General features: G+C 48.3%; 4 protein-coding genes across 4 annotated transcripts; 3 read left to right on the top strand and 1 right to left on the bottom strand.

The window, feature by feature from the left end:
- The first annotated feature begins 17,114 nt into the window (after window positions 1–17,114).
- LOC144174409 (uncharacterized) lies at window positions 17,115–18,485 on the top strand. The gene has a single exon (XM_077703109.1). It carries the CDS (start codon window positions 17,124–17,126, stop codon window positions 18,483–18,485), a length of 1,362 nt encoding a protein of 453 aa, XP_077559235.1. The 5' UTR covers window positions 17,115–17,123.
- Window positions 18,486–48,861: 30,376 nt separating this feature from the next.
- Window positions 48,862–83,364, top strand: LOC144139878 (methionine aminopeptidase 1-like). Its single transcript, XM_077672120.1, has 14 exons — window positions 48,862–49,022; window positions 49,478–49,529; window positions 49,611–49,693; window positions 52,987–53,047; window positions 53,792–53,883; window positions 59,324–59,407; window positions 69,173–69,240; window positions 69,322–69,392; window positions 70,206–70,337; window positions 73,580–73,685; window positions 73,938–73,975; window positions 74,279–74,344; window positions 76,662–76,850; window positions 83,062–83,364. The coding sequence occupies exons 1-13, from the start codon at window positions 48,882–48,884 to the stop codon at window positions 76,823–76,825; spliced, it is 1,158 nt and encodes a 385-aa protein (XP_077528246.1). The 5' UTR covers window positions 48,862–48,881; the 3' UTR covers window positions 76,826–76,850; window positions 83,062–83,364.
- Window positions 83,365–103,590: 20,226 nt separating this feature from the next.
- Window positions 103,591–107,181, top strand: LOC144139891 (vacuolar-sorting protein SNF8-like). The gene has a single exon (XM_077672127.1). The coding sequence runs from the start codon at window positions 103,728–103,730 to the stop codon at window positions 104,457–104,459; it is 732 nt and encodes a 243-aa protein (XP_077528253.1). The 5' UTR covers window positions 103,591–103,727; the 3' UTR covers window positions 104,460–107,181.
- A 212-nt stretch (window positions 107,182–107,393) lies between these two features.
- LOC144139885 (long-chain fatty acid transport protein 4-like) lies at window positions 107,394–248,678 on the bottom strand. Its single transcript, XM_077672125.1, has 12 exons — window positions 248,375–248,678; window positions 138,848–138,998; window positions 133,716–133,953; window positions 131,151–131,312; window positions 126,758–126,827; window positions 122,208–122,409; window positions 119,633–119,825; window positions 117,397–117,540; window positions 115,196–115,333; window positions 114,433–114,597; window positions 113,109–113,255; window positions 107,394–109,128 (listed from the first exon to the last, which is right to left on the bottom strand). Exons 1-12 carry the CDS (start codon window positions 248,533–248,535, stop codon window positions 108,971–108,973), a joined length of 1,929 nt encoding a protein of 642 aa, XP_077528251.1. The 5' UTR covers window positions 248,536–248,678; the 3' UTR covers window positions 107,394–108,970.
- Window positions 248,679–288,358: the final 39,680 nt, after the last annotated feature.

Here is a 288,358-nt window from a genome sequence, read left to right as displayed (position 1 = left end):
CCGCTTTAAACGCCTTGTAAAAAGCCGCGCTTAGCGGCGTCAGGTCCTGGCGACTTTCCCGGATTTAGGTTATTGATGGCACTTTCGACTTCTGTGAGTGTTCTGGGCTGCTCTAACCTTTCCTTACTGTCTTCATCGAATCTCGGCATTGTGCCGAGGAACTTGGTTTTAAAAGCCTCCAAATCAACCCGGCCAAGTGCAAACAATCCTTTGTAGTAGTGGAAAAAACGCCAGCGCGATTTCATGCTTATCGTCCGTCACCCTTCCGTCAAACTCTATCTGTCTTATCTCGTTACGTCGCGCGTTCGCCCGCTCTAAACCCATCGCACGCTTAGTAGGCGTTTCTCCGGACGCTAACTGGTCTACTCTCGCACGCACGAGAGCTCCCCGATAGCGTTCGTCGTCAAGCACTTCAAGTTTCTGTTTAATTTTTGCAATATCTTCTTTGAACACCCCAGGCGCTTTGCACTCTTCGCGGGTTAGTTTCTCTAGGTTGGATCTTAGCGTTTTTTCCATAATTTTTTGTTCGTATTTAATGACAGTGGACCTCTCTATGACCCTCAGTTTCACGTCCTGCTTACACTCCTCCCACTGTTCGCAGATTTTACTAAGCTACGACCGTGAGTTAGTACCCGAGAGTCAAACGGCTTACTCCCTCGCTTGTAACGGTGCGGAGTACATTAGGACCTCCCAATGTCCGTCCGCGTCCATCCGTGCGCACACCACCATCAAGCGATTTAGGGAATAATCAAACGCAACTCACGGCTCAAATCGAATGACGGTCGGGGCGCAAATCGGATGTCACTCGGGGCGCAGCTTGGATGTCATTTCGAGTGCCGTACTCCTCACCCTCGCCATCATCCATGGAGTGAAGATGCTGCCATTTCTTATTTGGTTTTCCAGAAATTTGCCCACAGACGACCAAGTTTGTGTGGTCGCCTGTGGACACCACAGTCACTTTGTGCTTCTGCCACCTTCTTGAGGTTGTGCGTGACCCTATGTATATAGGGTAGGACAACTGGCTTCACCTCAGGGTGTTTTTACAGCTTTTGACGAGCTTGGCCTTTGGCTTTTCTCTGCAAAGCCTCGGAAACACCAACCAAAAGAGAGGTCGGGTAGCCGGACGACAGAAGTCTCGGAAGCTGAGAGTCAAAGATCTCAGACACTGTACGAACGCACGGCTTCTTCAGTGCGCATTCGAGAACCGATGACGTTATGGCCCTTTTTAGTCTTTGAATGGGCAGATGCGTACGGTAAAAGCTGTTTTCGGGCCCGTGGGCAATAAATCCAACAAACGTGGTCGGATGAAAACCTGAAATCGATATCTAAAAACTGCAGGGAGTTATGGCAAGGCAATTCATGCGTAAATGCAAGACCCTTCCCGAAACGACTATATGCATAGGGTTACGCACAACCTCAAGAAGGCGGCAGAAAGGCACAAAGTGCCTGTGGTGTTCTCCGCCCCACACAAACTTGGTCGCCTGTGTGTGCAAATTTCTGGAAAACCAAATAAGAAAAAATGCGAAAAGAAGCACGCTAAGCGATTTGTGCCCTGTGACGTAGGAGTGGTGTGTGAGATACCACTTTCATGCGGGGAGGCCTATATCGGCCAGACGGGCAAATGTGTCAATGATAGGGCACGCGAGCATAGTAAAGAAATCCCGCCATCTCCACGAAGTGAATGATGATGAGAGGGGCGAAGCTAAAATGCTTATCAGTAAAACCGTGAAACATTCGCCCACACACCATATAAAGACTCGACACGTCAAGCTTTCCACCACTCCGTTGACAAGCCCGTCGACGACGTCGATGTTTGTGGTGATTATGTAGGGCTTGTTTGGGACGACGAGAATCTCCGTGGGTATAAGTTGGCGAATTCGGTGTGTGACATTTTAGCCACCTTGGCCGTCGCCTTCTGCAGAGCGTCTTGTGTTGCGTACCCCCGGTACGTGTCTTGAGCTCGCAGGCGACGAACGACAACCTCTTCTTCTTTCTCTCCTCCTTGTTGGGTAGCAATGAACGCGTTGAACGTTTTGACCTCTTCGGCCAATCTTTAGTTGGCCAATCCCTCGGGGGATCCTGCCACAATCATCATCATTCCGCCGTGTATGGCAGCAACGAGGGACGGGACAGGGCCCGAGCAATAGTCTTGAGCTCGCACACGACGAACGACAACCTCTTCTTCTTCCTCTCCTCCTAGTTGTGTAGCAACGAACGTGTTGAACACTTTGACCTCTTCGGCCAATCTTTGGTTGGCCAATCCCTAGGGGGAGCCTGCCACAATCATCATCATTCTGCCGTGTACGGCCGGGACAGGGCCCGAGCAAGAGGAGCTTCGCCCCTAAAAATACGGGCGCGCATTTAGCAGCGCATTGTGATCAGTGCAGGCCATTCAGTCCTTCGCAGTCCAAATGCAGACCTTTCTTAGAGAAGATTAATATTCTAGGAAGAAGTGAAAACACAATGGCCAGGGAGCTTTTAGAAGCCTTTCTTATCAAGTAGAAAGGAGACCAGTGCGTCAGTGAGACATCGGTGTTACTGCGTGCGAGTGAATTTCACTTTTTGGAAGCTGCTCTCTGATTGCGGCTATCTCACCAGGGTTTTTGTGTGTGTGTGTGTGTGTGTGTGTGTGTGTGTGTGTGTGTGTGTGTGTGTGTGTGTGTGTGTGTGTGTGTGTGTGTGTGTGTGTGTGTGTGTGTGTGTGTGTGTGTGTGTGTGTGTGTGTGTTCTTGTTCGCATGCTCCGAGGAATTTTTGTGTATATATGAGGCGATGACTCCAATAAAACTAGTTGCGAGTGAACGCTTGTGTTTGTCTTCTTTCTGTCGTCCTTGTTAAATCGCGCTCTACGTTTTACCAAAAACAGCCAGAGCAAGTTGACCTTGGAACGACGGCGCCACCTGAGGTATGCGCGAAACAGACGATGGGGATTCACGGTAGGAAGGAGCCAAATGGGGTAGCAGACTTTCAGAAAATCCCTTTCGTCCCCAGTCTACGATGAGCACAAATAGCTGCATAACATCTGATACCAATCACAATAAAATATTCCCACGGTTAATCGTTACCAATAATTAGTTTCCTCACCTGCTTTCACATTTTGTGATCGTCTGCTACCCCATTTGGCTCTTTCCTGCCGTGGAGGAGCGTGAATCCTCATCGTCCGTTTCGCTCTGCATACTCCAGGTGGCGCCGTCGCTCCAAGATAAGCTTGCGCTGCCTCACACGTTGAAATCGGCCGCCATTTTCCCACAGGCGAAAATTGTTTTTATTTATCTTCAGAATAAACAGGTAAGTACCGTCGTTGTTCCCGGTGTCAAACAAAATAGACCCCAAAATGCGACCTTCGTGTGAAGTTTCAGCCCGAACAGAGTGGCGGTTCACTCAGTAAAAAAGTTCAAAGTGTTCCAATTATCGTCGTACCACCATGTATAGTGGTATGAACCCCTATCACTCTATGGTGCCATGAATGCGCGCTGAAGTTGGGACGTTGCGGTGGTTGCGGGTTGGCAGACGGCTACCGGCAGCTTCGGCGTCCGCGTGAAAATGTACGTCGAGCTCGAAGATACGCGGGACGAACTTCTGGGTGGGCCTTAGAGGGTCTCTGTTATTAATCTTTCAGCTTCCATTTTTATCGTCAACTGATAACTTATCAAACTCAGCGAGTTACCTTTTTTCAGGACGTGAAAATTGGTTAGACGACAACGAAGTTTACGGTGCTCATCCGTGCCCCACTCGTGAGAAGAAGAAGAGGCAGGAACAAGAAACCGCCACGGAATCCAGTGTGCTTCCACAGGAGCTCTTGAAAATATTTATTATCTCCTGCAATCTTCTCTGCTAGCTGCACCACAAGTCTCCCACACTTGGAAAAGGTTGACTTTCGACCCTTTGCTGTGGACCGAGGTCACAATCGACACAGGCATGGAGAGCCACACGAAGCATATTGAAGAGATCCCCCAACGGGCAACCTTCTCAAGCAATTACGTCAACCTAGACGAAGTGGCTTCGGTGACTTCATGTTTCCGGCTTCCAAACGAGCTGGCCATTCAGAGCAACGTGTTGTCGCATCCAGCTGTGCTGAAGATCCTGCAGTGCTCCGAGTCCCTTACATCACTTGTGCTTCGTGGGCGATGCGCCCTCTTGAAGGAAAGCATCACAGTCCTGGAGAACCTGCCCGGCCTGCAATCCCTCCACGTGTCCAACGAAGTGAGAATGTGCGATGAAGTTATTCGACGCGTCTGCACAAGCTGCCCTCGTCTGAGAAGCTGAAGATAAACACGAAGTCTGTACGCGCTGCTGTGGAGTGTAGTGGTTTTCCGTTCCTCACAAGTCTGTCAGTGACCACTGCCCTTACAAATTCGCTGCTCTCGTGCTCCCGCAACTTCCCAAATTTTCAGTCGTTTAAGATCGACGGTGTGGCCAACGTGAACGGAATCAGCGTATCCCAGGCGCTTCAAGGGTTCCCGAAGCTACGAAGTGCGACAGTGCGCGGTTACCCTGATACCGGCTGGTTCGTCTCCAGCTTTCCCCGCCCTATTTTGCCACTTGAATGCATCGATGCTCCCTGCTTGGTCATCAAAAAAGAGCAACTCCATTTTCCGAAGCAAACCTGCCTGGTGTCCCCACGTAAGCTGACGTTTAACGATTTCCCAGTGTGACGCTTTGAACTAAGGGCGCTGCGTCCTCCTTCACCAACCATGAGAGCATATGCTTCAGCGGCTTGACTGGATGTTACATCGTCCTTTCAGAACTGTGCACGTTCACCAAGTTTATTCGCACTTATCTGATCGTCGATACAGACATTACTCATGCAGTTCAAAATTTGCGTACGAAACGTGCCATGAAATCTTAAGAATAAACGGGAGAATTGCCTGCATAAGTGGCTTGCCTCGGTCTTTTATTGGGACTACTGTTAAGGACTTCCTTAATATACAGTTGCCACCCTGAACTTTGTGTGAATAAATTTCAGCTTGATTCACAAGCTACCTAATAATGCTCTGTAATAATTTTAGTGTGCTTTTTGGGGCTACTGAGTCCAACATAAATTTGACAGCACTGCAAGGTCGGTAATAAGAAATAAAACACTCAAAAATGCTAAGGATACTGGCGGATGTAACACATTTACTTCTCAAAATTTTTGCAAAACTCCATGTTCTCCTGATTCATTCGGAGAACAAGGAGTTTTGCGCCTTCGGTATCTTCCAGGTGTTTTTGGCCGTACAAAAGCGCCTTTCCAAGGAGGAGACCCTCGATAACAGATCACTAAATCAAAAAAAAAACCTGAGGACGAGACGTACAGATCAGCGAATACATTGGAATCTCGTTGATACGATTCTGCGTAATACCAGAGTCCTTCAATGCTTTACTGGTCACGAAACTCCCCCGTAACTCAATGGGAGAGCTTCATATGCTGCGTTTGGCCGCCGCACCGTGGCGCCACCCTCTCACTGAGGTCACTCCTCGGGCGGCGTTGCGCTGGCTCGAACGGCGGAGCCGCGACGAGTTGTGTTTGTTTTGTGCGGGAAAAAAAATGTATCGTGCATATCGCGCTCTTGCGATGCGACTTAAGTAGTGCAACGACGATGCCGAACATGTGTTGCGTCCCGGGATGTCGTTCCTTGTACAACGATACCACAGAAAATGTTTCCTTGTTCTGTTGACCGAGCGACGGGCAGCTGTGTGATAAATGGAGGGGCGCCATTCCAAGGCAAGCAACGGGAGATTTCAGCTTCGATTATAAGTGTGCCGCAGTGTGGAAATGCACTGTGTGTGAGAATGGAAAAAGCAATGTACCCTTTTGAGAGCATCGTGAACCTAGAATTGTACAAGGCTATCTTAAATCCGGATTTTTGCCATATCAGTCAGTTTGTAGCGGTGCTTCATTACCTGTTTGCAAACTTGTATTACCTTGCGCTCAGGCTCGCGTGTAAAAAAAGCTTTGGGACGTCCTTGTGCTTTTAATTTTCATATTTCTGCGAATTATCCCTTAGGGTTCGTTTTGTTTGTTTTGTAATCGCGCGTGGCCGATTCCGGTTTCTTATCTGGCGTTTCAACCGGAGCGCCCGTTTTCTCTTTTTGTCGTACGCCCCGTCGGGCAATACAGTCAACCCCGGCTATAACGAACCCGGATAGAGCGAATTATGCTATATATCGAACAAAAATAATTCAGTTACGGAAATACATGGGAAACATATTTCTTATAACGAAGTTCACATCCGATATATCGAACTCTGGGCGCCTAGAATGGCCGCCAAAATGCATGATCTCGGAGCGGCGATTGAGATGTGGATTGGCCGCGACTGAGACATTGCGCCTCGCACGGAGCGACGTGACGCCCAATACTTTCCGGAACTGTTTCCGATGCACGGGACTCGCGACGGAACTCGCCCAGTCAGTGAGTGCGGACCAAAACAGCAGCATCGGTGAACTGTGGGAAGAGCTCGCCAACGTTCCCGATGATGTCGCCAGTGAAATCCGTCCGACGCTTATAATGAAGCGCTTTCGGCAGTCGATGTGCTCCGCCAATGCTTCTTAGATTTTTGAGGAGACGGACTCGAACTGGTGCAAACAATGTTTCGCGTAGAGAATGCTATACTAGTTGAAGCCGCTAAAACGAAAGTGAAAACAAAAATCACCGTTTTTTTTTTTTTTTTTGCAACGTGGACAGTTAACGCGGAAAGTAGCTTTGATAATAAATGGGTTATTTTGGTCTGGTAATGGCTACTCTACTGTGTTCGTTTCTGCATACGCGGATGGCGGAGTTGGGGAGGGGGCGGTGGGCTCCCGCGAATTGCGGACTCGTAAAGATAAGCTCGTTATAGTCGGGTTTGGCTATATCGAACTATTGGATATATCGAACTAATCGCGGTGCATATTGCAGTTCGCTATAAACGGGTTTGACTGTATTGTTTGATATGGAAAGGGTGCCACCTTGTCGGTAACTTGATTTTTTGTTTCTTCGACAATGTTCTCGATCATATTTCCATGGATCTGAAATTAATAACGTTCCGAGAGTAATGCGTGCATAAAAAACGCCGCGCAACTTACTTTATCGACGTTCATCTGTTCAAGTCACACTGCGGACTGCTTCTTCGACGTTTGTGTTTCCTTCTAGTCTTTTGTAGTTCAGGAGATCCCTAGGTCACTGCGTTCAGAAAAGTTTTGCGTCGTTCTTGGCTACGTGGCAATATTCTGTTTCCTCCGTGTGCTGCACATCGCAGCGAGAAAAAACAAATTTTTGTGCGCTGGACCACGCTCTTTTGTCACCCTTCGTAACATTGAAATTTTTTCTTGCGTGTGATAAAATCAGTTTCAATGTTCTTTTTTTTGCTTCCTGTTTTTGCAAGGATTGCAAAGCGTGGAAGCAGAAAGACACATGGTGCAACATATATCTCTTCGTGTTTTGATCCTTCGCATTTCTGCAGCGTTTTTAGATATTCTCAAGTATGTACCCACTCATCGAAACGGCAGCACTATTGGGCTACCTCTTTTAGCGTTCTGTGCATTCCAGAGCAATCAACGGATTCATTAAGCGTAGTCTGAACCACGCGTACTTGGTTTCTTTCAGAATTTTTTTTTATTGTATTATCGACCCACCGCGGTGGCTCAGTGGCTAAGGCGTTGCGCTGCTGAGCACGAGGTCGCGGGTTCGATTCCCGGCCGCGGCGGCCGCTTTTCTGATGGAGGCGAAAAGCAAAAACGCCGTGTGTACGAGATTTCGGCGCACGATAAAGATCCCCAGGTGGTCAAAATTAATCCGGAGCCCTCCACTACGGCGCGCCTCATCGCCTGCGTTGCGTCGGCGCGTTAAACCCTGCAATCAATCAATATTGTATTATCGATAGGCCCGCAGCAGTCCGTGACTACACAGCTACCGTGTGTGTAGTATTTACAACTTTGCTTTAAGAAAAGAAGCAATATAGATTTAAAAATCCGTAAACACGACGGCGCAGCGCTTGTGCCAGAACACACAGAAGCCGTTGCCGTTGGCGGCCGAAGTCTACGGTAACTTTCTTCGAAAAATAAAACCCCATTGAAGGCAGGTGATAAACACAATAACTGGACTATTCATCGTTAACTACTACGAAAAAAAAAACACTTAATCAGCGCGAAGACACCAAAAGCAGCGAGCGTTTGCACGCCAAGAGCTGGCCAATACGCCGCACGCGCGGCGGCTGGATGACCTTCGTGCGGCGGTGGCGCCTCTAGTGGCGCGCGCGGTCCCTATATGAAGCGAGCGCCGAAGTTTCGTGACCAGTAAAGCATTGAAGGACTCTGGTAATACTTTTTTTCGGCCTAATGTGTTTGTTTTTTGTTTTGTTTTGTTTTGTTATGTTTTGTTTTAGTCCCGGCCGACATCCCTTAGAAATAATGCATTTCGGTGAGTTTAATATCATCGCATTTTTGCTGAACATTGGATAATACGTCCCCGAAAGTGGATATTGACCGGCATTTCTATAAATCTCGCTCAAACCGCATTCCAACAAGCCACGATGTGCACGTTACAGAGCAGTGCCGATTTAACTGCGAAATGATCGCTGCCAGGCGTGGCCGCTCCGTCCAATGATGATGACACGTCTGGCAATCCACATGCTCCGTACTTACCGCGTAGCTCTTTGTTCTCTTTCCGCCGTGTTGCTGTGTTCGGTTTTGCTGGTGTGATTCTGTGGTTCTTTTTTTGTTCTCTTCTAACTGCCTCGTTGGTGGCGCGGTAGTGCTGGTAGGCTTGTGACAATGTCGAGGAAGCGCAAGGAACTCAGTTTTAAAGAAAAAGTGGAAATTGTACGCAAATTCGAAGAGAACCCGAATAGGAAGAGCGTGGATTTGCCACGTGAGCTGGGTTTGCCCATGTCAATTACCGCTCAACACTCTTGTCGTCCAGCAAGAGTAACTTCGAAAGAAGCAGTAAGTTTTCGGCCCCGGTGCGAAACAAACGCGAGGTGCGAAGCATGAGCAAATGCTTACATGGTTCAAAACAGTTAGAGCGGCAGGAGTCAAAGTCCACGGGTCAGTACTACGCGAAAAATTGACAACAGCGCGCTCTCCTTAGGTATTGAAGACTTCCAATAGTCCGGCAGCTGGGTTCACCGATTTAGGGCACGACACGAACAAAACAGCTTCTGGCGAAGCAAAGAATACCAGCCATTTCTTTTTTTACAATTCACAAGAATTTAATCCTGGACTATGAAAAGAACAAAGTGCTCCACAACTTGTCTAGCCTCTTCAATGTTGCTTGCTGACGGAGTATGCGTATTTTCCTCTATTTTTAACCTCTTTGCATAATACGATAGTCGCATGATACGTTTAATTTTCCGGTTTCCCTTAAAAACGTATCAACGACATTTCACTGTACTTACCTCATACTCTGCGGAAAACAAGACCCTGAGGAACGTCTTTGGGTACTTGTTTTATTAGTAAAAACACGCAGACATCGACGCCCACTTGATAGCTGTGTTTTTGAGAGCCCGAAACTTTTTTAGTGTTTTCTTTCGCATTCATTTAAAAAAGGCTTTGAAGTACAACGATACAAACGCCATGAAATGAAAGAACTGCATGCTTGGCGCAATTCTTTGAAAATATTCACATTTGATGTTATTTATTTTTTTATGTACGGGGAATTGTTCAAGGTCAAGCAGGAAGGGGTTAAAATTAATAATCGCCGTCTAGTATTAGACGTCATACACGCACATGGAAATCTCGAGCATGCTAAGTTCTGCATGCGTAAAACTCTCCGGCAGCGTGCAGTAGGCACAAATAATCGTACGAAGTGTTCAAAAGCCATGGCATTTTGGATTAGGTGACAGCGATGCAGGTAACATGTTTGGTGTTGGCGAAAACTCGTTGTACATTATTTACCCATCTTGCATTTCTTTTCCGTTTGCAGTACCATGACTACCCTGATGAATTTTGAGAAATTCTCGATAGCTCTCAAGTACAGATTGGTTTGTCTGTGGGGTTTAACGCGCCGACGCAACGCAGGCGATGAGGCGCGCCGTAGTGGAGGGCTCCGGATTAATTTCGACCACCTGGGGATCTTTATCGTGCGCCGAAATCTCGCACACACGGGCGTTTTTGCTTTTCGCCTCCATCAGAAAAGCGGCCGCCGCGGTTGGGAATCGAACCCGCGACCTCGTGCTCAGCAGCGCAACGCCTTAGCCACTGAGCCACCGCGGCGGGTGGCTCAGTACAGAACTGGAAGTACAGAACTGGAACGATTCTGAGCCCAGAAAGGAGATGCCTCGTGTGGTAGCCGCGGCCCCCAGAACAGTGAGCCAGCTTTGGAGAGGAGGAGGAGGAGGATAAACATCTTTATTGTGTAATAACTTTGTGTGACGTCTTCAGGAGGTGGAGTCCTCAGTCCAGGACCCCATATGCTTTGCCAGCCGCTATAGCCCGCTCCACCGGTCGAAGCTGGTCGGACAGGCATGAGCTGGACAGGGCGCGCCTCCAGAGCTCGGGAGAGTTGTACGGATTCGGTTTGGGGAGAGGGTGGGAGGGGCATCCACCAACCATGTGGAAAAGAGTACAGTCTGCTCCACAGAAGGGGCACCTAGGGGACGTAATGTAAGTAGTGGTAGACTCTTTTTGGGTGGGGAAAGGTGTTTGTTTGCAAGGCACGGTATACGTGTGCCTGCTCCATAGATAGGTGTCGGTGGGGTGGGGGAAGGGTGCGTCGGGCCAGGCGTAGATGTTGGGTTATTTCTCTGTATGCCAGAAGGGGAGTAAATCTCTCCAAGGCGGCGTCTTCACTCCTCGTGCGGCGTGTCATTACTCGCGCAAGGTCGTGGGCCGTCTCGTTCCCTCTCACTCCCAGATGGGCTGGAGTCCATACAATCTGGATCTGTCGCTGCGGGGGGTGGCGGAGTAGTATTGCGCGGGCCGCAGCGTGCCCCGTCCCGGCCTGGAAGTGCCGGCAGGCCTGTTGGCTGTCCGTCACTACAATAGTAGCCTTGGTTGAGGAGATGGCAAGCGCGATTGCCGCCTGTTCAGCTTCAGCTGGTGAGCGTGTTTTTATAGAGGCAGTGATAGTCGTTCCTCCTCGGGCGGGGCTTACTTCCAGGGCGAACGCTGGGTAGGAGGGGTATGCCGCCGCATCTGTGAAGACGGCATCAGCATCTTGACTGTACTGCCGTGAGATGGCCTCCGCGCGAGCCTTGCGTCGTCCACTGTGGTGTTCAGGGTGCATGTTACGCGGTAACGGTCGGACTTGAATGCGTTCTTGAATATGTCGGGGCAGGGGCTCTGGAAGTGGGCCGTTGTAGCCTGGTGTATGTATTCCTAATTCAGACAGGACATGGCGGCCAGCCTTGGTGATAGAGAGCCGTTGGTATTGCTGTAGCAGATGTCCTTCAACTAGCTCCGACGACGTATTATGGATGCCGAGTTGAAGGAGGAGCGAGGTGGATGTGACCCACGGCGGCCTCCCGGTCCCCTCCCCTGTGTATGGCGTTCCTCGATTGAATCCTCATTGCTGACCGGTTCTGTTTTATTACACAAAAAATAGCTTGACATTGTTATTTTTCACGCAAATGAAAATAAAAGTAGTTAATCATTGGGGTGAGCGCGCCGATCATAGCCTCTTTGTCCTTGTCATCGATGAATAAAACACTACTTCAGCGAAACCCTTTGTTCCGCGTAGTCGATTCTGGAAGTGCCCACTCATGGCGCACGAAAACACTTTGTGGCCACGCGGTTGGTAGGATGGAGTGTTAGCTTTCAGAGCGAAAACTTTTTGGTAAATAATTTGCTCTTACAAGTGATTGACTATCTAACAAAGAAGCGTATCGGTGACAAGGCAGCCGATGAAAGAATAAAGAGCGCTAGAACTAGCGGTCAGGATAGGGAGTTTAAAAGACTGAAGTGAATTTGTCAAGCTCCCGTTTTTGCTTGCACTGCGTAGACTGGCTCAAATTAACACACTTTTAGTTGTTTATCCGGTCGATAAGTCGCTAATTATTTTATAAAGCCCGAAAAAATAAAAATTACCATGCATGGTCTGCGGCGGCCGCACCAACTAAAGGCTGTGACGTCGGGAGGAGTTGCACCGTGATTGGACGACGTCGAAGATTAGCATTCAAACAAGTTTCGGTTTCGGTTCTGTAAAACAACATGCTTGACATCCTACGTTATCGTTGGATGGGCATTCTCGTTATCTCAATAATCGCCATACCGCGCTTCTGCCATGTTGTCGGCTGTAAAATACCCAAGATAAGACTCCCAGGACGACTTGGAATCGTAGCAATCACTAGCCGAGGCTATACACAGTGGATGAACGCCCTCCGCGTCACCGCAGATGCTCAAATGCCATGCGCTTTTCCCCCATATTTGGAGCTTGCCTCACTCATGCCTGTATCGTAACAAGCGTGTTCGCACCAGGCCAAGGGTCTACTGATTCTAGCCTGTGCCCACTGGCCGCAAGTAGTCGGTGCTTGTGGCAACAGCACGCCAACGAGAACTCGATATAGCGCGTCAGTGTCAGTCTGCGCGCGTTCTGCGAACTCGCTCGTGGAGCAGTGAACATTACGGCCCAAAAATGGTGAACTCAGTTTAGAAAGCATCGGCCGCAAACGGAAAAATCAACTTGCAAAAACAAAAAAAAAGCACGTACTCTCGGGAATTCGAGCTTGCGACTTGCAAAACAATAATCCTAGCGCTTCAGGCCACTCGGCCACGAGCCAGTACTGCCAAGCACGGATATATAAGGTATATAATGTACAGCCAGTTTACACTTTTATTTAGTTTTAGCATTATAAGTACCTTAGGTGACTATTTGTTGTATAGCACTCGTGCAGTAAGCGTTCCCCAAACTTTCACAATATCTCACGTCTAGCAATTGCCTTTCCTAGACGGAAAAGCGTTCGCAGATGTTTGGCCGTGCTTGTGACCGCTGTGCTTGGTCACCCAGCACAAATAAGTGCTCCATGCACCCTAATTTTGTGCTGTACGGTAAACGTTTCAGTTGATTTTATTTCTTAGGTACCTATAAATTCTATATATTGACTTCGCTGACTCGTCTCCCGCCTTCAAGTGGTCTTAGATTTTCCTACTAGCGTACCAGTCAGCGACAGCGCTTCTGTGGAGCGACCTGGACTTGAAGCTTGACACAGTGTACAAACTGACAAAGTAAAGAAAGGCACATTCTTCCATTCACAAACGTGTCGTGTCTTAGTTTCAACTGAGCGAACGATGTCTTACCTGACCGTATTTGTCGAGCGAGCACCATGTTTCACGAAACAATTGTCTTCATGAATAAAACAAGCCAGGTTTAAATGCGGTCAAAAACAAAGGCAGAAAACGGCTAATAATCCAGCAATGTTTACAAATCACTTCAGTGTCCCTTTAAGTTCCCGTATCTCCTCAGTCTTGCCGTCACTGAAATCCCGAAAATTTCGCTTCGACTATCGCAGAATCGCAGCCTAAGGTCATCTCGCTCAATGTCAGAGGAGTGCAAACTGTTGAAGATAAAATACGCGCCGCCATGGCCGTTCCCGCCACCGTGCTCGTTTAACGGGGCATCTGTAGGGGTTAGTCGGTGCTACATAGCTTGAGTGTAGGGCGCTTAAACTTTGACTAGTAGAACAAGGACGAGAAAGACTGTTTTGTAGTCTTTCTCGTCCTTGTTCTACTAGTAAAAGTTGAAGCGATCTACCCTCAAACCGTGCTCCGCCACAATCTTCCGAAATTTGTTGGACCTAGCTCTGGGTTCAAAGTTGGTTGGGCTCTTTTTTCCCAAGCTCCATGAGATGCCGCAGCTTGGGTGCGTTAATTTAGTGTCGGCTTACACCGGTGATTAATCATCCTCTTTCGTAATGTTTGTTAGCTGAGGTTTGTCTATTTTGGAAAGAACGTGTTCCGCTAAAGCTTCCGTATGCATTTATATCACGTTCGGATATCCCTGCATCACAAGTTGTCAGAAGAACGCCTCGATAAACTCCACCAATCCATTTGCACGATGCATTCGTAAGTCGTGGTTTCACAAACTGTAGTGCGAGAAAGTTTATGGAACATCTGTGCTTGTTTCAACGCCTGTAGCATTCCCTGTGTTAATTAGCAACTGGCGCTGTTGCGTTTGGCCTATCCTTATTCGCGATACTCTAATCTACCGATGTTGGACACCTTGTTTTTACTCTTTATGGTCGCTTGAAGGCACGTGGGCCGGTCTTAAGCGTTACGCAACATCTCCGTGAAGTCCCCTTCATTCTTGAAGCATCTTAATTCACTAACGCTTAAAGCCGATAGCATTTCTTGGGCTATTTAAACGCAAAATATCGGTGCATCTGTCTGTCTGTCTGTCTGTCTGTCTGTCTGTCTGTCTGTCTGTCTGTCTGTCTGTCTGTCTGTCTGTCTGTCTGTCTGTCTGTCTGTCTGTCTGTCTGTCCCGAATAGCGCGAGCACACACAGACGTCCTACTCTGCAGTCTTTTTTGGCCGCTTTCAGTTCGTCCGCGCGCTGACGTTCTTTCAAAAATGGTACGTTTTCTCCTAGAACCTATACCGGAAAATTCAGGTCCGTCCGTCCGCGCGTATCCGCGTGTGCCCCTAAAATCGTCCCAAAAATGTCTGTCTGTCTGTCTGTCTGTCTGTCTGTCTGTCTGTCTGTCTGTCTGTCTGTCTGTCTGTCTGTCTGTCTGTCTGTCTGTCTGTCCCTTTATTCAACGGCGACGGCGGTTTAAAAAAAGCTTGATTTATACCCAGGACCATTCAACTACTGTTATTGGTGGAATGCCTCATAAATGCAACAGTGCTGACCACAAAGAGACCATTACGAATATTTGAGGCAGCATAAGTTGATAAGTGAGAGTAGCAGCATTCTATGTATTAAATATAAACGTGAAATTCGTTTATAGAATCTCAAGGAATAACAGAATAATAGAACAAACAGAACCCGTTAAAAGCGGTGACAAAGGCCGAAATATTTTGAAGTGCAGAAAAGGAATATAAAATAAATTGCCTGGGACAGTAGAACTAAGCATAACCGACTTAAATGAAAAATAAAACGAATGAAAAAAAATCGCGCCAATCCACCCCGTGAATCTGGTTGGAAAGCAAAGCTGTAAACGGCACCCATAACGATTACCCATGCGACGTCAGTTTAATTCACTCACATCGCCCTACAAATAGTAAAACCAGAGAGAAGTGAAATGCACTTAACCACGCCATTTATTACTTCAAAGAGATATTCTTGGTAAGGTTAAATCAATGCATGATGCATGAACGGTGTTTGGTTGAGTTGTATTGGTGTAGCACAAGAGTGGAATCTTTTTTTATAAAATTAAAGTAAGCTCCAACCCGATGTTAGACGGTCTGACTTCTCCGTCTCTGCGCCGCGGACGGAGGTGACGAGATTTGCGGCAGAGAAGTAGGAGAAGGAGGTAGAAATACTTCTGGTCAGATTTCTGAACGGCTTAGAGTGCAGCCGCGGGGAGTGATTCCTTGTTCTCTGGGGCCCATATGCAGTCCGAGTGGCCTGTGGTCTGTCCACCCGCTGAAGCTGGGTAGGTAGAGAGGGCCTGGACAGCAGCATCTCCCACTGCTCTTGTTGGGTAGTTGACGGAAAGAGAGGAGGGTGCTCAGGGCTAAAGTCGCACACTCCGATTACGGGGTGGAGTGTTCCTACTTCTGAGCAAAATTTACATTCAGCGTCGTAGCGATTCGGATACATTAAGTGAAGACGCGTAGGCTGTGGGAAGGAGCCCGTATGGTATGAGTCGTAGGGTAGTTTGTTGTTCTCTGGAAAGGTCAGGGTAAGGCGAAGGTACGGTCTGTCTCAGAAGGCGATAATGCTGGGTTATCTCCCTGAACGTGACAAGCCGGTGTCTGTCCTCGTGCAGCTCCATAGCACGGGAGGTAAAAGCGCAGGCTTGTTGGGTGGGCGTATTTATTGCCCTCCATTGAAGCGTGAGGGGGTGTCCAGATGAGCTGAACGGAACAGTTTGGGGAGTGGTTTTTTAGCACTAGCAGTGCAGGTCAGGACACACAACCCGACTGGTAATTCCAGTAGGCTTGCTGGAAATCGGTCACTACCCTCTGAACCCCTGGTTGAGTGAGAGCCAAAGTGATGGCTGCCTCTTCTGCTGCCATCATTTCTTGGGTCCTAAGCGAGGTATACGCAAGGAGGTTGGTTCTGGAGGTAGCCACGATGATGGCGCATTGCTGCCCTCGATATTTGGAGCGTCTGTGTAGATAACTGCATGATCCCCACCGAGGGTCGTGTTTAGCGCACGAGCCCGTGCTTTTCGGTGACCCTCGTCATGTGAGGGGTTCATATTTCTAAGCAAAGGGAGCATCCTTAGTTTTAGTCACCAAGAGTCCGGGAGTACGTCAAGCGGAGTGACATTCTGGGCTGCCCAGCCAATCTGGTGAAGCATGCGGTTACCCACCGCAGTTCTGAGTCGGACCTTCTGGTTTGAGAGATGGCCTTCTCTCAGGTCTTCCACCGTTGTGGAGCCCCGTGCTCAGCAGCCTCTCTGTGGACGCACTCATGAGAAGACCAATGGCCTGCTCGACCGCCTTTCTAATCATTATATAAAGCATCTCTATGTCTTCCTTGTCGAGAAGAATACAGGGGGTTGACGTAAGTAACTCTCGAGAGGACAAAAGCTTCAATTAATCGAAAGGTACTGAATTCCCTTAGGCCTCGCTTCTTGGTGGCAACTCACCTGATCATGTGTATGGTTTGATTATTGCTGTTTTCGAGGCGCTGCAAGGAGACGTCACTCTTGGTGTTAGCCTCGAGATGTAGGCCCAGGATCTTGGTGCTGGGGCTTGGAGTGATGGCCTGGCCATCAAGGAGTATTTGAATGTATTCCTTGGTTTGGCGTGAGGGCGGACGACAAGGAGCTGTGAATGTTTACGTGAACACTGGGGCCACAGGCTTTAGCACATTGGCGTACTAGAAGAGAGATGCCATGCATTGGTGTGAGCTTCCTTTAAATTTTGTAACTCTTAGCACATGAGCTAGCTGGGCACAGGAGCGCTAGACGGGCGTGAGTGGTCGCGTGACGCTTTCACGTGGCATTCAGCGAGAACGCAGGGGGTAGACCTGTAGAGATGCTAGGTGAGTACACCACCTGTCTTCCCAGTCTTCGCGTGGGCTCGAAGACGCCGTTCGGAACGGCTGTGTCTTTTCATGCTCTCAGCTGGAAACAGCGCATCGGTCACTGACCGAGGTACTACTTCGTCTGAAACTAATATGGATAACTACAAGATCATTCTTCCTCGTCTCCCAACCGGTAACGTTGTCTTGAATACCGTTTTCCTGCATGCGGACTTGAAAGGCCGTCCTTACCGGGCTCCTGACTTTAGGGATGCGTTGGCTCACGTTATCAACCTCCGTGATGTGTTGTGCATCGGACAATATCAAATGAGTCACGTTTGGATGCTTACCTGCGTCTCCAACAGTGTCAAGCAAAAGCTAGTCCAGCTCGAGCACATCACCGTCAAGGGACTAAAGTGTATGGTGTTTGACCCGGAAACGAGAAACATCAAAATGAAGCTACTTTGGGTGCCGCGCCATTTGGACAACCGGAGGATTTCTGAAGCGCTGGAACCATTCGGAACTACCCAGTCTGTTGCTAGAGAGATGTGGAGGTGTCCAGGAATGGACCACATGGAGACCGGAGCTCGGGAGGTGTCCCTCACATTGAAGGATGGCGTCTCGGTCGCTGACATACCGCACATGATGGACATTTATGGGAGCCAGTGCCTTGTACTGGTCCCTGGCAGACCACCTCTTTGTCTGCGTTGCAACAGGATTGGGCACGTACGGCGGCAGTGTCGTACCCCACGGTGCACCGAGTGTCGTCGGTATGGCCACACCGCAGAAAGGTGTGTCATGACATATGCGGACAAGCTCCGACAAGGTCACGAATTACCAACTGATGAAGATGTGTCCGCTCATGTCATGGATGTCACGGAGGTAGTGGACGCATCGGGGGAAGTTAACCATCCAGTGTTGGCTGGACCTCCCGAGGCTGTGCCAACAAATCCTGCAGCGGGGAAGAGTGAGCAAGTGGAGCCCCATACGGTGCCACCTGGTCAAGTGATAAGTGGATCGACAAGTGATGAGCAGGGGGAGCCGATTGGCATGGATTCCGCGACTCCCATTGACGCCTTGGAGGAAGACAATGCTTCAGTACCACTGCCTGCCAGCGATGATGAGAGGAGCGACTTGTCTCCCGGTGACGTTGGGGACGATGCTTCCGTTACTTGCCCCATGGAGATTGCTTCATCATCTTGGGCGGATGCTGTGGCTTTGCCTGACGACGTTCCGGGTGGTAGCAGCGGGCCGATGAAAAGGCCTGCTCCTGTGGATGGCGAGAAGGCATCCATCGCGGGCAAAAAGCAGGCGTCCACCGTACTGGACTCCTCCGACGCTGCTGTTCTGGCTAGTGGTCTTGTGCCGCTGGCTGGTTCCAAGAAGCCAGGAAAGGTACTGTCATCCAAGGCCATCCGCAAGGGTGGTTTATCTGGAGGTGACAAGGACACGTGAGATGCTCCCACAGTATGGCAAGTGTCACAGCACTGCACGCTGCCACACTTAATGTGAGAGGCTTGAGGAACAGGAGACGACAGTACCAGCTTTTGCGCCTCCTTAAACGGATGGACGTGAGCATTGCGGCCATTCAGGAAACAAAGCTCTGTGGAGATGAGGACATATCGGCAGCATTAGAGCCCTTCTTAGAGCAGTACAGTGTTTGTGTTAGCCACTCCGCAGGCTTGTCTGGGGGATGCTTTGTCTTCATCAGCAAGGGCATAGGGTTTTCTTGTCTCTCGTGTAGCACCGATACTTCGGGGCGGTTTATTTGCTGTGACCTTGTCATTGCAGGTGTTGAGTGGCGTGTCATTTGCCTCTACGCCCCCGTGAACTGTCGTGAGCGTACGTCGTTTTTTCTGTCGGTTCGGGATTTTCTACGTACGCAAAGAAAAGTCCTCCTCATGGGGGACTTCAATTGTGTATGTAATGTGCAGGATCGTTCTAGGCTTAGCGTGCAATATGACCGCAGCGCAGCCACCCTGGCTGATCTAGTGCACGAGCATGGTCTTGTTGATGTTGGAGAGAGGAAATGGAGTTCCGTGCACTTCACTCACTTTCAGTGTACCTCGAATGCACGCCTGGATCGAATTTACATTTCTGCAGAAGAAGTTTCTGGGATTTCCGACTATACTGTGCGCCCTATTTTTTTCACCGATCACTGTATGGTATCTGTTTACTTCGGTAGCTCAAAGCCGCGTGGTGTGCTGCCTCAGTGGGATCTATGGAAGCTCAACGTCTCCTTATTGGCCGATGAAATCTTTTGCAGAAGTATTTCGGAGTGTTTACACAACACTTTTGCAATAGCTGAGCTTTCATTATATCAACATTGGGATCTTTTTAAGCAAGAGGTGCGAAACTTGGCTATAGAAGAGTCAGCTCGTCTTGCGTTTCTAAAACGCTTTCATGTTCGTGAACTTTCCCGTACACTGGTGGACCTTCACGAACTGGAGGCAGCAATGCCTGGATCAAGTATAGATGAAATTGGCGTAACTAAAGGACAATTGCAGCAATATGTTACTGAAAAATACCACGGTGCATTAATTCGGTCCAGAACACGAAGGTTTTATGACAGTTATCCCACTCGCCGTTCGCTGTGTGATGAGCGCCAATCGGCTCTTGCAAAGGAGATAATTGAGATTAATTATAATGGTACTAGGTATACTGACTCAGCTGATATTGCCGGTGCATTCCATGCTCATTACAGCAGGTTATTTGGTGGGTCCAATGTCGTGGGTCAAGAGCGTGGCTTTCATTCTCTCATTGGGGCACTTCCAAGGCTTGCGGATGATGAGTGTGCCGGGGTTTCCGGCCCTATTACACTGGAAGAGGTTAAGATTGCCATCTCTTCGCTTAAGACAAACAAGACCCCTGGACCGGATGGACTGAGCGGGGAATTTTATCAGAAGTTTTCTGATATCCTCGCTCCAGTCCTCTTGGACATATTCATAGCCGCATACGATCACGGTGTTTTGCCCCCTACCTTTTACTTAGGGCACACAGTGTTAATACCAAAAACTGCGGATGAACACAAGCTGAGATCTGTAGAGGGCTATCGGCCAATCTCTCTCTGCAATGTTGACTATAAAATATTCGCCAAAGTTTTATCTAACCGTCTTCAACACGTAATTTCTAGTTTAGTTGGTTCTCACCAAACGTGCGGTATTCGGAACAGAAGTATTCAAACGAATATACATATTGCTCGTTCTATATTGGAATGCGTGTCTGATTCGGTTGAACAGGTGGCCCTTATCCAAATTGACCTTGCGAAAGCATTTGATCGGGTGTCTCACGACTTTTTATTTGCACTTTTGGAAGCGGCTAATGTAGGTGATGTGCTATATAGAGGCATTCAGCTTTGCTACAAGAATTGCACTACACAACTTGTCGTCAATCGCATCCTCTCGAAGCCAGTTCAGATCAGATCGTCTGTTAGACAGGGCTGTCCTCTATCGCCGCTACTGTTTTCACTGTACATAGAGCCTCTTTGTGTTAGCATACAAAAGAGTCAAAGAGTACGTGGTTTTTCGTTAGCGTCATGTGAAGTTAAAGTTCTTGCGTATGCTGATGACATTGCCTATTTTTGTGTTGACAAGCGTAGTGTTCACGAAGCCCTTGCATTGACTAAGGAGTTTTGTGACGTGTCTGGAGCGGTCATGAATATGGAGAAAACTAAGGGGTTTTGGCTTGGCCTGTGGGGAACCAAACCTTCCAAATTTGCAGGTATTAATTGGGACAGCACACCGCTTGAGTACCTTGGCGTGCCTTTGCACCAAATAAGGAACTCAGGACCACACTGGTCTTCAGCACTCACGCATGTCAAGCGTGCCTCGCAGGCATGGATGGGGCGAGAACTTTCTGTATTTGCCCGTGCGCAAGTCTGCAATGTCTTCTTGGTAGCAAAGCTTGTTTATGTGCTTCAGGTACTGCACTGTGCGCGGGCGAAAGTCCAGGCTCTACACAGAGTGTTTGCTACCTTCGTGTGGGGATCTGAATGGGAGCCAATGCGCAGAGATAATTTGTTTCTTCCTTTACGGTCTGGTGGTGTTGGGTTAATGCATTTGTTTGTGCACCAACTTGTGTCTCGGTTTTTCTTCTACAAGTCGGCGGAGCATCCATTTTTACGTACTGTAATTCAAGAGCGCATAAGTTACCATTTGCCGTTTCTCCTTGTTTCTACGGGTGAGGTCAACCAAAAGCCGCCATGGGGTTTTCTAAAAGAAGTTGTAGATACTTTTCATTTCCTTACTGCGCGGTTTTCTCTGGAGTACCTGTTTAGTCTTTCAAGGACAGCTATGACGAACACTTTAATTCATAATCTATTCCCCGTGCCTCTTTATCGCCAGCCATACTTGCGGGACCATACGAATAATGTTTTAGACCGTGTCAAGCGTATGTGCGTGCCGCCAAATGCTAAAACGTTTTTCTTTAAGCTTCATTCGCAAACGCTTCCAGTTAAAACATGGCTGCGAGACAAAGGAATGTCGATCCCTTGGTCAGACAATTGCCGCTTGTGCAACCAACCAGAAACTATTGACCACTGTTTTGTGCTGTGCCGTGACGCGGTGTTTTTCTGGGACGTTTTGCAACGGACACTAAAAAAGGACATTGACATCACCCCATACACCATTCGCTTCTTGCCATTTGAGGACGTTAATCGGGTGCCGTATGACGTGTTTGTGCTCCTAGGTTTGTTTAGCTTGTGGAAGTGCCGCATGACTGATCGGCATGCTGAACCCCCTAGGCCGACCAAGGTCATTTTTCGGGAACAGGCGGCGTTGGTACGGAGCGTTTACGTCGCGCAGAGATCCACCAGAGTGGCTGCATCTTTTGGATGCGTGCGTTTGCTTGCCTGAGTTTTGAATTGGTGCCGACCTTTGTTAGACTGACGGGTTTACCCTTTTCTGTCTGTTAGTGTTTATATTGTGTGTCAATTGTCTTGGCTGACTTCTCTCTAAAATGTCCATGTATTAAAGAAAAAAAAAAAAAGTGGGCTCGTAGCTAAATCGGTAAGACAACGGGCTCTCGCTTTGTTAGTCTATTAGTTGCAGGTTCGATTCCTGGCGGTGGCAGTAAATTCTTTTATTTGTTGGCTGGAGTTTTCTGGTGACACCAACGGTCGCGAAAGAACCCTTGGGGGGTAGAGGTAGAAAGCTTTGCTTTAATAAAAGGAAGGATGTCGAGTTTTTTATGCTTCTTTATAGTGAGCTATTTTTGGTTCGAGCTGTAAGGTAGCAAGTAGTCGTTGGAGTTTCTCGGTTTATTTTTGCGTGGTGTACACGTTAACTGTTCTGCTAAACAGACGCAAAAAAAAAATGTTTCCCTTTTATGGGGCGGAGGCCCAGTTGTGTTCAAATGCGCCTTTGTTAATGCTGCTAACTGTTCTTGTTTTCCCTTCGGTTCCAATAACATTGCTTCCCCCCGTTACTGGAACCACCCAGAAGCTCTCAAAATACAATATTATCTGTGATATTAGTGGAGGTTGCCTATTTAAGGGTTTATTTAGTTTTTTTTTTTTTTTTTTTGAAAGTATGTATCGAAGATATTGAAGTTCGATACCCTAATGGCTGTGTCAGAAATATTAGACGTCGAAAAATTATCCCCGCCTCCTTCTTCTTGCTTGTGAGTTCCTCAATGACCTGTAATTTCTTCATTCATATCCCATATTAGGTATATTGTTTTATGAAAAGAGAGGGAATTTGTACAGATGACCAAAGGACCTCCGTCCATATTTTTTTTACTGATGATGACAGTGGGTGTCGATAGAAGGCCAACCGTACTTCAATTGTAACTGCGCCAAGCACAACGGAAAATGTCTGAGCACATTTTTTCGTTTAAGTATAACGATATGATTGCGTTAAGCGCGTTGCAGAGAGGAGTGGGTGGGGGTAGTCACAGGCATTTCTTTATTTACAAAGCATACAAAGACTCCATATTACACTTCAGCGAATTTTGGTGTCTAGGAGAGGGGATAGGTTGCGGGAATTGGGGGAAAAGATGGGGTACGAACCTAAGGGAAATGGTGGAATGGCCGGTGCCTGAATGTGCGTTTACGGGAGCAGCAGTTATTATTGAAAGGTGCGGCCTCCTCGCATTTGTCTTCACACTGTATGAAATGTGGCTGCTCACCTAATCTACACGGCACTATCATTTTGTTTCTGCGCAGTGGTTTTTGCTTTTTTTGCTTTTGGAAGAGCGGAGTATCTGATAAGGCCCCCTGATTTCAGTTTGTGCTAGATTCTTCAGGCTCCCTGTGTCATGTGATGTGTTTCGAAGCAGCGTTTAGTTGCGGACGCGGATTACTCTATAAGCCCGTCTTCGCACTGCTCGCGGAGTATATATGTAGCAGATGAATGTTTGCGATCGCTCACCTCGCGGCAAGACGACCCAGCATTAATTTCTTTGTCGTGTGCTGATTCCCCAGTATAATTTTGTATTATCCATCGTACTTCTTTCGTTGAATATTCGTGAAATTTATGCCACATTGGCTTGTCCGGGGTAGTGATCAATATCTGAGGTATGATATTGGCAATCATAACTGCCGTGTTGTCATGTATCAGCGCTCCCGGCCGCTAGATTATGTAAGCGCACAAAACCGGTTTACATCGTAGTGTATAGCCGTAGCAAGGCCAACTGAGGAAACGCTGCTTACGGAGACATTGCTAGTATATTTCCGCGCTGTGGAATGACAATCTGCTGCATGCATGTGCCGGCTTCGCGACGCCGGCCTAGGACATACATTTGGTGCTTATACAGACCGAATGTGCCACACTAAGATCGCGCCAGGAACATGTACACTTTCGTAAATACACCACATTTGCGAACAGAATGACTGCTGCACACAAGTATGTATTTCCAACGCGTACAAACGGTAAATCTCAGTCGTGAGGAGGAGGAGGAGGAGGAATCACTTTATTGAGCCTTAGGCTGGTTTACGGAAGCGGTGTGGCCGCCGGTTTGAGGCCGGCAGCGACGTTGGCAGCACGGGTGACCAGAAGTATCTGGACCTCTGGGTCAGAGCTGCCCAGCGCTCCCTCCCACTGCTCTTCATTAACTACGGGTGGAAAGGGGTCTTGAGGACAGGCCCACATGGAATGAACCAACGTGGCTAGGTCCCCGCAGAGGGGACAATTTGGCGATGGGAATTGCGAGGGGTGAATTCGGTGCAGAAGTGCTCGGCAGGCCAAAGAGTGCGTCTGCAGGAGTCGCCAGAAGCGCTCCTGATCGTTGGTCAGCTCAGGGTGGGCAGGAGGGTATTGACGGCGAGCGAGGCGGTAATGCGCAGTGATCTCGTGGTACGTGATTAAGTGATCCCTGGCTGACCTGGCGCCGTGGTAGGGAACGAGGCTGGCACCGGCACGGATAGTAAGTCCTCGTGCTGTGTTGTGTGCTGCCTCATTTCCACCCAAGCCGGTGTGCGCCGGGGTCCAGACGATGTCTACCAGGGAGGTCGGGGGATTTTGAAGGAGAATTTTGGCCGCCGCGGGCGATATGTACCCACGGGCGAAGTTTTGAATGGCCGCTTTCGAATCCGTGATTATAATTGTGGGTGACGGCCGAGTCGTTAGTGCGAGCGCTATTGCCGCCTCCTCTGCCGCTGCCGGGATAGTGGTGCGGACAGTTAGGGAGTTAGCAGGGGGGTCATTCGGGCTGTTAACTACTGCGAGGGCAAATGCGTCGAGGTGGCGGTATTCTGCCGCATCAACATATAGGATGTCGGGTTTAATGGGGAGTTTCTTGGTGAGCGCCCGCGCCCGTTGCTCCCTTCTACCTCTGTGGTAGGTGGGGTGCATGTTCCTCGGAATAGGACGGACACGGAGGCAGTCACGGATAGACCGCGGGATGGGGATAGCTAATTCAGAACAGACTGGGGCCCCGATACCAAGACGCATCAGTATATGTTGGCCAGTGGGAGTAGTTGAGAGACGACGGAGCTGATTGATATGATGCGCCTCGACCAATTCTTGGGCGGTATTATGAACCCCGAGACGCTCAAATCTGGCAGTGGATGTACTCAGAGGAATTTGTAGCGCAGCTTTGTAGGCCTTTCTGATAAGGCAGTTAATTTTGGTCATTTCTGCATTCGATACACGCAGGTATGGGAGAGAATATGTTACACGACTGATGATGAAGGCCTGGATAAGCCTGATTCTCTCCATCTCCTTAAGACCATGGTGGCGTCCGGTAATTCGTCGGATGAGCCCAATTGTTTGATTAACATGGGAGCTTAACTGCGAGATATATTTAGTGTTACTACGATTATGCTGAATGACGAGACCGAGGACCTTGAGGGTGCGCACCTCTGGGATCAAATGTTCATTCAGGTAAATTTTGATGTCAGGAGAATTTTGAGAGGTCGATTTGGCTGGTAAGAGGAGAAGCTCCGATTTTGCGGGAGAGCACTCCAGGCCCACCAAATGTGCTTCCTCATTCACGAGGCGTGCACCTTGCTGTAATGTTTCTTCAATGAGTGCATCGCTACCACCAGTGACCCACAGCGTAATATCGTCCGCGTATAGGCTATAGTGAAGGTGCGGAATTGTCTCAAGTTTCTTTGGGATATTGAGGAGAGCCAAATTGAATAATAGAGGCGATAAAACGGCCCCTTGTGGAGTCCCTATGGAAGGAAGAGTTAGTGTATCAGATTGAAGGTCCCCTATTTGAATGAACGCTGTACGAGATGTTAGGAAGCTACGCACGTAGTTGTACATACGCTCTCCAGGAGATATTAATTCTACGCCACGCAGGATGGCGGCGTGGGTAACCCGGTCGAATGCCTTGGTGAGATCCAGCGCCAGAATAGCAGCAGTGTCGAGTCGGGATGGAGGGGTGATAATCTCGCGGGAAAGTTGCAGAAGGACGTCCTGAGTGCAGAGTCCGGGGCGGAAACCAATCATCGAGTGTGGAAGAACGTTAGTGGAATTGAGATGGAGCGTTAGGCGGGCGAGAATAATGTGCTCCAGGACCTTACCAATGCATGATGTGAGAGAAATGGGTCGGAGATGATCAATGGTAAGGGGCTTTCCAGGTTTCGGGATGAGCGTGACCTTAGCGTGTTTCCATTCGGAAGGGAGTGTACCGCGTTCCCAAAAATAATTGAAGTATTCCGTAAGAGCCGAGATTGAAGGATCATCAAGGTTTCGGAGCATTTTATTGGTCACTCCATCCGGACCCGGTGCGGATCCTGGGCGGATAGCCAGAAGAGCACTGCGCACTTCTGCCTCCGTGATGGCGGCATCTAGATCATTATTTGGTGCTCCTTGATATGATGGAAGCTGCTGAGCGTCTCCTGAAGGAAGATATAAGGAGCAAACTCTATTGATTAGTTGCTGATTAGTACCCGGGAACTTTTGTACGATGGCTGTGAGCCGATGACTCTGTTCTGTTTTTGCGCGAGCGGGGTCTAAGAGGTGTCTTACGAGGGACCACGTTCTCCTCATGCCAAGGTTTCCTTTCATGTTATTGCAAATTTCGTGCCATTGACTCTCAGCAAGTTGGACAGAATAGTTTTCTATTTCAGTATTTAGCTTAGCCATTTTCAGTCTTAATTTTCTGTTGCGTTTATTTTTCCTCCACCTGCGCTGGATGCTACGGAAGGCATTCTGTAGGTGTTGCAGATGGGTGTCTACCGTGTCGGATGGGATATCGGGATCCACTGGAGTGCGCGTGCTTCGGGCATCAGTAAGAAGTTGGTTCACCCACTGTTCGAGACCCGAAGGGGTGATCTCTGGAGGGGCGTGGGCTTGCCGCACCTCTCTGAATTCGTTCCAATCTGCCAGATGCGTCTGACGCGGATGGGAGCGCAGGGGGCGTTTTAAAATGACATCAGTTTGAAGAATGAAGTGGTCACTACCTAATGTGTCATTGGTGTTGGACCAGCATGCGTCCGTGACATGATAAATGAAGGTGAGATCTGGAGATGAGTCTCTTTGTACACTGTTGCCAATTCGTGTTGGAATCGTCGGATCCGATACTATAGCAAGCCGATGTGCTTGGATGTGATCCCAGAGGAGCCTACCCTTGCGCGTGCAATGAGGGTATCCCCAGGCCGTGTGAGGCGCATTAAAGTCGCCCACAATAAGAAGAGCGTGTGAGCCTACTGTTTGCTTGGTGAGAAGAAACAAGTGGTTAAAAGTATGCGCTGTTGAACGAGGGCTGCTGTATAAGTTCAGAATATATAGCCGCTCAGCCTCCCGTTTACGTGGGTAGAGAACCACTAAATCGTGGGGAATGGGGATACTATCAAATTGCATCCGTTCAGCGGGGATATTGCGGTGGACTAGGACTGCTGTTGCAGTGTTATCCGTGCCCTGAAAAGCCCTGTAACCAGGGAGCTTAGCCATGGTACCTACTTCTTGTAAGGCTATAACCATAGGGGGAGATTCGGCTGCCTTCCCTACAGGCAGCGCTCGAGGCGTATAATCAATGCGAAAATATGAACCTCACTTCGGAAGAGGAACAAAGTAGCAACGGCTAAATTACTTACGCCGGCGAAATAGTGATCGCCATCACCCTGATTCAAAGAGAAGCACTTAGCCATCATTAACATCAGCACGCAAAAAAGCGGCACTTTAGCGCACGAAAGGGCTCGCGCATAATGAACTGTGCTTTCTGCCGAAATCGAGTCAAAAGCCACCGAACGTTCCGTGCGAGGTAGTAACTCTGTCCCCTGCCAATTTGGCTTGCTTAAAAGCTGGACCTAGGCATCACCTAGGCCCAACATAAGTCTAGCTGCTTAGGAAATTTTCCTTTGGCTGAACTGCACGAAATAGCCGATCTAGAGTTACGTTGGTAACTACGCATACAAGCTCGTTGCTGAGGCTTGGGAGGAAGCTACCTGTCTGTGTGGGAAGGCCCAAGCACGGAAGATGCAGAGTTTTTGCGTTGTCGTTTCTCTGGAGCACTTGCCCGTGTGCGTTCCCTGTGTGTGTGGTCATTGCGGCGAAAAGAGATCCAGTAACGCCCTCTTTGCAGATATTAAGTGGCTGGGTCCGAAATTGAAAGTAACATTCATGCGAGTGTAAAGACCGAGAAGAGGGAAATTATGGTAGAGGTAGGGCCCGCTCGCAAAGCAATGGAATGGTTGAAGATCCACGGTGAAGCACCCCTCGCACTCAATTGAGTTCCGGGTGCAGGGCAGGGCGTCGCTGCCGACGCCGATCACCGCGAAATAACTTTTACCGACTTGGTCGTGCCCCCTGGAAAGTTTCTGGTTCCAAAGCATCATGGGAGCTCATGATGAGAATACACACCCGGCCTTGAAGCATGCACTGGAAGGTAAAACACTGGGGCGTTACCTCTGTAACGTAGAGCCAAATAGCCAGCGTCATTTCGCAGTTTTTGAAAGGTGTTGACTGCGTTGCCTACATGGTACGACGCTCCAAAGAAAGACGAAAGCGTGATTACATGGGCGGCCAATAATGAGGGTGATTCCTCCCGTGCCAAGTGGGAAATGAGTGCTGCGCCGTTGCTTCGCTAGATCCTTCTGGCCTCCACGACCCCGCTTGGGTAGTGCGATGAGCTCCCTTTCACGTGTATCAGAGCACGATTGCATGCTGTGCTGCGAGAGCCATCTCCCTCAATGTGTAAGCGCCAGTGTATGAGAAGAAGAAGAAGAATGCAACCGTATTTCCTGAGGGGCATCCCATAGAGGAAAACGCCGCCAAAGAAACGCCGCGCATTATGAAAGCCCACCGTGAATCTACGGGGATTCTCTTGGGCGTCCAGTGCTGATGAAGTGGGTGTATAGTGGCTAGATGCAGCCACTATTTAAGGTGCTCGTCATATAATGGCGGCAGCTGCAGTCGAAAAATCGTCATCGGACTCTTCGTCGGAAGAGGTGAGAGCATGCACGTTGCGCATATATGTGGCTGTCAATTTGGAGAAAGGGATGCGAAAAATAGCTCGAGGTAAGCAATGTGTGGAACAAATATGGAATCACAGGTTGTACTGCTCAATGCAAGCAGTTGCACAATATATATTCCCAGGTCTCGACTAACTGGACGTTTGGTGTCCAGTCTATGCATGCTTCCTTCTTCGGGAGCCAATCATCCATACGCCCTTATTCTGTGCCCTTTCAATATTGTGTCGTTGCCGCGCTCGACTTTCCAGCCCTGCAGGAGCTTGAAAGGTTATATTGCGATCTTACGCAGCAGAAACTTTACATGGCCGAAATTCCCCTGATACTATTAGACGCCGTATACATTTTCCCTTCTGCCCACTTCCGATCAATAAAAACAGGACTTACTGGTTAATTTTTGAAGTTGGACCAGCTCCTTCGCATATCGGGAAAAGACAGAAATATAGCCCCAATGGGGAATTAGGAGTTGATTGATTGATTGTAGGGTTTAACGCGCCGACGCAACGCAGGCGATGAGGCGCGGCGTAGTGGAGGGCTCAGGATTAATTTTGACCACCTGGGGATCTTTAACGTGCGCCGAAATCTCGAACACACGGGCGTTTTTGCTTTGGAATTAGGAGTCAGACACGGGCGTAGCCAAAAGGGGGGGGGACACACCGGGCCCGTGCCCTCCTCCCCCCGAAAGGTTTCGTGCCAGGCTGGGGTGCGGTTCAAGGAGCCTGAAAAACCGCTTATGTCGCCTACAGGCGCAGAACCTGCAGTTTTAAGGACATTCTTGTTCATATAAAGCTGAAAACAAGAGATACGTCAACGTCTGATCCCTGTGCCCGCTCCAGATGCTGTACATGTCAACATATACAGCCCGGCTGCATCTCGCGCCGGATACACCGAGCTGCGCGGGGAACCTGCAGTTTTAAGGACATTCTTGTTCATATAAAGCTGAAAACAAGAGATACGTCAACGTCTGATCCCTGTGCCCGCTCCAGATGCTGTACATGTCAACATATACAGCCCGGCTTTATCTCGCGCCGGATACACCGAGGTGCGCGGGGAACCTGCCGCGAGCCGATCGAGGCAGTCCCGTTGTTTCGCTGGCGGAACATCGCGGCCGGGAAATGGCGGAACAGTAGGAAAAGCCTCATATAGGTATACATGTGGTCTAGACTTTAGGGTATCATTCCTTGTCTTTACACTGGTACAAAGTGTAATAACATGACAGAGCATGCATGTCACTGTATTTTGTTCAGTCAACTATCAATCCTGGATATGTTTATTTTTCTACCGACGTCGCATTTCATTGACTATTGCAGTTCCATAATTTCTGCTATATGAAAAGCATTGCTCTGCACATCTTGTATTTCCTTCACATCAACAAAACTGTACAATTGTCTTTATTGCGGAGCTTTGTCTTTTTGGCACTTTTCCATTGTTTCCTTGACCTCCTTCTTGGTTAGAATCAGCATTCTGCATTTGCTTAACCGGAATTGTACTGAAGCCATGTCTGTTCGATTTAACGGTTAGAAATAGAATGAAATTTAAGAAACGTGCAATAAGCTCAACATTCAACAGCAGTGCAATAAGGTGTCCCGCTAAGTGTAAGTTTACTATTCCCGTTACTAGCACAAAAAATAACAAAAAGGCGATTACTTAAGGTAGAAGACGCACGTTTGCTAGCTTGCTAGCTTCACCGCAATAATATACGAATGTGCCGCACATGTGACGAAGGTTATCGCGGGAAAGCTACTCTTGCAAACGGAGACAGAACACCAGCTTTGGCTCTTCCATGCCAGTTTAGTTATCGTCGGCGTAGAGTCAGTGCTTGCATGATAACAACGAATGTAAAGCTTGAAACCCAAAGGGTGGCAAGTCAGTCGTGCGGGCCATTGTTGTAGCATGGAACAGCCAACAAGGGAGAGAAGAGTGCGAAATCTTGATTTTCATGGTTCCGAAACGAAACCGTAGGCGGCCTACGGTTTCGTTTCTGAACCATGAAAATCCAGATTTCGCACTCTTGCCACTCTTGCCTAAGCGTGCCACCGGCCTACGAGGCCGGTGACACGCTTGGCCGCTCGATGCTGGCGCGATAACCTTCAAATCGTGCTCGACTGTACTTCATAGCTGATAAGAAAACTTATTAGTCTCTTTCCTAAAGGAAAATCTAAAACGCGCGAATCTTGATAGTAAACACCCAGTGTTGGCCTCCCCTTCCGCCTGACGAACTTCGGGGACCGCGCGCCACTCACGAGCACACTCATGATCACGCTCGCGAGCGCGTGCCCGCACAACCGCCTGCTCTACGGACGAACGAATCACCCGTGGCCTACCCATAGACCGGTGAACGGGAATTTAGGTCATAATCATTATCACGATGATCATCATCTAAACTCCTAAGGTGCGCTTTACTGTTAGCGTTCAGCATATACAAATCGCATGTTGAAGTCAGTTATTCCAAGCTTCGTTTGAAAAACAACGCGCAAGAAGCCTTGCCTACATAATTATCCCCCCCCCCCCTTGTTTGGTCGACCGCGGGTCCGCCCCCTCCCCCCCCTCGAAAGAAATTCCTGGCTACGCCCCTGGAGTCAGGCTTAAACCACGCAGTTCCATGCTAAGCGGCAAAATTAGTGTTGAGAAGTAATCGTTGACTTTTTTCCGACAGTGAGACTAAAATGATGTGCTTAGTTTTCTTTCGCACTGTGATTCCTCTGTTTGTTTAATTAAAATCCTGCGGTTGTTACGATGCATAACTGAGGTCAGGCCACGGGGTCAGGCCTATGGCCGCGCGGAGGGCGGCTATCACGATAGAAACAAACTCGTACATATAAACACCGCCGTGGGCTACCGACAAGTGACTACGTTTATTGCACTGTGCACTTATATACGTCGACATAACAGGTTAACTTACGTACACAGCGCCATCTCTGATGGGTCACACAACCAGTACAAATATACGGCATCCCTTGTACATAAAATAAATGCGTGTTACCACCATTACCAGGCGCGCATCGGAAGGCAATGGATCTGGCGTGCATGCACACATCAATGGTTTTGGTGGTTTTGGTGTGGACATGCAGGTCTGCGTGTGCCCCTGTCCCAAATGAGGCGTGATGTCCCGAGTTTGTTCTTAGGTGCGGCAGTGAGGAACGAGACAGTGGCGCTGCAATGTCCCCCACGGGAAGCGCAGCCATGCCCTGCTCTTGTTGTTGTAATATGTATTTATTAATCCTAATTACACTCCGTTCCTTGACCTTTGTCATCGCCGGAGGGGGAGATGGGGGAAGGGAGTTGGAGGAAGGGGGGGGGGAAGAGTGGTAACCAAAAAAGAGGGCAAGGCAGATTGAAACGAATAAATGGAGGGAAAAAATGGAAGCTAAAACGTTGTTAGAGATGTACAGGGCTGAGAAATTGAACATCAGAAAGGAAAATTTCTACGATAATTCCCAGGGCAGCGCTTTGCTTTTTGAGGCTAGAGTAGGCTGCCTGCGAACTAAGAGTTTTGTGGGGAAGTATTCACAAAATGATGGGGTATGCGTGGTCTGCGGAAAAGAAACAGAAACTATGCAGCACATAGTGTTAGAATGCGAGGGTATCCATCGAAATCTACATGAAGGGAATATTGGGCTTCCAGAAGCCCTAGGATTTAAGGGTATCACAGAGGAAGTTAACTTCGAGGCTGTCGAGGGGATGAAAAGATGATTAGAATGCTGGTGGACGAAAAGCAGAGAGGGGAATATTGCCTAGGACAGTTACCAACTGTAACACGGAAAAAAAAAGTATTTCGGGCCTAATAAGCTTTAGTGCCTGCCCTAAGCAGCGCTAGTATTAAACCAAAAGTGTAAAACATGATTATATTAGTCCTTTTAAAGCAAAGCTTTTTACCTCTACCCCCCAAGGGTTCTTTCGCGACCGTTGGTGTCACCAGAAAACTCCCGCAAACAAATAAAAGAATTCACTGCACTGCCAGGAATCGAACCTGGCACTTACAGAGTAACAAATCAACAGCCTGTTATCTTACCGATTTAGCCACGAGCCCACGCCGAAACGGGGGAAGAAAAGGGGTGCATTCACCGAGCACATCTACGGATTTAACCCCAGCATTCTCGCTTAATGCCACGCGATAGCGATTAAAGGAAGCTCACACCAACCCATGGCATCTCACTTCTAGTACACCATAGTGCTAAAGCCTGTGGCTTCCAGTACACACGTTAAAATTCTCAGCTTCTTGTCGTCCCCACTCACGACAAACGACACACCAAATAACACATTCAAATGTTCCTTGACGGCCAGGTCATCACTCCAAGCCCCAGCATCAAGATACTGGGCCTACATCTACAGACCAACACCAAGAGTGACGGATCCTTGCAGCGCCTCAAAAACACTATAATAAAATTATACACTTGATCAGGCGAGTAGGCACCAAGAAGCGAGGCCTCAAGGAATTAGATACCTTTCAAGATTTTGTCCTCTTGAGAATCGCTTACGTCAACCCCCTTCCTTCTTCTCAGCAAGGAGGATTTATGATGCTTTATATAATGATTAGAAAGGCGGTTGAGCAAGCCATTGGTCTTTCCATGAGTGCGTCCACCGAAAGGCTGCTTAGCACGGGGCTCTACAACACGATGGAAGAGCGGTTAGAGGGCCATCTTTCTATCCAGAAGCACCGAATGACCACAACTGCGGCGGGTCGCAGCGTCCTCCTCCAGATTAGCTGGGCAGCACAAAATGCCAATCCGCTTGATGTACTCCTGGACTTTTGCCGGCGAGAACTAAAGATGTTCCCTTTGCTTTGAAATATAAACCCCTCACACGACGAGGGTCGCCGACAAGCGCGGGCTCAAGCGCTCAACACCAGCCTCGGTGGGCATCATGCAGTTATCTACACAGGCGCCTCCCAACATCGACGGCAGCAGTACGCCATCATTGTGGCTACCTCTGGAACCAACCTTCTTGCGTGTGCCACACTAGAGACCGAAGAAATGACGGCAGCAGAAAATGCAGCCATCGCCTTGGCTCTCACTCTAACAGGGGTTCGTAAGGTAGTCACCGAGTCCCAAAGAGAATACCAGGATAACCAGTCGGGTTTGGTGTCCCGACCTGCACTGCGCGTGCTAAAAAAACACTCATGAAATGGTTCCATTCAGCTCATCTGGACACCAGCTCACGCTTCCATGGAGGGCAACGAATACGCCCACCAAGCCTGAACTTTTACGCCCCCCCCCCCCCCCCCCCGTGCTATGGAGCTGCACGAGAACAGTCACCCGCTTCTCTCGTTCAGGGACATAACCCAGCATTATCGCCTTCTGAGACAGACCCTACCTTCGCCTTACCCTGACCTCTCCAAGAAAAACAAACTACCCTACGGCTCATACAATCCGGCTCCTTCACACACCCGACGCACCTTCACTTCATGAACCCCAATCGCTACGACGCTGAATGTAAATTTTGCTCAGAAGTAGGAACACTCTGCCACATAATCGGGGTGTGCGACGTTAGCCCTGAGCACCCTCCTCTCTTTCCGTCAACTTCCGAACAAGAGCAATGTGAGATGCTGCTGTCCAGAGCCTCTCTGCCTACCCAGTTTCAGCTGGTGGGCAGAGCACAGGCGGCGAGGACTGAATATGCGCTACAGTGAAGGCGGAACCACTCCCCTGGGCGGCACTCTGTGCCGTTGAGAAATCTGAATAGAAGTATTTACTGTTCTTCCCCTCCTCCGTCTCTGCAGTCGATCTCATCGCCTCCGTCCGCGACGGCAGAGACGGAGAAGTCAGGTCATCTAACCGGGTTTGAGCTTCAATTTTATAAAAAAAGAGTTTCCACTCATGTTCTACACCAATACAACTCAATCTACCACCGTTCATGCATCGCGCATTAATTTAACCTTACCAAGAATGTCTCTTTGAAGTAATAGAGGGTGTGGTTAAGTGCATTCCACTTCTTTCTGGTTTCACTATTTGTAGAGCGACGTGAGTGAATTTAAGTGACGTCGCAGTGGGCAATCATTGTGCGTGTCGTTTAGAGCTTTGCTTTCCAACCACATTCACAGTGTGGATTGGCGCTAATTTTTTTTCCGCATTCTCTCACGGCTTCCTTGGAATCCGTGTAGAGCAGGAAAGGGATTGGTGCCTCAGTGGGGCTTGTGGCGATAATTCTGGCCGCTTCTTCCGTCGCTAGTAGTAAGGCCCTCAGTTTCGCTACCTTCACAGATAGGGTTCCACGGAGAGCCTTGGCTCCTTTCCTTTAGCTTTAGTCTTGTCGCAGTACCACGCTACGGCGACCTGATCATCTTGAAGAGCTGCGTTAGTGTAAATCCTGCGCACACCTTCGTCGTCGTCGGTACGCTGGAGCTCTCTTAGGTGTGCCATTGCTGCTCGTTGGCGACGTGTCGGTGTGCTGTGCTTGTGTTTTGGGGCATGGGCCGGTAATCACCCAGGTGATCAACGATGGCTATTTGTTTCCATGGTTCAGGCGGTTGGTAGATCGTAGGCTTCGTGTCCAGCGAGTGACCAAGTTGACGAAGAATGGCCCTGCCCGCTTGAGTGCTTTCGAGGCGCAGTAGCTGTGAGGCTTCTAAGCTTTCAGCTCTGTCTTCAATGGTGTTCATCCCTGAGTGAAGGTGGAGATTATAAACCATTGCGAAGCGAGAAAGACCAGAGACAACTCGAATGGCTTCGCGGTTAAGGTATTCTAGAGACTCTCATTGTTTTTTTTTTGTTTTTTTGAGAGTCTATAGAAGTTATACCCGTACGTCGCCTTTGGAACCAACAGGCCGTTTACCAAAATGCGAAGAACGCGTTCATCGGCACCCCACTTCTTTGAAGTAATCTGACAGATCAGGGAAAGGGTGCTTTTCCACGTAGCGGTCAATATCTTGAGCCACGTGGTGGCTCCCCCATCCTCGGCTATGTCAAGACCGAGAATGCGGACAGTAGGTCGCTCTTGGATTTGTACTCCATTCATGGTGAGCTTAAACTGGCTCTTCATGTTTTGTTTGTGTAGCCGTTTGTTTGCCACTACTACAAAAAGTCTTTTCTGGAGATGGAGCGAGTCCTACCTCTGTTAAGAAAAAAGAGATTGTGTTCAGACCTTGCTGCATTACTTGTTCTTGTTCACCTATAGAGCCTCTTTTTGTCCAAAGCGTGATGTCATCTGCATAGATCGTGAAACGTAAGCCTTCAATCTCATCTAGGAGTGGGGGAAGGTCAGCCATTACGATATTATATAGCGTTGGCGATGAGACTGAACCTTGAGGTACTCCGACGCAGTTTGCTGTTTTGGGGCCGAGTGTGTCACCAACTCATACTCGATAGTGGCGGTCTCGCAGGAAATCTTGCACAAAGGAAAGTGGCTTTCCGTCCAGTCCTCGGTTGCGTGCGCCTTCGATAACTGCCTCATGAAGTACCTAGTCGAATGCTTTTTTAACGTCGATGGCTACCACTAGGCGGGGATCACATGATGGAGTGTTAGCTATAACATCTTCGGACAGCATTTTTAAGCTGTCTAGAGTAGAAAGGTGCCTCGGAACCCCGTTTGACGTGGGTGCAGTTGGCCTGTTGTTTCTAAATGCCATTGAATTCTTGCGAGAACAATTCTCTCCATAAGTTTCATAATATTAGAAATCAAAGAAATGGGTCTCAGATTCTTTATTTGCGTGAGAGGCTTGCCAGGCTTTGGAATGGGTACCACCCACGATTCCTTCCACTCATTAGGCAGTGCAGAAGATTCTCAGATAGCATTGAACCAGTCGAGGAGTTGCTCCTTGTGCGCTTCGGGCAAGTTGCGAAGGGACGCGTTAGTGACCCCATCCGGACCAGGCGCGCTCGCTATTTTGGTTTCCTGAAGAGATGATAGAAGTTCGGCCATTGTAAACGGGTCATTTAGACTGGTGTTCATTTCGCGAGGCGTCGTGCGTGGGACAACCGGTGCTCTTGGCTTCACCCCAAGCGGGAGTTGTGGAAAGAAAAGTTGGCCGGCCCGGATCGCAAGATCGGTCTCTGTGATGCCCAGTCGAAGAGCTATGTTCTGGCCCGCCTTTTTGTTCTTTCTTTTGTCCTGCATGCCGCAAAATGTTGTCCAGACTTTGCTGAGCCCGGTCTGCGCATTGAAGGCGGCGCAGGGCCGATGCCAGTCATCCCGGGAGAGCTGCAAGGAGTACTGACGTGCCTTCGCAGTTGCTTGGTTAAGGCGCGATCGAAGTAGAGGTGTCCGCCCTCCTTTGCGAAATTGCTGGAACGCTTGCAGACGGCTGGCCCATAGATTAAGCAAATGTAGGCCGGGGGTCGGTGCACCGTCTTTGACTAGAACCGATGGTGTCGCCTCCCGCAGAGCAGTACCAATTCGTGTGTAGATAGGATCTGCAGGATTGGTTTCATTTAGGATGGTGCGAAATGTATCCCATTTTATGAAAGTCGTCTGTCGTTTCTCTTGTATCGCTTGCAATGCTTGAAGTGTTATCCATATTGGCAGGTGGTCACTTCTGAGTGTGTCCGATCTGGTCTGCCAAATGCCTCGAAGTTTGGGAGAAGCCCAAGTAAGGTCCGGTGTCGTGTCTCGCTGCGACGCGAACGCTGCTATGCGCGTATACGAACTTCAGGGACGTTGAGGAGTTCTAAGCGTGTATGCCGCATACCAGCAAGCAGCTGGGTTCCAAGTGGTGTGCCAAGCGTTAAAGTCCCCACCAATAAGTACTGAGTGACCTTGCAGGGTCTGCATGAGGAGTTCACCCATGTTGCGTCTTGGCTGCTGCGCCCCATGGGTCTCCAGTATACCGAAACAAATGTAACCGTCTGCACCCGGAGCTGAGTCGTCACCACTACGACTTCCCCATTCGGGTCACACAGATGGATGGTGTCAAGCTGAGTTTGCGGTACGGACTTTGCGGCAAGAACGGCAGCTTGACCGTTGCAGACATCTGGCTGATACCCCGCTCTTCACGCCACTAAGGAACGAAATAAGCACGGGCAAGAATGCGGGACTGCAAGGCTTATGGAGAGGTCTGCCAATTTTTTATCCACGTGGTCATCAACCAGCTGAGGAATGATATTTCAGCCCAACAAACACATCTTCGTAGTTCATGCTTTCTGATCAGAAAATTGCGTGGGCGCATATGTTCTTGGCTAAACCTACTAAATGCAACGGTTTAACCATCCCACTTTTACAGTCATGGGGGCTTTGGGAAGACGCAATTTAAAAGGGCATGCACGTCCCCTATACGCGAGTGCAAGCTGTCGGCCAAACACCTCGAAAGTCTGTTTGCTATCGGCGTAGTTTGGCATCCCGGCGAAATCGGTGTCATATAAAGACAGCTGGATTCTTGAGTTTCTGCAATGATATAAATTCTGCCATGCGTGTTTTAAAATCGTTGGTACCTTGCTGCAGCAGGTTTCTTTGCAAAACACACACACAAAAAAAATACTCCTGACCCAGAAATCTTGTTCGTGTCAGCTGCAAATGATCACCGTGAAGCGGTTAATGTGAAATCCTTCCGGGATGAATCGGCTTTGCAGCCAGCAGCCTACCGCGTGCACAAGGTGCCTGGCAGATGTGGGGGTGGATAGGTATACACAAAAGCAGATTGCCGCAGCAAACAGAGACCGCGCCAGTCGACACAGAGAGAGAGCTGGTCAATTGTCTTGGCCGCTCTGATATATGGGTCCCTTCTTTTCTCGAATTATAGTTTCTCACCCCGAATTATATTTTTAAGGCTGCGAGTGTAGTTTGTTGTAATTGATTTCAACCATGAATAAGTTAAGATGTGCCCCTATACTTCGAAGTTCATTTGTCTCTACTGCGATACCGCGTATATGCGACTGCGCGCAACGTGGCGCTACAATGTTGCGTATAGGTATCAGTACAAAACTTCTTAGCTACACTACGACATTAGGGTATGGTTCTGCTAAAAGCATTTTGTGTCTAAAACACGAAGCGGGTAAAACGGCCGAGCATGGCGAGCCAGGTGCTATATATCGGCGCTGGACACACACACGGCGGCAGTGCTAAGTAGCGGCACTTCACTAACCCTGTGAAAGTGAACATCCGGCGAGCCGACGCAGAACTCCTTGGGCCGCTGCAGCTCCAATGAGCCCCCGATACAATCAGCAATTTGCCGAACGAACTCCTTCGAGCACCTACCGGCACTTCCTTGGTTTTACCCCCTCCTACCATCCCTTACAGAATCGATTCTTGCCGCGTGTCTTTGTTTTTTATTATTATTATTGGCCGCGTGTCGTTTTTGAATAAGTCTATTCATTGTCATTTACCCGCTGCGAACCGGTCGGCGTTCACCCGTGTCGTATAGTTTCTCTTTGTTCTTCAGTGCGTCTGCGTATGGTAGGGGGTGTTTAGTCATTGAAGTTAACAAGGTGTACCTCAGCTTTAAGGCTTCGTTCTCCTTCAGGACCGAATTATGGCTGGTGATTCTTTTTATCACGTGTATGCGATCTGGGGGCCACAAGGACGGAACATGTGTGGTGCATTCACAAGACTGATTTGTCCCGATGACAACCAAAGCAATTGTATCGCAAACTTCAAACAAAAGATGAAGCAGTGGCGACCCCCAGCCACTTTTCGACGACGTCCCTATGACGTCACAGAATCTTGTGTGTGCGATTGTCGGCCGCCGACCAAAGCTGCCGCCAATAAACAGGCTGGGCGATTGTAGTGGGGCCTATTGTTTCGTTTGATTGCATCACTTGAATGATAACGTGCAGTTAACGCACTGATACTCTGTCTGTATTGCTGGCCTCTACTGCGTCACTTCTACCCATATTACTTCACTGTAGCACGGAATATGAAAGTTTCTCAATATTTCCGCTTTTCCGATTATAAAGCGTCTTTCGTCGCTGGAATGCAGCTGAGCAAAGTACCAATGACTATAGTTGTTTCGTGTTGAACAAGTCGTATTTTGTCTTCATGGCCGCTTCAGATCCCCTAAGCGTGGAGGAGGAGCTATAGATACCCTGTTGTAGATTTTGTTAAGTTGTATTGTGGGCGTTCCCGACTTTCCAGATACGAAGCCCAAAAGCGGTATCTCTGCTCACTGCGGGATGTGAGTTTGTCCCAAGGTCTGATTAAATTTGACTTGGCGGCCAAGCATTTTCTCCTAGCCGCCTCTTCTTGTGTTGTACACACTAAACTTTCTTACACCCTTTTGGGCCGAAAAGGGTGTAAAAATATTGTCCCATGGAGAACACCTTTAAAAGGTGTTTTAGCTGAGAAAGGGTGTAAGGATGAAAAGGGTGTCCGTATACTCGCTGCCCCCATGCATACCGTTGGTTTTGTTGCTCAATTCATTTGATGGTAAATGTGACTTGTGCGTGTTGAACGTGTCTGTATGTCATGCTGCGCTCTCGGCCCATCCACACCATCACGCTGCCCTCACCATTATTTTTGGGGTGTTGAGCGACCTTACACTCTTTTAGGGTGACATACTTAGAAATACATCTGCTCTTCTTGCTTTTATAGCCAGCAGAGGAAAGTCCTCCAATAGAGTCGGTGGGCTTGTCGCAAAAATAAGATATTTTGGGAATTATGCATTTTAATGTATATACAAATCAGCATGCGGATTTGCAAAAACTTTTTAATCGTGAGGTAGTTATTGTGTTCAATAAGTCTTAGAATTTTATTGAATACCAAACGAATATTCCCCGTCATCCCAACACCCTCCGAGAAGGGTGTTCATTATTTCAACACCCTTTTTTCTCAAAAAGGTGTAAAGCTGCGAATTGGGGTGTTGGAAACTAAGAAAAAGATTGTAAGAAAAAGGGTGTAAGAAACCTCCAACTTTGGAGGTATTTTATACCCGTTGCGTTTACACGGGTGGCCAGAACATTTTCTACAAGCGGAATATGTTTTGTACCTCACGATGCTTCACAAACTATAAATTGGTATAATTTATTACAAGTGAAGCTTTTAAAGCTTGAGCTAGGTTCAGTGGCGTTAGCAAAAAAAAAATAGAAAAGAACTGGGCACCTGTAAAGGGTACACCACCGCAGATATGGTATTATACCAGTAAAGCCGGCTTTGGAGCTTGTTCGAGTGTGATCACAGAAGGCTCAATGGTATCCGCACCTCTTACGTCCAATTTCAAAGGTACTAGTCTTTTTGGAATTCTAAAACGCAAAAAAAAATGGCGCAGCTTGCTATGGTGGTGCACGGCTGGAGAAACAGCATAGCTGGGGGTCGACCTAGCTTGTTTCCCCTTGGATCCGCTGTCAGTGCGGGGGACACACTGGAACAACCTTGTAAAATCTGGTTAAACTTGGTCTCACCCCTCAGCGTTTATCCTAGCTTAGCAAGAACTGAGCACGAGGTCGCGGGTTCGATTCCCGGCCGCGGCGGCCGCTTTTCTGATGGAGGCGAAAAGCAAAAACGCCTGTGTGTACGAGATTTCGGCGCACGATAAAGATCCCCAGGTGGTCAAAATTAATCCGGAGCCCTCCACTACGGCGCGCCTCATCGCCTGCGTTGCGTCGGCGCGTTAAACCCCACAATCAATCAATCAATATCTTAGCAAGAACATCGTAAAGCCTATCAAACGTAGCAAAACTTAGCAACATCGGTCTACCCCCAGTTTTTTTTTTTTTTTTGCAACTGAACACCTATTTCACACCGTTTCAACCCCCTACACAATGCCAAGCGTGTTGCAGTCGGTCAACATCCTTTTCGCCACACAAATGATAGACTTTTTTTTTAATTTTAAAGGTTAAAATTGATATTTCATGTACCAAAGCTAAACTTGGGGTATGGGGCCGTATATGGAAACGAGCGATTATTGCAGACGAACTTTTTTTTTCTTTTGAACATCTCTTAGGAGCAGAGGAGGGTATGAAGACAGTGCAATTAAGCATGCATGCATGGCCCTATTCAATGAACAGCTGAACACCTTTTCCACACCCTTTTAACACCCTAAGAAAAAGCAAGGGTGTTGAAGTTGATCAACACCCTTTTTTTCAAACAAAAAGAGTGTAGGGCTAGGAAAAGGGTGTTGAGGTTCAAGAAAAAGGCTGTAATGGGCTCCCAACACCCTCTTTACATTTTTGCTACACCATTCCTGGCCAAAAAGGGTGTAAAAAAGTTTAGTGTTGTGGGATATATGGTGGGTTCCTCGGGGGCCTTAGCCAGTCCTGGCGTAAGCCACCACGCTAGCTCCCGGCGTGTCAACCACGCGGGCTCCCATGGCTACGGCAGCCCAGCGAGGTTCGCCGATACGAGAACACAGTAGACAGTAGTGCCGAAGCACAGCCGTTTATTTGGGGAATCCCAAAGCATGCGAGCACAAGGCTCGACGGCGTTCACGAATCACGCCGTCCGGGTCGTGACCGCGAACGGGAGGCGGGCACTCACGGCGCGCGACAAACAAAGCTCCCACCTGAGATGCATGGTATCCGCAATCGCCGCGATGTTCCGCCGATCTCGCCCCAACCGGGTCTCCGACGAGACTCTCCCCACTCCCGTGCGCGCACGCTCGCGCCGCCCGCGCGCCTATCCCCGCACACATCGATGGCGCCATCTCTTGGGGGACGCCGATGAACCAGCGGAGCGCCGGACCGGTTTCAGAGCACAAGCGTCTCTCCCGAAGCGCGCGCTGGCTCGGGATCGCAGGTCGCGGTTCTCCACGATTCCCACAGTGTGTATAGTGTTGCTGTCCCAATGTGTCCCAAATAACACGAGTGTTGTATACGTGTTTGCGATGATTGCTATATAATCTGCCTGCAGGATGCACTTGCTGACTGGGATATCATCCGCGGCAACTCCACACATTACCATATTGAAGAGCTCGAGGCGCACGTCCGAAAGGCAACCAAATTCGATATGAATACCAATCACTAATGGGACCCTCCTCAGTGCACTGAAGGCACCGACAATACGATTGGGGGGGTAATTTTAGTACATTTAGCAAACATACTTCAAAGACTCCGCTCAGCAGAGCAAGGCAGAAATATCCTCACCAGTATCAATGTTTACCCTACATGAAGAAGGGCTTGCGTTCGGGCTATAGTTGCTATTCCGTAACGTTCATCTTAAAGGCCAACTGCACTCAAAATTTCGACTTCTTGAAAAACCTATTTCCGTATAGTCGGCTGAAAAAGAAAGCAACATGCAAAATACAACAGCTGAAATACGCGCGTGGAAGCCGCAAGCGATCAGTAAAAATCGACGATTTTGAAACCGAAACCGAGGAGAACGCGGCCATTGAAGTGACGTTGCAGCCGTCCGGAGAGGGGCCGGACAATGGAGGAAGGAAAATGGGCCGGACGGTCACCAGCTCAGGAGGAAGTCTGCGCGCAAGCTTTACTCGAGCACAGGACAGCAAATGGGTGACGCTCGCGCAGCAGGGCTCGACCGGTCCTCCAGCTGCGTGGCTGGCCAGAGGAAGAAGCCCCCGTCGACTGGAACGTCGCGTCATGGCTGTTTACGCTATCCGCCGGCAGGTGCAGCGTGGTCTGCGGCAGAGCTTTTTTAAATGCTTCTGACTAATTAATGAGGCGTCTCACGGGGCTACCACTCGCGTCCCAGCTAATTTGGGGGTACTTACTACACATTAAAAATAAATTTGGTCGGGGTGAAATTTGAGTGCAGTTGGCCTTTAAGCGCATAAAAAACACACGGACGCAGAAGACAAGGGCTTGTCCGTGTCCTTGTTTGTCCTTGTCTTCTGTGTCCATGTGTTTTTTATGCGCTTAAGATGAATGTTATGGAACGTCACCCTAAACTTTGAAATGAGGCACATGAAATCGATAGCCCATTTCTTAACAGCAAAAACTAAGAGCGGTTAAAGGTTTCCCCTTTACCCAATTACAGGGATCCGGAAAGGAAAGAGGACAGGAGACGGCAAAGAGTAACGTTTCTAGAGAACCTCGTGAAGAGATCCCCAGCAGTCCTAGCAATATACTATGTAGGCATTAACTCATGCAGAAGCAAACATAGCATCCCAGTAAACATCAACACAGCAGCATTGTATATTCCACGCCATTCCTAGAGATATTATATATCATGACCTTTCCACGCCGAATAGCCTGCGGGCAGCAGAACTCCCGGTAAACATTTCCACGGATTACCATAAGGCATATATGCACAAAAATCATACTCAACTGGATGAATAGACAGTAGATTTGTTTCATTCTAACTGTCACCATCCAAAAATCCCATTCAACACGATGAATAAAGAGACAGTACAGTTATTTAATTCCATCTCCATGACGTCCTTTGGAGCCATTGATTGCCACGATGCATGTTTGGCAATATGTGGGCAGACACGTATACGCTCGCCCGAGTGCACAAAACATCCCCTTGGCGACGAACAGGGAACCCAGCACCACCAACTACAATAGAGGGCAAAATCTGAGTCTGCAAGGAAGGGCATCACGTGGCTTCACCATAACCAATAAAACAGCAGGTAATATGTTATGGACATGTACCCCAGCAAGACTTCCTCCAAATGAAAGATAGAAAACCTGCCAGCAATCCTACCAGCAACATGTCCTCTGGAAATGCCCTTACACCACTCCAAACGAACCTGACGAATCTCATCCACCTGGATGACTCTCACCTCCTCTTTCCAGGCTGCTAGGGTAACAAACATACCAGCAATGCACCAGGAAAGAGCGTAGCACTCGATGAGGACCGCCTGTAATCGGTAGTTTGAACCCATGTTGGTTTGTCTCTCTCGCTCTCTTTCTCCCTCTCTCAGTGCGTTTGGAGCCGTGTTTACTGCACCGTCTCGAGCCACATCGAAGCGCCGACAGTCGATCACTACCGATCAAAAGGTTGCACATTTCTAACGCTGTTGGGAAAGAAGTTGCATACGAGCGCGGGATTTGTGACGCTGTTAGTGTTTCGTGAATAAACGCAGAAATTCGGGCTAGTTGGTGATACAACTTCGAGGTATTAAAAAGCGCACTAGACGGGGGCAGAAGAAGAGGCAGTGACACGGGACGAGCACCAGACATCAACTGAGGCGTTATTGACGAAGAAGGCAACATACATATAAATGCGCAGAAATGCAAAAAAAAAGAAGGCGCTTTCTACCACGTCGCAGATGTTTCGTGAAGTGAAGGACAAAATACGAGGGCGATTAGCGGACACGACCTGCAAAAGGATCCGTCACGGAAGAACGTTCGGGCTAGCCATCTACACATGGTTCGCGACGCGCGAAGAAGGTTTCTGTCAGCTGGACTTTTGTTGCTCAAGCTTCGGGGTTTGCTTGTCAGCTTTGCGCTGAAGAGACGTTCTAGTCAGCGAGCTGATGGCTGAGGCCGCACGATCTCGATGACAAATGAGCCGAGTCGGGACTGCTGATGCTGTGGCAGCATAGACTAGAAAATTTTGACACCGATGAACTTTTGAATGAGCCTGTAAAAATACTCAATCTGCGAGAAGACAAATCTCTGCGCAGGCTGTAAAAAGTCAGAGAACGCCTGACCGCGCAGCTTTTTGTAACACGGCAGGCACGGAAACGCTGAAGACATCTGTCGTCATACTATCTAGGCGTGCGTACTCATCCGACAATCAGAAAAGCTTCGTAGACGGCTCACTAGTTTGAAGCCTTGTTTTTGTTGTTGAAGAAAATGATGGATAATCACCGTATTGCCCTCGCTGTCGAAAACTGTGCCGAACATCCTTAGCTATATAAAACACGTAGGAGTGATTTTACTGCTACAGAATTGCATCAACGTATTGCTGTGACCTACAAAATGCACACTGGTGCCGCATCAAATTAATTTTCCTGAACCCCAAAGACACAAAATTGAGCTGGCAACCGGAATAAATATTCTCCAAGCCAGTGAAGGTATCACGAACGTGTGGCAGAACGTGTACGGGTCGCACAAATGTCGTGCGTAATCTTTGGCAAGGTTCTGTACATTTCGCGACATGGCTAAAAATACAATTTTACGAGCATCCCAATGAGCGCGACTGTTTTTCACACCTGTGGCGGTGCTCCCGAACAGCTCAACGCGTACGCCACTTGCTGCAGCACAGCATAATGTGGGTGACATGATAATCTGCTCAAAACTGCACAACCGGTGACACCGTCGAGGCCAACTAAGAATGAAAAGGGGGCAAAAAGTCGAATACTGAGATGGAGGCGGAACACAAAAACGCGTGTACGAGATTTCGGTGCACCTTGAAGATCTCAAAGTAATTTAAATAAAATTGCTTCCCAATGCGGCGCGCCTCATGGGCCAGATAACGTACAGCTAATAATTTCATCAATTTTGAAAGTTGATGACGTCAGCAGCAAGCAAGGCTAAGGTACAGTGATATTCTTGGTTCCCAGCCATACAGGGTGTTGCGACGATAATTGGAACACTTTAAAAATTTTTCCTGAGTGAACCGCCGCTCTGTTCGCGCTCAAACTTGCCACGAAGGTCGCATTTTGTGGTCTATTTTGTTTGATACCGGGAACAACGACGGTACTTACCTGTTTATCCTGAAAATAAATAAAAATGATTTTCGCCTATGAGAATATGGCGGGTGATTTGAACGTGCGAGCCAGCGCAAGTTGATGTTGGAACGACGGAACCACCTGGGGTATGCAGAGCGAAACGCACGTTTGGGATTCACGGTAGGAAGGAGCCAAATGGTGCAGCAGACGATCGGAAAATGCACCTAGGAATGAGCTAGCAGACGATCAGAAACCCGGTTTTCGGGCTCGCGCGTCCAAATCGCCCCTATTTTCCCATAGGCGAAAATCGTTTTTATTTATTTTCAGGATAAACAAGTAAGTACCGTCATTGTTCCCGGTGTCAAACAAAATAGACCACAAACTGCGACCTTTGTGTGAAGTTTGAGCGCGAACAGAGCGGCGGTTCGCTCAGGAATTTTTTTTTAAAGTGTTCCAATTATCGTCGCAACACCCGTGTCAGGGACCCCTTGTGGACCCGTGGAAGTGATGGAGGACCCCTTACGCGAGGGGGGAGTACTACATGGGTATAATAACACCACTTAAGCGTGAAAACGCGTCGCACCATGTGCCACATCATTTCATTTTGGGCACTGCATCAATACATGGCACGGTCGCGCTCAAAAACAAAGTCGCTCACCAGCGGCCACATTCAGCCGGTTTCGGCATTTGCGTTTCTATGTACGTAAGCCACCAATGCCAGTTGAAAACCGTGATGGGCAACGGTGACACGTAGTTTCGGAAGGGCGGGAAAAAGTGGGGAAGCGGGAAAGGAGGTGACCGAAACGAACTTTTGTCGATTGATGCCGCTGTCACGACTAAAGTTCACTCTTTTTTTCTGGAGGCCGAGGGCTTTGCGGACCCCAGAAATGGCTTCGCGGAACCCCTGGGGTCCGCGGACCCCCATTTGAGAACCATAGAGTTCCATAGAGGACCACTGCTCTAGTTAACTGTAGCAGGCGCTTTACTTTGGTTTTCGTTAATCCTCAATCGCGAAATTTTACTTGATCTTTCAAATTTAGAAGGAATAAACTTTTATTGTGCACACCACGACGTGTTCAGCCTCCCAAGTTCAGGAGGCCACGAGTCCTAGCTGCGTCCAGAGCTCGTTGCACCAGGGCTTGCTGTCGCTCTGGTGCTGAGCTGGTCAGCTCGGACTCCCACTGCTCAGGGTTGGGGGATGGGATGGGGTTAGGGTGGTGAGGACAAGAGAAAGCAAGGTGGTAAGTGGTGAGAGGTATGTGACAGTGCGGGCAGTTGTAGGGGAAAAGGGACGGGGATATGTGGTGTAGGATGGGGTGATTATAGAAGGTTTCAGTTTGCAGGCGGCGGTAAAGGGTGGCGTGGTGTGTTGGGAGGGAAGGGTGGGGCGGGGGGTATATTCTTCGTGTGTGCCTGTAGTGGGACAGTATGGAACAGAAGGTGGAATCAAGGGGAGGGAGCGTGTCTTTAGTGGTGGGAGGGTAGCACCCGGTGTCGGTCCTTGAAGTTGGGAGTGCCCGGTAGTGCAGATCGCGGGCTGCGGCATGAGCCGCTTCATTCCCAACCAGGCCGGCATGGTCAGGAGTCTAGACAATGGTCACTTCTAAGTCCGGAGGCAGGCAGCGTAGCATGGGTAAGGCTTGCTGTGGGGCGAGACCGGACTGGTAAAGGCGGCAGGCTTGCTGTGAATCGCTAATGATGGTGAGATAAGGCTGATTTCGATGTGTAGTAATGGCATGGGCGATGGCCAGGGCTTCGGCTTCGGGTGTAGGCATATTTCGGTATGTGGCCGCAGTAAGGGTGTTGCCAGAAGTGTCCAGGGTGACAAGCGTAGCCGGAGAATTGGGGGAGGGATGTGCAACATCCGTGTAGCGGGTCTGCGAGTCATTGCCGTAACGCTTCTCGAGGTGGCGTACTCGAGCTTCTCTTCGCGCCCGGTTGTAAATGGGGTACGTGCGTGTGCCTGGGTATGGGTGCTGTTCTGAGAAGTCTAGGTGGTGTTGGTTCTGAGTTGTTGCCGAATGGAAAGGGGGATGCACTGTAGGTTAAGACGAGCAGGGGGCGGGGTTCGGCCTATATTATGAAGAACCTGACGGCCTGTGTGGGGTGCAGCTGAGACACGCGCTGGGCTTCGATGAGTTCATTCATGGTGTTGTGGAGGCCAAGTTTTATGAGACGTTCGTTCGCGGTGTAAGTAGGCAGGCTGAGGGCTGATTTGTACGTATTTCTTATGAGGGCGTCTAACTTGTTAGTCTCTTGGGGTTTAAGATTGACGAAGGGGGTCCCGCAAGTGATACGGCTGGTGAGCAAGGCTTGTACGAGGCGTCTTGTGTCTGACTCTCGCAGTCCATATGAGGAGCCCTGGATACGACGAATGAGATGCGTCAGCTGAGAGACTGTCTTGTGTAGCTGTGGTATCAAATACGGTATTATTTATTGGCCGTGCGTGGTGTAGGGACGTAAAATTTTACATATTAATGCGTTTGATTGTGCTTGTTCTTCAACCGAGGGGCGCCAATCAGATTCAGGAGGGCACTACGTCAGCTCTACAGTGAGGCGTGCACGCACGAGCGCTGCTAGCGCCACATATACCATACGTCTAGGCACTCTCGACATGGCGGCCGTTGATATGGAAGCAGCGCAGGGCGAAGTGTTGCAGAATATTTGCGGTACGGCGGGATGCAATAGTTCCGCCAAATTGCAGTGCCCAACATGCATCAAACTTGGAATCAAGGGCTCGTATTTTTGCTCACAGGTAAGCAAATATCCTCGCGATGTGATTCTGCACTTACGTTCTATGGCACGTGTGGTTCGCGCAAGGTTCTTCTGCCCATTCATGGAGATCGCGGCCGCGTCCTGTTTTTAGACTGCAAATACGATGCCGGCGCTTTTAGATACGTTCGTGCTCGTTACGATGTATGTGTGATCAATCGGCTCCTCGGCGCTTAATCAGCTCTAGGACTCGCACTTACAGCGCGGAAAAATGCCTGCGTTTTCCGGCCATTCCGCCAAGACCAAACATCCTTGTGCTTCGAAACAACAAATGTTCGTGTGCGGCGTTAGTTGGCTATACGGGTAAAAAAAATCCGTTTTTTTCGCAGTTTTTAATAAGTTGATGACGTCAGGTTGCGATATTTGAGCGTATTAGGCGTGTGTATTGCCTGCTTGTTAAGCCGCCTTATCGGTACTGCTCTTTCCTTTTTTTTGAAGGACTGTTTCAAAGGCAACTGGGATTCCCACAAGCAAGTGCATCGTGTCGTGAGTGAGTTGCCGTTATGGGCCGTCCTTCGTGGCCTACATGTCGAGGCTTTGCCGACCTAACCGTTCTGTTTTTTTTTTCCAGAAAATGCTAAGGCTGCTGCCAGTGCTGCGTACAATCCCTGGCCATCCTTTTCGTTCACGGGGAAGCTGCGGCCCTTCCCCCTGGTAAGAACACGCTTCCCATTATCGTGGCGAACGGAAGATTTGCACGCTGTCGAGTTCAGCGGTTATCGATTCACGCGAACAACATGTAGCAGGTGAAGTGAATCGCGGTAAACCAGGCTGAAAGAACTGAAAACGGGGCAAATGGGACGGGGGATACCCCTTTTCCCGTCACGTTTGTCTTTGCTATACCAATCGTTTTTGGCTATGAGCGTTACCACTATTTATTTAGTTATTTATTTATTTAAAATACTGTACAGGGCATTGAGTAAGCGGGTTACATGCATAAATGTACTGTTAACAAGGCTAGCGAACGCCACGCAAAAATGATGCACGACATAGGAGAAAGGAGACAAGAATCGGCAGGAAGTGTGCATTTAATGGAACATGGAATGCAAACACAACAGTTGCAATATCTAGTGCAGGAAAAGAATGGAAAATGACGATGCCTTGTCAAATAGCTTATTTGTTTGAGATAGCTATACGCATCTTTTCTAAACAATCATTTGAGTCTGGGTGCAGCAGTGTTTATGGAACCAACCTTCGCAGTTTCGTGTGTGCAATATATTTTCCACAGATGTGGAGGTGGGATAGGGCGACAAAGGGGAAATGCAAGATACTAGTACATTTCATACTAAACGTAATTTCATGCAGCGTGCACTGTGACCCTCCAGTATACAAAAAAATTGGGGCATTTTCTTAATGCCTTGATTCGTTTGTATACATCCTGCACCACGTCGTTTTTAGTTCCACTCTGTACTTATTTGGTCCTTTGGATTTTGAAGTGCACCTTCTTTAATAAAATTCCCTCAAGGCGCGCGCACATTGACTTTGAGCATGTACTCTTCCCATAAGCCAGATGAGGCTTCAGGGCACAAAACTGCAGTTATGACTTGAAGCATCAGCATTGTTTTCACTCTATTCCTCTGTGTTCTCGCAGTGTTCCAGCCTATTATACTAGCATTTTGGCATTTCGATGAGGTGCTCATGCAGCCAAGCAATGCAGGAAGGCAGAGTGGCAGCCAGGCTTGTGCTTCAGTTTTGGTCTGTAGCCAAAATGTGAAGTTGCACATTGATGGATGCCGCCAGGGGCAAGCTAGCGTATGTTAGGGCACAGCATTAGGGGACGTTGCTGGGCTCCCACCATTGGCGCTTTGTCACATTGTTCTTTATCGTGAATTTTGATGCAGGAACTGGACATCTTTAGTATTATAAGGTATAGGTGACCTTAGCAATGCAAACGGAGTGCGTGTGTGTGTGTGTGTGTGGGGGGGGGGGGGTGCCCTCCTCCTGTCTCCCCCCCATGTGCCCGTTGTCTCCTTCTCCCGTTACTTTCCCCTTCAACCTGATCGGAGGCATGGGGGGGTATGACAGACCTCATCTTCCTCCTCCATCCCTCCCTCACAGGTAGCTCATAAATGCTATCTTACCTATAACTCTTGTGGAATTGTGAAGGAGCATAGACCGGCATTCCCATTGTTCGTCTTGCTACATTGCTTTTTTTTGTTTGTTTTCTCGCCATTCAGAAAATTTCTCTTGAGTTCAAGAGGCGAGGAGCACGAGTAGTCATTTGCATCTCATTCTACTCGCTGTCTGTACGGCAGCAGTTTTTATGATGAAGGGATGTATTAGAATAATTTGTCAGTCTTTTGCAGTCTTGCGTGCTGTATGGCTGCTGCACATGGCTGGAAGCATTGTACGACAAGGTTTTAATAAAAAGTTGCATCTTCTGGCGTGCTGTCGCATCCTAGTCTACTTGTGTTCGTGAGGAGTACCGTCAGAAATGGGTACCCACTGCTTGTATAGGTATCACAGGGCTGTTAGCGATTTCAAGTGAGATGGCGACACGGGCACACGCAGATGGCAAATCTGTGCCAGTAATGTTTCCAGCATTGAAATGGCTGTATAGCACGAGTCATTGGTGCATGTTGAAAAACCACGAGGGACAGTGATTAGTTTTTGCACCCAGCCTTGGACTTGTTTTGTCATGTTTGACCCATCCATTCCTTTACATCTTGTTTCACTTGGCTTTAAATGCATGTCTTCATTACACAGGCGTATGGAGAAGGAGGGGGGGGTGGTTATGGGGCTCCTAGGATTTTGTCTAGAACCCCAGGAATCCTGTCTGGAAAGCGCACCTACTCTACCTTTGTGGGCTGTTTCCCTAATGGCATGCCTAACTCTTATGCAAGGCCTTCATCCACGGGAGTGTTTGAGCTCGCACTCCGCTACGCGATGGCGAGTTGTGGCTCAGAACAAACTAGGGAAGATTAACAGGCGAAACCGCAGGCCTGGCTGCTTCAGTACCCCCATGCAACTAGGGCCACCGTCGTAAACCAGTGCGCTAATGACTTCAGCATTCGTCCACCCCTCCCCCCTACATATGCGAATTTACTTCGAATTTGCTGCTGCAGTGCCGTTCGTGTTGAAAAATAATCTGTTGCCACAGTGACCAAGAAAGTCGTTTCGCCGCACGGGCGGCATCGCAGCAGCAAATTCGCAGGTAAATTTGCACCATGTAGAATGGGCTCTCTGTATGAATGTACACTTTGTTGCCCTAATCAAAACGTAATGTTCTCGCTTTTTTCACCCCATCTGTACATTTTGACGCATTTGTTGTGTGAGTAATTTTAGTAAAATTATCCACAGTACAAGCTGCTCCTACGCAACATGTTAACATAAGTAACAGAGTAAAGATTTGTCCTTAACCGTTGCATGAAAGAAAATTATTAGATGACAAAGTGACAGTAAAATACTACGTCCACCCACAAATTGTTTGTTGCGTGCTTTTCACGTTTATAATGTCTGCTCCGTGCTTTGTTTGTTTTGGATAAATTAGTTCTTTCTTCCAATTTTGTTAAGCATATGTATTTACATCTGTTCTACATTTCCATATTTATTGAAGTGCTATTCCTTCTTATGTAGACAAAACAGAAAGTTCTGCCACCATTTCTAAGCTTGCGAATAATTTTTTTGTGAAATATTTTATTTCCTTTTTCTTGACAGTTAATAGTTCTGTATTTTCAGTTAATAGTTATGTATTTATTATTCATATTTTTAATCCCCTAAAAAATCATACAAAGGAGGTCGAGGTGCCATCTCAGCCACCCCCCCCCCCTTCCCCATACAAAATTTCTGGCAACGCCCCAGCTTAATTATGAGGGTTTCAGGGTAGTGTGAATGAAACTTGATTGCTTTTAGTTCTGCATCAGTGCAGAACTAAATAAGGCTCTTGATAAAGAAACTTCCATTTTGTGAACGAGTAAAGCAACTTGAATGAATTTTCTTTTGCGTAGTCTTCAAAGCGGGAGGTTCCTGAACACATCATGCGCCCAGACTATGCAGAACATCCGGATGGTATGTTGGAATTTGCTGTGTGAACACCTTGTCAAGAGGTTGATGTTGTTGTGGAGCACTATGTTGCATTCTATCTCACGAGTGTCTTACGTCGTACCCTATGGCAACGTTATGCAAAACACAAAGATCGAAGTACCTTAGCTATAAATGAAAGGGTGCCAAACGGAAAAATAAAACATTAGGAAATGTAACGGAACGCCGTAAAAGGTTCGTTGCCCCCATCTTGTCCATTAAACATGGTGCAACACCCTGCTTGTATTGAGGGAGGAACCACTCTAGAGATAGGTACTTTTGCGTGTATCCACATGGTTACATAGTAGTTACGAAGTCTGTGTGCTATTAGTGAGCCCATTTTATTGAACTAGCAATGAATGCGAAAACTGCATAACTTGAAACCCTTGCCATTGAACCACAAGGATTTGTGAGGGAATCTGCTGCTTGCAGCTTTTTTTTAAACTGGGCAGTTTTGAAGTGGCATTTGCTAGGCTGGAAATAGGTTGTTTTATTCAGAAGAATTCGTTTCTGGTGGACTTTTACCATTTAATGTTTTCCCCGCTGCCTTAGAACTGTTGCAACAAGGGCTGAATTTGAGGGCTCAGGCACAGCACGCAGAGGCAAAAGCGTGAAAGTGAGTGCTCAACAAAGTGGCTTGTCTTTACCTGGCAGTATGAAAAACAGTGGCGTGAGGGATTTTAAAAACCACGGAGTTGCTGACTGGAGGTTTGTTTCTTTTCCTTTGTGAAGGTATTCCGCTGAGTGAGCAGGCTGCTAAGCACTCTTCAGTCATCAAGGTCTTGGATGATGAAGAAATTGAAGGTGTCCGTGTGGCTTCCAAGGCAAGCTCAACACATTTTGGCATGTGTGTTGCAGGGTTGGTGCCCCAACAGAAACATGTTGCATGTAGAAAGGAGAAGGGAGCAAGGTGATTTGTGCAACGAAGCAAAAGAGGGGATAAGAATACCACAGTGCCCCATTGAAATTGAAACTTGCAGGTTGTTAAGTGTCTTCGATGTATTTTATGTTTGCAATGAGAAAAACTCCCAAATGCTGCATTGGAGGTCTAATGTGCTTCAAAGTTTAAAAAAAAAAAATCTTTAAACCTCATGAAAAGGTGACACCCACAAGCTCTGATTTCTTTATATACAGACAGTGGAACAGAAATGCCCATTTGGTCTTTTTTTTTCTTCTGCAAAAGCTGTCATGTTTAAGAAAGTGTAACAAACGTTATTTATATAATAAAATTTCAGTAAAGGAAAGTTTTAGGTTTAATTACAAAATTTGTGTGAACTTTTCAGTAAAACTTGTAATATCATTAAACAAAAACAAGTTCCAAAATATGCAGAATGCATCTCAATTCATAGCAAAGTTTACTGTGGGAATTGAACTACTAACTGGTGTGCCATTCAGAAGACAATGTCAAATTCCCTTCTTGGGCACAGCACCCTTTATGTTGCTCAGGTAGCAACTGTTACAAGGGTGCCGACATTTTTAAGGTAGTTGTGTGGCATTACCCACATCACTAAACAGTTATGGCGTCTAACAAACCAAATTCCATACTGAAATCAATATATATGTCGAAGCCTACATGCTACATGGTGAACCATGCCTGTCAGCGCCATAATGCTCCCAATCTGTCAAGAGCAGGCAATTGATGTTTGTGTACTTGAGATCGTTGCTTCAGTGTTTTTAGAGGCAAACTGTGGGAGGATTGTTGAATGAGCTCTGCTTACTTTCACTTTTTAGAGCTCATAGACAACTGCTCTATTTTCTAATGTGTGATGCCCCTAGACAGCTGCTTGGACCATGGGGTGAAGCTAGTGGCATCCATGAGGCCGGCTTTTCCTCTCTATAGGGGCAATCTCTGTAGCACAGGGTTCGTGCGGGTCCTTGAAATCCTTGAAAACCCTTGAATTCAGAAGTAGCATTTTCAACGGCCTTGAAAGTCCTTGAATTTTTACAGGTCCTTGAAAACCCTTGATTTTGGAGTGAAATTAAGAAGACGACCACTCTGCGTACGAAGAACTGTATTCCTACTCCATAAATTTCCGCCATGTTTTTACGAGGAAACCATTGCGTTTCAAACAGAATACACTTAGCAGATAATTTTAAATGCCTGGCTGCGCTGAAATCAATTTCGGTTTTGAAGGGCCGGGCTGCGCTGAGAAATTGTACTGTATCAGTTTCGGTTTCAAAGGGTCTAGCCGGATCCATATCCAATCCATTCCTTTGTGTTTGTTTTGAGCGTTGCGTTGTTCTCTCTCGTAGTTCGAACGTTCGGTGTGGTTTGTGTGGTGTGTAAAGTGTGCGGTCGAAATTACTGCACGCAGTGACTGTGAGTTAGGATAATGCCTGGTAAATCCGAGTTTCAGTGCTCGTGGCTGAACATCAGCAGTTATAGGCACTGGCTTGCACCGGACCCGGCGAATCCACATCGGGCGAAATTGAAGATTTGATGCAAGTGAAGAAGCGCTGCATTGATGAGGAGGTTGAATGGTTGAAAAAGAAGAAAAAGAAACTGGAGGTAGCTGTTGCTGAATTAACAGCTTCAGCGGACAGTTATGCAGAAAAGGCAGAGATTACGAGAGACTTCACCTGGGTTATCAAATCCAACAGCCTAAGGAAGTCTGCCAAAAGCAACGCACAGGAAATCTTGAACATCGGCCTCGAAGTCCACAAAAAGCAACATGAGCAACCGTGAGCGTTAAATGAGTGCTTCTTTTCTGTATATTTGTCTTGTTCAATATGTTAGACATTGAAAAGCTGATGCTAACGTACTTTTAGTGTGTAAGGTGAGAAACCTCTTAATATGTTGCCTTGCAATAAATAATACATCTTGACGCATCGAAACTTGTGTTTTGGGGAAGTAAAGACTCAACATGGTCCATGAAAATATACTGGCTGGGCCTTGAAAGTCCTTGAAAACCCTTGAATTTTTTTCTTTGATACCAGCATGAACCCTGGTAGCATAACTTTTCACCTTTGCCTATGTGGAGGGGTGCACATACTTGATGCATTTGTGGTATTCAGTTGGGCATTAACACTTTGCAAGAAGTGCTCAGGTGTTCTCGGGGTGCTTTTTTTTTTTATCCCCCCGCACTTTTGTGCTCTTGACGCACAGTTTACAGCTAATGCTTACAACATGCAACATCCCACCCTTTAATTGTGTAGAAGTGCCTTAGAGAATGTGCTGATATTTTGCCCACTACTCAGAAGTAGCAGCGACTAGGGACACCTCAGTAGACTTTGCACCAAGGGCCCACACTTCCTTTCTAACGAGGGCAAAAACAAGCTTATCTAGGCTAGGACGATAAAAACGGGAGAGCAATGCCAGATAATGACTGGAGAGAAAAACCATATGTTTGAGGCCCATTATTCATTGTTGCTGTTTGATTTGCCGGCTTTTTTAAATACAACCTTGGAAACATGCCCACCCTGTATTTATTTTCTGCATTATCCTGTTAAAATGCTGCCATCTTTAAAAATTTCATTCTATACAACTACCGTATAAATCGGAATATAGGCTCCGGACACTGAAGTTTGCCCGCGATTGCAGCGCCGCCTCTCGCCGCCGCTTAGCAACTTGGGGTCGGTGGATGTCGCGACCGGCTGTTCAGCGCACGTGAAAACGCGCGCTGCGTTCAGTTCGACGCTCTGTGGCGGAAGTTTTTTAAAAAACATAGTGATAATGGCAAGCTGCGGTGTCCGAAAGGATCAAAATGCTGCGTGAAGGACTGCCAAAATCGCGAAGGGCAGCCTGGCATCGTTCTGTACAGGTTTCCCGGGAAGCCGTAGGAGAATGAACGTCGCAAGAAATGGATTTCTGGAGTACGAAAAAATAAAACATTTGCTTTCAGTGGTTCATACATATCGCAGACTGCGATATTTGTGAATCGCATGTGGTAGTATTTGCATAACACAAGGTATTACGGCTTCCGTCATTATTGTTTTATCAGCAGTAACCCTTTTTTTAGCGACAGTCATGGCACCGGATGGATGCCAAAATGCGGCACAGGAATATTATCACAGCACTCCCGGGTGGTGCAAAATCAATGTCAACAAGCTTCCCGCGTACTGCCTTGCTTGGTTCCCCGAAGTGTACAGAGTTCGGCCACGCATTCCAAGCGAGAGCGCGGCAAGATATCAAACGCATTATTTGACTCTATTAATGCGTTTTGGGTACTCTGAAAGTTCAGATTATTTTTTAAGCAGAGGAGGGAGAGGAGGAGGAAATACTTTTATGGAGATTTCCTAGGAAATGGCCTGGACAAATTGAATCACAATTACCCAAGACGACTCTAACATTACTCACAAGAAAGAAGCCGAAACTAAACGGATTCTTCGTAAGACAACACGCAGCTCTGCTGTATCAGCAGGTTGCACACTGGGTGGAAGTGGGTCTACTTTGTCATCAGCTAATAACGTTTAGAATGCGTTGTTAATCACTGACAACACCAACCACCAACCGAGCTGAAGAAGGGCCACAGAAAAAGTAACTGTAGTGTGGTCGCGCGAACAAAGAGAACAACAACACAAACACGCCCCTGTCGTGGAGCGCCTTTGTATACGCTGGAGTCACTTTATTAGGCCGTGTTACACGAAAACCTGGAAAGAAGCTCTAGATATGCTTCCCTTGCTGAGGATGTCACTTCACAACGATGTCTTTCCCGTCAGTTTCTTTCACGGCGTACACGCGCCCGGCAACGTACAATCTCTGTCTCTTCTCGCGCACGCAAGGCCGAAACTAGTAGTCCAGCCGAGTAATTGTGCGGAAACCGCACAGAAGCACTTGTGGCGTGGGGAAACTATTCCCCAGAACAGTTTTCGAGCACGAGACACCTTTCAAAAACAGTCGCAGAATCGCCAAACAACCAAGAGGTGGAGAACATATGAACGCACACCTGCCGTCTGGCTCCCACCGACCCAAAGTTTGCTCAAGCTTCCGAGGGGCGGCACTGGGTGTACTTATTCGCCGCGCCCTCTGAGTAGTGACCGGTCCCTATAGGTTGAGATTTTTTACGAAAAAAATTGACGAAGAGTCACCCCTCGTCCTATATATCGGTCATTGGCACAATGTTAGTTGTCATCCGGCACCCAGGCAGCCCATTGGGCCCGTCCAAACTGCAGAGGCACCGAAGCCATCTACATCAATCGGACGTGCCGCCATGTTTTTTCTTGCTTCTCTTGCTATCAGTGAACGTGTGCGTGATATTTTCTTCTTACTCAAGATAAGTTCAGGCACTTGGCACCAGTTTAACACAGCCCTTAAATGACGCATCATATAGTATGCCCAAGCCGACAGCAACGTGCCCCACTAGCGCCAGTTCAGTGCCACCGAGAAGAGTGGACACCACTGGCGCCAGCTGAAAGTGCAGCCCTCGGTATGCAACGCTAGGAAGACCTCGTTTTGTGGGCGCTGCGCTCTGCACTTTGAACTGAAAGACAAGGCGGGGACTTTTATTCGCGAGAATCGTGCGACATCTCTATAAATATATGGCCTACGACAACCCCAAGACGACTGCTGTTCGCCTGCGAAGACCGTCTCTCGTGAAGGGCTGCACATGGGTGTTCCGTGCTTGGTGCTCGCTTCCTGATTACAAGGTTTTGTGAGTGTTTGAGTGCTCCATAAGCAATTCCCTGGACTGCACCAAAGACGGCCTGCTGTGTGGAAGACAGCCAGGCAGAAGCAGTCGTCTAACAAGATTTCAGACAGTTATAATGAGTAACCTTAGACAAAACGAGTTCTTATAGCCCCACTAAATTTTGTGTATCTAATTTTTTCCCCATTTCTCGGCTGCGAGGTAAGGTGGTCGACCTATAAATTAGAAAGGTGCCTGATATTTAACAGTGAATGGTGCAGCAGTTGACTTTTTCAGCGCCAGAACATTCATCAGAGCGCATTGTGCACTAAGAGTTTGGAATGCAAATTTTCAGATGCTGCACAAGTAGTGATGATTGATCTAAATTCTGCCTTACCTTGATGTTTCCATCCACCGTCTGTACTTCCCCAAGGTTTTTTGTGCCAGTACAACCGAGAATTACGAGTAATTCGTGCAACCAGAAGTTGACATGACACAGTTCTTAACCCCAGGCTCCTACGCATCATTGCCATGCTTATTCAGTAATAGCATTTCCAGCCCATTACAATGTAGATTACAGTTACAAAATGGAGGAAGTGCTCATTCACCAGGGTGCCCTAGCCAGGAGGTACCTTTGATGGTGCATGCAGATCTGTGACGATGTCGGTCAGGAGCTGTGTGTGCTCTTTTTTTTTCCCAGCTTGCCCGAGAAGTGTTGGATGTGGCCCTTGGAGCCGCCGAGATCGGAGTCACCACGGATGAACTGGACCGGCTCGTGCATGAGGTGGGTCGGAGCACAACATTGTTGTGCGCGCTGACCTTTTTGAGAGGGGCATTCATGCTAACATTACAGCTCCCATTGTACCCAAAGGGTGCGCCTCATGCCCTGGATTACAATAAGAGTTGTAGTTCCAACACCAGCAACTTAATCGATGCATTTACTGACCTCAAGGTGGCATCAGAAGTTTTAAGAAATATTCTGACTGCAAGGAGATATCTAGCTCTAAGTGTGCAGCTTTAACACTTTTAATACCAATTCAAGGCTTGTCCAATTAGTGATTTATGCTAATGCCACCAATGTGCAAATTGGAACTTGCGTTACAGCAGCCCCAACAGAGCCACTCTTTAAAGCAAATTTTGGCAGTCATGTCTGTATATTTGTGTTTGTATGCATGAATGTGCTGTTTGGATGTACATACATGCAAACATACGTACATGCACACAAGCATGCACATAGTTCAATTGAGCTGCATTTTAACTGGCCCTGGGTGCACCCAAAACTTTTTGGTGTGTTCAACATGCGATGTACAAATATGTGCCAAAATAGGCGAGCTACTGAATACAGACATATGTGTCTCCTAATTTTGACGCTTGCAACAACAGTTAAAAGATCTGTCGCAATAAAATACAAATTTGATACATTCTAAAGATTCTTATGTCAGGAAAATAACCAGGCAAATTTTAATGCAAAGTTAAGCCATTTGATACGGAGAACAGATGAAAGGTCCGTCACGACAATATATAAGTTCGGTTCATTCTAAAGGCAGGTTTCAATGGGAAGTCAAGCCAGGTAATATGGAGAACACATGAAAAAGTGCTGACTCACCGGTCACTTTCTTACACAGTCCCTATGACATCATGGGGACTAGTTTGGGTGATTGGTAGCCACTAGCAAAAGCTACCACCAATAAACAAGATTGCGCAGCTAAGCTAGTGCCCCTGATTTGGTTGGATCATGCTGCTTGATTGCTAGCTTGGGGTTAACGTGTTTGATTGCTCTTGTTTTATGGTAAACACCCCAATGATGTCACCGCCGGGGTTTTGTAACGGCAAGTTTGAAAGTTGGTCAATATTGGTGGTGTTTTTGCTTTTTTGAAAACTTCTCTCAGGACTGGAACAGAGTGTAGCCATTTATCATAGGCTAGTTTTTTCAACTATACAGAGGACGTATGTTGTCTTTCTGATTATTTTAACGGTGGAGACGCGGGGATCAGATGGCGAAAGTGACCAAAAAATTAGTTTTTCCGGAAGTCACCTTTTCGGTTAGCACATTTTATATTCTATGCACTTCGAAGGTTTCTCCGTCAAAAACCATCGCGAAGTGCCAAAGAAAAATATTTGTGTCAGCTGAGGTGAGAAAATATAGCCCCAAAATGAGGAAAACGCAGCAATTTTCGGAGTGCTGTGTCTCCGGAACAACGCCACCAGGCGCCACCATTTTGGTACCGTCAGGTCGGCTGGGCCTTTAACTTCTGCTTTCCAGTTGCTTCTTTTATCGTCGCTTGTTCACAAATGCACAAACGCAAAAAAAGGAAGACTGTGATACAAAGCAACCGATGGATTCTAACGCACGGTTGGCTATCTGGCCGCATTCGCTGAAACTTCTCTCCAGATTGAGCGTCGCCATTACAACAAAAACATGATGTGCACTTCAGACACACAGTGAAATTCGCCGGTGTTTTTCTTGGTTTCACGCTCGGCTCGGCTCAGCTCCCGTTTAGTCGTTTTATCTGTTGCAGTACTGAACAGTGACGTTATCATTATCGCGGTGGTAATACTTGAGATCGTGCTCGCGACTTCTCCGTGCTTAGTTCTTGGGTGGGAAATGCGGTGTGTGTGTCCACATTTGGGGGTTCATGAAGTGAACTTTTGGACTCATTGCAATGTTACAAAGTGCTGAGTTATTGCTGTGCTTCACAGCGAGCTCCTGAGCTTCAGGAATGGACTAATCGATTGATTGATTAGGGTTTTACGCGCCGACGCAACGCAGGCGATGAGGCGCGCCGTAGTGCAGGGCTCCGGATTAATTTTGACCACCTGGGGATCTTTAACGTGCGCCGAAATCTCGTACACACGGGCGTTTTTGCTTTTCGCCTCCATCAGAAAAGCGGCCGCCGCGGCCGGGAATCGAGCCCGCGACCTCGTGCTCAGCAGCGCAACGCCTTAGCCACTGAGCCACCGCGGCGGGTCAATGGACTAATCGACTCGCCAGAAGTTGTTGCCCGTGCTGCATTGCAGCGGGTGTTTGGGCCACGGCTGGTAGCGGGATTGTTTGATATTGCACGCGAGTAATAATAATTATGTATGTAAAATGAAATTTAATGATGAAGTCAAAGTGGCGAAACAAAGCAATGTTACTTCAGTTACGATCGTGGTGAATGTACGCGTCAGGGGTGGTAGGGGGGGGGGGTGCAACTTTTGCCGTGTAACGCAGTCTGGGATTACAAAATATTATTTTCAACAAGACACCTTACGGTTGCAGCGTATTACATCATATTTTTAATGGCCCATTACGTTGTCTATTTTGGCAATAGAAATTATTGTTTTGCCTGAAGGAGAAGGTCATAGTATGCTAATATTAATAATTGTAATCGTGTAAAAAAGTAGATGCAGTAATCCCTCGTAACGAAGTCAGCGGGACGGCCAAGAATTTCGTTATAAGCAGTGTTTCGACATAAGCGACAAGTCGAGAAAAGCTAAAGCATTTGAGCTTTAATTGCACGGTACAGCTGTGGCGAATCAAAGCACAATGTATTCAGTGAGGCAAAACTTTATTTAGGTGCAAAAAAGGCTGGTAGCTTTGGCTGTTTCAAGTTCTTGCACGGCCCGAGCCACCCCTGCTCCAATTTGGCGAAGCATTGGATGACGCTGCGGTCGCCTCAAATAAAAGTGGCAGTGGCAGTGGCCACTTTTATAGCGGGCAAGCGGGCGTCGCGGAACGTTACGAGAGTTTCGCGCTGGAAAGCACCGCAAACGCAGTGGCTCGAGTTTAGGGGTTGTTTGTTGAGGTAAAAAAACGACTAACCGCTCATTATGGTGGGTACACAGCGCAATCATTAAATCCAACCGGTTTTGCACTAGGCGCTTTGCATGATCACTGGGCAATTTTTTCCCAAGCTGTGACGCAGTGGCTCGAGTTTAGGGGTTGTTTGTTAAGGTAAAAAAACGACTAACCGCTCATTATGGTGGGTACACAGCGCAATCATTAAATCCAACCGGTTTTGCACTAGGCGCTTTGCATGATCACTGGGCAATTTTTTCCCAAGCTGTGACGCAGTGGCTCGAGTTTAGGGGTTGTTTGTTGAGGTAAAAAAACGACTAACCGCTCATTATGGTGGGTACACAGCGCAATCATTAAATCCAACCGGTTTTGCACTAGGCGCTTTGCATGATCACTGGGCAATTTTTTCCCAAGCTGTGACGCAGTGGCTCGAGTTTAGGGGTTGTTTGTTGAGGTAAAAAAACGACTAACCGCTCATTATGGTGGGTACACAGCGCAATCATTAAATCCAACCGGTTTTGCACTAGGCGCTTTGCATGATCACTGGGCAATTTTTTCCCAAGCTGTGACGCAGTGGCTCGCAGGGTTCGCACAGGTCCTTGAAAACCTTGAAAACCCTTGAATTTAGAAGTGTCAATTTCAAGGCCTGGAAAGTCCTGGAATTTTTAAATGCTCCTTGAAAACCCTTGATTTTTCCGGAGAGAATCAATGGCCCTGTCTTTTCACAATAATTTAAAGTGTTTGTCGTGGATTTTAGGTGCTAACCAATGTAAAGAAACATTGTAACAATCAAGTTTCCGTGTATTGAGTGAAATTACAAGTTTGGTGGATTTTCATTATTACAAGGCAACATTGAGAGCAGGCACCTGTCAATCCAATCCACGTCACGATACAATCCAGTGAAATCCAGCTTCTGTTCCCTATCTTGCATCTTCCATCTAGTCTGTGGACGCTCGCTCCTTGCATGTTTGCTGTGCCTCATATGCTCCATCTGCATTTGCTTTTACGTGCAAATGGTGTACGTGTACATTGTTCATCCTGCCTTGCAGCAACACTTGCGGATTTAATTTTAGCTGATGCTCTCGCTGACCAAGCAGGAGATGCAGGCAACATTAACTAAGTTTTGAAATCAAACAGCCTCAGCAAACACAAAGGAAAAGGAAAAACCCCTAAATACCAGCCATGAAATAAAAAATAAGGCTGGGGAAGCATTTACGAACGTGTTAGCAACTATCTAAATGTGCACGAATGTGCTTAGGTATTGTTGAATAAAAAACTTTTGCATTGTGTTGGAAAAGTTATAAATAATCCCATATAAAACGTTTGATGGGGACCTTGAAAATGTGTTTTTTAGTCCTTGAAAGTCCTTGAAAACCCTTGAATTTTTGCTTTTCAAGCCTGTACGAACCCTGGGCTCGAGTTTAGGGGTTGTTTGTTGAGGTAAAAAAAACGACTAACCGCTCATTATGGTGGGTACACAGCGCAATCATTAAATCCAACCGGTTTTGCACTAGGCGCTTTGCATGATCGCTGGGCAATTTTTTCCCAAGCTGTGACGCAGTGGCTCGAGTTTAGGGGTTGTTTGTTGAGGTAAAAAAACGACTAACCGCTCATTATGGTGGGTACACAGCGCAATCATTAAATCCAACCGGTTTTGCACTAGGCGCTTTGCATGATCACTGGGCAATTTTTTCCCAAGCTGTGACGCAGTGGCTCGAGTTTAGGGGTTGTTTGTTAAGGTAAAAAAACGACTAACCGCTCATTATGGTGGGTACACAGCGCAATCATTAAATCCAACCGGTTTTGCACTAGGCGCTTTGCATGATCACTGGGCAATTTTTTCCCAAGCTGTGACGCAGTGGCTCGAGTTTAGGGGTTGTTTGTTGAGGTAAAAAAACGACTAACCGCTTATTATGGTGGGTACACAGCGCAATCATTAAATCCAACCGGTTTTGCACTAGGCGCTTTGCATGATCACTGGGCAATTTTTTCCCAAGCTGTGACGCAGTGGCTCGAGTTTAGGGGTTGTTTGTTGAGGTAAAAAAACGACTAACCGCTCATTATGGTGGGTACACAGCGCAATCATTAAATCCAACCGGTTTTGCACTAGGCGCTTTGCATGATCACTGGGCAATTTTTTCCCAAGCTGTGACGCAGTGGCTCGCAGGGTTCGCACAGGTCCTTGAAAACCTTGAAAACCCTTGAATTTAGAAGTGTCAATTTCAAGGCCTGGAAAGTCCTGGAATTTTTAAATGCTCCTTGAAAACCCTTGATTTTTCCGGAGAGAATCAATGGCCCTGTCTTTTCACAATAATTTAAAGTGTTTGTCGTGGATTTTAGGTGCTAACAAATGTAAAGAAACATTGTAACAATCAAGTTTCCGTGTATTGAGTGAAATTACAAGTTTGGTGGATTTTCATTATTACAAGGCAACATTGAGAGCAGGCACCTGTCAATCCAATCCACGTCACGATACAATCCAGTGAAATCCAGCTTCTGTTCCCTATCTTGCATCTTCCATCTAGTCTGTGGACGCTCGCTCCTTGCATGTTTGCTGTGCCTCATATGCTCCATCTGCATTTGCTTTTACGTGCAAATGGTGGACGTGTACATTGTTCATCCTGCCTTGCAGCAACACTTGCGGATTTAATTTTAGCTGATGCTCTCGCTGACCAAGCAGGAGATGCAGGCAACATTAACTAAGTTTTGAAATCAAACAGCCTCAGCAAACACAAAGGAAAAGGAAAAACCCCTAAATACCCGCCATGAAATAAAAAATAAGGCTGGGGAAGCATTTACGAACGTGTTAGCAACTATCTAAATGTGCACGAATGTGCTTAGGTATTGTTGAATAAAAAACTTTTGCATTGTGTTGGAAAAGTTATAAATAATCCCATATAAAACGTTTGATGGGGACCTTGAAAATGTGTTTTTTAGTCCTTGAAAGTCCTTGAAAACCCTTGAATTTTTGCTTTTCAAGCCTGTACGAACCCTGGGCTCGAGTTTAGGGGTTGTTTGTTGAGGTAAAAAAAACGACTAACCGCTCATTATGGTGGGTACACAGCGCAATCATTAAATCCAACCGGTTTTGCACTAGGCGCTTTGCATGATCACTGGGCAATTTTTTCCCAAGCTGTGACGCAGTGGCTCGAGTTTAGGGGTTGTTTGTTAAGGTAAAAAAACGACTAACCGCTCATTATGGTGGGTACACAGCGCAATCATTAAATCCAACCGGTTTTGCACTAGGCGCTTTGCATGATCACTGGGCAATTTTTTCCCGAGCTGTGACGCAGTGGCTCGAGTTTAGGGGTTGTTTGTTGAGGTAAAAAAACGACTAACCGCTCATTATGGTGGGTACACAGCGCAATCATTAAATCCAACCGGTTTTGCACTAGGCGCTTTGCATGATCACTGGGCAATTTTTTCCCAAGCTGTGACGCAGTGGCTCGAGTTTAGGGGTTGTTTGTTGAGGTAAAAAAACGACTAACCGCTCATTATGGTGGGTACACAGCGCAATCATTAAATCCAACCGGTTTTGCACTAGGCGCTTTGCATGATCACTGGGCAATTTTTTCCCAAGCTGTGACGCAGTGGCTCGAGTTTAGGGGTTGTTTGTTGAGGTAAAAAAACGACTAACCGCTCATTATGGTGGGTACACAGCGCAATCATTAAATCCAACCGGTTTTGCACTAGGCGCTTTGCATGATCACTGGGCAATTTTTTCCCAAGCTGTGACGCAGTGGCTCGAGTTTAGGGGTTGTTTGTTGAGGTAAAAAAACGACTAACCGCTCATTATGGTGGGTACACAGCGCAATCATTAAATCCAACCGGTTTTGCACTAGGCGCTTTGCATGATCACTGGGCAATTTTTTCCCAAGCTGTGACGCAGTGGCTCGAGTTTAGGGGTTGTTGAGGTAAAAAAAACGACTAACCGCTCATTATGGTGGGTACACAGCACAATCATTAAATCCAACCGGTTTTGCACTAGGCGCTTTGCATGATCACTGGGCAATTTTTTCCCAAGCTGTGACGCAGTGGCTCGAGTTTAGGGGTTGTTTGTTGAGGTAAAAAAACGACTAACCGCTCATTATGGTGGGTACACAGCGCAATCATTAAATCCAACCGGTTTTGCACTAGGCGCTTTGCATGATCACTGGGCAATTTTTTCCCAAGCTGTGACGCAGTGGCTCGAGTTTAGGGGTTGTTTGTTGAGGTAAAAAAACGACTAACCGCTCATTATGGTGGGTACACAGCGCAATCATTAAATCCAACCGGTTTTGCACTAGGCGCTTTGCGTGATCACTGGGCAATTTTTTCCCAAGCTGTGCAGCCGTTAAATTTGCGACACAAGAGTGTTTTGGTGCCCTGTTGTCGACAACACTGCTGATTCTATAGAACGAGGTTCAGTGTTTGCGCACCATCTCGTCCACGCCCATTGCCCAATGTCTAGGAACAAAATTCAATGGCCCTACCACGAATTTGGATTGTTTGTCTAAAGTCGGATGGGGCGAATCTAGCATGAGAGGCTTGAGGAAATCGCCGGGGAAACACCAGCTTGCGTTGACCCGCCATGCTGACAGCCTGGCTCGCCACTGAGTCGCCGTTGCTCGGCGACTCCTCCGCTCGCCACTTCGCTCTAAGCGGGTCAAGCTCTTCGTGCGCTTCGAGTAATGTGGCCTAAAATGCATGCGTTTGGGTTGGGACCAGAATAAATTTCGAATAAAGCGATGTTTCGAGTAAAGCAATTTCGTTATAGCGAGGGATTACTGTATTCTGTTTTCAGATAGCTCATTTTATACTTGTGATGCGCTCACATAACCTTTTGACACTGAACAGCCCCATGTGCTAAGCTGTGCCTTCAGCAAGGTCTTTTGGCACATTAATATCAAGGAAAGACTATACCTTACTCTTTACTTTGGGGGCAGCTATGTGTTAGGCATACATCAAGTAAAGTATATGAAATCAAGGGTTGGATGGAAGCCCGTCTGATTGGGAAAACGCATAACAATTAAAAAGTGGCACTGACCATGAATGATTACAAAAACAAAAAAAAAAGTTTTTGTAATCATTCATGGCCAGTGCCACTTTTTAATTGTCAAGTAAAGTATAGGTACCCTAGTATAGGGACTAGGCATAAAACTGGTGTTTCTGCCATCTAAAGGCCTGCACGTAAAAACCTCCAATGAGCCAGGAAGGCATCCCAGATGCACCAAATCAAAGGGCAAAGGTCTATGAGGTTGTCCCCAAAGCAAGTACAGCAAGGACTATGCTGCTGGTGCAGTTTGAAAATCATGTAGTCTTTGTAAACCTTAAGAGCCGTTTTCTCAAACGTGCGTTTTAAAAGTTCTTCGTTGCTCGTGGAAAGGATAGCACGGCAACCGCTGGGCGGATTTCGACCCTGTATGTTTTATTTCAGTCCTTAAAGAGTTCTGCAGTGTATGACATTCTCGGATTTTAATTTGAGGGCATGGTTGTTTCTTTGTGATATTTACGGCCGAGCCTTATTTTTCTCCTCCACAGGACAAATGAGTTTGTTCTACATTTATCAAGTCAAGTTTCTTCCTTTTCTGAAGTTTCTTCCTTTTACAGAGCTCAAGAAGCTTTTTAAAACACTTGTGTGGTGAAAATAATACCCGCATGAATTATAAGAGCACATTCTGGACACCAATTGCTTAAAGGAGCCATGAAGACAAAATACAAGCTTGTTTTATTCGAAAGATTCTGTGTATAAGCGTCCTCAGCGCTTGCGCGGCAGCAAACGATGCCGTATTCACTGAGAAATTAATTCATTTAGGTTTAAATTTTGATTCTCCCACCAAATCGTGTGTTTTGGTGACGTCTACAGTGAAGTCATAACGGCGTGTACACAAACTTGCACTGCGCCATTCGGCACTGCAGTCTTGCTGTCGTCAAACCTCCCAGGCTGGCTTTTTTTTTTTGTTGTTGTTACGGTAAAAAGTAATCGCTTCGTGAAACATGGGTACGCTTGACAAGCAGGGTCACGTAAGGCAACGTCCCTTACGCCAATCGGCCAGCGTCGTTTAAACAACTCTAAAGCGTCGGACTGCTGTCCAGCTAAAACAAACATAGTGCGCCCAGTACCAACAGCAGTGCGCATCGGTACTTCTATATTTACGTGTATTTTCATAACTTATGTTGTTTACCGCACCATTCTTACTGCTTTAAAATGGCTACGCATTGCATTTAGGCACAAATAGTTCGTTCGGCACTGCCTAAATTGCGTTTGCTTTTGTCGGCTTAAGCCAATCGCACAGCTGGGCTCATATGACATCATAGGTTCTGTTGCGGGAAATGAGCTAGTGGGTCGCATGGCCATTTCCTTTTTCCCTAATTATATAGCGTATTTGAACGAAGAGTACGTTAAAAGTGGTGTCAGTATCACTGTAACGAGGCAACCTTTCGAATGAACCACACTTGTGTTTTGTCTTCATGGCTCCTTTAAAGCATGGTTTGGGAATCTTTCTCAAAATCAGCAAAACGTGAAAGGCCCTACCCGATTGGTTTGTCTAGATTTATCATTTTGAATTTCCATCAACCATGCATGGGAGCAGTGCTTAGCCCTAGGCAAGCCCTTTGACAGCTTTTAAATTCATGACATAAATTCATGGCTTCAGTTGCTACAAATGCTAATACAAGCCAGTTCTCATGAGTAATAGGCAAAGGGTTTTAGTGGTTGCTAAGTTTAGCTCCATCTGAGACATCATGGTTCTTGTTTCATGTTTGTTGCTCTGGTTTGCTTGGTTACAGGCGAGCATTGAACGTGACTGCTACCCATCTCCGCTCAACTACTACAAGTTTCCGAAGTCTTGTTGCACGTAAGTGCCATTGCCTCTTTGAGGAGTAGTGTGCTCGCTTCAAGATTGACCAGCTAAGTTGACCCTGCCCTGCTTTTTCAGGTCTGTGAATGAGGTCATCTGTCATGGGATCCCCGACATGCGGCCTTTACAAGATGGGGACTTGCTCAACGGTAAGTCCTGCGCTGTGTCCCCATGCATGCTGTGGTGCTTACGTTTGTCCAGCGTACAGGCTTTCATGGGCAAGCCTGAGTTCTTTTTTTACAATATCGCTGAACTTAATCCTGTGTCAATACAAAAAGTTGGCTTTGCTGCAAAACCTAAAAATTCTTCTGGCTTCATCGCACAACAAACAATAATACATTGACGTTTGAACACAGTCGCAGCAAGAAAGCTAGATGGGCAAAAGACTTCGGTATAATTAGCGTACAAACGACCTTTAGTTCAACTGAACGATCTGGTTATTTGACAATGTATTGCGCCGATTTCCCTCCCATCGTCTGTGTTTGTTAAGAGATAAAATTTCAACACAGCCGTGCAGTTGTTAGACTGTCATATGTTTTTGTGTGTTTAATTAAGCATATTTCCTTGCTGTGGCTCACATATGTAGTTCGTAGTGGTCATGAATTAGATGCCCAATTCACAGTTGAAAGCCAGAAAAAATAGTGAAGATCATGGTATATTGTTATGAACAGAGCACACGTGCAATTAAGCAAAAAGCTTTCCATAAAAAGTGTTCACCAGGAGAAAACGGAATGAAAACTTTTTCCAGGTGAATACCAAGGAAAAAAAACCTACAGTGCAGCTGTAAGCTTGGGGCATGAGAGGAGGGGTCTAGGCAAGAAAGGAAATTAGCGCAAATCGCACGACTTGTGGACATTTCTTTGCCTTGGGGGAAATGGTTGGCTTTGTCTTCTTCCAGCTGAGAAATGCTGCTTTGGCGCACTCGTCGCAGACCGAGGTGGTTGTTGTTTTCCCTGGTGCAGTGGACATCACGGTGTACCACCGTGGCTTCCATGGGGACCTGAATGAGACGGTGTTCATTGGAAATGTGGACGAGGGGGGCCGCAAGCTGGTCCAGGTCACCTATGAGTGCCTCAGCAAGGCCATAGAAGCAGGTATGCTTCGCAGCACACACACTATCAGGGTGGGCCAAAGGTGGCCCCCGGGTGTGTGATAAGAACTGGAATGGTCGTGTACTTGGAGGCAGACTTGGGGGTTGGGGATCTCCGACTACACTTCAGATTCAGGGATTTTTTGAACGGGAGGTAGCTTTGCATTGTATTTGCCACGGTGGCTCAGGGGCTAAGGTGTTGGTGCTACTGAGCTCAAAGATGCGGGTTTGACCCTGGCTGCGGTGGTCGTTTTCCGGATAGAGGCGGTAAATGAAAAACGCGCACGTATCGAGGTTTCGGTGCGCGATTAAGATCTCCAGCTGGCCTAAATTAATCCGGAACCCTCGGCTGTGGCGCACCTCAATGCTCAGGTGTAACTTTGGTGTGTAAAACCTTCAGAGTTTGAATTATGAGCTTTGCATATTATGTACTGAGCTGTTCAGTGGTGAAGGGAACAAGCAAGCATGTGACCACCACAGTTTGCGAAAGCGCCAAACCGAAAAATGGTGCAAATCAGTAACAGCTGTCACATGCACGCTGACTGCTGGAAGCGGGAGCAGCTACGTATTGTCTGCTACGATGCACCGCTGCCGCCCAGCGTGGAGAGCTTTCAAGTCTTGTTCTCAAAGGCCGACTTAAAAGGGGGAAAAACATAATTGGAGAAAGTCACTCAAATTCCAGATTTTCCCAGTATGTTTGGTGCAACTCGCATCACATCTTGGAAGTTCATTATCCATGCACTCTTAACTCTTTCCTTACAGCGCCATAGGCCATCGGACACGGAGTTCCGATGATTTCAAATGTCCCACGAAAGCTAAAAACGGCACCTGGCGGACAACTAACGCCATCTGGCGTATTTATTGACAACTCATTTTTCGATTTTATTATGTTTTGTTGATATGTCGCGTGCAGAGACCATGCCAAGAGTGAAATTTGAACCCGCGATAGTGGCGACTTGTGTGAAAACGGCGTCCGCTGTATTTGGGCTCTATTTTTATAAACAAAACGGGCTTCCTATTTGACGACTGCAGCTTTACACATTGATGTGTAGGGTCTGGACAACGTACGGTGGGGATATTTTGCGAAATGCGCCGCGTCATAGCGCGTTATCACCTTCATGATAGCCTGTGTTACGAATCGGCCAGCGCCGCAGTACTTCCCCGCATCACTCCTCGGCTGTGCGGCGAAGCCACTCGTGCGCCTTCGAAAACAGGCGCAATCATGTCGGTGACAAGTGGCGACAAGCCGCGTCAGACGCTTCGCTTTGAGCGCATTTCCAAAACTTCGGCGGCTCCCTGCGAGGCTCGTCTCCACGCTCTTCAAGGACACAGAGACCCCGTCGATCGCAACGGAGTCCTCCTCTCTCCCCTCTCTCGGACTCAACGTGCGCGGAGGCTACCGACGACTAACGAACACTCGAAAGAGCGTTGCGTGTGTCTGTGACGTTTGTGCGTGTTCCCACTTGTTGGCGTTTCGACCGTTACCGCTTTTGGGTATAAATAGAGCTGCCCAAGCGTTGTAAACCATTCCTGTTAGAGCAGCGAATCGATGTTGTCGCTCTGCTCGAGTCCTGTATTGTAACCTCGCCCGTCGGGGCATTGTTCTTTGGCTTCGGCTCACCTCTCGCTATGAAGTAAACAGTTACGTTAGCCTACGGCTTCTGGACTTCATCACGGCTGCAACAGCGGCTGGCCGCTCGCATCATACACGCTGCCACTCGTATGTCGGAGGCCACGGAGCTCGGATCGGGTGCCCCCGCCCGGTCGCAACACCTGGCACTCGTGCCAGATTACCGATTTTTTTTTTTTTTTTTTTTTTTTTTTTTTTTAAATTACTAATGTGAAAAGGATTTGGTGTCAGAACACAAAAAAGTGGGCTTGGATGACCGACTTACACTCGAGTGGCTTCGAGGAGGGGCACAGCCGTCAGTTCCGCTAGGTTGAAGGGCCCACAAAAATACAAAACTTGGTGTACAGCGTTGACATATATATATTGAATCATAGCCAAGAAATGTAGGAACAATTTGTATATCTTAGAATTCCTAAAATAATTTTTAAGGTCATTACAATCGCCTATATATGTTGCGTGTATACTTTTTTGTGCATTTTTTTTTCTGATTATTTGACTAATAAACTAAGTAATTGTACCTTTCACAAAACTGCTGTTATGTGTTTGTAAGAGCAATCTATAAGCTACAATTCCATGCATACCAATGCTAAATGTGTCCACTAGCTCAAGAGAAAGAAATAGTTTTGTGGAAGCACTCAAAATCGGCCGTTTTTCCGCCGTAACGAAAGGGTTAATTTGAAGATGTTCAAGAACCGTTACCAACTAGAGCTAAGTGTCGATTCTTCTACGATATTTGTGGTTTTTCCAAACAGTGACAAAGTGATCATTTCTTTCCAGGTTTATTGCCAGCATTATAGGCATGGTGGAAATAATAAAAAAAAAGTGGTCGAGAAATTCAGTATTTCAGACAGCCTTTGCCATCATGGTTGAGCCCAGGATAGTGTGACAAAAGTGGCAAGAAAAAAAATTAAGGTGTTCGCCTTGTTGTGAACAAAATAAAGGCTAAGTTATAATGCCTCAAGAAATAAAGGACACTAATATGTGGACTTCTCCAGCTAAAACAAACTTTTTTGTCAACTCGGCATTTGAGAGCGAAATTTTCGAGAGCTTCGAAGCTGAACAGCAGTGGCTTGCCGTTGCCGATGATGCGCGGCCGCTCCTGTCTCTACCAGTTACAGTGCATGCTCCGCTAAGTCTTGTTCTCACCTTCTCTCACCGCTGGTGCTTCCGGGAGCACGACAGCCACATACTCGCTCGTTTCCTTTGACAGGGGGACCCCATTGTACCTCCAGCTTTATAACGCAAACATGCGTCTTGAAACCGGTTATTGAATAGTTAATAAGGTCTCAGTATTAATATTCGGGTAGTTACATTCTTTCTTGCATAGTACCCACCTGGCCACGTAAAGCAGTGGCGAAATGGGCATTCATACTGCTCTAACAATTTCTTCAAAACTGCAATGTCTAAATTACCTTGACACACTCTGTGCAGTAGTGCACCTGTATGTTGGGCAAAGATGTCAGGTCGATTGAAGACACGCGGCTTCTGGCTGTGCAACTTTCCTCTCTGTGGCTAAAGTGAAGTCATGCGTGGTAACGCACAAGGTCATGCAGTAGGAGGATCTGTGCGGGTTCTGACTTGAAAGCTTGTCAGTGATGCGCGTATTTACCATGCAGTGACCCCAGGCATGCGTTACCGGGACATTGGCAACATCATCCAGAAGCACGCACAGTCCCATGGCTTCTCTGTTGTGCGCAGTTACTGTGGCCATGGCATCCACAGGTAAGGTCATGCATGCCCCCTCTAATGCTCTAATACTCCAGTTCATTTTACAGTTCTAATTTTAAAATAGTATGCAGCTTGCTCTTCCTTATTTTTTCTGTTGATTCAGTGATGAGTGATGCATCATCGTGCAGCGGTAGACTACGTCTCGTGAACTGTTTCATTCTCTGTGAAGAATTCTACGAATGCTTTTTCTTCCTTTGTGTGCTTGTGTGGTGCTTTGGTAAATCATGCTGATTTGCTTCATTTTAGGTTGTTCCATACAGCCCCTAGTGTTCCACACTATGCAAGTAAGTAGTGCCTATACTTTGCCTTCAACATTATTGATTTTAAAGGCCCTAAAAGGGATTTAAGATAGTCTAAAAGGGGGCCAATAATGAGTTGAACAGAGTGCATAGTGAGCGCAGGGGAATAAAAAGAAGAATTGCAAAAAGGTTTTGTACGTATGTTACGAAGTTTCATGGGTGTCTGAGTACAGGGTTTTTAGGTGTCATCACCATATTTATTTTGAAGTGGTATGTGTGCACCATTCACTTCAGCTTTTCTGTGACTTCTCTCTCACTCTCTGTATCTCTCTCTTTTTTTCTTTTTAGAAAACAAAGCCATTGGGGTAATGAAAGCAGGCCACTGCTTCACAATTGAACCCATGATCTCGGAAGGTAAGCACATTTTTGTGTTTGGCTACAAGCTGCTGCCTGCAAAAATGGTTAATCATCCTGAAGTGCTTATAGGTAGCAATGTGGACACTCGTTGATCCGCTTGGCAGATATCCCGTGGTATTCGCTCTTATACAACCTCAACTGGGGGAACGTAACACCCTTGCTCGCCAGAAAAATGCAGCTAACAAGCGTGTCGTATGTGGTACACCCACCACACAGATTCGCCTGCACCGCCCACTGACTGTTGCTACCTTCAGCACCCACAGTCTGGTGGCCTTTCGGCAAGCTTTGTGAGAAAAGACTGAGCCCCGCGAGTTAAACACCAGCTATAGAATTCATAGTTGAAGAAACTGGTGATTGCCAACCAAAGGTTTATTTAAAAAGGTAAAAGAACGTTTCGGCTTCCATACGGAAACCTTGTTCACTGAGCGGAAAAGCCCAAAGCCCGAAACGTCTTTTTACCTTTTCAAATAAACCTTTGGTTGGCGATCACCAGTTTCTTCAACTATGAATCTTTTACCCGACCAGACGAGATTTCGTCGAACCTTAGATTTCACCAGCTATAGAAAAGGATAAAACAAGGTATTGCTTGTTATCGTCTTTAACACTCACAGCGGAGTCGGGCCTAACAGACCTGGCAAAGGTGATAATACTGAGCCTGCGAGTTAAACTCCAGTTATATGAAAAGATAAGAAAGTAGTGCCTCCTAATGAAGACCTCGCCTGCTGTGCCTGTTATCACCTTTGACATTCAAAGTGGAGTCTGGCCTAAGGGTGAGCTGGCAAAGGTGGTTATACTGAGCGTGCAAGTTAAACTCCAGCTATATGAAAAGATAAGAAAGTAATGCCTCCTATAGAAGGCCTCGCCTGCCGTGCTTGTTATCACCTTTGGCATTCACAGCGGAGTCTGGCCAGCTGGCAACAGAGGTGCCGTATTCACTTGAATCTAGGCCAACCCGAATCTAAGCCTACCTTTTAAATTTGGAAGTCCACAAAATTTTTTAAATTTTCCTCAAATGTAAGCCAGTAAAAATAGGCGGGGATGACAACAGGCACAAAACTGATATTTTTTAGCGGCAAACCTACTCGAGTTCACTTTCTGTTGTCGTCGCAGGCCTTAATCGAGCCTACAGGGAAGCTTTCTGGGATGTCATCCCAAGCTTGTGTTGAGACCTCTGCCAATGCAAATGTTCTTTTCATCAATGCCAGTTGCACCTTGCCTGGAGGTTTGACGAGTTCCTGTCCACCAGCACAGCCTTCCACATAAAGGCTGTGCTGTAGTAATACCGCTACCAATGAAGCAGCACCAAGCAGGCGAACTTTTACTGCCGAGCTGATTTGGAACACTGAGTGAACATAATAAAATGACGCCCTGCCATTTCCATTTTGTGTTGCTACGGCAGCAGGTACTAGTGGCTACAATGCTCTTTCTCCAGGAAGTGCTAACTGCATGTTACTTGTTGAGTTTCGATGAGTACTTGGTGTATTTTAATACCAATCCTCGAATCTAAGCCAACCCTTGACTTTCATATCCTGCTTTTTTTTTTTCTTTAAAGCATCAGCTTAGATTCTAGTAATTGTTAATACCAAGCCCCATGCGTGATACTCCATCTATAGAACAAAGCGTAGTACTTCCAGTTGGTTTTGCCGTGCCTGTCATTGCATTCGACACTCAGTTGAGTCTGGCCTTCCGGTGATCTGACGATGGTGGTAAGACCAAGCCCCGAGAGCTAAACTCCAGCTGTAAAAAAGATAAAATGTAGTGCCTCCGGTACAAAGCCTCATCTACCATGCCTGTAATCACCTTTGAAACTCACTTCGGAATCTAGCCAGCTGTCAAGAGATAAGACTGAGCCCTATGAGTGATACTCCAGCTCTAAAAACATAAAATGTGGTGCCTCCAGTTAAGGCCTCATTGTACCTGTTATTGCCTTTGACATTCTCAGCAGAGTCTGGCCTTCTGGCGAGCTAGTGAAGGGGATGAGAACGACCCCTGCAAGTGATGACTTGTTTATGCAGTGCTTACATCTTGTGAACGAAGTACACTTCCTATTTTGTTTTGGTGTTGCGCTAAGACAGTTTTTCCTGTGGTTACTTCAACAATCTCAAATAACTGCTGAGAGCAATGTCCATTCATTTCAACTCGGTGGGAACAAGCTCGCCGAGTTTTCAGGCCGTGCAGTATGTCGAGGTTTCCTTCATTCTTCTCATGTGCTTTGCACGTCCTCCCTCGCAGTGTAACAGGCATGCCAATCGTGCATGCATCTGCTCTGTGGCTGTTTTAATGCCTCCTCTGCTGCCCCTGGGCCTACTTGCAGGCACCTGGCATGACGAGGTGTGGCCTGACAACTGGACTGCTGTGACGGCTGACGGCAAACGGTCGGCCCAGTTTGAGCAGACCCTGCTTGTGACGGACACTGGCTGCGAGATTCTGACCCGTCGGCGCACCCACGATGGTCAGCCGTGGTTTATGGACAAGTGACCCCTTGGGGAGAAGTGTGCCCTAGGTAGGTTGTCGGGCATTTTAATTCGAGGGTTGTTTTAATTTACCCCACGCAGCCGGCTGGATAACAAAGCAGGAAAAACAAGTCGTAGCCTTTGAGGCTGGCATTGGAAAGTAAGCACATTGATTGGTTCAAGTGAGAAGTTTTGAAAAGAAAACCGAACAATGCTGAATTATGGGTTTAGGGCTGGAAAAGAACCTGGTCAATGAGACAGGCTGTGGCAGGGGCCTTTGAGACAATTTTTATCACCTGTTGCAAGAAATGCAGTGTACCACGGATGTTTGTGCATGTCATCTCCACAAAAAAAAGGGGGGGGGGGGGACCTTGCCTGAAGATATAAATCAAGGTATCCTCCACAGCAACACGATGCCTTTGCCATGCAGCCCCCATGATCAGCAGCTGGGGAAGTTAATCTTTGGCTTTTAAAGGAAGGTAGAGGTGAGCAACGCTGTAAAAATGTGAGCATAAAAAAATCTACCTGAAGGGGCATGGTTTTATGCGACCTGCTCGCAAGAGAATGAAAATGCACGCGCGTGTTAGAACTTGCACGAATTTGTACCATTATGCAAGTCCAGTGAGCCATGAATGCGTAAGAGTGCAGACCGCAACGTTCTGTAGCCAAGCGCTGAATGAGGTGCACATCAAGTTTGTGCTGTTTCACTGATCCTTGATCTCTGGCTTACTGACTGCACGTTATTCAACTGAAACTGCGTTGTTTTATGTAGAAAGGCTGCTGCAGTTGCTGCTCATCTGGCCGTCATATTGTCCCGGGAAAAATGAAACAGGAAGGAGGGTTTAACGGCATATCTGTGCCAGGAGGGAACAGACTAAGCCGCGATGCAGTAGCACTCGCAAGCAGGCAGAACGCATCTCGCACCTTTTCCTTGTCTTCTTTCAAGTCTCACTCGTATGGGTGCCGTGGCGCATACCCAAAGGGGGATTGCAACAGGGAAACCGCCATGAGACATGCGCTAATGGGCTTGGACGATAACAGCACTGCGGTAGTGTTTTGCGCAGCTATGCATTTAACAAGTTAATTGTGGCACCGCACCATCTTGTTGAAATAAACTTTGCTGTGCGGTACAAAAATTTGAGGACACTTGAGCGCTTCTTATTAAGAGTTGTGAATGCGAAAGCATCGATGACCAATTGAGTGCCGCAGTGTACAGAGCACCCTGGATTGCTGGTGACTGTTCTGCCGTTGAGCAAGGGGAACAGAAACGGCCAGAGTCAAACTGAGGTCAAAACCGGCTGAAATTAAACTGCTATTTGGAGGGGTTATCAAGGAGAGCGGCAGGCAAAAAGCAGCTGTGGCATCTCCACTTCTCCGCATGGCTCTGCTCATGCTCTATTTCCTGAAGCACATGCTATAGAATTTGGTTGCTGTTTCGGTTGCTACGCAGAATGCGAGCTTTTTCGTTCAATGTGTGATTTCTTCGCATTAACGGAATGCCTGCGCGTGGGGAATTGTACTTGCAAAGAAGGGCCCAGATCTTCGTTCTGCTGTACGAGAATTGCAAGCCACTGGGGTAGCAAACAGCAGCAGAAGTTTGCGGCTTCTCTCTTGCAATCCACAGGTGTAGTACACTCTACGCCCTTTACAACAGACCCTCCTCTAAATCCGGAAAAAAATTTTCGCTGTATCTGAAGTATGCAGTATCCAAATAGAGGGGGGGGGGGGGGGTTATTAGCATAAAGTGGGAACTTTGACCAGCATTGCATATACATGCTACAGACAATTTACACATCTGCAGCATCTCTGCACAGCAATCATGTGGGGGGAAATAATCGCCTAACGCTGTTTTTGAAGCTTAGCACAGGCACTTGGAAAAGGCCTGTTTGAGTGCATAGAGACCCACGCTAGGCCGAGCAAATAAAGCAATGTAACTAGGAGCAATTACTAACCAGCAATAAAAATCAGTCATGGCCAGCAGATTTAGCCAGGCTCTTTTCAAACCCTCGTGATGAGGCAAGTTTACCCGAAAAATTCGGATCGCTGCCTGACGTTCTCGCAAGGCACCTTCCACATTTTTAATGGTCTTAGTCGGGTCAGTAAAACAGCTGATACGAAATAGTCTGATGAAGGGCAGGCGTGAAATCGAAAGTTAGACCAGTTGGACTCTGCACGGCCAGCGGCAGATTGCACACAGTGGATGGGAACCATTCTCCTGCTTGAGGCGTTTAATGCTTTTTTCATCGAACGGAACGAGAACGGTGCATGCGTGGGAATAATAAATGCCGAACTTCACTGAGCCTGAGTTCTTTACAGTTAAACCTGGATGTAACGAATTTCTGCGTAACGAATTCCTGGATTTTATGAAGATTTTCAATTCCCTATTGAAGCCCATCTGTTTGTGACCTCTATGTAACGAAAAGTCGCCGCGGTTAACCTTAATGTAACGCAAGTCGGCGAGCTGATCAGTCATTGTTTTTTGCACTTTGACTCAAATATCGACCGGAGAAATTAACTAATTTAACGAATCTTAGTACTACCCTAAGGAGCCAGCAGAAATAAAAACATCTGGAATCGCCTAAACACAACATTCGTCATGATGATGCTGATGATGAACATCAGCATGATTCTGTGGCTAATCTAGCAGTGACTTCTAGTTTTGGTTGTGTAGCGTGACACCACACCAGCTAGCAAGAGTAACTACCCTTCACGTTTCTTTTGCGCATCGCAAAGTACCTTTCGTTTCCACGTAAGAGTGCGGTTTTGGTTCGAGACCTGATTTGAGGTGCTAGGCTGTCCTGCCGGCGTATAGTCGCACGTTTCCATTCTATCTGTGGTATCGGTTCATTGGCGATGAGTGCTGCTCTTAGAAAACCATGTTGCCGCCTGGTTGCAGCTGGCACCCTCTCAACAATTTTGAGTGTGGTAAAGAGCATCAAGTTCGCAAAAAGGCACCCTTTAAGCATAAGTTCCGTTCTTGTAACGAGTTAAGGCACCGGAAAGTGTCAGAAGGCAAAAGTGATACTTAAGTTATGTTAATATAAGAGTAGGTGACCTTGCTTTTTTGGAGCGCCGTGTAGTGCCTAAGCTCGTGCGAAAGCAGCAGGCGCAACTCGCGCAGTTTCTGGCTGTGAAATAAATCCATGAAGGTTCAGTTCATCCTCACTGATGCCTAGCATATTGACTTCGTTTCTGCTTCATTCCCGCGAGCCTTAACTCGAAACCTGCATGTAACGAATACCTGGATGTAACGAAAAATTGCAAACATTTGTCGACTTCGTTGCATCCAGGTTTAACTGTATTACATAAAAAAACTGTGCCGCAGGCAGACTCGACTTCTCGGTGCGCCACTTTGCGTATTCGAAAGTGCAGTTCTTCAGTCTCACCGGGGTCACGTTCTTCAGCAGCATCCTTGTTCTTGATGGTCGAGTGGACCGTCTGCTTAGGCAGGCCCGTACTTCTGGCGACGTTGGCCTGTTTTTGTGCCGTCTTCAACAGTGTTAATTATGCTTAGTTTATCCGACGGTGGAATCAGTTACCCAGCACTGGCTTGCCGTGGCTGCACCAATGACCCGATTCTACATTGACAATGTTGCCAGACATGGTAGTTTGCTTGCCAAAATATTTAAAAAAAAGCATATCGAGTGCCGGCACCGCGAAAGTCCGGCATTAACATTCAGTCAAAACAGTTTTTGCCCAAAATTGTCTGTTGTATCCGATAGTCTGCTATAGCGGGGTCCGCTATGAGTAGAGTGGATTTCACTTCAGATGCATGGGGATCAAACAAACCAACAGAAATGGTCTGTTGCAAGTGGAAGTCCGTTGTTGCTGGATCCACTGTAACCAGCGAAGGACTTTGGTGAGAGCGTTAATTGCTTGCATTTTCATGGGGAGGGAAAAGTGAGCACGGGCATGTTGCTGGGTGTGGTTACAAGGGGTTAATCTAGTCCAGCAAAAAAATGCATGACGGGGGGGGGGGTAAGGCAAGGTGATGAGCTTGTGTGTAGCTCTGTGACCATTTCGTGCAAATGCTGGTACTTGACCAAGCATGGTGAAGTTCTGGCTGGCAATGGAAAGTGCAACTTGGGCGCCGTCTTTGCAAGGGGGAATTCCCCTTGGGTCTGACATGCGTGAGCATCTTCTGTGTTGTCTGACTCGTACCGTTGCATGTCAAAAATATTTTGATGCGTGCACACGTACTTATTGAAATCCCTGTCCTTCGCCTAGTTACCCAACAGTGGCAGATTGAGTAAGGCTGGAAAGCAGTTAGGGCATTGTCGTGTTACACACGAGGGCTCACGGCCATGTTTGTATGCCATATGTCAGGGTGCAATTATATTCTTATTCAGTCACTTAACTAAGGAAGGATACCTGAATATAGGGTATCTTTGCTTTCAAGTGCACGCTAGAGATCCCCAGGTGGTCCAAATAAATTCGTAGTCCTCCACTATGGCTTGCCTCATGGCCCAGGTATAGCTTTGGCACACAAACCTTGTACAGTTAAACCTCGATGTAACGAAGTCCGTAAAAATCGTAATTTACTTCGTTACATTGAAATTTCGCTACATTGAAATTCGCGGTTATAATGAAGTGTTCATTATGTGAAGCATTTCCTGCAAACGAAAAAGTGGCGTGCATACATGGCTGGTGCACTGTTTGTTTCTGTCGGAGTTTAAGAACGGCACCGAATGTTGACGCTGTGCCTTATCACCGTAGCCGGATGTTTCTCCGCACGGCGCAAGTAAGGCGTTACTGGGAATATTTTGAACATGGCGTGAGCCGTTCCCGTGATTATTTGGACTTAATATGCTTATAAACGACTACAGTGACGACAAACAAACTGCGTGAGACAAGGCAGACGATATCACGCATTCATAGCAAACCCCTTTCAAAACGCGCGCGCACTGACGTCACGGGTCCGGTGCTTTGGCGGAGTGATACACTACATGAGGTGATGCCGTTCTTTAGTTGTAACCGGGTATAGAGACGATTAGGCTTACCACTGCGGATGATATTTGATGAATGCTTTCGTAAGCGGCTCGTATGACGTTTAAAATTTTCGCCTGCTTTATCCGCTTTTTTTTTCTTGCATAACCCTCTCGTTTGCCCCTCGAGTTGCGTTTCAGCGAACGGTTAGAAGCGGTCGTGGAGCTACCCGCACCGCGCGGGTGGTCTCCGCGGCTGCGTCAGCGCGCTTGTGGCTTGCGGGGCGTGTTTTTGCAGGGAGAAAACGCTCCATGCGGTTCACGCTGACTCCCGAGTAGACGATCAAGCTCCAACAGAAACAGAAACTGTGCGCTGGCCGTGTATGCGCCCCACGCAGTTTTTTGGCAAGGAGCTTGCTCATGGACTCCTGCATCTGCGGCATTGGGCGGCCCGTGTCGCCGTTCGCGTTTTATTAAGACCCCGTTTCGGCGCTTGCGTCTCCCAAAATCTGCTTCTACAACTAAAATTTTGTGCCTGAATCTCCATGAAGCTTCGTTACATTGAAATTTGGGCAAACGGGACTTCGTTACACAGAGGGTGAAAATACATGGTGTGCATACACATGAAGTTCCAAAAAATTCCGTGGTTTGTTACATCGAGGGTTTCGTTACATTGAAGTTTGTTACATCGAGTTTTATCTGTATAAGTACAGTGGTTTCTGCTGTTTTTCTGTTTTTATTTTATTCTGTGGGCAATATGGGGGTGATACCAGCAAAAATTTTCGCTGTTGATAAGTCCTCCGAGTGACAGAGCACAATGAAAAAGCACGTGGCTGCACTGGCGCTTCCTGCGCTTCCTTTGCTCCGCTGCTGCGGTCGCCTTGAAGACATCAAGGGGGAGCACAGCTTGCCAACTGCTTCGGCCGATGCACCCGTCGCATGCTGTCTCGACGGGTCCCATGACTCCAGTTGCTGCTTGTAAGCGTTTGAAAGGAGCATGCCACTGCAGGGTGGCAGAAGAGGAAACAATGGAAATGGCACCAGTGACTGAAATGCCGATAGCCATAGTGCTGCTGCTAAAGTGAGCAAACCATGCAAGGAACACCGTGTTGCAGAATTCTAAAGCCGGAGCAAGGCGTGCACATTAGGCCAGCCAAGCCTCAAGTTTGTGAGCGAGAGGGTTGGTTTGCTCATGCATTCTTAAAGATCCAACAAGGATCCATCCACCAATGGATCCTCCATTAATTTTTTTTTTAGTGTGACTGTGTCAGAATTTAGCCAATGTTTTCTTTTGCTTCCTTGTTTCTCATACCCCTCTCTCTTTTCTGTTTTGCAGGTAAGGAATGCCAACAGTCTGTAAAAAGAAAAAATGGATTTCGCCTGTGATTTAAATTCAAAGCTTGTGATCAAGGACAGTGCTGAAGACTGACTATTTTTCTTGCTTAAAGCTAAACAACTGCCCTCGTGGGACGTTGTCGATGAAACAGCTGCAGCTCTGAAACAAAGGAAGCAAAGCCCGACGGACCAGGCACATGAAAACTTTGCATCCACAAAATTTAGCACCGGGGCTGTTGACATGAAATGAACTACTACATTGCTATTTAAGTCTGCCTGTGTGAAATAAAACATTTGATTCCTATGTGTGCCCACTGTTTAAAGCAGCCAATAATGACCGGTGCTCATGCCAGAAAACTCTGCTGGGAGAGACAAGTCCGAGCCCTGGGATAAGACCGAGCCCTGGGATAAGACATCCTACTGTGTAGGTGCTTCTTATTCAGAGGGGCCTTTGCTTTAGTATGTAGTGCATGTCGCATTCATCGGGGACAGTCGGGCGAGGGTTTTCCTACCTGACACTCCTTGCCAGGGAGCCAGCTCTATTCTAAAAAGCTACTGTGAGGATACTTGGTGATTTTAGTATCTGGCATATTACGCATCTGCGCAAAGTTTGGTGTGGGAAACGCTGCTCTAGCAAGTGTGCCGTGGTGGTTTAAAAGTATTTTTTTTTTTTGCAATGAAACAAAATGCAGCCACTCTGCTGATGTTAAAATTCTCTGCCTAGAACGGTGACCGTCTGTGGCTTGTATTGAAAATAAGGCTGAGTGACTGCCAGCGTATTTCCAAACACTTCGCTGCATAGAGCACCCACGTGACATGTCTGTTCGCGCGATGGAGAACGGTAATTCAACATGGTCATTGGCTGCGCCCCAAACCTAAAGCGATTTAAAACATACCAAGTCGCCATTATTAACAAAACTGACGTGTAGATTTGAATTTAGAAAAAAAAAGGGAAATGAAAAAAAAAAACTAAGATAGGCCTGCTGGGGCTCGAACCCAAGCCGTCGGCACCAGAACGGTGGGTTCGTTTTAGCAGGCGCTCGGGAGAATATAGCGCGCGGAGTGACATCACACATGTCGTGTAGGTGCTCTGTGCTGCGAAGCGTTTGGAAACACTTTGCCAGGACACGTCTGTACTGACCTGTACAAGGTGAGTTTCAGCACTACCAGACAACTCGGCACTTCCTTTATGTGCATATGTGATGCAGCTTGCATCAAGGTGTCAGATATTGTTGGGGTTCGACATTTGATGTTGATGGGGGAAGGCAAGTACCGTAATTACCCGATTCTAACGCGCACCTTTTTTCCGAAAAAATAGGCCGAAAAATCGCATGCGCGTTAGAATCGGATACGAAACCGAAACTGCCGAAGGAGCGGAAATTTCGTCCCACCCATCGCCATCACCATCTCAAGATGGCGCCAAAGCCTTTAGCAACAAATTTTCGAACGCAGGAAGTATAGGCGCTTTTCTATCGGCGTTCACACAAATCGTCAAATCGTTCCACTTGCGCACTTGATAACAGCAATGGCAGCAGCGGCTCTCACGCATTCAAAGCGAGCGGTCGGCTGAAGCGTGCGCCTCTGGAGAAGCTCGCGGGATGGGCGTGCGAGGCGTGGGCCACGATCGTTCGGGAGTTCGTTCATTCAGAAGTGTGGCATCGCGAACGCTCTTGACGGCACCGAGGACGAGATGTTGTGGTCAGCGGAAAGCGACGAGGAGTGAGATGAGTGAGATTACTTGGGGAAATAAATCGCCCATTTCTCTCGCATTCGTTTCTCTGGGTCACAAAGTTCCGTGCGCGTTACAATCGGAGGTGCAAGTTTTTTCGTTTTTTTTTTTGCCAGGAAAATCGGGTGCGCGTTAGAATCGGGTAAGTACGGTAAACAAAACTGGCATTTACTGCAGTACCAACCATTCTGGCATGCTTGTAGCACCAAAACTAGTAGCTGGATACTTCCATTAACATTCAAAATGGTGCAGCATTGCACATTCTGCTGTGATGCTCTCCTGTAAGTAGTCACTTTTTGCGAAGGTTCATGCAGTGCACTTCCATTAAAGGGATGACCCGTAGCATCACCATAACTATCACTTGGATGTAGCCTTGTGAGCACAAAAAAATAGCTGCAATGAGCTGTTCTGTAGCCTTTTGCAGTGGTGTGGCAAGCTCCAGTCTGTGTTGACACGTTGGGCGAAGGTACGTAGTAAAAATTTAAAGCAGTTCCACTCGACGCGAAAGCTGTGAAGTGCTGGGCAGTGATTCACCAAAAGAGCTGGGGCACCCTCTCTTGACTGGTTTCAGTATCAGCCTGGCATTTGTGCTGAAAGTAGTCAAGAGAGGGTGCCACCGCCCCGTTATCACTAATTTTGGGTAAGGAGAGCCGCTCCGCATGCCTCTTTGGATGATGCCATTTTGGCTAAAGGCCGTTGGATCACAAGGAGAGACATTTTGTGCCTGATCCTTCAGCTTTTAAGGAGCACAAGCCTCGGTGACTCCTGGTTATTTCCCAGGAGTGCGTAGCAGCAAAACGGTGTGATCGGGGGAGCAGTTGCCGGCATGCCACGCAAGGCTAGGGTCACCTGTTAATAAACGTGTTAATTCATTGTTTTCCTTATTTTATATTATTGTGCACTTATTTGCAGTCTAGCAACGGTAGCCTCCGTGGCAACGGCGCAGTGCAAACATCACCCCCAACGCTTCGCATATGAGTAACGTGCCTGTGTGGCGCAATGGGATTGACATCGACTTCGTAAAGTGAGGGGCCCACGTTCGATCCCGACCAGAGGAAGTGGTTATCTTTTTGAAACCTCTGTTAGGGTGCGTGATGCCACGTGACTGCGGTGGCTAGATACCGGGACTCCAGACGAGCTACGACGACAAACCAGGCCTCAAGTGCTCCGCACTTAAAATTCTAGGACACCTAAGCTTATGTATTGAATGCAAAAGCATAAGTGTTGAACTGTGGAATAAATATGCCAGTATTATGTGCAGTGCTGTGTTTCACAGCTGCTGTTGATGTAGATTATCCAGTGTCCATTGCCACGTACTGCACACTGTACTGATGAAATTTGTAGACCAAGTGTCGCATGTAGTAAGGCAGTGCGTTCATTGTGCGCGTGGCTATAGTGTGGTGCCTGCAGTGGCACGTGTCGGGTGGTGTTCACCTGCCCCCCGTTATCATTGTCATCTGCTTTCCTTTGCAGCATTTTCTTCCTCTTTCGGTTACTGGAGGCATGGCCAACTGCCGTGTTTGGCTCTGCATATACGCTATTAGTGGGAGCCTGTTTCCCTACCCACCTTAATTGCTACCTTTGCAATTGTCATGCTCAAATTTCTCCTGCATGGCTCAGTACATGTCTCCAGCACACGCTTCCAAGTCGAAGGCCACAACCCATTCATTAGGTTCACCCTTAGCCAGCTGGAATCTGGTCCGTGGTGGTCCAGGGGTTCCGTGCTTGTCTCATTTTAGAGGACCCTGGTTCAAATCCCACCGAGCGCAAAATTTATCCTCTTTTCTGCTAGATCAGTTCCTTTTTTAGTAAGCTTCCCTAAAAAATTTGTTGTCATTTTAAAAAAGCATTTACTGACCTTTTTTTTTGTTTTCCTTCAAGCAGTCAGCCATTTTGTGTGCTGCCCTCCGGCCACATGGATGCCAGATTTTTGACCAGCATAGTTAACTAATTCTTTTGCATTGAAGGCGAACGAAGGTGTCTTTGCAGAGCACAAAGAAGCTCATAAGCAAATAAAAGGCCCCTCAACAGAACTCCAAAAACAGACCTGGGCTTACGCACCCATAATGGGTCTGCACCATCCTTTAATTTTTTTTTCACGTACGATTGGCACAAGTTCTGGGATACCCTGACATTTGTGCAAACATAGTGGGCTGATGAACCTTTTAGACTTGTACAACAACATGGCCACGTACTAGCATCTAGGGCAAGCTTGAGTGAACAAACACCGCTGTAGGCTTGCAGTGATCACCACAAGACATCCATCAGCAAAAAGCACCTTACATGAATTCCTGTAGCTCCCATAAAGAAGAAGGCTACTGCCACTTCTCGCCAACTTGACCTCCGTATTTGTCATTTGAATGATATACTGTCCAGCCCGCTTACAACGAACACATCAGGAAACGGAAATCAGTTTGTTATATTCGTTTTTCGCTGTATCTGGACGTAAAATCTGTGTAAGTATGCAAGTGGTAACGGGAAACGAAGATTTGTTCGTTATAGGTAGGATTTCGTTAAAACTGGGTTCGCTATAAGTGGGCTATACTGTACTGAGTACTGTTCCAGTCGTTATATATATTCGTCCTTTGAAGTTGTGTTTGGGTAGATTCTGGTTGAAGCATTTTCAATAGATGACTTTCAGCAGTTTCCTCCTCACAACCACCCTCACAAAGTGTGTTGAAAATACTAGGTTTTAGCATGTATTCAAAGCAACCATTGTTTGAGCGCATCAATATCCAGGACTTGTAATGCTCGGAGTGGCTACCATGGCTGCTTGCACAGAGCTATCTGCCCATGCCATCCCCGGAAAGTATAAAAACCACCAATGTCGCGACTCCTGCCACACATACACACACTTTGCTAATCAAAATTGATTTATTACAGCACAGTTTACCGCTTCTGTGTGTACTAAAATGCGCTCATAAACGCCAAGCAGTTTAAAGATGCCTTTTATATTTCTTAGCTAGCTAGTTAGCTGCCATCAAATCATTATTTATTTATTTATTTATTCATAATACCCCTAAAGGCCCTCGTGAGAGGGTATTACATAGGGGGGGTTACATGAGCAAAAGTACAGTGGCCTCAATTCAAAGATGGGGACAGAGCTGTTCCTATAGCTTTTCAGAAGACTAACACATTTTGAGATGGCCCAGAGTTGTGCCATTTGCCTGTGCACACATGCGTCTCTGCTGCTACATGCAATGGGGAACCAATGTACACACGGTGCAACTCTTCGCACGCACCTTGGCACGAGAACTTCTGGTAAACCAAGAGCTCCCTTCGCCGACTGGCACTGCTGCTGTTCTGATGCACACGACCCCAATTTCACAGCCAACATGGCACTCACAAATAATCAAGCAGCATCTTGCACATTTGGTCTCTTCGTCCCGCCTTGCGCCGAAAGAAACAAGCACATGCAGCACGTGACATATAGGGCAGGTTCTTAACACAATTCAGCCCTTAACAGCTTGTCGGTATTAGTCACATCTCTCTGAATATTAAACAAAACACACTGCACCTGACAGTGAACTACAGCTGCATCCAGCAGAGGCAGCCACAGCAACATGGCCGTAGCAAGGGGTTCAGCTGTTAACATCCACTGTGATTGAACCCTGTTGTATAATGGGTGCACGCCTACCTCTTCAAAGTTCCCTCCAAAGTTCCCTTCACATTGCTGTGGGGCATTCTGCTCGCAGTGACAGCAGCTGTCTTTGCAGGAGGACACTGGAAATACCCTTGCATGTGGGCAAATATTATTCATGAAAGCTGCATGTTGCCACTACAAAATAAGGTAATGTAAAGTGCCAATTTTTGTCACGACATATTTGGCCACAGAAAGTCCCTATTCCTTGTGTATTGTGAGTTTGCAGTTCACTTTTGTGATGCTTCAGTACAGCAACATGCTTGTACAAAATTCCAGGGTTATTCATGTGGTCAGAATATGTTCAAGCACACCAACCAAGTTAATCATAGGGATTATGCAGCCATGAGGTATTGCTCTGCACACTCCTTTTCATTATGCTATAATGTGCCTATATTGCATCTATGGGCATGATACTAGAAATTATTTTACTATGATATACACCTCTTCTCGCACAGGCATTGCATTCCATGGCACGGCTGATAAGTACTTAGTGAACTGTTCACGGCGATCTGTCATATATTGCACACAGCACCAAACAGTGCCCATTGAAACAGTCAGTGCATTGGTGCTCTTCTTAATTTCTGTCCATGATACCGCACTCTCGTGGGCATGCACTGCCAGATCTTGAAGACACAGCTTTTTCAATTCTATCTCTCTATCTGTACAATAGCAGGATCACGGTTACATGCTCCTTCCCTAGAATGCTTCTGCTGTTGTAAAGGCACAGATGTATTATCTGGTTAATACATCATAGTGGTTACTAGCTTATCTATTATTGCTCGATCCCCCTCAGAATTTTTCACTGCGCATTGTTAACAAATGCAATATGGCAAGTGCACGCCGCATGGTGTACTGCTAAGGAATGCCATGCTTGCTTTGTCGATAGTGAGAAATAAGTGACCGCTCACATATACCACAGCGATGCACAGCTAGCTGGGTGCCAATGCTCGGTCTGCTGCTGCCGCGTTTTTGGTGCCGGCAGGGTAATTTCGCCTGGGTTTATAGCATGAACAGTTGACGCTGCAAAAGATGGATGAAATGTTGCACACTGTGCTGTGCTTTGCCAGTGGTGGCACAAACTGTGTGCACACTGCACTTTGTTGGTGTCTTGTCTAAAAAAAAATTAAAAAACTCTGAGGACACATGAGCACTTATGTGTTGTAAATGCAAAAGCATTGATGTCGAATTGAAGGCCATTGAGTGCTCCTTTGAGTTTTGCATGGCGAGTAATGTTTTCCAGTTTTGCTGCTGGGTACCTGCAATGCAATGGCATAAAAGACTATTTCTTGCTACTGCCAAGGTTGCAGCCACCGAGACCAACATATAGATGCTTCGACTCCATAGCAGTGCAGTACATACGCTGCCTAGAGCAACTTGGCTCGTTGGTGACTGTTGCACCGCTGGGTGAGGCTAGTGTGGCACGTGCTTCTTGATGTGCCACTGCAGCAAGGCACTGAATATTGGTGGCACTGTGCCTGCTGAGGCAAAATGGCCTATATAAATTGGTGGTAAGTGTTAACCAGTACACTTCCCAGGTATGTGCTCCTCTGGGTATAGGGACCAGGTGGCCAATGTATGGCACCACCATCGTTTCAGTGAACAGCACCGCCCGTGGCAAATTGCTCGTCAGTGGAATGGTGGTGGTGGCGAGCGCGGTGTTCGTATGCATGTCTTTCCGTCGTTCTGCTGGTGCGGCTAGCCAAGCTTAAATACCTAGAAGAACTTTTTTGAGATCGGTGAACGTGGAAAGTGGGAGCAACGTTTACGAGGCATGCCATGTGTATGATTTATGCACATTTTCAGTAAATGCAAACCGAATACGACGCTCAACGAGCCAAGCTACAATGTCAAGCTGGAAGTGGATGTTCATTCATTCGTGTAACCATTAATTGTAATGCACAAAACACATTTTTCATGCTGCATTGTTGCCTGCACGCTGTTTGACGTATTCAGGAATGTCTTGCAGCTAAATGGTCCTTGCAAAGCAGGCGTAGGCGGCTGATCCAAGCATGCTGCAGCGCTGAAACTCACAGTTGATGAAGAAACGGCGTTGTGCACGAGCGAAAAACTAAGTTGGGGGCATCTTCTCAGATTTGCCCCGAAAAAAAAAAGGTTGTGCTCAATGAACTACGCTACGTGCTGTCATTATTTACGGTAGAAACGATGTTAATTTCACAGCAGTACGTTTACAACAGCCACTGTGATGTGTTCGCAAAATAAATACCGCATGACAGTAGAAAGTCATTGCATCATGTGGAAAAGCAATGCTTTATGCGTCTATAATACTGGGTTGCTGCTACATGGTTTGTGCTTATTGAAAAAACAATTACCGCGTGGCAAAATGAAAACAGAGACAAGACGGTGCCAAAGAGCTGCCTTTAGTTTCATATCCTAATGCTGCGGTAATGTTTGACCAGATGTTTCTACCAACTACGCTTAAATGAACAGAAACTGTATCGCTTACGCTGCACTGAAACCGTTACCTGTAGTTGTAGGCCTAAGGGAAGCCCCCACCATAAAAAAAGGTGCAGAAATTTTGAGAATTGTCTATTAATATGTAAAAATTCTGACGCTGTGTGTCTGTTCGTTTCATCTACAGTGTGTTTTCTCGGAGGCATGAAATGCCTCAACCCAGGCAGCTTCTTTTTTTTAGTTATTCATGTCAGGGCATGTGGAAATAGTTGAATTCGTCTGTTCGTTCACCGTTCTTTTTTTTCTTTTTGTTTATAGAGACGCATGAAAGTGCACGATTAGGTAGAACTGTGGTTGGATTGCTTCATTTTCAGTATATGCTTTTTTTTATTTTATGTGATTTCTAGCTTTCTGCAACGACTGGCGGTTTCCAGATTTGGCATCAGTGCCCGAATGGGGTGACTTTTGTTTCACCTGGTTATGTGTTTGTTTTTTTCCAAATACCCTCTTGCACTCCTCCTCTTGCAGTGATTTACTCTTACACTTTTATAATGATTAAATATCTTGGCAAGGCAGTAGACGGTTCGTGTTGAGGTATTCGGCAGAGAATGCTTACGCATTAATTAAACGCCAAATATTGACGTTAATTTACACCTTGTCGTATTTTCTAATGCCTTAGAAACCCGCCGCGGTGGCTCAGTGGCTATGGCGTTGTGCTGCTGAGCACGAGGTCGCGGGTTCGATTCCCGGCCACGGCAGCTGCTTTTCTGATGGAAGCAAAAAGCAAAAACGCCCGTGTGTACGAGATTTCGGCGCACGTTAAAGATCCCCAGGTGGTCAAACTTAATCCGGAGCCCTCCACTATGGCGCGCCTCATCGCCTGCGTTGCATCGGCGCGTTAAACCCCACAATCAACCAATAATGCCTTGGCAGTCTATCGGGGCTAGCCTTTATTTCACAGGTGAGGAAATGAGAGGTGGGGGAAAAGGTCTTGTAGCTGGAGCTGTTGGATGGTTGGATCACATCGACTCTTGATGAAATGACCACTACAACACTCCCAAACTCCAGACCTGTCTCTCTTCGGAAATAGAAGGCACAAAGCTAGCGGTTACAGAAACAAATTGTAAACTGCCGCAACAATTCCACGACCACACGGTAGTCGAAGTCATACGTGTACGTGCCTGTGACCAAAACCTCTGCGGCCGAAACTGGTTGAAATACTTTAAACCGGTTAGAAATGAATACTAATACCTTCATTCATAATCAAAACGGCCAGTGGCGCCAGGCATTGAAAGCCACAAAAAGCAGAACTCCACATACCAATGAGGTTTGCATACCCCATGTGCACCTTAGAAGCATCCGATGAGTTTATGTAGCTGTTAGTGGCATTGAAACGCAACACATCTGCCTAGACTTAGCTTTACTGGGCATTTCCACTCGGAAGAACACCTAAATGTTAAAAGCACTGAAGCAAACAAGACACAATTAATTAACTGACGGAAGGCTGTAACCAACTGAAAGTGCAGCGGCCCATTCCAGTAACGAGCGGAGTGCAAGTGGTGGCGTTAGCCGTCCAGCTGCCCGGTCCCTATACTGTGACTCTCATTAAACTAAAGATCGTGGGGTCAAGAGTTGGCCAATACACTCCTGGAGGTGTGTGCAACATGTCGCAGCCAATGGGAGATATGGAAGCCTTTTTCAGCTGCAAACGCCAGACGCTGGCTTTTTCGCTTCATTCGGTCCACAAATGCTTTCGCATTAAAAATTGTTGCAGGTTAGAGAAAACCCTTGAAGTAATTCATTCAAGCTAGCAACAGCTGTTGCGCTGCCACTTATGGCGCTTATGGCCTTATGGTCTGCCCCATGGAGGTCTGCCCTAGTGACGCTAGTCTGCCCCATAAATGTGGCTTCTTTCGCAGTCTTGCTTGGAAAGAACATGTGACAGACGCTAAACACTGCACTCATGAGATTCTTTACTCCATTGTTGCGCTGGTGTTTTTTCACCACTATTTTGTTCTTTCAATTAATCAATATAAGCGCAGAGCATGCGACGTAGGTGTGCGAACACCGACGCAAGAGGTGCGAACACCGACGCAAGACCACTCCCATCGTAACCAAGCTAGCCACTGCAAACGTAGACCACTTCTACGTGGACCACAGGGCTGTGTTTTTGTCCCAGTACAACGGAGTTAACCTGTGCGAAGGTATAATTGTGTGTTCGGGGTCGTGAGGCAGGCAGGTTGTTCACCATTGCGAAGGTGAACTGCGCACACTTGCGAAGGGCTGCGCGTGAACTGCGCACCATTGCGAAGGGCTGCGCACAGGACAAAGGTTTTTTTTGTTGTTGTTACCGGCTGTAGGAACCAAGCCTTAATAATAATACACATCCAGGCCTCAAGTAGTGAATGAGAAAATATTAACTAGTTGCACTTAGCCCTGGTGCCAAGCATTTTTTTTTTTCGTGGGCCCTCTCAAGTTACCGTTTTTAAAGTTATTCCTTCTAAGGCACGTTCGAGCTGGTATAATGCCATGCATTCAACAGATGCTGGACAGTTCACCCAATATGCCCTTGATGTGTGCTGTCACATGCCGAAGAACAATATTGTACTTCAGTTGGTACTTTTAGGAACAGATCTTATGATGTGCAATGCTTTCAAGTTCATTTCTTCTGTGTTTAGCGTGACTGAGGACTTGCCTGCAGCAATCTTACCGCAAAGAAGTTATTGCTTGTCGAACAGCACAAAAGTACCACTACAACTTAAAACTGAAATTAGTCAGGGATGAGGTTTTGCTTGTCAGTTTTCTCTCTCCAGCAGTGATGGCAATGGAAGCTGAGCAGTGGCGTTGCTGGGTAAACTTGCACCCGGGGCCCAGAAAATTTGTCTCCCCCTCACATATACAAAACAATTATTAATAATAAAACTAGTGTTATTGTTATTATTGATAATACAGTTGAACCTCGATATAACGAACCTCGATTTAACGAAATTCGCGATATAACGAATTTTTTCAAGTTTTCTAACAAAATTTTGCTAAATGCATGTATTTTTGTCTCGATTTTACGAAGTAATTTTGTGCGGCGCTTTCGATTTAACGAAGTCACGGCAAGAAAGGAAGAACGAAATTCCGGTCGAGGCACGTTTTATTTTGCCTCTCAGGCCCTACATTGAAAAAATTCAGTACTCAAATTGACTCTTGAAGGCTAAAATGAAAGAAAAGCGGTGAAATCTACGGTTAACAACAATTAAAAACGAAGAACGAAGCTGCACAAACCGCTAGTGGTCATAGACGGTTTAATAGTGCACCCACTATTTTGACGTCTCCATCGTTGCCTACGCCAGCGCCCTCTATGCTTAGGCTACCGAAGCCTACTTCAAGCTGACCAGCGTTCATTAGACAGCTGCGGTGCGGAGAAATCAGTTTCGTAAGGGCTCAGTGGGCATAAAAGTAATTGCTTAATCGAATTTGGCCGGAAGATTTTTAATGTAAGCTTTCCGCTTTCCGGATCACGTAAGCGCTGCTCCACACAGTGAAGCGGTCCGCGTGTACTCCGCTCAACTCGCAATCATGGTTTTATCTCGAGTGTTGTGGTTGAATCACGCGCCCATACTGCGGAGCCCTTGTACATGAAGAAAGTCTTTCGAAAGTTTCATAGCAGCCTTCCGCTATTGGCCCGCCGCGCCTAAGCCTACCACTGAATGGACGAAAAGAGGCGTAACTTCGAACGAGCACCTCGGCGGGGTGAAGTTCACGGGACATGGACGCGGGTTCAATTGACTAACAGCGGCATTTAGTAGTGACCGAAATGAAAAAAGAAAAAGTGGAAACCTAGTCTGCTATCATATTTAATGAGGCGTTGCGGAAAAAGCACCGGTTTTACGATGACACATGAACTACCGTCGGCTATCCGAATTCCATTGCCCAAGTGTTGAAACTCTTAATTCACACAATTTTCGCGGCCAGTTTTAGTACAAATTTCGCTTTAATTGGAGAGGTAACTACATAGCAGTTGTTGCCTGGCGAGGGCCAAAGTGTTAAAACCCCAATAACTGGTTAAATGAACTGTAAAATCGAAACCTCGATTTTACGAAATTCTCGATTTAACGAAATTTGCGGCCCCAAGTACGACTTCGTTATATCGAGGTTTAACTGTATTAATGTCTTCTATTGTTAGCATATTAAGGCTAGTTCACACTTGCGACTGGAGCTACCAAAAGCGATTTCTGTCACTCTTGTCACTCGGCATTGCTCTCATCGCGCAAAAAGAGCGATTGGTCTCGACAAATTTTGTGTCTTTCATTTCGATACCAATGTAAAAAAACTTTTTACAGCTACTGAATGCATGGGCTTCGAAACGTCAATGCAAGCATGCATAATATGCGACATGCGATGTGAAATGAAGCCACAGGATACTTGATGTGTAGTTATTTATAAAGAACTGGCAATATATTAGAAAAGTAAGCAGCAAGATAAGAAGCCGTGTGTTATTTAGGCAATAATAGCTACACGACCTTGGTTTAGAGAACCCCAGACGATGACTCTGGTGCAGATCTTGATACACAACACCGACCTTTTCAGTGAATTAGGCATCGGTAAAAATCCTAACAGTAAAGAGCATCATGGTGTGTCACTCGTGAGCACGAAAACACCATTAGCAGCCGAGAAAGGAGTGGCCAAGAGCTACTTGCGGCAGCACAGGGTGTAATGCGCCAAACCAAAGCAGGGTTGGGGAAAAGTGAAGGCTGATATGCAGCAGTGTGAGAGTACCACATCTTACAGTCGATACCAAGCGAATGGATACCTGCAAGAGCAATGGAGGTGTGAGAGAGTCTCGGGCCTCGTCAGAAAATGACACTATAAGGTGGTCCCCAGAGGCGTTCGGAAAGCTTTGCAGCCCGCTGTGCCGACTAAATCATGCAGACGTCCCGCGTGCTTGGAGGAGGGTGGCCAGCAATGATAGGGCTGTTTAAAGGCAACACATGCAAGACAAATAGTCGCTTCATTCGCATCAATTTTTCTGTGTGTAGGAACACACCTTGAACAAATTATGCTTGAAGGACCACAGGTGGAGCCTGGTGAAAGAAGGCTGGGGGAGAAATAGAAGTTGTCCCAGCCAATAAACAACAGCCGGACTTCAAAAAAAGCTATTTCCTAGTATTGTGCAGGAAAAGTAGTATACAATGTGAAAGAAACGGCCGCCCCATAAATTAAGAAAAACCGCCTGCGCCTGCCCGTTTGTCACTAAAGGCAGCCTCTGTGGCAGCATGCAACTGCTGGAAATTTCTCTAAGTGAGAATTTCAGTACGTTTGAAATAGATACATTGTCGGGTCTCTTTATTTCTATGGTTATGTGATTACTGAGAATGGAAGCAGATAGAAAGGGAACATTTAGCGTTAAAGAGACGACTGGCCGTACACGAGTCGTCTAAGCGGCCAGTGCACGGCTAGTCGTGTGGATGTTTGTCTGCGACAATGTTGTCATTTCCTTTCGTACGTTGTAAAAAGATTCCACCACACATTTGCAAATAAGCTAACTGACATTGGTGTCTTGGGAAAACGAACACAGTATAAAGTATAAAATGTGAGGTTCGGGCTTTCCAGTGAAGCTGCCACCAGCCAATAGAGGAAATCTGAATCGAAGGAGGTTACGAAGCGATAAAGAAAGAACTCTTGAGTAAAATATCAGATTCGTACGGGCCCGAGTGTATCAGCGCCACACGCTGGCTCACAACCGTGCGGTCGCGCCCATCCCGATGTGTTGGTGACGATTTCATTGACGTCGTTGTACAGTCGACTAGCTCAAGACAGATCCTAGATGAAACAACCTTTTCCAAGTAGCTGAGAAAATAATATCGCCCTCTCCAACCAAAAGTAATAACCAAGAACAAGACGTTTGGGACCCATCTCGATTCCCTCTTCCTTCAGGGGTGACTGGGGTCGCGTTGTAGTGCCGGTCACTCACAAAGCGCCTCGCTGTGGAGCGCGGTGCCCACATGTACACAAGTGGGAGGGTTCGGAGGAAGGATTTATGTTCTTTGCATCTTTTCCTCCAGTTGGTCACGCTTCTGGAGTGTTTCACCGAAGTCTCTTTTGCGGTCTCATGTTTTGCAGTCCTGGGCGACGGTTTTGCAGCCGGACATCGTCGTTGTGCTGCCTGAGTCGTTCCAGTAGATTTTTCCTCCACAATGCATGGGGAGGGGCACTCAGCTCAAAAATCGTGTATACGACACCGGACGTCCTGTCCTTTGTCGCACAGTCTTCAACATTTTTTTTTCTAGTAATGTTAACAAAGCACTCAGCAGAACGCTTTCACTAACACAGAAACTGCCCCTCACCCCCACCCCAATTATCGTGGGGTCTCCCGACCATATTCCGGGATGGGAGCACTCAGCAGATCGAATGCCTAATGATGGAAAGTGTGACGTACCTGGTGTTTATCTTTTTGTTATGCACTTAATTCGTTGTCCTGTCCTTTTTTTCTCACCCTCCACCTTGAAAGATGAACCTACCACAACAAAATATTTCGGTAATCAGCTTCAAATATTTCTTCACTTAGAACTCCTTGGGACGGCCACACGAAAACCATGATAAAATGGAAAGAAGATGAACACACGGCTATCCGCTTTATTTATGTGCGCAACGCAGATACTCATTTATATTGCTCTGAACTTTCAGGGGAATGAAATAAAAAATCGTAGATTTACCTGATTAAAAGTTAGGTAAATAAAATAAATGCCTACATAACTGTTCTATTTCTTGCATAATTTGTTCGACAAGCTACTCGTCCGTTGTTCTTTTAGTTTAATTACACGGTGCCGCATGGGATACGCCCCTTCCATATAATGCCATCTTCGTACAATTGCCATGTGCTGGCTGCGTCATCACTGGGCACGATGAAGGAAAGTCAATGACATAAAAAATATGAGCTATCAACACCCCATATCAGATCCTTCGCGATTGCTTAAATCGCGAATTGGTTGGTTAGTGCAAGCACTGAAGGAATCTGGTGCAACCAAGGGGAAATCACGACAACCCATTTGTCTTGCCTAATGTTGGACAACTGAGCTCCCACCCCTCCTCCCAACACAGGCTTAATTTTTACAGTTACCTCCCCCGCACCAACATTCATTGCATGTTTCACACTTACTTTCATTTCGTTGTAATTATCAGTCCCCGCTTCCTCAAGATTCAATCTTCCCCATTTTTTTTTTTTTCCCAGGTCATTTTTCCCCTGGTTTCCTTTTGAAAATATGACAAGCGGACCGGGGTACACGGTCTCCGATGCGTCACTGCGAAGACTCCAGAAAATGCTAAACATTCACCATGACCCGTACACAACATCTCGTGCGTAAAAAAAGCCACATAAATAACCGCCGAGGACACGTGACCAAAGTCTCGTAGGCTTGGATGCCCCCCCTTCACTCGTCTTCTCTACTGATCTCGTCCGCCACCCCAACAGTGGTTCTGGACGTGATGAAGGGGCCCCTGTCGTCCCATTGAAAAGCAAGCTCGCTCGCTACACCCCTCCGAGCATTGCAGTCGTATACCGACGCACCCCCTGTCCAGGAATCGTTCCTTGTTCGCCTCCGCTCACCCTGCAGCCAATTAACTCCTCAAGCCGCACCCATCCTCGACTACCGCAACATTCCTGGATGCCAAAATTCTCCTCGCTTTCTTCCATTGTACCAGGAAACAAATTTGAATAGACTGGTGGGGACGTAAATTGAACAAGCCAAAGCTGTGGTCTCGTTACAGTTATCTTCCAGTTTTCGACGTCAGCATTGCACATTGTAGGGGCACAAGTGGCCCCCCCCCCCCCCCCCCACTTTAGCGACGACACTGCAGCTGAGTGTTTTTTGTCACTACAAACGACAACTTACTTTTTGTATATATATTTAGAGGTGTGTGATTATCAACTTTGCGTCTGTGAATTGAATACAAGTTAAACTTGGCTGTGAATTCAATAAAATATTTTTGAATACGAATAGTAAAAGCTGGCTGCGAATTGAATATTTTCAAACCACACTATCTTTGTTTTGGTGTTTCTAGAGTGTATAAAACATAACTACACCAAAAAAGACAGCTTAGGCAGTCAGAACTAGACACATCTCTGTTCAGGTACTTGCACTTGACATACAAAAAATTTAATGTAACAGAGAAAATAAAACAGACATGCAAACCAGTGCAACAAGAATTTTGCATACATTGAGATAAAGAAATATGAGTTTCTCAAGATACTGTAAACACAGTAAGCATATTAGGTATATTTAATATGATAGGCAGCAGTCCCCCCACTCTCCTCAATGATTGAAAGGAGGCTGGACATGCTGGTTGCCGGTGGGACCTCACCAACAAGCCAGCAGTAACGTTTTATTTCTCACTTCTGCTATTATATTTATAGGAAACCTATTTTAGATTACAAATTTTGCTTTCGTAGTGTTGCACTTGACCTAACATACACCACAGTCAGCGAACACTTGCTTGGTGCAAGGCTTCTGCATTAGGCTTTTGGCACGGCTTCGGTGTCATGCAGAAAAACCAACCTGCAAGGTCTTACCATGTAGTGAAGCTTGAAAGTTTGCACGTCTTCAGATAGAGCAAACATTCGTTCCTCTACTACTTCTAAATTTCAAATATTTGAAACAGAGCTGCAAATCTATTATCAAAAAGTACTCGCACAGTATTCTAAGTTGCGAATGTTCACACACCTTCAAATATACTGCCTGGTCACTTCTGTATAAGTGTATAATTTACACAAATAATTTCATGAATGAGAGTTAAAAATGCAGTAAGGTGTTTCGTGCAAGTTTGACGCATTTATTTAAAATCACTGATAAGCATTGGGTGCAGTTGATTGGATGCTTAACCGCTCTGTCTTCCCTGTACTATCTCCTACATCCCCTCAAACTCAACGGGCATGGCTTCATTTCTCCTACTCCCTTCTTTAGACACTGCTATGCTTTCCTTTCTTTCTCCACCGGATTCGACCTCCCTCGAAGAATACGCCATTGCCCTTGCAATAGAGCACGCTACTCTTAATGTTCCTACCACCACACCAGTATATATCTTCTCCGACTGCCAGTCAGCCCTTCGTAATTTCGCTAACCATGAGACCCACCCACACACCACTGATTTCGTCACTCCGATACTTGCATCGAATCCTCGGCGACGCTTCACACTGGTTTGGGTTCCTGGCCATGCTGGCATGTGCGGAAACGCCTTAGCAGATGCGCTCACCCGAGTACCTTTCCCGGGTTTGCCCATGTCCTGGCCAACCTTGTACCACCAGCCGACGGTTCGTACTCAACACCGCGCTTCCCACCGTTACCAATTACACGCCCAATGCCTATCACGCACCCTGTACCCACCCCCCAGTTCCCGTCTAACTCGCGAGGCTGTGTGCCTCATTCGACAGGCTCAAACCTGTTCACTCCCCTCCCATCACATTCTTCACCGCATCTATCGGCGCCCTGGCCATCCTTCCTGCCCCAGGTGTTCTTCCTACCTATCCATCCCTCATTCTAATTGGGACTTCACCCCACCATCTCTTACCCAATCCCTCGCTTTCATCACCTCCTGGGAGCTCTGGCTGTTTCCCCCGCCGACAGTGAACATCCAGGCTGCCCAGGAAGCTCTCTACAAATACGTGCACCGGATCCGCACAGGCATTCAGGAGTACTACGTGGATCCGGTGAATGGAACTTTCAAATTAGGACCTGGATTTAAAAATAAGTGTTTGTTCTCTCTCTCTCTCCTTCCTTCCTTTGCAGGGTGGGCATTCATAGGGGCACGTGTTGGGTAATATGTTGTGTTGTAGTATGTGTGGGTTTGTAGGCATCTGTAAAATGGCTTTGGACTTAGAGGTTGGTGAGAAAATCTGGCAGGTCTTTTCTGCTTTCTACGAATCCGTGGCTAGTAAATTTGAGGGCAGCAGTGCATGCCGCCTCATTCCCTTGTAGAAAGGCGTGATGTCCAGATGAGGTAGATGATCACTAGCTTTTGTATGCGTCGTAGTGTATTTGAGGTGTGATGCATCCTTCTTGATAAAGGGACATGCTTACTGGGAAGCACGGTGGAATCTGTCATGGCTGTGCTTGCATCTGTTTTTTGCGAAGTTGTGGAAGTGGTAGTGGTGAGTGTGGCGGGCATCAAGGGCTTCTTATATGTGATTAATGGCAGACGTCCCAGGGTTTTGTGCTTAAATATGCATCAAAACAGTGAACTGAATGAAGGTGACTACGCAGGCTAGTTGAGACTTCATCTTGGAAACTTTGGTCAAATGTCAGGCATGACTCAAGGAAAGGATAGAGACAGGAATGAGCTTAATCAACGAAGCTTCATTTCCCTCTGAGAGTGATTACAAAGTAAACAAAACCCTCATGTGACATTGCTCTAACACCACATGTAAAAAGCAATTACAGCTGCTGCACACTTCACACGAATTATTCAGTATTCTATAGTGCATCTGTCTCCCACCTTTATCACATAGGCCTCAAAGATTTCTCGTTCCTGTTTTGTGCCATACAACTTCAGCACTCTCGTCGTATCAAATTCTGGCGTGCATTGAGTCTCGGAGTGGAGCACCAAATCGGTTTCTGTTCGAGTCGTCACCAATGCGGCATGCTCCCACCACCGCCTCTTAGGGCCTTGTCTACCCTATGTACCATCAAGATACATTGAAATAGGAACAACAAACTATGTGACTTTCAGTATATGCTGTGCATCATGGTGACGGGCTGTGTAGCCACAGGAGGAACAAAGTTACAAGAATTCGTGTCCAACAGTGTTATGGAAATAGCATTTGAGAATGTTAATTTGGCCCACTGCCGCATGTCGTGGGGGGTCCCGCTACGGTAATCAAACTTTGTCACTGTGTAGGATCAAGAAGAACACGACGAAGGCTGATCACAGAAGCACAAACGGGCACCAAATATGGTGGTGGTCTGTGGCTGTGGCCTCGTAGGTGTTGTGAAACCCCCCCCTACCCCGAGACGGCCGCCGCGAGAGCAGTCTGTCTTGATTTTACCTAACCGTCCGAACCGCTTCCGCTCACTGACTAGCCAGAGTCACTGTTAATTATTGATAGTGACGCTGGCTAGTCAGTGAGCGGAAGCGGTTTGGTCGGTTAGGTAAAATCAAGACAGACCAATCACTTGCAGTTGTGAAGCGACACCAGCTGTACTGGACGGGAGCAGTCTGTCTTGATTTTACCTAACCGGTTTTAACAGACCGAACAGTGCCCTCTCGACACCCACGTGCAAGTTGGTCGACCTGGAAGTACATAATACCTTAGATAAACTGCACGAAGCTTACCATCACTCCGAAAACTCCCGCCTCAACCACCTACCAGACGAGACACCCTTGAACTCCTCGTATATCCAGCGCCCCAAGAACAGCTACAAAGTGTGCCCGTCCACATCCGTCAACACATTTGTACAGCTCCCATACCGCGATATACGCATCAATACGCTCGTCAGGAAAGCAACCCTCTGGAGTCCAACGAAACTAACGTGGATAATTACAAACTTTTCATTTCTGCGCGCCAAGAGTCCTCTGCAATGATTTAACAAGAATATGCAGCAGGACCATGACCTCCTGAATATAATGTCCCGCAACTTATGGCAGCACGCAGCGACTACAAGACGCGGGGTTCGACGAACCAAAGCGACGCGCAGGAATCACCTTTGTAGGTCGCAATAGTCTTGTCTTGTTATTTCTTAGTCATCGACCGTGTGGTGAGCGACAAGAGTTTCGTGCGAACGATCGTTCGTGGCTGGACGGTCGCAATAGTCTTGTCTTGATATTTCTTAGTCAATGACCGTGTGGTGAGCGACAAGAGTTTCGTGCGAACGATCGTTCGCGGCTGGCCATAATAGCACCGCCGTTTGATGTTGAAGGCATACGCGCACTCGCACGTCGGAGACGAAACGCCCAGCGGCTTCAACACGGTGCTCTAATGAAATGCAGTGCAGAAGCTTGTCGCGAGCGCACTAATCACTCTCGCAAATCGAGGCGGCACAACTGATGCAGAACGCCCGTGTTCACCGTCGTAACGCACTACGCGCAAATAAGGCGGCCGCACACACTCAGCGTCTCAATCACACGCTGCACACCACCGTGAGTGCACTCCAGAAGTTCTTCGATAGCACCTTCATCACAATCCTAAGCCAAACACCGATGCACCGCTGCAACGGCAGGCAAAAATCACGACGAGAAGAGCGCAGCGAAATGACCGCGCATGGAGGAAAGAATTTCTTTCATGTGACCGCGCAATAGCTGCCATTTTTTTTAATCATGACGTCACATCCGGCAAAAAAAAGTCGCTTTTTTTGTTTTTTGATGTCTAGTTGGCGCATGCGCAGTAGGGCTCGTCCACCGTTCCTGAACGTCAGGTCTGAACGTCAGGTGCTTGCTGACGGCCGACCCGATGTGAAACCGGTGAAACCACAGGTGAAACCAGAGTGGGTGATACCAGTCACCAGTGAAACCAGAGTGGGTGAAACCAGTGAAACCAGGTGAAACTGCTGCTGTACAAAAACGGAAAAGAAACAAGTATCAACGAGGTGGAGCAATTTTTGTCCTTTATCATTGAATACCATTCTTTGTCCTTTATAAACGGACCAAATGACTGCAATTTACTAAAGTGAGACATTTATGACAGTCAATCGCTAACCCTGTACAAAAAAAAAAAAGAAAGAACGGTTGAAATTTTTGAGAAGCCAGGGCCAGGCCAAGTCAAGCCAAGTCAGAGGGCGTTTGCCATGGCGTTTGCTGAATCTCGTCCGTGCCGTGATAGCTGTCGCCGAGTCGATTGAGCGTGAGTGTTTACTGCCTTGACAGACACTGGAAAAGCGTGGTAACGAGTACCTGATCCATCGCAATTATGCGGCGTCGCGTGGGTGGTGTTGGCGCCATTCAGAAGCAGCAGCTCGAACAGGCCCGCTTCAAAGACCGCGGCTCGGAGCTCGCCGAGGAGCAGCTGCAGCAGATGAGCCGGCAGATGGAAGCGTTTCGGACCAAGCTCCAAGGATTCGCCGCCAACCACAAGAACGACATCCGCAGAAACCCACAGTTCCGTCGCCAGTTCCAGGAGATGTGCGCCACTGCTGGCGTGGATCCGCTCGCATCCAGCAAGGGCTTCTGGGCTGACATGCTCGGAGTGGGCGACTTCTACTACGAGCTCGGCGTCCAGATCATCGAGGTGTGCCTGGCGACGTCGCACCGCAACGGCGGCCTTATGAGCCTCGAAGAGCTCCGGGAGAGGGTGACCAAATCTCGCAAGAGCGCCCACAAGCAAGAGGAGATAACGCAGGATGACCTCCTGCGAGCCATCGAGAAGCTCAAGGCGCTGGGAAAAGGTTTTCGACTCATCTCTGTCGGCGCTCGGTACTTGGTCCAGTCTGTGCCGACCGAACTGAGCCTGGATCACACCACCATCATCAAGCAGGCTGGTTCTACGGGTTACGCTTCGGTGTCTTCCTTAACTGGGGACTTGGGCTGGGACAGCGACCGGGCACAGAAGGCCCTTGAAGACCTGCTCAAGGAAGGCCTCGTCTGGCTAGATACCCAGGCACCGAACGAGTACCTCTACTGGTTTCCTGGACTCGTTAGGTAGTTCTGGAGAGCGTGTGCGCTTCGTTGCCTAAGCCATTTTGCCTTGTACGGTAGCGTGGGCGTTTTCCTTTCTTTCTGGACCAGTATCAAACGTGGGAATTTGTGGTGCAACAAGTTTTCCTGCTAAGTCAACTGTGTCGTATATTGCCACTAGCGCTGTTAAATCGCAGAAAACAAGTTATATGTTGCCATATTGCCTGCTATATATGCTTTGGTGCGTTACTCCTACTGTCGGAGCTGTCGCCTTGCAACCCATTTGTTTAGCCATGCGCGTGCAATGTTCAAATGGTGCAGATATGCAAAAATAGCATAGCCCTGGTTGGCATCGCCAAAACACCCTCCTACGGTAGTTACAGTTCAGGCTTGCCAGACTTGTTTGATCTGTCTTCTTTTTTGTTTTTTTTCTTCTTCTTCGAGACTGGAATTGTGGATGGAAGGCCCTGTAGCTTGCCGTCACTGCTCGGCTTCAGTTACTACTCAAAAGCGTCTCAGAATGTGAACTACTGCTGCGCCCTTCAGCTTGTTTTTGCTCCAAGCATTAGAGGCCCTCACAAGCATCTCGAATTTTTTATCACCTTCATAAATTAGAAGACGTGCTTTCCCACTCATGGGCTGTGCAATTCTAGCCTGGTCACCCATGACCATTGGCAGTGTTCTATCGCTACTCGACCTCTTCCACTACCTCGCCATTGTCCTACTGCCAGTGTTATCACCTGCGCCCATAGGGGTCAAGGCGATTATTGGTGCGCTAGTGATGCCTGCTCTCCAACTATACTTGGGATGGGGTGGGCTATATGCCAAAGCTACACCTGAGGTATGAGGTACGCTGTAGGGGAAGGCTACAAATTAATTTCGACTACCTAGGGATCTTTAATGTGCACCAAAATCTCAACACGCAAGCATTTCATCTGAATACTGCCCACACATGTGAGGTAAAAAAAAATAAAACATTTTTTTAGAGACCTCTCTGCTGCTGCTGCGTAGGATGTCCTAGGATCAAAACATGCATGCCTGCAAAGTTCTCAGCATCCTTTAAGTAACAAGTAAGTAACCAGTTGCGAAACTCCGCTTTACAATTCAGGGCCTGGATGCATACCCCCTTCTTAGTAAACAAAGAGCCAGCCTATTGACGTAGTGTCTTGGGGGTAAAAAACTGAACTTTACTGAACGTTTACACTTAGCAATAGAACTTTTTCAATAACTGCTTTTCACATTTGGAAACAACCCATTCGGCCCTGGTGGTGTCAATTGACGCCATCACCTAAAAGTTCCTCTAGTGCATAGAGAATGAAACCAAAACTGCTAGTTTTCTGGGGAATTGTTCTTCGATGATGCCTGTTGCAATAGATATCACTTGTTTCTTTCATTTTAGTGGAGCTGGATGCTACAAAGAATCAGCTCCGGGGCGGTATTCTCGTAACGGTCTCTTTTGAAAACGTCCCTTTTGAGTCCCTTTCATCGTGACGTACTTCCAGTTAAGCAGTGGGACGTCTCATCCGGTTGTTTGCTTTTAGCCAACCAGGGCTCGCCAAAAGGGAAACTTTTGAAAGGGATGCAAAAGGGACAAAACTCGAGAATACCGCCCCTGGTGAAGACGAAATTACGATATTGAGAAAAAAATGGTGATCCGAGTTTTATTCCAAAGCTTGTAAATCTGTAAATATGTGCATTACGGAGCTAATTTTTTGTTTGTAAGATCATGTAGTCATAAGGTTTTGGAAAATATGCAGAAGTGATGTCTCTGCTCAACATGATTTTTAATTGCCAGATGCCCTAATTATTTGCCTCATTAGTAAATCTTAATGTAAGCTCTGTTTTTTGTTTGTGGGCTTATGGGACCCAAAAATTAGGAAAACACAGAAAACGTCGTCTTGCTTGAAATGTTTCCTTGTGGTTTCGTAGTTAAGTTATGGTCTAACAGCAGCAACTGGAGAGCGCCAATTACTACATATTTCAACTTCTGTCGACAGATAGGCTGATCCAGTTGCCCGTGTTTGCCTCCCAAAGGAGGGGGCAAAAGATGGACTGCTTTTTGATTCGCGGGATCTATAGGGAGTTTCCCCACTACACAGATTGAATAGCTGCGCTAAGTATGTGGACACAACGCAAGGTGCGTGCTCGTTGCATTACATTGACAAAGCACCGACATGGCTGCATCAGCGCACGGGCAGAATACTGCTAGGAGGGCTGTAGCATCTATGGCACTGTATTGTTAGCCAAGGGTTGCACCTTGCTATGTCCTGTCCATGCAGCAGGAGCTCTGAAAAGCGTCGTTGAGAGCGTTGCTCGGAAATGTCTGGCATTTTAAGGGGGGGTGTTTTGGAGACTCCAGTGAGGACTTTGCCTGCAAGCACTATGCAGCTCAGTCCATGCACAGTTAATGTTAAGCCCAACCGTAATGCGAATCTGTGGCCTAGAATGATGCTTGCAGGACTGTGAATTGAATTATTTTTGATTGAGGCACGCAAGTTCTGCATTGCAGAAACCTCGTCAGTAGCTTTAATTAAAGCCTAGCTGAACATTGTAAAACAAATACAGCTCACTGCTTGCACATCAGTGTGGCTCTCGGGCCATTTGTTGCACTAATGAAATTACTTTTACGGATGCAAGTAGCTGCATTGTCAGCATGCACATAGTAGCAAAGCTTCCTGTTTGCACTTTGCCATCTCGCTCTCAAGCCATGTTTATCGTATGTGGCAATAAAATTCCTAGTTTGCGGAGTACTGTTGGTGCTCATAAGAATGTGCACATTTTGTGTCGAGACGAAATGCTACCACATGCATGTCCAGCAAACCTTTGCTTCCAAGCACTTTTAAAAAGCTACATTGTCGACATGCACTGAGCAGCACAACTTGGAAAAGTGGACACATACTCACCAAACTCCTAAAGTTTTATTTTAAAACATTAATGTTTTCTCATAAAGAACAGGACAAAGTACTGGTGTTTGAGATTTATTTTTTGTAAGTACGTAGGTTCGTTTACAACAGGATGGCTTCGGCTGGTCTGGTGGTTTTATCACAGCAGCCTAGCAAAGAAAAAGAGACATCTTGCTCTCTCCTTCGACACTGTATATACAATATCAACATAAAAACCCTTCCTCTTGGCAAGAACCCACGCTCAGGCGCTCATTCTTCTTGAAGGAAATTGCTTCTCCCATGACAACGCTTTGGGCAACAACGATAAAGAGAGCTATTCTCATAAAGGCAAATGCATCTTCCCCAAACACGTACTACCAACAGTTCCTCTGTGTTTAACAAAATAAAACTCTGCAATGAACCAACAGCAGGTCTAAAATGCCTCGAGAACGACTGCTCCAACTGCAACAACTGCCGCTGCACTGGGCCCATTGGTACGTCCGCACCTGTGTGCAGCCGCCAGCCGAATACGGACTCTTGTCACAATTAAGAATGATAATACAGTGGTAGTGACAAAGTTGTGTACATTAAAGCAGACGCCGCAACTCGCTCCCATCTGCAGTGTAACTCTGGTTAAACGCACGGTATTGCTCCAGACAGTAACACGATAAAAACTGGATACCGAAGACACGGTGTGGCAACTCTTGCCAATAAACATTACTCAGGGTGGCCACAACTCTTACCAATAAACATTACCGAGGGCGGCCACGATGGAATGAATTGCCAAGCATTGTTTGAAATGTGCAGCACTGGAAATGGATGCGGGCTAAAGAAACGACACCGTACGAAAAAAAACAAAGCTGGCAATTTCACAGTTGCTGGCCGATTATAACGCTACGACTGATAGAGGTCCCCATAACAAGACGTCAGGTGTGCTCCCAGACAACACGAAAACAGCATCATCCCCTTCGCTTGAAGGCCAACACAAGCACTTGTAGCACATCCTTAATCTCAAACAGATAGGCGGCCACCTTCAAAATGTCACGAAAGCATCACTGGTAATGGAATGTGGGGGCCACCCTAAGCAAATACAAGACGTACTTCACAGAGCAGAGAGCGCCTTATCTCTGCCTTTTCTGTTTAACACTGATAGCAGCTCGTTCCAACGCAAAGCATAAATGCACAGGTCCCGCCAAAAATTGATTTCAGCATGCTTACGTAGTATCACAAGGTACGCCACCAAATGGGCACCAGACACGCTCTGCAGATAAACGGCACACAGGGTAGCAAAAACTGTCCCTGCACGAGATTTATGCGTGTTGCCTGGGTAAAATCATCTACTGACAAAACAATGACAGGAACACAACTGACAATAGGGTATGATTATCTTGAAGCTTTCTTGCCATTCGTTGCATGTTTATTTGTACTGCTTTCTTCTTTTCTTTTTTTTATTGAATTTTCCATTTAAGCTCTTGTAAACTCCAATGGCCGAAAAAACGCAGTCGCATTCTGAAAGGCCCAGACCACAACAGCAGCAACAGGATTTAGTGGTACAGTCTTCAGGCTCTGCATGTACGTTGTGTGTGCATGAAGCTGAGAATTTCATTGGTCCTCGAAGGTCCTTGGGAGGAGGTGGAGGAGGCTCGCACAAACGCCTCTAAACTCTGGCCTCTCCCCGCTGTATCTTGTCGAAGACTGCCTTGGTGAGTGGCACGTACTCATTCGCGTTCAGGTCGAGGAAGTACATGGGGTCATTGATTGTGTCGATGTCGTACTGCTGCTTCTGCAGATCCACCTTTTTGATCTTGTAGGTGCCTGGAGTTTTTTTGAAATGAAAACAGACAAAACAGGTCAAGAAAGAAAACCAGAATTTTTTTTTTTTTAATTGCAAATTTTTGCTGTCTATTTTAAAGGAATGAAACAACTTCTTAGTTTCTAGGTAGAAAGAATAAGTCCATGTGTATGCAATACTGCCAATTCAAATGTGGAAGCGCTCAAAAAAAGTAACAGCTACCCTTACAACCTATATATATTATTCAAATGCAAATAGTAAGAGGTGAGAACTGCAGAAAGTGAAAAGACAAGGAGTTTCATCTGCATAAAATACAAGTGAGGCAAACTCAGCAAAAATATTTATTTGCATTGCACTAAACACTTCAGTCATCACTGACTTCGGTTGTGCTGTCACCGGGCAGTTTCCTGTCCAGAAACTTGTCTCAGAGATAGCCATCACATGTGCCATCAAGAGCGTCCGAGATACTGCACTTGTTAATGGCTCGACACACATAGTCCCCTGGGATGCTCGCCCATGCGTCCGCAATCAACTTGCAAAGCGTGGCTGGCGATGCCCACTTCAGCTATGCAGTTGGTGTCGCTACGGGCTCACCCGTCTGCATTCATTCCGTCTAGCACTGCTTGTCTCACGGAGAAAGAGGCATTTGAGGAGAATCCGCTAGGCCACGACAGTGCAGGCGGGCGGAGTGATAAAGTCATTGTGTGGCGAGGAGGAAATGCAGTTTTCGCCGCAGCCTGACAGATGGTGCGTTGCCATCGTTTACAAGTTCTTCTGTGGACACGATGCACAAAAATTACAATATCATCGCATATATTCTAAATATTCCCAGATTTATTTTTGTAAAGTGAATATAAATAGAAGAGCCAAACATTTCAGCAGCAGCTATTACTGAATACTGTCCCAATTACATGCCATACTGTGCCTTGAAACGAGCTACTGGTATGAATCCCAGAGCAGACGTCTGCCGACACCGCCACGCCATAGTTCTCTCTCGTAAGTTTCCTCATTGCGCCAGCAGCACTGGCTTCTCATACTTGGTGCTCACTTTCCACATTTCAATAGAGGCGAGCGTTTTCCATCTGTGCTTTTTTAAGGATGGGGTGGAAATGTGTTGTGCCGAACTGCAGCAGTGGCTACACATCCTGCAAGGACAACGTTATACCATTAAAGTTCTGAGTGGCCTGGTATGGTTGGAAGTGCGGGCTGGCGCAATTCCAAGGAAAGATCGACAGCTCATGTCTCGTAACTACTTTTGCAAAAAGCACATCACAGACAGCGACATAGAGAGGCAGCGGTATTACGGCGAGCTTGGTGGCTAAGTCCATCCAGACAACCCAAAGGCATTTGCAGCCGGCGAAGAGGCGCACGCAAGAAGCCATGCAGGAAACACCCATTCGTGCGTAAAGCGCTAGTAGTGAATTGTCACCAAATGGCCGTGAACCGGCGAGGCGGAAGTTCATTGTGTGCATTTTTCATTTGCCGATTCACAACAGAGGGCGTGCTGAAGCCGTTCCTGATGCTGTGACTTTATCAGGCCGCCCGAGCAAGGCCTGCTTCGCCTCCTCAATAATTCTTGCTCTGTGGCTTGACCTAGTCCTTGAAGGGCTCGTCTATGCAGACACTTGGAGGCTGCAGCTGAGACGACATCCCAAGAGGGATAATGGCCAAGTAGCACCAGAACACATCCAGAACAAGGATGAATGGGGGCGACAGCAATTCCCCAAGCTGCCCACACCACCCAGACTTTATTGAGTGATGCACGAAAGCGTGCATCACTCGTGCTCGAAAGTGCCCGTATACACTAAGTGCCCGAAAGCATGCACTTAGTGTATATATATAGCTCATGTGCTGCTAAGAAGCACAAACCCACACTGTCGCTACTTGGTGCCTCCTGTAAGCTACAATACTGTATGCTGCAGTAACAAAACCAGAACGTGAAGTAAGATTTTCGGCTGAAATTTTTGTTTAGATGTGAATATTTAGTACAGTTAAACCTCGATGTAACGAACTTCAATGTAACGAAACCCTCGATGTAACGAACCACGGAATTTTTTGTAACTTCAAGTGTATGCACACCATGTATTTTCACCCTCTGTGTAACGAAGCCCCGTTTGCCGGAATTTCAATGCAACGAAGTTTCATGGAGAACGAGGCACGATATTTAAGTTGTAGAAGTAGATTTTGGGAGACGCAAGCGCCGAAATGGGGTCCCAATAAAACGCGAACGGCGACACGGGTCGCCCAATGCCGCGGATGCAGCCAGCCACGGAGTCTTTGATTAAGTCCCTTGCCTACAAACTGCGTGGCGTGCATACACGGCTGGCGCACTGTTTCTGTCGGAGCTTAATCATCTACGGCTTAATCGGCATCAGCGTGAACCGCACGCAGCGTTTTCTCCCTGCAAAAACGCAAAACGCGCCCCGCAAGCCACAGGCGCGCTGACGCAGCCGCGGAGACCACCCGCGCGATGCGGGTAGCTCCAGCGACCGCTTCTAACCTCTCGCTGAAACGCAACTCGAGGGGCATATGAGAGGGGCGTGCAAGGAAAAATGCGGATAACGTGGGCGAAATTTTCATTGTAAAACGTGACACGCGCCGCTTACGAAAGCGCCCATCAAATATCCTCCGCGGTGGTAAGCCTAAGCCACCGGCGTTGCCGCCGCCGCAAGCCGCCGCTTTGCACTTCGTTCGAGTTCGCTCATGCTTGTTGGGTTTCGTCGTCCCAGCAAGCATTTGTGAATCTTTATGAGCCTTGCACGCGCGTTTTTTTTTCACACCGGCGTCCGCGATTGCGTGCCGGCGGCGGGAAGTGACTCGAGCTGCGCCACGCTGCGCGCAGCAGTGGGAGGAGCCTGACCAGTTTCGCCAATGAGGAGGCGCGCACCCTATGGCGGGAGCTTCGAAGCGCTCGGGGATGCCGGCTGGCTAGACGATAAGGCCGCCGCGAAGGATATTTGATGGGCGCTCTCGTAGGCGGCGCGCATGACGTTTTACAGTGAAAATTTCGCCCACGTCATCCGCTTTTTTTCTCGCATACCCCTCTCGTTTGCCCCTCGAGTTGCGTTTCAGCGAGCGGTTAGAATCGGTCGCTGGAGCTACCCGCATCGCGCGGGTGGTCTCCGCGGCTGCGTCAGCGCGCCTGTGGCTTGCGGGGCGCGTTTTTTCGGGAAGAAAATGCTCCATGCGGGTCACGCTGATGCCCGCGTAGACGATTAAGCACCGATAGAAATAGAAACAGTGCGCCGGCCGTGTATGCGCGCCACGTTTTCTTTTTCAGGAAACGCTTCACGGGATGAACACTTCATTATAACCGCGAATTTCAATGTAGCGAAATTTCAATGTAACGAAGTAAATTACGAATTTTACCGACTTCGTTACATCGAGGTTTAACTGTACTAGGCAGAAATTTGGGATGCTAATAACTGTAAAAAATCCTCACATTATATGCAGGCTTTTACGGTATTTGAGAAGTGTGTTGAACAGCACCACCTTCAATTTAATAATCAGACTGAGCTCTTATGCATCGCTTGTCAAACTAACAAGCATCCATTTCCAAGTTGTTGATGACTAACTTTCTTGCGAGCTCCAGCATTTTATGCTAATGCTATCTCCTAATAACCTTTCAAATAGTCTATTGCCAGAGCCATTAATGAGCCAAAATTATCTGCTTTCACAGGCATTAAGTGTGGTATCGCTGCACTACAGCTCAATTCAGGGCATGGAAGAGCTCCTTTCAGTTTAGTAGTTCAGTGCAGTACGGTAAGTAAGGCAGTTCAGGCTAGGCTGCTTCCACTCAGGCAAGGCTGCTTCCACTCCAAGTAAAAAAAATTCACAGGTGCAGGTGCACAAAATGAAGGAAAATGTAGACAGCAACGTGTTGAAGGAGGACGATTACATTGAGTAGTTATTCTTCTCAGCTGTCAGTTGCAGCAGTGGCATTTTCAAAAAGCCCGTACTCTTCCACCAAATATGGCCAGCTGTCTACAACAAAATATCTCACCTGTTGCCTCTAGATCCTTTACAACACGAATGAAGAGGGGTATCGCATAAGCGGGGAGGGCATTCCGCACATCACGCAGGAAAGTTGCCAAGTTGAGTTTGTTCTCAGGATCACAGATGGCAGCCATGCCGGCCTTGCCTTCAGATCCTGACAAAAGAAGAGAGCAAGTCACGAACTCTCCTGTGTGTAGACAAAGCATTCACGCAAAATTCATAATAATGTCACTTTCAAACCTCCTCACATTAACTCCTGCAGGGAATCAATTGAGTTGATTGATTGATTGATTGTAGGGTTTAACGCGCCGACGCAACGCAGGCGATGAGGCGCGCCGTAGTGGAGGGCTCCGGATTAATTTTGACCACCTGGGGATCTTTAACGTGCGCCGAAATATCGTACACACGGGCGTTTTTGCTTTTCGCCTCCATCAGAAAAGCGGCCGCCGCGGCCGAAAATCGAACCCGCGACCTCGTGCTCAGCACCGCAACGCCTTAGCCACTGAGCCACCGCGGCGGGTGAATCAATTGAGTTGAAATACCAACTCACTACCCACAATCGAGTAAGTAAAATCCTGATGCAATATCAATGAATTATCCCACAGCTGATGCTGTCAATTCACTATACATCACCATGATCACCCGCCAACTATTGCATTTCACACCTATCCGAAATGCAGCTTTCAAGGGCTTCGTGGGCGAGTTTTGCCGCATTATGAGCGAGTGCATAGTGAAGCATGCCTTGGGCGTTCTCTGCCTGGTTGGCATGAAACCTCGTCAACCCATGGAGTACAGCTGACAACGCAAAAAGCTGGCTTCTGTGCAAGACATGCAAATCAATTTGGCTTCTTTGCACAACACGCACCACTAAGGTTGCTTTACCGTACACCATTATTGTTGTTTAAAAAAGTCACACATGCATAAAGGGTGTCCAACACAAGCATTTGGGCTGATTTACTGCAAGCCAAAGAATTTTTTTTCTCCAGAAGAACAGCAGTGAAACAGAGCTTAATATTTAAGACAGCTTTTTTGCTAGTGCAAGCCAGGGGCACAAACCAGTGGTGAGCACATGTGGTACACACTTGAAATCGGTTATGCTTATTTTCAGTACTGGACTAAGGTTTTCCACAACACTTTCCCTGAAAGATTCTTATAATGACCCAAAAAGTGAAGATGGCACACTTTGCACCGCACGCATCCCTGAAGCCGCAAAAATTTCATGGGGGTTCTCCTAAAAACATTTCATGCCTAAAAAAAAAAGACTGCCTTAACCTGGTTTCAAGTAACTGCAAAGAAGAAAATTCACGTAAAGACGCAGCACAAGGACGCACCGGGAATCTCCACTCCATAGACTGCACAGTCCGTAAGGCCTGCTATCCTCGCGATGACTCCTTCCACCTCGGACGTAGACACGTTCTCTCCCTTCCAGCGGAAGGTGTCGCCAGTCCTGTCCTTGAAGAACAGGTACCCGAACTCGTCCATGAGCAGCAGGTCTCCTGCAACGACCAGAAGTTGGACGACCACCGCAGCTCAACAAGCTGCTTGGCAGGCTTACAGCTCGGGCACTTGCAGCTGGACTTCATTTCCTCTACCAGACCGATTTCATCCTTGCAAAATAAAATTAGGGCAACAAATACAAAAATCAAATTCCCTCTGTCTAACAACGACGATGGTTGAAATGCGAAGTTTTCTTGCGTGCAGAAATCAAAAAGTGCTGCAATCAAAGCCAAAGCATATGCTTTGGCTTTGATTTTGGCAGTTTGCACTTTGATCGTTGATATCAACGATCAAAGTGCAAACTGCCTGTGAGTCAAAGTCTGAACTCAGACGACAGCAAATGAATTTTTCACAAGAAAGTTGAAGGAGGAACCATTTTAAAGGAGGAACATGCACGGGATCCAAAACACCCCCCGGGTGTTGCACTTCCTTGTTGTTTCCTTTGTAAGAACTCCTCAGCACTAGTATAACAATGCAGAAGAAACTCTTTTGTGAATTCATCCCATGCACGCTTTTTTTTAGAGCAGCACCCGCCAGACATGTCCAGGTTTGCTTGCACCTGGTCAGAAGCAGCAAAGGCGACACGTGGCAGCCCACCTGAGGCAAAGGCCATGTCTCCCTTCTTGAAGACGTCCTTGTAGACCTTCTTGCTGGTGGCTGCCTTGTTGGCGTAGCCGTCAAAGGAGTGGATGTGGTCGTCGCGCACAATGCGTCCCACCAGTTCACCCACCTCATCTGCACATGTGGGGAAAGCAATGACAAAAGTGGCTCAGGAGAACTGCTCCAAGTGAACGAAGGATAAAAGTGGTTGGACGCAAATAGTGACATTGCAGATCAAATCAAAAGTTGAAGCGTAAGCAACGTACAAAGAGCAATCAATTCTCCTGCATACGTGTCGTGCCCGAAACATTGGATCTTTCAGAAATCATGCACTTCATTCCATGGGCACTGTCACTTAGAAATGAAATACAGCATTTGGTTTGAATACACACTAAGCCCCCATTGAGATAAACTAGAACAGACTGTGAAAACTTGTTTGCCTTATGAGAAGTTTGGCTTATCATAAGTGCCCCACAAAAAACAACTGGCAACATGCCCAGGTGCAAATGCCCAGGTGCAAAGGTGCAATAAAGTAGATGCAAATCAGTAAAAATGACAAAGCCGAAAGCATTTGGCTCAATTCCTCAATTATTTTTTGGGCTCCACCTCTTGGCTATTTGGCTTAAAATATGTCTTCAAGCCCTCTTGCTTGATTTCAACCAGATCATGATGGATGCTTGCCACTGCTGTTCAAATTCATCTGCTGTCATGAATGACACCATCTCACCTAATCAGCTTAAAATCATCCGGTGCATTCGTGCTGAAGAAAGTTCAATGAAGACTTCCGTTAATATGAAGTCCACAGGGACCGCTAAAAAATTTGGAATTAACCGAACTTCCTATCAAACAGAAAGCACAATAACAGCATTGCCACTAGCCCGCAACAAGTCTCCCTCCTTGATTTTGTTCAGAATCTCGACTTTCGTCGGCAGTTCAAGCGTACGACACGGTTTGCCCTGATAGTTCAGACTTATCGATAAATTCGAAGCCTGAAGTGCCCACCACACAAACTGCTCACACGGAGCTGTGCGCAACAAGGACTTGAAAAGAGAGAGGCGTACGCTGGCACGAGTCTCAGCTGACCTGCCGCTTTATCTACCGTGTGCTGCCTTAGTTGCGATGGTGCCGACATAGTGCAGAGCATGGTGGTGTTATGGCACTTAAAAATTTTGAATTTTATCAAGACGATGGTCACCTTGATGCTTTTTATTCGAAATAACTTTCAGTTAGCCGATATATTTGGTTTTATCTTCAAATTATCGAGTGATTTCTCCTGTTGTATTGCATGCAAAATTGCTGGGACAGAAACATCACTACCAGTTAACTGAAAATTCCAGTTAAGCAACTTTGAATTATCGAGGGTCGACTGTATTTAGGTTGTCCTTGTCAGAAGTATCCTCCGAAGGCACTTTGAGAACCTTTTCAAGACAACTGTATATGCCAAGAATACACCCCACCAAGGTAAGCCATATTTGCTGCAAAGTGATTCTTTTATTACTTTTTTTATGTTCTGTCTGGTCATGTGGATGCCCAACCAAGAGCCATATTCACTCCGCCAAATCATCAGTGGAGGCACTCACTCAGGAAGTTTGTCTGAACAAAAGAGTACATGTAAAGCTGTTCATGTTAAAGAGATTATTCTTTGGCCAGGATATGGAGGCATGACACCTAGCAGACTGCTTCTAAAAGCATCTTAAAGACACATTCACACACACGCACAAAAAGCAATACATGACACTTTGTCCATACAGCATATCCCATCCAATGTTGCACAAACATGGCACCCTTTACAATATGTCATCAAAGTTCCCTGTTTGAGGGCTACCCTAACATGGCCACAAAGCTCATAGTATATGATTGTTTGCAAACGTACAGCTGCTCACTCTTTACAATCAGTCTTTCCTATGCAGCGCAATCCAAAGTGTGGTTGGCAAATATAATTTTCAAGTGCTTTTGTGGCTCTCCCTTATGCCATTTTTCTGGTTTAACGCAATAAAATGGTACACGAGAGAGCCAAAAATAATGTTAAAATGACCAGTTGACAGGCATTGCCAAGGCTGTCTGTTTGTACTGTGGTAAACAATATTAAACCTTAACAAGTGCTGCAGCCAATTTTTCTCCTACCACCAAATTCTTAACTGTACAGACTGTGTTCAGTGTACTAGGGGGATTGACCAAGCAATGATGTCCATTCTCACCAGGCTCGCAGGGCACACAGAGCCCATTCTTGTCCCGAATCGGCTCGCCAGTAGCTTCGTCCACTCGGATCAGCTTGACAGGATGCACATTGCCAGCAATGCGCGACACGAAGCCCACAGATCCGACCTTGTTGTCAATGTTGACTGCATGAGAACATTCCCAGATTAATAAGAAAACTACCTTCTAAACGTATACGCAGCGGTAGAAATAAAAGCTCCTTTACGGCTTACTGCTGCTGCGACCTAGTCTTGCAGAATTCTCACAACAATCACCTCCCTCTTAATGACACACCACGTGACATGCTTTCCCTCCCCTTCTTCCTTTTCTTTTTTTTTTTTCCCCTTTTTTTAAAAAGTCAAAGTGCGTCAAAACAGCCAGAGAAACTTGGCCTGCGTCTTTGTGCCAAAAAAAGTGATGTGCAGTGCACAATGCTCGTTACGGCCTTGGAACTAGTCAGTGCTAATAATTACCCCCGCGAGGGGTGCGCTGCAGAAAAATAAAGAGTCATACCCACAAGCATATGGTTCGCACGTTTACGAAGGGGTTCCCATTTATTTCACCACAGTGACAGGGTGTGGCAATTCCTGGTCTTATTGTTTTACTGCCAGTGTCCCGAGGTTGATTGCAACTACTCAACTAATCCATTGGAAGGAAATTTTCGGGAAGCTAGTTTGTAGAGAATTAGTGAATTTCTTTCCTTTCTTTTTTTTTTTTTTTTTTGCTTGCGAAGTTCACAAATCAAGCCAAACGAGAAAAAATGGTTTGCTATACAAGACGCCCACCTTGGCAAAGGCGCAACAATGCTACATAGATACCTTGCCACAATAAAGCAATCAGGGTTCGTACAGTCTTCAAAAGCAAAAATTCAAGGGTTTTCAAGGACTTTCAAGGACCAGAAAACACATTTTCAAGGTTCCCATCTAACGTTTTATCTGGGATTATAACTTTTCCAACACAATGCAAAAGTTTTTATTGCTCAATGCTTAAGCACATTAGTGCACATTTAGATAGGTTCTGACGGGTTCGTAAATGCTCCCCCAGCTTTATTTTTCATTTCATGGCTGGTATTTAAAGGTTTTTCTTTTTTCTTTGTGTTTTGCTGAGGCTGTTTGATTTCAAAACTTAGTTAATGTTGCCTGCATCTCCTGCTTTGTCAGCAAGAGTATCAGCTGAAATTAAATAAGCAAGTGTTGCTGCAAGGCAGGATGAACTATGTGCTCATAAAAGCAAACGCAGATGGAGCGTATGAGGCGCAGCAAACATGCAATGAGCGAGAGTCCACAGACTAGATGGAAAATGCAAGATAGAGAACAGAAGCTGACTTTCACTGGATTGTATCGTGACATGGATTGGATTGACAAGTGCCTGCTCCCAATGTTGCCTTGTAATAATGAAAATCTACCAAACTTGTAATTTCACGCAATACACTGAAACTTGATTATTACAATGTTTTTTTACATTTGTTAACACCTAAAATCCACGACAAACACTTTAAATTCTTGTGAAAAGACAGGGCCACTGATTCTCTCCGGAAAAATCAAGGGTTTTCAAGGACCATTTAAAAATTCCAGGACTTTCCAGGCCTTGAAATTGACACTTCTAAATTCAAGGGTTTTCAAGGTTTTCAAGGACCTGTGCGAACCCTGCAATTCATCACTAATAAAGAATACAGCAAAAGAAATAATTACATATGTTATACATATATACCGACTTAACAGCTTTGTTTCTTCACATATTTAGATTCTCGCTTTCTTTCACTTCACTCTGACAATGACTCTTCCCTATCCATCATCACAAACCCCTACTATTACCTCCAGGAACCGAATAAGTAGACCACTGGTTAGTTTCTGCTTCAATGTACGGCAGCACATTTTATTTATTATTTCTATTTATTATTTCATTTTATTATTTTATATTGCTCTGACATATGAAAAAGTGTATTTTTCAGAGTGTTTTATACATATACCCTCTCAGCGCACACACCGTTCATTGCTGGACGGGGGCAAGCGCCCTGTCAAGCTGCTGCTTCTTGCAGCTTTTTTCCTTGCCCCTTCGATGTACCTTTTTTCACGTCGATGTAACTGTGAGTGAAATAAACTTTTTGATTTGATTTGATTTGAATACAAGAGGTGAAAACGTGGCACTAGGTGGTTAACAATACGCATGAACCCCGCCTGAATGATCCTCCCAGGGATTCACAGCCGACAGTCGCACATGCAGGAGCGAGCCACTCACGGACGTGTGCATTGCCCTCGGTGGAGCCGTAGAGCTCGCGGATGTCCTTGATGTTGAAGCGCTCCTGGAACTGGCTCCAGATCTGTGGCCGCAGGCCGTTTCCGAACATCATGCGGATCTTGTGCTGCCGCTCCTGCGGCCGCACGGGCTGCGCCAGCAGGTACCGGCAGATCTCCCCAATGTACTGGGTCACCTGGGTGCAGAGAAGGCCATCGCCGGGGAGGCGGTCCTTAAAACCCTGGTCCTCAGATTAAAAAAAGATCACCAAATTTGGTGTCCTATTTTTATTTATATCCTTACAAGCAGTGAAGAAAATACTGGGAAAATATTAGAGTCCTATTGTTGAATATTTACTAAGCAGCCACACTCCCAAGGCCTTTCTTGCCTACATTTCTGAACTCGTCTCTGTACTTGTTTTCCGGAAATAAATTGTCTTTTTGCCATGAAGCCAACTGTTGCCCGCAGTGTCTCAGATCTGCATCATTGCTACCTTCGGCAGACAACACTACAAAAATGAAACATTTGCAGGAACAATTATTACCGAAATATTCGTACTTTACACCGTGAAATTTCATACTGCCATAATTATTAGACCCATAAAGCTAAAATTGCATTATAGCTACATTCTTCTGTCCCCATAGAAGTATGAAGTAACCCAGCCAGGTATATATGAAGTTTATATATGAAGTAACCCACTATTTAGCACATAGGTAATCAAAATTTTGTACGGAATGGTGTGGCATGACATATTACCAACCTACAACTTACGTACGCTGCATAGACAAGAATTATTCGCATATTTGTTCTCAGTATGCCCAAAGACACTCCTGTCAAATGCACAAGTGGGTAGGTTCCAAAGTAACGAGAATGGCTTAAAGACCACGATCCGGCTGAAGCCAGATCTGTTTGCTAATTCATTTAATCTAGACAGCTGCTAAAGCAGTGCATAAAAGCATCATGAATGCTTTACCTATTTATGGCGTGCTTTGTTGTTTCCTTTGCGTGGGCATGTAATGCTCACATTGCATCCAAAAAAGAATAAAAAAACAAAACCAATATACCGACAGAGAACCCTTCTCTTTGCAGTTACAGTCAAACTCCGCTACAACGAACTCCGCTACAACGAAATTCCCGCTTCAACGAAGGTTTTTCGATTCCCCGCCCGCATCCCATAGGCCCCAATGTATTAAAACTCCCTCCACAACGAACCACTTTTTTTATTGTTCTCCCGGTTCAACGAAATTTTCCCGGGACACAAGTCACTCGATCTGCAACGGACTGAACCACTCTAACTAATTTTGATAAGTTCTAACAATGTAAATTATTAGTAGCAACATTTTCTCCGAACATCCGGACATCGAGAAGCTGCCGCTTCTCGATGTCCGGATTACCGGCGCCGAGGGCGCTCAAAAGCGGCGGCGGCGGCGGCGGCGGCGGCGGAGGAGGAGGAAACGGCCGAAGCATGGGCAGCTCTCGAGGAAGCCGGCATTGTTCCTGAGAACGTAGCATTGAGCGACTACGTAAATGCCGACGCGGACGTGATCGTCTACGAGGAGCTGAGTGATGCCGAGATCCTCAAGAGTGCTCGCGCAGCCTCCGCCGCCGCCGCCGATTCATCCGACGACGAAGAAGTCGGGCATGGTGTTCTGACGGTCCCGAAGTCAGTGACCGCGTCGCAGGTCATGGACTCCTTGGACGTTTTACGTAGTTTCCTTGGCGCCCATGACGATGATGTCGCCATGCAGCTCCTCGCAGACTGTGAGCAGCGCATTCTCCCGTTGCTCGTGCGAAAGCGCAAACAGTCAAAAATCAGCGATTTTTTCAAGTTTTGGAAATAAAAAGCGCCGTGAGACGCGTTGTGACCGCAAATTACGATATAAACTCCGTGCTATAAAAAGGGTGCTATTTTTGGCGGAGCGAGCTCCAAGCAAGTTGGCAACATTGGGGCGAAAAGGTAGGTGGGAGATTTCACGACGCCAGTTAGACGCCTGCCCTGTTTTCTTTATTTACTGATTTTTCCGCGACAACGAAATTCTCGCTACAACGAACTTTTTCGCGATCCCCGTGAATTTCGTTGTAGCGGAGTTTGACTGTAAAGCTGGACAGCAGAACAATTAAACATTAATTTTGCAAAGGCTGCTATAAAGTGTGCCATGGTGTAGGCCTGTGGGAGCACTTGAACAGGAACATTGGTGACCGAGAATGGCATCTGTGACGTCATGCTTACCAACAGCAGAATGCCTTTACCCCTGCGCTAACCATGGCAGGCCAAAGTGAATACAAACATTTGAGCTCAGAGCCAATTGACCACTCACTAAAGAGGAATTCCTGGCTCAAAAGCATTCCCTCCACTTAAGTGAATAATTCATTCTAATCAAGCCCACTTTCCACTGAAGCTGGCAGTGCCACTGGCTTAATCAGCTACCAAAGCTGAAGAAAAGAAAAAAGAGGGGGAGAGGATTCTGGACTGTACTGTACTGCTGTTACTCACGCACCAGGGAAGGGTGCTGCCATATGTGGGTAAGCACAGACTCCCCAACAGTACTCTGGCGAAGCCAAACGGTGAAGCCCTTACGGTGCAGTCGTATTTGATGCAGTCGTCCCAGAAGCGGGAGGCGGAGAACTTGGAGCGGATGGCGACCGTGTTGCCGAAGAGCAGGGCCTGTCCCACGGCCAGGATGCCGCCGGCCGTGTGGTACAGGGGCAGGGCCGTGTACAGGATGTCGTTGGAGTTGATGGGCATCATGTACTTGGAGGCGGACACCATGGACAGGTACCTGCGGCGGCCATGTAGCAGTGGGGGTCACGAGGAATCAGAAGGCCACACTGGGCCTTTCTATCACTGCTGCTACCATTTGCAGAAATAGGCGCGGTAAAAAAAGGGGCGCAATTCAAACTGTAACTGTGATGCTATCCTGGGAGCGACAGGTGTTCAGGTTCCACTCGCTCAGTTGCGCTTACACAGTAGTGCGACTAAAGCTATAAACCCCTGCTAGTTCGTAAGCTATTAGGAAACAGTACCAGCCAGGTAACCCCACCAAATCATCACGCACAAGCCATACACAAAGTCACATTAACTGAATCCTTTCACCTCAGTTGTGGGCTTGTCAAGCACAGGAGCACCAATACAAAATGCACTTTCAGTGTCTTCAGAGTAACTGGCAATCACGCACACACACACACACACACACACACACACACACACACAAAAAAAAAGAAACTTAACAAGTGGCTTAAATGCACGGGCATCCGCAAACAAACTTGGTATGGATCTTTTGGCTCTTCCCAGGCATATTATATAAAGAGAACTTGCAGCGTTACATGGCCCATAGCCTTATTAAGAACACAAGTTGAAAAAATACTAGAAATGGGACCAGCGTTCGCGATGTTATGTCAGTGACTCGACTATTCTTTTATATTTCTATTTTGTAAATTTCAATTTCTCTCTGACACGAGAAAGAAGCTTTCAAGTTATTTATAGATAAGTATGTTCACTTCCAGGTTACTCAAAAGCCTTCACACATTGTTAAAAGGGTGGCATAAAAACACTAAAGCAAGTCTTTAATTTAATACACAGGTCTTATAAATCTGAACCAACTTTAAAGGGGTTACTATATACTGATACAATTTCCTGCAACTTTTCACATGTGTGAACACGAAATCATCCTATGCATAAAGCACGCAATATCTACTGCAGAAGGTATAACCCTTCCACTGCAGAGTTTTTTTTATGTCTGGTCCTCACTCCCTGTTGGGAACTTTTTTTTTTTTTCATGTTTGTTCTGTGCAAATTCACATTCGTTTTGTTCAAACATATGCTCCACCTGTTGTCTAAAATTTATCCAACACGATCTCTGCATTTAAAAAGACTTCTCACTAGATGGCATAACATGCTCACAATAATTTTGTTCGCACGAATTGACTCGAGAGTGGCCGGAAGTTAGGTAGGTAAAAAGGCAACTTGAGTACAGTAGCCGACCAATTTTTCACACCTGTAGGGGAACGAGGAAGAGTCCGAATAAAAGTCCGAAAAAATAGTCGGCTACTGCATACTCGGGCGTGGCAGGGGGTGAACGTGTGTGGTTGCCCGAGTTATCTCAAGAGTGGCAGTGAAAGGGTTAAGACACTTGTTTATAGGTTGGTTCTGGGTTGTTGGAGTGAACTTTTGAAGAAAATGCAGCTTGGTGGCAAAAAAAAAAAAAACTATAGAAAGCACCTTTTAAGTTTTCCAATGCTCTTCTGTAAAAATTGACACTTGTTTAAGATTTTAACATTACTTGGCACATCACTTGGCATCACGTGTTCCTTAACAGAAATGGGTTACCATTCCTTTTCACCGTACAGACACTAAATATAAAAACTTCTGGCTTTGCAAGTGAGCGAGCAGCATCCTATCCCACACCAATGCACCAAGAAACAAAGCTGCAGCAATACAGCAATGGAAAAAAAAACATGATGCACGTAAGACTCATGCAAATATAAGCTGCCCTGCTTTAACAGGCATCACTGGATAAAGCAAAAATACAGAAAACTGGCTTATAATAAACCTCACCTGGCTGAGGCATTATTATAACTGTACACAAAATTTGCCTGCCCTGAATAATGCCCAGTCATTTTTTTTAAGGGTGAAGGGTGTGCCGGTTGGTGCACACTAAACTTCAACAGAATTAGCACTAGTAGCACTAAAACAAGGGACAAGCAAAACAAGGCACCACAAACATACATGCACAGACCACTTGCTGCAAACACTGTTACAATTAAGGCATAACCGCATGTGGCATCCGTGCATGTGTACACAAGGGGGGAGTGTATTTTCCTAATTCAAGCGAGGAAGTAGATAAAGTCTATCGTTCACAGTGCCCTAGTCTTACTTTACCCTTGTTTGAGCGCTGGTATGTAATTAATTATAATGCCAAAGCAAAGTAACAAACGGAATTTACTGACAGGTGCAAAAGTGAGGCCGTGAAAGCAGCACTAGGGACCTGTAGACTGGACACCCCCTGATCTGCTCATATATCGCAGCATAATCACAACACTGTATATAATGACAGGTGCATAGGAGAGGTAAATCTGTTCCTTGGCGCAAATTTTAAGTGAAGCACCCCAAGAAGCATAGACGGGAACACCGAGTGCCGTATTATCCGCAAAGCTTATAAAACAGTGCTCAGTGCTTTTGTCTATGTTTCTGCTGAAAAACTGCTCAAGCTAGGTATATATAACACCATTGAAGAACTACTACAGGGCCAACAAGCCACAGGGGTCCCGGACTAGGGACTCCTCCTAGAGTTTGTACAGGATCGGCCCTTAAGGCCGCCCCTATCTCTCACTTGTACATAATCTTAATAAATGTTTTTCACCACCACCTACAGCTACTGGACAATTTCTTCTCCAAAGGATCGGATATCCCATTCTTCCTCTTCATCAGGCCCCAAGCCGCATACAAACCACAATCAAAACAAAACATCAGTGTCACTCCTATTCCTCGACCCATGCACCCAGAATTCAACAAGCACTGCCCCATGCGGAAGCGCTACAACACCGGTTCCGAAACGAGACTGGCACCCTCTACATAGATGCGCAAAGCACCCCACTCTTCCGGCACACAGTAGTAGTCGTCAACTCAGGAGGGCACACGATCAATGCCATGACCATCAAGAATATCTCCACAGAAGCTGCAGAAGAAACCACAATCTCCTTAGGCTGCTCCCGCGTTCAAAACTACACTACCATAGTATCCAACTCGCAGTCGGCATGCCGCCACTACCAACTAGGTGAAGTATCTTCTGTGGCGACTTGCATCTTACGGCTATGTTCACAAGACCCAACTTGTATGGATATCAGGTCACAAGTCCCTCCTGGGGAACCAAACAGCTCACTTCGGGCCTCCCCAGTGCACCCCCAAATGCAACGCAGACATACTGCTACACTGCCGCCACCCAACACCCACAAGACTGCCATTTCTGTCCAACCCCCTGCACCTCATATCATATGGTCTAGGAATGCAGCAGCACACCAGCCATCCCCCCCCCCCCCCCCCCCCTCACTCCCTACCCCAGAACAGCAGGAAAGCCTGCTAACCAGCCCAAGCCTTGAAGACCAGACAAGCATGGACACCAGGGTGTCTGGCAGCTAGAGTGCAAGGATTCCTGGACTAAGGAGCTCTCCCACCGGCGAGCAGCCATAACACCTTTCGCTCTGCACAATAAAAGTTTTCATCACCATCATCCAAGTGTCCCTAGCCGTCAAATAAACAATGAGAAAGCTACAGAAAGAGCAATCTTTTGGGCACATTGGGCGAATTTCAGTCCTATGTCTCCACAGTCAGCCCCCTTGATGCATACCATGTAGATTCAGAGCCTGGCAAGTGTTATTAGGCTCTAAAAAGTTGCCCAAACAGCATCCCAAGCAGGAGTGCGTCAATCAACCATAATCCTCACCATGAAAGTCATAAGGGGACCAAACTTTCATAACAAAGCCACTAGGAAAGCAAGTCTGAAAATATTTGTCCGATTCCTGGTAGAAGTATTTTTGATGAGATGATCCCTTACCGTATTTTTGGTATTCTAGGCACCCCTCGATTCTAAGCACCTTCCCCTACTTTTGGGAAAAACAACTGAATAAAAAGTTTGCATGAGAGTCTACGCACCGCGTTTCTAAGAAACCATCCCAAGGTGAATTTTAGACGCTTAAAGGGCCCACGTTGACATTGTGGCCAAGACATTTATGTTTTCAATTGGAAACTACTTCAATGGAACAGAAGACAACCTGCTGGGAGATGCTGAGAGCGGCAGCCCAAGCAGCACAACGGACTTGAATGGTAGTCAGGGTGGCCAAGTATTATACATAAGTGGTGGGTTCACTGTCAGTAATTATTTTTCTCTTGAATGTTTGCAAATAAAATATGATTCCTTGTGCCCGTCTCATAGAGATACGGCCACGAAAAAAAGTGACGGGAGTGTAATTTTAGGTTTTTCGAATCTAAGCACCCCCCTCACTTTGGGCATCACGATTGTGGAAAAAGGGGGTGCTTAGAATCGAGGAAATACGGTATTCTACCACTGTTGTTACCCAGACACACTGCATTTGGGTTCATAGCAAATGGAGTAAAAGATGCTAGGGACCCACCTGCTGTGCTTGATGATAGCTGCTTTGGGGAGGCCAGTTGTTCCAGACGTGTAAATGTACACCAGTTTGTCTGCAAAGGTAGAGATGCCAACACAGTCAACACAATGACACGGGGTTAGTGGTTTGGTCTGGTTTGGTCTGGCTACATCTTTTTTTACGAATCTCTAAATACTCCTTTTTAACAGCAGAGCTGTTTAAGCTCTTGGTAGCGCCGTCCATAAACAGAAAAAATACTAAAAAAATGCCGAGTGCACGTGAGCACGCGTTTCGTTAGGAGTGCCCGGCACCACCCAGGCTTCCACGTGCGCCTGCGCCACATTAGGGGCTTGCTAAAAGAACAGAAGAAATACCGCGCGCACGTGCCAGTCAGAAATTGAGCAAACAGTGTCGCTGACAAAACAACTGTCGTTTGCTCCTGACATCACTCGTTCCGCGTTGCTAGGGGCAACCACCTGCGCTCATAAAACTCGAAATCGCCGCGGCGGCGGAAGAACTTCCTCGGACTTTGTGCCACACACATGAGGGATGGGGCAACCAAAGAAGATCCAGACGCCCAAAGAAGAGGTGGCTTACCAGGAAGCGCACCGCACTGCCAGGCAAGAATGCAATTGCCCAGAAGAACAACAACAACAAGGAATAGTGCAGGTCTTCAACAGCGAGGGAGAGCTCGACGAAGACTTTGCAGCAGCGGACAATGAAGTATATGAAGACTGAAGAGGACACTGTACAAATAAAGCCCTTCAATACTTTACTTTGCATTCGATTTGGTCTTCTGCTGACAAGTGCTATATATATATATATATATATATATACACAGGGTAAATGGTTGTGAGTGACTTATATGGCGCTCGTCGAGTTTAGCTTAGTGAGACGAGCACAGCTCTGCTGTGACATCAGGCTTGCACCGTTGTTCAAACTGGATGTGATCTTTTTTCGCTATTTCGAAATAAGTACAGGCAACAGCTTAAATAAAGGGTTGCTAGATGAGCCGTAAAAATTGTTTAATTACCTTACCGGATTAAAGTGCAGAGTGCGTAAGCCATGATCTATGTTTTTTTGGCCAATTTATAACCTTTTTTCAACAAGAAGAGTAAGTGGCCTTGAAAGCACCCTCAAACCATTGTCCCCGAAATTTTGCTCATGTAAGCTATGAGCAACACAGCGCGAAAAAAGACCAGGGACAAGACGAAGACTACAAAGTTTGTTTGTAGTCTTTGTATTATCCCTGGACTTTTTTCGCACTGTGTTGCTCATGGATTACCAACTAGCTGGAACCCTCGCGCTTTTAGATGTAAGCTACCACAACCCATTGGCAAGTCAGCTAATTTCTGACATGTTCATCCAGCACAACCGGCGTGTGAAGAACAAACCAGAAGCCCCTATTAATCATGAAGTTGGTAAAAATTAGCATTTTGAAACGATAAGATAATACGAAAGCACTTTGCAGATCAGTGGGACGTCATTACAACACTTGGCGCAGCAACGGTAAATTGCGCATAGCTTTCTCTTCTGCAGCCCATTAAGATAAACGAAAGCCTTGTACTTCCAGTGAATAGTCAAGTAATATGGATTGCATAGGTTAAAATGAGTTAAACGCACACTGCAACTAACAATAAGACTGACAAATTCATCTCAGTGTCTCTTTAATGGCATCCATGCTAACTCCTGAAGCAACACTGAGGGCTCAGTAACTTTTTTTATTTCAACGGAAAGATCACAACTACAAATGATGCCTTGTTCATTTAGCAATAAAAAAAATACAATTCACGTTTCTCTCTCTCCCTCGTTTCCCTCTAATTTTAGGCGATACAATTGAGCGCACCACCCAGTGCTGAACAAACGCCTAGCCTAGGCTAGGTGAACAACCCTACTGAACCTCTTAGCTGCTGCCATCTAACAGAAGGTGTTGAAAATAAGACGCGCAGTTGACCAGAGTAGTTAGAGTAATTCTGACAGCTGCATGGTTTCAACTAGCAATCTATTGCATGCAAAAAAAAAAAAAAAAGAAAGAAAATTCCCCCTCCCGGGACCCCATGACGGTATGCAATTTGGTGGCTCTTCCCGCTACCTATTTTATATGCCGTATAAACTATTGCAAGGGCCGCAGCCAGCCCCCCCCCCCCCCCCCCCCCCCCCCCTTCCCCCATTTTTTTTTTATATCAAGGGGTGGATTTTCGCGATGTGGCCCCTGCGCTAGTTCACCCTACCTGCGCGGATCAATGAAGTTTTTTATTTATTTTTCAAGTTGGCGAAAAACGTGTGATTTACTACCGTAATTTGCGCACGCATTATTTTCCAGTCTGTTTTACAATATGCCGCTTTTTCGCAAAAAAAAAAAATGTACGCTAAATCAGGTTATGTCATACTGAAAAACAAACCTTGCTCGTTTTGCGCTGCGCGCACCTCCTCTCTCTACGCCACCGCGCGCATATGACAGGCTTGAACACATCGGCGCGCGGGCAGCCGGCAGTGAGGATATGAAGGAGAACAAACAGTTGTTATTGAGAAGGCCCTGCTCTGAGCTGCGCGAGGCGCCTGTACCCTGACACATTTTTCGCGCGCTGACATTGAAGTTCAGGCACGCGAAGCGCGCAATGTTCCAGGGCAACGTTTCAAACGACATTTAACTTGAATGATACCGCGTAAATGCCTAAGTACTTTCCCACCGCCACCATGTGACGTTGCGATGAACGCACATACCGTATTTTGAAGCGCTAACTCACACCAATAATTTCAGCATAAAAGTTGGAAAGCGTGCGGGTAACACGCAAACTGCACACCCCAAGGTGCAGCTTTACCGCAATGCGCACCGCGCCGTAGTGCACTGTCACAGCGGTCGTTGCAAACTCTACACCGTTTTATTCCAGCCGGCGTACAGTTAAAAGCGCAAGTTTCGCTGCCAAGTACGGGACACGGCGATATCCTATCTCTACCGCGAGCGCGCTCGTTTTCCAAGGTCAGTAGCCGCCGCCGTGGTGCGGAAGTGAAAGCGTGCATACGGATCAGATAACAGGGGCTCTCAGACAGGGAACTATATATCTACAAGCAATCAACTCAGTAGATGTGCCTTTCCATACAGCGATGTGGCTTCTACAGGCTGTATTTTTTTTTCCCCGATTGCAAGAGAGGGGTGATGCGCCGTGCACGCCCGGGTAAACAAAGTTAGATGGCCACTAACACGTTCGTATTTATTATGTTGTTTATCATGTTGGTTTATTTTTAACCTGAGACTTGTTTTGCGCTGGTTTTATCCATTATAGACTTGTCTTGCAAAAAAGCCCTGACGATGCTTTGTTGCAAGACACTGCGGCCATGCGGTGAGGTCATCTTCGGCCAATCTTTTTTGCACAATAAAAGAACTAAAGGAACGTTATTTCATCAAAATAATGGTGCCGTGTGAAGCCATCTTAGAGTAACCTTTTTTTACACAATTAGAGAAATAAAGGCACGCTATTTCACCGAAATAATAGGGCCGTTTTATTCAGAAAGAAAAAGCTCTACAAATTGAGGGGAAAATATTTTTCGGTAAATTTGGTACACTTGTCTTTTTTTTTCACGGTACGGAAAGGGTTAAGAAATATTTCAAAACACGTCTTGACAGCGGCCGGCGCGTGTTGAAAGTCGGTGCGCGGTCTTTAAAAATAGTTTCGAAATGTTTTTCTTTTGTATGTTGTTGTTTCGTTTTCGAAACATCACGTTCCAAACTTCGGGGGTAAGGCCCTTGCATCAGTTTATACGGCATGCACACTGGCATCAACAATGGGCGATATCTTTGAAATACACCCACATAAAACTGTTCATTGTACTTCTGCACCAATGCAAATGATTCGACCAAAATCAAAACTCAAACAAACCTAATTACCGACTGTGGCACTGATGCAGCCTATTCAGTTATGTTTAAAAACTGAAGTTAGTGTCTTTATTATATGCTCACCAAGAGTTTAGAAATACATTTATTTTATATTTTTATGTCCTTACTTTGTTGTTGTTTTAAAAAGAAAAACTGGTTAAATTTAAGCTCCTCCCATCACATTTCCTATTCCCAACTTGTGACGTCAGAAATTGTTGTTAGGAAAAATGCGAGGTAGCGATATCTGCGTTCATAGTTTTGGCATTTTCTGAGTTAATAACCAATTGCTCAAAAATTAGAGAGTGACGTAGGCAACGACACACGAAAGAACGACGGGACAAGCGCTCTGGTGCACCAACTTGCCCAACAGCTAGTTTTAATAAGCAATTGCTGCTGCTAAAAATGACGTATTTGTGTTCCCAGCGTAGCAATAGCTACCGATAAATAAAAATAGTGCAGGAAACAGACTTGCGATGACTTTTTGCCCTGAAAGGCTCCTCTTTTATCAATATTCCATTGCCAAGCAAAACGCATGTTGCTCACCATGGATGCTGCCCTTGAAGTCAATGTCCGCTGGAACTGCCGAGCTGTTCTTGATTAGCTCCTCCAGGTCAACAGCTGGCAAGGGCTGGGTGTCGCAGGCTCCATAGACGTAGTAGTGGTAGTCGCCCTTTTCCATGAGAGAAGGGGCCACATCCTTCATGGCTGCACACATTGGAATGCCATCAGTGGGGCCAATCCTATGCATCTTGGGTTTAACAAGGAGAGACTGTTCATCCTAAACACTGCTGGGAAACACACTCCAAGCTTTTCCAGATGGCAGCCAAATCGAGCTGCAAGCATGTCTCATCAAAGTTCAAATTTTGGTTCTACGCACCGAAGCTACACCTAGATTAGCCACGGTGGAGGACTGAAGTTAAACTATAGGCCACCTGGTGATCTTTAACGTGTCCCAATAAGAAAAACCAGCTGTTTTGGCTAGGAATGAACATACTAGCATGCTCAGTAGTTAGTATATTGGGTCACTGTGGCAGGTACGTCTTAGCAAAGACATCTCGTGTGTGCTTTCAAGAGAACTGGAGAAGCTACCGCCACACGCAGTCAGTGGTATTCAAGCAGCCCCCCCCCCCCCCCCCCTTCCTCTAAGAAAAATTAGAACAACTGCTGTGACAGCTGACTCGAACAATTTTGTTAAAAACTTTATTTACACACCAGATGAGTAAGTAAAGGGTTATAACTTGCCTTGCCCAGTACACAAGTGATAATTTTTGCCCGGGGGAAATTATTTGGGTCAACGTGACAAGAGCCTTTAGGAGAACATAAAGAGCCCTGTTAGGGACAACATGCCTGCTTTGGACACTAGCGAATATAGTGCCACAAGTTTGAAGCCAATATACTTGCTACCTCGAGGCCAATCCTATGTATCTTGGGTTTAACAAGGCAGGAAAAGCTCTAACTTTTAATGGAAAATGGAGTAACTAAGCGGTATGTCAAATAGTAGATAAAGAGATAAGGAAAATTCTTTCATAAAACCTCAACAGTTCAACGTGATGGTAATGATGTAAATTTGAGAATGACAAGCCGTTTGTGTACCTAGCTGTAGGACCCCAAACAAGTCAGAAGGCCTTTGGGTCAGTGCCATAGGCAGAGGGGAGTTCATAACATGTGAACGTCCCTGTCTGCCTATGCCACTGCTTCATGCAATATTGGGAGCCACAGTGTACAGGACTCTGCCAGTATGCCACAACAAGAGCTGAACCAAATGTAATAGAGACTTCTCTGGCAAGACGGAGCTACGAAAACTGGAAGTTTGGAAATGAGGTCGCCATGATGCCATAAAACCTGGCACTGCCCCTCATTGAAACAGCAATAGCAACTGATTGATTGTAGGGTTTGAAGCACCGACGCTACACAGATGATGAGGTGGGCTGTAGTCGAGGGCTCCGGATTAATTTTGACCACCTGGGGATCTTTAACGTGCACCAAAATCTCAAACACACGGGCCTTTTCGCTTTTCACCTATATCAGAGAAGCAGCCGCCGCGTCCGGGAATCGAAACCGCGTCCTTGTGCTCAGCAGCACAGAAACAGCAATAGCAAAAACTGTTTGCTACATGCTGCATGCTGATACTATTCAAGACCAAGTATCTGGCACTGAATTCTGGCCTCTAATGCCAGTAACTTGTGTCGGCATTACATCCCTAAGCTTAGCGTAATGTTCGCAATGCACTCTGGGAGCAAGTAGCCATGCAAGAGTAAACAAGCACTTCCCTAGCACTCACGCCAGAATGCCTAAATAGTCATGAGTGATTGTCGAGGCTGCAAAATCCTACAAATCAGCTTGTGGCCATTTTTCCAGAAGTATGTATAGCTCCAACGATGCCAGGTCACTGTGGATACATTACATTTGCCCATCGTGAAATGCAATGCCCATTTTGAAATACCGTGCCAGTGTATGTGCATGTATAAATTTGTTTTCTAGGGGAAAAGTACTATACAAGGCACTAGAGTTGAATCTCGATTTAGCAATGTCATTGGGATGCTCAAGTCAAATCAGGAACTTTGCAAAATCTAGGAAGCATTGAGCCTACTCTGAGCAACTGCGGGGGAATTGGAATCTGTTCATTAATTTGGAAAATCCACAAAAACAGGTTTCGAAAAATCAGGATACAACTGTAAAACCAATGCAAGTCAGAAACAGAATGAAGCAAAATACTGGCAAAAAAGAAAAAAAAATCTCTTTCCACTCTATTTGCTTGCCACAGATGCGGCTGCATAAGAAGCGCGACACCCCCATTCTTCCTAAAGATGTATACTGCCACGTGGAAATAAGGTCGCCATGCCTTTTGGCTTTTTTGTGCCTTTTGGCTTATTAATTTCAAGCTGTGTGGCATTGCCACAGCCATTGCTAGCTTTGGCAACAATGCTCGTGCACACGGTACCCTCAAAATGTCACACTGGCCTTAGTGTGCCCATTACCGAGTCCCTGAAAAATGCAACCCCGAAAGGTTTCAACCACATCACAGCTTGACAGAGTCACAGAGAAGGCGTTGCAGCAAACAGATGCAGGTCATACGAGGTGCCTTCCCGAGGCGTCCAAAGGCCTCACCATTGGCCTGCTCCTTGCCAAAGACGATGGCCTTGGCGTTGATGCAGGTGAGCGAGTGGAGCAGCGGGTCGGACTTGAGGTTGGTGTTGACCAGGGCGGCCACAATGCCCACTTTGGACAGGCCCAGCCAGAGCATGACAAACTCGGGCCGCGAGTCCATAAACACAGCCACCTCATCACCGGGCCGCAGTCCCTGCTGCAGGAAGCAGTTGGCCACCCGGTTCGTGAAGTCATCCACCTGCACAAGGGGGGAGGAGGACAGGCTCAGCTGTTGCCGCACCACACTTGTAGGGAGAAATCGTACCTGTGCCTCCTTGTGGTAGCACTGTTTCTTTCTTTTTCAATGCCCAAATGCCCCTTGGGCTAAAGATAACCAAATAAATGCCTAAATGAGTAGCTAAGACTGCATGCAGGACAATAAATTACGAGAATGCAAAGATAAAGCAGGGTACTGGAGTCGTTCAAGCAGGCAACACGTGAAAGCACTGCATGCACGCAATGCTGAGAATGTAGTGATGTTATCTAGTTCATTAACAGTCGAAAAGACATCTTTGAAAGTTACCTAGCATTGTGAAATGTACTTCCACAGAGTTTGTATTACAGCAGAACAATTTCCAACCACCCAAGTGAAGTAACATGGAAGCAAAGGAAAGCTAAACAGCTTTCTTAAAACTTGGCAGTAAAAAAAAAAAACTCTCCTTATCCATGATTCTAACCTGCAATCCCTTCCAGTCCAGGGCAGTTACCGATGCAGCTCACCAAGAGACTAGCCATCAGTAACATGAGAGAAAATTTATTGGTACATTGACCAGACACAGGGGCTGGACGAGCACTTTAGAGGACATCTCTGAATACAGTAAAGCTACTATAAAGTTTTTAAGGAAGTCAGAGCTTTCTTTCTGTAGCCATTAGGCCAGTGCCGGCCTTAGGGGTGGGCGACCAGGGCGGTCGCACAGGGCGCCGGAGAAAAGTGGGCGCCTACCTGCACTGAATGCCCCCCTCCCCCATCTCCCTCCCTCTACTGTCCACCCGGCTCTGTCCTCCATCCATCAAAAGAAGAGACTACAGCGGTGCACTTTGATGTGAGGGAGAAAACGCCTGTGTCCAAATAATCCCAAATTATCAATCTTATACCGAGAAACATAGACCCACAATTTCACACCAAAATGAGGGCGCGAAGGTGGAATTAGCCTTCCGAGAAACCGCCTGAGGAGGCTTCGGGAGATTGTATTCACAAAACTAAATCGAGGGTTACTTTTGCTTTCCGACACTTATGCTGGAACAAAATGCTGAAACAAGAACAGAACATATGCTGAAAGGGTGCCTTGTCGCAAAGTTATCAGTCTGAAAAGTAAGCTATATTTAAGGCAGAAAATTGAATTGATGTTATTTTTGAGTAAAGAATGATTTTTTTGCTACTATTGTTACTTTGTACATGAGTCTAACATTATTTTAAAGCCCAGGTTGGTTTTATTTTAAGAGAGGCAAAAAGAATTAAATCTTCATTTATCGAGTAGAGGCTGATGTTATGGGCTTTGTCCCGTGGAAGGCATCCCCGGGATTTTTTGGCTCCAATTGAAATCTGCTCCCTCTCGTATTGCAAGCAAACAGAAGAAAAATTTTATTACAGCCACCCGTGAGTATACAGCTGTCTCCTCTTATGCACATTTCTAAGCAGGGCTGTTTGCTAAAGAAAAGACAGGCAGATGTGCTTAAATTGCTGACATGTGTTGAACGTTTTAAAGAGCAACAGAAGAAACTGAAGAATTCTCCTTAAAGCCCAAGATAATGCCTATATTTTCATGCTAGGCTAACTACCCTCATCAATCCTGACAAACCTCACATGTCTGCAACATTACTTGAGGAGGTTTTCCTCATATTGACACCAATCATTTGTCCCCGACTTTTGCCCATGTGTGTGAGGAAAAGTGGTGCACCAACCTCAGACCGCAGCCGAGACACTTTTATACAGCCTCGAATAAATTCACGATTATAAAAATAATATATGTACATTTTCTATGTAAAAGCCAAGAGATTCCCCTACTCCACTGTCACCAAGTTTAACGCTGAAACTTTGTCCTTCTGTCAACATGTTACATGACGTGTCTACGTGGAGCTGGCGCACCTGCTGCTGTAGTTCTTTAGTACTAGGACCCCCCCTTCCGCATTTCACCGCTGTTTCCTTGTCTGTCTGGTTCTCTGCACAGCACGGTTAACCAATGAGGAGGCGCACGTACATGGTGCTGTAGAAAAATCCATAATTTAATGGGCGTATTCATTGAAAGAAAAACGAACGGATGCTTATCGGTCCCTTCAGTACGGAGATCTTATTGCTCCTGAAATTTGAAAGTAGCCACAGCACCACTTGTTTCGAGAAAGAGAGACAGAGAGAAGCTCTTAATTGAAAAAGGAAACGCAGAGAGGTTTACCAAAATGCGTACGTCGACATGCTACTCTACAGGAAGGGGAATGGGGAAAAGATAAATTAGTAAAAAGAAGAGTAGCAGGGGAAAGGAGAAAATAAAAAAGATAGCATCATATAGAAGGGCAGTGGATATATTGGGGACTGTCTGCACTAATGCGGGCCTTAATATGTCTCACCGACGCCAATATCTTCAAGTACTTGTTTCGTTTTAATGCCAGTCATATTTGTGCCTCCAACTCTGGTTGGGTGCTTGCAAAGGCTTAAAATCAGACAGCCAAAATCAGACAATCAGACAATCTTGGGCTTCACTAGTGCATGCTAGCTCTTTGATGAATGGCTGCACTTGCCTGGCACTTTGGTTAATAAAAGGAACCTTTTTTTTTTTTTCTTTTTTACTGGCAAGCCTCTTTTCGTTTGTGCATTTTAAGCAGCATTATCTGCTTGAAATGTACATTATTTGTGACCTGATCAGACCCTAGTCACAGTCATGCATGAGAACCTAATTCAGGCTGGCGCGTTGATTTGCTGTGCCCGTTGCAGGCTTCAGCAAACGAAATACATAGCTCGGGTGAATGAACTGTCAAACACAATTTCGTCTTACGATTGGTTATCCTCCCAAAAAGCGAGAAGAATCAATTGCAAAATGGTAATTATAAAAAAATCTACCATCCGTTCTTAAAGAAAGTTGAGCGAAGCGTGAAAACTACGATTTTTTGTGCGCTAATTACACGCAACTACGAATGACCTAAATTTACACCGATACGTGATTTATGAGATATATACTATTGTACTCCTTCTTCATAATCGATGAATGTATTGGCTTATCCAGAACCTTCCCTTTTTCACGATTCTCAACTGAACTTTTTAAGACAATAGAAGCCCAGTTTCACGCATGCAGAGTCGTCGTAGCGTGTATTTGTCGTGTGATTTGTTTCGGCATACTTTTGATAGCGCAAAGAGTTAGAGCCGTTTTCTGTAATGATACTCCCTCCACAGATGGCCATGCTGCACTGCAGAACAAGCAATGTGGGGAAGCCAGCTTACAAAAAGACCAGGCGTACATCAATACCCTGAAAGTTGGCTTCACCTCTGAACCCAAATGAATTGCTTGGAAGACATTTTTCAGGAGCAATCTCCGTTTTGTATCAGAATATGAAGGCGCTAGGATCTTTTTTTATATTTTTACGAGAGATTTTCGGTCGGCCAACAAGTCTATAGGGAAATGCATTAGTTTTTTGGCAGGACGCCATCGTTCCCACCAAGAAAGTTTTCGGTTTAAAATAAATTCAGTGTCCTCCCTCCCTGGGAAGAAGGATGGCCTGCGAAGCTGTGATGCCGAGCCTCAATGTGAGCGACAATATGGTTTTACCGGGGCACAGTCCAAGGAGTGCACATAACAAAACACGCGTTTGTTTGCAATTTGCGATTTAGCATACTTCCTAGTTGATTACCAGAATGAAACTTACACGGACTAGAGTTTTATTCCGGCGGACTAACATGGGCTGTCCGTTTCCCTCCCGTAGAAGCCATTGTATGGGCAGCAGATGGGAATTCTCCAATATTCACAACTTCACTGTGAAGTGTGTAATTTTGAAACGTAAATTAAATTTCGCGTAACAGTAGAGCTGTCTTGGCGGCAAATTGTCATATAATTGAGTTTGGGATGGTTTTGATAAAACAGGAGTTACAGCCGTTTTCTCTTAAATTACGCTCCCTTTGTGGACGGACATATGCTTCACTGTGCAGCACACAATGTGGAAAATATAGCTTACAATTAAAGTCCTATTAAAGTCGTCTTCACCTCTCAGCAAAAATTCATTGCAGATAAGACATTTTTTTTTCAGGGGCAATATAAGCGTGTTATATCAAATTGTGAAGGCCATAGGCCGTTTTTATTACTTCTTATGATTTTTTTTTTCTTACGCTGAAGGTGTGGCGCACAGTTTTACGATTACACGGATTTTAATGGGCGCCGCAATATATGGCGTTACGCTCGCGTGGTATCCTTGTCTACACCGCTCTGTAGTCGGAGAGTTTGCTGGATCCTAGTTATAGACAGTTTCAGCTTGACAGGCGGGGGGGAAGGGGAGAGAGAGAGAGAGAGAGAGAGAGAGAGAGAGAGAGAGAGAGAGAGAGAGAGAGAGAGAGAGGGAGGGAGAGGGAGAGGGAGAGGGAGAGGGGCGCCTTGGAAGCAGTTCATTCGCACAGGGTGCCGAATGAAGTAAGGCTGGCCCTGCATTAGGCTGCATTTAGGTGGTTGCTTTTCTTCTGTCACCTAAAAGAATTCCCTGGAATACATTTAGTGCTGTAGGGCAAGCATGCTGCACGCGATTCATTGCACTCAAAATATCATTTTTCTTGGCTTCAGAGGCTTGTACCTTCTGCAAGCTTCTCCACTTCGAAGTGCAGCTTGTCCTGTCATGCTGCTCTTATGCACTCAAGTACCACGTAGGCGTCCAGGAAGAAGAAAGCGCTGTTTTCCACACATGGGGACAATTTTGAAATACGTTTCTGAACTGCGTTACTGTTCACCAGGGAATGAATGAAACAACCAGCAGACGCGAGTGCTTTGTTGGCAGCTTACGCGTGTGCGGATCAAGCTGCAGGTGAAAGAGCAGGCTGTTCTTTTAAGCCCATCCAGAATAAATCGCGGGCAACCCCCGTGGGGCAAGGCAAAAGGACGGCACGCAATGCCGCCACCGCTCACCTGCTTGAACGTCCACCGATTGTGCTCCATGATGAAGCACACCTTGTCCAAGTTGCGGCTGGCCACGCTCTGGAAAACCATGGGCACCGTGCGATTTGCTTTGAGGCATGATTTGAAGTATAGGCTCGTCTTGGTGATCCGGATCAGGCCCCTGCAGGACAAAGGGTGGCAAACTTAGCAGCGCCACGCAATGGCTCATCACTCGAGGAGGTAATCAAAATGTGGATCATCCCCAGTGAGCATGCGCCACACAAGATGCGCTGCAGGACAATCTACGTGAACCATTTCTGCTTCAAGCCCTATATCATGTGGCATCTTTGCAGGAATCCCGCTTCAAACGGATACAGACGCGCTGCCATTTCATGTGCAAGCCTAGTGTACTCTGAAAGCATCAGCGGATTTTATTTTATCAACCAAACCACACTTGATGTGTGACCTGTGGCCAGGGCCGTACCCAGAAATTTTTTTCGGGGGGTGTTATGAATTTTGTGAAGGGGGTAATTTGGCTGAAAGCAACAGTAAGTATTGTTTACGTGCTGCCTGGAAAAAATTTCGGGAAGGGTTCGAACCCCCAAACCCCCCCTCTGGGTACGGCCCTGCCTGTGGCTATGTGGAGAGCTACTTGTGTGAGCAAAATATAAAATTCCTTGCACTCCACACAGTCTGGACGTGCCAGACATTCCCTTCAGGCACAGGATCCCTCGTCAGAAAACTACGTACTGCTTCAGTACCTCCCTACATCACATCCTCCCCCTTCCACAGTCCCTGTCGCCAGTGCACTACAGGGATGCAAGACATAAACTAGCCAGAAGTAATCTGGGCAGCAGCAGAAGTATGTAGAACAATATCTGTATATAGTTCAGGCGCTGGTGTTAGACTAGCCCTGGGCTGCTTGTGGCACAAAAAGAAGCAGAACGACGCAAGAGCTGTACGTGGACTTATCAGAGACGCTCAACGTTACGAGCAGGAATAAACGTTTATTGGAGCAAAGTTGTTTGCTTGATCACCAGGTGGTCACAATAAGAAATACTAAAAATTCACAGTTAATTGCTCCTTCGAAGGCACTGGCCAGCGGCCGTGGAACTGGTTAGAACGCCGGAGCCAAGCATGCATTCGTGACGCCATAAAATTCACACGAAGGCTCTTCGTAACTCTGAACGTATTGACTGCAGCGTATCGCACACCACGTGACTACAGCGTTGCCCACGCTTCACACAGGGTAGCGGAACACGCAGCAGAGGAAAGGCACGCGCGATTTGGCTTTGACGCTTCCTCGACCAGGCGCGACGGCGAGACGCGCAACTAGCGCAACCGCGCGAACTCCCATCAAAGCCGGCGAAAAAACAGCGCGTCAGACAGACAGACGTGTGGGGAACCACCAGAGGGTGAGGTGCGTCGGCTTTCTTCCTCCAGGCTAAAGAAAAACCAGTTTACCGCGCGAGAAAAGCGCTTGCACTCTTTGTTTTACAGCTCCCGCTCTCCCACCGAGCTGCTGAGGCGAAGGAGAACGCTGTGCGTAGACCGGCTGCCGGATCACGCGAAGGCGAGAGAGAGAGAGAGACGCGCAGGAATCTCGACCCAAGTCAACGGCGGTCCAGGGAGAAAAACTACGCGGGGTGTAGAAACACTACGCTGAATACAGCAAAGTAAGCTATGTCTGCAAGGTGCCTGAGCGGCTTCCGAGGTAATAAACTAAAGCATTTCGCCATACACCACGAAGTCAGCTACATCTGTAAGGTGCGCGATCGGATTCGCGCGGGAATAAACCAGCATGTCACCATGGCACCTGCGGCGGTTCGAATTGTGATGATGCTGCCGTATAATGGGCGCTTCAGCTCATAGTAACACGCATTTTCTTGTCAGGTGCGCATGTGAGCTAAATGCGCGCTCCTGTATTGACGGCGAACTAAGGCTACACGAATCTTGCCACAGGCTGCGTAGATCTTTCTTTCTTTTTCTTTTTCTTTTTTGAAACGTGACTTAACGTTACTTCACCCAATTCAACTTGTAATTAAAATTTTGCGGTAGGCGTCGGGGAACCGACTTTCGAGATCATTTATATTCGCCGTGACATTGGTTGGTGAAGGGATAGCGAGCACAGACAGAGAATTAAGGGTTTGCGCTTGGCAGGCATTTACTTCAGTGACGTCACAGCGACCATGAAATAGTAAAAGCTCACTCAGGTGTACCCCCAAGGTCTCCAACCCACGAAGGTTTGAGGCACGGCAGCTCTCTTTGCGGGGAAAAGGAACACGCAGGTGGTCGCGCACAGAGCTCGACCACAGGGCTGCAACTACAGTAGACTCTCGATAAACAGAACTTCAAGGGACCGGAAAAATTAGTTCCGTTTAACAGGAGTTCCGTTTACTGAGGATTGACAGATTGAGAGCTCTTTCTTGATTCGGTGGATGGTGGCGCATGGCCGTTCTTAGTTGGTGGAGCGATTTGTCTGGTTAATTCCGATAACGAACGAGACTCTACCCTATTAAATAGGTGCGGGGTTCCCAGCACCTTACAACCTTCTTAGAGGGACAAGCGGCTCCTAGCCGCACGAAACAGAGCAATAACAGGTCTGTGATGCCCTTAGATGTCCGGGGCCGCACGAGCGCTACACTGAAGGAGGCAGCGTGTTTTTTTCCCTGTCTGAAAAGACTGGGTAACCCGTGGAACTTCCTTCGTGATTGGGATAGGGGCTTGCAATTGTTCCCCTTGAACGAGGAATTCCCAGTAAGCGCGAGTCATAAGCTCGCGTTGATTACGTCCCTGCCCTTTGTACACACCGCCCGTCGCTACTACCGATTGAATGATTTAGTGAGGTCTTCGGACCGATGTCCGGCGCGGCCTTTCGGTTGCGCCGGTCTGTTGGAAAGATGACCAAACTTGATCATTTAGAGGAAGTAAAAGTAGTAACAAGGTTTCCGTAGGTGAACCTGCGGAAGGATCATTACCGAACTGCGAAGGGTGAGATACTGCCGTGCGGGTTCTTCGGAACCGACGCCAAAGGCTGTTCACTCGCTGTGCCCGAACGCTTTCGGTCGCTGGCCCGCGCTTGTAAGCGTGGGACGGCTGTACCACACGCCGGGGGTCTTGCCTAAGTGAGTGGCGCCCCGTGCACCATCAAACTTCTAAGGTGCAAATTTATGTGCGTACACACTTCTAAGGGCATGTCATGGAACTCTAACCACTAGAAAGTGACTGTAGCTGATAGTTTTCAGAAAGCAAGAAAACTACAAGAAGCGTAGGCACAGCATTCACAAAGTTGATTTGGCAACAATGAGTCGCTGTGCACCACAAAATTCGTCAATTATTTTTGATTGAGTCCTTGCAACTGCATCTTCACGGAGGCTAGAGGCCTCAACTTCGCGAGTGCTTACGAGCCACCGAATTCAGAAGACGGCAACGTGGTAATGAAGGACGAATAGCACAACGATGGCACGAACGAGGCGACAGGAGGTGAGCCCTGTAGCCTCGGCGTCTAGAATCGACACCGAACGACTGGAACAAGAAGTGCGATGTTGCATTCGTTGCGCGCTAACCACTTACGAGACGAGGCTTACGAGGCCATCAAGGCTAAAAAAGCTTGGAGGAAGAAAAAAAAAACAATAACGAAACAGCCGGAACCGTAAAAAGCTGATTCTCATATGCCAGTGGATTTCAGAAGAAGTTCCATTTCTGGTTCCGTTACACGGTGATGCGGAAATTTTAGTTCCGATTACCGAGAGTTTTTTTTACGTTATCTGAATACAAAACCAACCAAATTCCAGGCAACTGTTCCGTTTAAGCGGCAACTCCGTTTACGCGATTTCCGTTTATCGAGATTCTACTGTACTCATCTAGTGGTAACACGCTAAAAAAAGTTGGCCGCGTAACTGCTCACTTCGTTGCAAATGTCGTAGAAAGACGATACTCGTGTGCCGCCCCTGCCAAGTAAATGTCTGCCTTCTCTTTTCGGCGCAAGTTTCATGCTCTTCCTCTACAGAATCGCTCCTCCCGCGATAAGAACGCTAGAGGTTTACTCGAGTCAACAGTTCAAATTTAGCGCGTTTCACTGCTCCACGCGCGTTTCACACGCTATCTGCTGGAACCTTTCAGTATAGCGCCCTGCAAGATAGGCCACAGATGCCCTGCACCCCTTCCTTCCATGACTGCCCCGTTTGCCGATGCCTCAGACGCCGTCTGAGCATTTCGGAAGGCGGCTTCGGAAGGTTGACCCGAGCCAACGCGGAGACGAGCGCCGAATGACCTCGGCTCCCCGAGCAAGCAAGGTGACTGGATGAGACCCGCGTCACTGGGCAGCTCCCCACACAACCACGACGACGCACGCCACGTGCTCCGCAATGAAGTCGACGGTATACATTAAAGGGGCCATGAAGACAAAATGCAAGTTTGGTTCATTCGAAATATTGCCGCTTAGAACAACACTGACACCACTTTTAACGCAAACTTCACTCAAATAAGCTACATAATTAGGGGGGGGGGGAGAGAGAGAGAGAGAGAATGGCCATGCGACCCACTAGCTCATTTCCCGCACTAGCTGTGCGACTGGTGAGGCCGGCAAAAGCAAACGCAAGTTAGGCATGGGCTTATAAGCTTGCAGAACGAGCTATTTTCGCGTAAATTTAATGCATATTCTTTTTATAGCAGTAAAAATGATTGGGTAAACAATGGAAGTTACGAACGCACACGTAAACATAAAAGCACCAGTGCGTACTGCGCGCACAATGCCGGTTATGGCTGCACAGTCGTTCGGCGCTTTTGGGTTGTCTCACCCGACACTGGACAATTGGCATAAGCGACACTGTCTTACGTGACCCTCTTCGTCGAGCATACCCAATACCGTAACGATCGATTACTATCAATCCCCCCCCCCCCCCCCCCTTCCCCTGCGGCAGTGACCCACTGGCCAGGAGCGCTCGTATGCACTCTTCGCAGTGTACTGCTTAATTCGAGTATGTGGTGCCTTGTAGAGAGCCTGATCTCGCCTCTGTCCGATGTTTGACAATCACCCGCAGAAAGTCGTTGCAGGCGAACAAGCGACAGTCACAGGGAGCAGACGGCCCCGAAGGCAGCGCCCCCCGCGGAAACCTCCCCTTGAACTTGGCAAGCGCCGCGAACACGCCAAGAAATGCAACGCTAGAGTGGGTCCGCCTGCATGATACATACGGGAAACGAAGACGCTCTCATTTTGTGCGCCAAAGCGGAACACGCTACGCGAATGTACGTATTTTCAGGCGCGAAGCGGGCGACTGCACGCGGAGCTAACACGGCGCGTGCAGTGAAGCACTACAAGAAAACCTCGGAAAGCAAAGGGGAGAATGTGGTAGGTCATTGAAACAGAATTTGGAAAGACAGAAAGAAAGAAAGTGGAGAAAAAATGCCCGCCGGGTGGGATCCGAACCCACGACCTCCAGAATACCGGTCTGGTGCGATGACCCCTACGCTACCGGCGGGGCTATTTTCCCCTCCACTTTCTGGGGTATTTATGTTAAGGTATTAGAGAGTTTTAGCATAGCGGGTACCGTCCGCTACGCTAAGGTTAGCGGGTAGTGGGGCCCGACTGGGAAGGTGGAAATTCGTTCCGGTGGGGTGGATTAGTTCCGCGGGCCGGCCTTCATAGTGCCCGCGCATTCGTTCTTCTGAGGGGTAATTTCCTCGCCCTCTCAGCGCGCGCCTGCGCAGTCGGGTTCCGCTAACCCGCCGCCATAGCGTGAGCCTTCGCAAGCCGCTATGCTAAAACTCTCTATTTTTGTTTTCTGCGCTTGGGGGTGGCAGCCCGCGCCACTCAGACTACTCGGGGTGAAGGGGACCTTCTTTTTAGCCCCCGGGCCGTGACGCGAGTGTCCACGACATGTCGAGAGTGTTCGACCAGCGTTGAACCCTGTTACGCTCCCTATGGCACCAAGACTGCCAGAACAGAGGCCCTCGCTATGCATGTAGCGAATCAGAATGGGAAATGAGGGGCTCGTTGAAAATAAGACAGAAATAAGGGTTGGCAGTCAAGAAAACCTCGGAAAGCAAAAGGGAGGATGTGGTAGGTCATTGAAACAGATAAAGAATTTGGAAAGACAAAGTGGGGAAAAAATGCCCACCGGGTGTGTGCGTGTGCGTGTGCGTGCGTGCGTTGCGAAATGCGAACGTGCCACGCACGCAACGCGATTGCTTCGCAATTTGTCACATTTTTTTCCGTAATCGCTAAATTAAAATAACGGGAACAGTCGATTACGCTAAGTGCGCCTGTATCACGCTGCCAGTAACCCCGACTTCCAACACAACTTCAGATTATTGAAACCAACATCGCTCATGTTTGCGCGTTCGTGTTTCATTTTACTTCCGGCAGTATTCGTTGCCTGCCTGTCCATCAGACCCGCTCACGTCTGCCGTGCCTGTCCAAACAAGCTCACACTTGCGAACAAATGCGCCTGCTTTCCGATCGGTATACGCTTTTGTCATAACACTGGGTCCAAGTTTACCAGCCAAGTTGCGCGTGCGGACGTGTACGTGCGTCATCCGCAACACCCTTTTTTTTCACCGCATTTTTTTAATTAGCCAATTGCACACTTATTATCGCCAGTTTCAATTTAAAGACCACACCCGAGCACGTGGGTGGAAACGCTAGTTCTTCCTGGATGCTAAATTCTCCACCAAGGAGCTACTTATGCAGGCGACCGTGACAGGAAAGCTTTCGCGATTGCGCGCACCGAAAAAAAAATACCAGGGAGACGACGGCAGCACGTCGAGCTCGTCTTTGAAGTCTCTCGCAGCGCAGCCAAGCGAAACACCTGCGAAATTCTCCACAGCCGCGCACGATCCATCACGTTGTGCGCGCGTCGTGCGGGAGAGAGCGCCGCGCCGGCGTATGGCGGTTGAGTGGTAATGAAGGGTATATAGCCGCTTGCCCAGCTCGCTACACAGTTGGCAGATATTAGATCCAGATTTATATATATTTCATACGAATGTAATTTAACCTGAGTAACGAAAATAAATGCAGCATGCATCACCCTCCACAGCAGCGGATCAGTATGCTGCCGGAACTTTGCTGCAATGCTCTGAAATGTTTCCCACAATGAATGAAATTGCAGACCACCCGATTCGATATCGCGAAAATTCAACGCATCGCGACGAGCACGACGTAGGCACCGCACGGCGACGTTTCGACGATGACGTTAACGTTGTTCAGTTGCGGTGATATTCCGTTATTCGGCTAGGTTCGGAAGCACCTCATTCGAGCAGTCTAATTTCAGCGCCCGCTTTGCCTGCATGCGGCTTCCGTTTGTCTGCGCAGTAGTTCGGAAGTTCTGCGGACGACGTCTTATTTCGTCCTTACTTCTGCTCTCACTTCCGCAAAAACCTCTTCGCTCATGCATCGCCTCGTCTGTCGTTGTTTGATGTCTTTATTCACTTATATTGTACCCGGAGAAGAAAAAGACACCTCGTCCGGGATTCTCTTTCGAGGACCTGTCGCTACCGAGTTCACACGCTGGCATACCAACGACGCTTCCCTCGCTGCGCGCGCACATGCGGAGACTTCCAGGTTGAGTCGCTCCGCGTAACCATGGCAACGGCGCTTATTTCACGTTGCAGCGCGCTCTCCCCTCTTTACCATAGCGACTGCACTGATCACGCGGTCGTCCAGCGCTACAGCGGCAACAGTCATGGCCAGGCAGGAATGCAACCCTTATAACGGACTAACTGCCACGAACATCTTTATTTCTGACGCATTTGCCGCGTGAAATTGAATTCGATATTCCCTAAACCATTACACACCCCGTATAAGATGCACGCAAGTGCCCTCACCACAGTCGAATTTTCGCCGGCCGAAAAGTAATCAGCATCACGTTTTTATGAGTGATGATGATGTATAGTGGCTTCCTTTTTGAAGCAGGGTGATGTTGCACAGTCACTTTAGCGGTCACGTCGCTGTATACATTCACCTCGCCTTTGTAGTTGAAGAAAAAAAAGGTTTTCAAATTCTACTGCACTCTTAGGCTAGTCTGACCAATTTCGTTCAGATTCCTCCCTGATTTCTTTTCTTTTTTTCCGCCGCCAAGATTCTAACCTTCTTTTACTAACCTCCCCAGTGTTAGCATTTACTTTTCTATTAAGCTTAAAGCTCACAGTTTCCTGAAGCTGGACGCCTGCCTCCCTGACGACTGGTCGAACACCTTGAATTTGCACTCCACTGCAATATGTCGCATAGTTTCTGGTTCAGTACCGGGAACTGCTGAGGCCCCCGTCAGCCACTGCGTGCCCAAAAACGTCATTGCTTCTTTGGACGCACACATGACGTATCTTTCGCGCAACAGGTTGCAACCAACCCGAACCACGGCCGCCGGTGGTCGCTACGCGACGCTACTGCTCCTTGGGCGGTTAGCGGATAACACGCCTAGTGAACACGCAAGACGCTACGCAAACAAACCCCGCTTCATTCCTCGGCTTGACAGTTGTTCGCTGTAAAACATAAAACGGAGTATGGGGGAGGGTAGTGGAAGGGAGAGAGACGAAGCCGACAAAAGAAAGTGCCGGGACGTGCACACGCCTTGCCGCGCTCCGCTGGCCAGGTGCCAGGCTCGGCACCCGGACGTCGGCGCGGTGAGTGACAGGCTTCGCGACCTACTGCCGCTACCGCCACGCCCCGGTGACAAGAGACTGCGCGGTTCGTCCCACCGCGGAGCCGCCGGACGACCGAGTCGCCCCACAGATCCGCTTACAGTCGCAGTTTTTTGCTCGTATACCATAGCGCGCCCGGAGACGTAAAACATGCTTCATAGAGGAGGTATCAAATGTAACTTGATTTGTCTGTGAAGCTCTCGACGATGCACGAATGGGGTTTCGGAGTGTGGGAGAAATGCCGCCAAGTTGCTCACTCTCCGCTACTGAGCACAATGGGCCTCCTCGACTACCAGGCCCGGATGGTCCGCGGACTGCCCGAGACGCGATCTCGATTTTCCTGTGCATTCCTGAGGGACTTCTGGTCCGAACGCAGTTGCCCGCGGACCATCCAGGACTGGTAAATCGAGTATGCCCAATATCTTGCTGGCAGGGGTTTATCCAGAATGACAATTGTGTGTGTGTGTGTGTGTGTGTGGGGGGGGGGGGGGGGGTAGTGGGAGGGCTGTGGGAGGGGGGGCCAGATCCCTGGACAGGGGTGCCATGGTGGTGGAATCTTTTTTGGGGGGGAGGGGGGGGGGGGCTGTCGATATCCTTCTGGGGAGTGTCGGGGGGGGGGGGGGGGGGGGGGCGGATGTATAACTTTCAGGTCCAATTTTCAAGAGCCCTGTTTTCGGTTAATGGAAACAGAACTTTCCACGCACAAAACATTTTGGCCTGCGATGTGAAACAGTGTAAGCGGCCTATCACACAAAGAAATCTTATATATGAATATACACCACACACACACCTGTGGAACGCGCGCTGTTCCATTGCGAACGCCGGAATACACAGGTAGGGAGCGAACACTGCCGTACATGTGCGTTGCGTCCCTTCGCGCCAGTAAATATAGGGTCTATTCGTTTCACCTGCACCGCGTGAACCAGTTTAGGCGGTGCCGCACTTCGCCATTCGTTTCAGCGGTGCAGCTCGCGGCACCTGAACCGCGCCGTTCGATTCACCGGCGGTGCCGACGGGTGCAGGACGGGTTCATGGCTTTGCCTGCACTCCCTGCCGAGGAGGTGCAGAAGCAGACGAAAAATGTGCAGGTCTGGTTCCGCCGATGGCGGAACCCGCTTTGCACCGCTGTGAACTGGTTCAAGAGGTGCAGGCTGAATCGAATAGACCAATAGTCTGTCGCCACGCTGTCAACGCACGTGCTATCGACGCAACCATTCTACGAGCGCACACGCCGCGTCTCAGACGCGCGCAAAACGCGGCATACTCAATGAGAGGCGAACAATGCACTGCAGAGGGCATAAATACACCGCCAGCAGCGACAGCCGCGCGGAGGGTCGTGGCACACAACACACGGCAGCCACGTTCAAGGCCCAGTCCTTGGAATACCCGCGCAGCCGCCGCACGCACGTAACACGCATGATAGCGCGTCTCGCCAATGAGGAATATGCCGAGGCGCCGGAGACCAGACTCATTACAGCGGCGCCTGCATGCACGCGCTCGCAGCGGTTGAAATTCAGGTGGTCCGATTCTTTCGCAAGCCGATCGGGGGCTACCTAACGGGGGCCGCTCCATCGCAACCGCGAGTAATCAATGCGCTTACGAAGATCGCAGCAAGGTGCCCCTTCGAGACAGTCGGTTTCCCGTTAATTTGGCTGTTCCGATAAAGCAGGGAATAATAAACGTGGAAAGGGGCATGCGAACAAACGCTAACTTCGGACTTTTCTGAAATTCACGAACGTAACGATCATATACTCTGGGTAGTGACAACAGAAATCAACACACCAAGCAAAAACCGAAACTCGACGACACAGGCCGTCCCAGCTATTTGTGAAGAAGCGTCCTCGCTGGCAGAGAAAGGCACGAGTGTCGTGCAACCTTTCGTCGTCCTTGTTCGTGGAGGGCTGACTGAAGACGCGTGTCAAGTATGTCGTAACCGCTGTGCGAAGCCTTGACGGAAGAGTCGGTCTTATCGACGCCGCACCCGAAGATGCGTTACTGGCCCGAAACGGGTAAAAAAATGCCCAACGCTTTACGCGAGAGATTCATATATATAACAGCTTATGCGCCGGAACGACTGGGTGGTCTAGGGGGAAAAATCACGAGCGGTAAGCAGACAAGAGGAACCAACGCGGGTGGAAGAAAGAAAAAGGGAGGGGGGGAGGGGTGAAATCCAGATAAAGGAAATGCGAGAAAAGGACACCCTCGGTGTTGCGATACGCACACTTAACTCGTTTCCTGCTCTCTCTGGTCAGGTGCTTGGAGGAAAACAAGAGGCAGGCTTAGAGCGGCAGATAGCTTCCCCGCAATTCTATATCCCGACGGCTACAAGGCTGGAGCGCCTATTCTTTCCTCGAAGGCTCGTTTAATGCAGCTCACACGTGTGCGAGGAGCATACGTCGGTTGCACAAGGTAGGCAAGGGCGATGGGGGGACCACTGCTTTCCCCTTAATGCCACCCGCGCAATTTACAAGTGTCACTGCACAATGCAGCGAGGAAAGACAAAACAGCAACAGATTCTGCCTCTTCGGCTGGCGGTCCTTGTTCTCAGGGCGGCGCTACAGCAGCAGCAACGCCCGCCCGTGTACTGGCGAGGCAAGGGGAAGTCCCGACGGCGGGGGAAGTGCACGCAGACAGTGCGCGCGCCCATACGCGCTAACAAATCGTTCCCTGCCGTCTGGAAGCGTTATTGCACTACATAATCTTTGCAACGCACGGCTGAAATACTTTTGAAGCCGGGTAAAAGTTCACCGAAGGGAGTCGAAGAACTTGAATGGGTTACGACACCAAATGTCCTGCTCCGCATTTTGTCGACGTTAAGGATGCAGATTAGAACCAAGTGCAGTGAATAATAATAATAATAATAATAATAATAATAATAATAATAATAATAATAATAATAATAATAATAATAATAATAATAATAATCCCAGCCAGGATGTGCGCACGATTATATGAGCTTACCACGAGCAAAAAAACTATTACAATAAAAACCCTGCAAATCCGGCACACCGCAATACGTTACGAGTGTGGAGAGATTTCACATTTACGAGTGTGTAAAGTTTACAAGCATTTTTATTGCTTGGAGAAAGTGGACTAGCGCGGTTTTCGTTCGACCTTGTCAACGTCCGGGAATCGGAATTACAAACTCGCACACGTCGCCAGACCGGGTCGTTTTGGCTCAAGAATGTTAAATAAACGATGCCTGATTTTATACACTTACTGAGCAAGGGGGAAAGGGGTGGGTGTTTTTTTTTTTTTTACATCCATTCCTTAAAGCACATTCAACCCGACAGCGGCCAACTAGAAAGTGTTAATTTAAACGCAGTACTTATAGCTTCTAGAGCTACAACGTAGCAGCAACCTGTTCACGAGGGTGCAGCGATAGCAAGGCTACACGAGTGCCCCTGTCACACGGGCACTTTCAATCGCAATTGAGTCGATCCGGATCGAGTTCGATCCGGATCGGGCCGTTGCTACACGGCAGTTTCAATCGCGATCGAGCTCGATCCCGCTCGAACTCAATCCTGGTTTCTCAAGCGCGATCGAACGAAAGCGGCGATACTCTCGTCCCCGCTCAGCAATGGCACAGAAGGTGACAACTCCAAATAACGCCGCAAATTGTGTCAAATAACTTGACCGAGAGAGAGAGAGAGAAGTGATTTGGTGGAAGAAAGGAAAGGAAAGTGCACTGGGGATATTATTGAGCTCAGTAGGGAGCTCACCTGCATACAACCCAGTGCGGTGGGGAGGGGAAGAGGGGATAAAAGACTTGGGAGGAGGCTAGGGGTGGAATAGAAAAGGCGTGAAAGAGAAAGACAGGCAGAAAAGAGAGAGAGAGAGAGAGAGAGAGAGAGAGAGAGAGAGAGAGAGAGAGAAGAAAAAGAAAAGAGGGGGGGAGGGGCATTACATAGGCGACAGCGGCACGAGTGTTATAACTTGACCAAAATAAGCGTTCGGTAACATTTACATAGTTACGTATGCCTACGGCCGCGCGAAGTTACCAGACGCCGGCCGCAAGTACATTGTTAACGCCATCTGGCGTACACGAGCGCAACCGGTGCAACTTCTCGATCGCGATTGAAACGGGTCGTGTAGCAGCGGCAGTGCGTCGAGCGCGCTCGAAAACTCGATCGCGATTCACTTCAATCGCGATTGAAAGTGCCCGTGTGACAAGATCGGTAAGTTTCGGCACAGAATCACTACGGAGCCAAAAGTAGCTGCTATCACGGTCCGCGAAAGGCCGCACTACACAGCGAGTGGAAGGCGATTTGTAGCGGTTCGGCCGTTCCGGCTGGGTCGGGAGAACTTCGACCGGCTCGTGCGTTGCGGTGTCACGTGTTTCGATCTCGTTCCGCTTCAGGGTCTGCGAGGGCCAGGAGTCCCAACTGCTCGGTGTGAGCGCACTTTGGTCAAACCACTTCCGAAGACGCCGGAGTCTGAGATCGAAAATCACCTCACGTGGAAGGCGGTGGGAAAGTGCACGCCACCATCGCGCTCAACGCCGGCGGACTCGGCAGATGCCGAGCGACGGCACCGGGTCGGTCGCTCCTGGCGCGCTGCAGGGGCGTCCCAGCGCCACCGGCACCCAGCGGGACGCAGTACAGAGGGCCGGCGACCGTGACTGACAGAAGTGGGTCATAACGGCACCGGCCTCGGGACCGGCTCGAGGGCGACGTGCGACGGATGCCGCTGCCTGCAGCGGCGGGCAGGGCCACGGGGCGCTCGCTCGGGGTGGAGCCAACAGGCGCCCCGCAGTTGCGGTCACACCATGTTCGTCACGCTGCGAGCCTCGATTGGAGTTGACGCACTACTCGCAGGGCAGAGCTTCTTCCGCGATGCGCACAAATCAAGCCTGGTGTATACAAAGCGCGTGTTAGACTGGGCCATGCACCGAGCTTCTGCGCTTGAGTTTTGAAGACTTAGCGGGGTAGTCACGAGTTAAAAAGAGCGGTAACTTGTGGCCTCGTCCGAAACTCAGCCGTGCACCACGTCGTCGAATAACACTACCCAAATTCGATGGAGCGATTAAATCGGAAAACTCGTAGGCGAAGAAGAGGGCTAGGGCATCGCAAGACCCGAACGGCTGGAGGAACATGGGAAATACCTTCGCCTTGCAGTGGACACAGGCGGGCTGATGAATGCGATAATGATGATGGGCAGCCGAAAACCAACTGGAGCTCAACATCGACGGAAATCCCTAACCGTTTTCAGGGTTCGCACAGACCCTTGAAATCCTTGAATATCCTTGAATTTGATAACATTAATTCAAGGGCCCTTGAAACTCCTTAAATATAAATGAGCTCCTTGTAATCCTTGAAAATTTAGTGGACTTTGTTTCTATAAAGCAAATGAACGACGTATTTTCCATAAGTCGCACTGATTTCAAAAACGCGTTTACTGAGGAATGACCGCGAAAACAAGTAGCTTTGACAGAAGAGCAATAGCAGCAAGTTTCGGTTTCGAAACCGGCAACGCCTGCGTCGTCTGGCAACAAATGCGAGCCAGAAATCCAATCCAATCCAATGCAAGTTATATGTCTCGCGCGTCATTTCTCAGCGAAAGTTCGCGTTAGTGCTGTGTGCAATGCCTGCAACTTTACTTTGACAAGATGCCAGGCGGAAAGTGCAAGTTTCAGTCTGCGTGGCTGGAGAACAGCGAATATCGTCACTGGGTGAGGCCGGAGACAAGCGACCCTTATCGAGCGAAGTGCGCAGTATGTCAGAGGTCGGTCGACATTGCAACAATGGGGGAGTCGGCGTTGAAGAGCCATCAGAAAAGTGCCAAGCACCGATCCAAAGTTGCGGCTGGTGAGGGCTGCTCTTCCGTCACGAGTTTTTTGCAAGCGGCAAACGTCACAGAAACGACTTCTCAGTGGGAAAACACGGAAACATCCTCTCGAGCTGCGACCCTTGACGAAGACTGCAGAAGGCATGATTCCGTGATTGAGGCCGAAATTTTGTGGACGATGAAAGTTGTGTCTTCGCACTACTCATACAGCTCTTGTGGATCAGTTTCCGAACTGTTCCGAAAGATGTTTCTGGATAGCGATATCCCGAGAAGCTTCACTTGTTCGGAAAAAAAATGCGGGTACGTCGCGTGCCATGGTCTGCGCCATGGTCTGCACCCAAAAAGAAATCCATGCGAAAACTGCGCTGCTTTCATAAGTCTTGTAAGCAAATAAAATTTTGCTAACACTCCTTGAATTTTGCTCATTTTCATCCTTGAAATCCTTGAAAAGACCTTAAATTTTCAGTCAAATATTCTGTACGAACCCTGCGTTTTATACGCCACCGCGGACAATAACTGCGAGTGTCATGGTGAGAACAAAGCGGCGCGGGTCTGTGTATTGCACCCGCGCAGGTGTGAAGCGCCACTAAACTTGACAAATACGCGTTCGCATCAATTAGGATAACGCCATGCCCGCACCCATGCTGTTTCGGTTCTAGCCTCCCTGCCCCCTTCATTCCTGAGTCAAAGAACGGGATGCTCGCACGATTGAAGCATGTACGTAGCAGTCAATACTTAATTAAACGCATGATACAAAAAATACGAACCAGAACGCACAATCGAAGCGCGCCAATATTTGACCGCAAGCCATCATATTTGTGTTCCGGCTAATAGTTAGCGTTGGCGTTTCATTCGTCATTGCATGTGTACGCTACCATGATACCGCCGGCAAACACCCTGCAGCTCTCCTAGAGGAAATTTCCATTCGCTTGCACGCAATAGAGCATAGCCTCGCACCAAGGCTTTCCCGCCGTGCGCAGCGGCTGCACCGGTGTCCTGTATACTGTATGTGTAGGGAGACCAAAACAAACTTTTTCCTCTCTGATCAGGAACGGCGTGCATGACCCCGTCGGCCTGCCTGCATGCGTCACTCATTTGCATTCACGCTGTGCTTTTTTTTTTTTTAAGAATGAAACACCGCCCGGCATTTCTTATTTATTTGATGCTCAACAAAACCCTTCGCAATTTCATTTCAAGCGCCAACTTTCTTTACGAAGCTTGCGCAGGTTGGTGACACATTATGGAAATGATTGCACAGCGCGAAGGTCGGGAGGAACTCAAGACACGACTGTGGAATACAAACAGCCTGTTTTCCGTTGTCCCACTGATCCACCCTTGTCCTTCGCATGGTGAAAGTATTCGAACCAGCGTTTCCTTGCCTCCCCCCCCCCCCCTCCCCCTCCCAGCTTTTCTTTTATTTCGAAATAAGGAAACTCACAACGGTAACTTGACATAGAGTTGGCAGTAATTCAGGAGTAGGCGTAGCAGCAACCAGACGCCGCTGAGCTTGAATCAAGTTCGAATCTCATTACCCCGCGCGCAGTTCGTGGAATAGGAAACGGAAAACCAGCTCGATCAAAGCGATACCCACTTGATAAGGTACGCTACTAGATAATCGTAGCTCATTTAGTGGATCGAGCGCTAGCTCCGACATATGCAAATGGGTGCACCGCATACGAAAGCAGGCTAAAAGACGCGCATATCTTTATGAACTGTACGGGAGCTATGAAAAGAGGAGACCGGAGAGTGTGGCCCGTACAACCTGAGCGCGAACAAACTATGGCAGGCTGAGACAGCACACATCGCCAGTCAGTGCGTCCCCAATTGGTGCGGCGGCTACAGGCGGTGCGTGGTGTTGTGTAACTCTTTTCTGTAACGAAAGCCAGAACGGCTTTACAGTCCGCTCTGCTGTAACAGAACCGGGTGGAAATTAGACTCTCGCGTCGGCTGAAATTTGGCAGCTGCATCGTTCCTCGCCGCACACGCGTGTGGATCTCACAATTCTGCCGAAAGTATACGAAGCGTAACCGGGCGGTTCCACCTAAATGTGTCACTGGAACTAAGTCTTCGGGTGACTCCATTGGTTCCACTGACTTTAGTTCCTCCTGCACAGCGGTGGAGACGGAAACGCTCTTCCAATGCCTCAACGTCGATTGTGTCCAACCGACCCCCACTATAATGTCACGGCGAGTATAGGACGCACTCGTTGGGCAGATTGGTCGAGAGCCGTGCAGCACCCACAGTGAACTAAGGAAGCTAAGGAAGTGAACTATAATACGTCTATTCGAAATCTATTCTGCGGCACAATTAGACGACATGCGTGCGGAGCTAGCAGAGCTGTGAGACAACGAAACTAAGCAGAAGATATGCGTACCCTTACTCCTTTCTCGGTTGCTCTTGACGGCTATGGAGTCAAAACAGAGGTCCCAGGTCGACGCCCCAGCGGCGTATCTCAGAGCGTGGCTCGCACCGGAAACGAACCGCCAGCATTTGCATCGCAGCTCACGATTCGCGTACCCGTAACCCAGAGTATTAATCAAACCTCCCTCTGCGCTCGACCTTGCACGTCGCGGCGGACCTTGGCGGCCAGCGGTCGATCGGCCCACATGGGCTGGGTCTCCCCAAGCACGCGTCAGCGCGGTTGCGTCACAGGAGCCAGTGTTACGTTTATGGCCGGTCTCCTGACGTTCGTTCGGTAACTCTCGGTGGCCCGTCGTCACCCCGCCGTTCTGCGGCGTCCGTTCCAGTGACAAACAAGCCTCGCAGCTGCGGAAGCAGCTGGGATAACGAGTGGGTGCTAAAACTAATTGGGGTCCCTCGTCTGCGGTTGAAACCTGACGTTAATTGCTCCGTATTTATGACGACCAAACGACGTTTATATAGATCGCGGTATGCGCAATTTTCCTGTAAATTTGCAGTCAAAAAGAAACATTTAGGGTTAAAAAGAAATGAGACACTAAAACAAAAAAAAGTAGATTCTGCATGCCTGAAACGTATTCTTCTGACAAAGAAAAAGGCGTGCCAAATAAGCACATAAACACAGATCCTATATAAAGCTAGACCAGAAGTGTCACAGCAGAATCGTGTGACGGTGGGAAAATTCTCCGTGACTGGTGGCAGACGAGTTTTTCCCGGGTGCGTGCGAAGAGAATTACCACCTCAACACCCTCCACGTAGCTGTCGTCAACAAGCGGACAGGGACGCGACCGGCCTACAGGAAATATAGCACTGACATTAGTACAAGGCGGCCCCCCAATGTAACAACAAAAAGGCCGACGGCATGGTGAACTATAGGTATTCCATCTTCAAAATTACTACGCTCTAGTTTATGAAAACTCAGTGCGTGCAGGTAATAGCCCTGAAGTGTCCTTGCGGAGACAACTGCACTGTCTCACAGTTCTCCGTGTGTCGAATCCTAGGGAACCATTACCGCTAAGTGGGCACGCTCATGAAAATAACCTCTCGGCTGCCACCGTTCAAGCTGTCCTTTCGAATGATAGTGCATAAAAATGCGCGACATGGGCCATTGCTTCCCTTCTCCGAAACTGCCCGTGGAATATCTCTCGCGCCGACGATGGACGCAAGCCACGAAGAGGACTGACTAGCCGAGCGGAACAAATGTGCGTCTCCGACTGGCTGCGAGAAATTCCCCCCCGCTCTCGTCCCACACACGCAAGTCGAGTGCGATTGAGCAGAACAAGCATCCCCAGACGACCGCAATTCTCCGGAGCCAACGAAGCACGGCTCCATCATAAATCTGTCAGTCAGTCATACGCCGACGTGAAAAATTCGAGCCGGTCATGCGAGGGTACGATCACGTGACCGAGCCCGAGTGTGTGCTCACGGAGACGGGAGTGACCAGGAAGACGTCGCAACGGCGATACTTTCATGCAGACGTGCACTAATAAAGCTTCCTTTTGCCAGTACATGCCGCAGTGCCGCCCGAGCTTCAGAGCACCCGACTTATTTACGACGTTGTACTTTCTCCGGTGCTTGTTGCGGGGGGATCGGTGAACAAAAAATGGCGCCACGCTATGCCGTGGCTCGCCTTCTCCACCACGTGGTCCTTTCCAGAGCAGCCAGTCGAGCTCGGCACACGCGGCCTCTAATCCAGCAGTGCCGACCGCGCGGGCGAGGAGAGATTTCCTCCAAATCCGTTTTCCAGGCACGGTGGCGTCAGGGGCCGCGAATGACGTCAGAGCCGCCTCCTCGAGGTTATTACCAAGAACGCGGCCGGCGGCGTCCTTGCTTTCGCCGCTGCTCCCCTCCGCGACTGGCCTCCTTCCTGGTCACCAGCTCGGGCCTCGCGTCATTTCCGCCACTGGCCACGCCAAGGAGCGTCGCGCGGAACAAAGCCCACTTCCTTCCTCCCTCCCTGGCTCGCTCGCTCGCGACCGGAAGACACGCCGCGTCTCGGCAAGGTGCAAGACGGAAGAGAACGGATACTTCTGCGTTGGCGCAGCGAGGAAGACGGCACTTTCTACTTTGCAGGCGCTGATAATCTACACGACGGCGTAGACCAGTAGTGCCTTCAAACAGTAACACAGATGCGACTGCCCCAAGGTTGAGTTTTCGTTTTTTTTTTTTTATTTGCTTGAATTTCCCTCACGTGACATGAAAAAGTTACGTAAAATCCGGCTGGAAAAGTGACATTGAAATGTGAGAAAGGACCGCCGTCCGACCGTTTGCTCGCGGGGAAGAGTACTAGAGGGAGGAAAGGAGAGCGCGTTGCCGATAACAAACGAGCTCGGAACGACACATGAACGCACGGATGTTGGAGTTGTACCAACATTCCTACAACAGCGGCCACGAATCAAGAAAAGCGAGCCGCCTCATCCCCGATACGGACGCAGTGCAAGATGCCAGATCTACAACCGTCCAATGGCAGGAATCCTTAGGCCACCAGCCAAAGATTGCCCTGATCTCGGGTACGCTCCCCATGGGAAACTAAATGGTTAAAGTTGATTTGGTGTTTAACTACGGAGTTTAACACGCCGAAGCTAAACTCTGGCTACGAGGCGCGCCGTAGTGGAGGGCTCCGGATTAGTTGAGACCGCCTTAACATGCGCCGGAATCTCGACATACGGGCGCTTTCGCTTTTCGCCTGAATACGGTTAAAGTAAAAAAAAAAAAAAGGGGGGGGGGCACACAAATACTACAGAGTACAGTGCGGCAGAGGTGACTTTTAGCGTATTTCATGCTGCTCGTGTGTGCCATTCAGCTGCTTACTATGCGCAGTCGACATGCGGTTTTTCTGCCTTCCCCTTCAGCGTCATTCTTTTTTTAGTCGAAATCTAAGGTTTTTACGCAGAGGGACGGGGGACTCAAATCCATAATACCGACACATCGAGACGCACATGTGCAACCCCCCCCCCCCCCAAAGCGTCACATCCGACGTCAGCAAATCGGCGGGAAGGATGGGGAGGAGGAAACGGCAGCTCCAAGCCCACTTTAATAAATGCGCATGCAAAAAAAATTAACCGCAAACATTCGGAACATTGCCTACGCATTTTAGACTTTCATCATGCTGTCGAGCAGAGCTGAACCACCTGCCGTAAAATGTTGTTGCGAGCTGGCACTATCGTTGGTATTCTACAGGCATTACTTTACGACGGGCAACATGAAATAACTATTTCTTTTTGTTATTTCGATGGAACTGGACTGACAAAGTCACAATTTTCTTGCATCCACTATACCTACACTTCTGTTTTCGAGCTGTTTCCCCACCGTTAAGGTTATTCGACGTTTGAGAAAGGGGTAAAAAAAGAACGCGTAAGTGGCAGTGCTGCGCTACATCTGGCTCTCCGCGTTTTGACTACTTTGCAATTATTTGCCCGAGCGCGCATTTGGACGCGCACGTCAATGAACCGGCAAAATTTGGCGGAACGTCGCAGAATGTTTACCTAATTAAGCGATAACTGAACACCAGAGTACGATATGCGTGTGAGGGAAAGAGACCGCGCCCGAAATAGGTGACCGGCAAAAAGCGCAAAGGCTCATGGGTGCATTGTTTTCTCCCGCGGAGAGCCGCCACTTCCGGTTCGGTAGCTCTCCTGGCCTCCCGTAGGCCGTCGGCTTTAACGCGCGTGTGTGCTTGTTGTTTATCTGTTTCCACTGGGGAAAAAACGCTCATACATCGGGAATTCCATAAATAACAACGATTGACCATACTAGGGGTTTATCTGACAGGTAAGCACCTTTTGACAAATAAACAACACGCACACACGCGCCTGACAACCGCCGGCGCACGCAGGCGTACGGGAGGGCAGGAGAGATCTCGAACCGGGAGTGGCGGTAGCAGACGACGTACCCATGAGCCTTTGCGCTTTTTACCGGTCACCTATCCCATCTTGCAAGATGTGGTCGCTACAAAACATGAGCGTTTTGTCACGTCAAAGACCGCACCTAATTCTCCAAAAACTGACATGCACACGCTGCACGCCGACAAGTCGAGGCAAACGCGAAAAGTAAATGTTGCGTCAGGAGTAAAACTAAACGGCGAAACAAAACACCGCATCAAAGCATATAATACTATGTGCTTTATCCAACAAGCACAAGCGTCGCACAAGCGCAGACGACATAACGCGGCGTCCTGCAAGTGACGTCCCACACAGATGGCGCCACGGTACGTCCTCAATGATCATCCACACGGCTGTCGAAAGCTGCAGGGCGTTTATCCTCCCATTCTGCGAGTTATCCGTCTCTATACGCACCCAAGCTTGCTCGTGTACTTAGAAGCAACCAACTGCGAAAAGTGGGGAAATGTGTGCAGAACGGGAAAACCACCACAGCTGGCACCAAAGCGGCCCACGTTGCCGCCGCCGCGGCAGCCGAAAGCGGGAAGCAACGGCTTGGTTGCGTCAAGTGGCGCGAGCGACAGGCGTAAACTAGGGCACTTTGAAGGGTTCCCGGAAAGAAGCCGGGCACAAAGTGGACGCCACTGACACCTCGCCAGCAGACGTCACCGGCTACGCGTGAGCGCTAAATTTGAACCGAAAATGAGCTCCACTTTTCTTTTCCTTCACTCTTGCCCGGAATGTCCAGAAGCAATGTTAGTCAGCTATTTCATCAAAGCAAATGTATATCACGGGGATATTTCATTTAAAATCAACTTCGGCTTTGTCTTTTCGGTCATAACCTGCTGCGGAAGCACCGCTATCACGCAGAGTCAGAAAAAGAGTGTCCCCGTGGAAACTTTTGTCGATATTGCTTATTCCCGTTCAGCTATTCCAGGAAGCGCAACAGTTAACTGTCGCCCCGATTTACCACTACCGGATGAGTCTGCGGCCAGTGCCGCGGAACTCTTCCTCGGACCATACTGCGGCTCGGACAGTCCACGGAGGTATACAGGTTGGCTGGAAATGAACACCGCCAGTTTCTTTGTTTTCGTGGCATCCTAGACAATGCTCTCCAGCAACAAGAAAAAGTACAAATCTGCTTGATTCAAGCTGGAAAAACTGTATACAAAATACCCTCAAATGATTGGGGCACACAAACATGTGCGCATACAACAAAGTTCTAGTGCATTTCCGCAGGAAATTTTGAGAGACCTAACAGAATGGGCTTAAACGTAGTGATCAGCAGCCAGCCAGCCAGCCAGCCAGCCAGCCAGCAGCCAGCCGCCCCTCTTGCTGGGAGCAAAACTTAGCAGGGTTATTCTTCTCCGCACACACTATATGGCGGGGCATGTATTTTCACCGTGCGGAATTATGGAACATCGTGTGATGTTCAATAATCAGGCAAAAAGAGACAAAAAAAAAAAACGAGTTACACGCAATGCGTTTTCATCCCATCTTGTAGCAGTCTCGTTCCTGCATCCTCACTGCCATCGTTTCACCCTGTATCTGCACAACTTGCTGCGAGCTAGCGGAGCAATGCCCTTATCATTTACTCCAAAGGTGTCATCATTTACTCCAATAAATGAAACGAACATACAATTTACCGTCGACACGGTGTTTGCGCCCCTTTATTCGCTTTCGTTTCTTTGTCTTTTGGACAAGGCTTGCCTAGATATATGGCCGTATTCTGAGTCTGTCCTCAACTCCATGCGTTTCCTCGACTCAGCTGAGTAAACGATACCGCGATGCTCTTACACGCGAAAATTGGATCTCCTTCACTGGAGGAAGGATTCAGAATACCAGGAATAGAGTTCGCGTGCGTGTGCGCGCGTGTGTTTTCGCGGTCATTTTCTGTAACGGACGAAAACAACAATTTTTGGCACTTAAAGCTTTCGCAATAAAGATTCCTCACTTGTAAAATCTGTTAGACCAGTAATTCAGTATGCATCTATAGTTTAGGATCCTTGTAATCAGTTAAGCATAAATTGGACAACGACCGGCAAGCTATTCGAAGCAGCCATAATGGCTGCAGTTGACATATATGAAGCATGCATATATCTCTTACAAAAGCACAAATACATAGTTTAGAATTAAGAATTTATTACGATAGGAGGAAATGTTGCACTTCATCACAGCAAGCAGAAATATGTACGGATTGTCATATTACACCGGTTGCAAGAGGCTCCACGCCCTTGGAACATTGACAGAAACTAATAGGCTGTTTTATTTTTTTAACCGCCAGCTTTAGGAATCCATTCTTTCCACGGAGAGCGCAAATAGAATGGAATCGGCTCCAAGTCGACAATGATTAATGCGGGACCGGGCAATGTTTATGACTGCTCTCAAACTAGCGTCTTCGAAACATTCAACTCAGCATTTCCGTCGCTTAGCTTGTACTATATAGCTTGACTTGCGTCATCGCTTGACGGACATTATGTCGAGCTGTGTTTTATTGATAGCTTCGTTTTAAAATATTATTGTAAGAAGAAAAGAATAACAATATCGTCGCTCAACAACTCATACTACAATTTTTAACATGGTGCATCGTACAACGTTGTAGGTCGCTTGAACAAAAATATTTTTATTTATACGTGTGTGTACTTTGTCTCATCTTTTTCTTTAATGGGCGCAAGTGCGCTTGTTATCTCATATTTTTTGTACGTAGGTTGATATCACTACTTTTTCACTGCCTCAGTCACGCCAATAATTTTTTTTTCTATCTCGCTACCCTCTGCTGCCGAGGACCTTGTACTAGAGGTCGGCAGTACTTTTTAAATACACAAAGTAAACAGCAACAGGTTAACCCGGCCAATGACACATGACGCTTGCGGATGTTTATTTTCTGGCCTCGTACGTGGCCCGGGCCGAGGAGAGCGATAAGACGTGATCTCCACTACAAGAGAACCGCACAACATATCTGGATTTCCGTAAAATACCCACCCACGACAGGTAGGCAAAGATTTTACTGCAGATTTCGATGTTTCTAACCGCGCGCCCACTGCGCGAAGGCCTTCTTTTTGCCAACCTAAGTTGGAATAACAGATACGCGCGCAGCCTTCGTCCCGCGGCTTGACGAGCCGAGGCTACCTGCCTCCGACGTAGCTCGCAGGCCGCAGGCGGCTAAAAAGCGTAATCTGAGCAGCAAAGCGATCAGACAGCGATCGAAACAGCGAGCAGCCGCAAATAACGTCTGCCTTTCTAGGCGAAACGACTTCCTCTCTGCGCTGGGTGCATAGCGTCGATCGATAACGGCACTGCAAGCGATGCCAACGCCGGCGATCGGCACTCGACAAAGTTACCAAGGTTGCGCGCATATCTTTGCGTAACTGACGGAGGCAATTGCAGAACCCGCAGCGCGCCGATAAGGCCGGCGAGATCCGCCTCAACCCCTCCACTGTTCCGCACGCATGCGCACATTGCCGACTCGTTGCACAACGGCGGCCGCGCCGACTGTTGATGAGCGATAGACGTCCATATTCATGGGCTTCGGGAACGAAGCGCGAAGTGTCCTCGCGTCGAGGCTTTTGTCGGGCGAATAACATCGCAGCGATTGAGTCCTTACTCGGCTTTCGACGAACCTGATCGCGGCGAGCTCAGGGTAGAAGATTGCGCGGTTTACATGGGTAGCGGAACTGATATACGATATTACGGTGCACCAGCAGCGGCAGACTAATGCGCGGGGTCTGTTCTCAGTCGCGAGGGGCTGGCAGGGGAGGGGCTGTACTTCGCTGTGGCGGCCAAACACAAGAACATCCGCCACCGCATATGACCGGTGGACAATAACAATCCCTTGAGCTTGCTGCGACGCCGATCAGGTGACATCAAAAGCGGATAAGGACACTGCTGTGTTAAGCTGCACGCCCGGGTGCAAGGCGGCTGACAAAATCTGCGGCGCTACGCGAAAAGCGTAACGTCGTCTGCACTTCGCCACCACGGAGAAACGTCGGTCTCGTTCCCAGAGGGCCCAAGACAGCTTGGCCTCCTGACGCCCAGTAGTTCTGCAGCAGCGGAGACTTGCTTAAAGGGGTCCTGAAATACCTTCCGCCGATGCATCGATGTACATGTAACCAAATAAGACAATGTATTAGCAATCTCCTCCCGCAAGAATTTTGTTAAAGCGATGAGTATTAGCTGAGAAATCGTAAATCAAAAACCGCGCATTATCGTCGCGCCGCGTTTCCTCCTCTTTTCAACTGTTGACGGCGCGCGAGCACTCCCTCCCATGATGCTGCGCTAGTCAGCGGTGACGTACTTCCGCATTACGCTCCTCCGACTGCCGTCTGCTACGGGCAAGTTTTGTTGACACCATGAATTCCGCACTCCGCTCAAGGATGGATAAGCGAACGAAAAATCTGGCCGCATGTGTGCGGTGGCCTGGCCTTGCCCTTTCACGGTGTGCGTTGCTGCAGTGCAGCACGTGACTTTTAATCGGCGGCGAACTCGCAGCCGCTGAGGAGGATCTTGTGCTCGGTACCTTTCATGCACTGCGCACTGTTTATCCAAAAAGCGCCGTATCAGATGTGGCCCCGCTGGTGCCGGGTCTTATTTTGCGGTGGTGGTAATTCCTGCCGGCGCCATGTGAAAAAGACATTTTAAACCAATACAGAACCCGTGCACAAAACGCTTCAATCATGTGACCAGTTCAGCTTGGGGCGACGCGTGGTGGAGAGCGGCAACGTTGGCAAAACATGCTCCGGCGCGGCTCTGAGCTTTCTAGCGCTGGAGCGAGCGCCTTTCTTTGACGATCTCACACATCGGTTGCCTTGGCAACAAGGCACAAACCGCCCCAGAAATGTTACGGTTGCGTGATCCCGGTTCAGCTCGGGGCCCCACCTCGCGACATGTGGGCACTGCAGGCGTACCACTCACCCTCATTAGGAAGTGTGAGATGCGTTTGGCATTACAGGAGGCGATGGTGTGTGTGTTGTGGACGCCTTTGTTTCGCGATGAAATGCGACGTTGTGCTTCTGCGGGTGGATAGTGCTTCCCGTGGTCTGGATTATCTTTCTCGAGCGACGTACGACTCAACCTCGCATGGGGTATGTGCAGCGTGCGTGGCTAAAAGCCATCTCGGCTTGCGCGCCAGAGTTAAGTGACTTGCTGTTCGTCCCTGCAAACCGCGCGCGAGGTGAGTGCCGAATTTACGACGGGCAGGAGGAGGCAACCCATCGTCTGTCAATCGCGGTTCGGACTTGCAACGCATGTTGTGACGTTGTGTTCGTTCGAAAGGCATCTCTGGGTTGTTTTGAAGTGGAAAAAAATGTATCCGTCAAACCCGGGCATTCGGCTCAGGGCGTTCTCTGCGATTGCACGAAAAAAGTGCCACGGGGCTTCAACGCTTTCTTTATGGAACGTACTCCGGTAAGAGAATATCCATGTCGTGTTATGGCCGTGTTGCATTCAATACGAACGGTTAAGCGTTCGTTTACACTTGTTTCGTTTGTCGTAAAATGTTCAAGCACTCCGACACTCCCCTGGCAGATCAGCCGGCGAGTCTACGCTGAGCAGACGACTCATCTCTTTGCCGGAAGTGCGTGAAAAAGCCGCCCAATAGCAGGATGTCTAGCTCATGACGAACATCTGGGAATCGATGATGTAGACATGTGAAGATGGCGGCGTCCAAAAACACGAAGGAAAGGGTGAGAAAAAAGCGACAAACTTTGCAACAAAAGTGTGAGCTTTCCGCTGCGCGTAAAAGAGTAATACTTGGCCCAGATGACCTTGACGACCCAATCTAACGATTGCGCTACTTCATTTAGTGTGCTCAAAATGCCTTTCAGGGCCCCTTTAATTAGCACTGGACTTTCTGCCCGAAAATGTATGACGCCCATTTGGCTCCACCATAGTGATAGAGTAATGAAAATACCAGCTGATACGAATGTCAGCGTCATGCAGCCCAGGGGTCCTTTGGGCCGTTCTTCGACTCTCCATCAGGCAACACCGCCAAGCACCGCATGGTCCAAGTGTAAACCTCCGGCGCGAAAACAATTGAGTTTGATTCGAACTACCAGAGTCGGTTGGTTGATTGTGGGGTTTAACGCTACGTGGGGTTTAAGAGCTACGAGGCGCGCCCTGGTGGAAGGCTCCGGATTAATTTTGACCACCTGGGGACCTTTAACGTACGCCGATATCTCGTACACACGGGCGTTTTCGCTTTTCGCCTCCATCAGGTAAGCGGCCGCCGCGGCCGGGAATCGAACCCGCGTGCTTGGGCTCAGCAGCACAACGCCTTAGCCACTGAGTCAGCGCGGCGGGTGTCGGGTAGTGGTGGATGCAAATAGCCTGGACTCGAAGCGTTGCTATGGCTGCGCAAATATTTTTTTAAGCAAAAATATATTGGACGATTCGCCGTTTAAAAATTTCACTACGCACAAGAAAGAGACCTAGCCCCTAGAAACAGGGGTTGCACCGCACGAAATCAAGCAGCACGTTTAGATAAAGAGCAGACGTGCGGAGTAAGCCTGCCATTTGTTGCCAAAAAACGGCGGGGCGGGGAATTTCTAAAACAACGTCAGCGTGTGCGCTGTCCATCTTCCCGGTGGTGGCGGTCGACCGCAGCTCCAGATTCCTCTGCATGGTGCCCCCGCCTTCTATGCCAAGGTGCAAAACGGACCCCAATCTATCTGCGCAGCACACGAGGAAAGTGCCTTCGTGAAAAGGCGGAAAGGAAGAATGGAGAAGGGAGGCGGAAGGAGCGGCAGCTGGCAAAAACCATTCGCGGCGGAGCAGACATTTCGTGCGATGACGTACAAGGATTTCTCTCCAACTAGTTCCATGGTGTGAGTGCCTCACAAATTACGTGGCAGCAAGCCGCAATCCAAAACACAGCCAAAGCAGGCAGGACAGCAGGCCTGTCGCGCTTCGTTACAACTCGCGGAATACAAAACACGGAAACCAAAGAAGCGCCATTTATACTTCGTAAAGTCCGTCGCGCTTAGTCTACCAACACGATTCTTTCGCAAGAAGACAGCACACGCTCCCACCCCATCCGCGACCCGAGGTGAAATGGCGAACCTCTGAAAAGGAATTAAATAGCAATAAAGGGCAGGAGTGAAACACGCATTCTTCGTCTAAACGGCGCCCGGCAGGAAAACAGTGGCCCGCACGGGGCAGCTCGATCGGCGGCGGCGACGGAGCGCGTCGTCGCATTCCAAACGGCCCAAAGGTGCCCTTTTAGGGAGGAAAAGAACGCACTGCGCAACCAGCCGTCCGAAAGAGGGCTCTCTGAAAGGGGGCACCGAGGAAGAAGGCACGCACCGGCGACGTTCGCGCGTCCATTCTTCTACACAGGGGGAGGAATATCTGAGGCTTTCTCGCGACGAAGCGTGGAGACCAAGGACAAACAAAAGCGCGCGCCCAAGAAGTTGCTTGGCGGAAAAGAGGGGACCAAAGCAAACAGCAGAGGCCATGTGACACCACGGCCAAAGGCCAGACTGCTTACAAGGCAGGAAGCACGAATTATGGGCTTCCCAGGGCATACATTCTGAAGGACAAGGGGCACGCAACCACATCTCCCGGGTGGAATCAGAACCCGCCAGGAGGCTTTTTTTCTGCACTTTTCAGTCCCGCCAGGACGGGTTTACAAGCGGATAACCCAGCGGGAGTGCCTAACCAAAGCAGGCGAAGCGCCATTACATTCGACCCCGCAGAGAGGACATTTCGCTTTGCACGATTCGGAGCAAGGACATTTAGCTCCCGAGCACTTGGCCTGCGTTTGTTTTCGTCCCAGCGCGCCTCCGGGCGGAAGACTGCGTACAAGCGTACGACCGGAGCGGAGCCGTTCCACCGCTGCCGTAGCTCTGCCCCGGGGATAAAATGCGCAGCTCCACCCACATGAGAAATGCCTATCAACTACGACCAAACGTCGTTATACGAACGTGTCAAATAAACTCCAGCGGCCGTTCTGTTGCTTCCTCGTTCATCGTACTCGCATCTTTTCATCCACCGTTAGTTTCACTTGGAGCCCATCGCCCCCTTCCAGGGGCTTATGTCATCAAATAGACGTGCACCACTTTGATATATTGCGGCTTTATTCTTTGTTTTCTTTTTCCGTTGGCAAACAAAAAGATCCGCGCATCGCTGTTCACGTTGGAACAGCAGCGACGTCAATTTCTCCACCTTACGCACAACTACGTGTTCTCAAGCAGTAAACCACAAACTTCAAACCATTTTATACACAAACTTCAAACCATTTTTGTACAGAACAAAATCGCAAATTTAAAGAAACAATTTGAGACTGCCGTAAACTTCCTTTGGTCGAGTTTTGGGTGTATGTAAAAGTGCACGCTTTTAAAAGATTCCAGCGCGTGTTCTTGGCGCTCTTTGGCCATCAGTGACCTCGCGCCATTAAAGGCAAGAAATTTTCGTGTACGTGTTACGTTTTTTTTTTTTTTTTTCGCTGCTATGGGTGCCTATTAGACCACTAATCATGGAATGACACATTAGACGATCGATCGCAGTGTAAACAATCGTTTACGGCGTCGTTTATTCGTGTCAGTTTCGGTTTCGACAAAAAATTCCCCGCATTTCCCCGAGGGGAAGAATGCGAAAGTGCGAATGCACGAGTTGAATTTGCACGGTTCGGTAATGTTCGCGAAAGAGAGATCACACACACACACACAACTACAAAGAAAGAAAGATGCATTTATTCACAGACACCTATTTGTGTTGTCGTTGTACTTGATTGCTAGAGCGGATCTCAGCTTTGAAATTTCGTGTCAGTACTCCTTTAAGCGGGTGCATTAGCCCCTCTCACGCCCGATTCCTGGCCAATCCCCCACGTGGGTATGTGCCATGTCAGCGGCCAGGCAGCGCGCGCCCATCTCCCCCCGTTGCCAAGGAAGACGAGGAGATTCCTGGCCAATCCCCCACGTGGGTATGTGCCATGTCAGCGGCCAGGCAGCGCGCGCCCATCTCCCCCCGTTGCCAAGGAAGACGAGGAGCGCGCGCACCCGCAGCTGTTGCTATGCGGACGGCGGCGGACGCTTCAGGCTCGCTTAAGAAGTGCATTCCCACTTAAAACGAACGTAGAGCGGCCGCCATGACAGGGGGTAGCACGTGACGTCACCATTCTTGTGGCACTGCTGCCGGTCTAGATGCGCGCGCGAGCGAGCGCACGCGCTCGCCCAGATCGGGAGAGGTCTTCACCATCCCCGCGCGCCCGGGCAGCATGACATCAGTCCCAAAACCATAGACATGTACACACGGTGTAGCAGCGCGCGCCAACCGCAGCCAGCGCGTCGGCTACGACACGGGAGCCCCGACGTCGGCAGTTTGGGGCAGGTATCAGATGATGTCATGCTGGCCCGCTCTGGGCTTTCTCGTGCGGGCAGAGATTAAAATGGATTCAAAGTATGTTATACTGAACGGCTACTGCTGAAACTTGCTGGGAGATATCTCCTGATAAAAAGGAAGCATTTTACATAGTTATCTCGGCTTTGAAATTTCGTGTCACTAGTCTTAACAAATGCTACAAGTGTATGCTCCTCTACCTTCTCCCTAGTGTTGTGAGCATGCCTCCTGTTTCATGCCAGAGGCAAAGCGTACAGTAGGTAGAAGTCTGTCGACCTACAAGACCATGATCTGCTGTCCTCGCGGCCCTGAAGGTGTTGCGCTTTCATCCCAGCTACCGAAGAGCGGCGGGTCAGGGCTGTGCATTTTTTATCCCCTCCACCTGTAGTAACCAGCGGAGAAACTTCCTCGTTGAGTTGAGCGGCCGCAATCGAGCGAATAGAAACGCCGGATTTCCCCGAGGCTCGAATCAACGTACCGTATACTCCACGTGCAAGAAAGGACCTTAGGTAGCGGAGCCTTCCTCTGGTTATATAGCCCACGGCCACCGCTTTACTCGGAAAAACCTAGCGCACAACGTACACATTGAAGCCAGTCGAAGCCGATCGGGCACGAATTAATGAAACGGCGATGGCTCACGAATGTCGCCAACGCAAGCCTAGGGCGCTTATGCCCGTATTAAATGTGCTCACTAATGGGAGTGTCCGAGTAGCTGCCGTTTATTAAATTAGAGCTCCGAATCCAGGTCTCGGCCGCTGGCTTAATCGTTCCCAGCTGCTTATAGCTCTCGTACCTCCGTCGGCGTCACATTTTCTATTCTGACACGCCATTCTTCACGGTGGTGGTAAGGGTGTGGGCACGTGCATTTCACGTGCGACATTACAGACAACCTATGACCGTTTTTAACGCGAAGCTGTCTGTGGCTAGGATCCGGCAGACAGTCTCCGGCGGCACGCCGAGCGTAGACCGACAATTTTCAGCGTATGGAACAACGTCACGAAAGAAAATGTCACGAAAGAAAATAAAAAAAGCCCCACAGGGCGTTCATATTTTCATATAAGACGGCTTATATTGCCCTAAGATACATGTCTTCCCAGCAATGCGTTTGTGTTTAGCGGTGAAGCCGCCTGTAGAGGAATCGCTGTAAACTTGGTCTTGGTAAGCAGGCTTTCCCACATCGTGTGTCGCACAGTGAAACATAGCCATCTACGGGTTACAGTCCCACTTTATACTCCTTTCCACCGCCGCCTGTTTCCCCGAGTCGTGAATACTCTCCACGCGCGGCGTCTCTCTCCCCCTGACATTTGCTCAATGCCGCGCGCTCTTCGGCGGCCTCCTGCGCGTCGCACCAGACGCGCCATTGCATTGTCTCTACACTCCAATCGTCTGTGTCCTTAGTCTGTTACGTAGAGACAGCGCCCCTTTCCTTATAATTCAACACAGGAAATCCCCAATATAGCCAAACCCCAACATAGCGAATCCCACCAGAGCGCCAGCTTCGCTGCACTTCTCTCTTCACAGGGTGGAAGCTTGGCTTCGATTTTTTTTAACACGAAACTGTTTTATTCCCGGATACACGAAGATTTCGCTGACGTCATATCCGTCACAGAAGTGACACCTGTACAACGAAGCAAGCGGCCTGTAAAGGGTGCACCCCTGCACATAGGGTCTTCCTGCGGGGAAGCAACCTTTAGTACTATTATAAAGAGTACGTTATGCTTAGGGTAGTTCGTTTTCGGGTTTTGTATTTTAACACGAAAGTGTTATATACCGCGATACCCCACGATTTCACTGGCGTCATATCCGTCACGGAAATGACGCCAGTACACCTTTTGCCAAAGCGAACCGCCAGCAGGACGTCGCTTGCCAAGCGCACCCACAAGGCAGCCACCGACCCGCAAATCATGCTCGGCTGCAGATTTCGCTGCACATTTCACTTTCGTGTTTGACTGACTCCTATGACAGAGCAATCAACCACAGTTTTTTGTTCTCACGACAAAGCGCACACAATGCAACTGGCTTATTCCAGAGCGGCCCCCCTGTGCCACGCTTTATCAAAGTACGTTTCGAAGTTGAATGAGTATAACTTGTCAGAACGAAAAGCCATGTAGCCGAGACAAGGCAACACCCAGTGGAGAAAAGCACCGCAGCACGGGCGGCACTGTAAAGAGGAGCGTTTTGAAACATAACCAGCACAGCTTGACCGCGCCAGCCATGTATGCAGTCTATTAAAAAGCGCTTGTCTCGCCTTTTTTTTTTTCGTCTTCGTTCTAATGCGCTCTTGATTTTTTTAAATGCGGATCATTTCTTAGGCTCGCCTGGTCCTGCGTCGTTGATGGCGGCGCCGTCCACACGCTCACTGCGCATGCGCAACTCTCCTCCTTACACCCACAGCTCCGCGATACTACACTATAAAAAAAAAGAAACAGTTAGCGGCGCCCGGTTTCGATCCCACGACTCTCTGGCCGCAACGGGAGGTACGCGGTGCTCTTCCCACTACACTACAAATCCGGGACAGGAGCAACTGCTACGAACGCGCCTTATGTCCTTGACTCATTCAAACTACGTCAAGAAGCTACTGATACAACGAAGGCACGCGAAGCTGAACGTCAACGGAAACGACGAACTGAAAACTTTAGAGGGGGATGCTGAATTTCCCGTGGGAAAGCTGTGGCGGGAAGCGCCACGCGCCTTGCAGCTCAACCAGCCCCGTCCGCAGCGCCTCTGATGCTGATTGTGGCAGGATGCCCCTAGGGATTGGCCAACCAAAGAATCGATCACGAGATAGGTTCGCGTTCAACCACCGTCGTCATCTTCCCGTAGGGGAACCGCCGAAGAAGAAGAAGAACGAGAAGACAAAGCTGCGAAGAGGAGGGCGTGTACATTGCTCTCAGCCGGTGCACCAATGTCAACAACCTTTACCTCACCAAAGCTGACGGAGACTACCGATTCTACCACAGAGACAACATCGACAAGAACATGATGGACGAGTTTCGGCGCCTCGAGAACCACCGCCTACTCACCGTAACACAACAGCACTTGCGTGCCTTTGCCACCGGTGTGGACCCGGACGCGGAATTCCCTCTGGCGTTAGTAAAAACCACATCACTCAACATAACGGCAACACAATGGAACCACACGGAACCGCCACGGTGCTTCGCATCCTCATCAGGGTTCCCCACGGGAAGATGGTGTAATTTTTTTTAACTCGCCACAGCAAAAATTTATTGAGGTGTATGATTTCACTGACAATGCATAGCGCATGTTGGTTGCTTATTACCGAGGCTGTCCTTTTCCGCCGTTTTTTTTTCTGTATTTAACGAGGTTGACATACGGCTGTAATATATTCTCCCCCCCCCCCCCGTATCCTTACTTAGTTGTAAGTCATTAATTAGTTGTAAGCCACTAAACCACTAACTTCTCGTCTGTCGCACTGCTGTCTTTTTTTTTTTACACATCTCGCGTCAACTGCCGTATGGATCTGCAGGACTCAATAAACGGTAGATTTACGCTTAACTATAGTTCATATCACAAGCTAGCTGCAGCACTGTGGAGGCTACATTGTTGTCCCCCTCAGGGCGCCTAACTCACGGCGAAGGAAGCGGTGAGTTAGGTTATATAAAACCAAACCCACCAAATAGAAGCGCACAGGATGCGCGCTTTCCCTGGCAACTAAATTTCACTTTTACGACTATACACACATTATTGCAACACGCCCTTGAAACACCAGCGAAAATTCAACTGCTTACATGTGGGAATTCGAAGGCGTTATAGTCCTGCGGGTGAAATACTTTCGAGTAATGCCTCCGCATGTGCCACTGCAGTGTCGCGGGTCCTTGCCCGTGTTTTAGTGCTAGTGGCACATTTATTATGGCGCTGCGGACGTTTTATTCCCGAAGCCAACCTAACCGCGTCAAACCGGTTCAGCCTGAGGCGCAAAGCAACACAGCACAGGAGCAGAATAACGAGCAGAATGATGGCGGTGCGGTTTGGCTCACAGCTGCCCCCTATAATCGGGCAACGTGGACGCTGCATCGACGCTCGCCTCGGAAAGACTGTCGACGTCTGGCAACCCGTTAGCGCATCTGCCGGCTCATCGTCGCCAGTGCGGATGTAGTCCAGCTTTTCAGGACACCAATATTTTATCTCTGCACCAGGACCAGCTAGCCAGAGAAATGAAAGAATGATTGAGGCTTTCCACATCAGAAAAGAAAGGGACGCATGCATCAGTTATATCTCCGTGGCTCTGAGCGATTTTAAAGAAGTGCGGAATTTTGAAAGCACGTGCAGATAGCAGGGGGCACAAGACTGGAGTTTTGATGCTTATCCTTGGTAAACATTTCGCATGTTTCGCTAGTGCTGTTTTAGTGTGTGTGAGAGAGGGAGTCTTTTATTATTAAAGGAAGGCAGAGAGATCTGTCGGCATGTTGCATGTTGTCGCTTTTACACTGCTACAATGCGGGTGTGGAGAAACGGGATAAATTCCCCGAAGGAGGTACAGAGAAAGGGAGGCAAAAAAAGAAGACAACATGTAGCTTCAAGTGGGCGACGTAAAATGGCCGGATGGTTTCCCACAGGATGAGGATCAGCATCATCATCAGCCTGTCTACGCCCACTGCAGGGCAAAGGCCTCTCCCATTAATCTCCAATTACCCCGGTCCTGTGCTAACTGCGACCAATTATCCTAGCAAACTTCTTGATCTCATCTGCCCATCTAACTTTCTGCCGCCCCCTGCAACGCTTGCCTTCTCTAGGGATCCACTCGGTTACCCTTAATGACATCTTGCCTTCGAATTACATTCCCTGCCCACGTCCATTTCTTCTTATTAATTTCTACTAATATAACCTTAACACGCGTTTGTTCCCTGACCCACTCCGCTCTCTTCTTGTCCCTTAATGTTACACCTATCATCTTCCGTTCCACTGCGCGCTGAGTCGTACTCAGTTTAAGTTGAACCCTCTTAGTGAGCCTCCGTGCACGTTTCTGCCCCGTAGGTGAGTACCGCTAAGATGCAGCTGTCATACACTTTCTTCATCAGGGACAATGGTAGGCTGCCATTCATTTTCTGAGAATGCCTGCCGAATGCACTCCACCCCATTCTTATCCTTCGAATTATCTCTGTTTCATGGTTGGGATCTGGGGTCACTACTTGGCCTAAGTAGATATATTCGCAGGATGAGGATATTTCTGCCTAAATCGGCTCAGCGACACCAATGTCGAGCAGGTAGCCCGATCAAATCATTTACCGAGGCGTAGTAACCATGTGGTTTTGTTTATGTTTGCTTGCTCTGCGCACGTAATCCTTACGCGCACGTTATTAAAACGTTTAGTTGCGGAATAAAGCGCTCCTCGTAGCCGTTGTTCTGTGTAGTATTGTTTTGCGGCACATCTGCGAGGACGAACGTCGGCCATCTCGGCCAAACTGTCTAGCCCACGGTGACAAGAGGTGTTACCGGGGGGAGCAGCAGCCGAAAAGTGTTCTGCCGGCACTGCCGCGAGCTCCTTCACGTGGCTTTGTGGCTGCTCAGGCTTCGCCTAGCGACGGGTGGTCAAAATCCCCAGGTGGTCAAAATTAATCCGGAGCCCTCCACTACAGCGCGCCTCATCGCCGCCGTTGCGTCGGCGCGTTAAACCCTACAATCAATCAAATCAATTTCCATGGCTGGGATAATGTGCCGCGTCAAAGTGGTGGCCTCAACAAACGTCTCACAGTGTCGCAGATAACAGAAGCTGCACCATTTCAGGGTCGAAAAAAAAAAAGTTTCCATCCGTCACAAAGATCAGCCGAAGCGATATTTTCCAAGATTTGTTTCCCTGCCAGAAACTCAGCGCCATCAAAGGCCGCTCCTGGCGTCAACGTTGGGAGTGACGATAACGCCGGGTATTGCGTGCAATTAGGACAGCTTCTGCACGTAGACACATAATATATTGCGCACGACGGACAGACTGCATAGCAAATCAGATCGCATCTCGCCGCGATCGAGGCCGCCGATCTCGGTCCTTGGGGTGCTCGATCAGCAAGATGGCGGGAGGCGCGTCAATGATACAGAAGGCGTCGAAGGGCAAAGTGCCGCGGGCCGATAAGGAAGTGCGATCCTTAGCAGAAATTAATTGCGTTTGCGCGGGGCTCCTCTCGCTGCCGGAGGAAGGAAGAGTTGCACGCCCCGGCCGGAACCCGCAATGGCGCGCTCCATTGCGCAAACGGCCAAAGGCGGGGAAGGACAAACAATCTCCGAAAGGTCTTCGACGGGCGTTACGCATTGTTTCTCCATGCACCGCCTTTTTTCTGCGGAGACAAAAACGGGACCTACAAGACTGGCCAAAAGTGCAGACGCTGCAACACGCAGACAGGCACCGCGATTCGCCAAAAATATAAGCGATAGTAATATGTTAGGTACTGACTACAGTGACGGGGCCCGTCGCTTTAAAATACAGTGACGGGGCCCCGTCACTTTAAAATCTGCACTACAGTGACGGGGCCCCCCCAATATAACAAAATCAAAACCAGCCGATTAGTCGCCGTTTCTCGTTCAGGGATTTGGTGTAGTGGTTCAGCCGCTGACTGCGTACGTTGTAGTCCGTGGTTCGATTCTCGCATCGTGTTTTTTTATTTATTTGTGCGTGCGTGCGTGCGTGTGTGCGTGCGTGCGTGTGCGTGTGCGTGTGCGTGTGCGTGTGTGTGTGTGGGGGGGGGGTAGCGTTTTGTGACAGCAAAACAATTCACGCGGTGAGAGCAGTCGGTCTTGGACTCAAGCGGCCGAACCGCTCCCGCTCACTGGAGCCAAGGCCGACGTAGCCATCGCCAGTTACGCCCGATCTCCTGCAATTATTGCCAGTGATTAATAATTAACAGTGACTCTGGCTAGTCAGTGAGCGGTTTGGCCGGTTAGGTAAAAATCAAGACCGACTGCTCTCGCTGAAATATTGTGAAGCGGGCGTGGGGTGGCGGCTTGGAGATCCGTTCGGATAGAGCTAGAGTTAGTCCGACCATCTGTAATTATTAATAATGATTGATAATTATCAGTGATTCTGGCTAGTCAGTGAGCGGTAGCGGTTTGGCCGGTTGGGTAAAAATCAAGAGAGACTGCTCTCAACGCGAGTTGCGTTTCCTCTGGACGGAACTTTAGGGGGCCCCGTCCCTGTAGTGCAGATTTTAAAGTGACGGGGCCCCGTCACTGTAGTCAGTGCCAATATGTTAGGACCCGCGCAAGTCTGAGAAGCGACAGGTACGAACAATCACAGCGATGCAGCAGAGTTGGCGACGCCAACGTGACGGGACACGAAGAGAATCGACGGCGCCATCCACGTGGTTCAGTCTCTGGACGGTACTCACCTTGAAAAAAAGATGCAATGCGGAAAACAGCAGCGCAAGCTGAGCGGCGCATGCATGGCGTATACGCAAGCGAGACGGGGTTGCCCTTACAAGAAATGGACCATCACTAAGAAGAAAAGAACGTACAGTCATGGACAAATTAAAATGCGCACACGGAAATATGAACCAAAACACGCAAAACTGAGAGGTCCAATAATAATACGCTATTGGTATGTTTGGAAAGCGTATACATTAACCAACTTTGGTACTGTAATTAAGCCACGCTCATTTCGACTTACATGAAAAAAAAAAACTGCGCTATTTGTGTGTTCTGGTTCATATTTTCGTGTTCGCGTTTCATTTGTCCGTGATTACAGCGGCCTTCCTGTCTTACGACGCTAACTTACGACCCGGCAAGTAGAGAAACAAAAATAAAAGTGGCCCTGCGCTGAGGTGAACGAGTGCGCGCAGCCAGATCGATAGGTCAGTCGTCCAGATTAGCGGGACACCTTGAAGCGTGATCGCCGCATGGGCTGAACGTACGCTAGCGGACCTGATATAAACGCGATGGGGCGCTTCGATGCAGCCAAAGAACAGCGCACGTCATATCAACGGAGGACGCGAGGCAGGCCAAGATCGCCGCAGCCACATAACCTCGAGCGAGCGGGAAATTTTAAATGCGCCCACCCGTGGGCAAGGCCAAGCAACCGCTGAGCGATAGGTCGACGCTCATTATAACCATCGCTCGATTCGTAACATTGGCGAGAAACGCTGACAACGGAAGTGATAATGATGCCCAAGCTCCGTTAACATACGCAATCTTTCGGTTTCCTCCACTTTCGGGGGATAAAAAAGGCATCAGAGAAAAAGAGTGGCTGTTTCCTCCAGGATAAAGGCATCATTCTAAAGGCAAGAATGTAAGGAAATGACAACGCGGAAGTCCAAACGACTCCCCGCATTGTGGTCTCACCGTGACGACTTCCGGCCGCGGCGAACTGACGGCCCAGGCCTATTACTTCATTTTCTAATCGACGTTTCTAGAACGGAGCAATTAGACGAGACTTTCCTTTCAGCGATCAAGTTATAGGTGTGAAGCGGGAAAAGAAAGCGGGTGGGGCAGCACCCCCCCCCCTTTTCCATCGTTTACCCTCAAATGAAATGTTTGACAAAACTATAGTTTCAAGGTTGGTGGTTGCGTACGGTTCAATGCTTTCCAAAAGGCCGATGATCAGTTGGACGTGTACACCAGCGGCACGATGGCCAATTAAGAAGGCACAAATTAAGGCATGACACTCAACAAACCAGTAACCAAACTCTTAAATCACAACTACACAAACAGATGCACAAAAAAAAAAAAAAAAACAATTGGCGCAGCTCGCACTAGTGGTGCAAGGCTGGAGGAAAAGCAGAGCTGGCGGCGCCTCTCCCTTCGTCGGAGACCCGGCTGTAGCACCTCGCATGGATTTCCGAACTTGCCGCTCAAAGTTCTCCATGACCGGCAGGCCCGAATAGTTATGTACGCAGCCCTTCACATCTTTCCCAAAGCGGACCGCGTTAGCACGCGCTAGAACGCCCGGCAACCGGCTTCGCAAACTCGGCGTCTGTGATCCCCACTTCAGGCGCGAACGCACTTGAACTGGCAAGTAGCAAGCACGCGAGAGACCCCGCCACGAACGCTGGGCGCTCCTCACGAGGCGCACGCTCACGTGCGCTCGGTATTTTTGCTTGTTTTTTTTTTTTTGCGAGCTCCTCGCGTGGCGCAAGCTTACGCGCAAGCCTGGACGACGCCGGGTGCTCCTCACGAGACGAACGCTCACGTGCGCTCGACTGGGCTGAGCTTTCTGGTAACGCTCGACGGCGGCACTGAAACATTAAAGGGCTGTGCTGCTAAAACATCGGGTGAATATTGATTCACACACGCACAGCGAGCAACAACACATCAATAGATTAACATTTTTCACGTCGCACCGCACTTCCCAATAAAATAATACACAAGTCAGGTAATCACCGGACACTGTGCCAACTAATCTGATCACAACCCTTGCAAATGCGGAAAACCTGCACAAAAGATCATAGACTGCCCCCTAACAAGAAAGGAGACCACTCCTGAAATGCAAATTTCCAAACACCACAGAATAAAAACCTGAAATTATCAAACGCCAGGGTATATACCAAGCCGTAGAAGAAATTGTAAAAAAGATCAGCCAGATCATTGACCAAGCCTAACTGCCCCAATCTCGGCTCCACGGCAACCAGCCTTCGGTAACACTACTGAACTTCCGGAAACCTATCACTCAGGGGCAAAGCGTATTCTGAAGTTCGGCGTTTTCTTCCTCTGTTCCCTTTCTTTCGACAAAAGCTCTTTTCTCCTTATTTTAGATTCCTTCTTGTTTCTCTTTCTCACCTCTTCTTGCCTATGCAATTCACTGATATTTTATTTATTTCACCAAACATTTGCCACACACATATGCAGATTTATAGGCGAGCTATAAGTTCGTTTGTCTTTATTCGCTTCTTGCACAAAGTACATGACGCTGGCTGCATGCGGGCAGTATAAACGCTGTCAGAAATCGACAGTTTGACAGAGCTGCAAGCCCCCAAACACTGGACAGTATTACGTCGGCTGTTTCAAACAAAAATAAAACAATTAGTGATGCGATTAAAATTACACCAATTAACAACATATTAAAATGCCATGTAAGTACATAAGAATTGGCAAATATTGTGAAAAGATATAAATAACAAACCCAAGGCACAAAGACGGCACTACCTGCCCTTCCACTCCCAAAAACGTTCCGGAGCCCCTGCGCGGAGGGATGCGGCCCAACCTCTTCCAAGGCGCTTTCTTATCTCCACCGGCGGTTAGAGCTGCTGTTAACGCAGCTGCGGAACAACGTTACGGCACTCCTAAAATCACGGCCAGGTGGCGCTACGCTTCAGTAGAACGAAACTGCATGGTTTGCGGTTATCTGCCCCAAGGATTATTCGGTTCCGGAATTCTTGACCGTGGCTTCGCACGAGACGCGTGGGCTTTTTAATTGAGGCGGTGTACCTAATCGTTTCCGTGACAATATAAAATTGATGATTTGTGGGGTTTAACGCGCCGACGCAACGCAGGCGGTGAGGCGCGCCGTGGTGGAGGGCTCCGGATTAACTTTGACCACCTGGGAACAATATAAACAACACACACAACACACAATATCAAATTGAATTTTGCGAAATTTCTCACATAAATTCGGTTGTCCTTGCAGGGACTTTCCCTAATTAGAAAAAGTCTGCTCGCCTTATTGCCTTTTTAATCCTTATTACTTCGGTTATTGACTTTGTAAGGCTCGTACTTACTGATCAATTTAGTATAAAGAAATTGCTCAAGACCGGAGTTATTTTTTTGTTTCTAATTAGTAAACCGCCGTATCTGCGCTTTTTACTCGGTGGAGATGGCGTATATTTTCTTCTCCTTCAAATACCGAGAAGCAAAGCGTTCAAAGAAAACACTACTACGCCGAATTTTCCGCGAATGTTCGCGTACAGGCGCGGTTTTAGAAAGAAATTGCGTAAAGCGGTGGAGATGCCACAGTTTCTCCATAAAGCGCGCGCAGATATCACAGCGCAAAGTGTGACGCAACACGACAATGACCATTACGAACGCCACACGAGCAAGCATCATACGAAGCGAAAGAAACTACCAGCTTTTTTTTTTTTTTTGAATTCGGCGCGTTTTGATTACACAAGCTTGAAACAGCCGTCCGCGTCAAAACATTTTCTCGGGTCTCGTTCGGGCTGATTTCCTACCGGCCTATAAACTTTCGCGACAGTGTTACAAACGATTCTGAGCTTATGCTTGAGACAACCATTTTTATGCAAACAAGGGGGCGAGTGTAGTCATTAATGAAAAAAATGCAGCGTCGCACCTTGTTTCGCTGAAAACTAGCCTCCAAACGCGCATGCGCGGCGCGTGCTCCCGCACAGACAGATGCATGGTCCCGACGTTTTGAAAGACATCGCGGGGCTCTCAGACGGACTAATGGACGATTTAGCTTGTTTCGGGCTGACACACATTTTCTTTTCACGGACGGACGGACAGACAGACAGACAGACAGACAGACAGACAGACAGACAGACAGACAGACAGACAGACAGACAGACATTTTTGGGACGATTTTAGGGACACACGCGAATACGCGCGGACGGACGGACCTGAATTTTCCGGTATAGGTTCTACGAGAAAACGTACCATTTTCGAGAGAACCTCAGCGCGCGGACGAACAGAAAGCGGCCAAAAAAGACTTCAGAGTCGGACGTCTGTGTGTGCTCGCGCTATTCGGGTCACACGATGGGGAAGTGGACGCGGCCTAGAGAACGCTTCGCGCCACGGCCTCGCGCTGAGCACACGGGCGCGCACTGCCAGACTTCCTTCCTGGCCCAAGTGGCACGGAGGAAACGCAGGGGGAAAGTGCCGTCCGAACGAAGCGCGCATTATTCCACGCCCGGTGCGGGGAAGGAGGTGCGCGCCTGCCTGCACTTTCGCCCGCGAAACGAACGGCGAGGCCTAATTAGTCGGCTACCTCCTCGCACTACACGGATCCGCACATTTAAGAAATCACCTGCTGAACGTGCCAAAGAAACATAGTCAAGAAAAGCGACACGTCAAGTCGTGATTTCTGGCGCCCACGGAGGAAAAATTTCAAGGCAACACAAAATGGCGAAAACTTCCTTATACCTCATGCTCTTCATTCAAGCGCCCTCCTCCATCGCATGTAATGACCCAATGTTGACCAGCAGTCGTCTCGCTCTAACGACGATAGCAGCTCTCGCCGAAAGTCGTTACGCTAATCGATCGGCAAGGACACAGAGCGAGTCCAAAGGTAAATGAGTGTTTATATCAGTGTGTCGAACCGAAAAAAATACCGGCTCGGTTACGGTTCTGGTTCAGGCGAAATCATTTCGTTCCGGTTCAGTTCCGGTTCGACAAAATCACGTACCGAACCGGTTCGCGAACCGGTTCGGGAGCTTGAACCAAAACGAGCCAATATGTTCAACAATTATTTTCAGTCTGTTTTCACCAAGGAGGCAACCTCCTTGGTTTTCACTGATGACAACCGTATCACTCCCACAGTCATTCCGGTTGTCGCAAAGCCAATTGAACAATCAGTTTTAAGTGGCGCGGGTATTTTTAACCTTCTGAACTTAGACCCCAAAAAAGCATGCGGCCCTCATGATATCGCCAACATTTTTCTGTTACGATATGCAGAGTGGTGCAGTAAATACCTCGGCATTATATATCGCAAATCTGTTCAAACTGCTAAACTGTCATCCGAATGGAAAGTAGCGAAGGTGATACCAATACAAACCATACAAATAGAGAGAACACAGCTGTTCCCTCTAATTTTAGACCGATATCGCTCACCAGTACGTCATGCAAGATACTCGAGCATCTAATCCTACAGCATTTAACTTTTTGTAGAAAACAACAACTTCTGTCTCTCCCCAACACGGCTTTCGGAAAGGGTTATCAACAGTAACCCAGCCTACTGAGGTTGTTCACGATCTTGCCCTTTGTGTAAATAACTGTTCCCAGACAGATATACAGATATAATACTGCTCGATTTATCGAAAGCGTTCGATCGTGTCTGTCATAACAAACTGATTTCGAAATTGGAAAACATAATTGGGGGTGGAGAGATTACGAATTGGGCGAAAGACTTCGTCAGCGACCGCCAACAGTTTGTGGTTTTCGAAGGCGCATTATCAGGGACAGCTTCTGTTAAGTCAGGTGTGCCCCAAGGCTCCGTACTTGGGCCATTATTATTTCTTATCTATATCAATTACATTACAACCAACATATACTGCAAAATTAAGCTTTTCGCGGACGACTGCATTATTTACAGGGAGATTAGAGACAGCGATGACCACAAGGCACTAAATATTTTTTTGGAAAAGATTGCTCACTGGTGTGAAGAATGGCAAATGTCGATAAACTGAACAAAAACAGTCTGCATGACGGTGACCAGAAAAAAAAGGTACCCTCTGAGTTTACTTACATAATAAACAACACACCTTTACAAAGAGTTACGCTGCAAAAATATCTCGGTGTCGCATTAACGTCCGATCTGAGATGGGAAGCGCACATAAACAACGTAGCAGCGGCTTTGCGTAAGCTGATTTTCTTAAAAAGCCGTCTACCACTTGTACCGACACAAACTAGGCTCTTAACCTACACAACATTCGTCCGTCCAATTTTAGAGTACGCCAACACGGTTTAGTTTCCTCAATCTGTCACTCATATCGCAACGTTAGAACGGGTATACAAGGAAGGCCGTAAGGTTTATCCACAACAAGTACAAACGCACCGACTCGCCCACTAACCTTTTACAATTTTGTGGTCTTCCTACGCTAGCGACATGAGCAAAACTGGCACGATTAAAATTTATACACAACCTCCTTCATAACCGCAGCCGCATCGATGCATCAAAATACGTCTCCCTAGCAGAATTCAGAGAACTAATACACAAACACGCGTACACCATTACCGAGTACACTTTTAACAACGATTGCTTCAAGCATTCATTTTTTCCCCTGTCAATAAGAGAATGGAATAGTTTAGATTCCTCGATTACCAGTATACAAGCATTGTCAGAGTTCACCTCAAAAATCGAGGATATGTTCTGTAAATAATTTTCCAGTTTCTTATCTTTTTCTCTTTTGATGAGCCGTATTACCGTTTTCCAGGCGGTTATTTTTGGCGTATAAATGTTCCCGTACACTTGTGCGTAAACGAATTTGTTTTTCCGGTTGCAATAACTGGTTCTACGTTACCGGAGTGTATGTTTTTTGTGGTGCATTATTGCCGGTGCTCTTGTGTTTGCGTGCAACTAGCGTTGTATTGTATGCTTGATAAGTAGAACTGTCTTATATGCCGTCTGTAGGTATGTACCCACTGTTCAGTGTTTGTATGTAATTAACGCCATTCTTCAGAATGTACCTATTGAATTTTGTTGAAGGGCAGAAATTAAAGGGCATACCTATTGAAGGGCAGAAATGCCCTTAAGGCATTTCTGCCTCCAGCCTCTGTGTCTTCTTAGAAATTATCTGAAAAATATGCCGCTGTAAAAATGTGAAACAGTAAAAGATGTATTCTGTATCCAAGAACTGATGCCCTTCTGCTTTGGTCTCGTATGAGACTGGCAGCATCTAAAATAAATAAATAAATAAATCTCGGGGCGAATAGTCACGCATCTCTTCTAGGATTTCATTGCCTAAGTTTAAAGGGCGTGCACAAGCGCTCGGACGTTCTGTCCGGTCCCATGAAATCCGAATTGGAGGTGTTTTATTGCATAAGGAATTCTTTACATCTTCCACATGTCCACCCCCCTCCCCTGCGTTCATATAGGCGGCTCCCAATCAAGCATTTTTTTTTAATATCTTCATACACATAGGTGGCGTCAAGGTATGTCCTCGAGGCCCCCGCAGTGCAGGCCTCCTTCACGGTGAACTTGCCTCCATCCCATTTTGACACCTCTCTTGGTTGAGTGAAGTAAAATTATGGGTGGGGTTGCGGTGAGGTAAGGTGGAGTGGGGAATTCTCCCCTTCAAAAGGTAGTATACTCGGGTACAAGTTAAAAACGGCAAAAGCTCATGTAGCGTATCACTCCGCCGAGGCGACGGATCCGCATGTTAACACGCGCGCGCTTTGAAACGAGATGGCACTTGACGCGTAACATCGTCTTCTTTTTCACTCCTATATAGTCTTTTTGCAGCCGCTGTAGGAATTTAAAAGCAGATGAAGTGCGAGAAGTCACGAAAACGCCTCGTGCCACGTTCAAAATACTCGCGGTAAGGCACCTTTTGCACAGCGTGGAGTAACAGCCGGCTGCGGTGATGAGGCGCAGGGGCATCTTCCGTTGCCGTTCTTTTAAGTTGTCCCCGCGCATAGTGGTATTATCATTACATGCGCAAACGCGCGTACGTAAGACTTTAAAAAAAATATAACTCGGCTTAGATTCGCGTTCGTGTTATTGTTATAATAATATATAATATAAGGGGCGCTGCGGCCGACCCGCGCGCCCGTCATAACGCAACACAATACAACGCACACTCCAAGGCGCTCCGCTCGACCTGCTTCGCCACAAGGCGCCAAAGCGACCAAAACCCGCGGCGAATGGAGCAAATTCGGCAAACGATTAAGTCCAGCATACGATTGAGATGCATAATGCCGCAGTGCTGATACCGTTTATGAGTAGATTTGAATCGAATGTTGGGAGTCATCGTACGTGGAATTATAGTTTTCCCATCACCTAGACCTAATCGCTGGCCAAGTCTGGCGCGACGAGAAACCGATTGATGGCCCCGACAGGGCAGAACGACTATGGCACGGTGGTCGTTCCCTGCACGCAGTTACCTCCTCACTGGGGCTGAAGGGGAGGGGAGGTGTGGGGGATGGAGCGAGAATCGCTCAGTGCCCCTCGAAGATGCAGTGCCATTTACCGTAGTGATTGTCCCCGGCACTACCAAGGACACTGCCACATCCAGCGCTGGCACGGGGAAAAAGCAGGAGAAAATCCCGGGGGTCACTAGCAATCGGTTGGAATACCACCAAAAAAAAAAAAAAGAACAGTGCCCTCGTAGAGTGCGTGGACGCACACAAAACACGTCTTCTGAAACACTGTTACGCTGCGTGATCTGGGGAGACGAATAATTCAGTGAAATGAAACGGCTATGCCCTTGGAACCGACGAAGATACTTTGAATGCGTTCACTGCCCTGCGCTGACCACATACCCCTCCACCATATCTCTCTCTCTCTCTCTCTCTCTCTCTCTCTCTCTCTCTCTCTCTCTCTCTCTCTCTCTCTCTCTCTCTCTCTCTCTCTCTCTCTCTCTCTCTCACGCTTCGAAAAACGAAACTCGTTCTCTTTCCAGTCGTAGACGGGGCGACCACTTTTCCATACGCCAGAACAAGCAACGTAGCCGCAGGGTCCACACAGCGAATCGGCTTATTTACAGACGTCATGGGATTTTTTTTTCCCTCTCGCTACGTTAGCCAAGGCCTACAGGGAAACACCGGCGTCGCACTGACGTCACGACGACGAGAGCGTTCACTTTCTTGTTCCATCCACGTTCTGCGGAGGCCGCCCTCCTGGCCGGCGGGCGACAAAAGAAGCGCGGAGACAATAGGCAGCGAATTCTTCCGCGGCCAATATTCTGCCACTACGGCAACCGCCGCCATGCGGGATGAACCTAGAACGTGAAACAACGTGTGGGTACGAGCGAGTTGGTAATCCATGATATCTTTGTTGAGCGCAGTAAAGAAAACACAGGACGAGGGATACAAGGACGAGCGCTTGTCCTTGTATCCCTCGTCCCGTGTTTTCTTTACTGCGCTCAACAAAGCTAGAACGTGAAGCCACGAGAGGAGTCACTCCCTGCGGCACGAGCCTGAACAGGCATGCAGCACCAGGGTGTCCAGAACCGAAACCGAGACGCAAACCGCTACCGAACAGGTATTTTTGTCTAAAATGCCGGTTCGGATATGGATTGGGGTTTCGGGTTTATAAACCCAAATCCGAACCGTTATTTCTTTAGCACGCCGAACCGCAATGGGAGCCGATCACCAAAAAGAAACGAACGGTACGGCCAAGCGTAGCAGGAAAAGCGCAGCCAATGCCGTCTGCTGCCTTCCTCTTAACGCACCATCAACCTCGTAATCCCTCACACAATCCCCCCTCCCTCTGATCAATCACGGGAACATAAACGCTCCGTTCTCGGTCTAGACGCGGGGAAAGGGGCGCAAGGAAAATATGCGCTGCGCCGCCTGCAAGCAGTATGAAACACTGGCTTTGCCCTTGGCAGGCGCAGGTCTTCGACTCATCCGGGAGCTACACGCACACGCTCGCTGCACACGCCCGCTGCACTGCGCATGGACGAGGCCTATACACACTAAAAGTGCCTACGTGATGCATTAAATTCACACATCTGCAAAGTGCAAATGCTGGAGACGTGCGTTTCCGTCAGATGGAAAGAAAGGAAAATGTCGTCCGCATTGTTTTAAAACACTACGCGCAGCGACAGAGCACGAAATACTGCTGCGCTGCCTTTCACCATTAAACAAGGACAAAACCAAAACGCCTACTTGGCTCAAGACATTTCCTTGTCTTACCCGTAGCGTAGCCAAACGTGTCATCATTGCGAACGTAGCGCGCCCCTCCAGTGCAGTGTACGAGAAGAGAGATGTGCGTCCTTCGGGGCCGATTAGGGGGGTCCCCTTTTGCAATGAAAATTTCTGCCGAGGAACTCCTGCTGTAAGCAGCGCCCCTGGCGGCCGCTGCTTACCAGTTGGTTTCGGAATATTTGTTTGTTAAATTATTTCTTACCTATTGCCCTAAATAGTCTTATTTTTTTCTGTTTCATGATGTAAAGTTTTATAAAACCCGTCAAATAACTGTTTATTTTGATTTGAAAACTTATATGGCTGCAACAGGAGTTCTCTAACGAACGCTTGCGCTGCATACATTTCTTGCATCGCAAAAGGGACCCGCGCTCTCCATTGGTTTTCCGCCGCACGACACACCTTATCTTCTAGTACACTGTACCTCCAGGACGCATATACGGCGGACAAGTTGGAGTCTTTTCTTGAGTGAAGCGAAATAACGGTATTAGATATGGGACGACAACTGTTAACCTATGTGGCGCAGCTTTTCACTTTTATAAAAATATCTTCAAGACCCCTGACCTTGCAGGCACCGTACAAGTGTTTTGTCTTCGAATAAGATTGGCAGAACTAAGGTAGACCAAAACCCAGAAAGGCGGGAGGGACGGGCGCTGTCCCGTTTGTCCAGCGCCCGTCCCGTCTGCTTTTTGCTGTTTCGTTTCCTTAACGGGGGACTCATCCGCTAACATTCCTATGGAACTTACTATTTCATGACGCACGGACTTAGAAATCATCGTGCACCAATATGAAAGACTTTGCAAATACATATCAATGTTCACAACGGCCTAGTTTGCTTATTTTAGGGATATGTCACTTCTATACTGAAATAACAAAATAAAACTCTTTCTTGGTGGAAAGCTAGCGCTATCTTGTGAAACTGGATAAACCGAAATGTGTTTTTTGTTTATTGTTTATGTCAGTGAAGTGATCTATTTCCGAAAGAAGCAAACTAGGCCGTTAGGAAGGTTTCCATGAATTTGTAAAGCCTTTCGTATCGGTGCACGGTGCTTTCTAAGCCCTCGGGCCATGAATTAGCCAGTCAGATATTGGAATGTGATCGGGTGAGTGCCCCTTAAGTGCTGCTCTGTTGCCCGATTTACCGACCAGCCCAACTTGATATTTAAGCTACTACTCTTGTTCCGGAGTGGGGGCGTGTTATTGTCGAAAAACTAAGGGCCCCCCTCGCAAAAGAGACCTCCGTCTCCTGCTTAAAGCGCTACTTACATCTTCGAGTGAATCATCACCCAGCGATGGCTATCGCAAAATGCAGTGGTTGAGTGTTGGGTCAAGCTTATTTCGGAAAAAAATATTGCACCTCACGCAATGCTACCGGCGAACGCCAACAAATTATCCTAAGTGACTAAAGAATCGAATTTATGGCAATCATTTGTGTTATTACCATAAATGTTCTTTTCTTTTTACGCCCCAATTGATTTTAGGATATCTACCACTGGCATTTAAACACGCCGCCTTCTAATGTACGGAGTAACGCGCTAGAGTTTCATGCCCGGCGTGACGCGCGATTCTGTCGAAAAGACAGTGATGTAAACAGAAGACGATACGGAAGGGTAAAAAATAGCGCCCACGGCTTGTGCGCTTACTGGTTCGAAGGAATTAGAAGCGAAGAGCAAATTGCTTCACATAATTGCTTCCTGAAACTTGGAAACAATTTTCTGGTACTGTTTAAAACAGCAGTTACGCCAATTCAGCGCGCTCTTTTCTCGGCATTTTTTCACGACTGTGGCCTTGGGCTTGAATTTACGGTTGGGTTTCCGCAAGATGGAGTGCTTCAGTTTCTTGATTTGAGCCTGACATTTCTGCCGTCACATGTTTGCTGGTGCTATCAGCCACGTGATTGATTGATTGATTGATTGTGGGGTTTAACGCGCCGACGCAACGCAGGCGATGAGGCGCGCAGTAGTGGAGGGCTCCGGATTAATTTTGACCACCTGGGGATCTTTATCGTGCGCCGAAATCTTGTACACACGGGCGTTTTTGCTTTTCGCCTCCATCAGAAAAGCGGCCGCCGCGGCCGGGAATCGAACCCGCGACCTCGTGCTCAGCAGCGCAACTATCAGCCACGTGCTAAGAAAGCACTGCTCCCTTACGCCTCTAGTCACTCGAAGGTAATCAAGCAAGGTATAGCCTTCTCATCACTAAAAGCTGCTTCACTGAAGTCATGCCCACACAGCGTTCCATAAAGCTTTCATCAGCAAGTTCACAGACTACAATGCGCTGGCTTCCCACGTCATGTACGCTCACGCGCATGCGAAAATCTGATACAGCGCCTCCCGGCATCGGCCTCGGCCGACGCTCTGAGCCCTGCAGTGAAGCCTGAATGGTTTGCTGTACGTTGTACCATACGCACATATAGGCTGTCCCATGGGCTAAAATGCGTAGCGCAGCGCTATGGTGTCGGCGTGGTTTTTTCTGCGCCACAAAAGCTCGCCATGATGTCTGCTCAAGTGCACAGCCGCGCAGAGGGCAAGCGCACGGAAAGTAGTTGTGGTGTGTAACACAAACCAGTTGGTTTGTCCCGTTTAAGACGGCTATAGTTTATCGGCGTAGTCTGTTTTGTGGCAGGAGCTATGCGGGTCAGAGTGGTCAATGCGTCAATACCCGCCTATGTGAGCATAGACGGTCTCTAAAAGCGACCACCCACTCCCGGCTAGCAGACCACTGCCGCGCATGCGGCTGTTACCCTGTGCTAAAGGGACAACCGTTATTTCCAGACACGCCAGGCAGAGAGGCCGGGAAATTATTGAAGCGTTTCACATCAGGAAATTGGGAGCTAATTGTGTAAGCCAAGCGTCGATTGCGCTGTGTGACAAAGAATACGCGTACTTTGTCACAAGGCGCTATCGACGTTTGGCTTACGCAGTATGACTACTTAACTAGCACGTGCCGCCAAGCTTGATGCTCCTACGTTTTGTAACCCAGTTATCAGCCCGGGAGTGGCCCATTGTTTATATTCTTCCTGAGTTTGACGTCAAGGCTTTATGAGTGTTGACTATATGCGGGGGGAGGGGGCACGAGGGAGTGTGTTCGATTTGAATGCTCTCTCTCTCTCTCTCTCTCTCTCTCTCTCTCTCTCTCTCTCTCTCTCTCTCTCTCTCTCTCTCTCTCTCTCTCGCTCTCTCTCTCTCTCTCTCTCTCTCTCTCTCTCTCTCTCTCTCTCTCTCTCTCTCTCTCTCTCTCTCTCTCTCTCTCTCGTTTATATTCCGCACGCATCCCGTGAATAAACTAGTGAGTCAGCGCTCGTCCTGTCCGTTCCCTTCGTCCACGTGTTACTTCGAGCTGCAGTCTATCTACGCGGGTTCTTTAAACCCTCTCCTAAAAGCACAATACAAAGCAACAAATCATAACCCAAGTTCTCTCCCTCCCCATGCCTTGGTTAATCGGCTTAAAGCGCGCGTCATATCAGAGCCCCTATACATGCGGCGCATGTCGCGTACACGCAGTCGTGCACTTCTGGCCTTACCGTGGTATCGCCTACAGCTTGACGGCCACATGCCGCAGCCTACAGCGTCCGCTTCCACACCACAATGTAATTAGAGTCGTTCCTCGATGGCTCCTATCCGTACTCGGCTCACTGGAAAAGCTGCTCTTCGCTGGCGCAGTGAACGGCCTGCTCAGTGTGTGCGGTCTTTTGACGCGGAAGCACGCACACAGCTGGTTCCCGCAACCGGCATTCGCAAATGCGCGCGCTAATTAAGTCATCTAACAACAACAAAAAAATAGCGGCAGGAACGGGAACCGAACACAAATAAGCGCGGTGACAGGCAGGTGACTTAACCACTACTCTACGACAGCGACACGCGGAAGACGGCGTTCGGTGTACTAAAAATACGTATACTAAGCCGGCCTGAGGCGCTCAGTTCGAACCTGAGGTGTGCAAAGGGATCGCATGATAGAAGTAGCACCACGGCCGGCGCTATTCATTGTCCGACGTTTCCCGTCCTCACCTCATGCCGTAAGAATATTCTTAGAGATCCTCTGCAACTTTTTTTACGTTTTATTTTACGTTTTGCGTTTGATTGCTAGTGGGATACAGGCAGCGTTCTATCGTGGTCGGCGCAAACGGCAGATCGATGCAAAAAGCACCAGAGCCCGCGGTCGGCGTTATTCCTCTGCGGCATTAAACCGCACGCTCCGCTAGGGACTTCAAACCCAATTGTTTTGTTTGCACTGGGTTATCAACTTACCCATACCGAACCGGTTCGTGAACCGTCACGCTGCTTGGTTTAGTCGAACCGGAACAGAACCCGAACGAAATGAACCTGGCCGGACACGAAGTCGAATCGAACCCATATGTTTGTTGTTAGACACCTCAGTTAAAAAAGAACCTTGATGTGCAAGTGAGAGCAGTTAAATATACAACTCGGTGTATGCTGAATTATTTAGTCCCGAATGCGAATTAACCATCTCATGACTTCAAAAAAAAGGGAAGAATTTTTAGTGAAAAAAAAAAAACATTATAGCCGACGATATGAAAGAATCCCGTATCAAAGAAATTCCGGCTCGTCGCATTATTTTTATCATACGATACTGGTTGCGGATATTCCGATTTCACCAACCTCGAAACTTCCATGAACAATTGCGGGAGTTATTTTGGGAAAATGCTGCGCAGCAGCTACGGAAAGCCTCCCGTTCTAATTTTGCAGCGCGTGTTCCAAAACGACAAAACTTCCCCGACCGAACGCCTCCCAAGTGAGCGGCGCTTCCACCCAGTCCCGCGACCGCCACGTCGGTGTCCGACAGGGCCACGTGACACGAGACGTGATTGGTCAGAGGACTCGCAAAGGCAACTTTATGTCACAACTGAAACGGACGCGAAATGGACATTTTTGAAACGGGTACAACTTTAAATGTACTTTAAAGGGGTCCTGAAATACCTTCCGCCGATGCGTGGATGTACATGTAACCAAATAAAGCAATGTATTAGTAATCTCCTCCCACAAGAATTTTGTTGAAGCGATGAGTATTAGCTGAGAAATCGTAAATCAAAAACCGCGTATTATCGTCGCGCCGCGTTTCCTCCTCCTTTCAACTTACTCTCCGCTGTTGACGGCGAGCGAGCCTTCCCTCCCATGATGCTGCGCTCCTCGGCGGTGACGTACTTCCGCTATTGCGCTGCTCACACAGCCGTCTGCTACGGGCAAGCTTTGTTGACACCATGAATCCCGCTCTCCGCTCAAGGCTGGAAAAGCGAACGAAAAATCTGGCCGCATGTGTGCGGCGGCCTGGCCTTGCCCTTTCGCGGTGTACGTTGCTGCAGAACTTTATCGCGGCACGCGACTCTTTATCGGCGGCGAACTCACAGCCGCACGGGGAGGATCCTGCGCTCGCTCCCTTGGATGCACAGCGCACTGTTTATCCAAAAAGCGCCGTATCAGATGTGGCCCCGCTGGTACCGGGTCTTATTTTGTGGCGGTGGTAATTCCTGGCGGCGGCATGTGAAAAAGACATTTTAAACCGATACAGAACCCGTGCACAAAACGCCAGTTCAGCTTGGGGCGACGCGTGGTGGAGAGCGGCAACGTTGGCAAAACATGCTCCTCCGCGGCTCTGAGCTTTCTAGCGCTGGAGCGAGCACCATTTCTTTGACAATCTCAAACATCGGTTGCCCTGGAAACAAGGCACAAACCGCTCTAGAAGTCAGTTACGGTTGCGTGATCCCGGTTCAGCTTGGGGCCCCACCTCGCGGCATATGGGCACTGCAGGCATACTACTCACTCCCATTTGGAAGTGCGAGATGCGTTTGGCATTACAGGAGGCGATGGTGTGTGTGTTGTGGACGCCTTTGTTTCGCGATGAAATGCGACGTTGTGCTTCTGCGGGTGGATAGTGCTTCCCATGGTCTGGATTATCTTTCTCAAGCGGCGTACGACTCAACCTCGCATGGGGTATGTGCAGTGTGCGTGGCTAAAAGCCATCTCGGCTTGTGCGCCAGAGTTAAGTGACTTGCTGTTCGTCCCCGCAAACCGCGCGCGAGGTGAGTGCCGAATTTACGAGGGGCAGGAGGAGGCAACCCATCGTCTGTCAATCGCGGTTCGGACTTGCAACGCATGTTGTGACGTTGTGTTCGTTCGAAACGCATCTCTGGATTGTTAGGAAGTTGAATAAAATGTATGCGTCAAACCCGGGCATTCGGCTCAGGGCGTTCTCTGCGATTGCAAGAAAGAAGTGCCACGGGGCTTCAACGCTTTCTTTATGGAACGTACTCAAGTAAGAGAATATTCATGTCGTGTTATGGCCCTGTTGCATTCAATACAAACGGTTAAGCGTTTGTTTACACTTGTTTCGTTTGTCGTAAAATGTCCAAGCACTCCGGCACTCCGCTGGCAGATCAGCCGGCGAGCCGACGCTGAGCAGACGACTCATCTCTTTGCCGGAAGTGCGTGAAAAAGCCGCCCAATAGCAGGATGTCTAGCTCATGACGAACATCTGGGAATCGATGATGTAGACATGTGAAGATGGCGACGTCCAAAAACACGAAGGAAAGGGTGAGAAAAAAGCGACAAACTTTGCAACAAAAGTGTGAGCTTTCCGCTGCGCGTAAAAGAGTAATACTTGGCACAGATGATGTTGACGACCCAATCTAACGATTGCGCTAGTCAATTTAGTGTGCTCAAAACGCCTTTCAGGGCCCCTTTAAACAATGACGGGACATGTCCGAATGAGTAAAGAAAGGTATAGGGCAGACTATACCACACCCCCACCCCCCAATCTCAGCATCCTCACCCTGTACGAACGCCCATGGCTACGGGTGCTTGATCACCCATTTTTAGCGCCTCGTGTGCGGGAAATGGGCGAAATAAACAAGCGATTTGTCGCAATATACGCTGTCAAAATTTTCAAATGCTACGGCTCGTCCTCCAGAGCGGTGTACTCAACGGTCGCGAATGTTCCTCGTTGGCGCCCTAACAACTGCACCTGTTGTTTTAATAAAGATTTGTTTCATTCATTCATTCGTTGGCAGCACTATATATATATAGCTTTCGGCCAAGGGCAAGTTGCAGTTATAACCATTCACGGTGATTTTTAAACACTATCTGAACACGATGGCAAATTAAAAACCCGACCTCTACCAAACAGCGCGCTCAGTGAATTAATACACCGGTGTATACTCATAATAATTACGGGAAAAAAAACCGTCCAACTTAAACATGAATAAACATTCGCAAAAAAACCCCGCAGTCTCATCTACAGGTAATAAATAACAAGAAAACAACATCTGCAAAATAAAATAATAGTCGAAAACTCCGAACCCATCAAACCACAAGAAGCGCAAACAGGCGGTTTCTTGCTTTTCTTTCCTTTTTTGCTTTCCTACTATCGGACGCTTTCGACCAAGGCGGTTAACAAAACTGCCCTGCCTCTTTAGTATTCTTCCGCCAACCCAGTTTATAAATATGAACCGAATCACGCGAAGTCGTACGCAGCTGATGCGCTCTTTCCCGTCCCAAGGCCGAACTTGGTAATCGATTCAGCGGAACCCCCCCCCCCCCCCCATGCCACCGACGCATGACCGGCCATTTCGCAAGAAATATGGACTAAAGGACGCCTCATTAGTTGCTTTCACCAGCAAGAATTCAGCAAAAATGACAAGTATGTCTACAGGAAAACTGGCGCACTAAGGTTGATTTAAAACAGAAAGTGACTACTAGAGAGTTTTAGAATAACGTACGCAACCGTACGCAAACAGTTAGCGAACGCTATTTCTTTGCGTAGTTCTCACTGCGCATGCGCCGTATGTTAAGCCGCTTTGCGTTTAGCGGACGGAAGCCGAGCGGACGCTATTTCAGCGAAATAGCGTGCGTACGTGAGGCCGCTCGCGTTTCCAACATGGCGGCAAGTTGCCCGGCAAGCATCCACGATTCAGCTTTTCTCTCAACAGTAATTTGCTCCCGATGAACCAAGTTCTTTGCACCTGCGTTTTTAAATACGTCGAGTGCTTTTAATCGTCGTGACATCGCTGACTGCCCGAACGAAGCTTTGTAGCCAGGCCAGCGACCGAAGCGGTGTGTGTGTGTGTGTGTGTGTGTGTGTGTTGTTGATTGATTGATTGATTGTGGTGTTTAACGCGCCGACGCAACGCAGGCGATGAGGCGCGCCGTAGTGGAGGGCTCCGGATTAATTTTGACCACCTGGGGATCTTTAACGTGCGCCGAAATCTCGAACACACGGGCGTTCTTGCTTTTCGCCTCCATCAGAAAAGCGGCCGCCGCGGCCGGGAATCGAACCCGCGACCTCGTGCTCAGCAGCGCAACGCCTTAGCCACTGAGCCACCGCGGCGGGTGTGTGTGTGTGTTGTGGGCGCGTTCGCGATGAAATGCGACGTTGTGCTTCTGCGGGTGGACAGTGCTTCCCATGCTCTGGATTATCTTTCTCGAGCGACGTGTGCGTGGCTAAAAGCCCTCTCGGCTTGAGCGCCAGAGTTAAGTGACTTGCTGTTCCACCCCGCAAACCGCGCGCGAGGTGAGTGCCGGATTTACGACGGGCAGGAGGAGGCAACCGATCGCCGGTCGATCGCAGTTCAAACTTGCAACGCATGTCGTGACGTTGTGTTCGTTCGAAACGCATCTCTGGATTGTTTTGAAGTTGAATAAAATGTATGCGTCAAACCCGGGCATTCGGTTCAGGGCGTTCTGTGCGACTGCACGAAAGAAGTTCCGCGGAACTTCAACGGTGTCTTTATGGAACGTACTCAGGTAAGAGAATATTCATGCCGTGCTGTGGCCGTGTTGCACTCAATACTAACGGGAAAGCGTTTGTTTACAATTGTTTGGATAGTCGTAAAATCTCCAAGCACTCCGGCACTCCGCTCGCAGATCAGCCAGCGAGTCATTTCGCAAAACATTAGACAGATGGCGCCGTATGCATTAGCGTGCCGCTACGCAAAACTGATGAGACGCTCTACTAAAACTCCGCTCGCGGTGTTTACGTAGCGGGACGCAAAATTTTAGCGTTTAGCGTACGCAAAGGCAACAAACGCTGTACTAAAACTCTACTGAGTGAAAGTGGTTCCAGTGGCATCTCGCTCAAGGAGTAATATAAGCTGGCGTGCACCAAACATTAGGTACCACTTTCCAGAAACTCGGTCGGCGTTGTCTGACCTAAATGCGTCACTGGGAACAGCGGAGTCGCCCAGCCCCCGCTGGACCCGGGGACCAGTATTCGGACTTCCCTGGCCTATCTTCCAGCACAAGGGCCGCTCGGACAGAATATCTTAGCTCTGCGCCTAATCTAATGATAAGCGCGCAAAATACGCGACACAACGAGAACCGACAAACGAGACAACGCGAAGTTTATTTTCCGAAACGCCCACTTTACGCCACCTAGGTGTTCGTAACGTTCGCTTTTCCACATTGCTTTCGTGTGTAGATGAGCTTAGGAAGACTTTGCGAGTAAGTGCGACGGATGCAGCCAGCATGCTTGCGCACTACCGCAGAATTCCTCATAAGGGTTTCCTTCGGATTTTGTCAAGATACCGCGATGCCCTCAAAGCACAGAGGTCAAACGACAACCGAGATTACAGAGGCACGCCAGATTACGGCGATCTGCAGATCGCTGCCATCGCATGACCTCGATAGCCCTGAACGAACGAGAATTTGCCTCTTTTTTTTTTTAACGATGCCCTTGTTTAGCCGGAAAGCGCGGGAAAGCGCTAGAGCATCTGGCGACGCTGTGCCTCTCCCCCCATCAAAAAAACCACAGCTGGTGTTACTGCTAATCACTTTTTCAGATTTACTACAAACGGCACAGCAAAAAGTCCGCACAAAAAAAGCTCCGAAAATTCTTGCCCGGTGATAGCTTGCTTTGTTGCAGAACTTTAGGACTCGTCCTTTATTCGTGGTAAGCGTACCACTCAAGTCAATTTCCCGCCTGTTCTGGAAAGCGTGACGAATTACCGGGTAACACGTGCACACCCAAACCTACTCTTGCTGACATTTCCCCGACTTCGTGGCGCAGTCGGTAAGCATTCCGGAAAGGGTCTGTCCCGTAAGAAACACCGCTGTCGTATTCCGGAGCTTATGGTCCTTCGGTTATAGCCCCTAATGAGCTTCACACCCACCCGAACATTACATCCGAAATAGAATCGACTATCCTTGAAAGTCGACGTGTGCATGAAATGCTCAAATGAGCGCATCGACAGAGCAAGCAGCCAGACAGGGAGAGTCCACCAGTGACAGGACACGAGGAAACATGCGTCCGACGTGACCACCGAGCGAGCACGCCCTCCAAAAGGTGTCTTTATGGCGCCACAGCCGACAGGCATAAGCAGCCAGCCAGTATCAAGAGAAGACGCGGAGATCAGTTTTCTGCTCACGCAACGTTAACGCAAGGCACGTGGCGGCTCCCTTCGGCCCCATGTCTGCGGCAGCATCGCCAATACAACGGCTTGTTTACGCGGCATTCAGTACTTTCCCTGCTGATAAATCAAGAACGCTGTTTCTACGTCGGCAATTAAAACGGCTCCCGAGCTATTGCACAACCGTCCAAACTTGCACACAACGACGCGCAGTCGTACCACCAAGTCGCCACTCGAATTTGAAGTTTGAGCTGTGAAAACTGCGAGGCACGCTTTCGAATCCAAAGTTCAAATTCAAAGCTATACGCCTGAATTCAAAGCTACACTTGCAATCCGAGCGTCCTTGGGCTCAGCTGCACAACGTCTCAGCCACTGAGCCACCGCGGCGAATTCCTCAAATTGCGGCGCTGCCAACTTTTGTTTTTAACAGCTCGGCTGAAAACGCGTGTGCACGCACGTAGGCACGAAATTTTGCAAGTGTGATGGATTTCGTTAAAGGCATTTCGTGCCGTAGCTGCTGAAATGTAAAAGCAGCAGCCTCGGCAGCGAAAAGTGCGCGATTTGCATGCTCACTGCAGCTTAATAAATGCTCTGCCTGAAATTCAGAAGTTCCAGCGCTAACGATAATGGGAGCAGACAGAATTTTAAGGCTGACGCACTGTGCTTGACAAGCGAACGAAGCTCTCAGACGTTTTAGGAAGGAACTGAGAGAAGGTCCCACACACGTGTTCGTAAGAAACTCGGGTCAGTAAGCTTAGCTCACGTTGAGCTAACACTACGCGTACAAATTATGATCGGAATTGGCAAGGAATTAAGTTTGTAGCGGAGTGATATTAACGAAATACTTATATTAGCATTCTTACGAGGCTTCCGCGTCAGGGATTATTTAGTAAATACCTAAAGCAATCACTCACTTTACTGCGAACAGTCTATTGTGCTCGCAGCACCCGCGAGAAACAGTGCACTCAACCATAAAGGCCCGATCACACTTGCGACTAAAGCGAGCGAAAGCGAGGGGAATTCTGTCGCTTTGTCGCGCGGCGACAAAAATTGGTCCCGACCATTGGACAAAAACGATCGTCGCGCGACAAAGCGACGGAATTCCCGTCGCTTTCGCTCGCTTTAGTCGCAAGTGTGATGGGGCCTTAAAGGAGCCATGAAGACAAAATACAAGTTGGGTTTATTAGAAAGACTGCTTAGGCCCGATAACAATGATGCCAATATCATCGCAATCTTTGAACAAATAACAGAGATATTAAAGAAAACGTGTGAAGCCAAGGCGACCCCCTAGCCAATTTCCCGCAACTTTTCTATGACGTCACGGAACCTTGTTTGTGCGATTGGCGGCCGCCTAAATGACCTGTCGCGACGACACATGACTGGACGTCTGTAATGGGGCCTCTAGTTCCATTTGACCGCATCACTTGAATGCTAACGTGCAGTTAACGCACTGAAAATTATGTTTTATTGTTGGTCCGTATGACGTCATTCTTGCTCATAACACGTCACTGTGGCGCAAAATTTGAAAGTTTTTAAATACTTCTTGCTTTTTTTCCGTTAAAAAAACATCTTTTGTGGCTCTAATGGAGCTGAGTGAGATAGTGAATCCTAGTTCTTTCAAATTAAACGAAGTTGTATTTTCTCTTCATGGCTCCTTTAAGACTGATTGGCCGAGTCTACTGAACGGGTTGGTTTTGTACATCAAGGCGCTGCATACCCGGTATGCAGCGGTGGACGGTTATGGTAAATGCGCCTTGAGGCAAATGCGCCTTGATTGGGAGAATCCCTTCTTCCTGTACCCCTAATTTCATATCCCTCCTCCTGTCTCCCTCCCATCCAATACAGGTAACGGCAGTTGTTACCGGTACCACCCACCTGTTGTCTGCCCTTCGCGTTACATGTCCTGACGATTCCCCCATTTCTCATTCCCCTCAATTAAATCAATGATGAGCGTTCTGTCCTTACGCGTGAGAACTAACATATCTCCTCTCGGGACTTTTCGCACTGACACAAGCTTTCTTTTCAAGGTGAAGACGTCAAGTTTCCGCTTCCTAAGTTAAGCACTGGAAGTAACAGTGACAGAGCTAGGTTATTATTTGGAAGAGCCTTCCGAATGCTCCGCCTTATTCCTTCCTTTCGGTTGCGTAGCTGTTCCATCTGGTAGCGTACGCTAAGGGACAACTAGCTTCCGAGCTGGGCCGTTGCAGCCAGAAAGGGTGCCCACATGGCGCGTATGCATGTGCGAGATAAACTAGCGCGGACAGCGCCGGGTGCGTGCAGCAGCAGTGGCGGCCTTGCTCGCGCCTTATGAGCGAAGTGCAGCAGCAGCGGCCAAGAGCACTTCCTTGATCACAATCGCTCCACCAGCGACGAGCAAAAAGTACACCTACGCGCGAAGGCCGCAGGCGCCACACAGGAAAAGGCAGCCGCGTGGCTCTGGCAGAAAAAGGCGACCTGAAAAGGCGCGGCAAAACAATCGAGCAAAGCTCGTACGACGAGCGACGGACGCGCCGAAGAGCTTCTCGCCTCGCGCTTATAGCCTTCGCGCTCTCTTGCCGACAAGTCTCCCCTCCAGCCAAGGACGCCGAGCGAGGAAGAAGCCCCGCGAAGCGCCGGGCAAACACCAGGCATGGCGTCCGGGCCCTCAGGGCGTGTGTGCGCTCGTCCCCTCGGCCCACAATTGGTCTGCGCGAACGCGTGGCACGCAGCCACGTCCCGACGACGAAGGAAAGACTCCGGCCTCCACGGAGACAGATGCCACAAAGGGGGACGCGTCTCGAATCCCCGTCGTTTGATTCCTCGCCACGAATGGAACGATTATAGATTGCCGTGACTCCGACCTCCACGGAGACAGATGCCACAAAGGGGGACGCGTCTCGAATCCCCGTCGTTTGATTCCTCGCCACGAATGGAACGATTATTTCAGCATTTGAAATTTTCAAGAAGCTCCGGCTCTGTCCCACGAAATACTCACTCGGCGTGCGAAACACTGGGCGCCGCAAGACTGCCAGTAGTACGCATGCGCGCCAGCGTACGGCGGAAACTGAACACCGCATTATATCCACCGCTCACGGGATGCTACTAGACGCGGCAGGTTACCGTAGCATCTATCACACTCTCTGGACATGTACACAGAACCCAAACCTTCCCCCCATACCCAATCCTACCCCCACTTCATGGGGAAGGAGGCTGGCCGACAGCTTCCTAGGCAGCAGAGCTTACGCTGCATTGCTGCAAGCTCACGAAAGCTGCTATTTCGCCGAGTCACTCGACTTGTTCCGTTTAAGGTTCGGAGTTAGCGGAAAAAGAAGTTGATAGAGGTACGCCGAAAATTTGAGAAAATGCGCCCTCGCGCTTGTTTCGCGGGTCGTTTGACGATCTTAACGAGCCAGAAGCACAAGACGTTTTCCATCCCCACACTGATCTCGCAAGTAATTAAATCAGCTGCATGGTAACGCATGCGTCCGTGATGTCTCCGCCAACTGTTGATTTTTCTCTGCTCGTTGCCTCATTCTTTGGGCTTCTGCGCGTAGAATCGACATCCAATTGATGTATCATACTTTTCGTTTCCATTCTTTCGGAGTTCAATAGAACGACCACCTGTCCATACTAGGAAACTCCGTCACACCTACATTCCGCTGAAAGACACAAACGGACACCAGGGACATGCTTCATCAAACGGCATACAAAAATTTTAAAAATAGGCGAGATCCTTTCGAGCGAGAGTTGTCGCATGCCAAGTATATCAAGCATATATTTATTCACTCGCGTAGTGCGTGTCAATTTCCACGAGCTTCACCCTACGTCGAGGCATCCTTGGACCAAGAGAATGAGGGCAGACGGGTGAATAGGAAACATCCAAACACGGAAATGGCCGAAGGCAAACAAAACCGCTGATCGGTGCGTCTAACGATGACGACGATTGACCGCGAAGGTTTCGCGGGAGGGATTCCTTGGTTGAGGTCTGAGTTTGGACTTTGACTCGTTAAGATATGACTTTGACTCACACGCAGTTTGGAGTTTTGATCGCAGCGGCTTTGACTTTGAACTTTCACCGTTTGATTTCGCAAGAAGAAATCTTCGCGTTCAACCATCGCCGTTGTTAGACTGAGGGGTACACGCTTTTTCTGTCTAATTTTGAACGTCAATACACCCCCCTCCAAATCCAAACTGCTGCGGCCGTGCCGGAGGGGCGCAATCGGATAGACGTCGGCTTCATAACGCGAGGGATCCAGGTTAGATTGCGACCACGGGAAGCGTTTTGATTCCTCTTTACTTCCCCCACGAACATCATCACAGTCGCAGAAAGGTGGCTTTCCTGCAGTGCGTTTTCGACGCGACATGCGCCATCAGTGAGACAGCTTTAATGAACAAATGAAAACCCCGCTGGTGTTCTTCAAAATACGTGCTTCGCACGTAAAACGATCAGCGCAGTTGTAAGCACATCGAGTATCCAGTTTCGGTACCGTATGTGCGCGTGCCAAGGAACGCGCGAAACGCGTTTTCAAAACTCGCGCGCAGGCGCAGTGGCGTCGGTTGGCTACCGGCTCTTCCGGCCCGCTTTCCAGCTACTGGGCGCCGCAGCTACTGGGCACCGCACGCGTCGACCGGTCGGGCCGAAGGTGGCCGGAACAAGAGCACTTGTTCGTGAACTCTACACGGCTTTGCCGTGTATGTATACTGGGCTGTTCCAGCCAGACAGGTGAGGACCCACAGGATAAGCTGCGATGATGTCGCCAAAATTCAACGCAGCCGGCATCCAAGCGCCTGTATCATGCCCCCTTCGTTCCGACAAATTAACGTCGTGCAGAATGCGCACAACTGGCTTTTCAGGTCAACGTACGGAGTGTGGCCCGTCTGCTTGTGCAAGCTAAGTGTAGTGAAAGGTGCACACACGCACACGCACACAACTGGGGCACTACAGCCGTATTATGTAAAAAACTGAAGGAACAGCTGCGACCGCGATATCGCGTGTGTGTGTGTTCGCGTACCCGGCGCAGTGGCTCAGTGGTTAAGGCGTTGTGCTGCTCGGCACGAGTGCGCGGCTTGGATCCCCTGATCGAAGATCACCCAACCGGAGATATCCCAAGAACCTCAGAGTAATTAATCGTGAAATTAGTGCAGTGTCCCAAAATGTGCGGCATACGATTCGTGCAGCAGCAAACGGTGCCAAGCTCTGCGCAATGCCTGCATGCTTCAACGCTCAAACGGTATGCAAAAATGGGAAAGCAAGGCAAGACTTCCGACCCTAGGCAGTTTCCAGGACACTGCCGACTGCATACCCAGGGTATTCCTGATAGTTCAACTACACTGTTAATACTGAAGGCCAAAGCTGAATATCGGTCTTCAAAAATAACAACCAAAGTTTAACGGGTTGTGAGAGCTGCAGCCGTGGTCCGAAGTTGACGCACGTGAGGCGTATTTATGTCTGCTAGGAGCAACGCGGGTTTCCCCTGGACTGGTATTCCCACCCAAGCTACCCCTGGGCTATATTTATATAAACACAAATACGAGTGCAGAATGCACGGCTTTTTCCGTATGGCATGGTTTTTCCAAAACTGCATCGCATGGTTTTGTCTATGGTTTTGATCGGCGAGCCACGCAGTCAGGACAATCTCGGAAACTTTTAACGCGTCACAGGAAATCGACAAATTCGGGCAAGGAGGGTCAATGAAGGGAAACAGCCCTTTCGAATCGATTTCTGTGGCAAATAAATTCGTGTAAACGCACCCAGAGCCGTCGAAGCAGAGTATAGGAACTCCAGATTCTGCACAATTAATCCCATAATGCCAAGCATACCTGCACCTAATGTTACAAATATATCGCACATCCCACCAGAGGCCTTGTCACTTCGTCAGAATGGGAGGCGGTGAACAGGAGACAGTGTAGCACCCCTCCCCGTACCTCTCAGTGAATTGCTCGTGCGGCGATTTCTTGGCGATTCTTTTTTCCGCCCCTCAACCGCTATATCGGAAAAGTGGACGCGTATAGCGCAGGACGAGAGTCGAGGTCGTTCGGCGGGGGCGTATACCGGCGCGGGTAGCGGTGGTTCGCGCAGAACGATCTCTTCTCCCAGGCAGCTGGCATGAGGAATTCCAGCGGTTGCAAAGCAGCAGTTCATCGTGTTTGGATGTGGTGCCCTTTTATGCAGCCCTACAGACATTACGCGTCTCAGTGCCTAAGCCCGTGGCATGCGTGGAGCGGAAAAGCGCCGCCGGTACTTGGAAAAAATTGGGGCAGTCACCCTGACGACGAGGTGCGGTGCGCGACGCGAAGTTGTCGCTGCGGGTCGAGTTTACCCAGGACTACTTCATGCATGCTACAATACCTTTGTTACGCGGAAAGACCTGTAAGCGTACAAAAGCACGGGGGCGCACAATTACTTGACAAGTGGATCGATGCAAGAGCCATGCGTCAAGAGGCTAGATAACGGTCGTCGCTGTCGGCAAGGTAAGTTATCGACGCTCTTTTCGTGCAGCCTTGGTAGGGAAATCGTTGACCCCATGGGTGTTTCCTCCAGCGCTACTAGACGAAAGCGGAAACTGGATCCACCATAACGCCTGGTGACCCGCAACAGTGGCAGCAAGTGTTGCTCTACGGCGACTAACCGCACCCGCAGATGCTTTTGTGGAGCAGCTTTGAAAAGCTGCTACACGTGATTTATGGATAACTGTTTGCAGGTGCTAGAAATAAAAGTAACGCGAATCTGACAACCGCATCTCTATACCGCCGCAACGAAATAAACGTGTCACCTAGTGACGCGTACGTAATGCAAGCGCCGAATGAAACTTCCAAGGACGCATGCTTTTTTTTTTTTTTTTTCAGGTGCACCATTCCCAGGCGTTCCGTGACAAGGCGCTGGAGCCGTGCCTTTTGGTCAATAAAATGTTTACTGCTACCCAGTAGTCATTCGCCGAAGCCGGTTCACCCGGCGCAGCCACTACGACCTTCGCGACGTGATTTGCTCCGTCTTCTTGCATTGGTTTCTTATTGACTTCGGTGCGCAAACGAACTTAGTGTCTGCCCCAAGCTTTTATGTATGTATGTTTGTTTTTCGTATGGTAGTTGCGGATAGCGTCGAAGGCCACTGCGGCCGACGCGGTGCAAACTTAGCCCGTCTGCGTGCATGGGGACGACCGCACGAATGGCGCGCGAGCCACGACGGCGGCCGTGCCACCTGGGAGGGCAGCAGCAGTGCAACCCTCCAAAGGACGACGACAAGAAGCCACTTAGAACACCGCGGAACTGTGCTTCCAGCGCTACGACAACGGGAGGAAAAAAAGTGAGAGAAGCAAATGCGAAACAACTAGGGCCATGAATCCTCAAAGCAGTCAAGGAGACACACAGGGCCAAATGATAAGCGTTTGTCCATCGATAAGCGTTTACAATGATAAGAGATGCGTGTAAGGGCGAGAAAAATGCAAGCAGGAGGAAAGAAGAGAACCGAAGAGAGAAGTGCTCGTGGGGGCTCCTCGCGCTTTACGACAATAGCAAAGCGAACTTGACCGCGAGACAAGGCTTACGTCTCGAGAGCGACGGGGACGAAGATACGAGGGCTTTCCTTGCTGGATATCGATAAGAGGGATCGATAACAGGGACGCAGTTAGTGCACGGCCAAGTGTCGCGACGGCGCTCTACAAAGACCGGCTCCATGGTGATTGCGAGACATGTAGAACTGACGACGACCCATGCCAGCAAAGAAGATAAACGGAGGACACCTACAGCTCTCTGCAGCACTGCGGCTTTCACAGGCGCAAGTAGCGCCCATTTGTACAACCGCACCTACTTGCCATTTAAAAGTTGCCAAGTTAGGAGGCCTGCGCCATACATGTATGCCTTTAGACTTGACTGCGAACAGGGCGTAGTAATGTCTCTCGAATCCCTGATAGGAAGCTCACCATACCGCAACCGAGTCAATTAGAGGCTTCCGTATACTTACCAGGTTTTATATCAATTCCTTTGCCGGCATAGGTCATTGCCCGCAGTACAACCCACTTACGTGTGGGCTTTTGTTTCCGCTGCTGTCACTCCCCGAGCACTGCAATGACAAACAGGCTGCTGGCGCGGTGTACATGCAACAAGCAGAACAGCTGTCCACTTACTGACGGAAGAGAGTTTCCGTAACGACAACACCTGCTCTCTTTTTCCAGCCGTGCGATCTGAATTATCCCGAGTCACCGTTACAGACGGTCCAGTCAAAAGGAGCAAATGTAATTATTGATATAGCCTCAGACGACGAACGTCGACCACACGCTATAACTCTACAGATAACTATGTTTGCTCTAACTCTACAAACTCTCTTCTTTGTAAGATTGGTTGCTCTGGAGTTCTTCAGGTTTGCACAAATTTCGCACGCCTTGCTTTGAGAGCAGTCTGAACATCAGCAGATTGTTCTGCCACGTTCAAGATAGATGAAAGCGATCAGCCGTAACTCTATAAGCAGTAACTATTGACGACGAATGACAACAAAGGTTACTCAGCGTTCAGTAAAGTATCGCAGTGTTCGTATTCAAGGTCTTGGTCTGTGCGAATCAAATATCGCTTTTAATAGTTTTACTAGGTTCCTAAGCGGTAACCCTGTCGAGCGAAACCACCGGGTATACAAGACATGGGCCGACATTGTGCAAACATATTTGTTGGGTAACTACAGGTCGGGAGCGAGAAAAAAGGCAAACCGCAGGTTCCCGTAATTCTAACCAGAGTCCCTGGGAGGAAATAGTAAACAGGTCCACTTTTGCACCAACTCGGAAGAAGTGGTGTCAGGGATTGGGCGGAACGCGACGCCGACGAAGACTTTCAGAGTATGCGCATTTGACTGCCGCGGCGCTTTCAAAGTTGTTGCGCACCCAAGATAATTCCCCTACACGCAGCCAGCAAGTAAAAAGGTACGAAAGAGGTGCGGTCCAGCTTTGAACACATCAAGGCCGACGGGCCATTGTCATTTCCGAACACGAAAGTGACAAGAAAACCCCGCCTCCTCCCCCGCCAGTTGTGGCAGCTCCTCCGCGAACGGTCACCACTCGGAGGGGCAGGACCCACAATCAGCAAAACTGTGCCCCCCGTTTAGTTTAGTTCTTTTCTTAGGTTCTCCGCGCCCCTTAAGAAGGAAGCTGCTCGCTCAGCCCGCGCCAGCCGAAGAGGAAGGCAGAGCTTCGCAGAATCGGAAAAGGAAGAAGCAGGAGAAAAACGTCAGACGAGAAAGAAGGGGAAGGTTTCGCGAACGTCGCGCGCAACCTGTGTTTCCCCTCCGCCGCGGCCTTTGAGCACCTGCCTGGCACTCAGACGGGAACCTTCTCTCTTGCCCTCCCCCAGTATTTTATTTCTTGTTCTCTATTTCAGCGACAGCTCGACAAGGCGGTGAACAAGATTTGCGACAGATTTTGGGCACAGCTGTCCCTAAGAGTGCGCCGGCAGGAGACAATGCATTGAGCGAAGGTTGCACACGACGAGTGACATTTCTTCTCGTATTATACTTAATCGGCAGTCATATGCCTGTAAAGCCCGCACGCACTAAAGAGGCGCACTAAGGTGCCGATAGGATACTAGGCGGCAAGCTCCGGGTTTGTAAGCGCAAGATCTCCGCTCGCCCCCTTAAATCAAAGAAAAAAGAAAATGAACGCCCCCTTTTCTTAAAGGGACAGACAACCGATTTTTGTCGCGTATATGTTCTCTAGCTCATATGAAAGCCACCGTTTTGCATAGCCCAGTAACCACAAGCAATTTCTAAACAAATTGGCGGAAATAATTTTACTTTGGCAGCAAACTTCCCGAAATCGGAAGGGTGGTGGTTCGTAGTGTCGAAACTTGACACTACAATATGTGTCCCTGTCACGTGACCTGCAAACCTAGGAGCTACTGTAACTGCTGAAACGTTTATTTACCTATTGAAAACCTTTTAACACAAGCATTTGTACAAGGTTAAATTGAAAATGTATTTCCAAACGTTATTTTGGAATTTTTAAAGACACGGCACCCGCAGTCGCTGAGTGGCTCTCAGTGTGGCTAACTGAGCCTCCATGCCCAGAATTATAGTGCCTAGAATATATTCTAGGCACTATACCAGAATCAACGGCAGCGCTCAGTAAACAGAACCAGCGAAGGAGTTTTGACGATTCTGCCTGAGTCAGGGCCGTTTGTTCTGCCAAAATATTTGATTTCAGTTTCCAAATACGCCAACGGCAGCTTAAAAAAAAAAACAGAAGAATCGAACTTCCCACCTCCACAACGTGAAGCCAGATTCTACCTATCGTCTATCCCAACAGATGGCGCAATCGTGCAAAATAGACGGTTGCATTAAAAACACACATAAAGGAACAGAAAAGCCTGCGATTCAAACTTTTTTAGCTGGGGTCAAGTTTTTAAATATCGTTTTTCATTTCGCATACAGACAAAAGTATGTTGCCGAGCTACTCTAAGTCATGGTTGCCAGCATTGTTTTTGGGAGGGACACATACGGCTCGTAGATCTAAAAATTTCGATTTTAAAAGTTCTAGGGCGTTGTCAGCAAAACCGTTTCTCGTCAAGGTGCTTTAAGTGATGCCCTTTCATTTGGGATAGAGAATATATACACGACAAAAATCGGTTGTCTGTCCCTTTAAGAAGTCACCCGCCGCGGTGGCTCAGTGGCTAGGGCGTTGCGCTGCTGAGCACGAGGACGCGGGTTCGATTCCCGGCTGCGGCGGCCGCTTTTCTGATGGAGGCGAAAAGCAAAAACGCCCGTGTGTTCGAGATTTCGGCGCACGATAAAGATCCCCAGGTGGTCAAAATTAATCCGGAGCCCTCCACTACAGCGCGCCTCATCGCCTGCGTTGCGTCGGCGCGTTAAACCGTACAATCAATCAAGCAAATTCGATTCTGACCAGGGGAAGCGTTTTTTTGTTTTTTTTTTCTTGAGGCGCTTGATGTTTTGTGCCAACCCATTGTGTAAGTTGGCTTTCCTGCAGTGCGTTTTACTCAGACGAGCGACGCCAACAGGGAGGCATAAAAAGCTTCGCTTTAAAAAAAAAGAAAAAAAATCGACCACGCTAGAACGGAAACTTCTGGAGAAGCGTGGTAAGCGCGCACGAGCGTCCAGGCAGCCTGCGCGCCGCAACTCTGCGGAGTTCGCTTCCATTTAAATCGCGCAAGATATTCTCGGTCAGCTGAAAAATGTGCATCGCTAGATATTCAAAGGTAACAGGATTAAATGTTCCCGAATCAGCATGACAGAGTTCCATGCGACGCCCGACCGGTGGCCAGTGAGGACACTTTCGCGGGAGAGCTATTCGACAAGGCAGCGGGGAAAACCTTGCCGCAGTACTCTACATGAGCAGGTACGTCAAACGAACAACAAACACGGAACGGCCTTTTGGGCAATAAATACAGGAAGAGATAGATGAATGTGATTACCTTTGAATGCACGGTGCGTGCGTATCCAAAACAGAAGAAAGAAATCGGGCGAATAATTAACGTGCGACGGGAAGTACCCCCCAACTCCCAGGCAGCCAAGTGCAGGTAAACGGAAAAATGCGATTTACACAAATGAGGAAACCTTCCAGGCCCAAAAGTCACCACGGAACAAAAAAAAAGAGAAGAAAATGAAAAACGACCACACCAATAGGTGTCCCGTTTAGGGATAGAGGTGTGACTGTATTTACCACCCGTTACCATGTAAAGGTGCAAATGAGACGCGTGTCATTACTCATAAGCGGAGGGTAGTCGCTGAAGGAGAAGTACGGTGACTAAGAACAGAAATACACAGGACGACGCGCGTCGTCCTGTGTATTTCTCTTCTTAGTCAACGTATTTCCGCGCCGTTTTCAAGATGAAGGAGAAGCGCGATGAGAGACAGTGGGGGACCGGGATCACCTTCACGAAGGAGGAGGAGGCCCAGCGGAAGCCCCCCATCCCAATGGGAGCGGAATAATGTGTTGCACGGTCAGTAATTAACCAGGGATTTCGACCATGCCCGCACAGCGAGCCGAGGTGAGCGTGGAAGTTTACTGCCGCGCATGCGCAACGCAAGGTCCTCGTCGAGGGCGCCCCCGTCGTCCGTGGCTCTGCTGGCTCGCTTCGTCATCCCCGTGAAAGAAATGACGGAAGCAGCCGCCCTCCCGCCGACTGCGCGAGCCGGAGGCGGCAGCCGCACGTGGCCTCCTCAGCCGAGGAAGCTCGAGTGGGCAGCAGCGGCGCGGCACCAAAGCCCCGTTTCCAAGCGTCACACTCGACCGACCCCCCTTTCCCCCAGCCAGAGAGGAGTGCACGTGCCTTTTGAAGGAGAACTACTGACTTATCACCACCTCCTTTTCAAAAGTTGGGCGTGCTTTGTGGATGTTTTTGCTCTTCGGCAATGGTTCCTGACTTGACGCTTATGGTCACTAGATCCAACAGGTCATTAGATCCAAAGAGTCAGGAGATCCACTAGGTCACGTGATGCCCGAGTCAGAAGATCCAACGAGTCAAGAGATCCAACCGTGTCACTAGATCCAACGCGTCAATAGATCCAACGCGTCACTAGATCCAACCCAGTCGCTAGATCCAACGCGTCAATAGATCCAACGCGTCACTAGATCCAACCGAGTCACTAGATCCAACGAGACTTTACATCCAACGAATCAATACTGTCAAATCAATACAACATGATAGCGGAGCCATCTTTAATACACAATTACTGTAGAAATCGTTTCGAAGAAATTTAGTGCCCTTATAATTATTAAAAATGAACATGAAAAAATCTAATTCATTGCAACTCCACTATGTAGCCGTGCGGCTACCTAACTGTGCGTGTAATGGTATGTTGATGCACCGAAAAGGCCTTCTAAAAATGCCGCCAAAACAAAGGTGTTATTCTATTTTCTTTTTTTGTTGTTGTATAGCAAATTTTGGATTCTGGATCCCGATGGGCGTTCTCCACAGGGGTCAGCGACTTGTCCCTCCCCGAATTTCTCTCGGCAAGTGAGGCACAGGTTTTCTTTTTTTTTCTCTCTTTGCGGGCCGTACCCTCTGGGAAAGTTCAGCAAAGAATGCAACCCAGAGTGGGCATGTAGGGTGGCGTGTGTTGATAACTTCCCACTTCACCGCCTGAGGCGGGGACGTAGCGTAATAAAGTTCTTGGAAGACGGGCTACAACGAAGAACGCGGGCCCCCTTTTCTGTGTTTTCGGCCGGCTGCTTAGGGAACGGCTATAATCTGCACGTTTTCTTTTTTTTTTCTCTTTGGACTCCTCGTGGTGGGTTCGTACGTGCATACAATAATGGCTTTCTAAGAAAAGGGGCGAAGACGCTTGAGACTGACCATGCTGCCAGCACATGGCTGCCAGTGAGGGGATTATGAAAATGAAAAAAAAAAAGGGGGGGGGGGGGGGGGGGCGCTTCGAACACGCCAGATTAGTCACGAGAACGTTAGCTCATATTTTTATAAAATTCAAGATTGTATTATTTCTGAGGTCAAAGAATACAAATACTTTGGCGTCACCTTCACAAGCGATTTAAAATGGTCTGCCCATATCTCGAAAACCTGTGCGTCCGCAATGCGTAAGCTTTATTTTCTCAGAAGAAAACTCAGAAGCGCCCCGGACAGTTAAGATTTTAGCTCTTTTGTAAAAAGTAAATTAGAATATGCAGCGGTAATAAGGGACCCACATACGAAAAAAGATAAGATTCAACTAGAAAGAGTCAACCGCAAGGCCGTGCGATTTATATTTGGGAAGTACAAAAGGGAGGACTCTCCTACCCAGTTAATGCATGATAATCAATTTCAGACCTTGGAAACTCGCCGAAAGATTAGTCGCATTGCATTCTTACACAACTGTTTCTCAGGAAAAATTAAACTAAACCTATCTGATTATGTAGAACCTCTAAAAACAAGGAGGACTCTTCACAATCACCAACATTCATCCGCTCCCATCTTCGCAAAAATAAATAGCTACAAGTACAATTTCTTCCCTCAAACAATTGAAGATTGGAATTCACTCCCTGCACAATTATTTCTTTGTTCTAATTTCATCACCGAGGTAGAAAAACATTTCCCTTTTTAAATTTTCGGGACAAACATTTATTCATTCTGGTCAATGTGTAACCTTCATGTGAATGGGAACGAGCCCACTCGTCACAAGCCCACTCGTCACCGGAAAACTCGTCGTAGGCCAACTCGTCACACCGGCCTTTTCGTACAGTGCCATCTCGAGATAGGAACTCTCGTGCGAGGTGCCTTCTCGTCACATGGATTTCGTTACCCCGCGGCCGTGTGAACGAAAGCCTAGAAGCCATGACCGGAAATTGGCGTTTAAAGCCGGTCTGAGGCTGGTTTCTACAATGGTAAATTCGTTACGGCTGTTTAGGAGGGCGTGCGGTGGTCTGTGTGAGCAGCAGGTGTGCATAAAGAGCTGTTTTTTTTTCTTTTGCTGGGGGGGGGGGGGGGGGGGGCGGAGGGGGGGAGAGGTCAGGGCGATTTGCACTTCTTCAAGTGCTGATCGTCAGCGGTGTTGAGGTGGTGTACGTCCGTATTTAAGCACGTATAACCTGCCCTTGCATACAACCCGCACCCCCACTTTCAGTCTGTGAATAAAAAAAAATAAAGATTGGCGAAGCTTGCACCAACTCGCGCAATACTTGAATCATAGCTAAGCTGGAGGATTTCCTTCTATGTAAACACTGAAGGACACACCACCAGGCATTGCATTAGGTTTGAAATTGTTTATTTGTTGATTTGATTGAGTGTGGGGTTTTAACGCGCCGACGCTATACAAGTGACGAGGCGCGCCGTAGTGGAGGGCTCCGAAATCATTTTGACCACCTGGGGATGTTTAATATGTGTGCGTCGAAATCTCGAACACACGAACGTTTTCGTTTTTCGCCTCCATCAGAAAAGCGCCCGCCTCGGCCGGGAACCGAACGCGCTTCCTTGGGATGAACAGCACAGCGTCATATCCAGCTGCGCCATCACGGCGGGAAATTGTTTTTTAAATAATAATAATCTTTATTTCACTGCACTGAATACATATTCGGGCCAGCCCAAGCCAAAAAATCTTGTGGGGCCTTTTGTTAACCTGTTCCATTGTCGCTTTTCACGGTGGTGGTAGTAGTCATCGTCGGACGTTTTTTTTTTTTTTATTTCATGTACAACCTGTTCACTGCGTCGTTTATAACAATTTGTTTACTTTTTTTGCGTGCCATGTAATACAAATTTGTATGCTATTATCATTTTAATATACCTCGATATGGCGGCAGAGTTACCTAACTTCCTGCGTTAAAAACTTTGAAAGAACACTCGCCCGGCTACATCATTTTGAAATGGGCGACGTATATATAGCAGGCGGAAACATCGCTTTAGAAAGCCAGCTCGTAATGCGAGTTTTCCGTGTGACGAATATTCCGGTGATACGAGAATTCCTCGTACGAAATGCCCTGTGACGAGTTGGCATTCCTGACCAGTTTACCTGTGACGAGTTGGCCTATGACGAGTGGACTTGTGACGAGTGTGGGGCCAAATTTATGGCCTGCAGTATTGTCAAATAATATATGCCTCTTCCATGCGGAGTCCTCATCAGCATTGACCGAGCAAAAAATTATGAAAAAAAAATAAAGAATACCAGTGCGACTATACGTCGGGATAGTATCTGTCAAAAATATCTTGAAATCATATGATCTGGAACTGCTGCAAGTCAACTGACAGAAGAAGAGGCTGTAAAAAAGTTTGAAATTATATATTAGGGGATAAACTAAAATAAACGAAGACGCGTATGAACAACCGGCCGCCAAACGAGGTGCTCCGTTAAGTTATAACGAACCGATAAGGCCTTATCTGGCTCGTCTAGACGGGTTTAAAGATCTTTTTTTCTTAAGTGCGGAATAGGCCATCGGAGTACGGTGTTGCTAGTTTGACTGTTAGAGTTTGAGCATTCGCTAGGATTGTATTACCGGCAGCACGAATCCTAATGTTCTTCGTCTTATAGTATATTGGTTTCTCGTATTATACTCCTACCTGTATACCCTGAAGTGAGGTTTGCAGTATAAAATAAGTAAATAAATAATTTAGCAAAGAAATGGACCCGTTCGATCCCCGACCGCAGCGGCCGGTTTTCTGATGGAGGCGGAAAGCGAAAACGCCCTTATGTTCGAGATTTCGGCGCACGCTAAGATCCCTAGGCGGTCAAAACTAATCCAGAGCCCTCCACTACGGCGCGCCTCATCACCTGTGTGGCGTCGGCGTGTTAAACATCATAATAAAAGCAATCATGCAATGAAAAAAGCAACCCCAGAAAAAGACGAGGCACAGCTCCGGGTCTGTGTTTCCTTCCTTGCGTTGCTTTTTTACGATGTTTCATTTACTTCTATTCGCCGCGAGCTCGACATGTAGGTGGCGACAGCGTCGCGCTGCTAGTGTGGATGCTCCGCTGAGCGGCCCGTCAGAATGCACACTGTGGGCGCGCTTCGTGCCTTTTTCTCGCCGTATGTGCGCACGAAAGGTGCAAACAAGAGTGGTATGCTGTAGTTCGGTTCCTCAATGTTCAATGTATAGCATGGAAGCGGCAGTTAGTTTTCATTACAACGCCAAAAAAAGCGACGACTCATCGGGAATCTCAGAATGGCCGCAATTGTGACAATGAACTTGTACGCTGTGGCTCGTAGCAAGCTCGATCTTTCCAGACTATGGCTTTGAGCCTTCAATAAAAGCATAAATAGAAACAAATCAGGAAGCCTCAATCTTTGAAATTCAGTTTACAACGGCAATCTCAATCGCTTTCACTGGTAGCATGACGCATTCTTGATACTTGCATTTGTGGGATGCCCTGAAATGGTAACACTACTTGACTGCACCGAAATCCTTTCTAAGAGCTTACGATATTTTTTGTGTGTTCAAAAGGCAACATACAATTACTGAATTTTGATCAGCGGAAAGATATAAATGTAACCGCTCTAACGGGTCTTTTAAATGAAATTTTAGCGACTCTGAAGGAAGGTTTGATGAAGAACGGTTTCGGATCACTTATTTACGGCTTTCGTCGCAAGTGAACTTGCGAATTGAATTGTCAATGCACTCAGTACAATCAACATCTCATGTTTAGTTAGGTTTCCGCAAAGTGCCAAGCATGTTTACAGTGTGCAAACCAAGCTTCTGGGACCTCACAGTGAGCAGAATTTTTCTGTTACGGCTGCTCTGTTGACCATTTGCGTTCCTTTTAAAATCTAACAGGTGCCTGCAACAGCGACATGTGTTTGCATTCTTGCGTATAAGGTCGCTTACGAATCCTAAAGATGGCAATAAATGAAGTTGCGCTGTTGCAGATGCAGAACATTTCCTTTTTATTTCTCGTTGCGAATCAGCGCAACGGGTTCCCGGTGACTACTTTGTTGAGTAAACTGTATATCGCCTTTGCCTTGGCATTTAATTCTTGAGGATTGGTTAAAAAATGAAATTCTGTGCATGTCGTTCTTTTTTTTTTTTTCGGGAAAGGGGGGGGGGGGGGGGTCCTGCTAACGTCGCAAGAGCAGCGAGAAGAGAACGCATGTAACGCGAAAAGCCAAACTATGGTTATCAGTATTACTTACAATCGAAACTACACTAGGCGTCGTGTTCTGTAGCGGTGAAAAAGCAGTACTTCAACACGTATTTTCAAAACTGATTAACCCCCCTTTGGTCCGAGATTGTCCAGGAATTGTGGCTCGCCTTTTTCAAAATTGTATTGAAAGCAAGCATTGTGGGAAGAAATTAAAAAAAAAAAAAACCAGCGAGTCATGGCACACACCCCACACACATGTGGGCAACAACGTGCATTATACATTACGCGTTTTCTCCTCTTTCTTTAAACTTAGGTCCACCTTAAGAGGTTAAGACGTGACCATATTAGGCATTTGGTTATGCTGAGTGAGACACGTTTCCGGACGAGGTGATTCATGTCGGATCTGAAAATAATATATATGAAAATGACACACGAAATGCCACATGACAGACGCAAACTCACAACTGTTTAATTTTACCAAAAAATCCCCCCTAAATACTCTTGCGCATCCATTGAAACGTATTTTAAATAATTCGTAAATTTAGCAACTCGATACAGTTGAATAAATGTTTATTCCTCCTCCTCAGTATAAACAACGACTGTCCAAAAATGGTATTTATTTTAGAAAAGGTACGGTAAGGACACGATCACACAGGCGCTTGCAGGTGTAAAATACGTGTCCGGTAATGTATGGGCGATAGCGCACGGGTCGTGTGCAGTGTAAATGTTTTTGTTTGTTTCTTCTTTCTATAAGGATACAGCGCAATTTTACAAGGGTGTGGAATTTGAACGCGTATGTACAGGTCTTGTCGCTTGTTACCCGTTTCGCGCACTAAACTTTTATCCTTTAAATAATCACCACGCCACCTTCAAAAAGCACCCTTCGACGTTCCCGAAACGGCAGACGACTGCACTCAACAATAAGAAAAGGGCAATGTGTGGAAGCAATGTTTATAACACGTTTCACACTCAAGCGGTGACCACGGCGAAGATGTTTCGTGGAATTAAACCAGCGCATTAACCCGCAACGGCCGCTGATTATTGCGTTTCTAGAGGAAATACGCAAGCAGAGGGAACTATGTCATTGCTTACTGCCAAACGAGCACACATATTGGTTGTTTTGTCGTGTTCAGCACGCGTCTTGCGCCGCACGCAACGTGAAAAAGCAGACGACGCGAGAGCGCCATCCACACTAGGAGCGGTTCGCCCCGCCGCCGCCAGGGGCCGACTGTGTTCGCGGTCGGGGCGAGTTGGGCGCAGAACCGACAAAAACCAAAAAATAAACCTTTTTCCTGTACAGGTCTTCCTAGCAACCGCCACGGCGAACTAAAATTAGCAGTAAGGCACCCCCCCCCCTCACCCCCCATCTCCAAAGTAAGGTTTTCGGAGAACCTGTGCACATAATATCATCGTGGTCAATCTCAAACGTCTTTGCCCCTTTCCTTTGAAAGCCTTCTTTGTGTGCAGCACGAACTCACCACGAGCTGTCGACAAAGCGGAAAGAAAGGTATGCAGCGCTATAGAAAGCATAGCCGCGCCCCAAGCAGTTAGCAGAGGGGCGCCCTTTTGTTCATTTTGTAAAGCCGGAATGGTAGGCGGCGGGGGAAGGTTTCTCCCCTAACTACCCTCCTCTCCCTCCCACCCCACCGAGTCACTAGATCCAACGAGTCGTAAGATCCAAAGGGTCGGTACATCCACCCGAGTCATTAGATCCAACGCGTCATTAGATCCAACGGGTCAGTAGATCCAACCGAGTCACTAGATCCAACGCGTCAATAGATCCACCGAGTCAGTAGATCCACGAATGGATGTAATGACTCGTTGGATCTACTGACGCGTTGGATCTGGTGACTCGGAATCCTGACTTGACACACGTTGACACGCGACTCCCGAGCTTTTGTGCACGGCCCCTCTCTGGCTGCGCTGGTGATATGTGCTCGGGTGTTCGGCGGGACCAGCAACCTTTAGGGCCGAACGGCGAACACCGACGACAGTGGCTCAGAACGTCGCAATGCTGAATCATGTGCAAATTCTACCAGCAGCTGCTAGTACGGCTGACGCTGGTGTTCACAAGCAGCAGAAACAACATAAGTTTTCTCATTCGCGTGCGTTTTTAGTCTGCACGTTACAAAAGAATAGGAAGTAGACCCGGGAAGCGTCACTTCAACCCCAAACACTCCGGCAGCCCCGGAATGCGTCGACTAAGTCCTTGCCCCCTGGAAGGTGTCCCCCCTTCCTGGAATCCGCGGCCCCCAAGTGCCGGAGCGGTCGGCGGTCAGCGCGTCCGCCGAAGATGCGGCTCGGTCCGTTGACCCGATCTCGGCCTGCGTGCCGTCGCGGCGGCTGAGCGCTCCCGGTCGCCGTGGAAGGGAAAGGATTCCGCCAAGGAGGCCACCCCGGCCATTACCCTTCCGCCGCCCCGCGGCGGCACCGTACTCCAAAAACCCACACCGTGGCTCGCACCAACAAAGCGGCCCCTTTCAACCCAGGATCTAGGCTACGCTTGCGCAAGAGGGCGTCGTCGCACCGGCGGCTGCTGCGGCAACGACACCGCGGCCTCCCAGTATGCGGCTCCCGCATTTTATGCGCCACTCGATTGTTTCGCCTCACTGCCAATCCAAAACACGCTGCAGGCCCAATTCAGGCCGCGGGGGCCAGATTCCGCGTGTCGGTGACAACGAGAGGGGCGGCCGCAACAATGGGCTGGAACTAACCAGGCCGACGCGAGAGGTGAACACTGCCACGGCCGGCGGCGTACGCATGCGGAACGGAACAATGCTACGATGCCAGAGCAGCAGGACAGTTAGAACAAACGACGCGCGGTTCAGAAATCAAATGAGCCAGCGCGTAATTCGTAGGAGGATCTCGCGCCACTGGCCTAGCCTGAACTAAGCGAACAGCCAGCCGCCCGCACCCTACGACGGCCCCTGCCACCGAGGGGCAGAAAAGACGGCACAGACAGGGAAATTTTTACTTCGCTTCACAACTTCCCCCTCTTCGTTTCCACTTCCCTTTTGTTCGCCCGACTTCCGCTAACGCGTGATTTCCATACGAAGTACCTCGTTAATCAATCGCGGATCGCTGCGCGCGCGACCGTCAGCCATTTTTATCGGCTTCGACACGATTCGCAGTACCGAGCAACGACTGACCCGACACGTTCGTTAGGGCTAGACCGAGTTTAGCAGACAGCACTGGCCCGCGTGTACCTGTGGTGGTGGGCGCACTGTCGGTTGGAACAAGAAACGGGCACACTGAATCGACAAAAATACGACCCAGTTCAGGTTCAGTGTTGCGCAGCTGCAGTTGCGTGTCCTCGTATTGAGCGATCTTTGCTCGTTTCTACCACTACTCCCAAGCTTCCTCCACCGGAATAACGTCCTCCGACTTTGCTGCACCTGGATTCTGCAAAGAAATTTATCAGGTGGTGACCACTGACTGGGCAAACTGCGTCTGTTCTTGATCGGAAAGGTTAGGTGCCATGGTGCTGAACCCACGCGATTTTAACGTCAAATACTTGTCACCACCCTCGCCATAATGGTTAAGCGCACTCACTAGGCGTGCTATTGCGGAGGACGAGCCGTATAGCTAGGTGGACCATGAAGCCAAACCACAGGTATCTGTCCCAATAGCAATCACTCCAATTTTAATCACGAAGACTTCGAAAACCCTCCGGCCACTTTGTCGCCCTGCCCATAAGACATCACATCTACTCGGTCGGCCGCCTAAAAAAGGCATCTCCAAAAACATGATTGTACGGTTGTATAGTGGTACGCATTAATTAAACCCTTTTAGTTTTTTTTTAGGGGTGGGGTGGGGGGGGGGGGGTGCCTATGACGTCACTGCCGAGGTAAGCTGCTGCGCGTATGCGGTTACCACATTGGCGGATTCCTGGCGAATTACTCTCGGTCTGCAGTTGACAGCCTTTAAAACACAACCACAGAAATTTTGCTGACCGCCGCTCCGAACGGCAAACGACCAAAAGAAGAAAAAAAAAAAGAGGGGGGGGGGGGGCTATTTATCTTCTACATAAAGGTGTGTTCAGACACGGCTCGACGGCTGCGGCATTCACAAATCTGGTATACCATCGCCGGCACAGAACAACGGCACACCAATGGACGGGTATTAGTCGCGCTTCGCCTAGCATCCAGTCTGCATGCGGGGCGGGTCACTGATCTCTTGCGCACCGCAGCTCGGTCCCCTCGCCCAGACATGGGACTCCTCCAGAGGTTGCTACGTCCCGCAAGAATAAAAAAATCAAATGAGGAGGGGGAAGCGGCAAGACGCTGCGGACGACTCGGAATATTCGGTCGCATACGTCACGCAGGCGAGCATAAATTGGAAGCAGCGGCTTCCGGTCGGGAGACGAGCATCGCTGGAAAATCCCTTGCCACAGTAAATGCAACCCCACGTGCAGCCCTGAACGCGACCAACCACTGCTTTCACGGCGATGTTTCCGAAAGCTACTCATCGCTTCGCTTGCGCATGCTGAAACCCATGCAGTCTTGGTTGTTCCGCAAACCTCATATCGTACCGCTAAATGAAGTCGCGCCGATGCGGCCCCTCCATCGCGTCCACGACCGCTAGAGGGGCAGAGCAGTATGAATGGGCCAGCTGCGACCAGCACTCGGCTACGAACGCACACATACTAGAAACTCCACCCCAGTAAAGAAACAAAAAGAACGTCAAAACCAGGAAGTTAACTACATCGGGAGTTCTGTACCGCGTATTGGCGGTGAGATGTTTGAGTGGCGCCCTCTGGCTCTGACGTCGGCTTAGGGACTCGCGCCGCTGTCGTCTGCTACGCTCCGCTTGTGAGGGGCAGCAGTGCCTGCGCTAGGAATCGCCCGCTTTGATGGTGTAATGTATTAAAAAAGCATATTTTTAGTTATTCAGTTATTTGTGCCAGCTTCTGACACATCTGAATAATTTCAAGCTGTATACTCCACAAGTTTGCAACACACGAAAAGAGAGAGAACAAAGAGCATCGGTCAGAAGATCGTGTGTAACTCGTCCTTTCTAGCTTATTCACGAGGTTCCGTGCTCAGAGTTTCTCGATAAGTATTCAAAATGCGAAGGCTTCTTTCAGTATTTCTGAGATGTTCTTACGAATACTAAGAATCGAATGCTACGAGCCAAGCAGCGGCCCCCTACACGCGCATCGCACAGCAGGAAATAAAACTGCTGTCTTCTATTTCTTTCATTGTTCTTGACTTGTACAAGATGAATGTTTCTTGTTTTTTTTGTGTGTGTGCCCAACGCATTAATTTTTCTGCACCGTCACAAACACATTATTAGTAGGTTTGGGGATGTTTGGGAGGCTCACAAAGATAGATATTTTCTTCAGGCTGTAGGGCATACGTTCCCTTCTTCACAACTTGGCTTTCGTCATGGCTGCGTGCAAGAAGGTGCCTGTCGGCAGCATGCGTTGTTTATTCACATGCAAATACAAGAAGGTTTGAAGAATACCGCGATCGCGCCCCAGACAACGTTGTCCAGAGTACTCGAAGCCGGCTTTTGTGCTCCGAATTTCTATTGTAACCATCGTTATTATAACGAACTGACTCTCAACCCGAACAATTATGAGATCATTACGGTGTTAAAGGCTTTATACACTCGCTAACGAAGGTAGTAAGTAGTATACGTGCGTATTTTACAAGAATCGAAGCCGATTAATATTTCCAAGCAGCTCTTAATCGTTTTCCAACCCTTCCAGGCATAAAGAACAAATCCTGGTCTACTTGGGATGGCGTTCTATGAATTAAAGAAAATTACTCTTACTTTCTTGTCTTGGACTGATCAGGACCCGGCCCACTAATCAGCTCGACTTTACTATTAAATAAATTTTTCTCCTCCTCCTTTTCCTCCTCAATGCAGTTTTCCTATAACGCACATCTTACTACTGGGGCGATACGGCTGTGAGAAACGAAACCGAAATATCACCCAGGTCTGAACAAACACAGTGTTACTATATCTTTACCGTAGACGTGTCTCGTTTTGCTCAATAAACCTCCATACTGGTTAAAAGCCTGGTATAAAGCGAGCACTCGCCTATGCACACAGTACGTTATATGGAACTCAACCTACATTTTTTGCGCGCCATATATAGTGCATGTCGGCATACTAACGTAAAGTGATGTTATATAATACTTTCGAGCGTTCGGAAAGGTTGCAAAAACTGTTTTACCTTACAAATGATTACCGGGAATCGTAATTCCTTCTGCCAAATCCGACAGCCCCGAAGGCCTGGAATTTGTTCTGGTCTTCTATTTTCGCTGTTGTCGGTTACTATCAGCTGGCTGTTCACTTTGTTCGAAATATTGCTGAATACAGAAGCTGACGCCCAGCTCCGACTCTTCACCCTCCGCACCGGTCCGGCTTCGCAAGGAATGAGGAATGGGGCGACGCAGGCAATGTTTCTTTCATGGCGGTATCCAAAACTATACTTCAACTCACGCCTTGAGCTAGTGTATGCGATTTGAAGTCTTTTATTATGATAAAAATTTACGCACACGCGAAATCTGATGCGGAGAAGCATCAGACGTGAACCGAGCGCAAAGAAACAGCACGGAGAGCGAGCACGACTGAAGCAGACGACAAAGGCGAGAATCCCTAAGCTGACGTCACGGAGGCGCGCTTCGCAGCGCCGCCCGTGGTCGCGCTCACCGCCAATAAGAATCTACTAGTAACCAGCGACTACTGAGTCCGCCTACTGTGTTCAGAGGTTTCCTATTGGCCTCGAGGACATACCGTGGCGCCACCTACGAGTGACGTCACTTGTAGGACGCCGAATCGTGTTGTCGTCTGCTACAACACATTTCCCGTGCGTATGCGGAAGCGTGTTTTCTTGTTGTGGCCACCGTCTCGCCCCCTCCTTGTGAATTTCATGCAAATTACCAAAAAGGTTGTTTGTAAACCAAATAATCCAGGCCAGCAATCAGCGATTCGCTTGTTCCTGGCGATACCGCCGCGTTTAAGTAGTTGCTACCATCGCGACTCACAGCTCTTACATACGCAGCTGCCGCTAACGTCAAGGACGATGCAGCTGATGCCGAGAAAAGTACGCTGTAAATTCATTATGAAATACTTGTGACGGGACACGTGTGTGCAAGGAAACACCTTGTAACAGCGACGGAAACGCGTCGCTCACTTATGATCTCACCGCGCGAACTGCTCGTATTGCCGGGTAAATGAATGACTAAGTGAGAACGGCGATCAGATTGCTTCGCCGCACATGATTAAAAGTATTGTTATGGTCTGCAGTTTGGTTTAATCAGTGCCTATTTTCCCTACGATGTTTTTATAGTCATGCCCGGATTTGATTAACGATCACTGCCGTAGCCTGTACTCTGCACGGATGATGTTTACTTTTGGCGACAACTTGTCCGCAATGTATGAACGGTATGAACGCGAGTTTTTAACGCCTTCGAGCGGGTTTGTACAAGGCTATATTTAGTTTTCATTAGGTGCTCGGCGTGGTCATTTATAATTGCAGCGTGTTTTGTATGTTTACAGTGAGCCGGCCTTTCTCAAGCATCAATTTCGAAACTCACGACTGCTCACAGAAGGCGAGGCTGCGTACGAGGCGAAACACGTCGTTAATGATTTCGGGTAATGGGAGATTTAGAATAGGAGAACCGAGCGTTGGGGGCCCCCAAGGAGCTAGAGGAACCCAAATGCAACACGCGCGCGCGCGACGGGAGGGCCTTCCCCAACAGCTCGCAGCTGGCTTCGGATGCACGTAATCGGATGTTGGGAACTTAAGGCTTTGCGTCGCAGCAGATATTTCATCGCCGTTAGAGTTGCGAGTGACAGTACTTAACAGAACGTTTCACCGCGCTGGGAACCCTGTGAGCACATTGATTTCCGTTGAAGCGATCGACGATCAAGATACCTGCACTTCCTCGGCCGATTCTTGCGCGCAAGCATAGCCATCCTTCGACCGCTCGCCGCACCGTGCGTGAACGGGCCGGCGCTGCCGGGACCGACCTACGCGGCCGGTCGGCGTAAATCGGGGCAGATATTTGAGCATCGCTTTGAAAACCACAGCTCATGACACTACCTATCAGAATTTTTCATCACACTAACATCCACTTTCACCAATCTGGAACTTATTTTCCACGACTTGTGTGATTTTAAAAAGCGGCGACAAGTTGTTGCTGCCGCTACCTGCGTCGGTTCGAGCCGCACCGTCGGCCGTGTGGGCAGGCACGGCGGGTGCGTGTGCTTCTGCGAGCAGTTAACACTTCACGATTTCCTGCTTTATACATTTCTTGCAAATAAGGGAAATCTAGAAACTTCACTCGGCGATCGTCGTAGTCCATATTGTTGATCGGGGAAACAAGCCGCTGCTTACGCTTCGGTCGCATACGTAATACACCACCACGCTCATGGTGTTTGCGGATAATCTACCACAGTTGATACGGTTATAAAGTCCCCATGAGGCCGAACTGCGCTTGACGCACTGGGAATTAACTTGAAACGAAGGAAATTAACACGAAAATACTTTTAGAACGCGCTTCCTAAGCGGAGTCTCACGCGCTGCAAGCCAACTACGCAGCAAGATAGGAACGGTGATCCTACAAGTGACGTCAAAACGATTGCAGCGCCGGCCTCTCCAGTGGTGGGCCTCGCGGCCATATTGCGGAGCTATCTGCCTTCATCGCGCCGCGTTATCGCGCCGCTCAAAGGTCAAACCCCCACGCGCCGCAGTGTCGGAGGGGATGATAACACGGGCCGGATAGCAGCTGCATTCGACGGCGCGAGACGGCGGCATTCGTAAAACGCACCGTTCAATGGCACCTTTCTGATCGAAAATAGAAAGTGCGCTCAACACGAGAGAGCGTCCATCACGCCAGGGAATGCGGAAGCCTTCGAGGAAGGGATCGGCGATTCTCGGTCTCAATAAACGCGCGAAAATAGAGACCGGCGACATTACGTAAATCAGTAGGCTTGCGCACTTCCTACGATTACAAGCACTGTATACTTGGCCCAAAGCGTCGTAGCGCGTCGTGTGTCAATAAAAAGCCCCACGGGACGGCCGGAAATGCGTTTTTTTTTAAAGACGATAGTCTTTCTTGGGCTACTTAAACGCCAAAATTTTGGCCGGTCTGTGTCTGTGACTCGATTCCCACAGAAAATCTAAACGTCTAAGTCCGGTTTAATGTTCATACTTTTCAACATTTTTGAACAAGAACAAGGCATTACGCAAATATAATGCATCAAATCAATGCATAAGTGATATTACAGTGTTCTTTTTTAAAAAAATCATGGATGCTTGATTTTTGCGAAATGAAATACTACATCCACTGCAGAAAAAAATTTACTCCTTCGCCTGCTGTCGCCCGCGCCGCCAGAGTTTCCGGCGGCATTTTAAGAAATCCAGCGGCAACAGTTACGAAAGGTTTCGATTGATTGTAGGGTTTAACGCACCGACGCAACGAAGGCGATGAGGCGCGCCGTGGTGGAAGGCTCCGGATTAATTTTGACCACCTGTGGATCTTTAACGTGCGCCGAAATCTCGTACACACGGGCGTTTTTGCTTTTCGCCTCCATCAGAAAAGCGGCCGCCGCGGCCGGGAATCGAACCCGCGACCTCGTGCTCAGCAGCGCAACGCCTTAGCCACTGAGCCACCGCGGCGGGTTCGGACTAAAAAGGACACATACACGTCAACATAGACTGCGCTGTACGTAAATGTAGTGTCCTTTTCAGTCCGTCTTGAGTTCTAACCAGCGCAAACCAAAACCAACCAACGATTTCTAACCAAATAGCCCGCCACCAGGCGTTACTGATCCGATTGAAAGCTGTATGCAAGCACGGCGACTCGCAGGAGGCTCCGAGCCGTTCGCTGCATCCCCAACTTCACTGGTGTGATTTACTGCTCATCCAAAAATATTTGCCCCTCGCACCATTCCTCCCACATCGTGCAGTTTTACTGTTGTGTCATCTGCTTTCTTCTTGTTGCGTTTAAGAAACGAAAACGCCGCGCTCCGGGAACGCCGCTCGAGGGCAGAAAGTGTACGGTTCAGCCAAACTACCGAAACGTCTCGCGGACGTCAAATGTCCGGGCGGAGATTGCAGCGTCCTCCACAAAACCCACTGCCTTGAGTCCGTGAAGCTAGACGACTACTTCGCTTGAACAGCCGGCGTGTACCGTTACACTATCACCGCCAAACAAGGCGATTTAAGCTCTTCCGATGGCCCGAGCGGCTGTGCCTCCACGGCCAGCGCTCTCTCAACAGATACCGGGTCGCCGAAAGCCGATGCCCAAGGCGTGACCCTGAAGACAGTAGAGAGTTTTAGCTGACCGTTTTCGACGCTCCGCTCCGGTATCGGCGGCCCTCTCAGCGCAACCGGAGCCAATGCCGTTCGCGGCCAAGCGCGCCACGCAAGCGCAATGGCGCTTCCGCTTGCTATCGGAGCGGAGCGGACCGTGAAAGACGGTCAGCTAAAACTCCCTAGTGTCAGCAATGCGGTGACCTCTGGGTTCCCGTATCGGGCAAAGACTTGAACGCGGGCTGGCGTAGCGGGAGACGCGTATCGTTTACCCCTTGGCGTCACCTCCTGCCCCCCTCAATCACTTTCTTTCGCACTTCAAGAGCCGGAAGCGCCAAGTGTCGACCTTTAGACGCCTTGCAAAGCGCTCGCATATCGCGCGCGAGGGCGGCGGGGCATATCAGCTTCCGCAAAAGGCGGCTCTTGGCCCTTCGCTTAACCTGCTGTTACCCCATAACATCCGGCAACTTCACCTCGTCAGTTGAATGACCATGACAGGCCAACGTCTTTCTCCGCAATCTTGCACAGAGAGGCATGACCTCCACAAATCTACCTACTTATTTTAGTACGCGGAGCGCTAAAAACAGACAGTGAGAGAAAAGAGACGAGAAACGTACGCGCTTGCTATGCGTCAAAGGAACATCTCCCCCCCCCCCCTCCCCAATGACTCGGCTCGAAATGCTGGCTTAGAATATCAAAGCAAGGGGGCGACGTGTAGCGAAATAAATGTTGCCGAATTTTTAAAAAGCTGATATTGAAAGTTGTGCCTTTCCTATACTAGAACTGCCAAAAAGATATATGCCTCCATTACAGGCGTAACGGCTTCATGCGTGCGCCGCTCCGTGATGGCCTGTTTTACCCATTTTATTATGCATGGGCTCCGAATTAATATTTAAAAAGCTAAATAAAAGCTGATCCCCTCAAAAAATTGAACGACAAGAAAAATAAACCCAATTTGAAGAATGACTGAATTTTGCTACTACTCAGTAGTAATTGATTGTGTGGCCGTTCCATAGCAGACGTCAGCACCGTTAATGAAAATCATTTATACCGGGTTCACCGTCTTGTCAGTTTCTTACGAGAACGTTTTCACACACTGTCTTATAATACTAGCTCAGAACTATACGACGTATTGCGACCCGCCGCGGTGGCTCAGTGGCTAAGGCGTTGCGCTGCGGAGCACGAGGTCGCGGGTTCGATTCCCGGCCGCGGCGGTCGCTTTTCTGATGGAGGCGAAAAGCAAAAATGCCCGTGTGTACGAGATTTCGGCGCACGTTAAAGATCCCCCGGTGGTCAAAATTAATCCGGAGCCCTCCACTACGGCGCGCCTCATCGCCTGCGTTGCGTCGGCGCGTTAAACCCTACAATCAATCAATCAATCAATCAATCAATCAGATCCCCAGGCGGTCAAAATTAATCCGGAGCCCTCCACTACGGCGCGCCTCATCGTCTGCGTTGCGTAGGCGCGTTAAACCCTACAATCAATCAATATACGACGTATTGCATTCCTGGTACTGCGCATACGCGGCCATGCATGCCCCCGCCTGAATCGTTCGTACGCCCAAAGTGTCACGCGTACGCTACTAAGGACAGTAATATAGGCACTCGTTAAGAGTCATGGATGCGAAGTATCATTGTCCAATCGGACGTACCTGAGCGCTCCTTCGAGTTTACCGCTGCGAGTAATGTCGGCTGCTTCTTATTGCCATCGACTTAGGTACGAACTGACCACGCACTGTGGTCACGATAATGCGATTCCGCTAAGCTAAGAACACCCTGATATCTGTGATCTGGTGGTAAAATATTCCACGTCGGCCTCTTAGCGCGAATCAGTGATCACAATTTAACCGGGTACAGCATCGGTCACCGCCACCGCATGCACGACAGGCCACGGCCACACTACTCACAACGAAAACGTCCATAATCTCCCTTCAACAGCTCGGCGCGTGACGGGTGGCGTGGTCTGTGTATTGTTCCACTGACCTCTGCTTGCACAAGTTGATCCCTCGGCGTCTTCTCGTGTGTAAAAGTTGCACACACACAAAAACTGCGACGCCTACATTTATATATATATATATATATATATATATATATATATATATATATATATATATATATATATATATATATATATATATATATATATGAGAGAGAGAGAGAGAGAGTCAAGGCCGAAAATTTTTGACCACTGTACTATTACGTGAGCACTTGGGTGCAACCAGTGTGAGAGCGGGGACTTCATTATGCAAACAGTTCCTATCAGGATTGATCAGAATATGGGCGTGCGCGCACGTACACACACCCGCGCACGGGCACCCAAAAAAAAAAGAAAACGAAGGCGAAAATTCTCGCTACGGCGCGCACTGTTAACCGAGGACACTAGCCACTGAGCGAGAAGTCAGTGGAAACGAGTAATCGATAAGAGATGATGGAGACGCGACGCCGAGGAATGCCGTCGCACTACCACGACGCGATCGCGCTGGCTATCTGAAAACCAGTCAAGCCACAAGTTACAACGCGAGGCCAGAGGAGGACTCTGGCGAGGCGCAACCATACGGCGGCGTAAACGCGTTCGGCGCGTTGTTTGGCGGCACCGCCCCGACACGCAGAAGAGGGCGAGTCGAATTCGCATGAGACCGGTGAATTCGTCACGGGTCAGCCGCAGCTTCGATGTGTTGCTACACTTGTTTGCCGGAACACTACGCCATCCTCTTCAGGTTATATTTTTGATTATTTATTAAAGACGATAGTCTTTCTTGGGCTACTTGGACGGGAAAATTTTGGTCTGTCTGTCTGTCTGTCTGTCTGTCTGTCTGGCCCCCGATTCAGTCAGCCGGCAAACCTGAAACGTAAGCTGCCCAATAGGTTTATAAACCCACAGCCAAATCTAAACGTCCAAGTCCGGAGGCAATGTTCATACTTGTCAACATTGTTGAACAAGAACAGAACATTACGAAAATATGATGCGGAAAATCAACATATACGTGATATATGCGATGTTCTTTTATAAAAAAAATTCATGGATGATTGATTTTCCAATAGCAAATAAAATACTACATCCACTGCGAAAAAAAAATCCCTCCTTCGCCTGCTGTCGCCCGCGCCACTATAGCTTCTGGCGGCATTTTAATAAATCAAACGGCAACACATTACGAAAGGTTCCACTAGATAGGTTCCCCGTTCCGTTTGGAACGCACGTGGAGTAAGTAGGGCGCCTCGATTGACGCGCGTCTCCGCCGTACGGCAGCGCTAGCATCGAGGCACCCGGCCTGGAGCAGTGGAACGCGGTAAATTTAAACCGACTAGAGCAAAAACCTCTAGCGTGCTAACCTTGGGAGGAGCGCGACTGGAGAGGACCAGCGTGAGAGGTGAGCGGGAAAGCGAAGGGAGACATTTACTTGGCAAATGTAGACGAAAGATTATCGTCTTTCATCGACATTTGCAACGAACGGAGCAGATATTTTTTTAACCGCAAGTCATATTTTTTTAACGTCACTGTCAACACGATGGATTAAGGCCACTGAAAATCTGATTCAGTCGTTGTATGATATAGTTGGGATAACTATGAACTGATTTCAGGACCGCTCGTATTTGCTGCACGTTTTGTTGTTGACGCCGGCTGAACGCATGCCACTCGCGCGAGCGCAGAGCGAGCACGCCGTGCTCAAAAAACTGCCACGCTGCGTCACGTGTGCGTCTCTTTCTTCGCTTTGCTTTCTTCGTCTTCATTGCCTGCCAGACCGCGGAGCGCTCAGGACGCCGTGCCGAAAAGCAGTGTAGAAACAGCGCAACATACGTGCGATGCAGCGGGGGAAGCCGTAACGCCTTCGCATTCAAGCCACGTAAGCAGACCCTAGTGCCCGCGAGGGCTGTTGCAATTGCAAGCCTTACTTCGTCAATAAACAGTTCCTTAAATAAAAAGAACGCGCGAGTGCCGCGTTAATCCCTCGTCCCTTTCCTGGCGATTTTATTTCTCTTCTGCCTTGTGCTTGATGTTTTCACGGTGTTTATAAGTTAACCTTAGCAGAACACACGGGCGTTTTTGATTCTGACCTCTAGTAGGGCGCAGCCACGAACACAGCCATGACCTCAAACAAACGTTCACCCGCATCCCCCAAGAGTACCCCCCCCCCCCCACTACTTTAACGGTGTCGTGAAATCGTTTTACGCAACTTCCCAAGTGAGAACCGCAGCTGACGCACGCAGCAGCACATCCGCGGGTCGTACAGGTAACAAACGGGGCCTAAAATGTAATAAAAAAAGAAAAAAAAAAGAAAAAAAAAACACTTCACGATAACAAGGAAATATTGTCGCGAAGCGGAGATCTCTTGATGTTTTCTGGTTGTTTTTTAGTTCTGTGCCGCCGCCGGGGCTCTTCCTCCCAAGTGTTTGTGTGAAAGCGCTTCGGACGCGGCTGGGCCCTGCCCCGTTTTTTCTAAGAAGCGCATCCGAAGTTTGTCTCTGCGCGCTTACCGACCGAGAGAGAGAGAGAAACCGAGAGTCGCGGGTGTTGGGGGAAGCGAACCATCCGCCTCGGCTTCTGTTGCCGCGGCCGCGGCGTTCCATGCCCCCCCGTGGCGTGTGCGCTGGTGGCGTTCGGGCTCCGTGTCTTCAGTGTTCTTCCGACGACCTTCCCTTTTCCCCTGTTTACTTTAGTGCGTTTTTTCTAAACTACTTTCTTTACACGCGTGGTTCTCCGAGTGCGCGTTTTCGAGTCGAAACCTTGTGTCTGTGTTTTTGGTCCTTTTCACTTTGGCGGGGACATGTCTGATTGGAGCTAAGAAGCGTTTTCCTGATTGGCTGCGGGTGTGCCTTAGACTTGTTCCCGCGCGTCCGCACACGCTAGGATGCGCTTTTTCCCCCAATGCGTCCCCCCAAAGCAAATATAACGCGGCCCCTCTGGCTATTGAGGGCGAGAGGGCGAGCAACACCAGGAGAGCCGCTTGCTGCCGATCGTCGGGGCCAGACGCCGGGAGCCCTTTGCCCGCCAACCATGTTTCGTTAAGTACTCTGAATCTTTTGACTGCCTTTTTCATCTATGTAATAAGTGTAATTGTTTCAAGTTCGTATGTGCTAAATGTTACCAATGTCATCAGTAAAGTAAACTAGTTAACCTTAAAACTTCTTCGACGCCTCGACTTTTTCCTTCCGATCTTCATGCTACCGTAGCGGCAGTATGTAACCAAAATACTACGTTACAATATTGTGAAAAAATAATAAAACTCCAATATATTTATCTCCGGTGTTCGTCAGAGATTCGTCAGAAAATGCGTTTTTCTCAACGCGACCACCGGTGACCGCTACCACCACTTATCTGGTTCCTGGAAGCAGGTGGAAATTTCGAAATGAAAACATCGTGCAGCGTGAAAGGATAAGCCCCTCGCACGACCATTAGGAGACAAACGAAGTATGAACTGGGGTTTCACGCGCCGAAGCATACACCTCGGCTACGAGGCACGCCGTAGTGGAGGACTGGGGATTAATTTCGACCCCCCGAAGTCTCAACAGACAGGCGTTCTTGCTGTTCGCCTCCAAAAGAAAAACGGCCACCACGATTGGCGCCGCACTATCGTTAAAACAAATCAAAGTGTTGTCCTGCTCAAAGATTTCTAACACCTGTACGGTTCACCGATAGTATTCCAGAACCATTCCATCAGTCCACCCTCAAATAACGACACCGTTTTCCCGCATATCGAAAAGCCGGGTATGCAGTGCGGCAAGTGTCCGTTCCAGGTCACCGCGGCGCAACCCCAAACGACTTTCACGAAGTTCCAGTTGCGCACGGGAGACAACGCGGTGCGCGCACCATCGAGCGATTACCTTCGGGATGACACAGGACCCGGCACGCAAGTCCCAGACGCCAAATTATCATTTCCGAGCGAACAAGTGAAAAGAAAGAAGTGAGTCGGTCGCTATGGGAGTCTACTCAGGCGCGAGCGATGCATTCTTGAGCGCCACTCGACACGTCGGCGCGGAGCATGGGCGCGCAGACGCGCATCCAGACGCGAAACACAATCCGCGGCGCTTAGGGACGACACGGGACACAACCTTGACGCGCGCCGCGCTTTCTCACGCGCCGGAACCCGGCGCGCCAGCAACAGCACCGCGCGCTGCACCCGCAATGAAATCGGAGGCACGGCATAGGCACGGCCCGAGACGCATTCCGGCGCAGCTTTCCGTCGATATCACACCGTCGGCGCGTTGGCGCACGCGACACCATTTCCGAACGACCGTCTTCACGAATATCGCCTGCATCGCGAAACTTCTGGAGCGCGTGGCCGCACAACTTCGATCGGCGCACGGCGACGAAGCTCTCAGGCGGCGTCGGGGCTGCGTTTGCTTGGCGGTGCTGCTGTTCGGAGGCAGTCCCCCAAAGCCTCGTGGCCCACGCACGATTAACTCTGAACGCAACTGGATATTTAACGTGCTCCCAAGTCTCGACACGCGGTTATTGCAGTTTTTCGCCTCCGTCAGAAAAACGGTCGCCACGGCCTGAAGCCACCGCCACTCACTCTAAAACAAGAGTTCCAAATAAAGTGTATTTTCTCTCTCTCTCTCTCTCTCTCTCTCTCTCTCTCTCTCTCTCTCTCTCTCTCTCTCTCTCTCTCTCTCTCTCTCTCTCTCTCTCTCTCTCTCTCTCTCTCTCTCTCTCTCTCTCTCTCTCAGAGTCAGCAGCGCAAGGAGCTATCGCGACGAATGGGTGTAGAGTTCATAGTATCATACCACACCCTAGGCACTTCATGTAAGAAACGGCTCCCTCGGGGTTTCATTAAATGCCGTAGCGACCGTGTTGGGCTGTTGCGCTCAGAACAGACGAAGGATGCAACCATTACTAAGGAGAAGGCAAGAGGCGTAAGCGCGCACCAAGCGTCCAACGTCAGAGCCACCGTTTTCGGGCTACATGCACTAGTGTGACCGATTCTGAATAAACTATAGGTTTCTAAGATAACTTTGCGAGCTTGTAAAAAAACTGCGATGAATAAACATGAGCGTCCGCTCAAAAAAAAAATGTATTGGCTCCAAAAAATGTATTAGTACCCATTATTTCTGCAAACAATTCCAAAAAATCACCCCTCAACGATATTAACTGTGAAAGCACTGTTCCTTGCAGCCCCGACCCGGGATCAGTGGGGCGACTGACCTACGTCACACCGCCTCCCCTGGGGACGCCCGTGCAAATAAATGCTCCTTGAAAAAACTGGCCAAACCACGCGGTTACAAGGATGATTAAACACAATCACGACACGGGCGCCAGTTCACCGAATACAGTGCTTTCCTGCGCTTTGTCTGCAGCGGGAAAAGGCCCGGACCTTTCCATCTTTCCTTTTCGACGACGCAGGCGTCACGCACGGCGCAGTCGGGGGAGTTCCATTGTCCGACGCCCGTGCCCATCCATCCCATTCCCTCGAGTTTCGCGGCACTGTATGCAAAGCGCCACTCGACAAGAACACGTCAGCTCGCCAACAAGCGTCTCGCTCACGGGGACGTAACCGAAAGGGGCAATTCCGTCGCGGGACAGTTCGCGCCACGGAGTTCCCCGTGCGTGACCAGAGAGGGGAACCGCGCACTTCGGCCCTGACCCGGGAACGGCCGCTTTACTGCACAGAATGCGCGCCCAGCTACCAGGAAGTTCTTGCACGAAATTCGGGCTGTGCTGGACTCGAGTGCGCCTTTAACAAAAGGCAGCGTTTTAGACTCTTCATACGTAGTGCTGGTGCCAAGCGCGCTTCGGAGAAACGCTCCGACGGCATGCAGATAACTTCTTTTTCGTAACCTGCCTGGAGGAGAGGGCAGCTGGAAATCGGCCCGTCATGTAGTTTCCGGAACAGGTACTGTCTGTCAGGTTGCGCTCATTCCGAGACGTTTTCTTCTTCTCTTTTTTCGTTTTTTTTTTTTCTCCCTTGCCTCGTTCTGACCGCACACACTTTGGCTGAACGCGCCATCGCCAAAGCGTAAAAAGAAGGAAAGGAAAGAAATATGCGGAGTACATGGGAAAACAAGTGCAAGCTTACTCGTTAAATCCCAAATGGTACCAGAAATAAGCTCAAATTCCCCGAAACTCGAGCAAACATCGAAATTGCACAGCTAATCGGATAGTGTCAGCGCGACTTCATTAAAATGCGCACATGTACAAAATGGCCCAGAGAAGATATTCAGTGGACCCGCCGCGGTGGCTCAGTGGCCATGGCGTTGTGCTGCTGAGCCCGAGGACATGGGTTCGTTTCCCGGCCGCGGCGGCCGCTTTTCTGATGGAGGCGAAAAGCGAAAACGCCCGTGTGTACGAGATTTCGGCGTACATTAAAGAACCCCCCAGGTGGTAAAAATTAATCCGGAGCCCTCCACTACGGCGCGCCTCATTGCTTGTGTAGCCTCTGCGCGTTAAACCCCGCAAAAAATCAAACCAATCAGATATTCAGTGGCCTCTTAATTACTACCCCCCCTCCCCCCCTCCCCCCATTTTTTTTTACAGAGACGGTTGTATATGGTTAGCTTTGTACGGTCCGATCGAAAAACTACATGTAACGGATGCTGTACTGCAAGTGCAAGCAGGGGCATAATGAAGGAAAGCAACTGGAAGAAGGAAAACCTGATGAGACTGACTGATTGAACAAAAGGAAAGTTATAAAACAGCATTTTAGCACAAGAACTCGTCCGTGATTGCCCGTAAAGAGAACGCAATATACCCGAAGGCTACCTTCCCAGCACCAAACACAAGTTATATAGCTGACAAGCGCTAAGTTAAAAGCCGGTCGTGAGTTTAAGCAAGGCGTAAAGGTCTACCTTCAAGGAAGTGATCTTACAGCAACGTTTAGGATGCAGACAGCGATACCCCCGCTAACACTGCCAAAATATTGCTCAAACGACGACCCTAGTTATGCAAGTAATAAGATCGAAAATTTAAAATAGCTTGTCTTTTCACGTGAACTGTTCGCCTGAAACAAACAGGCATCATGGCGATGTGCTTCGCCTTTTTTTTCTACGAGTTGCCGCACCAATATTTTAAATTTCGGGACTTTCAATTATTACAGGTGTGAACAAAAAAAAAACAGATAATGATGCCCGCGGTTTCGCGCCCGGTATTTTTGTTGCCAAAGCAGCCACGCCCTTTAAAAGGACAGACAACCGATTTTTGTCGCGTATATGTTCTCTAGCTCATATGAAAGCCGGCGTTTTATATAAGCCCGTTAACCACAAGCATTTTCTAAACAAATTTGGGGAAATTTGTTTAGAAACAAATGTTTCTAATGTTTAATGTTTAGAATTTCTAAACATTATTTTGAAAATTTTAAAAACACGCCGCCCACCGTCGCTGGGCTGGGGGGCTCTCAGTGTGGCTAACTGAGCCTCCATGCCCAGAATCAACGGCAGCGTTCAGGAAACAGACCCAGTGAAGGAGCTCTGACGATTCTGCCTGAGTCAGGTGGATTTGTTCTGCCAAAATATTTGATTTCAGTTTCCAAATACGCCAACGGCAGCATAAAAAAAAAAAAAAAAGAACGTCGCGCCCGGGGAGAATCGGACTTCCCGCCTCCACAACGTGAAGCCAGATTCTACCTATCGTCTATCCCAACAGATGGCGCAATCGTGCAAAATAGACCGTTGCATTAAAAACACACATAAAGGAACAGAAAAGCCTGCGATTCAAACTTTTTTAGCTGGGGTCAAGTTTTTAAATATCGTTTTTCATTTCGCATACAGACAAAAGTATGTTGCCGAGCTACTCTAAGTCATGGTTGCCAGCATTGTTTTTGGGAGGGACACATACGGCTCGTAGATCTAAAAATTTCGATTTTAAAAGTTCTAGGGCGTAATCAGCAAAACCGTTTCTCGTCAAGGTGCTTTAAGTGATGCCCTTTCATTTGGGATAGATATATACTCGACAAAAATCGGTTGTCTGTCCCTTTAAAGGCCTTTACAGAACACACCCCAGAGCCGATGATTGCTGCGTCTACGAGGTAAAAAAGAAAAAAAAACACGGGAGTAGCCCGAGCGGGCGGGGATACATTGGCAATGATAAAATTGCGGCATGGATTTCGCAGGCGGCAGCAGCAGCAGCCGAAGTGGCAACAACTTCAGGGAAAAAATGACCACCGCGGGAGCCTTATGTGGCGGGTGTCAAGGAAACCAGTGGACGGCGTGTGCCAGCAAATCTGAGTTCGATCGCTCTTTTCCCCAAGCGGCAGCAACCGCCGAGAGCCCATCGTTGCGCAGCCAACCGACCTTCACAAAATGTCCCTCCCCCTGAACACACGAGCGATCACGCAACGCACGCACCCAGAGGAGGAAATCGCGCACGCGTGCTTAATAAGGATGCTTCGTGGCCAAGTATCGCGGCTGCTAACTGAGCGCCGGCCGTACTGACGGCGCCGCAGGGGCGCACGAAACCGCGCTCGCCCCGCACAGAGGAAACCCACCCTAGACCACACATCGAAAATACGCAACTACCTGGCAACGCAAGTTCTATAACGCATGACGCAATGCATAACTAATGCAGTGCAATGCAAACTAATTAATAACGCAACTACCCGGCTGTCCTCGGTCCTCCGCCAGCTCCTCTGGCGTGAGGGCAAGACTCGCGACCAACCACTAGCACAGGGAACGAACTCCGTGGGGGAATACGACGCCAGGTATCGGCAGTGGCCTGCAAAAAAATGCCAATTAGGGCCATCCCCAGCACCAGCCGGTCGACGGAAGATCGATCCCACCGACTTAATCCCTTCTTTGGTCCATCGGCCTTCCTCGACTCTTCCCTGCAGCTCAGTCGGTACCCACGGCGTGTCACTCGCGTGGCCCACCTCCGCATGGACGAATTGAACAGCTCAGCTGCGGTGTGCTTGTAAAGAACGCGTGCCTCAAGTCAGTACTACGAAAGCATAGGTCGCGTAATAGGTTGCGAAAACAGCATTGTCTGTCAAGCTTTTGCCAACTTCAAGCGCATCTTTTACGTCCCTTGCTACGCACAGGGGACGCAGACAAACAGCCCAAGTCTCAAACTCTAGCACACAGAAAAAAAAAAAAATTGACATGGTTTGACTGCGCCATCCACTGAACATCGTACGAAGCTAAATTTTCTGGACCAAATTAGGTATTTTCTTGCCCCAAGTTAGGCATTGCCAGGCCTTTGTCTGATCGGTCGCTTATTAAATGCTGTGCAGTCGCGATATCATTTGAGTGTAAGCATGCGCCATTGCACATGTGTGGGTATGGGTCAGATGTCCTTACAGGTATCAGGTGTGCCCGTTTCGGTGAATCACCCGTGTGAATGCGTGTCGTGTGCGTGTTCATGGGTCTGGGGCAACGAATTTGTTCTCTAGACATTTCAAACGAGGATCCCGAAGCCCGTCACTATTTATTTTGTGTATACACAAACAGGGCTGCGCAGAAGGCGAGGCGACCGGTGCGGTACCAACGCGCACTGTTTGTTCCTAGAGACCAACCAGTCAACGTGGCGCTTCGCAACCGAGAGGACCAACGTTTCATGCCGGCCCCGGCAACGCTTTTTTCTCTCCCCCCCCCCCCCCCCCCCCTCTCTCTTCCCCAAGGAGAGGCTAGTAGTGCTTTCGTACGAAAAGAGGTTCGCTAAAAAGGACCCGCTCGCAACAAGCAACACACGCACGGCGCTGGTAGTAGGTGCGAGCCACTCACTAGTGCTAGCATCAGCCGCCCGGCCAACTCGCTTATGAAGAGGAGCTCGCGGGACGGGGAACAAACCACCGAGCCTGGTCAAACAACCACGCGGCACATTTGAGATGCGCAGTATAGCGTGACAGAAGACTGGGAGAAGAGCGAGCCTCGGACAGTTCGCGCACGCCCCGCCGCCGCAGGCATTTCGATTGCCCTCAAGAAAGAAGCAGCTGAATTGTTTTTTTGCCTCGTCCCCGCCGTGGGCCAGGGGCGTTTCGCAGGAAATAAGGCGTCTCTTAACGACGGGGCTACCAAGCCTGGATGCTATGAGGCTAAATATAACGTCTTTGCTTACCGACGTCGGTGCGCGCACCTGGGCAGGGGAGGGGGGCAGAGAGCGGACAAATGTGCGCACTGGTCGACGTCAAACGCCTCAGGAAAAACAATGCGCCAGGCAAGGCGTTACGGCTAGCAAAAACCGAACGGAACAGAACTTATGTCCGAACTTAATTTTTTTTCTTCGATAATTTGCGACAAAATCTTGAGCTGGGGTACGACGTTCGCCCTTGCCAATCACAGGCGTCGCAAAGCGACGCGCACGGCGCTTCTTTTCGTCGCTTTTCGACAGCGCAGCCCGTAGCCCGCTGACCGACTTCCTCATCGCGCGATGGCTGTGGCAAACCAGTTAGCCAATCATGGCGGCAGAGTCGGTTGGCGTAGCGCAACGTAGATCAGTAACCAGAAATAACAAGTTTGTTTACTTCCGGCATTGCAATGGCGGTCGGCCTTAAACGGCAAGACGGCCTGTCATGCCCATCGGTTATTTGATCAGTGTACGTAGACTGGCTTCATAGTCTTTCATTCCTTCCATTAGCGTACAAGCGACAAGTACACGCCGTAGGGTTCAAGGCGCCAGAAACTTCTGAGTCGTCAAAAAAAGAAGCAACCTTTGCGGGTCGCGATGCGAGTGTTGCGACGTGGAATCGGACGCGTGCATGTTTACCTGCAATATGCTGAAAAGGGTTCGCTTGATGTCATTATTTTTGGCAGGGTGTCGAACCGGAACCGAACCGAACCGAAAACCGGAACTGAAACGGTATCTTTGCCGGAACTGAGCCCGAACCCGAACCGTTATTTTTTAAGCACGCTGATCCCGAACAGGGACTGAACCGAAAAAAGAAATAACGGCTACCGGTTCATGCCGAAACGGTTCGACCCTCCGTTGTTGATATTGCACAGTCAATGCAATTCAGGTCTTTTTTTTCTTTCACGTAACGCTCTATGTAACAACAGGGGAAATGAATGAGCACCAATGTAGCAATGGTCAGTTGCTGCTGGAAGCGCGAGCTTAGTGCAAAGTGACCAAACGAAATGTCACTCTCGGAAGGTTGCAGGGGATATAAAACGACTTTGCCGTTCCCTAGCTGCGGTTTTATTGGAGCAATCAGGCTGCGGGAGTGCTCCACTGCGCAACAGCGAAAGCCCACACCCGATGTGTGCAAACTTTTTGCATTTCATAATTTGTATAAAAGGTCCGACACCTGCAAATTGTTAATATTTGACAAGTGTGACCGCAGGAGCTGCTCAGTGGCTATAGGCCGTCTGCTGCTGACCACAATTGTGGCCTCAATCTCCCTTCCCCACGACCGTTTTTCTGAAGTAGATGGAAATCGAGAACGTCCGTGTATCAAGATTTTGATCTACATTTAATATCACCAGCCGGTTAAAATAAGTCTGCCGGCCTGCAACATAAGCTGCGCCTCGGAGCAGAGATCTAGCACGGGACATCAAATGCGCCATTTTTATTAAACTTGTTTACACGGAAAACAACAAAAAAGAAAAGGCGAATCACATTGTTTTAAAATATTAAGCAAAAAGTAAAACCGAATAAGTCAAAAAAGCACCAAAACGTGGATATTACTCTATAATTTTCTTTGACCTGCCTTTCACAACCAAACGTGTCTTCAATGCGAAGGAAGTGATTTCTGTGGTCAGTTTTTGAGGACAGTACAGTGGACAAGTTCCGTTTTTTACAGATACAAATAACAACAGATATGCCAGGGAAAACTGTTAAGGTGCGCACTTAATCCCTTGGCAAGAAACTGCAGCCCTCCACCTTGTCTTGGAAGCAGAAACAGTAATAGAGCAGATGACACGCGCAGAAAGGCAGGCCGGTACCTCACACTGTCCCATTCGCCCAGCGATAATCTTTTATGATTGTTCTGCAGTTTTGTCTCTTGCAGATCTGCTTTTTTTTTTTTTTTTCGAAGGTGCACTTGTACTGACTGCCAAACTCGCTACATTACTTCTACTGCTACTCGTTCCGGAGGGGAGTACTGCTGTGGACGAATTAAAGAGCGTCTACCCGAAAAAGTCCCATCTCATGCTCCGCGCGTCAAATTTCCCGTTCATTTTGTAACAGCATAATCTGTTATAAGATTCCGCAATGCAGCACACGGAATGATGGCCGGGGGTCAGGCGGTACGATGACACTGATTGTAATGCACACATCCGGTACAGCTATCGCAAAAGGAATTGCAGTGGTCAGAGCAATAATGCAGTGACTGAGCGTTAACTAAAGCTTACTTTTAACAAAAGTGTGACTAACACATTCGGTAAGGTGACAGCTAACAAATTCTTCAGGGTGACGAAATAATCTAATTCATTGGTAGTATTTATGTGCCTGTTGTAGGATTTTTCTGTTTTGTTACAAATATAAAAAAATGTGCGCCATTGGTATTAAGCGCTGGTATTTGAACGCGCCGGTACGCAGGCCTAAATTTAAGGCTTCAAGGTTAGCGTGATGGGCGATTCCATAGCGGCGATTGCGATTTCAACAAAAAAGGAAAGGGCAGAAAATATATCCCACCGTCATATCTCTTGGCGGTGGCTTTATGAATGGTCGCTAGGACAACATAAAGTCGGGGCGAGAAAGTAGGTGGTAAATCATCGCCACTTCATCTGTTTTTCTAATATCTCGTGATTGTGTAAAGTTTGCTTTGCAACTGCGCCACTGCCCTTGGGGAACAACAGCATTTTGAATTTTTGTTTGTATTTTGATTTGACTGTCGTTTTAAAGTACTAAATGTTTTTTTTTTCTAATTCCAGTGATAATTCAACTCATCGAACCGGCTGGCGAACCGGTTCGCGAACCGGTTCGGTACGTGATTTTGTCGAACCGGAACTGAACCGGAACGAAATTGTTTCACCCGAACGCGAACCGTAACCGAACCGGTATTTTTTTCGGTTCGACACTGATTTTTGGCTACCCTTCCCGGAATGCTCACGGCACCGTTTCAAATCAGTAGCATGTGTTTTAAGCTGATTTCTGCCTGTTCTTGTCGCGGTAGCATATTTTTTACCTTTGAGCGCAATTATTTATTGGAAGCACGAGGGAGTAGTAAGGTATACGGGGAATAATCCTGAGACATGCAGCCGCATCATCGCTGGCTGCAAGTGTGAACGCCGCCTCATCACGCGACACGCGTCGCCGGACGTCGCGCGACGTGCCACAGTCGCAAGTGGGAACGCAACTTTCGTAACCCTCTTAGGTGTATGATTATAGCGTATGCCTCGTGATCCGTATTCTTGGAGGCGGGAATAAACCATAAAAAAGACCAATTTGGAGCGAAGGAGATAGGTTTTATAGCGGAGAAAGGCGGAGGCGTTGTAACCGAAATACGGTCCTAAAAGTACGTCATCAAGCCCGCGCCGCGCGCCACAGAAATAAAACAAAGAAAAGGCCCGCGCCTCCGTTGCTGAACAACGCCTGGGCATGCGAAGAGCCACGTGCAAGAGCGGAGAGTTCTGTCTGGGCGAGAAAGGACGCTGCTCGGCTGCCGCTCTTCTCGACCACACCTTTCGATAGACGGTGTGATCCGGTACGTTACCTTCAAAAATATAACGGGTTTTAGCGCCACAGCACGAGATGTAACCGCGCTAAAGCACGGGAAATACCGAGGACACCCCAGTCACAAACCGGCGCAGGTATATTTTAAGAAAGAAGAAAAAAAAAAAACGTGGCGCAAACTAGACGTGGACGAAGAAAACAAGGTAAGACATATACAGGCGCCAGCCTGCATATGTCTTACGTTATTGACATATTGGCGCTTACTTATTGTTATGTCACTTATTGCTACTTATTACTCATGTCTTACCTTATTGACATAGTGGCGCCTGTATATGTCTTACCTTGTTTTCTTCGTCTACGTCTAATTTGCGCCACGTTTTTAAAGCAGAGCTTTTTACCTCTACCCCCCAAGGGTTCTTTCGCGACCGTTGGTGTCACCAGAAAACTCCAGCGAACAAATAAAAAAATTTACTGGCACCGCCGGGAATCGAACCTGGAACTAATAGACTAACATAGCGAGAGCCCGTTGTCTTACCGATATAGCTACGAGCCCACGCGAAGACGGGGAAGACAGGTGGTGTACTCACCAAGCACATCTACGGGTTTACCCCCTGCGTTCTCGTTGAATGCCACGTGAAAGCGTCACGCGACCACTCACGCCCATCTAGCGGCCCGGTGCGCACGTTGCTCATGTGCTAAGAGTTACAAAAATTAAAGGAAGCTCACACCAATGCATTGCATCTCACTTCTAGTACGCCAATGTGCTAAAGCCTGTGGCCTCCGGTGTTCACGTAAAAAATAACAGCTCCTTGTCGTCCGCCCTCACGCCAAATCAAGGAATACATTCAAATACTCTTGGATGGCCAGGCCAGCACTCCAAGCAACAGCATCAAGATCGTGGGCCTAGATTTCGAGGCTAACACCAAGAGTGACGTCTCCTTGCAGCGCCTCAAAAACAGCATTAATAAAATCATAACATGATCAGGCGAGTTGCCACCAAGAAGCGAGGCCTAAAGGAATCCGGTACCTTTCGATTAATTGAAGCTTTTGTCCTCTTGAGAGTCACGTCAACCCCGTGCCTTCTTCTCGACAAGGAAGACATAGAGATGCTTTATATAAGGATTAGAAAGGCGGTCGAGCAGACCATTGGTCTTCTCATGAGTGCGTCCACACAGAGGTTGCTTAGCACGGGGCTCCACAACACGGTAGAAGAGCTGATAGAAGGCCATCTTTCTAACCAGAAGGTCCGACTCAGAACTGCGGTGGGTAACCGCATGCTTCACCAGATTGGCTTGGCAGCCCAGAATGTCACTCCACTTGACGTACTCCCAGACTCTTGGCGACTAAAACTAAAGATGCTCCCTTTGCTTAGAAATATGAACCCCTCACATGACGACGGTCACCGAAAAGCACGGGCTCAAGCGCTAAACACCACCCTCGATGGGGATCATGCAGTTATCTACACAGACGCCTCCAAACATCGAGGGCAGCAATACGCCATCATCGTGGCTACCTCCAGAACTAACCTCCTTGCGTGTACCTCGCTTAGGACCTAAGAAATGACAGCAGCAGAAGAGGCAGCTATCACCTTGGCTCTCACTCAACCAGGGGTTCGGAGGGTAGTCACCGATTCCCAGCAAGCCTACTGGAATTACTAGTCGGGTTGGGTGTCCTGACCTGCACTGCTTGTGCTAAAAAAACCCTCCCCAAACGGTTCCATTCAGCTCATCTGGACACCCCCTCACGCTTCAATGGAGGGAAACAAATATTCCCACCCAACAAGCCTGCGCTTTCACCTCCCGTGCTATGGTGCTGCACGAGGACAGTCACCCGCTTGTCACGTTCAGGGAGATAACCCAGCATTATCGCCTTCTGAGACAGACAGTACCTTCGCCTTACCCTGACATTTCGAGAGAACAACAAACTACCCTACGGCTCATACAATCCGGGATCCTTAACACAGCCTACGCGTCTTCACTTAATGTATCCGAATCGCTACGACGCTGAATGTAAATTTTGCTCAGAAGTAGGAACACTCCGCCCCGTAATCGGGATGTGCGACTTTAGCCCTGAGCACCCTCCTCTCTTTCCGTCAACTACCCAACAAAATCAATTGGAGATGCTGCTGTCCAGGCCCTCTCTACCTACCCAGCTTCAGCGGGTGGACAGAACACAGGCCGCGCGGACTGCATATGGGCCCACAGAAGAAGGAATCACTCCCCAGGACTACATATGGGCCGTTCAGAAATCTGAACAGAAGTATCTCTTCCTCCTCTTCCTCCTCCTCTGGCGCAAATCTCGTCGCCTCCGTCCGCGGCGCAGAGACGGAGAAGTCAGATCATCTATCACCAGGTTGGAGCTTACTTTAATTTTATAAAAAAAGTTTCCACTCATGTGCTACACCAATACAACTCAACCAAACACCGTTCATGCATCATGCATTAATTTAACCTTACCAAGAATATCTCTTTGAAGTAATAAATGGTGTGGTCAAGTGCATTTCACTTCTCTCTGGTTTTACTATTTGTAGAGCGATGCGAGTGAATTTAAGTGACGTCACATGGGTAATCGATATGGGTGCCGTTTACAGCTTTGCTTTCCAACCACATTCACGGGGTGGATTGGAGCAATTTTTTTTTTCTTTTTTCTTAAAGTATGTGCCAACTAGCTCAGCAACAAGTCTTGTTAACTGCGCAGGTAATACGTGTATACTCGGTGACAACTTAAGAACGGCACCGATGATGATGATGATGATGATTCCTATTGGTTTCCCCTTTGAAGCGGGGTGATGACATGTCATCTTACCAAAAAGAACTAATATAACCATGTTTTACACTCTTGGTTTAATACTAGCACTGCTTAGGGCAGACTCTAAAGCTTATCAGGCCCGAAATACTTTCTTTTCCCTGTTACAGGTGGTAACTGTCCTAGGCAATATTCCCCTCTCTGCTAAGGCACCGGAAGTTGCCGCTGTGCCTTATCACCGTAGCCGGATGTTTCTCCGCGCGGCGCAAGTAGGGCGTTACAGGGAATATTTTGAACATGGCGTGAGCCGTTGCCGTGATTTTTTTTATCTTAATATGCTTATAAACGACTCCAGTGACGACAAACAAACTGCGTGAGACAAGGCAGGCGATATCACGCATTCATAGCAAACCCCTTTCAAAACGCGCGCGCACTGACGTCACGGGTCCGGCGCTTTGGCGGAGTGATACACTACATGAGGTGGTGCCGTTCTTGAGTTGTAACCGAGTATAGAAAGACTATTCAAAAACAATTCCCCCGTGAAACTTTTGCATTCCTACACCCAAGTGACTAGTAAGCATAGGTCTTCTACACATGTGAAGTGTGTCTGCTGATCTTTTTCTCTTTTTTTTTGTGTTAGGCTGGGCGGCTACGAGGAAATCGCGAGCGGTGTAGGAAGGAAATTGCGCCGTACACAGAGGACAAAAAAAAAAAAAAAATGACTGCACGCGGAGGGGAAGGAATTAAGAGAAACGGAAAACGGATGTCCCCCGTGTCCGTCCTGCCTCTCCACATCTATTAAGTTGGGCACAAGCAAACCACCCGCAAAGCCACACAAAAATAATTGCGGACTATACAAGTATCACTTCCTGCGCTCTTTGCCACTGCTTCGAAGGGTGAACTTGCGCAAGATCCCCGAACACTGTCCACCAACCACAGAGCAATATTATGCTTAAAGTAATTAACTTTACGCACGAAAGGAATCTATATAAGGTTAACGGGGGCCCGATATTCGCAGTCATGTAACAGCTTCTGCAGGCACACGGGGAGCGTGCGCATTTCGGGACCATTTACACTTCGTACGCTTCATACTTCATACGTCCGGGCAGTTTGGTCTGCGGCTATTCCGCATAGGTTGTCCACGCAGGCGTCTCGTTCTACCGACGCTGAGCCCAAGGACGCGGGTTCGGTGGCCGCTTTTCAGATGGAGGCGAAAGCAAAAACGGCCGTGAGTCGAGATTTTGGCGCACGTTAAAGATCCTCAGGTGGTCAAAATTAATTCGGAGTCCTCCACTACGGCACGCCTCATAGCCTGCAGGTGCAGCATCGGCGCTTCAAACCCCATAATCAATCAATCAATCAATCAATCAATCAATCAATCAATCAATCAATCAATCAATCAATCAATCTGGTAATACCGACTCGTGCCTGCTTCGTTATGCCACTTTCCCCCAAGAGTGCTTAGGCATGCTGGTGTATTAGATCTGACGTTGACGTGGAGTTAGAATTGCGAGGGCGCACATGGAGGCACCGGCGCTGTTCAGGGAACCAAACAATCCTGCGGCTTAGTCGCGCATGTCATGCGTTTTTTAAAAGTAAGCGGAATGGTGCCTTGATACCTAGCTCTGCCTATCCACCTAAACCCACGTGGTCCAGTAAATTCTCTTTGGACTGGCCAGGGGAGCCAGAGAGCACTTCTATATTTATTTATTTTTTCCTTAAACAATTCTCATTGCGAGGACAAAAATGGTTGGGACGCGAAGCTTTCTTGCGCCGCAAACCGAGTCGAATCAAAGTCGTCCGAGTTTGGACTGATGATGACGATGCCCTTGAAGTGTTTGGCACATACCCACTTGGGGGGATTGACCGGGGATAAAGTGTTGGTTGCGCACCTGCGATTGACGTGCCTTTGTGGAACTCGGTTGTGTAAGTTGGCTTTCCTGCAGTGCGTTTGGGCGTAACGATTTGGATTTTGGACTCAGACTTTGGACTTTGAAGACAGCTTTCGACCAGAGAAAGCTTCGAATTTCGACCACCTTTCGCTACATCCACGATTACCATGCACCACCGCTTTCCTGCGGGCTCGCCATCAGTGAGGCAAACGAAGCTTCGCCTTAAAATCTTAACTGCTTCAACCACGTCGGAATGGCGGCGCAGTCGGATAGACGTCGGCTCTTTAACGCGAGGGACCCGGGTTCGATTCGGATCGCGGGAAGCGTTTTTCGTCTCTTTTTCCTTGAAGCGCTTGTGTAAAGTTGGCTCTCCTGTAGTACGTTTTGCCGTGCACGGGACGTCACCACGCTTTAATGAAAGAGGCCAAATATCCCTTCGTAGTCTGCTGAACGGGGTAACTAGAACATGAGCCAAAAACGGGCACGACATGTTGCCCCAACTTTGCTAGATATAGCGTATCATTATTGAATCACTGTACCCGGCACCGGCGAGTCACCACCGCCTTTGCTTTTCTTTTTTTTTTTTTCTAGGGTGCATCGCAGCAGGCTGAACGGGAAAGGATTCTGAAAGGCAAGCACTGTGCCCACAATCTCTAGCTATCGCATTTCCTATCGCGCGGTTTCTCCATCGCATTCCTCGGATGAGTTATCGGGCAAAGTGTGCGTGCGCGAATGGAGACAACGACAAGCGCGGTTCCTGCCCCACTTCCTCCGGACGAGACAGATAAAGGAAGTGGCGAGACTGATCTCAGACTTTCGCCAAGAAGCGGCTGCGAAAGCAACAGAAATGGTCGCGGAAACTTGAGCGAAACGTACGACAGTCTGCGACACCACCTTCCCGCGCCGTTAATAATGCCTACACGGGCGAACCGAGAATGCAATTTGGCGGGAACTTCTGGCCATTTCAAAGGGGAAAACTGTGAAGCTGCAGAAAGGGCGCGGTATACAAGCATGATCGTGACCCAGCGAGTGGGACAAATCCCCACACTTACAAAAAGATTATGACCGTAGCTGTATCATGTTCAGTTACAATGAGGGCTTGATAAACCCTGGTGCGCCGTAGAGTGTGGCCGTGACCAAGCGATGCGACATTTTAAATTGGCGTCGTTCGCAAATTGCAATTTACCACGCTTCTGACTGAATTTGTGAAATGAAACTTGGGTCGTGTTAGCACCCAAACGGTCGTCTCTTCTAGAGATACGAGCACTAGAATTCGTATTGCAACCGTTTGAGGGGGAGCGCACACCTCCCTGTCGCAGACACTTCCCCGTATGGCAGCTCCTGCAGAAAAAGCGCGGTTCTAGAAAGCGAATCGGTGCATGCGCAACGATGCAGTGGATTTGAACGAACGATAGCGGTAAAATACGCTGTCGCAACAGTCTGCCTAGACATGTCTTATCTCGCGATAAGCTACACACATCCCGAGGAAGGAAGCCGGTGAGAGTTCTAGGCGCATAGAAGGCTCGTAGCCGGTACCGAGGCGGAATCAAAACCGCGGCGTAGAAATTGCACATCGCTGCGGCACGCCGGGGTTAAATCTGAGTGAAATTACAAGTCGTCAAGCATAGTGTAAAATACGTCGAAAGAAGGCGTTTCGCACCACACGGCACCCCTACTGCTGCGAAATATGAGGTAGAACACCAGAGGATTATTGCTAAAGCAGCGTTTGCGTGGATGTGACGGCCCTATTTTAAAACCTGGTGATCGGCATAACGGATCCCCCTGTCTCAAACCGCGGCTCAAAATGTTCAGGACGAATCGAAGAGGCCTAAAGCTTGATCGTGCGCCGTGGCACGGGGTGTCAGTAAGCTAACAATGCCCAAAGTGTGGTCAACTGGTGATCACCGGAGATGAACCAAATATTGATCAAATAATTGTGACACAGAAACAAAATAGCAAACAAAACTTTTTGCTGAGCTAATGATTGCTGAGCTCGCTACGCGCGGACGGAGAGAGGCACAAACGACATATGCAGACACCTGTATACGTCTGTATGTGCCATTTGTTTTTCTCTTGGTGCATGTCCGCTCAGCACCCTATTCTTTTTGACCTTAAGAAATGCCAAAATTATGCGAACACTATCCAAAAGTGAGAGAAGGTTTATGAGGACAGCAGAGGATAGACTGCTTGTTAAGCTTGTTGAAAGGTCTCATTTCCAGCAGGTAACTTCGCACAATTGGCTAGGGTTAGAAATATTTGAGGTTGGACAAAGAGCAGGTTTAAGAAAGCGCAGGGAAAGCGTTGCACGCAACACAGCATGCTACCGAACGGGGGAGAAGAGCACGAAACGCCGGCGCAACAGGCTAGCTATAGTTGCGCCGGCGCATAGGTTAGCTCTTGCATATGCGACTATACAGATGTCCCACGTACGCCTCGCAATGACGAGTCAGAAAAAACAAATCGAAAAGAATGCTGCCAAGACGGCAGTTGCATTACCAGACGCGTATGCGTGATTGCATGACGAACGTGCGTGGATGACTAACTTGCGTGCGCGACGATTTTGATTATTTGACCACTAACAATAGGTAATCAACAAATTTTGCACGGTTCTGATTTCAGTTTTCGATTCATTGACAGTATAAATTGATTTCGTCATTCCGGTACCACCAAATATCAGCATCGCCTTTCCAACCCGGATTCGCCCCGTTTTCTTGCCGCCGCATTTTTTTTTATTACTATTTATGCGCACATGAAACCGACGAAGTGCCGTTCCAGTGGATAAGACAGAGTCAGAAATTCTACAAAACTTCTACAACGTTCGCTTCTCTGTTCTGAGAAACGTCTACACTGCGCTCTTTCAAAATATTAGGTAGCATCTATCGACAGCTGACACTTTCCGGCACTGCAATAGCCGTTGGAATTCTCGGCGCGAACGCCGCTGGCCAGGGACCTATACCTAGGCGCAAGCAGGCCAGTGTTCCGCGATGGCACCTCGAAATAGCAATCCCAGGGCAAGAATCACAGTGGAATGCAACGACGGTGTGTCTAAAAAGTAGGTCGGCCGCGCACACTGTTTCTGTTTCGCGAGGAAAACACTCGCGAATGACGAACTAAATCACAACGTTCAGACGACAGCGCTTTCTACTCGCGACGGCTAGGGAAACATCGCGACCGGCAACCAAGTTAATGATGACAGCAGTTGGCGTTGGCATCTTTTTAATGTCATAGCGTCGGCCGAACTTAATAAATCACTGACTTTTTTTTTTCTTTTAGTGGTGAGCGTTGATTTGAATAGCAGTTATGTAAGCGTGCTATGGCAGGTGTGATTTTGAGAGCGCGACAAATTAGCAGACGCGGTAAACGTATGCAGCATGAAACGAACAGTCGCTCAGTGTCGTGCGATACCTTATGATCGCACATGGTACAGGCTGGGCTGTGTACGCACAACATTCTGGTTGGGCAGCGGCCATGTAGACACATTGCATTAGGAATGTCATGCCAGGTGTTTGTATACACATGCCAAGCGCACATTGACCGATCGCGACATATATATAAATATATAGATATGTGGTCGCATCGTGGCCGCCAGTCAGTCTATAAAAACTCTCTTTAAAAACAGCGCAGCAGGTGGTATAGCAGGCAAAACACAGGCCGAAATCATTCGAGGCGCGCTCAGCTCGGTGGATGGCCCCTACAGCCGTCCACCGTAGCGTAAGCCGTGCTCGGAATGCTCCAGCATGAACGAAAAAAAAAAAAGAGAGCCAGTTCGCGAAGAAATAAAGGGGGCCAAGTGGGCGCAGGTACTCACGTCAAGTCGCGGCGTGCCGTGTAGAAGACTATCCGGAGGAATCTCCATCCCCCTGTGATAACGTAGAGGAAGAAAGTGATGAATCCAGCCATCCAGACGGAGCACAGTGAACCAAGAGTGAGCACGCTAAATGATCCGCAGAGCCCGGCCAGCTTGAGCATACTACGACCTGTCCGTCTCTGGCGTGCGAGAGGGCAGGCTTGCCACTAAATGTAACCCGGCCGTCACACTTTCCTGGGACACATGGGAACTGTTTTTCCTCCTTCATTGCAGGGGAGAAACGCGGCCTCCCCACATCACGTGGCGTGGTGGCCGATCGCAGCGCCCCTGCCGACCCCTGCGACGCACAGAATAGGGGGAACTGTCCCAGGGATGGCGCCACTATTCAAAATGAGGCAGATTTGTTTACAAGAAACCCGGGAGATGGCGCTACAATGCAAAAGCTTTTGAGCGCGTTATTTGAATCGCCAAAACAACAAAGCGGTTTGGACACCAAATGCACGAACGCCTGCGTAGTAAATTGGTTTGGAGTTGGACTACAAGGCAATTATTTTACTATGTCAGGAGACTGACTGTAACAGGAGCCCTTTGCAACCCTTGATTCTATTTTTGTAATAATACGATGAATTCATAACCAAACGCGAATAGCAATTCTTCGCTTGAACGAACGTTTCATACAAATAAATGAACTGTTCTCAAATTCCCCGCAGGCAAAGCCTTGCACCAAGGCACGGGTGCTTCAGTTCAACAAGCTTTTTTGTAATTGTGGCCAGTGGCCAATTGGCTCTTTCTGGATTTGTTGTGTAAGTGAACGAACGGCTCTTACAATGTGTTAATTTGGGATGGCGATCCGTGTTATGTTACGTATCTCGGCCGTCTTGCCTTTTTGTTGTTGTTGTTGTTGTTGTTGTTGTTGTTGTTGTTGTTGTCTCCCTTGGAGCCTGACTAATAATCTTTTGTACAGCATGTGCAGCTAATTAAGACAATGAATAAATAAGCCAATAAATAAATTGTTCAAGCAGTTGATCAATCGATCAAAAAGAGGACAAAAAAGGAGGAGAGACGTTAGAACTTCGAAGTGGGAACCCGTGGAAGTGACGGAATAAAGATAGAACTCGGAAGGCCGCGGTGAGAGGCTGTCAGGACCTCGAACGCGAGGTGCCTGCGAGCAGATCTCCGGTGAACTGGACGAAGAAGGCATAAGAAAAGGCGGTGGTACTGCCCTGGGTTCCTTGTCAGGGGCTGGCGTGACAGTCGAAAGAGAGGTATGTGGGAATTGCGTCATGATGGCTCAACGACAGCTTGCTTCATTGCAGGAGCGTCTTGTTGTTGTATTGTCCCCAGTTTTAAGGAAGGGTGCTGATTCAGAAATCTTGTCTCGTGATTGGGACTAATGCGTGGATAATCAATTACGAGCGCAACGATGACTGGAAATTTTGGATTGGATTGGAAAACGTTTGTTGAGCATAAAAGTGGGTGGCTTTAATCACGGCCACGGCGGTGGACGAGTGTAGTATGGAGGGGCTTTAGCTTTTTCTTAGTCCAGAAAGCTGCGAGACAGCGCAGCAGCCTGGGCGTATAGTGTAATAGTACACTATACTGGGCGCGAGCGATGAGGCGTTCCTGGTCCTCGCACCATGAACCAGCCAGGTCGCACTTGGACTGCTCATGGGAAGAGGAAGGGAAGGGGTTGGGCGCGTAGGAGCTAGCATTCCCAGACTACGAAGGTGGTGTTCAGGACGGAGCAAGAGAGGCAGTTATCTGGAGGGGGAGATGCAGTGGGGTATAGAGGTGTTGCAGTATGTATTGATCTACGGCGCCAAATGCGAGCTGCCTGGGTGATGAGGAATGGGTGAGGAGGACGGTATCGAAGCCGGAGTTGGCGATAATGATAGGAGATTCCAGCCTATCAGGAAGGGACCGGGAGATAGGTGGAGTGTGCGGAAATGTCCTCTTCCGTCAACGAAAACGTCCGGAGTGTAACGAAAGCCGAGTATGTCTAGGGCGGTGCCTCCAAACTCCGGCTCGCACATGCTTCGGCTGACCAACCTCGGACAGGTATCACGTCAGCTCTGGCGTCTTCCCCACAGTCACTGAACTGTCTTTTCGGCAACCTGTTATATCGCGGAATCTCGAACTATTTGGGATCAAAATTGACCCTTCACTTTTGTTTAAACGTAGACTTCGTAATGGAGCTGATTATTATATATTACTCGGCTTATATTAGCGCCATCGGCTCTGAATGTAAGAATTGTTCTCGAGCAAAACGCCATAGATAGGAGAAAACATTGTTTATCGTTTTTCAAATATTTACTTATAGGGACCTCGTGCAGATATGTTTTCGTTTTTCCCCGACTGGAGCGGCAAGAAAATACAAAATTTTCAGGGTCCAAATTTATCAATGCGCGCGCTACCAGTTTACGTTCAACTGAATGCTACCGAAAGGCGTGATGGAAAACCATGTTCTTTTTTTCTTCGTAGCTCATTTCTGTGACCAAATATTTCAAGCTCTATAGGGCATATGTCATTTCCGCTTACTATAAATTCTGTGTAATAAAAGTTGTATGTATGTTTGGCAGCTCTATTTAATTCTATTTTAGGTTGAAATTAAGAGCTGTTTTTTTTTTTTAGTAAAATTAGTCCAAAGCACGAAGAAAAGCTATAGAATTGATGATCCTGTGGATTCCCTACTCATATGGGTTTATTATAAACACTGGAGTGACTGCTGAGTGAAACAGTGAAACTGAATAACCAGTTACACTATTGTTAGTACTTCTCCACTTTACAAGTTCATGTATGTATACATGCCAAAATATGTTCATGTGCATGACACACTGGTTCCCAACTAACGTATATTTCAGTAATGAGCTAGGTGCGAAAATTCTATAGCGCCCAAACCTGTCATTCTTTGTATATAGACTTTTTGGTTTTATTTTCACTTATTTGTAAAACCACGAGGCATGGGCGTCGCCAGGGGCGGGGGGTGCAAAAGGGCGACGCCAGTGTTGTGGTCTTAATGTCCTGTTTTTAGTGCATCGCAAGATTTGGCTAGTTCACGAAAGCCATTTATTTATAGGATCAACAGGCAGACAGGACGTATAGCGCGGTTTCATCGATTAAATTATTGTTGAGTCAACTTTCTTATATACTCGGATTCGGGTACAAGTTAAGAACGGCAATAGCTCATGTATACTGTATCGGGAGCGTTTCTTTGCAGGTCGTTGCGCCGCATTGTGCTCTGTAGAGCGAAATTAAATTGAATAATAGTTATATTAATTCAGATTGCATTAAGTTATATTTAGATTATGTTTAGGTTAGTTTTAGCTGGCGTTTAGGTTTGCTAAGGTTAAGTTAATTTAGTTTTGGGTTACGTTAGAACGGCCTTTTAAGGTGCTGATGCGACGGAACGACCTGCAAACACACTACTCTCCCTGTGTATCACACGGACCAAGCGACGGACCCGGATGTCAATGCGCGCGCGCGTTTTGAAACGAGATTGCGCTGAATCGTCGACTTTTTTTACACCTATAGTCTTTTTGCAGTCGCTGCAAGAATTGAAAAGCAGATTAAGGGCGAGAAATCACGGTAGCGACTCGTGTCATGTTCAAAATACTCGGAGTGAGGCACCATTTGCGCCGCCGCGGAGTATACAGCTGGCTGCGGTGATGAGGCGCAGGGGCAGCTTTCGTTGTCGTTCCTAAGTTATCCCCGAGTAAAGTGCTTAACTTATAGTCATGCACATGAGAGCAAGTGCCAGTTGATTTTCGGAATGAATTTAAATGATGCCCTCAATTCATACGATCGTCTTTGTATTTTATAAATCCGGAAATTGTACGGACGGTAAGACAAAAAAAAATATTGGACCCCGAATAAATGAACCCGGTACCCCTCATATAAATGTTTCTTGTAAAATGTGTCTTCAAATGCAGTTTCTTTTTTACCGCCTGCACTTCAAACATTGGTGTTTTTTGTTAGAATTTTATTGGAAGTTTACCTTTCATTTTCCGCCTTTTATGATTTGGTCCTACAACTCGTCTAGAGTGTGCGAACAGTCGCTGCTTGTAGCTAGTGAAACAGCGTCTCGATTATCTTAATGTAGATGGGCGTCAGATACGGTACACGTACTTGGTCAAAGCTTTGTTATTTTTGCACTATGTATGACCTGTCCATTCGCGTGCCGTCGAGCGGGAAAGAATGTGAGGAGGAGTTTTAGGGGTTAAATCTCGTGGTTTATAACGTTCGCATCTGATGGGGGGATATTAAACCATGTTTTATTTTCGGATTCAACTTCAACTGCGAGTACAAGGAGAGACTTTGAGAGAGAGAGTACGTAGCAGCTCACATTTTACATCGCACCTTTACTCTGTCGTATTCAATAGTAATTATCATAACAACAAAAAGGACACCCCCTGTAACACGTGTTTTGAACAGACCCACGTGTCATCCCACCTTACAAACCTGTGAGTCTAAGTGGGAATAAACTTTATTGTGCCCAAACCGGGGGAAGAGAGGGACAGAATGGGATGTTCCGCGGGTACTTTCCCAGCAAATGGCGACGAGGAGCCCGTAAGCCCTCGGAGCTGAGCCGCATTGCCTCCCACTGCTTCAAATTATCTCTGCTAAATGTCGGTGTTATGGGTGTTGTGCGAATGGGGTGCTGTGGGCAGGTCCAAATGATATGATGGAGGTTACCTTCCGCGGCGAACCACTACAGGCGGTTTTCAGGGGCGGGGTTGGGGGATGTTCTAGACTGTAAAAGCCTCCATGCATGCATGTCATTGATCGCCACCTGGTGCGAGGAGTGATGTGGCGCCGGGTATTTGAGGCGGCCTAAACTTAAATTGAGAACGACTCAGCGGGCAATGGAGCGGAAGATGATAGGTGTAACATTAAGGGACAAGAAGAGAGGGGAGTGGGTCAGGCAACAAACGCGTGTTAAGGACATCTTAGTAGAAATTAAGAAGAAGAAATGGACGTGGGCGGAGCATGTAATGCGAAGGCCAGTAAACCGTTGGTCATTAAGGGTAGCAGAGTGGATCTCTAGAGAAGGCACGCGTGGCAGGGGGCGGCAGAAAGTTCGATGGTCAGATGAGATCAAGAAGTTTGCGGGGATAAAGTGGTCGCAGTTAGCACAGGACCGGGATAATTTGAGATTAATGTGAGAAGCCTTTGCCCTGCAGTGGGCGTAGATAGGCTGGTGGTGGTGGTGATGATGATGATGATTGAACTGCAGGGATTGGTTATTTCCGTATATGTGACTACCCTGTCCCTGCCCTCCGTGTTGAGCGCACGGAGAAGTCGAGGCGGTCCCGGCAGCTGAACCCTCGGCCGCCTCATGAGCGTGCTCGTTTCCCGGCAGAGACGAATGGGCCGGTACCAATACAAGTTGCACATCATGTAAGTGGGAACTCTCGTATCGATGGAGAGTGTGTTGAGCTTCTGGGGAGAGTTTCGGGGCTGTTTTGGAGTCGCTGCAAGTGATATATAGAACACCGTGCACATTCAAGACTGTTCATTCTAGAGCCTTTACCGTATACTACCAGCTACATGGCAGTGATTCCCATTAAGAAGTATAATTATGCCACTTTCCATGAACCCTTTGTAGATTTGTAAACTAGTTTGCAGACGCAACTGACCCGATTTTCACAGCTTTAGCACACAGCGCAGACAATAGCCATGTAGCGACGAGATTCATAATTGCGTTTTTTTTTTTTTGTTACGCTCCCCTGAGTATACGACGAACAGAAATGATCTAAGCTAAAGCAGTCACACTAATTACGAAAACAAACGCATACGTTTGGGTACGCTGATTCATCCTCTTGGTCGTACATAGGTTGGTCGAAATGAATTCGTAATCAGCACCTTCACCTTTTAATCAGCAGTGCATTTATGGTCAGATGAGTAATATTCACCGGCGTTTATCGTTTATGATGCATCCATGACTAGATTCATTACAAACATATCTGTCACTATAAGCATTAGAAAGATATTTCATCCCTTGTTGCCCCATGTATTCCTTTAAAAACTTGAAAGAAACGAGGTTTTTCGTTCGCCAAACCAAAATTTCCGGCAATTCCAGTTGCAAGGTTTCACTCCTAAAATGTGCTCTGGCTCTAACGACAAACCCTGTTTCAGGCCGTCGCAGAAGTTTCACTGGAAAAGTGAGATGTTGAGCTCACCTGGCAGCCGCATTGGGACCGAAGGAATGGACTCTTCCCTTGAATAGCCCGGCCACGACAGGGCCTGCTATCAGGCGCGACTGCCTGGCAATTATGGTGATGATGATTATGATCATTACGACGCCGATTATGACGACGATGATGACTATTATTATTTGCGATCTTCTCCTCATCCGTTTGTATGGTCCGGGAATCGGAAAATAGAACTTCGTCCTTTGCGAATGTGTGCAAGCTTCATTTCGTGACTCTTGGGCTTTATTTTTTGTTCAGAAACGGCGTCTGTTTTTCGCAGGCGACCATCTTTGGGACAATATTGTCAATGCCCTTCAGGTGTATGTACATATCCTCTCGCAGGATTTTTTTTTTTCAGAGTTTGGAAGGGTGCACCTGGGAAGAGGGAAGAGTGAAAGGAAATAAACATGTCGGCTGTAAATTGAGGAATTGGGGCATTGACGCCTCTTCTCCCAGCAAGCTGTTTCCGATCCAGCACTGAATAGAGCACTGCACGGGCCTGATTTTAAGGCCCGAGCTCGGCCCGAGCCCGCTTTGTGAAGCCCGAGCCCGACCCGGGCCCGTAACACCGAGCCCGGGCCCGGCCCGGGCCCGTCGTCTCAAGCCCAGGCCCGGCCCGAGCCCGTCGTCTCAATCCCAAGCCCGGCCCGGGCCCGTCGTCTAAAGCCCACGCCCAGCCCGGGCACGGTCTTTTTTTTTTGAGCCTAGGGAGGGCCCGCATGTGTGTGACCAGGCCTTGTCTTAGACGTCGAAGAAAATTTGTTTATTATATTTGGTCGAGTGTCTTCGTAGTGGGAAATCAGACGGAGCATTTAGTCCGTAGAAGCACGCCCTGAATTGTAACGCAAAAAATAAGGGTTTAAAAGTACACGTAGTTTAGCTCACACCATCTGCAGTTCACGCCACATGGGCGTAATAATAGCTCGTATTCTTACACGAGAGACACTATCACCTTTGATGACCAGACTCTTGGCAACTTCATGTGGTTGTTTCGGTCACAAGTTGGTGTTAATGAAATTTCTTGCTCTCCATTTGAATCCAGGAGTATGTGCGTGCGTTGAAACATTTTCCCTAGAGTGGTTGTTATGCAGTGGCGCTTCTCTAGCACGCGAGTTTAATTTCCAGCCACGGCAGCCGCATTTAGATTGATTCTACATCTAAAACACACGTGCATAGACATAGGTGCACAGCTCCAGGGTGGCTTAATTAATTCCTTCCCCGCTAGGGCATTCCTTGTAACCGTATCTTTGATATGTTATACACCAAAATATAAAATCTTGATGCAGTACATGAAATGTCATTAAAGTTACAGTATAGTGACTATCAGCCCTAACAAAACACGTTTTTAAAACAATTTGTACAACTAACATCAAGAAGCGCGTAAAAGTATAGGTACTCAGAATATTCAATTTTATGCTCTTTTCTACACTTCACGTCGGAACTATTAACGGCCGGGCCTAAGAATTCAAGCCCGAGCCCGGCCCGCGGCACTGAGCCCGAGCCCGGCCCGGGCCCGCGGCACTGAGCCCGAGCCCAGCCCGGGCCCGCGGCACTGAGCCCGGGCCCGGCCCGGGCCCGCCGATAATCGACTTCGGGCGGCCCGGCCCGGCCCGCGGGCCGGGTCGGGCCCGGGCTTTCGGGCCGGCCCGGGCCCGTGCAGTGCTCTAGCACTGAAACGACCACAGCATGAATTAACGTTATTGCAACTGCTCCGGGAAAGAGAATTCGAGATAGAGAGAGAAATAAACGTTTATTGGCTGAAAAGACTAGCTAGGACTTGGTCCTTGCCGGTCCGAGGTGGTAGGTCTCCTCAGGCCAGGAAACTCCTGGCGGTGGCTGCCGTCTTCGCCCGGTTCACCAGATTCTTCTGGTTCGGCCGGATCCTCGTAGACGAGCAGTGCCTCCCACTTTTCAGTGATGTCGTAGTCACCGGTTGTATGGGCGCTTGCATTGTCTTGTGGTGCAGAAGTCAGTGTTGCTGAGGATGCTTGGCTATCCACAGGTGGGTCTGGACCGCGGTCTTTTCAAGGGCACTCCAGGATCATGTGTGCCACGGTGTCGGGTATGTCGCAGTAAGGGCAGAGGTATGAAAATTGCGTGGGGTAGATGCGGTTCATGATTATTCCGTGTAAGTACGTATTTGTTTGGAGCCGACGAAAGATTACGCTTTCTTCCTTGGTGAGGTCAGGGTGTGGTGGGGGATATCTTCTCCGCTCAAGTCGGTAGTGCTGAAGTATGGTTCTGCACGTCTGCTGAAGTATGGGTACGACTGCTGCGCACGTTGCAGCACGGATGTTGGGTGGCAGGAAGGCCCGGCTGGTGTGCTATCGGGCTGCAGCGTGCGCTGTTTCGTTTCCCGCCATCCCTTCATGCCCCGGGATCCAGCTGACGTAGGTGTCCCGAAGTTGAAGGCGCGTCTTTAAGATTTTAAGTGCCGCCGCGGACACGTGTCCTTTTTGGAAGTTCCGACATGCCGCTTGGGAGTCGGCGAATATCAGTGCTCGGTAAAGAAAAATAATAAAAAAAAGACGCAATTAACTTTTTCTCTGAGAACGTCATTAAGTGCTTGCTTAAAATCCGAATAAGGAATCTTACAGCCGACCAAGACTGCACGCATGGAAGCGAAAGAGCCGACGTTCGTGCCCAAAACCTTTATCTATTTCCTAATTAGTCCCACCAAAAGTATGCGCCTGTGCAACCTCGCTAAAACGCGTACCTGACGGAGAAGCGAAGAAAGTACGTACTAACCGGCACTACAGTTTATCCGAATGCATTAGGCTAAAAAGAAACCGGGTCGGGGATTCGGCCTAACTGCGTATAGAAACTACGGCTTATGCGGGGACGGTTTAACGAGGTTCCACTGTATAGCACCCAAGGCTGGTTTCTGTGACATCATCCTGGCAAGCGACTGACTTACGTGTTCCTCTCTAATCCCCGGCGTCGGTATTGGCCATATGTATGTGCCCGAGAGAGAGAGAGAGAGAGAGAGAGAGAGAGAGAGAGAGAGAGAGAGAGAGAGAGAGAGAGAGAGAGAGAGAGAGAGAGAGAGAGAGAGAGAGAGAGAGAGAGAGAGAGAGAGAGAGAGAGAGAGAGAGAGAGAGAGAGAGAGAGCCTTGTAAATAGTCATGGGCATGTTGCCAGTAAAAAGTAACAGCACTCCAGTAGCAGTTACCTAAGCCAAAAAAGTAACTCTGCTACAGTTACAGTTACAGAGCTTCCAAAAGTAACTTGCTACAGTTACAGTTGCTGTGAATAAGTAACGTCGTTACTTTTCCTTTACTGTATGAAACTTAGCAATAGATCACAAAACAACCGATAAGGCTCGTTTAATAAGAACGTACGAAGGCACGCGGGTAGTCTAAATTACACGTCGTAAAAACCCTAGACGAAGGGAACCTAAAAGGAAGCACTCTCAAGCCAACACCAACAATCGTTGTGTACGCCTCTTTTTGTTGTATAGACTTTTTGGTTCATGCGCCCTTGGTGTCCCTATGGGTGCCCCGTTTTCGGTGGCTTCCTGCAGTGGTATATTCCTTTACAATTAGGGCAGGCCAGCTTCCTTATCGGCAAAGGTTTAATTGCCAGCTTCTTTTTGTTTTTGTTTCCGCTCGACTCAAGACGAAGGAAAAGTTTAGAAATTCCCTTTAAGACCTCGGTCGACCCCAGGGAAGATAATTCTCTTAGTGCACACCTATCCTAAACCGCGAAGGGAGCCGTGTTGTGGAAAAGTGAAAGGTGGAGATGATATGGGAAATAGGAAAGTCCGAAGAATCGAAAAGCGCCGTCTGTTCATCGGCCTTTTGCGAGTATTGCTGTGACTATCTTTTTATAAACAAAGAAGTAACTGTAACGGAATTTCCAGTTACAGTTACTGTGTAAAAAAGTAACAGTGTTACAGTTGCAAGTTCATTTAGCTTTATTGTAACTAGTTTCAGTTCCAACTTCCACGTTACCGAAAAAAGTAACTATATATATATATATATAGTTACCGGTAACACGTTAGTAGTAATTAGTCACTGCCCAAGACTGGTCGTAAGTCTTCTGGGAGGAGAAGGAGGCTTGTCGTAATAGGAAGAGGGGAGAAGACCTGCTCGAGCAAGACCGCTTGAGTGCCCGAACAGTGCGATTAGGTGAAGAATGGGAGCGCCCACGGAATGAGGATTTATGGCAGTTTTTGTGTCCTCAAGAGAAAGCTAGCAATGTCTCTTACATTTGCTGATGTCGGTTCTAGTTGAGATAACTTCTAATAAGCCATGATAAATTGTTCTTCCGCTTTCTGGGCATCACAATACGCCATAAAACCTGGGTATTGAACTGCCTCACATAGCAGAAATGGCGTAGTCCATGGCCGCTTTGTATGACTGTTAGACCTTTCACGTAACCTGTGGTTTCAGAGAACAGACAGGGATAGTCCGATGCGAGGTGGCGAAACTGCATGGGCAGGGTATTTCCAAAGTTTTAGCAGCTTTCAGTTACTAGTATATCAAAACTCAGACACGATGACGCCTGGCGCAGCTTTCCGCCTCCTGTTTAGGCAGGTATCAATAAACAAAAACGCTGAGTTCTCTGCGTGAAAATCAAGGGTTAGGAATGCACTTCACACCTCCCTGCTGCATAATGGCTCGTGACCCAGAAGGTTTCCACAGGTTCAGTTTACATGTTGAGAGCATAGGTCGGCGTACTCACTCGTGAGTACACTCATTTGTACTCATTTGTACTCAAATTCACGAGTGAGTACGATGATGAGTGAGTACACACCCAGAAAAAAAAAAGTGAGTATGATGACGAGTGAGTACAGGGGTAAGTCAACTACTCGTGAGTACAGTACTCATGAGTACACAACTCATGAGTATGAGTACTCATGAGTACAGCATTCATGAGTATGAGTACTCACGAGTTTGAGTACTAATGAGTATGAGTACTCATGAGTACACAGTACTCATGAGTACACAGTACTCATGAGTACATAGTACTCATGAGTACACAGTATTCGTGAATACACAGTACTCATGAGTACATAGTACTCATGAGTACATAGTACTCATGAGTACACAGTACTCATGAGTACAATACTCATGAATACTGGTTTTGCGACCGCTTGCACTCTTGATTATGTGCACTCGTGAGTACAGTACTGCAAGCAAGTTTTATCACGAGCTCGAGTTTGGACGCGCGTGTACGAGTCGCAAACATTAGCAGTGCCGCTGTGCAGCTTAACTGTCAAGGATGTCAAAATTAGACAACGAAAACTGCACCTCCCCCCTTTCCCAGTCCATGTTTGGCGCTGTAAGCGTTTTGCGGCGGTCGCTTGCAAAGTGGTCACGGTGAAGAGGGGAAAACGAGGGGGTGAGGGCCCGGCGGGAAACGCGGCCGCAGTTGCTCTTCTACGGCACTTCTTGACTGCCGCAGTTATTTTTGTTGACGCGGCCTGTGAACGCATGGCGGCTTCATTGCGCGTGCTCCCTTCCAGTTGTTTTAGGGGAGAGGTGGTGGAGGCTGCTAACAATGGACGCATTAGGCGTACTGAAATCCCTTTTTTTCGGTTTTCAGAAGTTTCCGTAGACGCATGTCGCGCTGTGTAGTCGTTTTGTGAACCGAACCGCTCATTTCAACAGTCGCAGTTAGTTTACGTAACTCGCGTCAAACCGACTACGTGGTTTGTAACGTTTGTCTCACCGAAATTGTCCGCACCATTTCGCTGTGTGTATTGAAGCGACAATTTGGCTGATGTACGTGCGCTCATATAGTTTTATTAGGTTCCCGTTTTGAAACATTTTGCTCAGGTTCGCTAGTAATATGGTCTCGTGTAGTGCCATTTACAAGTGAGCATACAGCCCCACCGTGCAACCGCGGCGGTGGAATTTGCCCCAGCAATGGAAATAAAATATCCGGATTCACCTAAGTACGTTTGTGAGTTGTGAATCGGACATCATAATATCCAGTTGAACGCGTGAGACGCCTTGTTTAGCCTCACATATTTTGTCGCAGAGCTCTGGCATCTTGCCGCTGGAGGAGCGTTTTGCTTTCGAATGGCTTTACTTTCGAGTGGCAACCCCATTCGCCGCTTCTCGTTTATGCCACCGTGTAATGACGACGCTGACGATGATGATGAATTTCGGTGGTTGTTATTCCCCTACCCTTCACTACTGTTTACAGGCGGGCACACACCCCTCGCTAGCAGCTACTGTCGAGTTTAAGCTCGCACTGTGGGAGGCCTCGTGAAGGAATCGTTTTGAAGTGATGAACGCCAACGCCAGACGCTGGGATTGTCGCTTAAGCTCACGTCTTGGAACATCTCGTAAAACATGTGGATTGCACATAACGACGCCACCGCTTTTTTTGATCGATCGCTGTCAGCTTCATCCGCACTGCTCGAGATAAGAGCTGCAGATTTCCACGGTGCAACCAACCAACCAACACGGCAATACAGTGACGTCAGTGCAAGCTATCACGCCTCCAAAAAACGCGTCTGCAAACTTTGTTCTCGAGTGCACGAAGCACGGCAGCGCAGTTCGACACTGCTGGAACGGCTGCAAAGCACCGGCAGCAACTGGGTGCCCTGCGGCCCTCGACTGCGAGCGATACCCCCTCCACGCCCCCCCTCCCCGAACACACACGCACACTGTTTGGACTGGGCCATTCCTGCTCAGTCACCACTGTTGCGACGTTGCCCTGCTCAGTCCGTCATCGACGCGGCGCAGAGCAGAGGGATGAAGTTGTCGAGCCGACAGCGATTTTAAGCTGCATTTATATACACTATATACAAAGGTAGCAAGAGTGTTACATGGCTCGCACAAAGGCGATAGCACTTCTAAACTCAGTGCCTCCAATGAAATGCCGCTGCACAGCCGCTGCTTCAGGGCTGGTTTTATCCCCCGGGGTTCCGCCGCAGCCGCGTGCAGTTCGAATCTTTCCAATCAGGACTATCACTGGCCGCAGTTTGAAAGCGAAGGGATTGCGTCAGCCGAGCCACGACAAGAAAGGGAAGGCTACTCAGCGGCGCCGTCTCCAGGGTCTACTTGCTGCATGTCTTTTTCGGGCCGGTCGTCCCAGGCATGATTTGGTGCGGCCGTCTCGATGGGAAAAGGAGAGTAGACTCGGCGGCGCTGTGTGCCGCCAAGTCGCGGCACGTCTGCCGCGAGCTGTTTGACCGAGGCGCGAATCGGGCCCACCGTCGGCGTGTCGCCAGGTGCAGCAAATTTGTGTTGGGCGCTCTGGTTAACCGCACACACACGCACACAAAAATAAGTGATTAAGGTCAGACCCGTGGGGGTTTTGACCGTGCTGTTAACGGAAATAGACACAACGACGCGTAGCGCCCCTGTCCTGTCCCTTTCTCGTGGGGGGACTTCCCTCTTTGGCTTTTCGCGCGGTAGCCGGTTTTCGTCTTTCTGTTTATCTGTTACATTGCGGGCTGGCGGCGCTTGCGAGGGGTACGGTTGCGCAATGTTCGCTGAATGCGGAACAGTGGCGGCAGCGTCTCTTTCCAGCTGGTTTTAAAGACGATAGCCTTTCTTTGGCCACTTGAGCGGGACAATGTTGGCCTGTCAGTCTGTCTGTCTGTGTCTGTCATAAAGATAATTTATTATTGCAACTTAATATCACGCCCCGCTGTATACATGGGAGCTACTGGGGTCACCGTTAAGTAGCTTTATGTACATAATGTGCCCTCTCTACAACTGGCCAACTGCCCCGCGATTCAGCCGCTCGGCCAAAAGTTAAAAGAATCCTTAATCGAGGGCTTCATATTGGCAAAATATTCCCTCGCTACTAAAGCTGGTACCATGCTTCCTATTTATCAGCTTTGTTCAACAAAAATAAAACAGGGATATTTGAACCCAGACATAAATACGAAAATGATATGAAAGTGAAAGTCTCAGGCTACAACCCCGCGCGCTTCGAAGACACATGGAGTCTCGGGAGTTCTTATTTACAGACATGAATTATACACGGAACCGTAGCCATACAAGCTTGGCTAACAGCCGTGCGCTTTCTGACGCTACGGGCATCGACAGTGCATTATTTATATGTACAATGGAGCACACAACGACTAAACGTTGCCGCGCTTTCCAGCTATTACGGGAACTGCACGTCATGAAACTAAGAAAAAAAATAAACACCAGAGCACGGAGTCAGAAATGCATCTGAAGGGCGATTTTTTTTCCCTCTTCGCTGAGCCGCCTCGTTGGCGCGCCGGCACCGGGAGCGCGAGCGTAAAAGTACAAAGAAAGAGTGTGCAACCGGTGGCACAAGGCGGCGAAAAATCCGCTTTTTTGTTTGTTTGTTTTGCTGACCTCGGTTAACCCACGCCATCGACCAATGAGAGGCATCCCATTGCCTGTTGCCCTCAGCTCCTTTCCTGGCACCATGATAGCATCCCTGGAGAGAAAGAAAGAAGCGACGCGCCACCCTGACGCCTTTCCCTGCGTCCCGAACACACGACGGACCGAGTCCGCCGTCCAATCGGTCACGTGATGAGACGTCACGGTCCGCCGCGGTCCGATCAAAAGCAGAGCGCATCCACACGGCGGGCCGGCTGAGCGGACTGCGAATGGCCGACCGTCTGAACTCACAAGCCAGAAGGGTGAACACAGGCGCCGTTTGGCCGCGACAACATGTTGTAAAGCACGAGCCTGCACGAAACCTTTAATCCCCGCAATAACGGCCACCCGCATGCAAGCCGGGCGGGCGTGCTCACGCAGCCGCCGCCGCCGTTCGCATGAAGGCGACACGACGAGCGGCGACGGCGGGGCGATCCGGGCTGCATACGGCTCGTCACCGCTCGCTGGAACCGAACTCTTCCCTAAATTGAGGTCCACATGCGTGAAACAAAGTGATAATCATAGCTAACATCGCACTAGTAAGAGTCAGGACTCAAGAAAAAGCGCGAATGAAGTATGCGTCGCGATTGTAAGCCTAGCCCGTCGCTTATCCAACCGCGGGTGATTGACAGGCTCCTTCGAGCGCTTCGAAACAGCCGCGCTGCCCGCGCTATTCTCTATTGGCGCAACTGGATGCGGCTCCGCCCACGCGACGCGGCCGCTGTTATGATGTCGTGGTCCGCCGTCGAGACTGCGGGCCGAAAAGCCTCGGCGAATATTTGGACCGCGAAGGCCGCGGTCCTGCGCGGTCCAACGGCGGCGCGCGAACTGGTGACGTCTTATCACGGGATGCGCGGACCGCGGTCCAAATAATCGTTTTGGTCCGCCGTGTGGATCGGCGAACACGCAAGCCTTAGCCAAGAGGTAAACACATCAGGGAGGGAGTACTTGTGGTGGTTGCGCCGTGAAACTTGCAACTTCGAGCTGCGTAGCGCGAGGTATTGCAGTGTCGTCCGTTCCTCTTTCGTGCTGTCCCGGCGCCGGTCCACGCAACCAACGACATCGCATCCGGATTTTTAGATATGGCCCCGACAAGCGAGCAAGACGCACGGCGCCCGAAATGCACCATACGTGCCGAACGACCGCACACCAATTATAGGGGCAAAAACGCCCGTGTGTACGAGATTTCGGCGCACGATAAAGATCCCCAGGTGGTCAAAATTAATCCGGAGCCCTCCACTACGGCGCGCCTCATCGCCTGCGTTGCGTCGGCGCGTTAAACCCTACAATCAATCAATCAAAACCAATTATAGGGGAGTGTCCTAGATAAAACGAGGCGCACAGCGCACGAATCGCACCAGAGGTGACGAACGACATCCAACTTGAACCAGTCGAGCTGACCACGGCGAACGAAATGCACAGCGCATGGAACGCCACCAAGCCAGCACACACAGAAGAAACTGCTATTCGCGACATCCTCCGCTCGCGCTGCTGCTATCCCGACTTGGCCAGCGAATGTTACAACCTCAGAAATCACGTGGCCACAAGCAACAAAAGACCCAGCGCACGCGGTTCAACCCTACAGGAACGTACGAGCTCTCCGACACCCGCTGCTTGAGCCCGAGTCCAGCGGACGAACGACATCACACTCGTGCAGGTAGGTCCGTCGACGAGCAACGACACGGCCAGCGCATGCGGCATGTCCGAGCCAGAACGAACAAGATCCCCGGCATCCGCGCTCCGACCGAGACTCACACGATAAACACTATTTCGTACAAGAGGACGCAACCGCGAGCAAGCGGACTCGGGACGAACGGAGCCTGCTTGTATGGGAGAGATAGCGACTATAGCATTCTCGAAACAACGGGCAAAAGACGAGGGCTTGAGCGACGACACGGACACAACAAAACGACAACGAATGAACCCGATCCAGACGAAGGCATCGAATGCCCTAACAATGAAGTCACGCTTGCGACGCCAATAAATGTGGGACCGAACGGACGGCACGAGTTACCCCCGCTTCCCCACCACAATGGTTTCACTTCCGAAACAACCACGGCAACTGCGAGCACGGAGCCGCAATGACTTTGACCGATCAGCCATGCCACCCTACGAAAACGCCACGCTACCGCACACTAAACGAAAAGCCAATCGGCTCCCGCATCATACGCAACGCACACGTCAATTCAAGCAACGTCCTCAACACGCCGAACTATGCCATCCCTACACACCGCAGCTCGCCACCGGACGTCTACGCCCCCACATGCATCAAGCACGCGACGAGTTACACGAACACAATCGCCGACGGAAGCGGCGCGACTAACGCAACGCCGTAAACACTGTCAAGTTCAGGTTTGACGAAGTGAATCCCATGGCACACACACAATAAAAGAAAGCAGATTTGAAATTCACCGAAGCTCAATGAGACGAACACCCTCCTAATGAAGTTTCTAGTATCCGGAACAACAAAAAACAAACGCCAGCATCGAGCATCTGTGAATAAGCGGACAGTGATCTCGATACGAACGGACGTTAATCTACAGAAACGCTTCATTGTGCCTGGGGGAAGACACAATTCTGATTTGGAGCACGATTAGGAGAGTATCAGCGCGCCTGGAAACGAAAACGGACGACAAAAGCTGCCACCCGAAGACACGCAGAAAACAGCAGTTTACGGCCACGGCCGACCGACAAGCCCCGAGCTCCCCTGAGCCCGATCCTGTGTTTTTCTAATCAATTAAACATTTTATTTTTTTCTATTTAGTCTTTCATTCGAGATACGACCTAGCTAACAGTGCAGATAAGTTGATTATTCGTGAGTAATACAAATTAAGTACTCATGAGTACAGATTGAGTACTATGAGTGCATAATGAGTAGTACTCATGAGTACAGATTGAGTACTATGAGTGCATAATGAGTAGTACTCATGATTGCAGAATGAGTAGTACTCATGATTGCAGAATGAGTAGTACTCATGAGTACAGAAGATTGAGTACTCATGAGTACAGATTGAGTACTCATGAGTACTGGGTGAGTACTCATGAGTACAGATTGAGTACGAATACTCGTGAGGACAAATGAGTTTGAGTACAAGTGAGTATGATTACAAATGAGTATTTGATGAGTGAGTACGAGTGATTTTGTGAACAGACCAACTTTTTGAGTCTGAGTTTGATTGAGTACAGCGTGAATGAAAAAAATTGTGATTGAGTTTGAGTGAGTTCTTTCTGTTTTGCCGACCTATGGTTGAGAGTGCATGGCCTCGTGATGTGGCGAAAATTGCGGTAGAGGGAGGCCTTCACGACGTGTATACGGTCGCGTGCAAGTAGTTCGGTTAGTGAAAATCCTTCGCGCGTTGTCTGTGCACGAGGGAGCGGGCTCGATTCCCGACCGCGGCGGCCGCTTTTCTGATGGAGGTTTTGGCGCACGTTAAAGATCCCCAGGTGGTAAAAATTAATACGGAGCCCTGCACTACGGCGTGCCTCATCGCCTGTTGCGTCGGCGCGTTAAACACACAAATCAATGGAAAATCCTTCGCGTCAGTTTTCTTGATGAACGAACGTCGGGACACTCGTTTTACGGAAGTTACAGAAGCTGAATTAGAATAAAACAGGACGTGGTCGCGCCCCCAAACTAAAAAAAAGATCTTGCAACACTCTTTGAGGCACTGCAAATAAACCTGCGTGAATTTTAGATTGCACGCACAGGGAGCCAAATATTACATGTGCACGGGGAACGGGACGGCTGAAAACCTCCGTGAAAGATGCACAAAACTGAACGCGCTATTTTCAGTTTTCCTCATTATGCGGCACTCTAATTACACCATTCCAGTGGTAGCTGTCCCATTTTGCCTTTTGCATGGTCGACGCCACAGTGTCTAAGAGGTAATGCTGTCATGACTAAAATAATGCTTTTTTTTTCAATTTATTTCCCACCACTCAATGTTGGCGGCAAGAAAAATATAAAGAAGTGCGAAAGGGATGTTTTTTCCCTCGCGTTTCCCGTACAATCCACCGTCGCCGGCGCTGCAGGCGCGCGGCGCCGCGCTTCCGCTCTAGCCCGGCCGTGATAAACGAAGTGGCCAATTAAATCAGGAGTTCATTTGTCAAAAAAAAAAAAAAAAAAAACCTACCGGAGGTAGAGCGCGCTTGCGAGGCGTACGCGTTAACTGTTCAAGGCGCCATATAATTGGAGCTCTCGCGACGGCGGATACCTGAGAAAGACCCCGTATACGTGGGGCTGAAGCTACGAACGTGCGCGCACATGTTACTGTAACAAGAGCGAAAAAAAAAAAAACTGTGTGCAGTCGTCAGCTTTGGAAGCAGCGTGATAAGTATACCATCCTTTGCTGTCCGCCCCGCTTTCCCGTTCGGCTGTGCGCTCACCGCTAAAAGCTCGCTATTGCGTATCAACGTGTAAACTTCCATGGAACGAAACAGTCGCTGGAAACTGTCATAACTCTGACTGATGTTCAAAGTGCAAAGAGGCGCAACGCCTGGACCGCATACAGCTTGACGGCGGAGTTCTGTCAACGGTACCAGGATCTGCCTTGTCCAGCCCTTTTAGACTCCCAAATGAATGGCTTGCCCCTTGCGTACTCACAATCAAGGCCATGCCATTTTCGTACCGAAGAGTGGCTCCCTCAGCTTCCCCCCTCTCCCACTCTTTCTTTCCTCCCCACGGGGGACACACGGGCGTGCCACTGGTTGTTCACCCCTGGTGGGAGAGTGGCCCTCAAGCGAGCAGATACACCAGTCACATTACTGGCTGGTCCGGTTCAACCATCGTCATCGTGAGACGGAGGGTCTAACGATGACGATGGTTGAACGCGAAGCTTTATCGTGCCGGATTCTTTGGACTGCGTTTTCCAAACCGCTTCGACCATGTTGTCATGTGTGATCGTGAATGTGACTGAATTTTCCCTGAAGAAAAAAGGTATCGAAATAGAGCAATCGGATAGACGCCGGCTTCATAACACAAGCGACCCAGGTTCGATTCAAATCACCGCGAGCGTTTTTTTTTTCTTTCACTTCACCCACGATCATTTGTCATCATCGTCGGAGAAAGTTTGCTTTCCTGCAGGGTGTTTTCGCGTTACAGACGCATAAGTGAGAACAGAAAAGCTTCACTTTAAAAAGAGTGGTGGCCGAGTAGTTGGCATGATTCACGCTTTGATACCAACGGGACCTGGTTCGAGAGCTTACTGGCGAGTTGTGTTATTCTTTTCTCCGGTCTGTGCTAAGAGAGTCGACGCACAACATTGGTTGCGTAGGTGCTGATAAATCCCTATAAAGGCCCTTAATTTTGACCCCACAAAGAGGTAATTGTAGTCTGTATACTCGACTAAGCCCATAGCTGCAATCGGCGCAACTTTAGTGTTGCCTTCCTTTTCTGACCACTACAAAAGAAAAAAAAGCAAACAAAAAACCCATCGCGCCGTTTTGTGTGGTTCCGCAATGCCGGAAACAATTTATCTGTAATTTTCGCCGGAACGTAGCATAGCTAAGTTTCTGAAATTGAGATTAAGAGGTAATATTTTCCGCTCCGCGCGGTTCTATTGCTCATGGTGCTTAGGCTAAGTTCGTAACTCATGGAAGCCAGGAGGATGCGGAAAAGACAAGCTGCAGAGAAGGATATAGAGCCTAGAGGGGTCAGTGGGCCTGCAGGACGCGGTTTAAAACAACGTCTGAGAGCTGAGAGGAGTACTGACGCATCATTGGTCTATTATAGTGTTATGAGTCCCTGTCAACCCGTCAAGCATAATGGATGAATCAAGACTGGCCAGTGAACCAAGGATATCGATTTAGGGTGCCAGTCGCTGGAGTCAATTAATTTCGGTTTATATCGAACGCAGGAGCAGGCGCGGGGGCATACTATACGGCACCTTGTACGCTTTTTTTTTTTTTTTTTTGTCGGAGCAGGCCACTATCCTTGACGTGGGCTTCAGAAACTCTCAAGGACAACTTTCAAGACCGCCTCGCCCGCACGTACGCGGATCGCATATGGCCTCCGGCGAACCGCTGTTCTTGCACTGCAGCCAAATGCAGGGCATGTGGACGGCGTTTATAGTGCTTTGCACCCCCACCGCGGTATGGCCACGACGCATGAGATAGGCTGTACTCGCACTCAGTGTAAAAACGACGACCCCGTTTACGCCGTCTGCATGTCAAGGAAATATGTATTCAGCCTCGTGGATCCTGAAATTTTCAAACAAATCCTTCTCACCTCGAGCTCCTGTTGCGCGTCCCGTAGTCTCATTGGCCTCGTTGAAAGGCCGCACCGACAAACGAGTCATCGATACACGATCGCCCGCGGTGACGCGGAAACGCTCCGCACAAAGCCTAAGGTCGTCGACCGGAATTCAATAGTTCACGGAGGATTCCATCGTCCACCCGGCTGTGCATCATCCTCTAACGGCGTGCGGGGACCGAATTTAGTGACGCAATAGTCGGGCTCAACGTCGACGCTTTAGTGGCGTCGTCTTGATTCAGAAGTTCTTAGTCCAGAGAAGAGTCTCAGGTCTTACGCATGTTAGTCAGACATTCTCAAGCTACATGAACTGCATGAGCCCTCTTAGAAGTTTTTGGCTTCAACTACTTGTAATTTTTTTCTTCCAGCCGAACCTTGTGGATTTGTTTTAAGACAAGTTTATATATGGCTAGGTTTTCGTGTATTTTTGTTGTCGCCGCCAACAAAAACGCCCAGGCTCCACTTGTCTTTGAAGTGCGAGGCGTTGGGAACCGAACGTCTCGGCACGTGACTCCTAAAATTTCAAGCGGCCTCCTGAACTGAGGACGCCACCCACCGTTTTTTTTTTCTTAATAAACGTTTCGCCTCCTCCTCCTCCTCCTATGATCTCTATGGTGGACACCCCAGAATGTCCGTTTTCTTCCCGAGAGGAGCTCGGGGCTTGGTCTCGAGGGCGGCACACACCCCGAACGCGTCGAGAAAGCATTTCTTTCATTGATGCTACTTCACTTACTGGATGAAATGGCCCCAGTGCGGGCCGAACGTTGCGGGCATTTTTGCAATGCGCGCGCAAAAAAACGCCTTGCGGCAAAGCCTACGTTATCGCGAATGCTCAGCAAAAAACGGCTGTAACTGTATACGTGGCTACCTTGGAGATGACCGCTTTCAGAGAGGTGACAAGCCGGAAAGTTGCTGCGCTTTTAGTGCAGATGCATGCAGAGCACGCCTGCTTTTTTCCCCGCGCGCACGACGGTATTTTACAGATTGGCAGCTGGACGGGTGGCGCCACCACTCGGCGCTCCCCTCGTCAGTGGAATGAGCCGGTGCATTGGACTACACAGCCTCCCGTTGTTTTTGTCGTGTTTGCTTCGGTGCTTTGAATGTTTTGGTGGTGTTGTGAACGTATATGGGCGGTGAAACAAAGTCTAGACAGATGTGTTGGGTTCTTAAATGCAGTAATGACTACGTAAACTTGTCGGACGCTTCTAAAGTTGGGTATCGGCTGCAATGGCATGAGCGCTTTTTGCAGCGATGTGCGGTTGGCTGCACCCGTTCTGAGTACGAATAAAGCTACTATTAGTAGTATTATTTTATTCTTGAATGCACTAACGGCTACGCAAACTTACTGGATGCTTGTAAGGTTGGGAATGGGCGACATTGACACGAGCGCTTTTTGCAGCGCTCTGCGCCTGGCTCCGCGCGATCTGATTAGGAATAAAACTATTAGGAATAGTGTTATTCATTTCTACCACTTTAAATTATCTTCACTGGTTTCAATGACTACGGTTTCCACGCCAGCCTTAGCGCTGGGATACCTCGATACGTGTGCTTTAAATAGAAAGGCACCTGCATACGAGATGGATTACCGTGTAGCCGTAGAAATGTTGCGGTAGTTTACACTTTCTGTAACCGTGAGCTTTGTACCTTCGGTTTTGGTGAGCGACACTGTGACAGCATGGGAGCCTGAAAGCCGAAGTGGAAAACCCACGTTTCTCGTGGTCGTTTTATCAAGTGCCAAAGTTATTCACCAACTCAACAGCACAAGCTACAAACCACCCCTCCTCTCCTTCCCGTTTTACCCCCTGGCTGGCACCGATAGTTAAAAAATGTGGCAGTGTTAACGTCAGCCGGTGTTTTTTAATGCTTAAGTATTCTTTACAGAGTACCTAAAAATCGTGTGATGCCTGGTGAAGACACCAAAAACGCGCGATTGCCTCAAATATGGGTGCATGAGCCCGAGTCCTCCACCACAGACACATTTCCGACACACGGGAAAAAGTTTAGATTTGGAGAGGGGGCATGGAAGTTCAAAATTAAACAGCAAAATCATCTAATGATTATGATGGTTGAACACAAAGCTTTCTTCGTGCGAAATCGAATGGGAAATGGTCAAAGTCAAAGACGCTGCGACCAAAAGACCAAACTGCGTGCTGGTCAAATTCGACGCTTAACTAGTCAAAGTTTAAATCCAGAAGGCAACCAAGGAAACCCATACGACAGAGCTTTGCGATAAACCATCACCGTCGTTAGACGGAGGTGTGCATGATTTTTCAAGCGTAGGTGGCAGCTTGTAAAGCGACCGCATAGGGAGCCTACATGCGCCGCGCCTTCGTCGTTGGCGCGGCGCATGTAGGCTCTACAGGTTTCGGGCACCCTTCTGTCTTGCGTCCTTCAGTCACGCAGGAATTGGTTTTTGAAAAACCATTTACCAACTAGCCAGAAACCATTGCAATTCTTGTAAAACAATGCTTCTCCACGGCAAGCAATAACATTCTACTATCATGCGGTATTTATTCTATCAACGATTCCCGATGACTGTAGTAAGAGTATTTCTGTGAAATTAAGCACGTTTCAGCCGTAGGTAATGAAGATACGGAAGCATCATCCGTCACAATTTCAGTTTTGAGGTAAATCTTCGAAGACACCCTCCAACTTTGTCTTTCGCTTGTGCACGACTTCGGCGCCGTTTCGTCATCAACTGCCAAAGGCCTGCGACGCAGCATTCCTAGATCGGTTGCGCACACCGGCTTTGTAGGATCATTTAGCGGGAATATACTCCTCGATTCGCAAAACTGCATGCAGGCATGAAAAAATTGCATGAAGCAACGAACTTTCACTTCCAGCTTGACTTCCAGCTTGGCGCATTGAGCGTCGTCTGCTATTTGTAAATACTGAGTATGGGCGTAAATAACACACATGGCATACCTTGTAAACGTCACATCCACACTGAAGATTTACCGATCTGAAAAATGCACGTGTGGCTACGTTCGCTTTGCAAGCCGCACCGCAGAAAAACGACAGAAAGACATGCACAACTACGCTGCGCTGACCGCTGCGCTGCGCTGACCGCGGTAACTCTCGCGCTGCGCAGTCTACTCCCGCAAACACGGTAAACGGCAACGTAAACACGGTAACGATATGCTAAAACTGCCTATTGTGTTGACGATCGGTAAATTTTAACAGAAGAACGATGTTTTCAACACAAAAGAGATTAACATCGTCAATACATGGCAGAGGTGTGTATTAGACCAATGCAGAAAGTTTAGCTAGGTGTATCAGTAAATGTAATTTAAATGACTGTAAACGTCATGGCCTGCGTTATCCGGTGCGGCAAATCATTATGAGTATACCGTTTTTAATTACGCATCACCGTCCTTTAACTAAACGACGGATAAGAAATCGCACTATGCGAGGCACACAAATATTTAGTAGAACTTAAGAATTATGAGTTCTCATTTGGGATGTAACTTGCGGTGGGCCTTGCGGTTCCATCTGCCCTGTGGGGGGGGGAGGCGGGGGCGGAAATATCCTTCAACCTGCAGCCTCCGCCACAGTGAGATAGACGCGTTCATTGGGCGTTGCACATCCAATTCGCTGCACGCAGCTTGTGGAATGAACAATACTGATTGATTGATTGTAGGGTTTAACGCGCCGACGCGACACAGGCGCGACGTACGGCTCCGGATTAATTTTGACCACCTGGAGATCATTAACGTGCTCCGAAATCTCGTACACACGGGCGTTTTTGCTTTTCGCCTCCATCAGAAAAGCGGCCGCCGCGGCCGGGAATCGAACCCGCGACCTCGTGCTCAGCAGCGCAACGCCTTAGCCACTGAGCCACCACGGCGGGCAATGAACAATACTCGATACATGTTAACGAGCGCACTGGCTCGAACCCATCACAACAAATGCTCGGGGTGATTGGTACTCCGCGATCGGTAGACGCAGCATGGTCAGCGAGGACAATACGCCAGAAGGCGTAAGGCAAGCTCTTGTGTCGTCTTTCCCATGATTGTAACCGTTCGCGCTGTTTTTAAACAGTTCCTTACAGAATTTTTAACTGATTGAGGTGGAAGTTACGTAAGCAATGCCTGGCCGGCCGTAAAACCTACCTGAGAAAACAGTATTCGTGTAACTGATACATCTCTTTTCCAACTTAGTGGTGTGTTAAATACATCACATTTTATATTGTGTATTTAGTAGATGGTCTGCTACTACAATTTACCGAATGACTAATAAGAGGACATAAAACAGAAGACATATGTATATAATTACATTATAGTCAGGTCTTTACCGTGTGCATACAAGGCGTAGGGAAACCAGCGACCCCACAACGTGCGCTCGGTATTTTCTTCGCTCGGTATTTCTTTTTTCTTCTTTTTGCGAGCCCCTCACGTGGCGGAAGCGCACTCGCAAGCCTGGACGACGCCGGGCGCTCCTCACGAGACGCACGCTCACGTTCGCTCGGTATTTTCTTGGTATTTTTCCGTTCCTGTTTCTGCTCATGGACGGCGCAACCAAAAGCTCGAACAGCTCCGCTCTTAAAAGTAAAATATTCCGCAAGATATAATTATCAGAAATCTGTTCTTTTTTTATTTTATCGTTGATTTTGTGTTGGTGTACAATGATTCTATATTTGCGGTGAGACCTGTACCTGGAAGCACCAAACATGTTTTATATCGCGTCCACGCAGCCAATAATGGTGTATTCTGCGCGAGCGCGGCCAACAGAAACCTACAATTTCAATGTTGGCGCGAATTTATTTCCTGAGTGGCGACCCCGAAGAGGGAGGGCGTTGATAATCTTGTGATTGATTTCAGTGGTAATAGTGTGCATGGTCACTGCACTAATGGTACATGAAGCCGAAAAATTCCTGAAAAATTCCTGACCGCGCCATATCAACAACTGATGCTCGAACCGTTGCGTCGTGAACCGGCCTGTAGGCTGTCATTTTTTTCGGTTCAGTTCCGGTTCGGGGTCAGCGTGCTAAAAAAATAATGGTTCGGGTGATTCCAGTTCGACACTCTTATTTATATATATATATATATATTGATTGATTGATTGTGGGGTTTAACGCGCCGACGCAACGCAGGCGATGAGGCGCGCCGTAGTGGAGGGCTCCGGATTAATTTTGACCACCTGGGGATCTTTATCGTGCGCCGAAATCTCGTACACACGGGCGTTTTTGTTTTTCGCCTCCATCAGAAAAGCGGCCGCCGCGGCCGGGAATCGAACCCGCGACCTTGTGCTTCTCAGCAGCGCAACGCCTTAGCCACTGAGCCACCGCGGCGGGTATATATATATATATATATATATATATATATATATATATATATATATATATATATATATATATATATATATATATATATATATATATATATATATATATGTGTGTGTGTGTGTGTGTGTGTGTGTGTGTGTGTGTGTGTGTATGTGTATACAGTAATACCTCGTTAACTCGAAAAACCAAGAAATATTTCGAGATAAGCAAAGTTTCGCGAATTGCCATGAAATATCGAGTTCTCTATAAAAGGCGCTACTACTTACCAGCTCTTCAACAGAAGCTTCCTATCTTGCTTTTCATAAAGGTCTGAAAAAAAAGAAACCTACTAGAGATGTTCACCGGCTGGATTTTGTGGCCCTGCAATTTTACTTAGCAGAAAAGAACTGTGTAATGCTGGTCTGCTTCGCAGTCGCACTCGCGACTAGAGAGGAGTCCTCTAGCTGCTTGACGCATTGCACAAGCAGATCTTCACTGCCGCTGCACTCTTATTTCGCAGCAAGCGCAGCAAATTCTTCGTTTCGGCAGATGTCGGCATCTCTATAGCGGGTTCGTAATCGTCACCCCCGTCTTCGCCGCCCCCTCCTTTTGTGGCCATATCAACGATTTCGGTGTCCGTAAGTTCTCCTGTCACGGGCACATCCTGCTGTACCTCTGCGCATGTCTCTATTCGCCCCGAGCGCGAACACAGTCGGCCCCTGGCGGCGGCGGGACGAACCGCTCCTAGTGTGGATGGCGCTCTCGCGTCGTCTGCTTTTTCGCGTTGCCTGCGGCGCAAGACGCGTGCTGCACACGACAAAACAACCAACATGTGCGCTCGCTTGGCAGTAAGCGATGACATAGTTACGTCTGCTTGCGCATTTCCTCTAAAAACACAATAATCAGCGGCCATTGCGGGTTAATGCGCTGGTTTATTTCCACGAAACATCTACGCCCTGGTCACCGCTTGAGTGTGAAACGTGTTATAAACATTGCTTCCACACATTGCGCTTTTCTTATGGTTGAGTGCAGTCGTCTGCCGTTTCGGGAACGTCGAAGGGTGCTTTTTGAAGGTGGCGTGGTGATTATTTAAAGGATAAAAGTTTAGTGCGCGAAACGGGTAAGAAGCGACAAGACCTGTGCATACGCGTGCAAATTCCACACCCTTGTAAAATTGCGCTGTGTCCTTGTAGAAAGAAGAAAGAAACAAAAACATTTACACTGCACACGACCCGTGCGCTATCGCCCATACATTACCGGTCACGTATTTTACCCCCGCAAGCGCCTGTGTAATCGTGTCCTTCCCGTACCTTTTCTAAAATAAATACCATTTTTGGACAGTCGTTGTTTATACTGCGGAGGAGGAATAAACATTTATTCAACTGTATGGAGTTGCTAATTTTACGTATTATTTAAAATAAGTTTCCATGGATGCGCAAGAGTATTTAGGGGGGATTTTTTGGTAAAATTAAGCAGTTGTGAGTTTGCGTCTGTCATGTGGCATTTCGTGTGTCATTTTCATATATATGATTTTCAAATCCGACATGAATCACCTTGTCCAGAAACGTGTCTCACTCAGCATAACCAAATGCCTAATATGGTCACGTCTTAACCTCTTAAGGTGGACCTAAGTTTAAAGAAAGAGGAGAAAACTCGTAATATAACGCACGTTGTCCACATGTGTGAGGGGTGTGTTCCATGACTCGCTGGTTTTTTTTTTTTTTTTTTCCCACAATGCTTGCTTTCAATACAATTTTGAAAAAGGCGAGCCACAATTCCTGGACGATCTCGGACCAAAGAGGGGTTAATCAGTTTTGAAAATACGTGTGTGTATGTTAAAGTACTGCTTTTTCACCGCTGCAGAACACGACGCCTTGTGTAGTTTTGATTGTAAGTAATACTGATAACCATAGTTTGGCTGTTCGCGTTACATGCGTTCTCTTCTCGCTGCTCTTGCAACGTTGGCAGGACCCCCCCCCCCCCCCCACCCCCCTTCCCGAAAAAAAAAAAAACGAAATGCACAGAATTTCATTTTTTAACCAATCCTCAAAAGTTAAATGCCAAGACAAAGGCGATATTCAGTTTACAAAACAAACTAGTTGCCGGGAACCCGTTGTGCTGATTCGCAATGAGAAATAAAAAGGAAATGTTTTACTACATCTGCAACAGCGCAACTTCATTTATTGCCATCTTTAGGGTTCGTAAGCAACCTTATACGCAAGAATGCAAACAAACAGCTCGCTGTTGCAGGCACCTGTTAGATAAAAAAAAAAAACGCAAATGGTCAACAGAGCAGCCGTAACAGAAAATTTCTGCTCACTGTGAGGTCCCAGAAGCTTGGTTTGCACACTGTAAACCTGCTTGGCACTTCGCGGAAACCTAGCTAAACATGAGATGTTGATTGTACTGCGTGCGTTGAGAATTCAATTCGCAAGTTCACTTGCGACGAAATCCGTAAATAACTGATCCCAAACCATTATTCATCAAACCTTCCTTCAGACGAAAAATTCATAGCGCATAAAAACAAGGACAGAGAAGAGGAGAGACAACACGGAGCGCACTTTCAACTAACTTTATTTGGAAGTCACGTACAAATATATACCCCCACACTTATCGCATCCCCCTCCCCTCTAACGCCCACGTGTTGCAGCCTTGCCAAGGAATTCTGACTCCTTATCAGACAGATTTAGAGACGCCACGCTCACACACGTGGAGCCAGCCCTAAGAATCATTTCTGCCTCCATAATCTCGCGTACAAGCTGTTCCCTATGCCTGGCTCGGACAACGCAAGATTCGAACAGTGGCACGCAGCCGCAGTCATGACAATGAACCGACAGATGGCCATCCCGGTGGTTGCTAACATCTATGCTCCCTTAACCTGTCGTTAAGGCAACGTCCGGTCTGGCCGATATACTGTCTCCCGCATGACAGCGGCACCTCGTACACAACTCCCACCGCGCATTCCACAAAGGGCGTGCGATGCTGTTTTCCACACAACACCGGCCCTTTGCGGTACGGGTTAGTCATACTGCACAGTCGATTCATTTTGTTAGGAGCAGATAGTACCACTCTCACATTTATCCGACCGGCTATCTTCTTGAGACGGTGCGATGTGTTGTGCAAGTACGGAATTACGGCTACTTTTTTCTTTTCTGTATTCTCCGACAGGCACTTTTCAACGTTTAAGTTCTTGAGAGAACCCTCAGCTACAGAAACAAGAACAGCCGCAGGGTACCCAGCTGCCAGTAGGCGTTCCGATTGTTCCTTAAAACTACTCTGTATGGTGTGACAGCAGGATCTACTCAGGGCGTTCTTAAAACACATACTGGCAATGCCTCGTTTCGTCAATTTAGAATGCGCCGAATGAAAGGGTAGCAGAGGCTTGTTTGCCCGGGGATGATAAGACCAACACACATGCTGCTCAGATAGCGTTAGGGAGATATCAAGAAATTGTAGCACCTTGTTATGTGGAACTTCGTGCGTTAATTCCAACGGGTTAAAACATTGCCGAAACACGTTTAAAAGCTTATCAACTGCCTCAGGGAATTTAGCAACGTTGTTGTCAAAGAGAACTAAAAAATCATCAACGTACCTAAAAATCTTTACAACGTGCAGACCCTCTAGGCGGTCTGCGAGGCATCTGTCAAGGTGGGATAGAAACAAATTGCTTAAAACCGGCGCCAAACATGACCCTATGCATACCCCTTGTTTCTGGACATAATATTTTTCATCCCATTCGGCGATGGTTGACTGCAAATAGAAGCCTAACAACTCCAAAAATCCAACAACCGTGACATTTGCAGAATTCTGAAATCGCACGGCTCCAAAACAATCAATGCTTTCCTCAACGCAATTCATGAGCATCTCTTGAGGCAACGAATAGTACAAGTCTTTGATATCTACCGAGCAAGCTAGGAAGCCTTTGTCAAAATTCTGTTTTAGGAAATCTATGATTTCATCTGAATTCTTTACCATGAAAGGGTCGTTAATATTTAAAAGGTTAAGTTTCTCCTGAAGAAACAGACTTCCTGCAGACTTCCAAATAAAGTTAGTTGAAAGTGCGCTCCGTGTTGTCTCTCCTCTTCTCTGTCCTTGTTTTTATGCGCTATGAATTTTTCGTCAAAGCATCACCAACTAGCCCAGAAATCCGTACTCGTGAACTATACTTCCTTCAGAGTCGTTAAACTTTCATTTAAAAGACCCGTTAGAGCGGTTACATTTATATCTTTCCGCTGATCAAAATTCAGTAACTTTATGTTGCCTTTTGAACACACAAAAATATCGTAAGTTCTTAGAAATAATTTCGGGGCAGTCAAGTAGTGTTACCATTTCAGGGCACCCCACAAATGCAAGAATGCGTCATGCTACCAGTGAAAGCGATTGAGATTGCCGTTGTGAACTGAATTTCAGAGATCGAGGCTTCCTGATTTTTTTCCTATTTATGCTTTTATTGAAGGCTCAAAGCCATAGTCTGGAAGGATCTAGCTTTTTCCTATTTATGCTTTTATTGAAGGCTCAAAGCCATAGTCTGGAAGGATCTAGCTTGCTACGAGCCACAGCGTACAAGTTCAATGTCACAATTACGGCCATTCTGAGATTCCCGATGAGTCGTCGCTTTTTTGGCGTAGTAATGAAAACTGACTGCCGCTTCCATGCTATACATTGAACGTTGAGGAACCGAACTACAGCATACCACTCTTGTTTGCACCTTTCGTGAGCACATACGGCGATAGAAAGGCACGAAGCGCGCCCACAGTGTGCATTCTTACGGGCCGCTCAGCGGAGCATCCACACTAGCAGCGCGACGCTGTCGCCACCTGCATGTCGAGCTCGCGGCGAATATACCGACCGTCACATAACGTGCCACAGGGTTGCTTGACGACGTTGATATGCCGCTACGCTCAGACTTCACGTTCGGGGAAAACATCGGCTTTGTGGTAGGCATGGCTAAATGAGAAAAAGATCGAGCTGGACTTAGGCGCGGCAGCATCGCGCGAATCTTGTGCAACGGTCCGCGGCGGAAAAATTCTCGTTCCACTCTCAGTCAATATTTCGAGATATCCACAGTTTGGCCCAAAAGTACTTCGAAATAAAAGGCAACAAATACATGGGACGTATAGGAAATGGTTCGGTATGTGTATATATATATATATATATATATATATATATATATATATATATATATATATATATATATATATATATATATATATATATATATATATATATATATATATATATATATATATATATATATATATATATATATATATATATATATATATATATATATATATATATATATATATACGGGGCAGAAACCTGGAGGCTCACTAAGAGGGTTCAACTTAAATTGAGAACGACTCAGCGGGCAATGGAGCGGAAAATGATAGGTGTAACATTAAGGGACAAGAAGAGAGCGGAGTGGGTCAGGGAGCAAACTGGTGTTAAAGACATATTAGTAGAAATTAAGAAGAAAAAATGGACTTGGGCAGGGCATGTAATGCGAAGGCAAGATAACCGCTGGTCATTAAGGGTAACAGAGTGGATCCCTAGAGAAGGCAAGCGCTGCAGGGGGCGGCAGAAAGTTAGATGGGCAGATGAGATCAAGAAGTTTGCGGGGATAAATTGGTCACAGTTGGCACAGGACCGAGGTAATTGGAGAATAATGGGAGAGGCCTTTGCCCTGCAGTGGGCGTAGACAGGCTGGTGATGATGATGATATATATATATATATATCAGGGTGTCGAACCGAAAAAAATACCGGTTCGGTTACGGTTCGGGTTCGGGTGAAATAATTTCGTTCCGGTTCAGTTCCGGTTCGACAAAATCACGTACCGAACCGGTTCACGAACCGGTTCGGGAGCTTGAACCGGTTCGCGAACCGGTTCGACGAGTTGAATTATCACTGAAATTAGAAAAAAAACATTTACTAGTTTAAAACGACCGTCAAGTCAAAACACAAACAAAAATTCAAAATTCTGCTGTTCCCCAAGGGCAGTGGCGCAATTGCAAAGCAAACTTTAAACAATCACGAGATATTAGAAAAACAAATGAAGTGGCGACGATTTACCACCTTCTTTCTCGCTCACATTATGTTGTCCCAGCGACTATTCATAAAGCCACCGCCAAGACATATGACGGTGGGATATATTTTCTGTCCTTTCCTTTTTTGTTGAAATCGCAATCGTCGCTATGCAATCACCCATCACGCTAACCTTGAAGCTTGAAATTTAGTCCTGCGTACTGGCGCGTTCAAATACCAGCGCTTAATACCAATAGCGCACATTTTTTTTTATATTTGTAACAAAACAGAAAAATCCTACAACAGGCACATAAATACTACCAATGAATTAGAATATTTGGTCACCCTGAATAATTTGTTAGCTGTCACCTTATCGAATGTGTTAGCCACACTTTTGTTAAAAGTAAGCTTTAGTTAATGCTCAGTCACTGCATTATTGCTCTGACCACTGCAATTCCTTTTGCGATACCGAAAGTGTGCATTACAATCAGTATGTCATCGTACCGCCTGAACCCCTACCATCGTTCCGTGTGCTACATTGCGGAATCTTACAACAGATAATGCGGTTACAAAATGAAAGGGAAATTTGTCACGCGGAGCATGAGATGGGACTTTTTGGGTAGACGCTCTTTAATTCGTCCACAGCAGTACTCCCCTCCGGAACGAGTCGCAGTAGAAGCAATGTAGCGAGTTGGGCAAACGGCTTAGCAAACGGATTAGCCACTGAGCAGCTCCTGCGGTCACACTTGTCAAGTATTAATAATTTGCAGGTGTCGGACCTTTTAAACAAATTATGAAATGCAAAAAGTTTGCACACATCGGGTGTGAGCTTTCGCTGTTGCGCAGTGGAGCACTCCTGCAGCCTGATTGCTCCAATGAAGTCGCAACTAGGGAAGGGCAAAGTCGTTTTATATCCCCTGCAAGCTGCCGAGAATGACATTTCGTTTGGTCAGCTTGCACTACGCTCGCGCCTCCAGCAGCAACAGACCATTGCTACAATGGTGCTAATTCATTTCCCCTGTTGTTACATAGAGCGTGATAGTGTTCAATTGTCGGGAGGGGAAAGTACCCGAGCAAGTACGAAGTTGATGGTACGTGAAAGAAAAAAAGGCCTGAATTGCATTTACTGTGCAATATCAACAACAGAGGGTCGAACCATTTCGGCATGAACCGGTAACCGTTATTTTTTTTTTCGGTTCAGTTCCGGTTTACGGTTCGGTTCGGTTCCGGTTCGACACCCTGATATATATATATATATATATATATATATATATATATATATATATATATATATATATATATATATATATATATATATATATATATATATATATATATATATATATATATATATATATATATATATACAGTATGAGACGTGTGTCGGCCTGCTTGCTTTGTCGCCCAGCTCTCGCCGCCCTTCGTTTCCGTCGACGCCTCCGAACTCCGAACAGGAACGATAATCCTTTTCATTTTGTTTCGATCTAGGGCAGTCTTGGCGCATGCATTGCAGCATCCAAACCGTTTCCTGCCGTGTGCCCGCTCCGCCTCCATCTCTGCGACTACAATGCCTTGGTATGTCGACCCCACGTTTCACCTCTTCACCTTTATTTTGCTATGTAGACGGGTTTGCGCGCGGCGAGGGGGAGCAGATGGAAACCTCCAGAAACATCCTAATCCCCCGCCGCGGTGGCTCAGTGGCTAAGGCGTTGTGCTGCTGAGCACGAAAACGCGGGTTCGATTCCCGGCCGCGGCGGCCGCTTTTTCGATGTAGGCGAAAAGCGAAAATACACAAAGAGAATTTATTATAAACCACATATCAGCGCGGAGCGACTAGTGGTAACAGCGCTGCCCTAGAAACCGAAAAAAACCAATCAGTTTCCAAGTACTCCGGGCAGTCAACACTTCGCACGACAAATGTCTATGGTGGTGAAACGAGCTACTCCGAAATCAATCCATAAAAAGTTCACGTGTTCACAGAAAGAGTTCAGAAACTCGTTGAAAGTCAATACGGCACAATAGTGATGCTCAGGATGTTGTTCCTGGCCACTATGAAAGGCGTGGACCAGCGTAACAGGAAGGCTTCTTCGCCTAGAACTGCCAACTCATTTTCCAAGTGACTCATAAGGATTGACCGCACGCGCCACAGCAGTGGATGCGGTCGGGCGCGAAGACACGCGGCACCACGATTTCGCCACAATACAAAGGCCCCAGCACACATCAGGAAGTTCACCAACACGTCATTTGAACGTGTACTCATTCTAAGTGTAAGACCAAACAACCTGCTTAGCAAAGTCCAAAACGTTACCGCTACACGACACTGAGACAAGGCATGTTCCAATGTTTCACTGCGCCCGAAGTGCGGGCACCGTGAGTAACGCACAATGCCGAATCTCGCCAGGAGGTCACACGTCGGAAGAACTTCCCAGCCACGCAACCATCCGAAATCCCGAACATCAGACGGAAGTTAAGAGAATTTATTATAACCCACATATCAGGGCGCAGCGACTAGTGATAACAGCGCTGCCCTAAGAACAGAAAATTATCCAATCAGTTTGCATGTAACATGGTCATTCTACACACTGCACAAAATTTTTGGCGTGGTTAACAAGCTACTACAAATCAAGTCACACAAAGTTCACCAGTGTTCAAAGAAACAGTTCATAAACTCTACTGAACTCAGTACGGCACAAGAGAAACGCTCAGGATGTTGCTCCTGAGCACTATAAAGCGCGTAGACCGACGCAAAACGAAGGATTCTTCCCCTAAAGCTGCCAACTCATGCTCCAAATGACTCATCAGAATCGACCGGACACGCCACAGCAGTGGGAACATTGCCCGTTGCGGCCGGGCTCGAAGACATGCAGCACCACGATTTCTCCACAAAACAAAAGAACCAGCGCGTGCACATCAGAAAGTTGACCAACACATCATTTGAACTATTGTTCATTCTTAGTGTGAGTCCGAACATCCTGCTTAATACAGTCCAGAACGTTGCCGCTACAGGACAGTCAAACAAGACATGTTGTAATGTTTCAGTGTGGCCGCAGTGCGGACACCGTGCAGAACGCACAACGCCGAATCTCGCCAGACGGTCACACGTCGGGAGAACTTCCCAGCCACGTAACCACCCGAAACCCCGAACATCAGCCGGAAGTGCCGCCGAAGTCAGCTGATGCCAACGGACGCCGCGTGACCTTCCTATCTGTTGGTTGTCTAATTGGGTTACTGCCAATTTTTCGCACACTTCACTTGCCTTACTTTCCCTAAAACTTGGGCTTGGCAAGGAAGACTGGAGATTTCGCAATGTTTTTATAACATACGCTTAAAATGGCGGCGGCTGCTCAGCAGAAGGACCGGCGATGTACACGTCATAAAATAATGACCGGGAAGTTCCCAGAAAGTACTGTATAGCAGCGCCTTCCCTGGGTACTCGTCTGAGTGTACAAGGTCAATCACTGCACGTACCGCCAGCACGCTGCACATAGTTTGCAAACAAGGCAGACTAAAACCACCCATGGACTTGGGCAGCCTCAGGAGTGGCCGTGACACTGTTTCCGGTTTGCCCGCCCAGAAGAACGATCTAAACTTCGTGGCGAACTGCCGGGTGAAATGGCGCGGCGGTTTTGCTACGCGTGCTACATAAAAAAGCGCCGCCGAGACGGACGACTTAATTATGTAACTTCGCTCTGCAAGGGAAAGCCTGAATTTTCCTGCAACTGCAAGACGCTGCTCCGCAGTCTCAAGGAGGCGCTTCCACGTACTACCCACTTCACCCAAGGAATGGAAAACCACTCCAAGTACTCAGTCGAACACCCGTCACCCATTCTACGTCGCCCGCCAAGCCAGACGCAAATGTGCCGAAACGCATGCACCGCCATACTTTTTCCCCTGTTCAGTCGTGCTCCGGAAAGCTCACCGTACTCATGAAATTGCCGCATAAACACTTGATAGCTGTCTTCGTCCCGAATGAACAGGGACACGTCGTCCGCATACGCGGACACTTTAACTTGGCCTATATATGCCTGGCAAAGGAAAGCCGCGGATGGCAGTGCTTGCATCAACACGGTGGAGCAGCAGGTCCAGACAAATTACAAAAAGCAAAGGTGACAAGGGGCAGCCTTGCCTTATCCCACGGGTGACAGAGAGTGGACTACTTAAAAGCCCATTGACAAGGATTCGAACGCTCACGTACAGTACAACAGCTCGAGCATAGCTACAAAGTCTGGCGGAAAGCCATATTGACGCAAAACGGCTAGCAAGTATCGGTGTTCCACTCTGTCGAAAGCTTTCGCTTGATCGAGAGAGATGAAGCACCCAGAAGCGCTAATCTTTGTCGCGTAACGGAACAAATCGCGCGTTAATGCCAGGGACGAGAAAATTGTGCGACCTGGAACGCTGCACGTTTGCGCTTGGCTTATAATGTCGGGCCAAACAGTACCGGTGCGTCTGGCCAAAATGGATGCTACAATCTTGTAGTCAGTGTTCAGTAGTGTAATCGGTCGATACGCCTGGGGCTGCGTAGGATCTACGCCTGGTTTTGCGATCAAAATTACACGGCCTTCACGGAAAGATGCAGGTCGAACTCCTCGCGGAAGAAAGCCGTTCACCATGTCGAGGAGCGCACTCCGAATGGCCGGAAAAATCTTATAAAATCCAGCAGGGATACCGTCAGGCCCAGGCGCCGACGCACCGTTCAAATTTTTAACACATTCACTCAGCTCGTCGGCATCCACAGGCGCACACAGCAACTCAAACAGGTGATCTGGCACGCATGGCAGCACCCCACAAAATGCTCTAATCTCGTCCTCAAATTCCTCTGCATCCCAAGACACGCTCTCGGTCGAGAAGAGGGTGGCGAAATGTCCCACGAATACCTCGGCTATATCTTCAGCCCTCGTGCTAACCGACCCATCAGCGAGTGTAACTTCTGGGACAGTGGCTAACCCAACCTCGTCAAGCGAGCCAGCTCTAATATGCCGGAGTGCAGATTGATTGATTGATTGTGGGGTTTAACGCGCCGACGCAACGCAGGCGATGAGGCGCGCCGTAGTGGAGGGCTCCGGATTAATTTTGACCACCTGGGGATCTTTATCGTGCGCCGAAATCTCGTACACACGGGCGTTTTTGCTTTTCGCCTCCATCAGAAAAGCGGCCGCCGCGGCCGGGAATCGAACCCGCCGGAGTACAGAGGGGTCCGAGACAGGCCCGCCCAAAGTCTGCGCACGGCTCGCCGCTTGTGATGACTGTCGTAAGAGGGACTCGTAGCGTATTTTCAGCAGGTTGACATAATCCCGCATGGCGAAGGTTAAAGTGTCCCCTCTCTGTACGATGCGAAGTCTCCACAGCGTGTCGTTAAGTGCGGCCGTGATGCGCACCTTGCGCGCACGACCCTCCTTAACTAAAAGCACGCGCCAGTGGTCCTTCAACTCATCCCAAGGGAGAGAACTGAACTCGCACAGGGCAGTCAACGAAGCAGCAAGTGCTGCCGAACTGTCCCTGTCAGTTAGGAGATGCTTGTCCATCCGCCACATCTGGTGGCGGGGCGTACAGTTGCCAACGTTATGCGTTGCTAACACAGGCCGGTGATCGGACACGCGACGAACTCCAGCCGGGAAGGAGAGTACGTCACAGCATTCCACGTAGCAGCTCAGCTCAGGTGAAAAATAGAACTTATCTAGTCGACTGCCCGATTGACCCCTTTCCCAAGTAGCAACAAACCTGTCGCCGTGGAGCTGCACCCACGCGTCGGAAAGATGGAATCGACCGACCAGGTCCTTTAAAGCCCGCGCACCGCTATAGGGCCAACCCCGCCCACGTCCCCGCACATCGTGCTGAGGGTCGGTCACACAATTAAAATCACCCACCAAAAATGTTGGGTAAGGTTCCAGCATGAACGCTTCGAGGGATGCGAAAAAGGAGGACGAGTCAGAGTGCTGCGCAGGTGCATACACAACAACAGCTCGCACGCGACGAGCGAGCAAGAAAAAATCGACAGCTAGCACGCGCCCTCCGATCCCAAAGGTTGTTGTTGTTGTAAACTTTATTAGAAACGAAGGCCAAAGGCCAGGTAGGGGGGGGGGGAGGGAAGGGAGGACGGAGCACTGTTCTTATGATGCCGGCTTCAAGGGTTCTCTTCAGAAGTCGTGCAGACCACTGCTAAATTGCCCGTACTAGGTCGCTTTTTGTGGCATAAATGGCGATTTCAAAGATTGTGTCGTGTGAGAGGGATGTTGGGTCGATGTAGGTTGAGGTGTCGTGGTGAGGGGGAGTGAATGTACGAAATCGAGAAAACTTGGGGCAGTGCCAGATGAGGTGGTGGAGATCGGCTGCGATGGAGTGGTGGCAGTAGGGACATCGGGGGGCGTGCTGGGGATAACACCATTGTCGAATGGTCTCTGGTGCCGTACAGGTGTTGGTCAGGAACTTGTTCAAGAAGATCTCTTGTGCTCGGGTCAGGGTGGGGAAGGAGGTGAGGTGGCCTGAAGGCGTGAGTGCCTTGAGGCGTTGTTTTTTCAGCTGCTTGAATCTACGGAGCCTGATTGCGGGAGCGAGAGTGGGGTCATCGTCAGGGCAGTTGGGCCAGGGGTGGTCCGAGAAGGGCGGCGCCGGGGGTCCATCGTAGGCTATTGTGAGAAGGGCCTCCTGTGCAGCCACGTGAGCTGCTTGGTTCCCAGGAGCGGCTGGTTCATGACCGGGGGTCCAGTCGATACGGACTTGGCAGCCGGATGTTTGGAGCGCAGTGATTTGATGAATAATGTGGTGGACAGAAGGGTGGGTGGACATGGGATGACAAAGTTCTTGGAAAGCTTCATATGAGTCTGTTAGGATGCGAAGGTTGGGGGGAATGGGGAGATGGTAATCGTACATAAAGTAGTCGAGAGAATCGTGGATAGCGATGCGCTCCGCGTCCGTTGAAGTGAATACGGTGATATTGGGCTCCCACGATAGATAAATTGTCCGGGCTGATCCATGCTATGCCGACGTGTGGGTTTATGTGGCTAGCGTCGGTTTAGACGTCAATTTCACACGGTCGTTTAGTTGAATCAAGACGTCGGCCGTTGCTGTCGAAGCTCGGGCTTCCTGCGTGCGGCGGGTTGAGAGGTGACGGATTGAGTGAAGTGGGGCCGCTGCCATGGGGGTATTGGGGCTGGAAAATTAGGTAGGGGAATATTGCTTCGTTCATCCCACGCGGTGAGGAGCACGCTTTGGTGGGTGAGTTGTCGTTTAAAATTGTATTGATCCGTTTGTTCCTGAATGATGCGGTCGATTGGTGGGAGGGTCGCTGCTTGTTGGAGGTTTGCAATTTTTGTATGACGTGGGAGGCCAGTGATGGTGCGTAGGGTAGAATTGTGAAGAACTTGTAGCGTGCGTCGTTGGGTGCAGTTGAGGTCATAATGTGTCCCTCCGTACGAAAGAATGCCCACCGCTACTGCTCTGCCGAGGGTGGTGATAGCCTTTTGTTTGGCTTCCCCATGTTTGTTTGAGAGCCGTCGGAGGGTGTGCTGCACGAAGTTCCATTTCTGCTTAAGGCGATTAAGCCATATTGTGGGGCTGTTTCTGGTTCCAATGTAGACTCCGAGGAGTTTAATTGGTTCCAGTCTGGCTGACATAGAAATGGAGGCGACACTGACTTGAGGTGGCACGTAATCGGTGGGGGTTTGACGGCCGAAGATGGTGAGGAATTCTGTTTTGTGAGGTGCGAGGGACAGGCCAAAGTCGGGGAGGACCTTTTCGAGTCCCGTCACTGCGCACTGGAGGTCGGTAATCATGGCGTCTTGATTTGGGTATTGGGCTGATTCGGTCCATATAGCAATATCGTCGGCGTATATAGTAAAGCGGGCTGTGGACTCAGTGGTGATCCGTCTTGCTATTCTGGTCATGGCTAAATTAAAAAGAGTTGGGCCAAGTATGGAGCCTTGTGGTACACCCCT

The sequence above is a fragment of the Haemaphysalis longicornis genome, unplaced genomic scaffold (assembly GCF_048455015.1).
Source record: "Haemaphysalis longicornis isolate Haplotype H1 unplaced genomic scaffold, Haemaphysalis longicornis Haplotype H1 scaffold_1, whole genome shotgun sequence".
Lineage (NCBI taxonomy): Eukaryota > Metazoa > Arthropoda > Arachnida > Ixodida > Ixodidae > Haemaphysalis > Haemaphysalis longicornis.
The sequence above is the reverse complement of the archived record's forward strand: the minus strand, read 5'-3'. Positions and strand labels throughout refer to the sequence as shown.

Bases quoted from the DNA above. Each gene is read 5' to 3' on its own strand.
- LOC144174409 (XM_077703109.1), top strand. From the start codon at position 17,124: ATGCTCTCAGCTGGAAACAGCGCATCGGTCACTGACCGAGGTACTACT.
- LOC144139878 (XM_077672120.1), top strand. From the start codon at position 48,882: ATGGCGGCCGTTGATATGGAAGCAGCGCAGGGCGAAGTGTTGCAGAAT. The intron at 69,393-70,205 runs GTAAGTCCTGCG...TCCCTGGTGCAG, and splicing joins AGATGGGGACTTGCTCAACG to TGGACATCACGGTGTACCAC. The intron at 73,686-73,937 runs GTAAGGTCATGC...GCTTCATTTTAG, and splicing joins TGTGGCCATGGCATCCACAG to GTTGTTCCATACAGCCCCTA.
- LOC144139891 (XM_077672127.1), top strand. From the start codon at position 103,728: ATGCGGCGTCGCGTGGGTGGTGTTGGCGCCATTCAGAAGCAGCAGCTC.
- LOC144139885 (XM_077672125.1), bottom strand. From the start codon at position 248,535: ATGCTCAAGCTGGCCGGGCTCTGCGGATCATTTAGCGTGCTCACTCTT. The intron at 114,598-115,195 runs GTGGGCTGCCAC...TGGTCGTTGCAG, and splicing joins AGACATGGCCTTTGCCTCAG to GAGACCTGCTGCTCATGGAC. The intron at 113,256-114,432 runs GTGCGTCCTTGT...TTCTTTTGTCAG, and splicing joins CTATGGAGTGGAGATTCCCG to GATCTGAAGGCAAGGCCGGC.